The sequence below is a fragment of the Stegodyphus dumicola genome, chromosome 3 (genome assembly GCF_044657685.1).
Source record: "Stegodyphus dumicola isolate Sdum_Otavi_A_Nest chromosome 3, ASM4465768v1".
NCBI lineage: Eukaryota > Metazoa > Arthropoda > Arachnida > Araneae > Eresidae > Stegodyphus > Stegodyphus dumicola.
Genome location: NC_140770.1, coordinates 123214898 through 123503255, shown reverse-complemented (window position 1 = coordinate 123503255; position 288358 = coordinate 123214898). Strand labels below are relative to the sequence as shown.

The 288358-nt window shown below is 33.2% G+C and overlaps 2 protein-coding genes across 5 annotated transcripts; one reads left to right on the top strand and one right to left on the bottom strand.

Annotated features, from left to right (window-relative positions):
* The first annotated feature begins 55838 nt into the window (after positions 1 to 55838).
* Positions 55839 to 218099, top strand: LOC118182623 (zinc metalloproteinase-disintegrin-like jararhagin). 3 transcript variants are annotated; one of them, XM_085813272.1, is made up of 26 exons: positions 55839 to 55964; positions 80776 to 80918; positions 93079 to 93155; positions 103010 to 103079; positions 105653 to 105735; positions 109792 to 109852; positions 114769 to 114823; positions 129105 to 129160; positions 132716 to 132775; positions 132863 to 132934; positions 136962 to 137125; positions 141436 to 141517; positions 144923 to 145010; positions 150691 to 150739; positions 158609 to 158708; positions 166711 to 166776; positions 179539 to 179634; positions 181697 to 181777; positions 187273 to 187387; positions 191488 to 191596; positions 194244 to 194363; positions 208071 to 208143; positions 208238 to 208330; positions 208824 to 208977; positions 215203 to 215311; positions 217825 to 218093. In XM_085813272.1, the coding sequence occupies exons 1-26, from the start codon at positions 55844 to 55846 to the stop codon at positions 217832 to 217834; spliced, it is 2307 nt and encodes a 768-aa protein (XP_085669398.1). In that variant the 5' UTR covers positions 55839 to 55843; the 3' UTR covers positions 217835 to 218093. The 3 variants fall into 3 exon arrangements, 2 of the variants coding, with proteins under 2 accessions (XP_085669398.1, XP_085669399.1); XM_085813273.1 differs by lacking the exons at positions 109792 to 109852; positions 129105 to 129160 and having other exon boundaries at positions 217825 to 218099; XR_015040256.1 differs by lacking the exons at positions 208824 to 208977; positions 215203 to 215311; positions 217825 to 218093 and having other exon boundaries at positions 194244 to 194359; positions 208238 to 208300.
* A 23243-nt stretch (positions 218100 to 241342) lies between these two features.
* LOC118179451 (acidic mammalian chitinase-like) lies at positions 241343 to 279521 on the bottom strand. Of its 2 annotated transcripts, XM_085813270.1 has the most exons (8): positions 278868 to 279521; positions 273657 to 273930; positions 269592 to 269718; positions 269285 to 269409; positions 268079 to 268208; positions 257562 to 257720; positions 251706 to 251825; positions 241343 to 241930 (listed from the first exon to the last, which is right to left on the bottom strand). In XM_085813270.1, exons 1-8 carry the CDS (start codon positions 278935 to 278937, stop codon positions 241799 to 241801), a joined length of 1137 nt encoding a protein of 378 aa, XP_085669396.1. In that variant the 5' UTR covers positions 278938 to 279521; the 3' UTR covers positions 241343 to 241798. The 2 variants fall into 2 exon arrangements, with proteins under 2 accessions (XP_085669396.1, XP_085669397.1); XM_085813271.1 differs by lacking the exon at positions 251706 to 251825.
* Between the last annotated feature and the right edge of the window lie 8837 nt (positions 279522 to 288358).

The window sequence follows — 288358 nt, the reverse complement described above, 5'->3', positions numbered from 1 at the left end:
CAAATTTATATTTGGTGTTTGCTTACGCTTTTATCATTGAACACACATGCTGCTATATTTTGAAATATGAAAATTATGTAAACTAATGGAAAACGCACAAAATAGAATTCACATTTCGTTGTAGCTTATAACGTTTATTTTTACGCTGCATATAACATTCAATTATTTAATGTCGAATTCAGTATTTCTCGTCAATTCACTTAACTTTTGAGCAGTAACGTTTTTAAATACAAAAGTTTTGTTAAATAATGGGGAATATGTGAAATAGTATTTAGGTTTCACGAAGCTTTAGATATTTACTTTTAGGATGTTGATAATATTACATAAGAGTATTCACTGTGCAAGGTTTATCCTAAGTTTTTAACGGTTATCTTGAGTTAAAGCTAAGTTCTTATCCTTCTTAATTTCAGCTTATAATTTCCTACCGAAGTGTGGTTTTAGAATAGCGATTAATGCAAATGAGTAAGAGCGGTATTTAACCGCTCTTACTCATTTGCATTAATAATTGAGTAAAAGCGGGTATCTCAGGCCCATTAATAGCTTCGCCAGCTTACTTGATATTTAGGGGCCAACTACTTAGAATTTTCATAGCTTAGACCAGGAATGGGCAAAATACGGCCCACGGGCCAACTCCGGCCCATCGGAAGGTTCTATCCAGCCCGCGGATAGAATTTTAATTTGCCAGTCCGAGGCACATTAAAAGAAATATATATTTATATATTATATATCCATCTCCCTTTCTACTTTATTTAAATATTATATTTTCTTCCTTTTTTTCAAAGGGCTGATTATCTTTTTACTTTCTCTATTTTTTTTTTTTTTTTTTTTTTTTTCTACAAAACATAAATCGACGGAAATAGCAAGCACACACAGCTTTCAATCGGTAAAGTGTTAAAAGCGGAAGTTATTTGTATATATGTAGATTGGCGCCAACAAGCGTTATCTCTTTCTCGGGAAGCAGACATTTTTTTTTTTAATTCAATGCAGGTGAATTAGATCTTACATGTGGCAAACTGGAAGTTTTAAGCTCCAGCCAGCGGCTTTTTCTTTTGGGGCGAGTTCTAATATTGCTTGCATATGGAAAGATTGCGGACATATAGCATCGTTGTGAATAGTGGTGAAATTATTAAAAGTATAGCATAGCTAGTGCTTGTTTTGTGTTATTCGTAAAATAATTCAACCCCAAAATGGCTACTTAAAAACGTAAAGTTGATTCACAATGGCGTGCTTTTAACGATGAATGGACCTAGAAATATTTTTTTACAGTTATAAAAGATAAACCAGTGGGTCTCATCTGCAATTAAGCTGTAGCAGTTTTCAAAGAATATAACATTTCCCGTCATTTGACATCTAAGCATAATAATTCCGATTGCGAAGCAATGTCCGAGTATGAAAGAAAACAAAATGCAGAAAGTATTTGGAAAAAAATATCAGGCCGACAAAATGTTTTCAAGGTAAACAGTGTCCAAGAAGTAGCAGCTACACGTGCAAGTTACATTGTAGCATAGAGTATTGCTAAAAATAATAAAGCTCTAAGTTCGTTAAACAATGAATGCTCCAAATTTGTGATGTTTTATGTCCAGGCCAGAAAAATAATTTTGAGACTGTAAGCTTATCTTGAAAAACGGTGACTTCTAAAATCGAATACATCGATAAAAATTTGACATCACTATTAGAGTCAAAGATTTGCCAGTTTAAATTTTGCTCCATAGCTCTGGATAAAAGCACTGATGGAAATGATACTACTCAGTTAGTGTTATTTATAAGAGGTATTGAATAGAACATTGAAATTACGGAGGAACTGGCGTGCATGCGTTCTGTAAGGAACTGCAACGGGATGTGATATTTTTCGTGAATTTCAGGAAGGGCTTTTAAAGTGCCTATAAACAAGTATATGTGATAATACGACTGATGGAGCACCAAACATGACAGAAAAATAATCTGGATTTCTTGGACTTTTTAATCAAAACTGTCCCGGGAATAATGTTGTTTTTCTACATTGTGTTATACATCAAGAATGCTCTGAGTAAATCTGCACTGAATATGAAACCCGTGCTTGATGCAGTCATGCAGCTTAATACTATTCGATCTCGTGGGCTTACTCACAGACAATTTCGAGATTTTCTTCATTCCGTGAAATCTGAATACTGATGTACTGTATTAAACGTAAGTAAGGTGGCTTATTGCAGGATATGTTTTCGAGCGAGTTCAGCAGCTGAAAGACGACACTGTGTAGTTCTTCTATGAAAAACAATGTTCTGCGGAGTGCGAAATGTTAGAAGATACAAAACGGCTTTCCGACCATTTCATTTTTCAGAGAATGAGCAACTTGAATGTCAAGATGCAAGGGAAAAATCAATTTGTCGACGATATCTGGGACCATCTTAAAGATTTTAAACTAAGACTTAATCTGTTTGGTGGGCAGCTAGCTAAGAACGACTTGCCTCATTTCCCGAGGTTAAATTCAATACCCTCAGTAAATGAAGAGAAGCTTAAGAATTATGAAGGTGGCTTGAAAAAACTGTATTTTGAGTTCGAGCGCAGATTTCAAGATTTCAGTTAGAACTGAGTATTTTTATCATGCCTTTCAACATAAATTCTGAAGCAGTGAGGTCATATTTGCAGCTTGAATTAATTGATTGCAATCTAACAATCTTCTCAAGCAGTTGTTTCTAAATATGCCAAAGTTAGAGTTTTACAAATCATTATCGATCGAAAGTAAGTTTCCAAATTTAATATCTCACTCTCAGAAAATGAGTGCTATGTTTGCTTCATCTTATATATGTGAAAAAGTGTTTTCAACTATGAACCTTATAAAGAATTATTTCAGAAGTAGACTGACAGATGAGAGCATTTAGCCTCATTCTTTAGAATCAGTACAACTCAGTTCGAACCTCAATATAAGGAACTTTCTAAAAATGAAATCGCAATTTCATTCATCTCATTAACATATTTCAATTGGAATACTTGCAATTTTTTTTTAATTTTAGAAAAATTTATATTGGCCCGCCAAACGGTTTTTTTTCTTTCGATTTTTGGCCCGCGATTGAAAACGTTTGCCCATCCCTGGCTTAGACTATATCTTTTTAGTTAAGCATTAGTTAAGTTTTATTTCTTATTACTTTGAGTTCAAGCCCAAGTGGAGGCTTTGCTGTAAACTCTATGAAAGGAGCCGACTGTTCAATTCTTATTTTGAGAAATAAAGGGTAATTAACCCTTCTTGAGTTTTACGTATCTCGCTTACTTCTTCACGAGGTTCCCACACACTTAGCTGTTAGATAAAAGGTTGGAACCTCACAAGTGTAATATTAAATATTATCTTTCTATTTATTTAATTTTTTGTGAGCAAATTTTGTTAGATTTTCAGCTGTCAAGTAATATTTATACTCGAAACATAAATTTGAATTTATCAAAAATGGTACAGATTGATAGCTTTTGCAGACTGTATCTAATATAATGGTTTTTTAAACATTTTGTTAGTTAACACCTAACAGAGAAGAAGTTAAAGAAAACTTTAGTCTAGCCTTACACCTCCAAAATCATATACACCAGCTGACCAAAAATGGCCGCAACATAAATTTGAATATTAAGACATTAAAAAGGGAAAACTTTTGAAAATATGCATATTATCACACAACAAAGCAACCTGTATATATTAATATTGACTCAGTATGCAATCAGTTATTTCAAAGAAATTATAACTGAAGACGTTAAGTTAAGAAACTGCCACACTTTTCATGAATGTTTTCATAGTAAAAGTGGTTAGAATGTTCACATAGCAGAGGAAGATCTGTGGCTCAAATAAAGATGAGGAAGCATTTTATGTTTCCATATTACAAAAATCCTAACGGTCTCCAGAACCTATCGACATCAAGGGCCAAAATCTTGCAGAAATGGTTGAAATCACGGGAAACAAACTGCTCGCAGTTCAGGGTATTATTTAGGTTTGGAATGATGGCGATAAGCCTTAGGCTCCAACAAAAATATGCATTCGAAAATTAATTCTGACCAGATTCCTAAAATAATTTTCTAAAAATCTTCTCTTCGACTTATAATAGCGATTGTGCTATATGGGAAGCAAGATTATTTCCAGCCGCATAATGAGATGAGAATTCACCTGATTGATACTCAACAGCTGTGTTGGGAGAGGAAAAAAAGGGGGTTTGTGGTCATTTGTCAATGAAAGTAATCAAAGGGAGGGATAATTCTAGCTTGCATAGAATTAAATATTAGAGCAGATAGACAAAACTGTGGTCCGATGATTGTAGACTTACGTTCTGCCAGCATCAGAGTTGGAAAAGAACTCTTATAAACAAAGCTATAGGACTTCCCGATTAGACTCGCCTCGAAATTTTCTGGGCTGATCAAGCACACAAACAGCAACAAGATCAAAACTTGGCGTTTTTCTAGGCTGATCAAGCACACAAACAGCAACAAGATCAAAATTTGGCGTTTTTCTAGGCTGATCAAGCACACAAACAGACACAAAACACAAAACTTGGCGTTTTGCAGTCGTCCACAACCTTCAGATTGGGGCAGAATTCGCACCCATAGATTGGCAAACGTAATATATCTGTGACGAAATGAGACGTTTTATCATCAACCAGTCTCATGTTACGCGTCTTCTGGAATTTAATGTAAAAATGCTGGAGAAATCATGCGACTTTGCGTTACAGTGCACACTTTGTCGCAAAGGTTGTGACAATTTCTTTTTCACTTTGTTTGGTGATGTCTTATCTTTCCCGGCAGCGGTTGCTAAAGACTGTTTTTGCTGCGACAGAGTGAAGAACTACCGAACAAAGTGCTTGTCGGTGAGCGTTGGAACTGTATCGTCTGTTGCATACTTCAAAGTCACCTCCGCCACCAGTACCACAGCAGAAGAATTATCAGCCATTTGATTAATGGTTATCACTCAATGGATCTGCTTGTTAGCTGTCGAACATGCCGTATTCTGTATCACGCTATTTAAGCAGTAGTAGTTCTCACACGCATGCCATCTGCCAGGGATTCTTCTCACCACGTAACGACATAATATTCCCAGATGCGTCACGTTTGCTAATTTACGGCTATACAAATATCGTTAAAATTAGATTGAAATTTAGGGAGTCAAAAAACCTACGTTATTTGATTTCTTTCTTAAACTGTAACTATGAGCCTATGATATAACATTCAAGGGTTATTTAGTTACGCAATCATTTTAAGAAAAGCTCCGTATATATAAATTTTCATTGCAGAATAAAATGAGTAACAATTTCTCTAATCTTTAAATTTACAAAACATGTGAAAACCGATTGGATATGCTTCTAATATACAGAGTTTGGTTTTAAATAAGAAAGATCTAAAGTATGTACTGTGTCCGAAAGCTAATCTCTGAGCACAAGAGATCGCCTATGTGATTTCTATTACAGTCGCAGCTCTGTTAACGAATTTTCTTATTTAGATAACACTTCCCATTAATGCACGGTCCTGAATTCCAAATCTTCAAAATCTGGATAGTAACTTACTCTTTAGTTTCGAGGAAAAAAATTTATAACGAAATTAAAAGTTTTATTTACTATATACTTGTCAAAATATACATAAACAACAATAATAATGATGAAAAGAAAAAATTAAAACTGATGCTTATTTTCTGTTTAAAATCTAAAGTTTGGTATTTACAAGAAATTTCTCTTGCTTTGTAATTCAAATATATTGACAGATAAATATTAAATTGTATTTAAAGTGAAATTCAAATGATTCTAATATATCGAATAAAACACTAAGTAGCTTACTTCTAAATTACATTAAAAATAAACACATTACAGATTACGAAAACTTCTCAACAAGGACAGATTTAAGAATCCCTAAGGACAACGTATTCTCTCTATTTTTTATTTATTACATTTTTCTATACTGCATACAGAAAAAAAAATACTGTGTAAATAATTATAAGCTTCTTTATTTCTTAATATAACTGTAGTTAAAAGACTTCATAGTGATTCGAATTTGGTAAAGTTTGTAATCTTGGAGTAGATGACCATTGGCAATCTAATTCTTTTCTGATTAATTTTCAACTACAGACACAAAAATCTGCTCATATATAAATGTACTACCAAATAAATCCTTTATTCCTATTTCAAAAATTCGTTACTGAGGGTATTCAGTATTTGAGAAGTACGAATTAAAGTTTGTAGAGGTTCCTCACTTTGTAAATGCTAAGTTACAGTTGAACGTGAAGAATCTTAAGAACTGATAAGCGAATAATCGCTTGAGTTCGTGTGACAAGAAACAACAAGATGGAAGGGTAAATAACCCTTTATTATTCAAATAAGATTTAACAGAACTCTGAAAAAGATTTATAGCACAGATTAAATTAATAAGTTCCATTCGTAGAGTTTGGGCGCGTAACTCAACGCTGGTTTTAAGTAACAAAAAGTAATGTAAAATTGGGCAGAAAATTATTAAAATCTCAAACGTTTTCGTCAACCCATTATCATAATAATGGCAATTAATTTATGAGAATTGCATTCTCGAGCTGTATGAAATTGCTTCGGGAGCCTCCAGTTGAGACCACTGCTTTACGCTATTTTATTTTGACGTCCATATAATAATATCGAATGATAAATTGGAAAGATATGTAAAAAATGAGCTTTTTGAGAAGCAGAAACTAATAATGGGAATTACGAATCATTCATGTAGATTTCGGATTTTATCAGGAGTAACATCACTTTACGTATATTTTGCAAATTTTATAATGATGTACTTGAAGACGCATGTAAACAAGCTATCAAGAGTTTTCGAAATGGATTATACAAATACGCAAAGAAAAAAAAATGTAAACTTTATTCGCAATTGATGTTTATTCGAAGCACTGCAAAAACGAATAATAATAATATAATCACCAGCGTACTCAGTAGGGTATACTTAAGCGAGCTATCATCCAGGAATTTTGTCCGTTATTGACTACCCACTTCACGTTATTTAAAATGTTAAGAAAACACATATCTAGTTTCTATGTAAATCGGGAGCAAATATTTCGTATTCATTTATCAGTGTGTAGGTGGTTTTCCTACTCAAATCGCTAATCATTAAAAGCTTATCGAGAAGTTTTGATATTTAAAAAAAAAATAGCGTGACATATACGTACTGTTTTTCTAATAAATCTTGTAGAATTCTGAAGCAGAAAATTTTTCTCATTTATTTCGATGAAGTGTTTGTTTAATTAAGAAAACAATAAATTATTTTTTTCAATTCATAACCCACTTCATGCAATAAATTTTAAGAGATGATTAATTTTTCATTAAAATTTTAAAACGTATGCTCTCAGAAGATTAAAACAAAATCACGTTGCTTAGTGTGAAACTTTTCTTTCCACAGCCGATGTCTACCTATTTTGGAGTCGAAATAGAATATTGATGTATCAAGTGTGAATTTTGTTTTATAAATCCGAAAAAAAATCAACAGATTTATTAATTAAATATAATTTTAAATTAGTCTAAATAAAAAAAAAGTTTAAAAATATTCAAAACATTAAGAGTAGCTAAGTGGCTGAGTAGCTTTAAGAGTGGCTAAGTAGCTGAGCGGGTAAAGTCGCTGACCATTGGTAGTTCAATCCGGGGTTCGAACATTCACAGAAATGCAGTAAATCGCATGTGGCTCCTCGGTGTCTGCATTAAAAGCATCATTTCGAAATGCGATATCGGGGATGCTAGTTGCGACAATTTTTTTTCTAATTGTCATTTTCTATTTATAGAACAAAGATCGGCGTAAACCGCATAGAATATTTCTATAAAAGTCCTATCAGTGTAAAGTTGAATTTTCAAAAAGCTTAAAAATCAGTTTGAAGAGATTATGCTTCTTCTGTAAGCTACAAAAGTTCTCTGCTATTTTAAAGATTATCATTTCCGTATAGCTTTATTTTTCTTACATATATGTATATATATATATATATATGTAAGAAAAATAAAGAATAATATATGTAAGAAAAATAAAGAATATATAAAAGATTAAATTAGCAGCGTAAATTAATTTCCCTTCTCTATTCTGAAAATAGCAACATCTATTTGCACTGCATCATTTCGAGAAATATCTATGTCATATGACTCTTACAAAATTCTGGTGATGTAAATTGAACTCAAGCAGCCAATAGTAATTTTATAGCAATAGTAACTGTCCAATAAAAATGCCTTGAGAACCAAAACTAACTCAGTTTGGCTCAAAATTTCATCCTGAACATTACGCGCGTACTTTCTTTCTACGCTTTGCCTTAGCTCGACTGTAGCCTGTTTGCTCCTTCTTATTTGCTGCAAATCTACCAAAAATGTAAGTCTTTTGGATTAATTAGGAGTAGGACAAATTAATTAGTTAATTAGGAGTAGGATTAATTAATTAGGAGTAGAACAAAGGCAAAAAACATATAGTTTTATTATTGAGAACAGTGAATATCAACTAAAAATCTTGTTGTGTAGTCTTTTGTCCTGCTTCGATTTCTTGCCAGAATGCGATTTTAGATCGCGCGTATTCAAATGAGATAGTATTTAAAGGAAGGTTGTTGCTCCGATTGTTGAAGGCCAGGTTACTGGCTGAAATTCTTCGATAGCTCTCTGCGGCGTTGCATTATTCTTGCCATTAATGCTTGGCACGCCGGCATAGGTTTGAGCCAACTTGCGCGTTATTTATTTTGTGTAGCCTCTGTCTAACTTGGGACTTAGTTTAGTTTAAATTGAAATCATTAGAGTTATGCCATAAATGCTGGCTGGTTTTGTAAGCACAGAAGTGCCTTGTGTTAAATTACTGAGTTTTAAGAAAAAGGGTCATTTACATCCTTACGTTTTCTGTCTTCTAACTGGACATAGCCATAAGTAGCTTAGCTTCAGCTTGAGTCTCGATTTAGTTTTTGCTTCACAAGAAGGGGAGACTCTACAAATCCTGGAACGTATTTTCGTGCACTACTTACCAGCAGCTGTGAATGCGCTTTCTGCATCTACACTGGTTGGTGGCGCTGATAATAACTATCGATATACTTCCATCTAAGTATTTTCCTCAAAGTCCTTCATCTTCTACAACTTAGTCTCTTGTCTGACGATTTCGGATAAACTGTTTTTGTATAACTTTTGTATTATTGTTTGGGGCAGTTTTTTATTTATAGCTAATTTTAATTTCTTCTCGACAGGCAATTTTCTTTCGGTATTAACATCAAGGTCATCTTCAATGAATTCCTCTGGATAAGCTGCTTTACACAAATGTTTTAGTAGAAATTTGTGACGAACTTAATTAAATTTGATCTTGCTATGCTCTTTTCTTCCTTTTCGATATTTTTAAGTCGTTATAGTTATGTAAATGCTTTAAAAATAAGCTTGAAGATCATCGTGTAGCAATAGTTACGAGGTTACTGTGAGATGCTGGTGAAGAAATCGAGGTCTGAACATTCTGGTGCTGGTTGAGGGAGTCGAGTAACGTGTTGACATTCATATTACGCAGCCAAAGAGAGGAGATCAGAGCAAAAGTGACACAGCAAATTATTTATACTTCCAAATAAAGATGAAAACAAATATGTGTTTCAAAGAAGAGAGTAGATGTCCAGTAATTAAACTCTTTAATGAAAAAACATTTATTATTTATACCTAACATCGAAAATACCGGTATTTTACCTTAGCAAACACCGGTTTTACGAAATTTCAAAATTGCACCGAAATGCCGGTATTCAGTATATCGGTGTCCACTGTCGCAGTCACTAATTGCACATATTTAGGTCATTCAAAACATACTCCAGTCTACAGAATCTCTAAGTGAATACAAAATTATCCGTTCCAAAAAGTGAAAGATCATATGGACATTTATGAAATACTGCTGCGATGGTTATGAATGACTTATCATCAATGGTGGTGACTACTTCTAGTTACAGATCAAAGCGAGCCAGGAAGGAGTAGCTAACCTAAAATTACTCCATGTAAGTCGATCACCTGAAGATATGCTCTTCTGAGAACAAAAGAATTCAGTCGTGTAATATTATAAGTTGAAAAGATTAAATATCAATGACTAGTCTAGAGCATGCTGGAATCTGCAATATGATTATTATACAGTATGTTACTCAGTTCTTGTGAACTGGTACAAGCAGGGGAATCATGGATCTGCTTTCGGATTTATTGTCATGTCTAAAACATTCGCTGGGTTTGAGGCCGAGTGATTGACTGCAAGCTTTAGCTAATTTTATGAATGGAACAATTATTCGCAAATTAACTAACTGTATATCCATTTTAATTTTCTTCTTTGTAGAATCAAATAACATCAGTCATCAGAAAGCAAACTTTGAATTTAAAAATATGATCAGTAATCTTTGATTTAAAAGCAATAGAATGACTTTTCTCAATTATCGGGTTGGCAATAAACTAATTTTGGTGAAAATTAGTGTGATTTAAAGTGATTTTAGTGTGAATTAAGTGTGAAATTTGTGTGAAATAAAACTCAGTTTTTTCATCTACACAAAAAAATATGAACTTCAATCAATCAAATACCTTTCATTCTGTTCGTTGACCTTTTGTCATCTTTCTGGAGACTTCATAACTTCACGTTCGTAGAGCTTCTGTTCTTTACCAACAAAAAATGCAGCCAAGTGTGATTTGAGTTCATCGTTATTACTGAGCTTTTTACCGCTTAAGAAGCTTTGTAAACTTCGAAATAAATGATAATCCGAAGGCGCAAGGTCGGGGCTATATGGGGAATGAGACATCATTTCAAGTTCAGTAATTTGGTACATATTGCTAGCGAGGCCTAGCATCTTCGTGGTGGAACGCTATTTCTTTGCGATTTACAAATTCTGGTCTTTTCTCTTTGATTGCTTCCTTTATTTTCAAAAGTTCTTGGCAGTAAACATCTGAGTTGATCCTTGATTACTTGGAAGCAGCTCAAAATGGACGACACCTTTGTAATCCCATAAAATTAACAGCATGAACTTTTTCTGATTTAATTCAGCTTTCTATACGATTTCTGCTCATTTATCCATGCTTAGATTATGATCCTTTTCATTTAATATTATATTGTAGATGATCCATTTTTCATCAATAGTGATAATTCATTTTATAAAACGATCGATTGCACTACCTTTGAAATGCATATCACAAATATTTATTCGCTATGTTAAGCGAATTTGTTTCAATGCATGTGAAACACAAATAACAAGTTTCTGAATGAGGTGAATTTCTGAAAATTCTTGCGTGATTTTTAACTGTTGCGTGTGTTATCAGCCGATAGATGGCATTGTAGAAAAACCGCCGATAGGGGGGCGCACGATGGCAATCGAGAATCTGAAAGCGAGGGAATGTGATGAAGGTTAAGAATGTTCCGTAATGATATGTATATATTTACTGTAATAATAAATCATTTATAAAATGCAAGAGTTATCCCGATTGAATGAAAAGTGAAAGCCCAACTTACCCCTAGCCGTCCTGAGATTAATAACGGAGATTAAAAGTTAACATTTCAGAAGTGGGATGATTGATGCAAGCACTCATGGAATGACTCGCGTACCAAGAACGTGGAAGAAGGGGTAAGTTTCGTTTTTAAAGATTTGAATGCATGCGAACTGTAGAATAATTCTAACAGAATTTAGAAGTATAGAATTATATTATTAGGCAATATTATGGATGAGAATACAAAGAAAGCTTTAGATAAAGCAAAAACGAAACGTAAAACTTTAAGAAGGTTAACAACACAAGTAATTAACAGAATATCTGAATTATTAGAACAGGATATTATAGATACAAAATCATTAGAAGAATATGATACGAATCTAAATCTACAAGAAAAAGCAGATCAGATATTTAAGTTAGATCTAGAAATTGAGAATTTAATTCCTGAAGTATCTGATCTGGAAACAGAAGTCGAGACTAATCAGGAATACAGAGAACGTATCATCTACGCGAAATCGAAAATCAAGAATTATCTCCAGAATTCAGGTAGAAATAAGGCAGATTTCTTGTTGAAGAATAATTCTTCACTTATTTCGAATAGTGAACCAGACAAACCGAGAATAAATTTGCCGAAACTTCATGTAGAACCGTTTGAGGGTTATTTAGAGAAGTTTCAGGAATTTTGGTCACAGTTTGATAATGCGATTCACAGTAACGAACGCTTATCTAAAGTAGATAAATATAAGTATCTTAAAGCTTTCTTGAAAGGACCAGCCTTAATTAGTATACAAGGACTATTGATCTCGGAAAATAATTATGATTTAGCAGTTGAATTGCTTAAGAAAAGGTACGGAAAAAAAGAAATTATTGTAACATTATACGATACGATAGAAATCCAAGTGCGGGGTTTACAAACTCTTGGTGTCGAACTGAATTCATATGGAAGTTTGTTGTTTCCACTACTAACCAAACTTATTCCAGATTCCATTGTGCTAGATTTTTATAGACAGCATGAAAAAGACTATTCTTTGAATGTAACAGAATTATTGAAATTTCTTAGAAGAGAAACAGAAACGCGAGAACGAACATTTTTGTTTCGACAAACAAGGGAAAATAATGAATCAGTTAAAAGCATAGACTATAAATTGTCACTTAATAAATTTTCGGAAAAGGGGAATAGATTCCAGAAGTTTAAAGGGAAGCAGCAATATTCGATTCCTAACGCAACCGCACTGAGCACATTTCAGAAAATATGCATTTTTTGCAATAATTCTGAGCACAGTTCCGAAAATTGTGATAAGGAACGCGAGCAGAAATTAGAAAGTTTGAAACGGAACGGGAGATGTTTTTTATGCTTGCAAAAAAGTCACGTGGTCCGTTTATGTAAATTAAAAGAGCGCTGCTTGACATGTAAACGTAAACACTCTAGCTTGATTTGGGACGTCAAATGCCTCCCGTGTCAGACAGAGAGTCGCGAAGAAATGAAGAATGACAAAATGAAAGATCAAAATAGTGTTGCGATGAATTATGATGGATTATCTGACGTTTCAACGTATTTGAAGAAAGCAATAATCAATGACAGTGAACCGATCGAATGTTTGATAGATATTGGAAGCGCTGTCTGTCTATTAAGATTTTCGGTATTTTCGAAATTACGATTGCCAGTACAACCGGAAACAAAAACATTGTTTGGAATTGGGAGCGTGAATGATGAGGTACAGCCATATGACCTAATTATTGAGAGAGAGATATTTTAAACGATCAAATGTTGGCTTATGGGAAAATGGGGGATTCGTTTAACATATCACGCATCTACAACGACCTTGGGAAAAGTTCATGTTTCACTTCGAATCGACGACATCCAAACCACCGCGAATTTGTTTATAATAAATGATGAGGTACAGCCATGTGACCTAATTATTGGGAGAGATATTTTAAACGAGCAAATGTTGGCTTATGGGAAAATAGGGGATTAGTTTATCATATGATATGCTAATAAAATTCCATTCGCACAAGTGATAAAAGAAACGGAGTGTAAACACATTAAGTTATATTCTGAGAAACCAATAGAAATAAAATGTAACCCGATAAACTTTGTGCATTCTGCAACCCCAGATATAAATAATGGACTGATTTTATTTCAAAGTAAGCATGGAAGTCCGGATTCAGTAATGGAGGTTACAAATGGTAGGGTAACAGTCCCAGTTATGAACATAGGACACAACAACATCAGATTAAAAGAAAATCAGTGTATCAGCAGGGTAATAGATATAACAGAAGATTGGGAATTAAGGGAAATAGACACTCCCAATATAAACAAAGATGAAGAACAAAACCATGTATTTTCCATTTCTCAAAATATTCACCGAATAAAGATAGACGATATAAAATTTGATGAGGCAAATACAGATAGTGAAAGAACTGGTATCTTAAAATTAGTAAATGAATTTAGGGATTGCTTTGCTCTTAATTTAAATGAATTAGGTTGCACGAACGTAATAAAAATGGACATCAAAGAAATTGACGGGAGTAAGCCTGTGCCTTCTCTTCCATACAAAACGAATGCAGCTGAACGTAATGTAATAAAAGAAATTGTTAAGGAATGGAAAAATAATGGGATAGTTTCTGAAACTAGGTCGCCTTACGCTAGTCCAGTGTTACTAGTAAAGAAGAAAACAGGGGAATATAGACTGGTAATTTATTACCGCAAACTTAATAGTCAGACGATAAAGAATAAGTTCCCTTTGCCTCAAATAGAAAATCTTTTATAATGTTTAGGAGGATGTAAAATTTTCACTACTCTGGATTTAGCCCATGGCTATTTGCAAATACCGTTAAATGAAGAAGCTAAATTGAAGACGGCGTTCATTGCTCCAGATGAAACAGGACAGTTCGAAAGGATGACATTTGGGTTAGTAAATGCTCCTGCTGAGTTTCAGCGCCTAATGTCGTATGTCCTAGGCCCCTTGTTGAATACTAAGGTGTTGTGTTATATGGATGATATACTTATTCCTGCAAAATCTTGGGAAGAGATGATTTTCAAACTAGAGGAGGTATTAAAATGCCTAAGAAAAGCAAATTTAACCTTGAAATTATCTAAATGTGAATTTGGGAAAAGAGAAGTAGATTTCTTGGATTTTATTATAAACGAAGATGGTATTAGACCGGGATCTAGAAAAATATAAGCCATAACAGAATTTCCAGAACCAAAGAATGTGCACGAATTGCGAAGATTTTTGGGCCTGACTGGATTTTTCAGACGATTTGTGCCGAAGTATGCGTTTAAAAGCGAACATTGACCAGATTGACAAAGAAGAATCGAGACTTCGAGTGGAAGCAAAAACAAAAGAAGTCGTTCGAACTATTGAAGAAATAACTGACTGATAAGCCAATATTAGCTCACTATCAACCGCATGCAGATACTGAAGTCCATTGTGATGCAAGTGCAGAAGGTTTGAGTGGAATGCTAATGCAACGTGATGTAGATGGAAAATGGCATTTTGTTTATTGCGTCAGCAAGAAAACAACAGAAGCAGAAAGAAAGTATCATTCCAGCAAATTGGAGTTAATGGCCATCGTATGGACGTTGGACAGGTTAAGGCAGTTAATCGGCATAAGATTTACAATTATTACTGACTGTCAAGCTCTAATATGCGAAGAAGCAATACAAAATTTGCAATACAAAAAAAAGTTAAACGATAATAGTTATCGATATACATTAGATAGTGATGATTGCAGTGAGTTATTAGTACTTAGTAGGGTACCCTTTATTTTTGATTACAGCTTCACAGCGACGTTTCATTGAGCTGACAAGAGTTTTAAGCTCTTCTTTCGTATTACATGATGCCAGGAAACAATTATAGTCTCAATTAGTTCCCGTTTATTTGATGGGTACCTTATTCGGACAAGAGTTTTCAAACGGTGCCACAAATTTCCGATAGGGTTGAGGTCAAGACTGTTTCCTGGCCATGGCAACAATTTAATGTTCTTTGTACGAAACCACTCTTTCGATATTTTGTCCGTGTGACAAGGAGCAGAATTCTGCTGAAAAATAAACGAAGCATTGTTGGGAAAGAGATCTCTGATGGAAGGTAGAAGTTTTGGTTCTAGGATAATCTCAGTGTATTTATGAATATGTCAATGCAACTGACAGAACCACCAGCATCATTCAGATCACTTCTGATGGCCGCTGATGACATTTTTCTATCTTGGAGACATAGTCTTTTTATTCTTCTGTCATCAATAGATGTGGTGCACCTTTTTCGGCTTTTCTTTATTTGTTTTTTATTGAATTTTTCTCCTGATATCGTAAACAAAACTTTCGTACTCCAGATGTAGTCACTGAACCACCCACCTGTCTTGCAAATTCAGCATAGGAAAGATCACTTTCTCGTAACACAATAATATTATATTTCTTTCTAGGTGTCCAATCCGTTCTGTCATTGCTTCTTGACTAAATATTAAAAATTTTTACAAAAATTCCTACTTCTAATTGCAGTGTATAAGAAAAAGTTCCTCCTTCTACAGAACAAAGCAAAATAATGAATTGTTTCAAGTGTACACATGATGTCAGCTTCTACTGGCAGTTACTAACATTTGATTGATTCTCAGAACAAGAACAGTGATTGGCCAGAAAAGCTAGACATTACAAACCACTTCATAACTCTGTTTTTTATTTATATTACAAAATTGCGTAACTGTAGAAGAATATTTATGAAAACAAATCTTCAAAACCATAGGTAGAAATTTCTGTAAAATTAATGTTTTTCGTATATTCCCCATAAAAGAAATTTACGACATTCATTAAGAACTTTAATTAGTTGCCAATAAGACTTACCCTATTTTTACATGTATCCTAGCACATATTTACTTAATAAATATTTTCAATAGGCAACTAACTATTTCATACAGAATGCATTTATTAAAAATGGAGTGTATAACCTTCAAAAGTGGCAATTTCTCTTTTGCAGCCGCTTCCTAAATTTGTTCTCAGAAATCCCGAAATGAATCGGAAACAAATTTGCGGAATATGAAATTTCGTATTCTTTGGTAGCATCAAATATACAAAACTCTTATGACCTAAAGTAACTTATCACTATGTCTTTGAAAATTACGAGACAAACGTATAAAAGGTATAAAAGACACTTTTACTTAACTCAAGTTTAACAGAATGCATTGCTCATGCTTAAAGCATTTACGGCTCAAATCAAAAGTAACGAATTTTAAATTATAACTAAATTAATTTAAGTTAGCCGTAAAGCTACACAGACGGCCAAGTTAGCTCTGACCTAAAGTCGGTGTGACAAGCCTGATGGCGAGAACAACGCAACGCCACAGAATGCTGCTCTCAAGAAAATCAAATTGGCAAACGTGGCCTTCAGCAGATGGAAGAAGCTCTCATTCTACTCTCGAAAAACATTCATTTAAATTTAGTTCCTTTGTACATCATTTGAGTGCAAGTGAACTAGAAATTTGCATTCTTGCACGAAAATGGGAAGCGAGAAAGACGGCAAAGTAATTTAACATAAAATAATTGGTTAGTGAAACTAAACGAGTATTATGATAATGATATTATGATTAATTCAGCTACCTTTATTTTTTGTTTTAAATTTCAGTTTTAGATTTTTTTTTTAAAATTTCAGTTCTAATGTTTTTTTTCTTAAAAGAATGCATTATTTACTTCTCTCTTAAGTAGGCTCTGATAACCTTTATTTGATGTAATTTGGAAAAGACAACAACAACATCAACAAAGTATTTTTAAAATTTATTATTGATTTAATTATAGTTATTACTTCGGTAGGGTTTCATATTTCATGCCAATATTTATTGAAACTTGCATACGCGGGCTACATAAACGACAGAATGTTTTCAACTTTATAACCCCTATAATGCAACCTCTTCCTTCCTTTACTACTCGCAAATAATTCGAATAAGCGAAGCATTTAGTTTTTCTCCCTCAACCATTTCAGGAAATTATAGCAGGTCGTGAATATGCCGCTAGTCTGGAAATGTCTTAACTGTTGAAGAGGTTACCTCCATAAAAAAAGAGACGCGTCTAATAAGTCCTCTACATCCTCTTTAGGGCTGCGATAGCTTTCAGAAACAAAACCGCTGCTCACGGCTCCCATTGAGAACAATAAAAAGCAAGGTCAAGCTCGGAAAAAGAACGACAGCGAGATAAGGAGGATAAAAGGTCTTCATTCGATGGCAGTCACGCTAAATTATGAAATGGCGTTGTTTCCTTTTTGCGGAGAGGCAGTTGGTGGCCTTCTACCACTGTCTTAATCAGCCGCGACTAATGTTCTTTGTGCAACTGTAATAAGCTGCAGCATTTCGGATCTCTTTCACTGTGACTGTCACAAAAACGGAGTTAATTATTTACACGTGAGGACTTGCGTAATGTTTCTGAAACGACTATTTGTTTAAATTCAGGAGAATTTACATAATAAAGCGTTTTATGTCATAGCATGTTTAAGACAAAGGGGTTCTTTTAAGGCCTAAAGGAAATGAATGCAGTTCACGAAAATTGGTTGATATCTTTTAAAAACGACCAGCCTTGGATTTAATGAAGTCACTTCTCTATGCTTTTGTTTATAAATTAAATGCTATCACAGTTTATGAAGTATTATGCTCTGATCAGTGTTAACTATTCCGCTGAGGGCAGAATTTAGTAACTTAAATATTCTGTCGTACGTTACAATCTTCCAGACTAATTAGATTTGATTTAGGTGATTCGGATTATGGCAAAGTTCACTCAGAAAGCGGATAGATGCTTTCGTGGAGGAATTGTATGGAAGACTTGCTCATTTCCACGTTACGCACGAGAAAAATCATGAAATTTCCCATGCAGTTAGCCCATTTATCGAGATTTCAGCCCGGATCGAATTACCAGCATTCAGGAAGCTTAACGCTTGACCACTGGTGGGCCCAAATTGAATAAGAAATGGCATAAATCTGATAAACGTATCTGCTGTAGTCTGGTTTCCGTCCTGTTCAAAACGCATGTCTTCTAAATTTATGCGCAGATGGTAGTGCTTGCATCATGTCTGAAATGCATTCTGAGAGATCATTAAATCGAAAATAACTACCTCTTTATACCGTCTGTCTTTTGTGATTCGGCTTGAAAATTCTGTATGGAATAAGAATGATTATTCGTTTTTGGGTTTCAACCTTAAAAATAAAGAATTACAAAACGACAGATCTGGCGAGTGCTGCCACTGCAGGAGGAGAGTTAACTATTTAGGGCATAGTTTCCGAATCATTTTTCGTGTCAACCCCCTCTTTCTTGAGATTATTTTCTACAAATTCCACTGCTCCCTGTCGTGAATTTTTGACATTTTTATTTGATTACGGTGAGGTACACAATGATATTTTTCAGATGGAGGGATGACCCGTAGAGGATTTTTAAAGAAAACTGGATCGTATCCATGTTGGACATGGAGAAAAATGCCCATCTACTCAATCCAGGATCAGACTAGTCAGCCGTTTGCCGTTCGCCAATATTCGAACCCCAGACGGAGCTACCACTATCGAAAGACTTTACCACTTGGCTGTTGTTGGATGCGTTTTCTGATTTCATCCAATTTCATTTGAGGTTTTACCGACATGCTGGAAGGAAGGCAGATATTTGTGTAAGTTTACATTGACACTGCATATAATATATTTCGTGTATGTATTTATCGCATTTAAAATTTTTAAACTTACAATACAAATTAATTAATGTATACATTAATTAATGTTTACTCATCAAAATGTTTTATTAACAAATAATATTTAAGTACTTTCTTTAGTGATTTCAAAATTACAACAGTGACTGACACGGCCACAACGAAAAGTTTAGTGTTAACCACCAGTGACTGACATGGCGTTTAATGTGTTTTCTTGAGACTGGCTGTGTGCACCACCGCGGTGAAGGACTTAGATCCTATTGTCTCAAAGGTGTCGTCCTTTTGTCACAAACATCACCTCTCAAGTAGTTCTGCTTCATTATTGCTGACAAAGAAAATAGAATGCAATGTCTGTATGATGCGTATAAATGGAAATATTGGCGAAATTTGAGCTTTCCCCTTTTATTAGTATTACTATTGTTTGTATCGTATAATATTATTAAAGCAATTAGGAGTACTGTTATTGGCCTTCCATTTATCGTACTGAGCTGTACTGCGTGCGCACTTTCTGAAGTACTAAGCGCAATGTCAGAAGTACTAAGCGCACTGTCAGAAGTACTAAGCGCACTGTCAGGAGTAGTACGGAGGAGTGTTGCACATGTGCGCACTGCAAAATTAATTTTGTAATATATTGTAACTATATAATTAGTAATGAAATGTTTTGTTTAAATCATTATCGTAATATTTAATGTAATATATTGTATGCAACATTATTGCTGACAGTCAAATTGTGTACATGGTAGTACCTATTAATGGAAAAATAAGTGTAAACTGTGTCTTACCTCTTATTAGCTTTACTATTGTTTGCATCTTAAAGTATAGAGCCTTTTTATTAGCATTATTATTGGTCATAAAATTGTAGTGAGCTGCACTGCGTGTGCACTTTCAGGAGTACTACGTGCACTATCAGGGATACATTGGGCCAGTGTTGCATAATGGGTGCACTGCATAATTAGTATTGTAATGTATAAAAATCGCATAATTGGTAATGTTTCTATTATTCAGTTTCGTAACATACACTGTAAAGTCTATGTGTGTACTGCATAATTAGCATTGTAATGCATAATAATTGGTAATGTTTCTATTATTCAGTTTTGTAACATACACTGTAAAGTCTATGTGTGTACATTGTAATGTATAATAATTGGTAATGTTTCTATTATTCAGTTTCGTAACATACACTGTAAAGTCTATGTGTGTACTGCATAATTAGCATTGTATAATTCGTAAAATATGAATTGTAGAAATCAGCATCGTAATATATAGTGCACTGCTGCAAAATTAGTTTTTAAATGTAGTATAATTGAATCAGTAGTAACGTAACGTATTGTAAAAGTAGCATGTTACAAAAGCCCCTGTATGGCCATGTACTTATATTTTTCTCAGATATCAACAAACACTGGAACCCGGGCAGTTGGACGGCAGCGAACCCCATCTGTGGCTCTGGATAATGGCGGACGTGGTGCTGTATTTATTAACCATTGTCCTCCGTCACTTATCACTTATTTATTCGTTTGACTCACAGAAACGAATTTTCGATACTTTGAAATATGCCATCGTTGCATGTCTGTGTTGATTCCTGTTGTTCAGCAGTGAATCTAATTTATTGCTGCGACTTATATTGACTCTGCAGAATCGCAATTTTGAAATAGTTTATGCATAGACATTTATAGATACACAACAGTTAGGATATCCAAGGTCGCTGAACACTGGTAGTTCGGTCCGAGGTTCGAATCCCGCGAACGGGCTGGCTGCATGGGTGTTTTCGTGGTTTTCCCCATGTGTAACGTGTATACGAGCCAGTTTCCCTTAGAAAGTCCTCCACGAAGGCATCCCTCCCCTTAGGCAGATAGCCCTAGTGGGCTTTGCCATAATTAAATACACACACACACGCTTTCAAACACTTTTCTCCTGATTGGCTAATTTCCAGTCAGTCACGTGATTCTTCCGCGCGGCTTCTGAAACATTATCTGTAATGCTACAAGCAAATCAGCTGTTACCGCTACAGTTTGCGTTCAACCTGTTACCATTGCAGGAAATTCTCGTGTAACTTTTTGATTTCTGTAACTTTACAAAACTTTTGCCTGTAAAGAGCGAACTTTTTTTTTTACCGTGATGTTAATGTAACTAAAATAATAACAAATATGAAACTTAGCAGCAGATCCAAATGAAAAAGTTTACTGTGACTTAGTTTGTAATCCACTTATGCCCTACAGCATTATTTTTAATAAATACTGGATGCGGGGCGTACTGTGGAATTGCACAATGTACCATAATAGGCAAACTTTAGACCTTTTGAAAAGCTTCAGTTTATGCAAATTCTTATAAAACTTGCAATTCCCCCCCTTTTTTTTTTCTCAAAGAGTTAGTATGGGAAGGCATTACCAGTTGACCTATGGTACATCACTGGTGTCCCCCATACTTTTACCTTTACCTTTACCTGTGACTTAGTTTTTCTTTTCTCTCTCTCCATTTTTAATATGTGTATGTATTTGTAATTAAAATGTTACGCTTGAAAACATTTTCGCTTTCTTTTAAGATTCTTTGTTTTTTCAGACTATAAAATTCGTCAGCTAGAGATATTTAAGAAGAACTATTTAACTTTTAAATTAGATGCATTAACTGCTTTGTAAGTCCTGTCCTCAAAATAAAGTTGGAATATAAAAGTGTAAACTCCAACGAAGTAATAATTTTAATAAATGAAATGAAAAAATATCAATAAGATGAAACAAAAGAAACCATCGTTGTGGTTCTGCTGGAGTTCAATTACATAAGAAAGAATTTCGTTGAGGTTGAGAGGGAAGCTTGTTTAAATTTATGAACAAATATCTCAAAACTAATCTATGAATCCACAATACAGAACATTTATGGAAACTTTAGGAATTCCTTTTCTAGCAAAAGCAATTTTTTATTGGAAACTTTAGGAATTCCTTTTCTAGCAAAAGCAATTTTTTATTTCTTAAATTTCCAGAAGTTCCGCAGAAATAAATCAATTGTCTTAAATATTTCAGAATTCCTGTGGGTTATTGGAAACTTTAGGAATTCCTTTTCTAGCAAAAGCAATTTTTTATTTCTTAAATTTCCAGAAGTTCCGCAGAAATAAATCAATTGTCTTAAATATTTCAGAATTCCTGTGGGACTTCTTAATTACGTGCCTCACGAAAAGTTATCAAATCATTAGAGACTTTATGAATCAGCAAGAAACATTTATTTATCTGTCTTTAAGGTTCCCAGGTACTTTTCTATTGATAAAGTATAACGAAAAGAAGAAAGAAATACAGTAGACTCTCGATTATCCGCGCCTGCCGCACAAAGTTTTTTTTTTTTTTTTTAATTTTTTTTAGTGTAAAGCAAAAAAAAAAAAAAGTAAATAAATAAATAAAAATGTTCACAAAACTGAGCGATACGTTAAATTTGCTAACATCGTGCTTATTTATGGCAAAAATATCCCAGGCCTTCTCGGAACATTCCTCTCCCTTACGAGTAAGTTATTTCTTACTCACCCTTGCAGTGCCCGCTCCACCGCCCTCTCTCGTCTTAATCTTACTGACACGTCCACTTCTTCCCACTCGCCATTGTTAGTTTAAGCCTGATAGTGTTTGCGAACCGGTCGGAGTTAATTTCTTATCTTTTATTGTATTCATTGCTTGTGCTTTTTGGTTTTGCGTTTTTCGTTATCAATTTAAAATGTCAGGAAAACGAAAGAAGGTTGTGTTGACGATTTCGCAAAAACTAGAATTAATTTCCAAAGTAGCAAACGGCAATACAAGGCAGCAGATGGAAATGGATTACGGAATCGCGGAAACAACAGTGCGTGACATTCTAAAGCAAAAAGACAAACTGGTGAACTTTGCATCAATGTCGGACAGTGCTTCCGCAATGAAAACGCGAAAAACTATGAAGGGTTCTACCTTTGATGAGCTAGACACGGCATTGACAGAGTGGTTAGCTCAAGTTCGAAAAGAGGGTGGTACTCCTGTAAATGGTCCTATCATTGCGGCGAAGGCAAAAACTTTTCTTGAGTTGTCAGCCCTGAAAGGAAATTTTGATGCGTCTTCTGGCTGGTTGACTCGTTTTAAGCAACGACATGGAATTCGAGAAATTGGACTTCATGGGAGAAACTTAGTGGTGACCAACAAGCAGCCGACGATTTCCACCATGATTTTGAAGAATTTGTTTCAAAAGAAAAAAAATCTTTTGAACAAATTTACAATGCCGACGAATCGGGACTTTTGTGGAAATGTCTTCCCACTCGCACTTTAGCATTTGAAAATGAAAGTAAAGCGGCGGGTCATAAAAGCAGCAAGGAAAGGATCACTATCGTGTCTTGCAGTAACGCTACCGGTGGACATAAACTTAGACTTGTTGTCATTGGAAAGTAAAAAAAAAAAAAAAAAAATCGAGATCTTTCAAAGGCACAAGGATAGAAAATTTGCTCGTTGATTACTTTAACCAAAAAAAGAGGATGGATGAACCGAAACATTTTTCAAGAATGGTTCGAAAAAATCTTTGTTCTTCAAGTGCATAAACATCTTAAATCGAAAAACCTGCCTGAAAAAGCTGTGCTATTGACCGACAACGCACGTTCTCACCCAGCAACAAGCGTGCTAAAGTCTTCTGATGAATAAATTTTTGCAAAGTTTCTCCCCCCCCCCAAACATTACTACGCTAATCCAACCCATGGATCACAAGGCGTCATTGCAACAATGAAGAGAACATACCGAACCAAGCTGCTAATGACCAAAATTGAAGAAGGTTATGATCTGAAAGAGTTTTGGAAACAGTACACAATCTTGGACAGCATCTACGATATTGCATCTGCATGGGACTCGGTGAAACCGTCAACCCTCATAAAATCATGGAGAAAACTCATGCCTAATGTTGAAGCCAACAACAACCTAACCTCTTTGAGTTGTGAAGAAGAGAAATGAAGACGTAGACACGCCCACGGCAACTCTTGTCGGTATGGTGAAAACAGTTTTGGGTGGTGAGAACGTCGATGCTGAAAACATTAACGAGTGGTTGGAATGTGACGTCAATGAACCTGGCTTCGAAAGCTTTACAGATGACGAAATTTTGAAGAAAGCAAAGGGAAAAGGCCGAGAATGAAGGACAGCGAAGTGAAGGCGAAGAAGAGCTCACTGTGCAGATGCGGAAGACTCACGAAGCGGCTTTGCAACAAGTCGACGAACTGCTGAGCTATTTGGAAGAACAAGACGACGCGGAGTTGGCCGAGAAACTTATGCTAGGAAAAATGCAATCTCGGATCAAGAGAAAATGCTTCCAAAGCAAGAAGCAAACACAAATGACTGATTTCTTCAAAAAGGTGTAGTTTTGCAGTTATTGTTTTGTAATTACATAATACATTACAGTATTAAAACTGTACATATGTATTAATTTTTCTGTGTATCCTTGACGCCTCTCCTAACTATACAAAGCACTTTTCTGTTTTCATTAACAAAAGGCATTTTAGGTTAGTTTTGAGTGATATACTAAAATATTAAGCGTTAGTTAATCCATTTTCTGCTGTTTATTTTACGTTTTATTATACATAAAACGATTTTTCAAAGTTGGAATGACTGTTTTCTTTTTTGCTATACCCGTTTTTAGCTTTTTTCGGATTATCCGCGATTTTTTTGTTATCCGCGGCGGCCGCGCCATCCAATTCCGCGGATAATCGGGAGTGTTCTGTAATAAGAAATTGTTGCCAATATTTTTATTGTTTTCTTTTTACGTACTAGACACTCACACTTACCGGAGAGAAGACTTTACGAAAAAAACACATATTTGTAATTATAACATAGCTGCATTGGAAATACAAATGTTTCTTCACAGAAGTTAGTTAAATTACACTTCTTTGCTCAACAATAAATTAAAGAGAAGCAATTATCGCAGTTTCTGACCCCACTTCTAACACTTCGTTGGTTGCAGTTTTTGATGCTGCATTTCCACAAAATTCGATCGCTGCACAGAATAGAAAATTTTGCATTTTATTAAACAGAGTATTCCTGATGAAATCCAGCTCTTTCTTTCTCTTAAAAAAGAACAGAAGCTCAGAGCTAGAGAACTTTGCAAGCCCACTGAAATTTGCAAAGACAGAGACAAAGAAGAAAATAGACAAGAAAAGAAATGTGAACGTATTAAGGTTTTATAGCCACACTATAAGGTTTAAAAATTCTTTGATGCGACTCTATCGTACATACATGCTATATATAAAAATAGATAGATATATTAATTACATACATTAATACAATAAAACGAAAATTTAAATTCAATACATGTTCAGTTTTGAATGAAACGTTGGTAATAAATTAATTATTTCTCAAAAGCAATCAACTCTTATGAAAACATAAACCAATGTGGAAAAAAATAAGAAAAATAAACAATACGAAAGCACGTCCAATTTTAAAATTCGTTACTCAAGAGCGTAAATGTAAAAAGAGTAGTGGAAACATTAAAGCTTAAATGCATTAATAGAATAATTTACAACTCCCGGTACATCTTTCCCAGTGGTTGGTGTATCAAAAGAAATTCAGCCTGTTTCTGAACTGATGATGTCACAAATTTCCTAAATTTAAAATTTCAATAAAAGGCAAAACAATCTGTGTCTTATATATATATATATATATATAAATGTGTGTGTGTGTGTGTATAATATAATACCGTGTATAATATGTATGTCATGAATACATCATGCATGATAGCCAATAAGTGATTAGATTGAAAATTTAAAACTGAAGCAGTTTTTGTATAAGATGGTCGTTGTTAGCTCTGGAAATGAAGACTTTAAATCATGTAATGACTATAATTACTATAATTTTCCACCAATTGTAACTAAAAAATCAGGAAGGGGACTGCATAAAAAGTTAAATTTCGTACTTTTTTAAAATTTAGAAATGTTCATAACATGAATATCGGCGTAATTTAAAACTTTTTACTACTAGAAGTTTATGTCTACGAACAACGGTTGAATATGTTTACGAATAAAGGCGTCATAAGGATTTTATGGACGTGGTGTATATAAGCTTGAATGTGATTAAATTACAAATTAATAATATTTCAAAGCTTTTCCCGGTCATAAAAGGAAACATGTCATTCCATTTAAGGACTGTTTGGATTGGATTAATTAAAAAGGATTGCTTAATAAGCTGTTTCTTTACATGCGTAATTTAATAGGCAAAGAAAACAAGGACCGTCTTTCTAGTGGTCGATAGCCTACATGTACTTTAAGGAACGTTCTGTAGAAATTAGCTTGTATTTTCGTTATATATAGGAAAATGTGCAGAAATAGCTAAGCAACCAATCCGCTGGCTGATGGCATTTGAACCTGGAACGAACTACTAGTGTTCAGGAGATATATCCATTCGATCAGAAGCGAACCTAGGGGATATCTAGTTGAGAAGATGCATGGAAAAGCCTGGGAGCTTATATGAAGCTTTCAAAATTATAGGAAAATTAAAAATAAATTGTATTCAATACGCGCTATATTCAGCGGGTGACTGAAACGATACTATTTTCCGCTTTAAACGAGTGTCTCGTCGACATTCGCTTAAAGCGTGAAATCATTGCGAGAAGTCCACACTGTTTTTTTATTAAGTTCATAGAAATATTTCAGCAATAATTCCTTTTAATGCAGCAATTTAGCAATATAGTTAGAAAATTTCTTACTTCGTACAACGAAGTAAAGGTAGTATTGTAATCGCGAACCATTTTGAGCATCATATTTCAACAAAAATATCCAACCGCTCTTTCGAAACAATTTGAACCATGTTTTTGTTTGACATCCTTATGTACTGACAGAATAAAGGACTGTTTTTGCCAAAACGGATTGTAAAATCGATATAAAATGGATTCAGAGGATATTTTTAATTGACGTCTGTAAAGTAATACGTATGTATGTATCTCGCGCAACTCAAGAACGAGTAGCCGTAGAATGTTCAAATTTTATATATGGGACTGCTATAACATGCAATGGTGCACATCCCTTTTCAGTTGCAATCGACTGTACCAATACTATATTAATATATATATATATATATAGAATATATATATATACCTGGCTCGGCGACCTGAGTTTTTTTATATTCTTATATGTTGGTAAATTGTACATTTTTTCTTTAAAAGTGATTGAATTATATGTTTTTTTATGTTCTGGTCAAGATTTTTATATCTTTAGTTAATCTGCATGCAATAATTGTAGAATGATTAACAATTTAAAAATGGCGAGTTAAGCCGAACGAACCGAATTTTTTTTTACATTTGAAATTCAGCAGATTAGTGAATTAAGTCAGTTTCTGCACCTTCAGTGTCTTTTTGCCGAAACGGTAAACATAAGTAAACTTTCAGTTTCGAAAAATATGCTTTCTACCGCTGCCGCATTGCTCGCCTTTGCGTAGAATCTCTAATTATAATTGTAAAAATGTTTTTTAACTGTATTTGGTGCTTTATATTGTTCTGTATTTTAGAATTTTTAATGAAGATATTTTAAGTTTGTATGTATTTGTGTTTTGCAGCGAAGTGAGAACTGAATTAATTGAATGAGAATGATATTTCCAATGAAATTCGTGGAAATAAATAAAATTCAACAAAAATTTGTATAATTTAATAGGCCATACAAGGAAGTCATGCGGTGCCCCACATCAGAGTTTTTTTTTTTTTTTTAAGATACTTGTTGCGCGAAAGAAATACGGTGCAGATGTTGGCTGGCAGTCGTGATGTATTTATTCTTAAAAGCTGATTTCTGATTTATTCAACAAAATATTAAAACACTGCTCTCCTTAAATGCAGTTTAGTTTTGAAGATATTAACATATTTTATAAAAATATTAATTAAAATTACATTTAATAAATGGTAAAATTTATTTATTTATTAGCCCAAAGGGCGTTAACCCAGAAGAGCTATTAGTTTCGTTTCGGCACTTTGTGGGGTTTCACTATAAACGGTGTTTCATTTTTCAAATTGTTGCCGCCAAATATTATTGCTCTGTATTTATATTTAAAGAAATTAAATAATGAAGAATTTGCATAAATATACGTATGTTTCTTGAACTGTGATAAAACAACGGTACCTAGAGTCATCCAGTTTGAATAACGTACGTCTCCGTCCGAATATGAGTTTTTGATTAGAAAGCTCAACGATTTCAAAGCGAGCAATGGCAAAACTGTACGAAAAAAAAAAATTGTCTACAGCAATGTTCGAGTGGTCAAGGCAGGTGAAAGCTGAAAGTTCGACATGATCCTCAATCCCAGCCGAACGGCATAGCTGCATTTTTGGTTTTCGTATCTTTCCCAAGTCCTCTGAAAACTGGCTAAAATAATCGTGATTTTTTTCATATCGATATTTGTTATAAATGAATCTTCGGAACAGATCTTTCCTACGGTAGCATTATGGCTTAACTAAATGCAGCGACATTTTTTTTTTTTTGGTAAGTTAAAAAGTGGGAAGATAAATTTAAAGTGTTTTCTGATTTTGTTCAAAAATATATTTCTTTTTTCGATGATACTAAAAACGACTGTAAGGAAAAGCATTTCTTACGCTTTCAAATATAAAAAAAATATTTCTTTTTATTTATCGTATAGTTTTTTTAAGACTTTTAAGTGAAGTTCTTGAACTAGATATCCAAGTATTAGAAACTTTTCCCTTCGATCAAAATTTTTCTCTCAGATCACTCTGATATGAAGCCCACCCAAACTTACCATTCTGAGTGAAATTTTATATTGATTTGCAGTACATATAAAGCGTTAAAAACTTGGAGTTTTTCAACATTCATTTTCTCAAGCAAATAGAAAAAAGTGAAGAAGAAAAAAAATCTCAAAAAGCAAATAATTAAAAAGCATTTTGATGTTGTCAACGCACTGCACCATAAACGAAGTTTTTAAAGAATAAGTGATCTTAAATAGAAAGAAGTATTTAGCTTTATACTTCAATTACTTTTAATGAGGATATAATTTTCTTCAGATAACAAGGCGTCTTATTTTATTTTTGTAATTAGTTCTGGTTTTTATAGCTTACGTGATTTCCTATAAGGAAAGCGAGAAGTGCTCTAAAAGTGAGTTTAAAATAAACAGGCCTTAAAGCACAGTATTTAAAAGAGTATATTTAAAGTAAATTAACCTCGAGATGTTATAAAAAACTTAAGTTTAGCTTAACAGAAAAGCACTCTATTCATGTATTGCGTAAAAACGTTAAAAAATGATTTCAGTTCCAATCGAATTGCTTACGTTTATACATTCTTTTGTTCTTAAAGTATACTTTCAATTTCGTTTTGCTTGAAGGACTAGCTTTACTATTTTTAAATTCATCGTTACAGGTTATATAATAATTACGCAGACAGCACGTATTTAAAAAAACAGTTTGCGAGTGGAATAAGTTATATTATTTGAATTTGGCAAAGCATCCGACAGGGAAAGGGAAGGTTGCCAAATTTAGTGCTAAATCGCCAATTTGGCGACAATATTAGAGATATGCCATAGACGGAGTGACAATATTCTTAGCGGCTTTTTCGGGAATATTCTCGAAGGTAACTTATAAGTTATATATACCTTGTCTGTACGCGGAGAAAGTAGAGTGTCTTGAGCAGAAATTAATTAGCTGGAGAGCGATCGTCGGGATCGTCGGAGAGTCGGGAGCTGTACTTTACTGCTTTGCCGTGAAGCAGTCTTCCTAGTTATAGCGTGAAGTTGTTGCTGATTGCTTAAACGTTTATACCATAGTTTTTCGACGACTGTAAACGTGTCTTTGGAACTGTCCTGCATAAGGCTGGTGAATAAATTTTGTTTTGATTCTTCATCAACTGTTATCATCATTTACTCCAAATCCATGAACCTGTGGATGGCAATAATACGTTTTATTAGCATATTTAGCATATATTTAGCAGAAAAGTTTTGCAAACACAATGAATGTGATTACAAGAAGTCGAAATTCGCAAATCTTGAAAACGATTCGAAAATTCAAATATTCGTGCTTTTTTCGTCATTCCAATCTTCCGAATCCTAACCTAAAGAATTAACAAGAGATTTTTGAATTCAAAACCTCGGAAAAATTAGTTTTACTGACGCACAATAGAAAATGTTATTAAGGGGAAAAAAGTAGCACTTTTAGTAATCCGATCCGGATTATCATTATGACCTCGTCTGAGTTATTTTACAGAAAATTTAGCATCCCATGTTTAATGTTTATAATTTGCTTTGCCTAAAATTGTTTTAAAAAATATTTGAAAAAAATGAACTCGGACTATTTATTTTTGATTGTATTGATGAAACTGCAGAGAGATTAGGTTTTTTAAAGCAGGAGACATGAAAAATGAGTAACACACTTGCCGGGACTCGAACCTTTCGAATACTCGCCGAGTGTGCTGACCGTTGGACCACTAGGTATGCTAAATAGGCGAGTCAAATACCATGTTAAATGAGTCTCGCGATGCAAGAACTTTTAATCATGTACTTCAAATTTACTTAATTTAATTTGTAGCTTCTAAATAAATATAAAAGTAGCTTTCGAAAGTTATATTCTCAAATTTATTTTTATTAAATGTAAATTTCAAATTGTGTTTTAATTAAGAATGCTTAATATTAAGCCAAGAGATTTCCTGTTTAATAATTCTTATATTTAGGAAAATAATTTGAGCGAATAATAGTTCTACGTTAGAATTCATCCCAGTTCTACGTTTTAAGATTCAAATTCGAAAAGGTTTTTAATTCGTCTTATCCGTAGTGATTACTAAAAACGCATATTTTATTCCATTACAAAATAACAATCCATCCGCTTTCTTGTAATGAGATTTTAATGTATTTTTATATTTTAAAATAATGTTTATTTATAACCATAATTATTTATCAAAAGAGATTCGTTATTCCTTTTCTCCCAGACTGATATTATTTCGAATAGCGTTTGTTCACATTATTCTAAATAAAACATATTCTCTTGAATATAATTTAAGAATTTCTTTTATTATAAGGGTATACTGAAGCATTAAAAAATAATATTCCTTTGCTTTAAGTAAGCGAAGATTAAGAGCAAATGTAAAATAAAATGTAAAATATGTACATTTTTCCCAGTGTTCCATTTTCTCATCTACGATTGTCTTAATTAACCAAATCATATATTTCTGAGTTTTATTAATAATCTTTCGTTATGATTTTTCTCTAAAATATCATCATTTAATGCTAAATATATTTAATGCTTTCAAGTGAAACAAACTGCAGTTAACTCCCAATTTACCGGACGCATCCCGGGAACGATGTCTGCGGTTAATTCAAAACCATAGTTAATTCAACGGATACATGACAGAGGAATAACTCCTATTATAATTAACAGAAAATTACTGTAACGACTTGCTTGTATATTCAAGTAGTTTAATCTGGAGACTTAGCTAATATCTTTCATTTTTTTCCTTCAGTTTATAGTTGTTCCTCACTTCAGGGAACATATGCTGTTTGTTTTCCTTTACTCTAGTACGAGGGAAATTAAATAAGTTGTAAAAGGCAATTGCAAAATTAGCAAACGAGATACTTTCCTGAAAAACTATTTTTCATTTCTCAGCATAATTTGTATAATTATTTATACATTTGTTTCATTGCTTTATCAGTGCTGGAATACCAGCTGCGTAAAATTCTTTGGGTTGCTATCTCAGCCACATGTGTGAACATCGTTATCCGCAAAGCATTTGCCTCTAAGATGTTTTTTAGTGGGCTAGACAGTAGCTACTGTATCAATTTTCTCCGCCATCTGTGCTGTTGAGTTTGTCTCAAGCTGAAAAGGATGCCATCTTCGTTTTTCGTAGTAAACTTTGCAGTGGCTTTGAGAAAATTTCTCGATACTCTTGTGTATGGGTTTACTCGAAAACATTTGGTTCCATAAACAGGAAACATTCCTTTATGAATATCATTCGCACGACGTCTTCCTCCCCCCTCGAAAAAAGCGGTAACAGCACACTGCTCCACTCTTGCATAGTTTCCGAGTTCCATCTTCATTTTCAAACTGAACTACACATGTGTAACTAGTACATAGTAACTAACGGAGTGAATATCATGAACTAAAACGATTCTGAGTGTTAGCATACATGGAAAATATTCATTCCTATTTTTTAATATATGATACCTATTTGTGACTTACTAAATGACGCCTCCTCGTATTTCGGCAGGATTCAGTGTGAAACTGAAGATTAGTAATTGCACACATAGGGTAAAACTATTCACTTTTAATGGTTGACTTACATAATGTTATAGTGTGGATCACTTGTTTGGATACGGAAAGCTCTCAGGTACTATATCTGCTAACACTGGCATTCATACACTTTCTGTTCCTCTTTTGTGTTTGCATTAAGTTGCACAATACAGGAAAGTAGGGTATAGGTTGCTAGATTTGTTATTCCTTCCATGGAAAACACATAATCACATGTTACACATTGTAAATAGGTACACTGCACAAAAAAAGGGGGGACACATCCTCCGTGCTACTGGGCCGATTGACAAATTCAGGCCTCCCACTTTTGCTGCCTTCCTCCTCTTTTCCTCGAGAGAAATTCGCCTTCAGTTTTTTTTTTTTTTTTTTTTTTTTTTTTTTTCGCGTGACTCACCCAAGTGGCTAATTTCATTTAGTTATGAACGCCAAGTTTGTTGACTTGATAATCTTAGGCATTCGACCCATTCGCACAATGTTATGATGACCGGCAGATTTAAGGCTCTGCGTTCAGGTCTGAGTCCTGGTTCGAATCTTAATTCTAACTGCATTTGCTTCTTCATTATGTTAAAAGAGAAACCTTTACTTGAAAAGGCTGTTTCTTGAGACATTCCTGCATCGTGATTTATACTTGTTGTTTTACTCGTCTCCTGACTTCGCTGTCTATATGAAATACTTGGAATTGCATGCCCTCTTACGATGATGCAACTTGCATTTTTCATGTGTCGAAAACGCGATTTAGGATATGCATTAGATTTATATATATAACTATTCTAACATAGGTATTTGACACAAAAATCAGACTTTTTTCTGAAATAACATACCAATTTTTTTCCATATTTCAATTCTACGACTCGAATTACGCCAAACTACCAAGTTTTGTAAAAATCGCAAGGAGAGCTAAGCTCTGAAACTTTTAGCTATTCAATTTTAATTGAGTTTGGTACATATTTATTAATCTTGCTTTTTTTTTATTAAACCTATTTGATTCTTCCTTTCACATTTCGAAATTCAGGTTTATTCCAAATAAAATTCACCCATTTTTTTATGACTTATTTTTAAATAATTTTTATAATTTTTTTAATTTCCATTATCTTAAAGTAGACATATTTCTAAGCATACCTGCAAAAAGTTACAGAATTTTATTCAAAATTTCCGAAGATATACGTGAATTTATATACTGGTGCGTTTTGTAATTTGGCATATTTGCTAAAAGCATAAAACATGAAATGTGGTTTAGACACTTTGCTAAAATTATTTGAAAGTAGAAACAACGTGACTTTTTTCTGCTAATGCACAATGTAAAAAGGTAGGAACGAGGTGCCTTTTTTTTCGCTCCGGCATAATAGAACGGAAAGGAAAATCGGTTGCCATATATTAAGAATTTCGCCGAGTGAATTATTCTTAGCGCAAACCAAAAAAAAATTGCTCCAAGATAAATTTTTGAATTTCTTCGTAAATTTCGCACCAAATTTTACAAAATTTAATATATAGGCATAATTTGAGTCGTAGAAACGAAATATGAAAAAAAGGTATGTTATTTCAGAGAAAGTCCGATTTTTTATCAAAATACCTATGTTAGAACAACGGTATATATAAATTTAATATATATCCTAAGTCGCGCTTTTGAGACACGAAAAACGCAATTTGAATTTTGTCAATCGCCCAGTAGAAAGGGAGGTTTAGAATTGTCCCCCTTCCCCCTTTTATTTTGTTTTTGTTTTGCAAACAGTGTACATATTCGTACCTTACAATTTCATTTTCCGGTTACACGTCATAAATTATATAATACAATTTCTAAAAATTTTTGTACTAAGTCTTTTAATCTGATGATTTGCTATAATAATTTTTGCATCGTTCCTCAGCAAACAAAATTAAAGATTTACTTAGACACGGCCCGGTTAATACGCCCCTGGGTAATCGAAAGATGTGTATTCAGATGAATACGACCAAATAAATTTTGAGAAGGCAAACAGCATTTCAATCTTTAATTTACCTTTCTTTGTTAGACGCAAATGAATATGAATAATTTTTATGTGAACATTTCAATTTATTCTTACGTGATCCCACATTTTATGTCATAATGCGATTACCTGATTTAATGTGTATCAGAGGTAGGTAATGTGTACCTAAATTAATTTGGAGCACATCACAGCCCCGAATGAAACGAGATGAAGTAACTTTTGTATAATTTAATCATAACATATTATCATTGAGCAATATTTTCTAAAACAGATAATAAAAATGATATTCATACTAGGTACCGATTCACATTTTCTGGAAAAAGCAAAATGCGAGAGAAAATTTTAGCAAACAGAAAAACGAACACCCTATGAAATTGCCATCTGGTCAGAGAATATTTTCCAACTGGTAAACAAAGTTTTAAAATATCTGATAAACAAGGGTTCAAAATGGATTAGAAGCCAAAATAATAATGCAGTTTTATCTTCTAATAGCAAAAAATACTGATTAAAATTCTTCCTTTCATTTATTCTCAGCACCATATCTTGCTATTATTAATTAATTCCCCTTTTAATTTCGTTTTTTGTCCAAAGGGGCAGTTTGCCCAGATTAACTATTAATTTCGTTTTGGCATTTTGCGTTGATTCACTACAAGCGTTTTTTCACTTTTCAAATTATTGCCACTAAATATTATCGCCCTGCATTATGTTTAAAGAAATTAAATAATGAAGAAACTTCATAAATGTATGTATGTTTCTCGCATTGGAATAAAACAACGGTACCTATAGCCATCACATTTTGAATAAAGTAATCCTCCTGCGAATATGGGCATCTGAAAACCCAAATTTGAAGTTTGGAATTTGTTTTATTATCAGTTTCATATTTTGCAAAACTTTAACGAATTTTTGATTAACAAGCTCAAGGATTTTAAAGCGAGCAATGCCAACGTTGTACAGAAAAAAAACACTTTTATCTCCAAGACGAAAGACTCTGTATCAGAAATTATAAAGATACGCTCATTTTAAAATTATTTTGCGATATTGCTCTTGAACTGAATTTTATGGTTTAAATGCGAAGAGCTGATATTTAATAAATGAAGGTAACACACAAAATGTTAAAAAAAGTCCCTTTGGACGTAATTTAAAATCTGAAACCTTTCACATATTTTTTATTATTTCTTTTAATAGTTATAACATTTTGAAATTTTTTATTAATTTCTTTAATTTTTATTTGCTGTATTATTTCATTTAATTTCCATAACACTTAATTATTAATCATCAATTTAATTTAATTTACTAATATTTTCAGAGTTTTAAATTTTACTTTTATGCTTATTTTAGATTTATTGTTAGCTCTTTGTATTTTAGATAATTATTAATGACTTATTGTTTATTTTGCTTATTTGTTATTATTTTTATTTATTTTTGTACACCAGTTGTGGTAACTTTCGACAGGTTTCCGCTACTTCTAATTTTATTAATCAAGTCCAGTGAAATTGAAATCGGAATAATTACAATATACCCCCTGTTCAAGTCCCGTGACAAGACCAAAGATTAAAATCACTGGTTTAAACAATCGATTTGAACAGCGACTGATATAAGGAATTCCTCAAAAGACCGATTTTTTTTTTATTGCTCAACCATTCAACAGCAAGCAACAGAAAACGCTCCAACCGTAGTACCTTCCTTCGCTGCATAGTCGCCGCATCGAAACGCAAAGAGGAAACGAGCTCTGGTACGGTTCACGGGGAGAATGCAATTATTATCCAAATTTCCTGTTGTCTGACATGCAATAAGTTTTTCCATCCAAAACACAATGTCATCTCTTCTTTTTAATTTCCTCTCCAGCGCGTGTCATCTCGTCCTCACGCCAACTAATGAAATGTCGAGCTCCGTTTAAGAATCTTTCGACACTTGTTGCGAGAGAATAGTACCGCACAAAATCATCCCGCCCCCGGATAAGCTAACGATACCTGAAATATGATGTGGAGAGATTTGTAAAATAATCAGGAAACGTTTAAATAGTTCATTTTTCAATATGATTTCCTGTCTCTAGACACACTTTCTAAATTTTTTAATGAGCAACTTTATGCCCTTCAGAAGTATTTTAAATCTTTATCATCAAAATGTTTTTACACATCGTCATCAATAAATCTCTTTCTACGAAAATCAGATTTGAATTTGGTGACCTGATAATAGACAATTGTAGCTTAACTTGGATTGTAGAGGCAGTGGTTAATCTCCTTAAACCCGCACTGCTGTTTTTGAATTGCGTTGATTCGTTGACATTCTTGAAGGCAGGGTAAGTACCTCTTATTCTGAGACTTTTCATTTGAAGATGCTCAAGCCGAATGCCCGAAAAAAACAGTTATTTTAGACAGACTCAGTCTTGCTGCTACAAACATCCTGGACACGAGTAATATTTTCTAATGTCATTACGCCTGAAGGTTCAGCTACACGAGACTTATCTACGGATTCTTGGCCAATGAGAAATATTCTTTCACTGTAGCACAGGTTCCAAGTTCCGCTGGATGCGCCGCTGATTAAAGTTTTGTTCCGGCTGTCTGAGTTAGTTGCTATAGAGCGCTAAAGTAGGAGAATGCATGACTGAGACCTAAGTTAGGATTGCAGATGTTGAGAGGGCGTGACTACCTTGTCACGTGAGGTGTGAAGTAATACGTTGCGAGATTTCAGGTTAGAAATGCTAAAGAAAACATTAAATGTACAAAATTGCGGAAATAATTACATAAAAGGGAATTTTTTCTGCTAATCATCAGAGTAACAACATATGGAATAAACCAAATTTCATCACTTAATCATGTTTTCATTATAATAGTCGAAGATGTTTCAGGAAAGCAAATATGCAATAATTTTAGTAAGAGTTACAAAATAATAGAATAAATGCAGAACAAATGTTAACACAAAATACATATATACAAATTCAAGATGTCTATCCCAAAGCATACTTAGAATAAGCAGTCACATATCACGTGACCGGAATCAGGCATTCTGATTCGCTTAGCGTAAACTTGTCCAAAACTGATGAAAAGATTAAAATAATTAAATAATGGTTTGCTATAGCGAAAAATCACTATTTTTGCCATGTTCTTCAATATGATAAATATATGGAATATCAGAAATTTCAGTCCTAAAAATGCAGGAAAGAGACGAATTAACAAACTAATCGAAAATTTAATCTCAGAGCGGTACTTAGTTTTAAAACTTCAAAGCAAATTAACACATCATTTCATTTAGCAAACAGTCAAGTAACGAGGCAGCTGAACAACAGGAATTTGTGTCCAAACAAATTTTTATACATGTTGCCGAAAACGTTTAGATCTCTCTACGTATATACACATATTAATATAGATTTACAAGTTTAAATACATGTACACATTGTAAGGTATATTTTAATTTTATAACAATCATTTTAGCTAACCTTCCTTATCAATTCCTGTTTCCACTTACAACGCCCTAGCAGAATGAGTTTTTAGAATCACATTGAATGCAAATAAGTTAGAAGCAGTATTTAAGGAAGGTTCAACTTACTTCGCGAGAGAGAGAGCTAGGAATCCTGAGCAGCGGGTGTTTGCCTTCGGGATAAGTGTCTGTTGAAGCTGTTACACTCGGCCGTATATTACGTGCCTTTTGATATTCTCCGGCTAGTTTAAACTCAGGGCCAACTATGCTAGATGCTTGCGTTTGGCTTTGGCTAAGTCTATCTTAGTTATAGTTTAGTTCTTATTTTTCATTCTAAATTTAAGCCTGAGAGAGGGGATAACTGTTATTCTTATTTGAATGAAACAAAGGTTCGTTTAACCCATCTTGAATCTATATACAAGTATTTAGTTATTTGAACTCAGCGATAAGTCGCTAAACAGTTCACTAGATTCCTAAACGTTTACTTTAGACAATAAGAGTGAGGAACCCTACAACAAATATACATTTATCACCTTCCCATACAAGATCCAATTCACAAACATAAAAGTTTGTAAACACGAGACTAAACGCAATAATTATGTGAAAATATCTTATTTTAAAGAATTTTTTATTGATTTACTAATTTGAATAAAATTTTTAAAATTAATTTTGAGAAAATATCTTTTACACACAAAAATCATCGTCATAATACAACATCACATAGCGCAATCAACTAAAAGAACACTTCGCTTGTATTACTATGCTTTCGAAATTTTACCCTACTGTTAGTTTTGGGATGCATTGAATCACTTTTCTTCTAATTTTTAATTAATTTGTAGGGTTTATATTTATTTTAACTAACATTTATTTTAAGCTATCTTTCCTGTCAAGCGTTTACTTTCCTCTGGAATTGCCAATGCCAGAGTATGTAAATTTTAGTAGAACGCGCAAAGTATTCAAATTTTCAGCGGAAGTATTTTTGAGTTAAATAGAAGGGAAAACGAGTTTGTAGGTGTGCTTTCTTGATTCACGAGTGTGAAGGTTGCTATGTAGAAATTTAAGAACCGCGCGTTTCGGCTGTGCCTGCTTCGGCAGTTAGTTGAATCTCTCAACTTCTTATTCTGAAAGTTTGCTGAAATATCAGCTGTATCTTAGAACGCGGTTAAGATAGTTGCAATTATAGAGCCTCGTAGATAGTGACTTCATTAGTTATGCATCCTGTTATTTATTTTTAGTTGTACTTTTCTCTTTTTATTTAACCGCCGGGTCGGCGTAGTTTGTGAGCGTCATCTGTAACTTCTAAAGTGGAATAAAAAAGGAGTTAAACCCTTCTTAAGAGTTTGTAATTTCCAGTTCATAGCAGTCACTACTCCTGTTGCGGGCAAGTTGGGGGCCACACAACACCACAAATTAGTGATATATCTTAGTATTTTAACTGTTAACTTTGTTTTTGTTTTTACTAATTGGATGTACACTTAATATAATACTTTATTCTTCTATATTAATTTCACTATTTAACTTTTTAAATTTTGTTTTCGTGCGTAAACCAGAGAAGTCAGAAACGCAACTAACGGACTTATATACCAAGTAATCTAAAAGTAACAGAAAACATTAAATACAGAAAAACGTGAAATTTTGTTTAATAACGAAATATTTTATTACCATACCAGTTATATTTTCCTCTGACAGACATTTCTGGAACGCTTCCAAACCAGTGTTTCATTGGGGCGATGAGATGATCTTTCAAGATCACCCTCAAAACGATTTTTAAAATCGTAACCGTACAGAAATTGAAGCCAACTGATTTCGAGACATGTCATAAATTTGAAAACTGGGCTTTTATTCAGTTAAAAAATCGTAAAGACTGGCTGTCAAATTTTCTGTGAACTGATAAAGTCACACGTTAATGGAAGTATAAATGCACACAACTGCTGCATCTGAGTAACAACTACTAGATAGTTAGTTGTTCTTCGAGACGGTGTTGATCTGAGGCGAAACAAAACTGAAATGAGACTGTAGACAAACGTTTTTATCAACCAAAGGTGACAACATGGTACGGGTTCACTTAGACGCTTTTTCTTTGAAAAGTCTACATTTCCAACTGTCTCTTACAGTAGAGCGTTATGTAGCATCATTCCCTTCTAGCCAGAATCATTCTCTTCTAGCAAAAGAAGCATGTTCTCCATGAAGGATAGAGCACCTCTGTACGGGTTCTCCTCAGCACTTGCTGCCATCGGCCCCATGTTCTCATTCGCTCTTTGCTGTTTGGTTGGCCAGGATATTTTTCAGAAGTTATACTTTGCGACTTTTGGTAGCGGAGGTACTTAAAATCGCAGATGCGTGGAGGTCGGCCGATATTATTGGTTGTATTTAAAGAAGTTATTCGCCATAATATCACAGAATTTACAACTAAAACCATCCTCTGGGCTGCGAAGAGCATTGTGCCACATCGGATTCCATTCTCTTGAAGACCACAGTTACATTTTTCATTTGTAACCTTTCAAAAGTTCAAATAATTAATTACTAAATATTAAGCTAACAACTCCTAATTGTAAAATAATTGTCTACCATTTGCTTGGTATTAGCCATTTTGCGTGAAAACTTCTAGAAGAATCAGTGACTTGTTATTGTTGTAACGGTTGTAACTTTTAAGTTGATATCTTAGATGCCTCTAAATGCAGATTGGTTAGAAAACTCCCATTGACTTACAGAATCATAGTGCACTATTTGTGGATGCAAACTGCCGAGAAAAATTAAAAAATGCATATTGCTGATTGGCCTGTAGGTAGACAATAGTCAAATGCTTAAATGAGGGTCTAAAGTTGGCAAGAAAATTGCCCTATAAGAATCACGAGGGAGTGAACATTGAAAGTTGCAGAAATGCAAAAACCGACGTTATACTAATATATTTTTTAAATAATTATTTCTGGTAAAATGCCCATGCTCAACAAAACTCCAATAAAATTCAGGTTTATAGTTAATGGTACAAAAGTTATAAAAAAGTGTTGTTTATATCTTAGGTCTCAAGCCTAAGAAAATGTATCCAATTGTTTCGCCTTCCTTTGAAAGAAATTTACAATAGCCTGCTACTGCCAATGATTTTTCTTGAAATTCTTACAGTTTTAACTTAAGACAAGTGAAAGAATTTACTTGACGGCTCTCATTTTCATAACGACATTCAATTTAATAGGAGTAATCTTCAATTAATGGGAGTATTCTTTAGTATATAAACGGAGTTCCTATGGGGCCCAGTTTTTACACTCAAATTTGTAAGCTCCACTTATTTTCTAAAGAATTTCAGTTTCAGAAACCACTCGACTAAACAAATTTGAGCCTCTTGCAATGATGTCATGAATTATGTCTCTCTTGAATGAAGTCATGAATGCACCAGAAGGTGCATTCATGACATCATTGCAATTAATAATTTTGACACAGTAGAAAAATTTCAGATTTACCCTTCTTGTTTAACTCTAAGTAAGATTAATACAAGTCAAAACGAAATTGAACATACGGATCTACAAATAATTAATTACAACAAAACTAAACTTTTTGATAACAGAAGATATTTTAAATTTACCACAGTTACACGAATTAATTGGAAAACTAACGCTTTAGAAAAGTCATTGGTAACACGGTTTTTGATCAATTAACTAGGATAAAAATATTTGTAAAGAAGTTTCTTACTTACAAGATGAAATGATTTTGCTTAATAAAATTTTAATTGATAATAAAATTTTCACTAAATTTATAAACTTAAAAAAGCCTTAAAAATCCTTTTTTAAAAATACTTTTATACTTTTTCCTTAAAAAAGTTTATAAATTTATAAACTTTTTCCTTTAGTTTTCAAATTTAATCTTTAATAACGTACTGATCATTCTCTTAAACCGATACGCAGTGTAAGGCAGGATGTGTTTATTAGTAACAGATATTTGTATATATTGTAATTTAGTTTGTAATTCGTGTAAATGTAATTACTGTACAATTATTACTTGCATTTGTGCCGGTATAAAAAATTCTGCCTAGTATTCTTACAGTAACAAGCAGACTAACTTTCACAAAAGTTTCAATAATAGCCAATATTAATTGAAGACGTTTTTTTGTTCTCTTAGTATTTTTACTTTTTCTTGACCTTTTTCCAGAAATAATTATTTAAAAATATTTTAGTATAACTCTGGTATTTTGCATTTCTGTCATTTTCAATTTTCACTGCCTCGTGATTCTTAGAGGGCTTCAAGCTAGCTTCAGACGTCATTTTAACAGATGACTATCTTTATCTATAAGACCAATTAACAATATTCTTTTTAATTACTTTTTCTCGTCAGTTTGCAAGGTTTTCACAAAAAAATGGTTAATACCATGTAAATGGCATCCATTTTTTTCTATAATTAAGAGTTAGCTAAATATTTAATCTCTAATTATTTGAACTTTTGATCTTTTTGTATATCTTTTACGTTTTATAGGGCGAAATTTTAAATCTAAAATTTTCTTTTATTGTAAATATGATTGTAGGTATATAAATGACGTTTAGGCATTTTAAATTTATAAAAAATAATTTTACAAATTTCAGGCGTTTTTCCAATATTTTTGCAGAATTTTTCTTAGGGATCAAATTCATGTCGGGGGTAATTTTCTAGTTTATTTAGACTTAAAATGACTTATTTTGAATTAAAATTTAATTTAGGTATTTTATAAAATTGAAATTCACTCACATACACCGGAAAGACGAAGCACGACTCATATTTCCTGAATTGTTGATGATTGTTTCGAAAAGGCTAATACCCCTTGAAAGTCAATCTTTATATTTATTCACTATCTGGTTAATTATTCTTCGTCTACAGTATCTTCACAGGAAAGGTGTTATTAGAAAGGATACAAAAGATTTTGATCAGTTTTCCAGTGTTAAAAAATATGTTACAGTTTCTCGTGCTGATCAAAATTTAATTCTTATCGAGCAATAGTGTAAATTTTTCAAAGCAACAATAACATCAGAAGATTCAGTGAACTTCTCAAAATTTGTCAGTTTTTTTCTCAATACTGAACAGCAATGCAGCAAATGGAAGAGTGTTTTCTTTAATCAACACTCACTGGCCAAAAGAAATAAATCTAACATGTGATGCGTAAAGAATTTTACAAATATTTGTAGCAAAAAAGTACTATTTTTCTATCAGAAGAGATGACAAGTATTACTCTGTTCCATACTAGTAACCAACACACCTTCATTGTTAACACAATTATGACATAAGCTATTTTAAAAATTCTGAAATAAAAAGAATTCTACTTTTTTTACAAAAGGTCAGGCATTATTTGAAAGAATATCTTGCTTGCATCTGGAGACTTTACACATGGTAACCTTATCTGCACTTTTTTAAACAACGCAAGCACTAAATTCAGTTCAGAACTGAAGTGACATTCCATAAACGTTCAACAGCTGATTATTGAGAAAATAATTAATAAATTTAATATATATGTAGAAAATCTATCAGCTAAATAAACAGGTAGGATAATATTTTCATTAATTGTCATACCAATGTTTGCTTATTTTAATGAAGGAATATTTTGCAAAATCTTCATCAGGAATAACTTTTACTTTGATTTCTGGGAATAAAAGCAAGTTTACTTTTCTCATACATAAAATTTTGTAGTGAACTCTTAGCTTATATTTTGAAGACTTCGAAAGTACTATACAGGCGAAAATAGTCGATTTTTCCGTGACGAAACGAATTCTAAACGTGGGATAGGGTTTGGAAATGCGCTTCCGTACCATTACATCGCGAGAGAACATTCGAAACGAGGTTGTATAATGAGTGCCCCCTTGCCGCACAAACACTATACGCTTGCAAACATAACATCTATGCCTTCTCTAGGATTCGAGCTCGGGGCTGTCGGTATGGCAGACGGCGCCAGTACCCACTATACCAGCTAGGCGGCTAGTATTTTGGCAATTGGTTAAGTGTACTAGGCGGGGCAAATAAATTAATGTCCTTACATTTCGGGCAGTCAACACTTTCAAAAAACTGATGTTTCAAAAAATGTTTTTCTCATCCCTTTAATGTCATTAAAATAGATTTGGACAAACATGATCTCACCAAGCGGCTCCTAGTGTAGCTACAATACTATATTCCCATTATATATCTTCAAAGTTACTGAAAAAGAAAAGGGAATATTGTTTAAAATTTATTCCTTTAAAACACTAACAAATAGTAGACATTGTATTCTAAAATATCAACCCATTTTGAAATCATTTGCATCAGAATAAATTTTGAATTAACCATTCCGAATTATATTTTAAATAAATTGGTACTGTGTCCTGGGTAGTAAAATTCTTAAACCAGAGGCTTCGGTAGGAAAAAAAAATATCTGGCAGATCTCCAAGTTTGATTGGCTATAAAGGCATGACTTAGACTATTCTTTAACGTGAACGACAGCACGATTTATGAGCTTTTTAAGAAAATTCCAAACATACGTGACAAAATGTTAAAAGGGCGAAAAAAAATGGCGAAGCATTTATGTCTGACCTTTAGGGCAATAAATCAAAATAAACGTTTTTTAGTCGATGTAGATTTTCTTTTAGTCTATGCTCCTTTATTTTTTATTTTTATTTATTTCATATTTTTACTTGTTTTCCTGAGAACTGAGCGGGAATTCTCTCCAGGCTTCTAAACGCACATTTTTCCTTTTATCTTAGTTGAGACTGTGTGGCAAGGGAACAAAAGTTCGGAAATCTAATGCGGCTTATACTACTCTCGACAGAAGAGAATCTGAATGTTACAAACTGCAGTATGTTGCATGCTGAATTACAATTATTTTTTATGTGTAATGCTTCTTGTGTCATCGTAATTAAAACATCAGCTAGTAACCAAGTGAAGAAATTCCACATGAAAGATACTGTTATTCATCCTCCTGGTTCTCAACATAATGAAGATCAGATCCATGAATTTTATTAAAGTCAAGAAGAAAAAGTGTCGCTTATTGTGTTGGCCATCATGTAGATCATCATCTATGATGGGTATCGTATAGGCATTACATAGGCCAGCCTTGGGCATCATATACGTGTGATAGTAGCATTTGCTGAGCTCCATCCCAGTTTTGAATGATCCATCTAGTCTCCTAGACCCTTTTCCCTTACCGCTAACCTCTCGAGAATGCTTTTGGCTTAGATAGCTTTTTTTAATGTCTTCATGCCGTAAAGATACTATACATTTACAAACATGTGTACCTTATTCGAACCTGGTCTCAGAGATATGGTAGCCAACACCATATCAATCAAGGCGGGCACTTAAAATAAGCATAAATATGCAAACAAGAAAGAAAAATTCTCTATGACTGCAGTTTAGTTGAAGTTCAGCTCACTTTTACTGAAATGTTACTACCGTTGCATAGAGGTGAACGTAGTAGAAATTGTAACGCCTCATACGGAAGTGTAGCACTTAGTAGAAAGAAATAAATGGAATACGAAACAGCTGCTTGATTTCCTGCAATAAAATGTAGAGAAAACTAAGTCAATACCGAGATTGCTATGCACGAAAATTTCAGAAGCTTTTAAAAAACCTCATCTGAAAGGTGATTTAAAGCGCAAATTTCGAAGATAAACTTTGAAACATTATTTCGTAAGATTACAATTAATGCGTCCAATTCAAAGTTTGGATGTCTAAAAAAATGTCCCATATTTTTATGGACGGCAAACACTCTCATTAATGATTTAGCTTTCCTTCCGTTTATATTATTGTATTAGACTGTTCAAAAAGCTTGCTTCGAAGTCCACTATCCTTCTTTTAAAGAGGCATTATAACTTCCGCGTCATTCATTGTACTAGCAAAGGCTCGGTAAAGGAACTGTTATCAGTAAGAATATGCTTTAATGTTTTGCTTGTTTATGCTAACTTTGAATCTCTTTATTAATTTATTAGTAAGTTATTTTCTTCAAGTAAAATATCTTTGTTGTGAAAGTTTTGATGTTTAAACAAATCAGACCTTGTCAGACCTTCTAAAATTGAAAAAGAACAGACAGATTAAGAGATGAAATAAAGCAAGTTAATAACTTCTAGCTTGTTAACAATACAGAGTGCGAAAAACCAATTGATACACATGAGTATATCCAAATGTTTCCGATCTGATACTCTTAACAAACAGACAGAATTTTAATAGCCGGTTTTTCAATATGATCTTCTTGTACCTTGGTACACTTTTCATGCGGTTTAATCAGCAACACTGTCATGCTAAAAAGTGGTTTGAAAATTTATTCTGAAAATGACTATAACTCCTCTTTTCATACCATCATCATTATTAAATTCATGAAGGTAAGACTGTAGTTTGGAGAAGATAATAATTAATCATTTGGAGCTATATCTGGACCGTAAGGGGGGTGATCAATATCCTTAAATCCGCGCTGATGCTTTTTGATTTGCACATTTGATTGCACCAGAATTTTAATAGCCGGTTTTTCAATATGATCTTCTTGTACCTTGGTATACTTTTCACGCGGTTTAATCAGCAACACTGTCATGCTAAAAAGGGGTTTGAAAATTTATTCTTAAAATGAGCCCATATTTGGGTGAAAATATACGTTATTCAAAATTTGATGGCTCGAGGTACCGTTGTTTTATCATAATGTGAGAAACAAACATGCAGATGCTTCGTTATTTAATTTCTTTAAATATAATACTGGGCTCCAATATTTGATGGCAACAATTTGAAAAGTAAACCGACATTTATAGTGAACCAAAGTAAAATGCCAAAACGAAATTAATAGTGCTTCTGGGCAAATTGCCCCTTTAGATTAAAGTACTTTTTTAATAATCGATTTCGATTTACTTAACAACAACAGCGCATCTATTTAAATTACTAATTTGGAAAACTGAATTATTTCGTAATAATTAGAAGTTCGAAAAAACTTGCGCTTCTAAAATGCCCTCTATTCTAAATAGTATATTTATTTAAATTTAGTATATTTATTAAATTATTTTCGAAATTTAAAATTTCGAAGTAATAGTATATATCTATATAAATTGGTAATTTGAAAAAATTAAATTCCTTTAGAACAATCAATAATTAGGAAAAGCCTGCTATTTTAAGACACCATCATTTCTTTAATTTACAGAAATAATAAAAATGAATTTATTTATGCCAATTCTTTTATTATTATCATTACAAATTATCGACAATGCAATTCTAAAATTAGTGTTCGTGTGAAGGAGCAATTTCTTGAAACTTCGAAAACAGTTGAAGAATATTTTCTTTTAGTAATTTAGATAATAAATATATTGATTCATTAAACAAAATTGATGCATTTTTAGAATAATCATTAGAATTCAGTTAAAAATTGTTAATTAAAAATGTAGGAAAGCTTTAAAAATATTTGAAACTTATAAAACTAAACTAGAATTTTATATTTTTAAATTATACAGTTTCTAATTTTTAGCAGAGTTAAAAAAAATTGAATCACTTTTTATTTTTGTCAAATTGTGAACAACTTTCTTTTGAATTCAAATATATAACTAATTCATTTTTTCAAAGTTTAGTCGAACCTCTATTTCTCCATTTAGTTGATATGACTTTAAAAATTATTTCAAAGTATTTTGATATTACAGGAATTGAAATCGCATACGAAATTATTTTAAAACTCGGATATTTATAATCAGTATTTTTAAAAATTATGTGCCATTTAGCACTTGATGTTATGAATCTTGTAAAATGTTCAGAACTTTTGGCAGTCAAGGTTTTTAAATTAATGTTACTTCATTAAAAAGGTCACCCATATTCAAATCCAGGTGTTCTTTTAACTTGAATCATCAATAACTTCTATAGATTCTGTTACGTTAAAAGTTAGTTATTTAACTGACTTGGAATTGACAGTTTTCCAGATGTAGACTATTCGTGTAAATAAATAATTGCTAAAGAAAGAAATAATAGAAAAGTCTTTGATAATCATTTGTAATTCTGCATTACCTATTTCTTTTTTGAAATATAGATTAAACTGAAAGCCAAAATATTTCTCATAACATCGATATCTTTTACTATGCACTTTTATTGGAAGATCTAACACTGCGTCAATGAACGGAGATCGTTGACAGCTCAATCATTGGCTGGGCACCCCCTTGAGGCAATTGTTCAAATTGTCAGGCTAAATATAATCAATCATCGGCAAGAGATTTTTAATTTCGATATAATTTTTTTGTAATTTTTTAAAACTTTTTGAATTTTTTCTAAGCTTTTCGATAAAATTTGTCTTCTTGCTATTTTTTCTAAACTCAAAAAAGGACAAAGATGATTAAAGAAAAGCTTATTAAAGGACTCTTCTTTCCAGAAAAGGACTGTTGGTAACCCTATCTACCTCTTGTTAACTAAGTTTGAAACAGGACACGTATGGAGAAAATGTGCATACCTGTGCAGCTTAGATTTTTAGTGTAGTTATCAATAACAGAATTATGAATTAGTAACTGGATATGATAAAGCACGTTATGCTAAGTAACTTTCTGTATCAATCAAAATTTTCAAATTTATTTCATACTTTATGAAATGCAAATATCCAACCATAGACTTCATAGAAACACCAAACAAGTCATTTTTGCCAAACTTTGCTGAACTTTAGTAGTTTCTATAGTCCACTGTTTAAAACAGATTGAAGCGTTTGAACTAATGGGCATCCACTAAGTCTTATTATGTTAAGACAATGTGCAAGCAACTCGTTTATTTAATGAGAGGAAAGTTCAAGAATTCATCGTATATCATAAAAGCCTCAGTAGAGGAAGGAAATGTTAGATCTTTATGAGGCGGATTCCTGCTTCTATCCAAGGCTCCTCGGTATTGATTTTACTGAACTTTATAAACTCGTGAAGATCCACTTGATTTCTCTTAAAGTGATTTTAAATATTTAATTTCTCTGGGCTAGCCTCAGAAGAGTTTTGCATTGAAGCAATAAAATCGACATTTAAGGCTCTCAGGAAAAGACAAATAAGCAAATTTCAAAGTATTGCAAGTTCCAGCCCGACACTACAAAGTACACAACACAGTAAAAAGCATTAACACTACAGAACTGAGACACGAAATTATTAATTTGCAAAAATAATTAGGTATATTCGAAACAGAGAAAATATCAGAAATCAAATATGCCCTCACCGACATTCGAACCACGGATCTTCTACTTGCTAGCAGGTCGAACACGTGTGGGCTAATGCGATAATTCCTTTTATTCTTTTAAACTTAAAGAACGCGCTACATAGGAATGGGCACGCTATCTTAGTCGACTAAATCCTGGTGGTGGCCATTTACCATCCGTCACATTTTAATTCGACCCCGCTAGAGAGACCTTTGAAGCAGGAAAATCAGAAATCAACTAATCCTTTGATCCTGCTTTGAATCTTGGATTTACCAAAGTCTAGTTACATACGTTAACCACTTAACCTACAAAGGCAAAAACGGAGGAATTCGATAATTCTTTTGATTAAGGCACAGAAGTAGAGGCCTCTCTGCCCAAGCATGGAATGTATTTCTGGAAGACGTTCTGAGGGAAACTAGCTTGTACTTATATTGCGCATATGGGAGAAAACAAAAGACACCCACGCAGTTTGTTGGGATTATAGCCTGACTCGAGCAACTAATGTTCAGTGGTTTTTGTCCATTTGGTCTCTGGAAGGCTATCCATAACGTAATATAGGCAAATTTATGAAAACGAAACTGTCAAAATATTCTTCTAATCATGAAAGGTATATGACTTGCTTGTTAAAATGTAATATGTCGTTGCTGTTACTAATCTTTTCGATTTCAGCATAATCTGGACCATGTTCCCAGTTTCTTCACGGACAAGTGAAAGACACAGCAAGTTGTTTGCTAAAGTTTTGGTCACCTTAATAGATGACATTTTAAGTCGTGCCAGTTTTAATGCAGAACAGCACGGGTATGGATTCAAGAGTCTCCTACCCCTCTTTCCCTACCACCAATCTTTTTAAGAGGACTTTGGACTCGATAGTAAGTATCCTTGTAAAGTATATTTTAATTTTATAACAGTTATTTTATTTTAGTGAACCTCTTCTATCTTGCCTCGTTTCAACTTACAACTCCTTTACCAGAATGAGGTTTTAGTAACGCTTTAAATGCAAATGAGAAAGAGATAAAGGAAAGTTCGACTGACTTCATGAGAGAGAGTTAGGAATCCTGAGTACCGCGCGTTTGCCTTTGGGCTACGTCCCTCTAAGCTGTTGTTACGCTCGGCCGTATTATTACGTGCCGTTTGATAATTCGCCGGCTGCTTTAAGACTACAGGCCAGAACGTAGTTTTGGAATCACTCTGAATATTTAATGAGAAGGAGCGGTATTTAAACCGCGAAGTCTACTTGCAGAATTAGAGAGAATCAGAGTTTCTGATTTGCGCGCGTCTGCCTTTTGGCTACCCTCTCTCTCTCAAAGCTGTTATTACGCTCGGCCGTACTCAGATCCTTGATAGGCTTCGTTGTCAAATAGAGTCAAGGGGCAAACTCGATTCGAATCTTGATAGCTTCGGCTATATTTCTTTAGTTAATCTTAGTTTTAGTTTATTTCTTAGTCTCTTAAGTTCACGCCCAAGTGTCGGCTTTTATTGTACACTCCAAAACGCAGTTTTGTTAAATCTGATTGTAATAATAAAGGGTTAGTTACCCTTCCATCTTGTTATTTCTTGTTACACGAACTTAAGCGATTATTCACTAACTAGTTCTTAAGATTCGTTCACTTTCTACAGTAACTGAGAAATACACTAGTGAGAATCTTACAACAGTTAGTTCTTATTTCTTACTTTTGAGTTCAAGCCCAAGTGGAGAAAGAACGGGCCCAAAGAAGGGGGCCGACTGTTAATCTTAATTTGAGTAAATAAAGGGTAATTAACCCTTCTTGAGTTTAAGCTTTCTGTTCTTTGAACTAAGCGATAATTCACTTAGCAGTTCATAAGGTTCCCCGACACTTCATTTAGCAGGATAAAAGTGAGGAACCTCGATAACCTTATGCCCCAAAAGACATTTTATAATTACAAACATCTGTACCTTCTCCTGTATTCGAACTAGGACCAACAGTTTGAAAGTTGGCACTGTTAAACATTAGACTGATCATGTTGACGTTAAAATATAATAAAATGTAGCTGACATGACGTAATCTAGACATTACTGTGTGCACGAAGTTTCTTTATTGCCTTCTCGTATGGTTTGCAGATATTTTACGTAAACGATTCCATCATACTGTAGTCTGTTCCTTTAAAACAGACACTTCAGGCTCACTACTCCCTGCCTGGCTTGCCTTGTAACCATGCTAACAACAGCTGCGGCAAGTAACAAATGCAGGTAGATGTCAGACCAGTACCTCTGTAGTACCACAGGTGATCAAAGTATGGCTGAACCTAGCTAACTGTTAAGCTTCCACTTTAATTTTGAGAGAGGACAGCACAGGGCGCACTCTGATGGTCCCCCACTCTTCTTCGCCTACCATCAAATCTCTAGAGGACTTTCGGCTCGCTGTGAATTTTAAGTGCCCCCTTTCCGTACTAACATAAGCCGCTTACAAACATCTATGCCTTCGCTGAGATTCGAAGTGGGGACTTTTGTTACGGCAGTCAGCGTCACTAACCGCTTTACACTGGCTGGGCTGTCGATAGCTGTGGGAGATGGTCGAAGTATTCGATTTATTTTTCCCATTTCATTTTCATTTAGCGTGTTTCGCTTTGAGAAGAGCGTATGAATGAAGTCTGAATTGAACCCCTGTCTAAGTGTTGTGGAAATGACGAAACGTGTTACGATCGCAAGTGGGAAAGTGTCAAAAAGCTTTGTATTGTATGTAAACCTAATTTAAAGCCAATAATTGTATCTAAGCCTATTTTAAAGTAACAGAATATAGCAATGATGAATTCTAGCTAATGTGGTAGCCTCTTTTCATGCAAGAAATATCATAAAATCCTCGCTAATATATCCAGAGCTGTGGAAGAGAAAATGTCAATGTACGAATGTTGAAAATACATTTTAAAGAGATGTTGCAACGCGTCTTTTTACAATACGATAGTTTAATTTTCAATAGTTCTTTATATTATTTAGTCAGTAAAATATCTTGTTTTATAATTACGCTATAAAACATAAAATTGTAAAAAAAGGAAGTATAAATACATTATAAAAGATAATAAAAAATGTGTTATAAATACACTACATAAAGAATAATGAAAAATATATTCTCGAGAAAATGAATTTAATGGATAGCACAAAACAGCTAATAGATGCTGTTACGAAGCTTTTAACGATACGAATGCGTAGTTCGAAAGGCGAGTAATAACTTGACGATTCTTGTTCGAACGCTAATTTTGTTTCGACGAGTTTGCATCAGTGGTAAATTTGATCTTGATTTGGATACAAAAAAATCATGACGATATCTTTCATTTATATTTAATGAAAGCACCAAAATATATCACAGCAATACAGACACATCGCAACGGCGAACTACAGTTACATAATGTAAAAACAGAGAAAAATTCTTTTGGGGCAACCGCGCCCTCTATACTATGAAAAGTTCTAACAGATGCAAGGAACCAAACGTATTAGATATTGTAAGGGAAGAAAATATGAAAAAGTGAAAAAAATTCATAATTTTTTAAAAAATTGAAATGATTCGGATTTATTTAGCAGTAGAGATAGATATGGCCTTTTGAACAAAAAATGTGTAGTGTAAATGCACCATTTAATAGAAAGAAATAGTCAAGAAATAAAATAAATAATAGAGAATAATAATAAAAGAACCTCCGAAATATGTAGTAAATACACTATAGAACAGAAAAATACTAAATATTTTGCACTGTAAATATGCTATAAAATAAATAATAAAAAATAGTATAAGTACACTGTTTTTTTTACAATTTTTTTCATAATCGGTGCACAGATAATTAGAATCTTTCTGTGCATTTTTTTAAACCTTGAAGAGAACAAAAAATACCATGTTTCTTTAAAATGATACTCTTAATTGCAAAAATAGGAGAAAAAAAAAAAAAAAAAAAAAAAAGAAGAAATGAAAAGAAAACCATTATTTCTTTCATTTTGCATTTTTATTTGAATCATCTTTTAAAGTAAACTTTCACAAAAATATTAAATTTAAAAAATATTAGTTTACGTAGAAGGTAACTCATTATTAATTTCTATTTCCTTTCCTCCAATTATGAAAGTTTTCCATTTGAAATATCTAGTAATTTAACAGCCTTGATTTTATCTCCACTTTTAAGTTAGGAAAAAAAATATCAACTGAAGTAGCAATTGAAGAGAATGTACAGATAATTAAAATTTAATTATCTTCTCTTGGAGTAATTTTGTCATTTGTGCAATGCAAAACTGCAAAAGTTTAAAATTTAATTAGGTACTTTCTTTTCATAATCACCAATGGTTTAAAATTTCATTTGTTAAAAATGCGTTTATTGGTTTTCTCATTAAAATCTAGTTAGCAAAACTCTGAACTAATAATATGAAAATATGTGCTTATCCATAATTAAATGTATTGGTAAAAGTACAAAAGACACGAATTTGGTTTTCTTATTCATATAATCTTACTGTTTCGAGTCGATAAAAATTTTCATGGTTTAATGAAAATTTACAATACGAGAACAGTTCTAGTTGTTGTATTTAAATCATGCTGGCTCAGTGGTGCCCAACCGTTTCGGGAAGTGCCACTACTTAAAAAAAATTATGCGTGCTGCTTCCACCTTTTCGAACATACTAAAAAATATAAAAACAATTGTATTTATGGGCTGATTATGGGAATTTCACGCAAGTAGCGGATATGTTTTGTCACATAAGTCTGAGTAGTGGACATTTCAGAAGTAATAGTATAATAAATAAAATAAAAGTACATACTTAGGTTTTATTGTTCATAAACATTTATAAAGGTTCAATAAGTTTTATGTATAAATAAAAATGAATAACTTGAAACATTTAATTCTAAATGACTAATAGATAATCAGTGCTTAATTAAAATGGCTTTTGAATATGCAGTCTTTTTAATAAGTCATCTATATTGATGGGTGCGTACTGGTTCGTAATGGATTGAATGCACAAGTCGATAAAAAGTTAATAAAATTTTTCATATCGGAAGATATAAAACAAAATGCTGAAATTTCCACAGAGATATTCATACAATATTACAATATCTCACAGTAGTTATATTTCAAACTGCTAAAATGTTATATAGAACACAATTCAAAGCAAAGAAAGCTAATCCGATCTCACCGCGAATTCGCTCCAGTCAACAACAAGCATTAAGTAAACAACTGGACTGAGATGTTTTTAATCCAGCTTTTATAAGCTTTTTAATCATGCACGAGAACAATCTGGTCATTTTTATTTCTCGAGTTTTCTGGAAAGCAAAAGACTACAATTACGAAATATCTATTTATTAAATGTTAAATGCGGGTGCCCCTGTATTTTAACTTCCCGGCGTTGCTTTCTCTTCAAATAAGTTTCGTTCTGCATTTCACAGGGATACAAAACATATTTAATTAATTCTACTAAAAATAGCTAAATAAATACAAAATCCGTAACACTGCCCCCTTCCCAAGGACTGCACGTCCCGGGCAGTACAGTCACTGGACAGGAAGCTAAACTTACAACTAAGGCATAAATGCAATAATAAACATTACATTACAATAACAAACAAAAAAAATTGTAATAAGTAACAAATCAAGTACTAAAAAAATACTAAATACAAATCAAATCAAATACAAAGTTAGAAACAAAAAGGACCATGGTCTTTCACTATTTACAATTATATACACTACGTTCTATGGCCATAGTAAAAAGCTAACCTGTCGTACTGAAAGACTTTAGGTTTAGAATTCGATGACTTAGGATCCGAACCACGACATCGTTCAGTCTGTTTAGGACTGTGTACGAACCATCCCAAGATGACTGCAGTTTCGGACAGAGTCCTTTCCGTCGAGTCGGATTCCACAACCACACCTTGTCTCCGTTGAATCCAGTAGCTCTCGTGTCTCGTGTCGTATTGGATTTTCATCTTCTCCGTTATCATTGTTGATTTCAGAGGTATTTCAGAGGTACGTGGTTCGTTTCCCAGCGAAGGCGTTGCTCATTTTTCATCTCTTCTGCTTCCAAAAATCCTAATGTCTCTACAGTGGCGCCCGAACTAAAAGGGTTGCGGATGATGATTCTCCACACCCAGGATTTGGCGATTGGGTCCCCTAAAAACCCCAGTCGCCCTTTAGAAAGGGAAGTATATAAGGTATTTCTCCCACTTTCCTAGCGTGCCTTCGTGGTTTAGTGGTTCTGCACGCTGGGCCGGTATTCCAGAGGTTCGTGGTTCGATTCCCGGCGAGGGCAAAAGAGTCATTCATTCGTATCAATAATAATGCATCTAAGAAAGTTTCAAAAATAATACTTTGCAAAATATATGTCAAACAAGAAGGGTGCGTAACATGATAAAATACTAGCACATAATCCTGACTTTCCATCGCAATCTCAACAATGAGCATAGACACGTATGAGCGATTCGCAGCAATGTTTCATTACTTAAGCAGTACTTTGCAGTAAGAACATGATTTTTGATGTTATAAACGACTTTAAAGATCCCAGTTTAAAGTTTTCGACGTTTACATTACGTTACCATCCATCGGATCCGTCTCCAGTATAAATCCGCGGGCAATGCAGTTAGCGCCCTACATGTGTTAAACATATTAATAGTTCAAATCAAAATATACATTTATTTAATAAATTAAAAAAGAATTTTAATTTATTAAATAAACGTATATTTTGATTGGAACACTTTTAACACTTTCAGTATCTTATAGATTATCTTTATGAGCCTTTTGTAAGGTGAAATCTTTGAAATTCTTGTACCGCAAATCTTGAGGGAAATAAAAAGTAATCCTATTGCTTAATTTTATCAAGGAAAGGAAATTTTACCTTATGCAAACAGAAGTATATTTTTTTAACTATACCGACTTTGTAAAAATAAATTAGGACTGATGAAAAACTTAGTTAAATACTCTCTCCTGCGTTAAAGTGAATGGGAATTTAAAAACATCCTAGTGTATTGGTCTTCTGAAGGCAATGTATTTTGAGTTGCCATTCTCTGGCATCAAAAAGTCAATTTTGTTTTTGCACTAAGCTCTCCAATTGTCAAAATTATTCAATTTTGCCTTGATAAAGTAGTGAGTAGTATAACGTAAGCCGCGGTATAGCTCATTTCAGATGGGACAGACCCTAATTATGACGTCACGAAAGTGAAAATGATACTTCCTCTCTCGACAGTCGCTGTCCACAGATCCATTGCTTGTCTTGCCATGTGTCTGACTGTGACATTTCTTCTCTGTTTTTGCCAGTTTTGTTGGAGTGTCCCTGGAGATGCTGGTAAGCGTAATTTCCGATTCATTTATGTGATTTTAGAAGATTGTGAAAATGGCGTACCATTTTAGCCTAAATGTTTTTCCTAAAAAACTGCCCATTTTATAAAAATATTTTGACGCACTGAAAAATTACTTTTTAAATATACTTCAACTTTAAGGATGAAAAGAAAACATTTCTTTTGTGTTACTTAAAGATGCATTCTTTTTTGAATAATACAATCTTTAGTTATTTTCTTAATCACATTTTTAAAAATTACTTTTGAAATATTAAGCTCATATATATGTTGCTAATTTCAGTCTCGTCCGCACGATTCTATAGAAATATATATGTAAGATTTTATGTTGCTTAACCAGTTGTTATGAGTTGAACCTTTGCTATAATTTCTTCTTTCTGTAGTTCTAACCCGAAGGCAAATTGTTATTGTGCATTTAAACCGAGAGTTTGAATGTTTCGTGTGAGAGCTTTTGGCAGCCTGATCTTGCTGTTACTGACTATCGCCAGCTCTAACAACATTATTCCGGCTTCAGCAGCTTGCAAGAAAATGACGTTTAAAATACACGCCCTTAATTATCTTGAGCCAGTTTAGGTAGTCGATTTTTGAGTATGTAATCTCAGACTATGTTAAGGATATTTAAACTTAAATTTATCTTACGTTAATTTAATTACCCGTAATAATGGAGATTTATCTCACTCACAAGCATTTCATTTAAGAGTTAAATAAAAATGTCATTTATAAATAAAGAGTTATAAAGCCTGTTCATTTAAGATTAAATAAAAAGATTATTTTAACCTTCGTAAAACTTGTCATTACTTCAGACTACAGCGATGACTCGCTTCCAGTCTAGTAGTCTGCAGGGCATTAACATAAGCTTTACGACATATGGATGTGGTGATGTGTGGTGGACTGTAGGATGTTAACATAAGCTTAAAGACAGATCGGTATAGATAGGGATATGTGAACTGTGGTCGACACCCATTATTTAACAAATAGTCGTAGCAAAGCATTGAAAAAATATCTTTTAATCCATTCCTTAATTTTAATGCTGGAAAGTAAATATTTATTTGGTTTTACTTCAAGAAATATTCCTTAAAACATATGAGCATATTTTATGCAAAATGTAATCAACGTATCTAGTTCAGGAACGTTATTTTAATGAGAGGCGCTTTATCCTTGAAAACGCGTTCTAATCAAAGCAGATTGTACTAGATATAGACTCTGATGACATTACTTACCGACTGTCAGTGAATTATTAGGAATCATGGAAGTAATTTTTGTTGTTTCTGCTAACTGCACAGATTTTGCTTAATAAGTGTGTGGTAATACCTTCATGAAAAGACATCTAAGAAACTACTTGAAAGGACAGCACGTTTAAATATATTTAAAGTATTTACATTTTTAACAAATAAGTTAGTATGAACTGAATTAACTTACATTTTTATTTACGTCTTTCTCGTCTTCGTTCTTTTACTGCATCTTGAGTCCAACTAATCTAATTGCCAACTCACAAAATGAAAAATAAAACATTAAAAGAATTATGCGATGAGCAATCTGTACGACATCTAGTATTAAACATTGGCACTACATCATTCGGCCATCCTGCACTCGTCTGGTCCTCCAGGCGACACTGCAAATAAAAAAAAAAAGACAAAAGCAAAACAAGAAAGATAATAAAAATAAAAGTAATGTTTTTAGAGTCCTGATCGTCTCTCAGTTTCAAGAATGAGAAAATGAGCGAACATCATCTTCAAGCTGCATCTGCCATAGAAACAGTAGTTAACGTCTTTAACCGTAGTTTCTTCGTCTTTAGGCATCCTCTCGTTCTTCTTTTAGGCGTCTCTCTTTTTCGTCGTTAAGCGTCTTTCCTTTCGTCTTAAGAGCGTAATCCCCGGTTTTGTTTTTTTTTTTTTTTTAAGTTTTCGTCTTTATACAAAAATATCTAATTTACTTCTTTTTCTTCTTCAATTTTCTTCTCTCTGTATTAGTCCTAGGAATTAATTGTTCCATGATTTTAGAAATTTAACGCATGTCGTCGTACAGTTGGGACCTTCGTGACTTCCTTCTATGACTAACGTCGTAAGTATTCCCTCCTTTAACTTTAGTTATTCTGTACGGTCCAAGGTATTTTTGTTTTAATTTCAAATGTGGACCAAATTGTGTTCTTTTTATAGCTACCAAATCTTCGACTCTGTAAGGTCTTCGTTCTCTTCTCCTTAAATTGTATGTCTTCCTATTTTCTTCCTGAATTTAAATAACTGTTGCTTTGCATGTTTTCTAAGTTCTTCTCTTTTAGCTTCAAAATTCGCTTGAAATTCAGCTTCGATTATTTTAATCAACTGATCAATACCTTTAGCATTCCTTTTTGTCCCCAAAGGGTGTGGTATCTATACTTCGCTGGTACGTCGAGTTAATATCCTGCTGCAGTTCATTTGTGTGTCTGTACCACTGAGCCGGATTTTCTAAAGATAACTTTGAAAGAACTGATATGATAGTCTGATTGATACGTTCGACTTAACCGTTGGCTCTAGGCAAGCCGGTAGTAATCAGATGATGCTTAATGTTCTCTTTAGAACAATAATCGGCAAATTCACTGGAGGTGAATGCTGTACCTGTATCCTGGGAAGGACTGCCAAATACAGCCTTCTACAACTCCAACTTCGCTATGACATCAGCATATGTTGTGGACTTCGTCAGATAAACCCATAAAAATTTAGTAAATGCATCGATAACCACTAAAATGTACTTATAATTTTTATGTGTACTCTCCAAAGGTCCGGGGTGTACACACATACATCTTCTTTCTGTAAAGGATGTAGGAGACCTTCTTTCTTTCCTTTCTTAAAGTTCACAAGAATACAGTGAACACAATTTGATATGATATTTTCTACTTTCTGTCTTAGTTTAGGGATAAAATAATATTTCTTGATGTTTTCTTAGTATATTTGACTCCTGAATGTGCTTTCTCATGAGCATTTCTTATTATTTCTATTTGCATACTTTCAGGCACAACCACAACCACTAATTCTTTACCATCAACAAATTTAAGTAAAATTCCATTTCTGTCGCAGTAATCTTCATAACTAGAAATTTTAAACAATTCTTTAATCGCTTTTATTAAGCTATCCTTATCCTGGGCCGATTTTCACTTTGGTAAGATGTTATCTACAAAAACACAAAGAATATTTATGGGGGATCTACTTAGGGCGTTGACGTGAGCCATCCTAGCATCAGAGCGATGCTCAATCACATAATTAAATTCTTGTAGTAATAAAGTCCAACGAGCAATACGAGTTGATAAGTAACGTTTCGAAATAGTCTTTTCGAATTCAGAACAGTCAGTAACAATTTTAAAAGAAATTCCCAACAGGTACACAACAAAATTTCTTTAATGGTTCTATGATTGCTATAGCTTTAAGATCGTAACTAGAGTATTTCTTTTTCGCGTCTGCGGTCTTTTTACTGATGAAATAGGTAGGGTGGAAACTATTATCGTTTGGAGACCTCTGCATTAAAATTGCTCCATATCCCTCTAACCTAGCGTCAGTGTGCAATTCAGTCTCATAACTGAGGTTATAGATTCCTAAGACAGGCTTTTCAGCTAATAATGACTTTAACCGATTGAAAGAATTTCTTTCCTCCTTGTCAAATTTAAACTTACGATCTTTTTTCAAGAGATCATTCAAAGGCTTAGCAATAATAGAATATTTTGGAATAAACTTCCTGAAATATCCGATGAGTCCAAGAAAACTATGAATTTGTTTCAATTCTGGAAAATTAAGGACCGCTTTCGTTTTTAAAGTGGATGGAAAAATTCTACCTTCTTCGGTAACAAGACCCAAGAATTCGATTCGCTTCCTCAAAAAATGAGATTTCTTATAATTAATCTCGAGTTCGTATTCGCTAGTAAGCTTTAAGACCTGTTCGCGCCGTTCGATTCCTTCTTCAATGGAGGACGACAAGATTATTACGTCATATATATACCACAAAACAATACCATCATTAATTAAAGGTCGGAAAATAGTGTTTATGTACCTCTGAAATACAGCCGGGGAATTGAATAGACCAAAAGAAACTTTGAGAAATTGATATTGACCTTTGTGTGTTACAAATGATGTATACTTCCTGCTATCCTTGCTTACATCAACATGAGAAAACCCATTTTTAAGATCAATCTTACTAAACACATGTGATCCCTGTAACTGATCAAGAATATCTTCAATTAATGGAAATGGAAACCTGTCCTTTACTATTACTTTATTCAACCTCCTATAATCAATACATAAACGAAGTGTTCCATCTTTCTTTTTAACATCTACAACTGGGCTACAATATTCTGAAGAACTAGGCTCTACTATTCCTTCTGCTAACCATTCAGCTACTTGAGCTTCAAAAATTCCTTTTTCTGAAAATGGCAACCTACGAGGCTGATGAAATATAGGTTCATTAACTTTTACCGAAAGGTTCATTTCTATGTTTGTTGTTTTAGTTTTACACGGTACATAACTCGAAACTAATTGTTGCACCTTATCTCTGAAAATATTTGGAACATCAGATTCAATATTTACTTCGGTTTCGTCACAAATTAAATCAACTGGAAGAATAAAAGAAGTATTTATTTCTTTTATGCACTGAGATTTGTTTCTAATCGTAACTCTATTTTCATTTATTAGAGTTTCACCCTGCATTAACACATCAGGTCCTACGATGACGTCACAAGGCATAACATCATTTCCATTACACAAATGTCAGCATTATACTTAAAGTCATCAATTTGAATACATTCTTTAAAACAGCTTAATGGTTCTACTCGGCATTTTCCAAACCCCATCAAAGTATAATTCGAAGGACGTAAATATTCAACATTTAATTTATCAAAAATAGACTTTCTAAGCAATGTTGCTTGACTCCCAGTGTCTATTAATGATTTTACCGTTAAATTACCAATCATTATCATTTTGTTCAATTTCGATTCAAAATTGACATTTAAAGTGGCTATTTCTGATTTCGAATTTCTTTTAGAACATTCCAAAGCTTTACGACCAAAAGCTTCACATTTAAAACAATTAATTCCCTTATCTTTATGAATACAGTTTTTAGAAATATGATTTTTCAAACCACAATTAAAACAAAATTTATTGTTACGACTTTCATTATATTTCCTATCAGATTTACCATCATTCTTCAATTTGCTTTTAGTCATATTTTCGTCTTTTGAGTTATTTTATCATTAAAATCATATTTCGTTTTCGTTCTATCAAAAAAAGCACCTTTACTTTTTGCAAAATCGCCTTTCATTACCTTCGTACACTTCGAGTTTTTCTTTAAATTCAATTAAGTTTTTGCATCCGTATAGTATAATTTTGTTTTCGTGCCTATCATTTATTCCATTTATAACATACTTCGCAGCGTCATCTATTTTCCCAAAATTACATAATTATTTCACTTTTAAGAAATATTCTTGAGCTGATTCAATATTTTTCATTTTCCTTTGACTTAATAACTCATGTAAATTAGTAGAATTTATTTCAAAAGAAAATTCGTCAATAAAAGCTTTCCTTAATTTTGGCCATGAATTGAGTTTCGGTTCTGTTCGGACAAATAATGCTGCGTTCCCGCCAAGCCATCGTTTGGCGAAGATAAATTTTTGTAAATCCGACAAATTAAACAAGTATTCTCTAAATGTCCTACCCATCGAATAACATTTTCATGCGATTCTGCATTAAACTTTTTAATGGTACTTTCTATATTAGAATAATTAATTTTAACACTCTGAATTATAGAATTTCCAGTAGTACATTTTTAAAAGCATAATCACGCTGTACAGAAGAATCAAAGTTAATTTTCTTATCAAAAATATTGCGCTGCATTGAAAATCGTTTTCACTTCTTTTATTTATTAATACTTCTGTTTCCGATTCATCGGGCCCACCAGCGGCCGAACGGTAAAGTCGCTGAACACTGGCAGTTTGGTCCGAGGTTCGGATCCCGCGAACGGGCTGGCTGCATGAGTGTTTTCGTGGTTTTCCCCATGTGTAACGTGTATACGAGCCCGTTTTTCTTAGAAAGTCCTCGACGAAGACATCCCTCCCATTAGGCAGATAGTCCTAGTGTGCTTTGCCATAATTAAATACACCACCACCACCGATTCATCGGAGCTAAATGTTTCGGCGCCATTTACATTTTCAGCTAGAGTTTCAATATCACATAATGAAAATAAAATTCTTTTCGCTATTTCTGATTTATTGCTGTCAAATGAGATACTTAGAATATTAGAAACTTTAACTAGGTCATTAAATGAAAAGTTTTCTTCGACATCTTTTAATTTCTTTTGAAATTCATCACTATCTGAAGCAAAGTCAAAACCAGAAAAGTTTCTAATTCTTTTACTGTTAGATCTGTCACCGTCTATATTGAAAATAAATTTATGTAAAGTTCTAATTTTATCTGCTTTACAATTCTTTGAAGCAACGTTGATTTGTTTTATTTTACTTAGAATCATTGTCAAATATGGAAACAAAATCTACACACCTTCTATCTTCGAAGTGTTTTCAACATGTAATCTTACGTAGAATTTCAGTAATTGCTTGAAGTTTTCTATAATCCCACTTCTGATATAATACGAGTATGTGGTAGTACCTTCTTGAAAACGACATCTAAGAAACTAGGAAACTACTTGAAAGAGCAGCACGTTTAATTAAAGTATTTACATTTTTAACAAATAAGTTAGTATGAACTGAATGAACTTCTTCAATACATTTTTATTTACGTCTTTATCGTCGTCGTTCTTTTATTGCATCTTAAATCCAACTCATCTGATTACCAACTCACAAATCTAAAAATAAAACATTAAAAGAATTATACGATGAGCAATCTGTACGGCATCTGGTATTCAACATTGGCATTTATGGGCGCAGCTTGTACTTCATACCAATACACAACCGGCCAATATTTTATAAATAAGAAAAAGATTGCTGATCTTCAAATAAATTTATCTCCTCCAAAATGATCGTCAGGGAAACTTGTACGATTTTTCCAATGTTTCTTGGTTATCCGAACACTTTAGAGGCGTTAGAGCTAAACTTCCGAAAAGTACATTTAATATTAGATTTAATATCCGAAACGTTTTCAAATGTGTGTGTTTTCATGGCCATCTTAAATTTCAGAAAAAGGAAAAAAAATAGTTGATGATAAATCAGGAGAATATGATAAGTTATTCAGCAGTGCAGTCGAATGCTAACAAGATTCTGTTGTTGAGACAATGCTGTATGCGGCCTAGAATTATCGTGTAAAAGGAAACATTACACAGAATCAGAAATTTTCCTCCTAACTCACTTTGTAAGATATTTTTCCCTCCTTCTTGGCATGCCTTCGTGGTGTGGCGGTTTGCACGCTGGGCGCGTATGCAGAGGTCCGCAGTTCGATTCCCGGAGAAGGCGTTGCTAATTTTTCATCTTGCCTTCTTCCCAAAAAAAAGGCCTAATCTCTCTACAACTTTATTATGTTTCTTAATCGAAAAAGCACCTTATTGTAAATTGAAAAATTCATTGATTTTCAGGAACAAATTGTGTTTGAACAAGTCTTTTGTAATAAAAAAAAAATTAATCAACATCACCTTAGGCTTTGGTTTCGATATCAGTGCTTTTTCTTGTATGGGAAAAAATGGTCCTTTCCTGCGAACTTTAGTCTTTTTGCTTCTGGGTCATATTGTAGACACCAGATCTTATCTCCCGCTATGATACACTTTAAGAAATTGGTTGTTCATTCTCGTAGTAATCAACAAATCTTCATTGAAAGCTTTTCTGTCTTCTTTTTACTGTTCTGCCAAAGTCCGAAGCACAAATCAAGAACTTTCCTCATTTTCAGATTTTCAATTAAAATTTACCTATAGCTTTCGTTGCTTATCCCAATCATGTCTGAACGCTGCTGAGGTGGTACAAGTCTATCAGCTTTTACCAAAGAACGAATTTTCTCCACATTTTTCTCATTATTTCATAATAAATGTATTCATAATATAATATTCCATAATATAATAACAAAGCCATTATTACAAAGGAAAAAAATTATGAAAAATTACTTTTACTTTTCTTGGTTTCCATTAATCGTAGGTGCGTTTCGTCTCAACCAAGAAAAATTAAGAAATTTTACAAATGTGAAAATTATAAACAGCTTCATTTAAAAGCGTAGCAAAAGTAACGTCAAAAACAATAAATAAAGGAAAATTAGGAATTTTCAGTTTGATTAAATAACATCCATTTTTAAACAAATACTCGAAGCATATGAAATGCAGTCTTGGCATTTACTTTTTTTTTTTTTTTTTTTTTTTTTTTTTTTTTTTGTTCATTACACAGTATATGTGAACACATATAGTCAAGATATTTTTTCGAGTTTGGATTTTAGACTCGGTTAATTTATAAGCAGAATTTCATATATAACATTTAAGTAATTAAATGGAAATGAAGTTTAATTACTTTTACGAAAAGGTATATTATACTATCAAACGGAAAAATCTTCGAACTAAATTATTTTTTTGGGGAGGGGGCACTAATTCTAGCAAATGAGGTATTTTTTGAATTTTTATTCAGCAGAACTTTGAGTAAAGATGGCTGCCTAGAAACTCGATTCTTTCCAATAAGGTTCTTGTTTTCAAGTTACCGAATGCGATTTATTAAATTAAATTAAAACTAGGGGAATTAAACCGCTTTGTTACGAAATAATGATGACATCAAAATTTCAGATTCTTACAATTATCCTTGAAGCTAATTAATTCTAGCATTCCCAGATCAAAAAACTAATAGCCTTGGCATCTCTAATTTTATTAAAATAAGAAATTTCATCCGAATGAAATACGAACAAAACGCATTAGTGCTCTTTCCTTATTTCCATCAATGCGTTTATCTAAATATCTATTTTAAATTAATTTTGGTTTTTATAGATGCAAATATATTCTCTTCTGATATTAATTTCGTGTTTAGCAATAGCAATTCTCAGAACTTTAAAGATCTTTTGCAGTCTTTTAAACATACTAAACTTAATTAGCATTTGTTTGGTTTCATAATTATGGAGCACAAAGTTCTTTGAACTTTTGAGTAATTTTATAAAACTAATTATTCCGTGTAGAAAGAGTGCGCTCATCATAATGATGAATTAATTTAAGATGCTATGGGAAATATTACATAATTATGTAATAAACTGCAGACAGGAAGCATAAAGAATGAAACCAATGGAAATTCTGCCGAATTAGAGAAAACGACACCTTCGATGCATATTATAGAAGAAAGTTAGTTTTCAATAAAGACGGCAAAGAAGCTTTAGACTAAAGATATGCAACTATTTTAAACAGCCAGATATTCTTATTAGGTAATTAAGGTCTATGAGACAAAAAAAAAAAAAAAAAAAAAAAAAAAAACTATTGTGCAGGTAGATACTTACAAAAGACAAAACTATTTGCAAATATATTTTGTTAACTAAATTTAGAATATAATTATTCATAATAAAGGTTTAATAATGTTTTTTGGGGAAGGAAGGATAAAAATTCATTTAACCGAAAATAAAATTATAGCGCTGATCTGTAATCCTATTTGAAATACAACATCTTGCGAAAATGTATTTTCATAGAGATAAGCACCTCTAAATGCTAGCATATCACTAGTATATGACTTTAATTAAACATATTTCACTAGTTGTAAGTCATTCGCAAAATTACACGCTGAATGTTTAAAACACCTCGAAAGAAATCTCTTCAGGGTGTTAACTGCTTACATTTCGCGGAAATGATGTCCGGGCAAATGAAAAAGAATAGCTCTTTGGTAAAAATATTAGTTGTAAATTTCGTGGAGAAGTGATTCGGTAAACCAACGCACAGCTACATCTTAAATTAATTAAGCCTTTTATTTATTAAATAAATGCACAAGCTTCCACGTGATGTTAATTTATAATGGAAAATTTGCGTAATAAATTTTACTCTACCACTTGGCATTGCTGAGATATGATGTTCAACACTTGGATTTTCTGGGAGATTAAGTCTTGAACTGTTAGATATTTTCTTCTTCCTTGTCGCATGCCTTCGTAGTGTGATTGAAAATACGTCCGACTAGCAATCGGGACCCTGAACGTTTTACATTTTTCATATTTCAATACATAATTCAAACACATAAATTTTTCAAGATTATTATTTCATTTCAGTTTGAAGTTGAAATATTTCTTGCCCTGATACACTTGCCATCTGGCATGGATACTAAATGCACAATAGCGTAACCTAACATAAAGTCCAAATCTTTTACAAAATCTCCACCAAAGGAGACCTCAAAAGACCTCATGTTTATAATCTCAAACGAAAAGGAAAAGTATTCGAAAATGCATCATTTAGTTTGTTGGAAATTAATTCAATGTTTTGCATTTGCTATATAATATTGCAGTACTACAGAAGATTTAATTATCTGCATTAAAAGGAACTGCTTTCTTTGCAGATTTTCGAAAGGAAATTGTTTCGCATGCACATTATATATTTGAAAAACCACAGGCAAATTCTTTCACAAGATGCAGCAGAATTAAAGGAAATAACTGTCTGGGTTTAGTAGTTTTATTCGCTTTGTAGGGATGTGTATTTATTTTAACTAACAATTTAAGGGGGCATATGACATAAAAATTTTCAAATATTCAAATTTTCAGTTTTGGGCTAAAAAAATAAAGTAGCCTGAGACGATTCCAAAAATATATAATTTAACTATGTTTAGAAATTTTAAGACCGAAATCTTTCATTAAAATGTGTAACAAAGCCCACCAGTTTAGAAGGGTCAGATGTCTGGTGTGGCAGCAATAAAGCTATATAAGCTGGTAAAAAGCATGTTCATACACAGACTTTGTTAGAACCTGTTTTTTTATTAGCACAGACTTTGTTAGAACCTGTTTTTTTATTAGCTGAGAAGAAGTCGTTAGAAGTGTCTCTGACAAAAAAATTACTGTAAAATTGCATTCATGGAAGAAGTCAAAACCCACCGCTTAGCCGGTAAAGTGGTTAGCGACGGTGACTACCGTACCGAAAAGCCCGTGTTCGAATCTCATGTTCGTCTCTGCCGTAGGTACGTTTGCTTATTGCTGGTTCAAGTGGCTTAATTGCATTCATCTGCTGCTACAAGCTTCGAAGGGGGTTTTTAAGTTACGGAATCTCGCTGAGCCCTTTAGGCTAGATTTTATCACTTGTTAATATTTCAACTTTTAGTTTCAATTATCTGACTTTCAGTTACCACTCAAGCAGAGGCGAAGTTTGTTAGTGTCGAGTTGACGCATTGCGAATTTTTCAAAGATTTAATAAAGGGTACTTTAACCCTTCTCCTGTGTAGTTTCCTGCTACTCCAGTATACAGACAGAAAATCATTCACTGGACTCTACAACTCATCTAAATATATTAAGTAACTGCTAACTCTCCCTGTTTTACCGGAAAACACTCGGTTTTTCATAACATCTCTCAGAACACCAAACATCCCGGTTTTTAATTTTTAGCTTTTACTAAGACTACTAAGGAAAATGTTTCCTAGCAATAAATGAAATTTATTGCATTAATGTAATTTAAACTGAGCCAGTTCCAGTCCCCCACATTTAGTGATTTTCAGCATAGTTTTTCTTATTAAATTTCCTTTGCCCGAATTGTCTTAATCTTCTGCAGATATTTGTAGCACATTTGAAAAAGATTCAACCAATGTTTAATTAGTTAATATTTGTATTTGAGTTTTTATATCAGTGTATGATATATTACAAGGTTAATTGATACAATTGTAAGTACATCAGTTTTTAATTTTATTTTCAAGGTATTTTAAATATTTTGATAAATAAACGTTTTTTTTTTTTTTTTTTTTTTTTTTCCTAATCCGAATTTTGTTACCCTTTAAGTGTAAGAAACTCTTAGAATTAGACAACGTACATAACACTTAAAATATGCCACATAAATATATTTTACATTGGAAAATTATGATCTAACTAGTTCGATAACCTGAAACATGCCTTATAAATTGAATTTAAGTCAGTTTGGTAGTCTTCTGAAAAAGTGTTGCCACACAGCTCGAAAATCTTCCGGGATTTCCCAGTTTTAGCGTTAGAATCTCCCAGATTTTCGTATTTCAAAGTTGGCAGCTATGAATTAATGTGTATCAGTTTTAAGGGTATACACCTATCAATCATAAAATATGAAAAACCGGGAGGTTCTCGAGCAAAAACCCGAGAGTTTCCGAGATATTTTGGAGCTGTGCAACTAAAATACTTAATTTGAAACTAAGATCTACGATATAGGTATATTATGCAAAGAGTTTCGCTTTCGTGGGGGAAAAAGGAAGGATCAATTTAATATATTTAAGTGTCAATAAGCCAAAATGGAAGAAACAAATAATAATTTTATATATTTATATGCATACATACATATATATATATATATATATATATTTAAACAAATTTAAATTTAATTTTTAACAAATACGTATAAAAGTAAAAAAGTAAATTTAAATCCTAAAAAAAAAAGGAAAAGAGCAAAAATAATTTATATATCCAAATATTGCACAATATATATGCATACATAGTATATATTTGCTCCAACCTATTGGGATTCATAACACATGCTCCAGCACAAATACATTATAGCACAAATACATTTGTTCCAGCGGCATCGAAAACCAATAAATTTACTCCGGCACATTAGAACGCTTACTGCAACACATTTGAAGACATTTAAATATGTTTTAGCATATTGGAACAATGTATATATGCTTGGTCGAGTGCATTGACATACAAATAAACTTTCTCCAGTGCTCCTGACAAGTATTGGTACAAATCCTACAAATATCTGGAGAATAACCCTTTTAATAATCTGTCAATGTGTACAGTAAAATGCATTATCATAAAATAGTGTCTCAGTGCTTGCAGGGAAAATACCTCCAAACGTTAGAAGGAGAACACAGCTGTCATAAATTGTCATAGCGTCACATATGGATAGCCGTGAATTGCCTTGAAATGCTGACTATAGAATCATACTGATACAAGAAAACACAAGTGCCAGATAAAATGATTCTGGCATAACAGAATCTGTTTTTGATCACTCAATGTCAAGTTTTTTTCATTCAGAAGCACTTTGATCAAAATGTGGCATCGCGCCAGATAACTGAATAATACTTCAATTGCATTTAAACTACAACACCAACTACTCAGTCCTGGATGACTGTCGCTTCAGATATTTTTTTAAAGAAAATATCCTCTAAATTCATATACTACAAGTTTCTCTTATATAATATAATTTTTCTGCTAACGTTTGAAAACGAGTATGTTCCACACAGAACACTGCAAATATGCGTATTACTAACACTAGGCGCCAAACATTAACATTTTCTGTAACAATTTATAATTTATGCCATTGCAAGGAAACAATTATTATTGCAGTTCCTTTAATCAGTAGTGTGTATTTTTCCTTGCTAAATGGTATAGTAGGGTAATAATAATATACCCAAACTTGATATATACAAATATTTCTTGAGGTTTCGATGCATCTAGACTAAATTTCTTGTCTGAAAAGTTTCCGAAATATCTGAAAAGACTTCCCAATACATATTTCATCATTATTTTATGTACGAGTAAATCCGCATAGTTCAAAGTACTACTCCAAAGGTCATTTGTAGAGTTTCCTATAACCTTATAATTATTTCTTAGTTTTAAATGACACAAATAAAGAAAATAGATGCAGAAGAATAAAAGGTAAGTCCAAGTTTCTGCGATCTTCCTGTCATAGGATATAAGCAATGTACGTACGGAGTGTAAATGTAATTCAGCATCGTATAATCAAAATGTTTATGATCTAGGTTTAAAATTCCCTTAGGTTTACGAATAGATTTAATATGCCAATTACGCCTTTCCGATTTTATTTAAAAATATAGTTCTCTGTCTAGTAAGCATGCAGCAGTTTTCACTTTACAATAAGCAAGTTTTAAGGAACGTCAAGATTTAGACTCGAAAAACAGTAACAGCTCTCTTGGGACAAGGTTAAGCACGTTTTATGGTTATGTAATCCTACGTCAAAACTTGTACTCTCATCTAAATAAATACTTCGCTTAATGACGCTCAACTTTTAATTAAATCTCCAATAATCTCTCAATTATATTTTTAGAAAAGAGTATCAAGTCCGATTAAAATTTTTATTTTAGAGCTAAGCAATCCAATGGGCCAGGCAAAAGGACAAATTAAATGCGTTTTATAAGATATTTCACATTAAAATCTTTAGGTATGTGTAATCTGTTCAATTCCATATTGAAGGAAAAATATTTGCCGTGATAAAACTTGTGAGATGTTAACAATTTCGTCATCTTTGAAGACATAAGAAAGTATTTAGAGTTTTTATTTAAAAGTTCTGCCCGAATTCCTAACATGCAAGTTGCATCACTACTATTATCCAGTATTTTATGGTTCAGTAACTGCTATAAGGCGATAAGTTTTGAATCTGCCACCACTAGTTTGTAGGTAGGCTATCGGGGTGGCGCAATGAATGGTTACAGGTTAAAACATTGCGGACGAAAGCGATGATTTTTATTTTTAGCATGATATTTCCGGCGATAATGTTATCGACGATGACGATATTTTTGAACCGCTTTTATTATACCTGCGAAGTTTATTTGCAGTGATGATAATTTGCATCCCTATGTTTTAAAACTACGATGCTTTCTCCTCGCTTTATTTCTCACAGGACCAGTCCTAAATTTCTCACAGGACACCCAAATGATAGCATTCATGATTTAAAATATGTTTACACTGCAACCGATTATGTTTGTTTTATAATCTGTTGATTTGTTTTCATTGCCTTTAAATATGTCAGTTAAAAGATCAAGGGACATCTTTTCTGTTTTATTTTAATCTACTGCATTTTATCCTAATCTCTTCCACTCTACTCTTCTACTTTATTCCATTGTATTGTATATTATTCTACTTTACTCTGTGGGATTTCTCTTGATCTGGTAATGTTATTTAGTCCAATAAACAGAACTTAGAAAGTAAAGGCACTCTCTTGTACTACAATATAACCACAACTCGTGGAGATGCAAATAAATCTAACAGTACAATTTTAATCAAATGTTGAATAGTAGTCAAGGACTACATAATTAAATACTACTAGAAGCTGGCTTACTAACTCTACTCGAGTGTCAGAATTAAAACGTCGGCAGCGAGAAAACGCGCAGCTGAGTAATTAGAACTATCAGAGGTGGCAGGAAACCAGACTTTTCGATATGGCAAGTGAGATAAATCCCCATTTCACCCTTTTTAAAAAATTCAGGATCAGTATAAAATCCAAAAGCACGATAGAAAGTCACGTGACAGTGATTGATGTATGAAGAAGTTATGTGACAAAAGAAGTCCTTTAAAACACAAATTGAAGCACAGTTTATACCATTTATACCGTTTACTCGTATGCACGATGCATTGGCAATTAATTGGCACGATAATGATTTTATCACGATGCATTGGAAATTAATTACGCTTACTGCAAAGAACAAGAATTTTTTCAATTTTATTACAGTTTAATGCTACTGTTATTTTGAAACATTATTATGTCGATTTCTAAAGAATAAACCCTGCTAAAATACTTTTATATTACTTCAAGACTGCTAAATCTTAAATGAAAACTTAAAATGAAAATTCTGTATTAAAAATATAATGATCTAAAGAATCATACGAGATACTGCTATTACAGTTTTCAATAAAGACTTATTGCTTTACGAATTTTCACAACCGTAACTTTTAAATAACGAGGAAAATGGCTAAGTTTTATGTAGGGAAACGAATTTTTTATGATCTTCTATCGAGCAGAGTTACTATATAATACTTATACAGAGGGATATGGTTATTTATTTTCATATGCTTATCGACGTGAAGGACAAACTATCTGTGTTCCATTAAATTTTTTAAGTATTAAATTTAATAAAGGTTACTATGTTTCTGTCTCTGAATAATGGCCATTCATAAACACATGCAATCTGTATTTTCACATTAAAAAATGAAACTGTGTAATATAATTTAACATTTACTACATTTTATAGTCTGAATTTATGGAAAGTTGCATTTCTTATGATATTTACAGCTAAAGAAATAAAGGAATATGAAAAACATATATATATATATATATACACGATATACGAGTTAGTTAGAAGTGCAGTAAGATTCACAATTTTCATCACAAAAAATTATGCTTTTTTCTACAGAAAGTAATATATTACTCATTGCGTTATAATAATGTTCTCTCCATCTCTGCTTAGTCACTAATAAGGAAGTTTTCCTTATATCGAACAATAATACCAGATTTTCGTTTGTTTGCCACTTAGTCTTTCTAACTGTAGACAGATGATTGCAAAGATTTACTACATGCCTATTAGTACTGTTATTAGGGAAGTCTAATCTGGAGTCCAGGACTACGCAAAACGAGTCCCTATAAGTTTTCGATACAGAGGTTAATTCTTCTCGAGCATGCTTCGTACGTAGATAAATGTGTTTTAGAACTTTCGGTTTCACAATATCCATCAGGGCGCTACAAACTATTCGGAAATATACAGGATTCTCCAAACTGTTCTGCATTAAGCCATGTGCCTCGGCAGAAGCTGGTGAATATTTTGTTTTTTAGCCTTTTTAAGTTGTAAATCTTGGTTCATTATTTCACATATTGTTGCCAGAGATATATTTCCAAACTTTTCCACTGATTTCTGCGTCGGCGGATTTTATCTTGTTGCTAAAGATTTAACTTTAGAAACGTGAGAAACAGTACGTACCTTTTTCAGGTATTCGTTTGGCGTCTTCTTTCCATATAGAAGTAATAATTGACGGTTTTCCCTTTCCGGTTGATAACGTTGCTTATTTTGCACTTCGAAATTTTAATACCATGCATTTCATTGGAAAGTGCAAAAACATATCCTTGAATCCATAGTTTCTTTACACGCGACATTTTGAAAGAAGAGTAAATTTAAGAGTACTTTTTAAAATTATTTTTTAAGTGCTCCGCCATTACGCACTACACGGAAAGGGAGGGATGTTCCGTGCACAACGTTTTCAAGGAAACCGGCTCGTATCCTCTTTTACATATGGGAAAAACCACGAAAACAGACATGCAGTCAGCCCTTTCGCCGAAAATCGAACCGAACTATCAGTGTTCAGCGGTTTTTGCTGCTCGGCCGCTAATGGCAAATTTAAGAAACGGAGACGATATTTCTCTCTTAAAATAATAAGCTGTTGCCAGAAAACTTTGTTTTAAAACATTTGCGTTCTTTTCTATATCTATAAGTCATTCTAAAAATGTGTAAACATCCTTTGTATTAACTAACGCATTGTCAAGATATCGTTTAATGGAAATTTAAATATTTATAAATTTTTCTGGTTTATTTTAATTGTATCAGGAAAGCTATTCATTAGGAAAGAAATACACAAAGTACAATTCCTCACAGTAATTAAAGGCAGCCATTTGCAAAACATTAAGAAATCTGACGCCTCTCCGATTAAATCCATTATCAATTATGTTATTAAGTAAACAACATTTCACATTTTTCATCTTAAATTTCTCGTAATTAAATGAAGCAATTAATCATCATACGTTTCAATATTTTTCGAATAAGTAAAATGAGCATTTTCCATTTCTTTAAGATTAATTTGTTTTCATAGGATATGCTATTTATTTAACATTTGTCTTTTACGTTTCGTTCGTAATATATAATAACAGTAAGATGGTGATTTTCTTAATTCGTCCAACAATATATACAATTATTCCGGAAATAAACGTAAATAAAATCACTTGCAATCAAGAAGAAAGTTAAGTTGAGGTACAAGTGAGCAAAACCTCGAATTATATACTTCGTTCAACTCGAGAAATTTTTGTTGTGAATGTATGAAGTAAAAAAATTTTTCGGGCCGATAATTTTAAGACATAAGTTATGTTGACTATTTTTGAAAATTAATAAATATTTTAGAGGTCCTTGAATCGCAGGACATCAGTTACTTCCGACGTACGTTGTTCTTTATTTTTCAAACCAAAGACCTTTATTTTTCAAATTAAAGACACAAACATATTTAATTAATTTAATATCCAAAGTAAAATGTTTCTAGACAGCCTTCCCCTAAATTTCTTATACATTTTATTTTCACTAACTATTTCAGTACATTTATACTGTAACGAATACAATACACAAATTAAATGGACTATTTCGTACTTCCTTTACATTCTTGAGTTCATTTTTTTTGGGGGGGGGGGACGTGTGTACATGTAAAACATCAGAAATGTGATTCCAAACATTTTCAGTATGCAGCACTCTTGGTGTATTGAAAATTTTCTCCGGCGTCTAGTGTTAGAAATAACAAAGCTAATTATTACAAAACGCATGTGATGCACTTACGCTATGTAGATTAAAAATAAATGAAACAGGTATTTGAAATTCAGAAACAATTTATATAAAATGCGCTGAACAAGGTACGTTTCGAACTATCATATAATTGAATAAATGATGTGAAATTGAAAGAAGGAACATCCTTTTTGAACTGCACATGTTTTAAATGTTTAGAATAAAAAAGAGAGCACAGCCGCCTTTCACTTGTTCGTTCTCGAAGACTTTCTGTATTAGATGGAATCTCGATACATTACTTTTTCCTTTCTCTTTCCACTTTTTTATTTAATTTGTTTCTCAGAGGACAATGAAAAAACGATGAATGGGAGTTATATTAAGTTAGAAAAAATTATAAATAAGTTAGTAATAAAATACAATATATTATTTCTTGAATCCATTATATTAAAAAATGATATTATTAAAATTATTATATTAATATTAATATTATTACTATTATTAATATTATTCTTCATATATTGCTTTCAAATAGCTAGTTTACTCATCAATAGCACAGAGATTAAACTAAAGATAAATGTCTTTCATTTCTCTGAAAGGCAACATCTTAAATGACAAATGAAAAACAGCATTAAAGTGAAGCAACGCAAAATCGCGTTTCTAGACTAATAGCCCTTTTGAGCTAATAAATAGAGAATTACAATAAAACAAGGTATAAAACAAATAATAACTATATGCATTAAAATACATAAAGAATATTTACTTTAATCAACCATACCATGAATAAATTTTAGCATACCCTGTTTAATAATGCAGCAAAGGTTTAATGGGAAAATGGGAAAACTTTAACATTCTGTTTCTGGACATAGACGTGCTTATAGATGTGCACTATATCTGCAAAAACTCTATAGCGTAAATGTCACTGATTTTCTTTCAGAAACTAATATCGCAGACAAACTTTTGTTTGTCAGTCTTTAGATGTGTTATCGTTTGTTCCTTTCCTTGCGCTTTGTTTTCCTGTCTTACTTGTTTTTCCATTGATTGCAAATGATAAATGTAAGTTTTCCTGTGTATCGCATGAACAGCCTCTTCCGGATGCGGAAAACATCCAGTTTGCATATAATGCGAAGTTCTACGCACGAAATCTTTCTTCCTAATGCTTTTTATATGGAGAGAGAAAAAAAAAGAGAGAGAGAGAAAGAAAAGATTCATGGAATTTAATTTTGGTGTAATAAAAGTTTGCAAACGTTTTATACCTGGTTATAGTTATTTTAAATTAAAGTCTTAAACTTAAGCCTGTTCTTTCTGGTTCTAAATGCATAAATAATCACTCCACTAAACCATGCAAAATAGTGAACCAAACAAAACAAGTGTAAGTGTTTCATTTGTAAATAAAGTTAATTGATATGATTATAAAATCATTTTTTCATGAAAGGAGGATAGTGGAAATTCAATTGAAAAAAAATCGCAGATTTATAATTAGCAATAAGGGGTGGGCATATGAGGTGGTGTATAACGTTTTACAATTTGATATCAAACAAATGAAAACGTTCAACGTAAAAATTAACGAAAATAAACAAGAAATAATTCTTGGGCAGTTTCGTTTGATCTCGGCGCAAATTTATCCACGAATGCTTAAAACCGCTTCTATTAGATATCATTGAACTATATGAATCTAAACTATACTTTAAATATGAATTATTGGAACCTTGAAAACATTCAGACGACGATGCAATAGTCTAGTATTAAGTTTTTAAATAAAATAAGTACAACTCAGAAGAAAGTTTAAAATAAGCTCAATTTATATTTAGTCGTCATTTTGACGCTAATGTTATATGTGCAATAGCAGAATTTTTTAAAAAATCTAAACTTAAACGACCACAAAACATTTTAACACAGAACTTTGGAAATACAGTAGAACTCCAATTATCCGAATCAATTGGGACCGGACCCCATTCGGATAATTGAATTTTCTCCGAAGAAAGGGTCTACGTACACTTTTGTTAATTACTGTATGTAATTTATGTTGAAAATGGGAGAAAAAACTATTTTTAAAGAAAGAGAGGTTTTAATTAATTAAAATGAAAAAGCAAAACTTTTACATACATGTTAGATAGCGTACTCTTCAGTACTTACAAGTGCTGAAAGTCATTGCTTGCTGAATATCTGGTTCAAAGTAACTTGTTTGACGGACACCGTGTCTGCACTTAAAATTTCTTAACCAACCGTTACTTGTTTTAAAGGATGAGCAGCCAAGCTTCTGAGCTAAGATCTTAGTTTAAAAAAAAAAAAAAAAAAAAAAAAAAAAAAAAAAAATCGGAGACGAAATTGGGTTTCCTATACAACATTGCTGCAAAAACCACTTGAAAACGACATGTTCCAAATTTTTGTTTGTTGCTGCCTTCATTGATTTTCTTGAAGAACTTCCATCTTCGTTTTCAAGCAGTGACACGAAGTTTAAAAGTGTAGGTTTGCTCCTTTTAATGTTTGAAATTGTTGATTGTCCAACACTACGTTTTCGTCTTAATTTTTTTCTTAAATTCTGAAAGTGATCGGATAATCGGAGTTCGGATAACTCTAGTTGTACTTTGCTAGTTTTATTCACGTTCAGTTGAAGCATTCATTGAAAGGAATTACGATTGTTTGCATTTTCAGTGATCTTCGTTCACCTCTCGGTGGTTCTAAAGGACAAATTCTTAAATTTTATAGAGCGAATTTAACGTTCCATGTTTACTGTCCAACTACTAATGCTTGAAATAATCTTTTCGCTATTGTACTTGCTATGATTTAAAAGGATTCTAAAAAAGTATAAATTCTATTATAAATACCATGACTCCTTTTTCCTCTTTTTTTTTTTAACTAATTTTATCGTCTAGAAACCGAGAGGGGAAAATTATGCGTGTGGTTTAATTTCTGAAGAGTACAGTTACAGTCAGAACATAACAAATGAAAAGTAGTCGTGGATAAACTAATGATAATTATCATAATATTATTTATTTAAAAGAAACCCATATTACAATAAGAATACATAGTAATATTAACATCAGAATATCTGGTCTATAGCCGATATCTGACGATAACTGAGCCATGTGACGTGTCCGGCTCAATTAGTTTGTAAAGCCCCATGGGCACCTCACATGAGTCGACTGCATTTCCCAAGAGAGATATGTGAGGAACGATGGAATAAAGGGGAACAGACTTTGAGATTTTGAAATATCGAACACATCAGCAGTTGATAAGCTACAATGAGCTGGAATACAAATAAAATAAAAAGAGCAAGGTGAAATCTCATGTTTGGAAAGTTTTTATGTGTTTATTTTTATCAACCTGCCACGTCCGGGAAACTTAATGGAGAATAAACAGCACAAAATACTTTTAAAATAATGAATTCAAGGAAAAATAATATGGATGAAATGTTAATATAAAAATACTGATACAAACTGGATGCAGTAAATAAAAATAAAAATAATCAAGGGAATACAATTTACTAATATACTACTTCTGAAAGGGAAAATCTACGCACAATAAAGCAAGAAGAAAATTATGGCTTTATTATTATTATTATTATTATTATTATTATCATTATTATTATTTTCAAAATCTAGCGCTAAAACGCTAGAGGGAATATATGCCAGGAAATGCGGTATAAATAATTATCCTAAGAATGTGCTAGCTCCTGTGAGTTTAAAATTTATTACAATCATTTATTAAAATGCTGTTCGATCGTTTTTCGTAAAACTCTTTTCTTATTATAACTACAAGCATTTATAAGATATGATATTCTGAAGTTCTAGGCGCCTGCTATCCTGTTGCAAGCAGCAGAATCCTGTTTAATCTAATCAGCAGCGGAACATTTGTAATTAAAATTTTTCTTGTTATAGCAAAATTTTACTTTTAACTTATAATCCCCCCCCCGAGAATCGACGTAGAAAACTCTGCGAAGCTTCTGGCTAGGATCTGTACTTAGGCAGTCACGGCCACGGGGGTATAAAATTTATGAACTTGGTGGTTCTGATGGCCCTGGGAAAGGTCCTCGGGGTCTGGCATGTCCTAGCGCGGCGTGGCACTAGTAGCCCGTGGGGTAACATCCCCGTGGGGTTTGTTGGGTAATGTCCCACTGCGACGGGCAGCCCGAGCAACTGGTAGGTAGCAAATTAACAACCAGTGCCATCTGGGAGATTTCTCCTGGGCGGTGCGTCTCTTTCTCTGATGGCCAGAGCGGAGGTTGAACCTCCGCGCCTGGTTCTATGGAGTGGAGGGACCTGCAGTGTGATCAGTTTCACGGAGCAGGGAATGTCCAAAGGTTGTTGTTGTTTTAGCTTATAATTTTCGTAGCTTTTAGCAGCTAGAATACTTAAGAACTGTTAGCAACTGATCGCTTGGTTCTAATGCTTCAATGACAAGTGCAAAGAAGGGTAAAATCACCGTTTTATCCAACTCAAAATGTTTATAGATGGCCACTCTCGGGCTTACAACAAGCCTCCACTTGGGCTTTAACTTAAGATTGAAAATAAAAAACTAAACTAATGCTAACTAACTAAAAACCAGCCGAAGCGGCACAGAAATAATAACAGAGTTGGGCCTTACTCAAGCTTACCAGCGATTCTTAGCAGACACGTAACAATACGGCCGAACGTACTAAGATTTGGCTATAGAGCTATGATGTGGCCAGAAGGCAGAGCACATTCCACTAAGAATTTCTAAGCTCTTCTGCTGAAGTGACGGACACTTCAAATTAAATACTGGTTTTACCTCATTTACATAAAACGCTGTAATGTTTATTCTGAGTTTTTAACAATTATTTTTAGTTAAAGCTACTTTCCTATCCTTCTTAATTTCAGCTTACAATTTCCTACCAGAATGTGTTTTTAGAATTGCTGTTAATGCAAATGAGTAAGAGCGGTATTTAAATCGAAGTTCCACTGACTTCGTTAGACAGTCAGAGATTCTGACTAAAGCACGTTTGCCTTTTGGCTACACTTTCCCTAAGCTATTTCTAATTTCTACGCTCGGCCGTATTTCAGGCCTTTGATAGTTTCGTCAGCTTAATTGATATTTAGGGGCCAACTGCTTAGAAATCTTGAGAGCTTCGGCTATATCTTTTAATTAAACTTTAAATTTAATTAAAAGATACAGCCGAAGCGTTAAGTTACGCTTACGTTAATTTTCATTTGTTATTACTTTGAGTTCAAGCCCAAGTGGAGGCTTTGCAATACATCCTGAGAAAGGGACCATCTACGAAATTCTTATTTTGAGAAATAAATGGTTATTAACCCTTTTTGAGTTTTACGTATCTGTTTCTGAACTAAACCGAATATTCGCTTACCTGTTCAGGAGGCTCCTACGCACTTGTCTGGTTAATAAAAGGTTGGAACCCCACAACGCGATCCTGAAAACTCTTTCTGGCATTTAACTGTAGGTGAAGAATAAGAAACTAAAGGAAAGCTTAGTCAAAAATAGGAAATTAAAGTAAACCCCTATAAATAAATCAAAATAAGATTTTGAAAACGGGAGATAGATACATTTTCTCCAAGTGATAAAAACACCCCAATAATGCCATTTTACACTGTTAAATGAATATAAAATATTCTTTAAAATACGAGGGCCATCCAGGAAGTAGATTACGTTTCCGTCTGTGTCCGCTAGGGGCGGGGCTAGCGCGGCCATCTTGGGGTCAGAGCGTTGCGCAGCTCAGTCTGCATCTAGCCGTGCTAGTGAGAGGTTCGTGCTGTGCTCCGTTCAGATACTGTGACGGTTTGAAATGTCTGCGTTAATTGAAAATCCCGCGAGCTGCGAGGTGCGCTCAGTAATAAGGTTTCTGACTGCAAAAAACTGTAAACCGATAGAAATCTATCGGCAGCTTCGTGAAGTGTATGGGGACAACATTATCACTGAAGGTGGAGTGCGTCAGTGGGTCATAAGATTTCAAAATGGCCGAACCAATGTTCACGACGAAGATCGAAGTGGGAGACCCAGCATAGTGACCGCCGAACTTCTCGAAAAAGTCGATGCTAAAGTCCGTGAAAATCGAAATTTCACAATAACGGAACTTTCTTTGAGTTTTCCACAAATTTCGCGAAGTTTGTTGCACGAAATCATCAGCGAAAAGCTTGGTTACCACAAGTTTTGTGCAAGATGGAAGGCAAGAAGAGGTAACGAAGTGGTTGAAGGCGCAGGCGGCCGAATTTTTCGACGAAGGAATTTCCAAGCTCGTACATCGCTACGATAAATGCCTTAATTTGTATGGTGACTATGTAGAAAAGTAGTATTTGAGTGTGGCTTTCATCTGTATATAATAAAATTTGTTTCCTATACTTTGTTTATTTTTTTATTCCAAAACGTAATCTACTTTCTGGATAGCTCTCGTATTTCCCTTTACTTCTTTTTGTTCAAAAATTGAAATAATAAAAATATATTTTAATTCCAGATTACTTTAGAATAAGGAATTTTTTTTCTTTGTTTCTTTTATCGTGGATTAGACTTGAGAATTCTTCTTCAGAACGAGCAAAATCAGAACGTCATCAGACAGCTGGGAACAAGATATGAAATTGTTCATCCTTTCCAAATCCGACCAGACTGGGGCCGTGGGTTGTCGACGAAAGTATCTGAAACGAATGGAACGGTAAGTTCAGCTAGAGCATAATATTTCACCATATAGCATAATTATGTATGATACAAGTAAACATGCGTTAATATAATATAGTGTGTTTAAAAGGTCTTAGCAACTAATCATTTTAATTAACTCCAGAGATCCTGCAAACGATAATTGACATTATTCATTGCTCTTTCCTGAAATTCCATCTCTCTTTCCTGAAAATCTCGTCTGCTTACAGATGGAATTTTTGCTGTCGTAAATTCGAAAGCTGAGAAAAAGAATAACAATTATTTGATCCAAATGGTAAAATTATTCTTGAAATTTCCAAACGTCTTGTGAATAGAGATAAAACTTGATACCTGATTATCCTGAGACAAAACGGATGTCATCTTCTTGCAATGGAGATGGTTAGTCGAGGTCACAGAAGCTTCGGTTTCCAAAGTCTAAAGCAAATTCCATGTAGGACACCAATTTGGATTGCAAAAGGATAATTTATAAGAGATGTTTTCCTGACGGACAGATTGAGAATTCATTATTTGATAAAGACGCAATAGATAGATTTACGAGTTTTTTTTTTTTTTTTTTTTTTTTTTTTTTTTTTTTTTTTTAGGAATTTTGGTTTATCTAAAATATCGCTTGTTTGTGGATAGAATTTTCTATGCAATGTTTTCCATCCAATGAACATTGAAGGTCACCAATCAATAGCTCAACAAAGACTAACAGCAAAGGTTTTCTTCAAAGCTGTAATTAATTCTGATTTTCGAACAAATTGTTAGTGGCGATAGACACTTCATACTTTGCTTATATAACTCTAAAACAAAACGTCAGTCATCTCTTTCTGCTGGAAAAGGCTCACCACAATCACAGAAACCTCAGTTTCAGGAATCTCGGTTAAAGCTAGTGTTTGCGATCCTTTTTTTGGATTGTAGGTAAAACTCACAAGGAATTTATACTTGATAAATTTTAAACCAATGCCATGTTTTGTAAAGATTCATTGGACAGATTTCTGAAGAATGCACAGCCTGAAACTGCCTGTTGAGATCTGAAAACATTCAATCCAATAACTGGTTTCTGCAGAACGACGATACGAGAAAAATAATACAATTCTCACTTACTTTATTTTCCAGATATTTTGGTCTGTAGACTAAATTCTCCTCTCCTCCACATTTAAGTAGTTTTGGTAACACTTAAGTAGTTTTAGTAACATTAGTAACATTTAAGATATTCGGAAAATTCTAACAAGAAACTTAAAGCAGCATTCCAGAAGATAAGTGAATCAAGCAGGTGCCAAACGTTGTGTAGACATATAAGGATTCTATGTTGAATGTTTAAGAAATAAATATGGATTTCGATATTTTGTGCAATATTAATTCTAAAACTTTTTAGAAGTTCTCTGCTCAAGAAGTAAATTTTGTCTTTCAGTTGTTGTATTTTATGTTTGCTTTACAGCTGTTTATAACTAACGTCGAAAGTACATTAGTCGATGAAGTTAATATCATTATAACATTGTATAAAAAATCATAGCCTGGTGTTTTTGGCCAGTGCAACTGGAAAAGTTTCGTTTCCTATGTAAGGATCTTAAGTTTTACTAACGTTTATTTTTATTTTGAATCTTTACTATCACTTCTTATTTTCTACTTCCGGCCAGAATTATAAGCGTTAAGGTTTTTATGCAAAGTTGTCTGGCGAACGCCAAGTATTTAAGTTGTGGCTTTTTGCCAAGCGAGAGAGAGGAAGCAGTGAGTTCGAAGCAGGCCGCTTACCTTAGAAGTTACTTAGTTGCTGTTTGCCTTCCAGACCAGAGGTTTTAAAATTCTTGATAAATTTAAACGTATTGTAGTGTTCACAGTCTCTGTACTACATACGCTTCCTGTTAATATAAGGCCAATCTTCCACGTTTATTATTCTAAAGTTAAATTAGAGTTTAGTTTTATTTTTTATACTTTTACGTTAGACCCCAAGTAGCGGGTCAGTGTATTCCGAAGTACGGAAGTTATTGTATATAGAGAAAAATAAAGGGTTTTGTATACCCTTCGTCTGTATCCTGTCTACTTACCACAATTAGTGAACATAGCTTTAGTAAGCTCTCTGTTCCGAGTCAGGTCCTTGTATGTTCCCGAAGAAGGTAAGAAGGAACATTGAACCTGATAGTGGCGCCCAACGAAGAAGAATAACCATGGCCGAGTTTCAAGAAGAACCTGTGCTGCCTGCAGAAACGGCTCAGAATCCAGAAATGCCAGCTGCCGCCCTGGAAGGATTTGGTTACATCGTCCAGACCATGCGCGCTCCGATGAAACCAGAAGCAACGTTTAATGGAAACTCACCGGTAACCAGTTTTTTGGAAAAATTGGATGACCACTTCATGCTCTACCCCGTGCACGAGTTTCAAAAAGTTACCTTAGCTACCAGCGCATTGAGGGGCCAAGCGCTTAACTGGTTCAAATGTATAGGCAGAAGTCTCTTGGGTCAAGCAGGAAGTCCCACCTATACTTACGAAAATTTCAAGACTGCCCTACTAAAAGCCTTCCCTGTTGTAAGGGATCGTGCGAAATTAGAAACGGAACTTTTCAGTATATATCAACAAAGAATCGAAAACCTCTCGAGCTTTATTTTAAGAAAAATTCACGTTTTCAAGCTCTTGTATGGAAACCGTCCGGATCCTGAAATAATTCAAGTGATTTTACCGAGGTTACTGCCCCAAGTGCAAGACTTTATTGAATTAAGAAATCCGACTACACTGGAAAAGTTATTTGAGCTAGCAATCCAGTTTGAAAGTAGAAGAACGGCGGACGTCGAAAGAAGACGCCAATATCAACAGCGAAACCAATTTGGTACGCCAAGACTACAGCAAACTCAAGCACACGGCTACGGAGAAAAAGCGAATCAGTCGGCAAGGAAACCCGAGCATTCAAAAACAGCCGGCGAACGTCGACAGTTCAATAGCAACCCAGGAAAAAAGTCTCAAGTCCAGTGGAAAAAGAAGGAAAGCACGGAAAGGAAAAATAATTTAAACTAAAACGGATTTCTGCTGACGAGAGGGTGCGGAAATCCGAAGGCCACGAAAACCCCTCTTCCTACAAGTTAAATACAGTAATGGTGAAAAATTTGACTCTTCCGAAGATTGAAGTCTTGGTGAATAATATCCCAGCCACCGCACTCCTGGATACCGGCGCGCAGTGTTCCTGTGTGGCAGAAGATTTTTGTAGGAAGTATTTTCGAAAATACCGCATATATAATGCGGATAATACGACAGTGTTAGCGGCGCAAGGAGAAAAATGTAAGTGCGTAGGTAAAGTACCTTTGTATATCCGTATCAAGGACGAACAAGTAAAGGTGATGTTTTTTATAGTAAAGAATCTGCAAGCACATTTAATTTTAGGAATAGATTTTCTTTCAGAAGCACAAGCTACGCTGGATTTTAATGAAGCGTCCCTTAAGCTGACAATGAAACCAGTTCGTACAGAAAACGCTGAACCGCCGATGTTAAAACCTCCCTAATGACGAGCAAGGAAGAATCCGACAAGTGGTAAGTGAATTTGCTTCGTTATTTAGTGATATTCCAGGATTTACTCAGGTTACTAACCATAGTATTGACACCGGAGATGCAATGCCAGTTCGTCAAAAACCATACCGGTATGATAAGAATAAGGAAAAAATTATAGAATGGCATATTACCGATATGCTACGTAAAAAGATCATTACGCCCATCTCAAGTAGTTATGCTAGCCCGGTGGTTTTATGTAAGAAAAATAATGACTATCCTTTGACGCATCCAAAAAGATGGAGATTCGCTATTGATTACCGTAAATTAAACTCCATAACTAAATATCCGGTATATCCGTTACCGATCATTGAAGAAATTTTAAGGAACATAAAATCAACCAAATTTATGACGACTTTAGACTTAACGACTGGTTATTTTCAAATAGGGGTTAGGCCTGAAGACGTGCCTAAGACTTCTTTTATAACCAAGTCTGGTACTCATGCATTTTTGCGGAAATTATGCCGTTTGGTCTTTCAGGGGCCCCGGCAACATTTCAGCGATGCATGGACATTGTGTTAAGACCTGTTCTTGGAAAGTCCACATTTATCTATTTAGACGATATCATTATTACTAGTGATAATCTCGACCAACATGTACAGGATTTAAGACAGGTGTTTTCTTTATTAAATGAGGCCGGTCTAAAAGTTAATGTCGAAAAGTGCAAATTTGCAGCCCCTGAATTAAAATATTTAGGTTACAAAATATCTCAAAAAGGGATCGAGACAGATGAATCAAAAATAATCGCTGTACAAAAGTATCCGACTCCAAACACGGCAAAGAAGCTCTCTTCTTTTCTAGGACTTTGTTCATATTATAGGTCCTTTATAAAAAATTTTGCAGCTATTGCTGAACCATTGTTAAAATTAAAAAGGAAAAAGGCAAGATTCTCGTGGACGGCCGAAGCCAATAGTGCTTTCGAAAAATTAAAACAAGTATTAACGCAAGCCCCTGTGTTGAAATTTCCTGAAAAGGATGAGAATTTAGAAATTTCAGCGGATACTTCGGATTATGCGGTAGGAGCGGTACTTTCGCAAAATCAGCAGCCCGTGGCACTTTTTAGCCGAACTTTAAATGAAACACAAAGAAACTATTCCGCGACCGAGAGAGAGGCACTTGCAGTTCTGTTAGCAGTGCAAAAGTTCCGAGTCTATTTTGGAAAGGCGCCGATAACAGTGTACTCTGATCATGCGGCGGTAACTAGATTGTACTCAGGGAAAAATTTATCCCCAAGGTTAATAAGATGGGCACTCAAGCTGCAAGAATATAATCTGGTAATCAAGCATACCCCCGGTAAGGAAAATATCGTAGCAGATGCCCTATCAAGAATTAAAATAGATGAACAAGGGAATACCGTAAAGGTGGCAATTCTCATAGCATGTACAATAAATTCCCGAGAAACTGTAATAACCGAACTGGGTAAGGATCCTGAGTTTGGAAGTATTTATGAGTATTTAAAGGATCCTGAAAATTTTAGCCACCAAGATATTGTGGCGATAAGAAATAGGGCGGCCTATTACGAACTAATAGATGGTCTATTATTTTATACAAAAACTACGAATTCCAACAACGAATTTCGACCTGTTATCCCAGCTAGTCTTAGATTAAATATCCTGCATGAGCTCCATGACAGCCCTTTAGCTTCTCATGCTGGTATTCGAAAAACTATCCGACGCGTACGCTAGGCAGTCTACTTTCCTGAACTGCAAAAGTTAACAAGGGCGTATGTCCAGTCCTGCCCAACATGTCAAGCAGTTAATTATATTAATTTCCGCCCGGGCGGGTTTCTAAATAGTATTAAATCCGAATTTCCAAATGAAATAATTGGCATCGATTTATTGGGCCCTTTCCCAAAAAGTCAGTTAAATAAAAGTCGCTATCTCCTTGTTATGGTTGATCATTTTAGTAAATGGACCGAAATTGTTCCCTTAAAACGAGCCTCCGCGAAATTAGTTACTGATTCTATTTTAAATAAATATATTTTAAAATACGGGGCGCCCCTAAAAGTTATATCGGATAATGGTCCTCAATTTGTAAGTAATATATTTGAAGACATGTGCCAAAAACTGGGCATACGTCATTTAAAAATGGTCCCGTATCGGCCGCAATCAAATATAGCGGAACGGGTCAATAGAAATATAGTGAAAATTATCCGTACTTATGTTAAAAATTTTCATAAAAGCTGGGATAACTATGTCAATGAATTTGCTTTCGCCCTTAGGACCGCAAAACATGATACAACGGGCAAAACTCCTGCTGAGTGATTTCTGGGCAGAAAGATTATAACACCGTTAGATAATTTATTTTATGTGCAACAAAGAGCCCCAGAATTTAAAATGGGTGATATAGAAAAACTAATAAAAGAAGCAAAAAAGAATACGGAAGTAGCACAAAGAAAACAGAAGCTCTATTATGATTTGAAACGACGGGGAGTAACTTATAAAGTAGGGGATGAAGTTTTAAAAATTAAGCATTCACTTTCTTCAGCACCAGAAGATAAAACTGCCAAATTTTTTCCACGATTTGAAGGACCATATGTTATAGAAAAAATAACTCACGCTGTAGTAGTGTTAAAAGCCAGAAATGGTGAAACCTGTTCCGCAAACATTGATCAAATCAAGCCCTACTTCGATCGTAATAAAATGCAAATATTTTCAGATCTTTTGCAGGATCCGGCATGGCAGACACCGCAGGCACAAGCTCCAGAGGTGGAAAAACGACAAGTACAAGGGGAAGCCAATAAGAGGCAGGAGCAAGTGAAAAGAAAATTACCCCGCGGAAAAATTGAAGGTAGCAAGAAAAAGAAGCCGTTCCACCGTCCAGAAAAGAGAGTTCACGAACACCCCCAGAATGAAGAAGGGAGAAGGACGACGTATGTGAAGAGAACCAGGAGAAATGACGGCAACTATAACCCGGCTCTAAAACGGAAGATCGACTCATCCGACAGGACTCTCCGCAGTAAATGTAGCCGAACTGCGGAAGGGCCATCAGCGGCGGAGGAAAAGTTACAAGGAAAATTTGAACTGCCAACAACGAGGTCCAAGCAGGAACACGACAGAAGTTTTCCGGTTCCGCCAAGACCAGCTGCCATCAAACGGCCAAGACCACAAGCAGAGGAGAAAAAGAAGGTATTCAAGGGTGACCGAACTGGTGAAAAAAGGAAGCTTCGAGAGGAAGGCACTGAAGGCCGAGCCCGTACAAGAAGGAGGATAAATCACACAACTATCTGCAATACCTTTAAAGACTGAGCCCAGAAAAGGATGTCCGAATATCACAAAGTTAAGTAAAATTTTATGTTACTTTGCATACTTAAGTTAATCTTTCATTCTTACTGCAAGTGGCAGATTTCAAGAAGTTTTACCTCATGCGAGGTATACCTTTATCGCCAAAAGGGCGAGAAATGAGTTGTTACCGATTTTCGTATTATGTTTTTAAATTACTCGCGCGTAAAACTAAAGTTGATGTATAATAGCGTTGTGTAAAGACTTAAATATTGAAAAAAAGTTATTGTATAAATTTTATTTAAAACATTCTAGCAAGAGAGAAGTTTTAGTCTGAAAGACTTTTTGAAATGTAGTATTTCAATGTAGAAAGAATTGGCACTTGCTTTGAAAAGAATAGAAGTTAACAATGTAGTACAAATGTATGTTTTCAAATGTGTAAAATTAACGGCATGTTGATATGTTCATATATATAATGTGAACTGTTATTTTAAATGTTAAGAAATACCGTGATATGGTAAAAGTGAATGTTAAAATTTTTTTATTCGTGTGACTGTAAAAAGATTAAAGCATGGCGAATATGTGTTAAAGGTTGAATGATGTAGTTAGGCTCTCTGACACTACACTTTAGAGTTAGACACTTTCAGAATAGTACCTCAGGGTTTAGAGTTGAAATTAGGGTGTGTTAAGAGGTCTTGTTATGTTGAATTTTAACACGTTAGTGTTTTGATTGTAGGAGGAAGTGTGGAACACGTAGACAGAAACACATTCGTGTTTGGTGTTCTTTTACAACACATGTCAGAGAGCACGGGGAGAGATAATTAAAATAGTCATGAATGAAATAAGAATGTTAAGAGAAGTATAATTGTATATGTTACTTGCCATTTCATTGTGTAACATTTCATTAAACTAGTTTTCCTTCCAGATCTCTGGAAGGAACCAGATTTGAATAAAAGCTCCTGTTTAGATGCAGTACAGATGAAAAAAAAAATTGTTGTATATCCTGGGATATATATGCTATTGTAAAAATGTAAAAATATATGCTATTGTAAAAAAAAAAACAAATTTCTTTCTTTTAAATTTTTAGTTTCTAGCGAAGTATGTTTGTAAAAGATTGGCCTCGCGTTAGATTCTAGAGCTAAAAGTTTTCAACAAGGTCGTTTTAGACCTCAGTTTCAAACTAATTAACTCTGGCGGTAAGTATGTAAGGATCTTAAGTTTTACTAACGTTTATTTTTATTTTGAATCTTTACTATCACTTCTTATTTTCTACTTCCGGCCAGAATTATAAGCGTTAAGGTTTTTATGCAAAGTTGTCTGGCGAACGCCAAGTATTTAAGTTGTGGCTTTTTGCCAAGCGAGAGAGAGGAAGCAGTGAGTTCGAAGCAGTCCGCTTACTTTAGAAGTTACTTAGTTGCTGTTTGCCTTCCAGGCCAGAGGTTTTAATCCTCTTGATAAATTTAAACGTATTGTAGTGTTCACAGTCTCTGTACTACATACGCTTCCTGTTAATATAAGGCCAATCTTCCGCGTTTATTATTCTAAAGTTAAATTAGAGTTTAGTTTTATTTTTTATACTTTTACGTTAGACCCCAAGTAGCGGGTCAGTGTATTCCGAAGTACGGAAGTTATTGTATATAGAGAAAAATAAAGGGTTTTGTATACCCTTCGTCTGTATCCTGTCTACTTACCACAATTAGTGAACATAGCTTTAGTAAGCTCTCTGTTCCGAGTCAGGTCCTTGTATGTTCCCGAAGAAGGTAAGAAGGAACATTGAACCTGACACCTATACTAGAAGTTATGACAGTAACTAACGATATTGCAGAGAACAACCATTTTTAAATCATTTTAGTTTGAAGATCATTGAACATAATAACACATAATAATACTCCAGTTCTTCGAGGGAAGGGAGAATAAAATTAATTCCATTCGATAAATAAAATATTAGAAACACTCGCAGAAACACTAAACAAATAAAGTTCATGGTGGAAAATGAATAAAATATGCATGTAAGATAAAAAAAAATATGTAAATCAAAAGGATAACATAATTTAGTAATAGCTCCATAATTACTCTTTTTAATTTGGGTATTTTCACTCTGTATTTTAAAAATAGTAGTAACTTTTCTGGTCTGGGTCATTTCTAGATTAATAAATATCATATGACTTTTACATAATAATGATGGCATAGCTAATTCGAACTGAAATCTTTCTCTTAATTAGCCTTCATACTGGATAATTAATATGCTAATCTTCATACTGAATAAAATATGCATGTAAGATAAAAAATATGTAAATTGAAAGGATAACATAATTTAGTAATAGCTCCATAATTACTCTTTTTAATTTGGGTATTTTCACTCTGTATTTTAAAAATAGTAGTAACTTTTCTGGTCTGGGTCATTTCTAGATTAATAAATATCATATGACTTTTACATAATAATGATGTTATAGCCAATTCGAACTGAAATCTTTCTCTTAATTAACCTTCATACTGGATAATTAATATGCTAATCTTCATACTGAATAAAATATGCATGTAAGATAAAAAATATGTAAATCAAAAGGATAACATAATTTAGTAATAGCTCCATAATTACTCTTTTTAATTTGGGTATTTTCACTCTGTATTTTAAAAATAGTAGTAACTTTTCTGGTCTGGGTCATTTCTAGATTAATAAATATCATATGACTTTTACATAATGATGATGACATAGCTAATTAGAACTGAAATCTTTCTCTTAATTAGCCTTCATACTGGATAATTACGCACTCGCTTTCTATACCTCAGCGTATCTAGACTGTTGATTGCTGCTTCTTTTCTTTTGAAAAACAATAAAAAATGTAAATGTCTTGAAATAGTGCCAGGAGAATTGTTGCCAGAAATGTCAATTGAAATAAAAATGAATATTTAATCTGCCTCGACTGTCAAGTTTACACTTCAATATGGATCAACATTTATGCCATCAGCATTTCTACAGCATTACATGCATGATTTTTTTTAGAACTTTACTCTATTTTAAATAAACTCATTAAGCAGTAAAAATGTTTTTATTTACCAAAATATTTTTAATCAAGGTTGTAACATTTGCTGTAGGTTCTAAATAACTTAGCTCTATCAATACGGTACCGGTGCGGTGTTACTTTTGTTCTGTGAGGTGAATCATTTCCATCAGAATATCTAACAAACAGGCAGAGAGTGAAACAGACAGACATAAAATTAAAACACTTTAAGTTTATTCTACCTCATCTCTTGTGAGTGCTTAAATTAAAATATACAGCCTAGCAAATCTAGACCTGGTTTTAGAACTCAAAGCATCCTTTCACAATGGTTATAAATGCAACAATTTAAATCTAATGTAACTAGAGACAACAGGATTGCCTAGATTATGACAGAATTTCGAACATAGTTATTCCCAGCAAGATTAGCATTAGCATCTCCGATGGATATTTTTTCAATCAGTGAGGGAGCAAACCGCAGGCCAAAATCTCAAACTCTTATTCATAAATCTCTAAATTATTTAGCAAAACAAACTCCAGAAGAAGCGAAACTCATGGCTAAAAGATGCAAAAAGGAAAGAGTGGATTCAAATTGCGTTTCGTTAGTAAAATTTAAACATAAATGCCCCAATGTATGATTTGATGCCGCAATGATAAAGCCGTAGAGCTGATAACAGTGACGGGTTTTGAATCAAAATTGTCAAAGAATATATTTAGTGAACTGAATGAAATTATTCCTATTATTCCAATGTAGTAGTTATATGCGTGCCCCAATTCAACTTCTAATTGAATATAATCAACAGTATTATGATAATACTTAAAAGAATCATTTTTACTTCTTTGTACTAAGTAAAGGAAGTACTAGAATCGCGAAAAATTTCAGGTATCATATTTCAATGAAAATATCCATTTTAACACTCTCTAATCCATTTAAACGACGTTTTTGTTTGACATCTGTATATACGGACTAAACAAAGGACTCTTTTTTCCAAAACGGATTGTAAAATGGATTCAGAAGAGATTTTTTTTTTACGTCTGTACGTACATACGTATGTATCTTGCATAACTCAAAAATGAGTAGTGTCAGAACGTTGAAATTTTATAAATAGGTCTGCTATAACATGTAGTTGTGCAGCTTTCGTTTTAGTTGTAATAATCGGCTAACCAAAAGTGTATATAGTATACTAAATTCATTCTGTTACCCGGATCGGTGAGCTCAGTTTTTTTATTCTTATATGTTGATAAATTGTTAAGTTTATGCTTTAAAAGTGATTGAAATATGTTGTTCTTATGCTCCGGTTAAGTTTTTTATGTTTTTAGTTAATCTGCATGTAATAGCTATAAAATTATCAACAATTTAAAAGTTGCTAAATAGCTACTAAACATAACGAGACCACCTTTTCTTTACATTTGAAACTCTTATTAGAATAGTGAATTAAGTCAGCTTCTGCACCAACTTTAGTGTCTTTTTGCCCAGTGGGAGCAAAAGTAAACTTTCATTTTGGTCCACCACAAAATATGTCTTCTTGCCCATTGGTCGAATTGATGTTTTCTGTTAATCAAATTTGAATCGTATTTTTTTTTTTTTTTTTTTCCTGTTTTTAACTGTATTTGGCGTTTTATGTTTTTCTGTATTTTACAATTTTTAATGAAGATGTTTTGAATTTTATGTATTTTTGTCTTGCCGCAAAGTGAGAACTGAACTGATTTAATGAGAAATATATCTCTAATGAAACTCGAGGAAATAAGTTTAAAAGAAATGCAGCAAAAAAAAAAAAAAAAAAAAAAAAAAAAAAATGTGTATAATTTAATAGGTTGTACAAGGAAGTCATGTGGAGTCCACATCATATTTTTTATTTTAGTAATTTAACTAGAACCATATCATTCAAAAATTTCTAAATTATTTATGTTATATTTTTTAGTTCATCGAAAAAGATAAAATCAACAAAGAAAGACAATCGCTGCTTTTGAATACTGGAAAAACAGTTTTTGTGTAAAGCCTGAAGTTTTGAAGTAATAAAAATAAATGCATAACGTCATTATTTCATTTTTTCTTCAAGGTAATTCATTTACTCGATGAAGAAAATTTATTCTTAATTTATTAAAACTTTTGCTTGCTTTAGAAGTTCGACCTCGTTATCACTAAATTCGTGCCACTTCTAACAATAAAGGATAAAACATTTTGATTTTTAAAACCATATTACAATTTTAATGAGTGTGAGAGAAGCTGATTTTCATCTTTAAATTATTATATTTATTTATTATCGTTATCCACATTCTCATTATTATTGTTCTAACTATTGTTACATGATTCCAGATACGTAAGGGGCTATCTGGACAGATCTTGATTCGAAATTGCTTGTAATAGTTTATTTGCGGTATAACTTATCTATACATGATCCGTATATATTTTGTTTTATTTTTAGGTCTATCATATAAAGAAAACATCTCTTTTGATCGACACTTACGAGTATAAACTGCATTTAGATCTAGTGTTAAATACGTAAGTAAAATGTGCTATGCTGAAAACAGAGGGTGTTTACTTATATTTAGAACGATTTCGGGGCCGTTTAATTAATGTTTAAAATGTAAAATCTTCTTCTTCAATGGCCAGACAGCCCAGGATGGGCCCTTGCCTTCCTCAGAATCGAATTCCAAGCTCTTCTATCCCTGGCCATGGACGTCCAATTGGTTATTTTTAAAATTCTTAAGTCTGTTTCCAAACAGTCGAGCCACCTAAGTTTAGGTCTCCTTCTTTTCCGGATGCCGAATGGTCTGGCCGAAAAGATCTTTTTAGTTACTCGATTTTCATCCATTATGCACAGGTGTCATGCCCATTTAATTATATGAATCCTTATATACTTTACTATATCTATTTCTTTAAAAGATTTATAGAGTTCAGAGTTAGTTCTTCTTCTCCAGATATTGTTACATTTTATGCCACCAAAAATACTTCTCAACATTTTCTTTCAAACACAGAAATGATACTTTTAGCTTTTTCTGTCATTGCCCAGGTTTCAGCAGATTATCTAGGAATGAGTCTGATTAACCTTTTGTAAATTAAAATCTTCGTATTTCTGCTAGTGAAGTTAGACTTCAAGTATTTTTTGAGACCGAAGAAACATCGGTTAGAATCTGTGATTCTACTACGGATCTCAGGCATTAAATCATTGAGAGTAATAACTTCTGATCCTAAATATTTAAATTTGCTAACAGTTTCTAATTTGTAATTCCCAGTTTCAAAATAGGGGCTGCTGTTATTACCACATGGCATGTATTTAGTTTTATTTTGGTTGACTGCTAGATGCATTTTGCTGGCTGCAGCCTCTAAAGATGTAAAAGCCTGTCTAAGTGACTCGGGAGTGCGTGCGACTATGTCGATATCGTCAGCAAACTCAAAAATCTGAACAGACTTGTTGAAGATAGTTCCAGGAGTATTAATGTTGGATTCTTTTATGATTTTTTGGAGGGCAAGGTTAAAAAGCAAGCAGGCCAGTACATCACTCTATCTGAGCCCACTTGAAACAGCTCCAAAAGATTATTCTGGATTTTAAGTTTTGTTAAAGTTTTGTTTCAGTAAGAGTAATGGTGACCAAATTTATAAATTTTTCAAGTATCGCAAATTCTCTGATAGCTTCAATTAAATATTTTCTGTTTATTGAATCGTAGGCAGTCTTAAAATCAATAAATAGGTGGTGTGTTGCAATGCCATATTCATTAGTTTTTCCAAAATTTGCCTAATGTTAAAGATTTGTTCTGCTGTAGATCTTCCTTTGCGGAAACCACATTGGTAATCACCTACAATATTTTCTGTATAAGTTTATAGTCTACTAAAAATTATATTGGAAAATAGTTTGTAAAAAGACAAAGGAGACTGATTCTCCTGTAGTTGGTACATTCCAAAATGTCTCCTTTTTTGTGTATAGGACAGATGATGCTCAGTTTCCAATCTTCGGGCAAAACTTCTTGGTTCCAAATTAATTCGATGAGGTGATGTATTTTCGAAATGTTTTGACCTGCAGCACTTTTAATAAGTTCTGAAGTAATCGAGTCAGGTCCAATGGCCTTGTTATTTTTGAGCTTTTTAATAAAATGTAAAGAGTAATTTTTTTAAATATTTGATCTGATAGCCGCTTTTCTAGACTTTAAATTTCATCCTGATTTCTAAGACAGAAGGGCTTTTCGTAAAATTTACAGCGGCATTGATTTCCATTTATCTTCCAATAACTTCCTCTGTCACTTTGCGTCTATCCTGGTGCGTTTACGCTTAGAAAGAGCTCTTATTGAGAGACCAAAGGCACAATGGTCCATAAGTGAAACGTTAGGAGATTTCGCAGGAATGCGTTGAAATGTTACACTTAATACCTATATTAGCCTTCCAATTGTTCAAGAAATGCAATGCTACTTTTCGAAGTATTGCTTGTTTCTTTGTTTCCTTGTTTCTTGTCTTTTAAATTGAGATAAAGAAATGCAGTTTCTTCCTTAAATATCGGTTGTAAAATTTTCTCTTGATTTTACGTTGAGTTGATTTGAACATTTTCCCAGTCTTTTCATTTTTAATTTCATTCTGCAAGAGAATCAATCGTGCGACAATCATAAGTTCTTCGCTCAAACTTTCGTTGCATTGACGAAGAGAGCTTTTCTTGTTTACAGTCGTTTAGGTAAATCACTGTTCCATCAAGGATCACAATGCATTTCTAGTTATCTTCTGTTAAATAGTTTTCGTATAGGGTTCTACAAATTGTTTTGTGTATATAAAACCTGGTGGGCATATCTCGGTAAAACATATCACTCAAACCACAGCTTGTTCACATGCGACATTTTGAAAGAAGAATAAATTTAAAAATAGCAGACGGTATCTCATTTCAAACAATAAGCTATTGTGAGATAAGTTTAGTGTAAAGCATCTGCTTTTTTTTAAATTTTATATCGAAATCATTCTAAAAATGTGTAAAGAGCCTCTGTATTTTTATATGTGCTTTTATGTTTTACTTTTTTATGTGATAGCTAGTTTAAAGGACAGTTGTTTGAAATTCTTTAAAACAATAAAATATATATATAATGAAGAGTATTTAAGACTCCGGTTAGTATAATTTTACGAATATCCTGAGTTAATGACTGCAGAGTCGAAAAACTGCGTTTATCGCTTCGAAATCACTTAGTATAATCTATAGTTGAAAGGTTAAATTTAAAAGAATTACACTTTCCCAAACAGCACCATAACGTGTGGAAAATAAATATATTTTATTTCTTGCAAGTAGAAACATATTTCTATAACCTCAAATTTGTTGATTAAATTTTAAAGACAAATAACTTGCGCTTTGCCGAGTAGCAACACATTTAAGTTCCTGAGTCAGTTAATCAAAATGTCATTAAGTTCGCGCAAAACATAACGTTAGTAAATAAATAAGGATAAAAATAAAAATCAGAAAGTTATCAGATTTTATATTACGCCCAAAGAGGCGTTTTTTAACGTTTTGTGTGTTACCTTTACCTATTAAATATCATGTTCGTCACACTTAAACCATGAAATTCAATTCCACAGCAATATCACAAAATATTTAAAAGAGCAAATCTTTAAAATTTAGGATACACATTCTCACTTGTTGGAGATATATGTGTTTTTACTCGTACAGAGTTGCCATTGCTTGCTTTGAAATCGTTGAGTTTGTTATTAAAAGAATTCTTTAATGTTTGACAAAATATGAAATAGGTAATAAAACAAATTCCAGATTTCGGCTTCCAAATGCCCATATTTGAATAGAGAACTATGTTATTCAAAATTTGATGTCTCTAGGTACCGTTATTTTTTCACGGTGCAAGAAACATACATTCATTTATGCAGATTCTTCATTATTTAATTTCTTTAAATATAATGCAAGGCCGTATTATTTGGTGGCAACAATTTGAAAATGAACTGATGCAAAATGCCAAAACTAAATTATAGTCTTTCTTGGCAAATGGCTCCTTTGGGCTAATAATAATTTATACTATTAAAATATGTGCGCATTTTATCTATTTGTTTGTGGCATTATCTTTTCCGAAACGGAGGGAAGTTGAGTTTCGAAAGAGGTACCCCGAATTTTGAAACTTTGGTGGAGAGCCATTTCGACCATTGTCATCTTCGTATGAACTTAATCAGCAGAGATATTAATCAAAAGCTCTGAAAATTCTAATTTTCGTCCTCATTTCTCCAAGTGACAGTAGTTCCACGCGCTGTAGATAAAAATCTGCTTTATTTAGAAAAGTGTTGCCACTGCTCACTTTCAAATCGTAGTTTTTTTATAAAAAATTTGTAAGTTTTACAAAATATTGCAGAACATTATATTATATTGGGTCACGTTATGCTGTCGATGAAAGCACGCGATTTCATGTGACGTCATTGTATGTCGTTAATGTCAGCATTTTAAATAAATAGCTGCTTATAGGTACCATTTTTGTTTCAGATTGAGATAATTGACACGGTATATTACTGCTACATTAAATTCTTTTATTGATAAAAAGCTGTTATATTGCATTACATTTAATCATGACGAAATACGTATACATATAAACCTGAAGTGCCCGAGGATTTTGTTTCCTGGATTGGGAATAAGAAAATTATTTACGAATTGGTTGTTGCTTGGAAAGATTGGTATTATAGTTCGACCGTCTCAAACGCAACCTTGTCTGGCATTCTGCCAATATACATAGACTCGTCCAAAAGGGGCGTTATTACTTGCTGCGACGTAAAAGTCTTCTCTTCTTCGGAAAGAGGGAATTTATGTACTCGAGGGAAAGAAAGTCCCCATCCTTCCACCCTAATTTGACAATTCGGTCCGAATGGCGCATGCATGTTTGCGCTCATGGTCGCGGATGAGGCGGCCGAACTAGACTTCATTCGTACTGAAAAGTTTTCATGCACTTTTTTTTCAGGTGTATATAGAAGTTATAATTTTTACTTTAGTCGCAGGTAGCAACTTCTTATGCTGTACATTAAATTAATAATTCATTTTATTTTCAGTATACAGATCTTACGAATATTGGTTTGGCCATAGGCCACTCATCTGGCGGGCTTGCCCACTAGTTCTGATAAAAAATCTGAAAGAACTCTGATTTTATCTTAGCACAAACTGCGTTTTTTTTTACGATTTATATTACTTTTGCTAACGTTGTAGAGTCATTAGGTTAATTGGAAGCAGAAAAGATGAAAAATTAGCAACCGCCTTCGCTGGGATTCGAACCACGGATCACTGGAATACCGGCCCAGCGTGCTAACGTTACACCACGAAGGCACGCTAGGGAAGTGGGAGAAATACCTTATATACTCCCCTTCTTAAAGGGCGACCTGGGTTTTAGGGCACCTAGTCGCCAAATCCTGGGTGCGGAGAATCATCATCAACAATCCTTTTTAATTCGGGCGCCACTTGTAGAGTCATTAGGTTAACTGGAAGCAGAAAAGATGAAAAATTAGCAACCGCCTTCGCCGGGATTCAACCACGGACCTCTGGAATACCGGCCCAGCTTGCTACCGTTACACCACGAAGGCACGCTAGGGAAGTGGGAGAAATACCTTATAACGTCATAGTTGATTAATTTGATTTTGGGCTCACATCTGTTGACTATACTTTCTTTTAGCGTTCTATTGTCCCACAGAATTGAAAATGGAAATTTTCATCCGTTACTTCAAGAGCTAGGAAACATTTATTTACGTAGTATTCTAAAAACCTCTTTTGGTATACTCTAGCAACATCATCGTTAAACTACATCGTTTTTCCTAGAGGGTTAAATAACGTGGCTCTAGGTGCTCTAGGTGGCTCTAGGTGCCGCCATTTTTCCACAGTGTAAGGATAAAACAATAAATCAACCTTCTCAATGCTTCCAAATAGTCAAGGATCTGATTATAGACTTCTGCAATTTTAAACTAAAGAATAGTAATTTTTTTCACAAAAAACTTTTTTGTACTATTCAGTTCAAACGCCCTTCTTACGATCAGTTAAAAATACCTAGCATCTTTAAAAAATTTCAACACTTGCTTCCTGACCAACCACTTCAAATTAAGCCCTGTTTTAAATTTGAAAAAACCTTAGGTCAACTTGTTATCAACCACCACGTTATACAAGATAATAGCAAATGTAATTGCCAAATGCCTGTCTACAAAAAATATGTCGATCCTTTCCACCAACATGTCATTACTGGAGATCTTAATATCATTGAAGATATAGAATTGCGAACCCTTATGCAACTTGGCACCAAATTTCGTCCTACTTTCGGTATTAATAAGCACATTTGCCTCAAACAATTCAATAATGATCTTGATAAATTTATCATATTAGCTAGTAATAGATCCAATTTACCTACTACAACTTTTCTTGAATGGAAAGCTGCACTAATTAAAGAATTTCAACATTTGCTGTGTCACCTTTTTTCAACTCTTTACACAATAAAAAACGTCTAGAGGATCTTATTCAAAAACTGCAAGATAACTTTATCATCACGAAGATTGACAAAGCCAGCAACAATTTTAGTGTTATTTGACAACAATTTTACTTCAACCTTCTGCATAAAGAGTTAAATAACACCTGCACTTACCAAAAAATCACTACCAGTACTAAGATTCTTCTCAATAAATTTAACGCACTACATAAAAGGCTTAAAATACATCCCCAGAAATATAACAACAGGTTTGCCAATCTCTATGCCTTATCAAAATTTCATAAGTCTCCAATAAAATTCATGTTCATAGCTAATAGTAACAAAAGTTATCTTAAAGAAATAGATTATCTTTTTGCACAAAAACTTCGTATGATACGTGACCTAATTAATAACTATGATTTTAAGGATCTGCATTACAACTGGATGATCTCTAGTAACGAACTAGTTCTTAAAACTATAAATTCACTTAAAATAGACCATATCCAATGCTACGACTTTGAAAACCTCTATACTTCTCTACCACTTGAAGAAATATTTACAAGTTTACTTGCTCTTCCAAATTTATTTCCGCAAATTTCTACCATTATCAGCAACGGAAAATGGCAACTTTTCCTCTCCAGCGTGCTCTTCAATAATTTTATTCAATTTAACAATAGCATCTTTAAACAAGTGCAGGGAATCCCAATGGGTGGTAATTTTTCAAGCTCTGTCTGTGAATTATTCCTTTTTACAAAAGAATTGACCTTTGTCCGTTCACTCAGTACAGAAGAACATAAATTTTACCAACACATCTATAGATATATTGATGATGTCATTGCATTTAATAACTACAACAAAATAGAAGTTGCTAATATCTACCCTACATGCTTAAAACTAAATAAAACAAATACAGAGCAGCATAATGTAGTCTACCTTGATTTACATATTATTGATTACAATTTTATAAAAGTTTACGACAAAAGAAAAGAATTTAATTTTTCCACACTAAAGTTAACTAACTGGAATTCAAATATTTCCAAAAGAGTCATCCTTAACACAATTTATTCACAGCTACTCAGAATAAAAAGAATCTGCAATACTGCAAAACACAAGAAGAAATACTATACTTCGTAACTATATTGAAAAGTAACCTAATTCCTCATAAAATAATTAAAAATACTTTAAAAAAAGCTGGCATTAGCCTTACCTATTTTTAGATTTTTTGAGTTAGATAATGATATTTTATGCTTAAAGCCCAAGGGAAGGTATAAAGTGGATGGCTGATTCAGAGAATCTAATGTAAAAAATGTACAGATAATTCTTGTTACTAGATTTTCTTTCCTCCAAAAAATTTTTGGCACAATACTTTTAATACTATTGTTTAAATAGTTTTAAATTTCTTTGATGGCCAATTTTACTACTTTTATTAACAAATCGGGCCTTTTCGTTTTTCATAGTAGCTTGATCGCCCGCTAGCTTGAAGAATTACGACTTTTTATTAACAAAATGACTGTTTTTTCCTTTTAATCTTACTTTAGTGGCCAAGTTTAGTAGTTTTAGCTGAATTAGCCATTTTCACTTTCAGTAACAATTTTTTCTTCCACAACCTGACTGACGCCATTTTGAAATCTTTACACGTTTTTCCGAGCTTTCCGACCCCCTTCGAAAATTAGAGACGAGTTACAGCTAACGGACAGTCTTTTCGTATTGGCTGATGCCCAAAAGACATCGCTTCCCCCTACTTACGTCACAAGACGAGTGGGATGACGCTGAAGTACACAGAAGGGAATTACAACCCCTTTTCAACTTAGTTTTAAGAGGGAGAGCTCTGCATCGACACAAGTCAGTTTTTTCTGTTTCTTTTACAACAACTTTTTTCTTGGTCTTAGCAAGACCCACTGTGTTCATTTTTATTTAAATTTAATTACAGATTTCTAAATTTTATAAATAAAGTTATAAATCTTTAAGCTTGCAGACCCAACCCGTATGTTATTGTATATTTAGGACTAATAGCAGACCGCTATTTTATATTTTAAATTGGTCATACCGTATTGTACTAACTACCTTGCTTGTTATATATATATTACTTTACAACTCTACTAAATTCTAAGAAACCTCTAGATGTTTGTTAGGTATATAAATCTCGTTCCTAAGTCATTATTCGAAGTATTTAATGGAAATCCATTAGAGCGTCATTAAAGGATGATCATGGAAAGTGGATATTCAGAATGCTTGATAGTTGTCAAATGTACCCTGGATTCGTCTATAAATCTAGTTCAAGAGAGCATACGCTTCAGAATGTGAGCTATTGAGATGGGATTATTTAGTATTGGTATCGCACGGATTCTTATATAGTATGTTTCAAAAAGATTACTTAATTAACTATTTCTTGGAAATTAATCATTAAACTCAAAATATTTCTAAGAAGTTTATAGGGTATTTTCTCCCTCCTTTTCGCATACCTTCGTGGCGTAATTGGAAGCACACTCGATGTGTATTCAAGTCCTTCCGGTCCAGGGTTCGAGTTCCGGCGAAGGGAATACACAATTTTCACGTCTCCTGCTTCAAAATGTTTGCATTTTTACTATGGCATACGCTTCAGAATGTGAGCTATTGAGATGGGATTATTTAGTATTGGTATCGCACGGATTCTTATATAGTATGTTTCAAAAAGATTACTTAATTAACTATCTCTTGGAAATTAATCATTAAACTCAAAATATTTCTAAGAAGTTTATAGGGTATTTTCTCCCTCCTTTTCGCATACCTTCGTGGCGTAATTGGAAGCACACTCGATGTGTATTCAAGTCCTTCCGGTCCAGGGTTCGAGTTCCGGCGAAGGGAATACACAATTTTCACGTCTCCTGCTTCAAAATGTTTGCATTTTCACTATGGCCTCCAATGTGCTAATAGGTAGAGTTAATGATAATTATATAAATGGTTCGGACTGCAATGTGGACTTAAAATTCATAATTAAAAGACAAATATCCCAGTACAGAACTTCTAAGAAACCTCTAGATGTTTGTTGAAAATAAGCAACCTTAATTGCCATAGATTTTGAATAAAACTATATCACTTTCAACAACGATCGGGTATAGGTTCCTCTTCTTCAGGATCGAAACATTTTTGCGAAATTGGGAGGAGCAACAACTATACTTATAGAATATATATATATATATATATATATATATTATATTTATGAATGTAGCGCTATCTCTTGAGAAAAACTGTACTGAAACTTGAAAAGTTATTAGAATTTTGAAAATGTTGGAATGTATTGGATTGGAATTAATGTAAATTAAAGAAGATAAATTTTGGCGAATGTGAGAGGCTTCAGGGAAATCTACTTCACAAAAGGAAGAACCTTCACGGATAATTTTCCCATAACTAATGTTAAAATTTTTTATTAAGTGCCTAATTGGGATTAGCTATCAAGAGTTTCTTCTCCTTTTCGAACATAGAATTCATGATCTTTGATGCAAAATTTTAACGCTGTCGTAATTAAGCCTACTTATGTTAAACTATACGGGCAAAATAAACCTGCCATGTTGCTCACATGTTAATTGAAGTTGACTGAATTTATTATATTATATAAGTACCAATATTTGCCTTTAAATGTTTTCAGCATTTAGCGAATTATATAATAATCGAATTACGCAATAATTTCTGTTAGTAAGGTCTCTTACACAATTGATCATTCTTCTAAATATATTTTTTTAATTGCTGTTCGGTTTATCAGAAAAAATATTCACCAGTTGTTTAAATTTGGCTTGATTTATTTCATACTACTAACAATCACGGGCTGAATATTTTAATTAATTAAGAATGCGCACAGCTTTTAAATGTCTTTCAAGATATTGAGCTTTGATTGGACTACCAATATAAAATTAAAAATGCATTTAAGAAAAATAGCTTAGTGAAGTGCTACATTAAAAATAATTCTGGACTTTTTTTATTTTACAGAAATTTGTTTGCTCCTACATTGGTGCAGCTCTTGTACAAAAAGAATGGTACAACTGTTGCTCTGAAAAAGGTAACCACCTACCATTTCTAGCGAATAAAGATCTTGTTGTATAAATCCGCTGAGTTGTTTTCTTTTATCATTTTAATCAACCAGTTATTATTTAGACCTTTCTATAATATCCCCTTTCCGTTTCCTCACCAGAATGCAAATCAGTTTCAGAGTATTTATGTGAAGGGGTTTGGATTGTAAGACAAAGAATGTCTCTGGCTATCGCGGCCATGTTCTTAAGTTTCGCCAGCTATGATAAGATCGTAATTCTTCGACTTTGCGTTATTGCTGCTGACATTTAATTGTTACGTCGATAAGCCAACTTCGCGTTAAACCAATTATGTAGCCTTTGACTACTAAGCTTAGTTTAAAATTTGACTGTTACTTTAAGTTTCTTCGCCAAAAGTGGTTTTTGTTTTGTTAAGCACGAGACGAGAATTGATGTTAAAGTTCTGATTTAATATAAGGGTTGTTTTAAACCTTTTCAAAACACTGTTGTTACTTCATCTAAGCGATAATTCGCTCCAAATCTGTCAGGAGTTTAATTCTATTTTATGCTACCGAAGCAAATCTATAAATTGCTTCTGTAAATTCTATGCGTATGCTAGCATTTGTTATCTTAATGCTTTGAAGTTTTAATTCGCATTTCAATTCTCCTGGACACTTCAAATGTTTTTACTGAATAAAAGTAATTTTGTATATTTAAAACATGTAGAAACACTAATTTGATAAGCATTATGTGATAAATATAAGCAAAGATTAAGGTAATTAAAAGTAATTAATTTTTAGACATATTGAGATGAACCTACATATTATTTCTTTAGGATTTATGTAATACATTGCCTTTCAAAAATTAAGGAATAGCATATTTTTCAAAGCTTATCATTACAAAAATGTCAGTAACATTTAAATTCACAGTTTATATCCATGATAGTAAAGATGTCTAAGAAAATATATGCAAAAACAATAGCGACAACTTTTATTTTATACAAATGAAAACTTATATAGAAGTTGGAGAAAAAATGCAAAAATCGTTTTGTTCACGTGTGTTGATTTTCAGTTGTTATTAGCAATTTCATTGGCAATATACAGGAGAGTCTATCAATATTCATGAGAAGTCGTTTGCCCGATTTTTTGAAGTGATGGGCGATCGAATGGATGGAAATGGGGATGTCAAAACCTGATGCTGCTAGGCATCTCAATGCCTCTCGTAGTGTGGTCCACCAACTACGGAATGAGTTTGAATTCGAGGATTCTGTGTCTAGAAGACACGTTCTAGGCGGACCTAGAGTTACAACACCTGCGTTATTTAGCTCTTTCGGCCCAAAGGAGGAGTAACATTACAGTGCCTCAGCTCATGGCAGATCGTTTAGTAGCAACAGGAACAAGAATCTCAGCTACTACAGTGCGCAGACGCCTGCACAGTACAGGTTTGTGTATGCAAGACGACCACTTTTTTGTGTTCCCTTGACCGGTGTACACAGAGGTGCCCGTTTATGTTGGACAAGACAACACGTTTCCTGGACCAGTCAACAATGGACGTCTATTCTCTTCACAGACGAGTCCATGTTCACATTGGAGAGTGCTTCAGATCGCCAGCTTATTTGAAGGGAACCAGATATAAACAATCCCACATTGTGGAAAGGCACTTAGAGAGATGGTGGGATAATGGTTTGGGCTAGGATCTCCTTCGGTGGTCACACAGACCTGCATGTGCTCCATGGAGGAACTTTGACCGGTGTGAAATATCGAGACGAGATTCTTGATCAATATATTCGCTTATATGTCGCTGCTATTGTTCCTGGATTTCTTCTGATGGACGATAATGCGTGATCGCACCGAGCTTGGGTTGCTGAAGAATATCTTGAGAGTCATGATATGAAGTGGATGGAATGGCCAGCTCAATTCCCAGACTTGAATCTGATAGAGCATTTTCTGGAATATATTATGACACAGGTTGCTGCTTTAAGTCCTCATCCTAGGTCGTTAGATGAGCTTGAACAAAGATTACTCCGTGTCTGGTCGTTGCTTCCTATTTCACTAACCGAAAATTTTATTGACAGCATTGAAAATCGCTGCCGTCAATGTACTGCAGCTAGGGGTGAACTCATTCCTTATTACAACCCATTTTTGTAATATTACCACCTCATTTTCCCTAAACAATTGTGATATACTGTTTCTCCAAGACTGGATTTTTCTGCTAAGAGTGAAGTTTTTTGTTGTAATTAATGTTTGTGTTGAACTTTAGGACCACTCTATGTCGCATTCATTAAAGAACTGTTTAGTGAATATGTCCTCTGAATTTCTTGTTTCTGTGTTGCTTCACTGTCAAATTAGATACAAAAACATGTTGTTCCTTATCTTTTGGAGGACAGTGTAGTTAACATAACCTTTTAAATAATTGATTTTTCTATTTCCCATCTGATCGTTGATATTTCTAAAGTTATTGCATATAAACATCATATGGTTGATAAAACAATTATAATATTCTTATATGTTCCAAAATCACTAGCCTAGTTAGGATGCATACGTATCACTTTTATTTTTTCTGTGATTGGTTTTCAAATATTAATTTTGATATTGGCTTATTGTAGCTTCCTGAAAATTGCTATTACCATGCCACCATAAGAGGGTACCCTGAAGCATCGGCAGGATTTTATACTTGCAATGGCATCAGGTAAGGTATTTTAGTAGCGATCTTTATAAATTTGTAATTAGTTGTTAATTATTGAGAAATAGGATTTATAATAATTCAATAATTGAAAAGCAGGATTCAGATAAGTTCAAAATTCGTATCTCGAGAAAAATGATGCAAAAATTTGGATGTACCTAGGCAGAAAAAAAAAACCGTTAACCTGTTTCATTTAGTTGTTGAATATTTACATACATCTAATTCTGTTTCTGCACGATAGATAAATTCCTGAAAGAGACCCACCAGCGGCCGAGCAGCAAAGTCGCTGAACACTGGTAGTTCAGTCAGAGGTACGAATGCCGCGAACGGGCTGACTGCATGGACGTTTTCTTGGTTTTCCCTAAGTATAACGTGTGTACAAGTCAGTTTCGCTTAGAAAGTCCTGCACGAAGGCATCCGTTCCTTTAGGCAAATAGTCCTGGAGGTTTTGCCGTAATCACGTAAACCAAACCACGCCAATTTCCTGAAAGATGACTGTAAAAGACAAAATACATACGGGAAAAAAGGAAATTGGTTTACACCAGAGTCAAGCACACAACAGTCAAGGATCTAAAAAATCCTTGACAATATTTCTTGTATATGATGATGAACTAGCAATTATTTTTGTGTTTTTTTTATATCGACTTCCTAACTGCAACTTCAGTTTTAACTGCTTTCTTTATGCACATCAGAATGCTTTCCAGCAAACGTAGCCCCTTGCCTCAAATTTGAATTTTAAACTCCAAAGAAATCACTTTGATTTTCGCTTTTGTAATAAGTGAATTATATGGCATTACATAAGAGCTAAGGAAAATATCTCAGTTTCTACCAATTAAAAAAGTTAAGAAAAATTTGTAACTTTTCAATTATTTGACTTTGGGCAAACTTTTGGCATATTGTGGATCTATATATTAAAATTTATACATTTAAATGTATCAACATTTACACACAAAATGCACTAAAGATTTTGCACAAGTTTCACTGAAAATTTTTTCGCTTTGAAACAAAACTACAAGTATACTAAATTTTTATCGAAGATACAAAACGTCGATTTCAATTCCAAATTTTTAATGTATGCAGATTGGAGACAAAAGTTGCTTACATGACTTCCTACTCCCCGTGGGATGGAGTTTCATTCTCCTGTACTAGCTGTAATGCAATCTATTCGTGTGTGCGTTTATTATTGGCCCAAAATTAAAATTGTTTATCAGATTTAGGCAAGGTAAAAAGATCATAGAAACAAGCTTGGGTGTCGAGTTAAACCAAACTGAGAAAAGAGAATAAAATATTTATTTTGAATTTGTGTTAAAACAAATTCACTTAAAAAAAGGGTTAGAGCAAGACAGAATTAGGTGTATTTTTAAAAGTTCATGTGTAATAATGTGAACCCAAACATAAACATTTTACAAACAAACATTTTACATAAAAATAATAGGTAATGTTTTCGCAAAACAAACCTGACGGAACTAACATACGATGATAAAACATAGCGTTGAATCATTTATTACCTAATTCGCTAGAGAAGAATTTGATTATTAGATAAGTTTTATTTTTTCCGTGAAGGCCAGCACACATTTATTATGATGGACATGAAGTTTCAGTTTCATTAAATATTTCTATATTTAATACAAAATAATTTTCCACTACTCATAATCATTAGATTACTCATTGTTAAAATGTATGGTTTCAAATTATGTTTCAAAAGTGAAACTGCTGATTATTACATCGCAAGGCATAATTTGGCCATACCTGACATATATATATATATATATATATATATATATATATATATATAATTATAATAATATTCTGTTGTTTCTGTTGCTTTTCCTCCGGTTTCTGACGAACTTAGACAAGGTCCAAAAGACCGTTGACTCTAAGACAGTTGAGCACGCGGCGGGAATTGAAGTAAATAACCTCCCTAGAGAGACCCAAGCAGCCTAGTATGTGCTCGGCAGACAAAGAATTTTTTAATTTAAATAAAGAAATTTTTTCAAGAAAATATTAGCTGAGCTGGAAATGTAGAAGTCAATAGAAAATATATGAATCCCAAAACTGTTGCTCGCTAAAGACGAGTTATGTTTCCATAGACTTCACATTGTACCAACCTAGTATTTTCGATTTCCTCGTTAACTCCGAGTTCTCGTTAAATCTGTGCTCGTTATAAGCGAATTATACTGCATTAAATTGTAATCTGAAGTTTTTAGGTTCCAGTATATTCAAGGTGCTTAGTAAAATCCTTAGACACCGAAACAACTTTTGAAAGCAGAAGTGTTCCAACCGTAAAGTTGTAATGTTCCATCATAAATGCCTGACAGCGGCGTCCTTCGAAGCGAATTTTAGATTTAATCGATACTATCACAAAAACTTTGAAACATAGGTAAAATAGCTCGTATATCACCGTTTTCGCATGAAATGATGCCTTATACACGGCAATAACTTGATTCACTGAAATGCAGATCTCTCAGTGTTCGATCACCGGCCATCAGAGAGTGTGGGCTTAAGAGTGGGCGATACTGCCTACGTTGGAAACCTATGGGATAAACAGTAATTTTATGCATATAAAGCAATCATTTGTGATAAAAGCAAGGAAAATGGTAATAATGCAATTGGTAATGTTAAATGTGTTGTGTCAGACTGTAGAAATAGCCAGAAATCCCAGAAACTTCGAGTTAAATGCAAAGGAAACAGAATAAAAGAAATAAAGTCATTAATGACTTTATTTCTTTCTTAATAGCGTAAGAAAAGAACTCAATTAAGATTCCAGAAAGAGTCGAAATTAATTCGAAATACTTTCCGCCCCCTCGTATACCTGGATTCATAGCGTGGTATTTTTACTCGCCGGCATGGTACCGCTACGTAGACGATACTTTTACCCTGTTTGAAGGTAATAAAGATTATTTAAATAAAGTTCTTTCAACAATGAATTCTATTGATCCTGCTATTCAGTTCACTTTTGAACTTGAGACTTGCAATTCTCTTCCGTTTCTCGACATTCTGGTCACACGTAACACATCCAACTTCAGTTCTACGGTTTACCGTAAACCTTCATCGGTTTGCCATCCACCACACTTTAAATCATGTCATCCGACTAAACAAAAGTTAGCTTCATTTAATTCCTATGTTTTCCGTGCTCTTCAAGTTTGCTCCTCCAAACTAGACCTTGATAAAGAACTAAATTATGTAAAAGCAATAGCTATTGACAGGGGGTTTTCACCCAACATTATTAATCAAGCAGTTAAAAAATTCTCATCTCAACACACTAAAAGACACACTCTTGTTTTAGGAGATTATAAAAATTCTGTTGTCATTCCCTTCTTTCCATCAATTAGCTACAAAGTTGCACATATTTTGCAGAAATTTAACTTTCGGGTAGTTTATTTTCCCATCAATAAAATTCCGACTTCCATACTCAAGGACTCCATTCCGGATATGAATTCTTGGGGTATTTATAGGATTCCTTGCCAGTGTGGTTTAATTTACATTGGCCAAACTAAGAGAGCCTTAAAATTTCGCGTCAAGGAACATGAGGCATATGTTAGGAAAAAAAAAAAAACAACACAGAAGTCTTCTGTCGCTCAACATTGTTGGTCCGAAAATCACACTTTCAATTTTTCTTCTGCCAAAATTATTCAAAAAACATCTTCCATTGGAGAACTGGATTTTCTAGAGGTATTTCAAATTTAAAAAAATCTTCCTAATCTTGTTAACGATCCTAATTCCAATCCATCTTTGCCTTTGGCCTTTAAAGAAATTATGTTTTAGTTTTAGTTTCACCAACAGATGGCGCCACTTGCTTATTCTTGTCCGTGCTTTCTCATCTTATCTAATCATTATTTCCTATCTTGTTCATTTGCGGTTTTGCAGCTGAGGATGGTGGTTCGGTAAAACCTTCGAAACTAGTCCTGTGAAAATTTTGTAAATATAACGCTGATTTTTGTTGTTTGACTTCTGAATTAGTAATTTTTATTATTTTAATAATTTTGTGGTGTAATAAATGTTCATTTTATTTAGCATTCTATATGAAGTTATTAGCATGTGTTTTCCTTTATTTATTTTTAGGGGTATTATATATTTGGGCAGAAAGATATTTTATATGCATCCATTGCAAGGGAATAATTCGGTAAGAGAAAAATAATATCTTATCTAATGCTTGATATTGAGATTAAACAAGAAATTCTTCAGCTATACAGTATCGAAAAGTTATGGAAATATGGCAAATTTTTTGTTATTTCATCTCTTATTTCATCATCATCTATTTTTGTTATTTCATCTTTCATAATTTTAAAATGCCGCTTTTCTTCGTTTTTAAGGCTATACATTTTACGTGTAAAGTTGTCGCTAAACTCGGAGAGGATCTATGCCGTTCTGTAGCAATTTGCAAATATTTCCGAATCACTAATTACTTGAAAGTAATTCTTTAATACTGATTTAAAGTGGTACACTCTCATTTATAAACAGAAGTCGATTGTTAAAAAAGTACTTGATAAATACATTATAGTACTACAATGGTTGAATATCGAAAATGCTTCCATAATCATTTTTTACATCCCTTCAAAGTAATCCGAGCCGAGTCCAGTGCACTTATGTCAATATTTTTGCGACCCTCAAAGCATTTTTACTTCCTTGTACGAAGTAAAAAGGGAAATATTGTATTGTAGTCGCGAAAAATTTCGGTTATCCTATTTCAACGAAAATATCCATTTTGACTGCTAACGAATGCAATTTAACGATTTTTTTTTTTTTTTTTGCGTGACACCTGTCCGTGAGAACAGAATAAAGGACTCTTTTTGCCCAAACGAATTATAAAACTGATCTGAAATAGATTCAGAAGAGATTTTTTTTTTGTGGCGTCTGTACGTACGTATGTAAGTGCGTATGTATCTTGCATAACTCAAAAATGAGTAGCCTCAGAACGTTGAAATTTTGTATTTAGATTGTTATAACATGTAGTTGTGCACCTCCCTTTTTGGTTGCAATCGGCCGCACCGAGAGTATATAAATATATCCACTCTTGTACTTCATGAGCTCAGTTTCTTTATTATTAAATGTTTGTAAATTGTATATATATATATATTTGCTTTAAAAATGATTGAATTATGTTGTTCTTATTTTCCGCTTAAGGTTTTTTATGCCTTTAATGCCGCTTAAGGTTTTAAGCCTTTTAACCTGCATATTAGAATTGCAAAATTATCAACAATTAAAAAGTTGTTTAAGTAAGGCTAAGCCTAATTTTTTTTACCGTAGCAGTCATATTTGTTTACATTTGAAACTTAGCAGAATAGTGGGTTTGTTGCCAATCTAAAGAAACTAAGCTTCGCAACAACAAAGTAACGTCTTCTTTTATTATTGCGAATTGAATTATGCTTAACTCATTCTGGAATTATTATTTAAGTTATTAAATTATCTTATATATTGACTCAGCCTAGCGTTCACAACAAATTCAGTTCCTAAGCTTTCAGTGTTTTTTTTTGCCGAATGAGACCAAAAGTAAACTTTCAATTTTGTGCACCGAGAAATCTGCCTTCTTGCTCGCTGGCCGAATTGCTTGTTTTTGCGTAGAAACTGTAATTTTAATTGTAAAAATATTTTTAATTGTTTTAACTGTGTTTGATTTTTTATGCTTTTTCTACATCTTTCGTAGATACTTTAAGTTTTTATGTATTTATGTTTTTACGCCTTGTCGCTACGGGAACTAAACTAATTGAAACTTTAAATGAAAGGCTGGAAAAAGTGCGTATAATTTAATATTCCGTACAAGGAAGTCATATGGTGTACAAGTCAGATTTTTTAAAATCGTTTTTATATAACTTTTTAAAGTTCGCAATGATTTTTTTATTGCATCAATAGACTCAAAGCAGTGATTACGAAGTGGCAGTTTTAACGTACTACATAGAAGGAAAGAATTCCATGCTATACCAAGCATATGCAGAGTTTTTGAAGTCATAATTGTTGAACATTAAGGAACAATAGTATTTACTGTGAGAGATGCATTATTATGGTATCAAATCCACGAATTCAAAATTCATGTCATTTTCTATGACTTACTTAATACAAATGACATGAAACATTCTATTCGTATTTTTTCTCACAACTAAACTAGCTGGAAGCATAACAACATGATTGCGTTTTAATATAGACCCAAACGGAGTTTGTTGCTGATTACATCTCCATGAGTTGTTTGCTGATTGAGTGTTTTCTGATTTACATCTCCTGAAAGCATTCAGGTTTTTGGAAAAACTCAAGAAGAGACGTGCAGCAAGCCTTAATGCCCATTTAAATTTTTGGATAGGATTCGAATAATATAGAATCTTTTTAAATAACATCCAAATAATTAAATAACTGTCGATAAGAGTTAGATCTCTGACTTATTCGATATGTTGTTCATTAGTTGACGTGGATGGTCTACTAGAATATTGTTTATTTTCGATGCAATATCTATTTTTCTTAAACATTTTATACTATTGAAAAACCTTATGTTTTTGATAAATTGTTGTCTTTATGAAACATTTTTCAAAATTTCAAACAATTTTTTTTTACAAAAAATTCATTCTGAAAACAAAATGTAGTGAATGTTGTTTGCTGATTTACATTCGCCATTTTGAAAAATTGCCGGAGAAAAAATTCTTTATTCATTAGAAGTTAAAATATTTGCAGACGATAAAGAAGAAATAAAATGCAGATTGTTAGCGGATATTATCGGATGTTAGCGGATTGTTAGCGGATGTTTTCGAAAAACATTTGTATGCAACTTGGTGCAAGCCGGTATTTAGAATGAATCTTTCCCGATACGTGTTGATATCCTCATTTTTATGAATGCTTTATTTATTTTGTTTGTTTAAAATCCACCCCCCCTTTTTTTTTTTTTTTTTTTTTTTTTTTTTTTTTTTGAAGTGGTACTGAAATTTACAGCTGCGCTTTAGAATCGGTTACGTCTTAAAATCGAAGAAATGCAATATTAATATTTGCCTTTACATATGAATGATAATTTGTATATCTACAATGAGAGTGAATTTAGCTTTTCAATTTTAGTAGTGCACTGTCGAAAAAGCAACAATCTAAATTTAGTTTTACTTGCTGTGACATCAGATTTGCACAATTTATTCTCTTTTTGCAAACCTGATGATTTAATTGCAATACATTCGCTTTCTGCAAAGAGATTTTATTAAAAAAAATCTGATGTGTACACCACATGACTTCCTTGTACGGAATATTAAATTATACGCATTTTTTTCTTGAATTTCATTTAAGTTGATTGGATTGAATTAAATCTACTTCGTCGAAAGCGCATAAACCACAATAGAATAAATGCACTCTTTAAAATTCACTATATTTGCTTACCATAACGACACTCTGAATGCACAAAATTTATATCATTTGAAGAATTATCTTATCGTTGCCACATGTTCTATTCAAATACTATAATAAAGCTAGAACGATGTATGAAAGAAATTAAGCAAACAAAACAGAAAAGAAACAGTTTTTCACAGACGATTTAGTATTTCTCATTCAATTAATTCAGTTCTCACTTCGCGGCAAAAATACATAAGAACTCAAAATATCTGTAATAAAAACTACGAAGTAAATCTTAAACACTTATTTCCTCGAAAAAATTCCAGAAAGGATTAAGCATGATTTAATTCGCAATAATAAATGAAGGCGTTATTTTTGTTGTTGAGAAGCTTAGTCTCTCTAGATTGGCAACAAATATACAATTCTACTGTTTCAAATGTAAACAAATATGTCCGCCATGTTATTTAAAACGTAACCGCACTTAAACAGCTTTTAAATTGTTGATAATTGTACAAATATCGCTTCCAGAATTACGAAAGGCATAAAAACCTTAACCGGAAGATAAGAACAACATAATTCAATCATTTTTAAAGCAAAAAATGTACAATTTACAAACATATAAGAGTAAAGAAACTGAGATCACTGTGCCGAGTAACAGAGTGGATATATATATAAATATAGTATTTATATACGTTTGGTGCGGCCGATTGCAACCAAAATACGAGGTGAACATCTACATGTTATAGCAGTCCTATATACAAAATTTCAACGTTCTGAGGCTACTCGTTTTTGAGTTATGCGAAATACGTACGTACAGACGTTCGTACAGACGCCACGAAAAATTCTCTCCAGAATTAATTTTAAAGCAGTTTTATAATTTTTTTGGAGGAAACGAGTCTTTTATTCTGTCCTTACGTACAGATATCACGCAAAACCATCGTTAAATTGCATTCGATAGCGGTCAAAATGGATATTTTCGTTGAAATATGCTGCCTGAAACTTTTCGCGATTACAATACTTCCTTTTTACTTCGTACAAGGAAGTAAAAATTGACAATTTTTCTATTAGTGGTTTTCATGCAGAGGAAATGAGAAGATTATGCTTATTAAGTTTGTTAAAGACTATCTTCACAGATTCCATCACTTGCTCAGACATTTCTGAGCTCCCCAGAGCGATTTAAATTACCAGAATTACTCGCATATATAGTTTCTTATTAAGGAAAAGGATATAAGTATCTCTTCTCCTTTCTTAGCAGTGAAATAAGTAGTTTGGGCATCCCCTATATTCAACATTCCTCTCGAGAAGTTCTTCGTAAAAGCATACTTCTCAGGTTCTTTGCCTTAATAAATTACTATTTTACAAATGCAAGATGTTTGAGATAAATGTATTAAACCTATTATTATTTAGCGTTTTTGTTTTTCATACTCCTTAAAAGCATCTTCAGAGAAGAATCTAGTATAAAACAATTAATATGATTCCCTCTTGATGATTCGGTATATCTTAGTTATATGGGAATCGCATTTTCCCGAATTTAAAATAGTAGATATTTCCTAGCAAAGAAAGCAACGACTGCCCTCTAGACACCCAGAAATTTATAATATAGCACACAAATTTAATTAAAAAAAGTAATTTAAAATAATAATAGAAATTTATAGCCTGGAATTTTTTTAATCTTTCACAGAAATTATTTTTGTGTAACTTGTATACTGAAAACCAAATTTCCTTCTCTTCTTTTATACTCAACAGGGCAACTTTCCTCACCTTCTTTACCACTATTTCCCTGAAGAACTCTTCAGGTGTGGTAAGTATATATTTCACTAATATGAACCTAAACTGCATTAATGATCATGTTTAAGCAGAAGCAGTTATTGAAGTATTTTAAATATTATAAACCAATATTAAGAATAGAAAAATACTTAGTAATATTAGTAAACAAAACAATTTTGGTGTAAAACGTTTTCAGTAAAATTTAACAGTTTTGTAGTTTCATTCGCATTTGTGTCATTAACTTTAAGTGAACGAAAAGTATGAAAAAACTAATTTATTATAATTTTAAATCATTAAAGTTTTAACAACAAGCAGGATTAATGCAGCGGTGGTGTTCCAATGTTTTAACAACTAGTTTGATGGTAAAATGATCGATAATTAGCAATGCTAACTAGATAGCGCTATACTGCCAGAATAAATGCTGCAAATTAATTTTAACTTCCGAATTAAAAATATTTTAACAAGCAGTTCTGAGGAACCGGTATGAACCGACTAAATTCATCACTAGATTTACAATTCGCCCACTAGAGATGCAACCATGAGATGAAACACGTACATGTAATTCGTACTGATTTAGTTGCAAAAGAGAGTAAATGGGTGAATTTTGCTCGGGAATGATCTTTTGATTTTTCAAGTTTCTCCTCATAAGCATAGTTTTCTACATAGTTTTCTAACAGCCTTGTTGAAAAGTCGAATTCTTTGTCAGAGAATCAGCCAAAGTTTCCTTCTTTAAAGGTAATCAAACAGCATCACCTATGTCGCTGTTCATCTCCTTTTCGCGGAGGAATACACATCACTAATGACCGAACTGTTTAAAGCCTGATCATTCTCTTTGTGTTAGGATGTTATCATCTTCAGGAGATACGCTAAGAATACTAGATGATATTTCATCTAGTATTCTTACTGTTTCATATTTAAATGATATATCAGTGATACTCAGCTTCTAGCATTCACCACAACAAAATACAGGCTGGACTTAAAATACTGATACCATTGTAATCAATCATAGTTCATATTCTATATGTCTTAAACAATGCGGTTTCTCGGAAAAATGCTTGTAGAGTCGTTAGATTTTTTTGAGCAGGAGACAGGAAAAATGTGCAGTGCCGTCGCCAGGACTCAAACACTGGACCTCTCGAATACGCATCGAGTTACACCACGAAGGCATGCGAAAGGAGGGAGAAAATGCCTTACATACTCCTCCTTTTAAAGGGCAGCTGGAGATGAGGTGACCTAGTTGCCATATCTTGATGGTGAAGAATTATCGTCCACCACCTTTTAGTTCGAGCACCACTAAAGAGTCATTAGGTTCTTTTTGAAGCAGAAAACATGAAAAATGTAACCTCGGTGGGACCTCCTAGACATCTCAAATGTGCGTCGAATATGCTTCCAATTACACCACGAAAGCATGGGGAAAGGGGAGAAAAATTACCTTATATACTACATCCGTTCATGTTTTATTTACAGAGATATATGTCCAATCTTCTTCGCCCAGAATACCATTACTGAGACTATCTATAATCACATACTTCAAGAATAGCTATCGAAACTTCTGAATCGACATTTCCGTGGGATATGGACTGACCATGGTAGACCGGTCTCCTAGCCTCTACACTTGCCCTGATATCAAACCTTGAGCTTTCCTTTAGAGGTTGCATCAAGAATCAGAAGAGAGGCTTGGAATCTACCAAATTTCTGTTCTGATTCTTCCTGTAATTCGTATACAGAAAGGTGAAATTGTGAATGCTGCGAAATATATGGATAGTACTGGAATATCTTCTGGACATTCTGAGGCCAACGAACGATGTACATGTCGATGTGCAGTAAATGTAAATAAAACTTAAAGGCACGTTGAACATTTAAAAAAAATATATTGTTTTAAATTAGTATATTATAACATTGTGAAGGGTCATTTTCTAGCTAACTAAATACCAAGAGCTACTCACCTTCAAACATTACGTTTACTGGAATGGCAATTATCACTCTAAGCGTAGCTGCACGAAAAAACAACAGACACACAAAATGCAAAATATTAACTTACCAGCAGTGAGACAATAAAGTTAACTTAAAACAATACAAACACAGATATCTAAGTTTCCTTGACTTCCAGTTACTGAATAGAACGTGCGATAGTTTAACTGGCTAGAAAACCAAAGCTCCTCAAAGCTATAAATATCAGTGCCCAACACTTTTTTATTTTAGGCAAATGAGGCAAAAAGGAAAATATGTTTTAATCCTGAAGGAAAAGTATCTATATCTGTTTGCTCTTGGAATCGATAAAGTTTTATTCCATACATACACATCAGTCTAAGGTTGCTTTTCTGTTTAATTTCAAAGACTGTATTAGGGTGTTTCAATTCTAGTTATATTTACAGATATTATAAGTTTAGACCAAGTTTGGATGAATCCAAACTTAGTCTAAACTTATAATGTCCAGTTAGCCTTCTAGAATCCCAGGTGAATTCTCGCTCCGTCTTTGGCTTGAATTTTCGGTAACATTATGTAACTGTAATAATGTAAAATAACTAAATAATTTATTTAAACTTCTGATAAATTAACTTTATGTTGATTTCTATCCCTTACGCCTTCATTCATTATATACTCGCTCAGTCCAGTGGGTTGTGTAAATTTTGTGTCAAGCAGCGTAGATTAAATTTAGAAGAAAATCGTCATCTGTGTGATTTGAAATAAAAATTTGGCTGATGCTGTTGCTTACCTAGAAAACCGTTCATCTGTGCAGCAGTGAACGCATGACGTTCTCACGAATAGTAAAAGTACTAATAGAATTGTGCTTTTCTGGCTGACTCAATTAGTGCTGTAGCTTCGCGGTGATTCCTAAAGTTGTATAACTTTGTCGATATATTGCAGAGAACCAACTTGTAACTGGCAATAAGAAGCTGAATAACTTGCTTTGCTTTATATTAAGAGTAATTCCCACAATTTGTGAGAAGTAAAGTTCTACGTTAAGCTTCACTTTTTGTGTCGTATCTTGCGTCCAGAGTAAGCGCAGGTGACTTTTCAACAAGAAAATGTAACTTTTAGAGATTAGCAGTTGAGTTCAAGAAGTTTAATTAAGTAGTTAGAAACCTTTAGTTGTTATAAGCTTTCATTTGAAACACGGACTGGAAACAGTACATATTGTTTTAAATATTGTTTTAAGCCTTCGTTTCTTGCGGGGTTGACAAACAATAATGGTCCAAAATATTTACAGTTCAAAATTTAAATCTGAAGCCTAACCGTCTGGATCCGCTATTTCATGAATACTAACTTAATTTCCAACTACAGAGAACTAATTACCTCCTACCAACACGGCTGAAAGGCTGACAGTAACAGAGGAATAACACCATGGATGGTTGTTCTCTTCTCAACTAAGGTTTCGTCACTCTTATTTAACATTCACTTCATATCCTAATGAAGTAGATAAAGCAGTCACATAAAGTTCAGATCATATCTTTACATAATAACGTATTAATTAAAATTGACCTCACAGTTTTTATTTGTTGTCAAAAGATTATAGTTTCATAACTATTACCATTAAAATTTTGAAATTTATTTCAGAAATCATTTCAAGAATTCTGAAAGATTATCCTCTACTCTTCTGTTTATGAAAAATAAAATTAATTAAAAAGATGAGAATGGAAAAACATTTTCTCGTTTAATTCCTTCCTTAGAAATCCGTAAGATTCATTATGCTCAGAAATGGCGAAACTAATAAATCTTGAATAATCCTTGTTGAGTTGCTAATCTATTTTATTTTTTTTTCAATTCTCGTCATGCAAAAATTATCCAAATGTGAGTCAGATTTCATTGAAGCATTTCGCATACATCAAAATCTGTCAGACTTAATTAATTTAAAATTAGACTTAATTAAATTAAAATTAATAATTTTAATTTTTATCATGTTCTTCACAAAGTATTCCAGTTACGTAAAGTTTTAAATGCCTTATCTCAATAATCTGAATCTTTGGATTTTGTTTCGTTCAGTAATTTTACTCTGCTTTTATTTATTTTTTATTCTGTTGACTTTTTTGAAAGGATGTATTTTTGTCTAACCTAACACAAATATTTTATTCTTTCTTCCCCCTTCCTTTTCTTAAACAAGAGGAATCGGCGGTAAGTTTCCAGGGGCAGAATTTTCAAATGAATATAACTTTAAGCTCAGACGGATTTTAAAGTTTAGAATGCCGTGCTTTCATTAATTTGCAAAAATGAAATTTAGAGACAGGTTTATAAGGTCAAGCAATAATGCATATGCATATGCATAATGCAAATGCAAGATGCTTCACGCTCCAAAAGACCTCTAAATCATTAACTAAATTTTTAAGAAACAATAAACATAATTTGTGCCTTAAAACAAGGAGGCCCCCAAACGTTCCGGTGGTATGAGATGTCCACTTCATGAAATCACGAATTGAAACTAAACTCTTAAATAATATTGTTTTAAGAAAAGGTATTCTTTCAGAATTCTTTATACTTCTGTGATAAGCCTTTAACCATGAATCAGTTTGCTCATGAATTTCCTCATTAAGTTATTAAGGGAACTGTCGATGACTCTTTATCTCAGGAATTATGATATTTCATTCATCATAAACGTTAAATACCATCGCTTTGTTCAGTCGCAGCCCACCGGAGTCTATCTCCGATGTTGATGATTTTTGAGTGAAAAGCACAATACCAGCTGAGACGCACTGGAGTGCCGCAGAAAACGAACTCTAGTATTTTCTTCTGGAATTGACCCACGATGTTGACAGCCTAGTAAACAAGGGGACAGGCAGCTGTTTCGCTGTGAGCTATCAGCTTTATTACGTACCACAAGCAAAGTGTACTATTGTTGCAAATTTTTATTTGGTTATTTATAAAACTAATACTATACACAGTAAATAACTCCTTTTCTTCTTGCGATATCTATTAGCACGTATGTGCGGTGTCGTAAACTCTCTGTGCCCTTGAAGATGGTTAATGGCCCCTATGACGAACTTGAATAAATAGAATGATTGTATGTCTGTAGAATGGATGTATGAACTTAAATAAACAGAATAAATGTAATCAAGAATCCAAAATTCTTACAGCGAAAACCAATCACGCTTTTCCTTGTCTTGCAGACATTTAGCATTCACTTCCTTGTTCGAGAGCCTGTTTGGTTATCAGAACAGCCACATACGTATGAGTTTCCTTGAAAAGAGCAAATAAATGTGTAAACGTGAGGAGCTGAGAGCCTCTAAGTCAAAATGTTATCCCTTTTGCAAGAGACATTTTTATAAACTACATTATACTCATGGAGTCAAAATGCTCGGCTTGTATTTTTCGGGTGAAGAAAGCTTTAAATGGATTAGAAGGAAGCGATTTTATCTGACTTTGAAAAATGCTATTTAAAATGCATTCTTTCTATGCTTTCTATGTTTCTTCAGGATGCTTTTAAGATGCATTCTTTCAATTCGGTACCATATCCTATTATTATAATTTATTCTCCTAGATTATTTTCTTAAATATGAGTGCGTTTGATTCTGTTGATTATATTTTTTATTAATTTATTTTTATGATTTTCATTTATTTTTATTAGATTTGAATTTATTATTTATTTATTTATTTATTTTTTGGTTTCGTTCAGTCACCTTTACCAAATAATACAAGTCAGTTTATGCAGAAAGTTCTCGCCGAAAGCATCCTTCTTTGTTTAGGCAGGTAGTCCTTGTGTGCTTCGCCATATTCTAATAACCTAATAACTAAGTCAGATAAACAGAATTATTGAAATTAATACGGCAAAATAAACAGCTATGAATAGTTCAAGGAAAACACAAACATAGAGCAAATTCTCATTTACACGGGATAAATATTGCATGTTACAAATATCCACTTAAGTCCACGATTTACTCAATTAACTATCTAAAGTGTCTGAAGGATTCAAACAGCTGATTCGGTAGCTTTGGAAATCCTACTTATGTAAAACATACCGATCTTCTGAAAGCTTAGGAAAAGGTCACTGGAACGGCTTGGAAAATTTTTCTGGAAACATTCAGAAAATTGCAAGTTAGTGAAAAATCGCCAGATGGTGACAGCTTGGCGACAAAAATTATCGCTAAAGTCGGTCAGGAGCGTTTCTGCCTATATCTAGGCTTCTAATTGAGCTAGTTGTATTTTTGCAATTCAAATGTTGATAGATTCAGAATCACAAGTTCTGCAATTCTGTACAAGAAAGAAGCATTAGTATACTTTTCCGCAAACTCGATTAAGAAAAATATGCTCTAAAATTATTTTAAACTAAGGATAAATAATTACGTAAATACAATCCATAACAATATGCAAAAGAACAGAATATTTACGCTGATTTGCAACAGTACAATTTTTAATTTATTAATAATTTGCTTATTTATTTTCTTTAATTTTTTAATTTATTTTTATGGTACTTTAATTAAAATTTTATCTAATTACCTGTTTATTGCTATTTTTAACTTATTTATTGTTTTACCTGTTTATCGTACTATACTTATTTACCGCCGTATATTTTATGTAATTTTAATTATGCATTACTTATAGTTTGTTATTATTTATTTATTTTTATTAACCATCCTTAAGGACCTTACATAGGGTTTCGGCACATTCTAATTTTAAAAATTACACTCAAGTTAAACTATCATTTTGAGCAACGGGCAGCTAACCTACAGAACTTTTTCCAGCAGCTAATACCCAAGTAATATTTTTAAACACGCGAAGTATCAGTGCATTCATACAGTTATAAGAAATGCATTTTTATAAGATAGCTATTATTCGAATGCTTTGGTGAAGCTTTTTTGTAGCTGCGAAAAGAAAGACATGATATTTTGCAGCTTATGTAGGCTTTCCTATTATGTAGCTAGAAAACTTGCGTTTTTATGCGCAGATTGAGGTTTCTTCAAGTGCAGCGCAATGATCAGACGATTTCGTCTCCATCAAGACCACAGGTGCAAATGTCGCTTTCTTGGATAAAGAAGCACTTTAAGTAACTATCTTTCCGTGAAGGAAAATAGTTCCTGTTTGTGTTATTTATGATAAAATGTCACAAGCTTCATATTATTTATTATCGGTTCCATTTCAGGATTATGAAATACATACTATGTCTGTTTCGTAGCCCTGTTTCTTCCTTTCTTTCTCCGGCTTTAAATTCCGATATTAAATTAAAATTGTTGTTTATACGTATGCATATAATTCTTGAGTATACGGAATTTAAAGAAAAACATTATTTCATAAATAAAATACACGAAAAAGTTAAGTTTTAAATTATACGTTTCAGATAAATGCACTTAAATGTTAAAAAAAATCTGTAAAACAGCTATTTAAGCAAATTTAATGTATCTCTCTCATATAATGTGAATTCCATACAATCATTTCAATTGTTCCATTAAGTCCCTGTTTATTTTCAAATAAATTTCTAACACGAGCGCCCTAGTCATCTTGATAGCATGTTTTGATCAGTAAGTTTTCTTTTTATTTCCAGTGAAATTAACCAAAACCGTGTAACTGAAAAAATTATGTATATTTTACTTCGTATTTGTTTATTCTACACAATGGAAAAAAGGTTATAAAGAAATCCATTGAACATAGAACTATTGCTCTTCTAATAAACTTAGCAACGAAGCTTGCGTGGCTTTACCTTTTTTAAGGTCTCCCGATCTATCCAATGGCGTAAATTTATATTCGGTTCATTTAAATCTTTGTGTGATCTGGACATCTGATCTTACGACCTCTTATAATTGGGAAAGTGCTAAAGATGTGGAATTAAATCTTTTGGCTTTAAATCCATCATTATAGCAACAGCATGGTAAAATCATTCAGGGGAAACTAAGTAGAGGACTTAGTTGCTCGACAAAATGACTCGAGCCCAGCTCAGCAAAAATTGTTTTAGGGCTTCATGAAAAACATTGTCTACAAAAAGAAAGTTAAGTTTCTCATTGAGCTCAAAAATTGTAGTATTATCCAAAAGTCAAGCATAGCACATTTTCAAAAACTGTCGACGTTACCGGAATAGGTATTAATAATAAAGAGTCTCAATGTATTCCATTTCTATGCAAGTAATATGTCACTTGAAATTGCAGTTGTGGTTTATGTCGCTAGATTTAAAAATCGTTTATGAGACGAATTTTCCCAAGCAGAAGAAATTTTTATTATTAGTTCCTCCAAGGCATAAACCTGTCACCTCTCTCGCGCTTTTTGTAGGCGACTGCAGTACATTATTCCCGATTTCATTTATTTTGTCCGAACTAAGACAGGCGACCACTAGATTTATGATAAACATTTTCACTTTCTCGAAATCAGGTTATCTAGCGGGGGAATCCTTATCTTGTTAGGTTCACGAACATTTGAAATGGTCACTCACCAGCTTTTCCGTAACAAAGCGTTGTGAAATAATGCTCAGTTATAAAAATTCATTGTGTTTGGGAAAAATTCATCTCTATTTGGCGCCAAACAAACGGTAAACTTCAAGTTTTATAATAGTGTTACGAATTTGGTATTTAAAAAGCTAATGTTAGTTCAATTACAAATTAAATGGTTTTATTTCTCGCGCAGTGCAGCGCGTGACGAATATTAAAAGAAAGCTAAGCCGGAAAATTGAAAGTACAAGAGCGCGTGCATTAAATAAATAAATATCTCTTTTTGATTTCGAGAAAGTACTGGAAAATTCTAGCGCGTGATTTTAAAATCTTATAAAAGGAGGAAAACATCTCAGTTTGTAGTTGTTGCTTAGTTTGTTGTTGTTTAGAAAACTGCCGTTGTTGATTATAGCGAATTCGCGGATTAGCGTTCTTTAGCTGTTTTGAATTACGTTCTATTGTACATTTAAGTAGTTAAAAGATAACTACTGTGAGATATTGTGATACTGCATGATAATTTGAGAAAATTTAAGCATTTTTGTTGTGATAATAATAAATTTTTGTTCATTTTTCATCGGACTTGTGCATTCATTTCATAACGAACCCGTACGCACGCAACAATTTTTGGTGTCAGAAGTGGGATTTTGAATGCCAATCACAAGAGCGATGGAAGAACAGTTAAAACAATTCATGGTAGCCTTTGCTACATTTAAAGAAGAAATGAAAGACTCTGTTAAAGAAGAAATTAGGTCCGTTAAAGAAGAAATGAAGTTGGGCCAGGAATCCGTTAAAGGAGAAATGAAATTGGGCCAGGAATCCGTTAAGGAAGAGATGAAATCTCTTAAAAATGAGATGAAAGCAGGTCAGGACGAAATGAAAAGAGAAATTACCTGCGTAATAGAAAATAAATTTGAGGCTATGGAAGGAAGAATAGACGCGGTTGAAACTAAAGTTGGACAAATAGAAGAAAGAGTTTCTTCGGTAAAAGAACAAGTAGAAGAAGGAATTTCTTCTGTAAAAGAACATATAGAAGAGAGAGTTTCTGCCGTCGAACAACAAATTGACGATAGGGTTTCTGCTGCCGTCGCCAAAGAAGTTGACAGCCTAAAGAAGTGCATAGCGACGGTAGGAAACAATTCTGAAGGTTTCAAATTTTTATCGATGCCTGCTCGTTCCGTTCTGAAACTATCTACATATGATGGGAAGACCTCCTGGCAGGTGTATAGGACACAATTTTCTATCGTTGCGGATGCGAATGGATGGGATTCCCAAGCTAAGGCCTGTCATCTCGCCGCTTCTTTAAGAGCCGACGCAGCGGATATCCTTCAGACTCTTCCCGAAAACGAAAGGTTAGATTTCGAAGCTCTGTCCGGCGCCTTGGAGCTGCGCTTTGGGGAGAAGTGTTTAAAAGACTACAGCAGGCTTCAATTAAAATCTCGTCAACAGAAGCCCACCGAATCACTCCAGAAACTCGCCACGGATGTTGAAAGGCTGTCCCACCTCGCCTTTTCGGAGTGCCCGACAGAAACAAGAGAAATCCTGTCGCTGCAATATTTCATCGACGGCATCCGGGATCCTGAAATACAGAAAGCTCTTCGAATGGCAGATGTAAAGGACATAAAAAGCGCTCTGTTGTACGCCATGAAGTTCGAGGCAGCCCAGCAAGCAACTAGTAGAGATCGCTACCCAGTTAGAGCTGTGCGAGTCCATGAGCCAGTGAATCAACTGATGGCTCGTTTAGATGATTTAGCCAGACAAGTCGACGCTTTGATACGGAGTAGGAGCGAGAAGAAAGTGGCTCTAAGGTGTTGGAGATGTGGTAGTGAAGGTCACCTAAGACGGAATTGCAGAACACCCCAGGGTACGGAATATAAAGCAGATGATTTTACCAGACAAGTCAGTGGCTTGAGACGGAACAGAAGTGAAAAGAAACTAATTCTAAAATGCTGGAACTGCGGAGTTGAAGGCCACATACGAAGAAATTGCAGAACATCCCTAGGTACGGAAAATAAGACCATTTCCCAGCAACGACGCAGTAAACAAATTAGTGACCATATCGAGGAACGGAGGTTGCCAGATAATGAAAAACCTTGTTTTAAAGCGCTTAAAATTTATACAGTGAGTGGCAACAGTAACGGAATGTCCATTAATGGGAATATCGATGGAGTTCCTTGCGATATGATCATTGACACAGGAGCTAATGTTACCATCATTAGGAAAGATTTAGCTGAACAGTTTAAAGATAAACTTATTTGGACGCCATCCTGTGTTACCCTTCAGACTGCGTCTGGTGATAAGATCGACATAACTGGGAAGTTAAACGTAAACATTACGTTTGGAAGTGCCGCCTACCATCACACGGCTTATGTGGCGGATATCACAGATCCATGCATACTCGGATTGTTCTTTTTAAGGAAATAGAATTTTTCCTTAGACTTCAAAAACAACAAACTGCTTTCAGCATCTGGTGACATGACTATCCATCCTCAGAAGAGATCCTCACTTGGAAATGCCGACGCCTTGTCCGAAAGACCCAGCTCGGGAAGCCGCCGAAATCATGCTAGGGTCGAAAAGAAACGCAAGACTACCAGCTATTCTCCATCTCAGAAGCTCTTCGGTCGAGACCTTCGTCTGCCTTGTGACCGCCTATTTGGTCGCCCTACGGATGCGCCTTCATCGCCTGAGGAACACATCCAAGATGTCCAGGCCCGGTTTGAGGGGATGCACCGTTCTGCACGAAAGCGAGTCAACTTGGCGACGGAGAAAGTGAAGACCAGATACGACACGCGAGCTACTAGACATAGATCCAACAAAGGAAACAAGGTGTGGTTGTGGAACCCGATTCAACGAAAAGGACTGAGTCCTAAATTACAGTCACCTTCGGATGATCCGTATACAGTGCTGAACAGACTAAATGACGTCATGGTTCGGATTCGTAAGTCTTCGAACTCTAAACCTAAAGTCGTTCATTACGACAGGTTAGCTCATTACTATGGCCATAGTACATAATGTAAATAATTGTAAATAGTGTAAGACCATGGTCCTTTTTGTTTTTAAATGTGTATTTGATTTGATTTGTATTTAGTATTTGATTTGCATTTAGTATCTGATTTGTATTTGATAGCATTTGGTTTGTTTTATTTATTGCATTTATTGTTCATGTTGTTTGATATTGTGATGTAATGTTTATGCCTCAGTTGCATTTATGCCACAGTTGTAAGTTTAGCTTCCTGTCCAGGGATTGTACTGCCCGGGACGTGCAGTCCTTGGGAAGGGGGCAGTGTTACGAATTTGGTATTTAAAAAGCTAATGTTAGTTCAATTACAAATTAAATGGTTTTATTTCTCGCGCAGTGCAGCGCGTGACGAATATTAAAAGAAAGCTAAGCCGGAAAATTGAAAATACAAGAGCGCGTGCATTAAATAAATAAATATCTCTTTTTGATTTCGAGAAAGTACTGGAAAATTCTAGCGCGTGATTTTAAAATCTTATAAAAGGAGGAAAACATCTCAGTTTGTAGTTGTTGAATAGTTTGTTGTTGTTTAGAAAACTGCCGTTGTTGATTATAGCGAATTCGCGGATTAGCGTTCTTTAGCTGTTTTGAATTACGTTCTATTGTACATTTAAGTAGTTAAAAGATAACTACTGTGAGATATTGTGATACTGCATGATAATTTGAGAAAATTTAAGCATTTCTGTTGTGATAATAATAAATTTTTGTTCATTTTTCATCGGACTTGTGCATTCATTTCATAACGAACCCGTACGCACGCAACAATACTTGTAATAGTGTTAGATTGTCATCACTTGAAACAGTTTGCTATTAATATTCATTCTAGAATTGCCGCAAGTTTTGAAAATTTGATATAAGCGCCTAATGGCTCATGCAGTACATTAAAGGAATTTTCCTTTGTGGAACTTGGCATTCTGCAGCGTACATTGAAGTAGGCTATCATTTAGATATTTTCAGAGAAATCCACAAAAAACAAATGAAGTTACAGTCTCCGGGTCTTATTATATCCCCTTCGGTTCCAAACGTATTTAATTTCATAAAGCGACTGCGTTTTCAAAAAATGAAGATTTGTGTGTTGAAAATCGTGATATCAGTTTTAAAGTTTTCAAGTGAAATAATAATAATTAATAATGAATTTACTAACTGATTCTAAAGTAATAATTAAAAACTAATGCTAAATTTAAACTATTACGTAATTCTGAAATTAATTTTTGAATTCTTTATAAATGTTCTTTTACATTCATGATGGAATTTTCTCTCTTACAAACAACTATTCTACCTGTATTATTTTGATACTGTTCAATAGCATTTTAATTGTATTCTTAGTTTTGTGAAACTACTGGCAGCTTTTTTGATCAGCACAACTCATGGTAGCTTTTTTGATCAGTACTGTAAAACTACTGGTAGCTTTTTTGATCAGCACTGTAAAACTATTGGTAGCGTTTTTGATCAGCAGCTTCAAGAATTTTTCTTAGAATTTGTAGTGCTTCTCTGTATTTGATTGATGGTGGCATATAATCATTTCTTCCGGTATCACTATCGCTATCAGTTGCTACAGTCCCTTTAATAATTTCAGAATCATTTTTTACACACACATCTATGTCAACATTTTTGGAAGATGACACATTCTAAAAATGAATCTTCATAACTTCCGTCACTCAGGTCTGAAACAGTAGCTGTGGTTTGAAATTCCTCGGAGGCTTCTTCTACATAAAAGCTACATTTTCGAAAATAGTTTTTAACTGATTTTAAGAGATTTTATCCTACATACTATAGTATTCATGCAGATATATCGACTTATCTTCTTTCAAGGACAACATTTTCACAAAAACTCAGTTCTATTCATTATTCTCTGAACATCCTTTCTGTAGAGACATTTGAAAGCTTTTATAATACCTTCGTCTAAAGGCTGAATCTTAGAAGTTGTATTTGCAGGAAAAGACACTAATGTTTTTCAGAAAGAGATCAAGGGTGTATGTGCTGCACAGTTAATTAATAAACACAGTTATCTAATAAACAAACAATTTTTTTTTCAGCTGCGTTTCAGTTGTTCATTTTCAAGTGGCTATCCCATTTGAAACGGAAATCAATAAAAATACTAGTTGTCATATTTGAGTTGTTGTTGCCATGATATATTAGAGACAGATTCTTGACTTGATCAAAAACGAGGTTTTCTGCTTTTTTCAATAACCAGTGCTGTCTTATTAATTGTTTGACCCATATTACACTTTAATAGCAAACTAATTCAATCTTTCAATTTCTTAAACTAGCTGCTGTTTTACTTTCAACTAAAAATGAAGTTGCAGGGTTCATTTTAATTTTTAGACTTCTGCTGTGTTGAGTTATACTTGCCATTAAGCCATTTACGCTGACTTTGGCTACAGCCAGCTTGCGCAATACTACAACTGTGAGGCCGTGAGTCTATATTTAAAATTCAGTGTGTTGTCAGTTTTTTAAGTTTATCCATTACCTCTTTTTATTGGCTTCTGTAAGCACCAGTTAGTGCCAACCTTTAAACTTTATTTGAGTTAATAAATGGTTCTATATACCTTTCTCCTGATTTTATAGTACTTTAAAAATTTAGACATAATTCACTAAATAGTGTTTCAACGTCGCGTACACAGTATGTCAGCAAAGAATACACAACGTTGTAAGTAAATGCTGTGCTTTGAAACCACAACAGCTACAAGACCTATAAATGAGATACTGAATGCTTATCTGCAAAAATGATTTTCAATTTATGCTAAAAAATGGCAACGGCTGATTCTGGAACTAAGTTATTTCGCTATAAAGAAACCATATTACGATTGATAGAAATTTCAATACATCAAATGAAATATACACGTAATTTTTGCTGTTTATTCCAATTCTTTTAAAATCGCCCTCAAATTATTATCATGTATTTACACAAAATTATTGAATATTACTAAATTTCTAATATAATTTTTACTTTGTAGCAAATACAGATGGCATGAAAAGTATTCTAGAAAATTCTGCGCTCAATTATCCAGAAGTGAGAAACCTTGAGTTTGTATTGAAATAATTTATATCTCTTGTTCACGTATAATATTTAAGTCAGATTTACTCAGCTACATAAATTGTGTGACTCTTCTAATTTCTTTTTGTCAACAGTTATACTAAGTCGAAATAAACTATTAAAATAAATGAAATGGATAGTTAAGCAATAGTTTAAACATCTTGTCATTATTGTATATTATACAGACTGTTCCGAAAAGGTGTAGCCATTTTTAAATTATCATACCTTTCGACGCAAAAGCAGTTTTTGGATTTATGGAATGTCTTTAAAATATGAATAAACATCAAATGTAACTAAAAGATTTTACTATGAAAGGGGAAGGTCTGGGATTGGCTGTCGTAGTACTAATCAAACCAAAGGACAGCTGTAATTGCTCATCTATTTTATTTTATTAATTTTTAAGATACTTTTTCCTCTGACTTTTTTATCAAACGAGGTTTCTTGTAGAGTCCTAGGATGAGGTTTAAAATTGTTGCTATTATTATTGTAAAAAAGGAACAAACTATCGTTGAACTAATATTCAAGTGATGCATGGTATCCAACTGAACGAACACAAAACTTGAAAAGTTTATCTTTGAAATAAAGAAGGTTACATATTTATGTCGTTTATAGTATGTGTGCAAATAACTTTTAAAGCGTTTCTAAGATAGCCCAGCGTTTACTTGAGAGAAAACAACGATAATTTTAATCTTTAAAATAAATGCAGTCATTTCTTGTGACCCTCCACCAATAGGTCGAGCATTTGATGGATTTCAGCAATGAAGCACATTTTCTCGTGTGATATACGATACGAAATGATGAAGCCGTAAACTCATTTTTATACTTTGTAAAATGTCTACATCATGCAGCAGACAAAGCCGTTGCACGATATTTTGAAAAGTCTAACGAATAGTAGAGTGTAGCATTCCTACCATATCAGAAGCGCATCAGAACTTTCTTAGAGTATTACTTCTTGCAGCCAATCTTGTCACATGAACAAATTTATCCAGTATTTTTTTTAGTTTTGTATTTTTATACCACTTACACTTTTCATCATCTGATATGGATTTTCGTAGGAAACAGATTTGGGAATTTCATGGCATGCTATCCTTACTGTTAAAGCTCAGTTCTTGGCATCTATCTTTCTTCCTTTTGTGTCTTTTTATTTGTATATGAATAACTAAACACGAATTTATCAAGTATTTTTATTGAGTTATTGCGTTGGTTCTGTTGTTTATTGAACTGCAGCAAGCTGTTTGGCAAATTGCTTTACATTTGCAATGAATTTTCAATCAACAATACTTGCTATTTTTCATATGCAACCTTCTACACGACTCCATCACGTTCTAATACCACTGCTAGCACTATAGTCTGAAATTTAAAAATTTATTATTATTGAAACCAAACCTCACACTGGCTTTCTTGTTCAGTATCCTTCCCACGAAAGAAAAGATTAAAACATATATTTTTCAAAACCTTTTACTTGATGAAACTCGTAAAAAATGGATTAACGAATATCGTTTGTCATCTTTCATCTACCAACGTTGATGTGTGTGAGCATTAGGCCAAATTCTTTGTGATTTTTATTACTATATACTGGCAACTGCCACATAATAGGAAATGCAGGGAAATAGTCTATTTGTAATTTAGCAACATAATTTTAACAAAAGATGTTTTACCAATACTTGTAATATTAAAGATATATGTAATATTAAAGATTTTGTGGTTGTATGAATTTGGTTCATCTTTTTCGAACAACCTGAATATTAAATTCTTTTTTTATTATCTATTTGTTAGTTTAAATTTTAGCTTAATTTGCCGTTTCTCTGCGTCTTACCATTTAAAGCTGAAATTAAGATTTTGTATTTAATTCTTTTCAAAATAAAATTATGGTGTCTATTAAATAGATATACAGTCTTTTCTGAAGATCAGCATTCAGGGTCCCAATTGATTTTGATTTTTCACGGATGCTATCGCCTTACAAAGGGAATATCCAGTAACATTGTTTATTTATATTTAAAAATTATTGAGATATGAAAAGGCTGCAAGATAAATGATCACCTCGAGAAATTTCGCTGCATTTGATTTTTAGGCTCTCTGTTTTTTATATTGATAAATTTACTTATAAATGTACTTACTGTCTTGTATTTAATTCACATTTTTATATTATCTGGCTAACTTTAACTCCAGTTTATCCTCAATGGGTCACGGATTGTGTTTTAGAGAGAACTACTATTAGCAAGGGCGTATAGCACACAGTTATTTTATTATCTAACCTGTTTTATATATTTTAATTAATATTCTAAAATCAAGTTAATATTTTGCATTTAAAACAACATATTGTACTTTAATATGCTCAGAGTTCAGCTGATTGTTATGACTTAATTGGTTTTCGAAAGCATTTTAAATTTGAATTTTAACATGACATATGGCTATTTACTATTACAGAGGGTGTCTCAAAATAATGTCTCTTCGGAATATTAATAACTAAAAGCGTTAACGTTTCTCCAACCTATGGTCTTCTTTTCGAATAATAACTAAACGCACCCACTTCTAATACCTTAATCTTAAAGATATTCGAAATGGCAGCTTTTGGTAACATTCGTCTGTGATGCTAGAGAACAGGTGGAAAACGAAATGTGATTTTAATAGGAGAAAAAGCACGATAGTCAAACAGTAAGCTTTTCAAAGTTTTTAGCTTCATCCCAAAGACTTCATTCGTTGTTGCTGCAACAGCCTCCCCGATCGGTAGAATAAATTAGCCACGCTAGCTACCATATCGGTGGCCAGAGTTTGAATTCTGAAGAAGGCGTAGATATTTGCAAGTGCATTCTTCAGGCATCGGAATGCTTAAATTACTGATAAGCCGAAAGTTCTCTCGAAATAGTTTAAGGGTAGGGATAAAGAAAGTGAGACCCTTATTCTTTTTTCTTAGGTGACGACGATAAAGTGTTCCTAGATCAAAGTTTTTTTCCTGTTAGCAGAAATTTATAAGCCCATACCACATGTAGAAGAGACGAAGACCATTCTGGTCATAAGGCGAGTTTACTTGAAAGGTGGACCGGACTTCGTCAACATTCTTCACCATATGTGGTAACATATCTTATAGGTGTAACAATACAAGATTCTATTTTGTGGAACGACTTACCCTATGATCTTGAAACTGTTACACGTGATTGCGGTGGAATATTAAATTTGTAAGTGCACCTTGAAATACATTCTTAGTTTTCTAATAGCACTTGAAAGCCTATCTCTTTGCTTGAAACGAAACGCGTGCACACCTCTCTTATTTACCGCACTTTGATGTTTGCTTTCTCTCAAGCTATGACGGAGCTAAAAACAATAGAATGTCTACATACGCTCTCCTGTTCTTAATGATTACTTTCAGCTTCAAATACGAAATATCACGTCGGGTCATCTTAGTCAGTTTCTGTTATTAACATCCAAAAGGGGCGAACATTATTTTGGGACAATATGTACTTGTACGAATATTTTTTTAAGTATTTTATTCTGGCTTATTGTCTTTGAAACTGAATGCTGTGTTTTTATCAGGAAGAAGCAATGTTGAGGAATAAATATATAGAAACAGCTCTTGTGCTGGACCAGACTTTAGTAAGAATATTTTATATAGGTATTAAAATTCTGCAATTATCGTAGTAATCAGATATAGTTAATATATTGTATATTCTTTTGTCTCAGATTGAAGAATTTAAATCTCCACCAGAAGATATCGCTGCAGCTGCTCTTGAAATAATCAACTATGTAAATCTGGTGAGCAAGATAATATTTTGTAATTAACAGCTTTCAACAAAAGAGAATATGTTGGTTAAATATATAACAGCACAAATTAGATCCTATTTTTCTTCCTTATAAAACTTTTGTTCTTAGTAAATGAAATATTGTTCACAATAACACAATTCATGATAACAACGATAAACGTTGGAATAATATTGTAACTATTTTCTATAAGTTTCAAGAGAAAAAAATCTACTTTAAAGGACAGCATATTTGACTATGTATTATTCCATTAATACTATTACTTTCTAGACTATAAATTCAATTTATTTGTCTGCCAAAAATTATTTAAAAAACAATTTAAATTTTAATTAACTCTTTCGTACATTAATTAATTATTTGACCATCAATAATCTCTATCATCAATTTTTTTTGTGTGATATATTTCTATTTTTTCTACTGTCAATAGATGGCGTCGCTTGTTTTTTCCTGGTCTTTCTCTACAGATAATGCTATGTATAATTTTTTCCAGTTTTCCTTTCTTTTTTATACTTATTATATATTTTCACGAAAGCATTATGTAAACACAGAAGAACTCTCATTTGTTGATGACCAATGATTTCCCTTTTCCCTACCAGAAAGCGATTTTTTTAAATAATTAATTGCTTTTCAAGCTTCTCTCTCTCTCTCTCTTTTTTTTTTTTTTTTTTTTTTTTTTTTTCTGTGAAATCGGAGGAGAGAAAAGCATTTTTATACCGAATTTCGGAGCAAAGCGAACTCGAAGTACTGCCATCTATTGAGGAAAATAGTAATGAAATATGAAAAATCAGGATATTAGAACTCTGAAAGCATTAGGAAGGAATGAACTTGAGTTAATGTCAGCTAATAAAGGAGATACATTTTTGCGAAAGAAAAATATCTTCAAGCAAATCCAGTTCACTAATAAAGAAGAAACAACTAAGAAATACATTTCACCTGTCAGTGAAATTTGTTGTTCGATTCTTAAAAAGCTATTCTTCATTAAATTTATAGCATATCTTGTACGTGTAGTTTGTCATATTTCAAACAAATTAAAAAAGAGTTAAAGTTTCGCATCAAAGAAAACGAATCTTTCTTTTGAAAAGGAGAAATAAACAAATCTTCGGTAGTTTATCATAATTCAATACTTGATCACAATTTTGACTTCAGTTCTGCAAAAGTTAAGCATAAAACTTCTTAAGTTGATGATTTTGATTTCCTTGAAGCTTTTCACATTTACAAAAGAATTTTCTAATTACCGACATTAATTGCAAACCAATCCTTCAAAATCCTAATATCCTGGTTTTTCATGTTTCATTACTATTTTCCTACACACATGGCACTACGCTGGCATTAGCTTTGCTCCGGCCGTTACGTTCATATAAAACCGTTCACTATTCCTAATATTTTATAATATTTCTTTCGTTCTGAAGAAGATATGTGTGTGATCACCCTCGGAATCCGTTTTTATTTAAAATCTATACCAGAATAAGGTTGCTTTTTTTTAGCAATTTAAATTTTAATGTACTTTTATGGCTATTATTTTTTATACTCGAAATATCAAAATTCATCATATGTAGTAACTAATAACTAACCAGCTGTGTAATCAAAGAACTAGATATTTAGCAAACTGTTATGCGAAACAATTCAGTCCCCTAGATAGTTTATAATAAATAACAAAATATACCAGGATTTAAGTATCGCAAATTTAAAACTTTCCCTAGATAGTTTATAATAAATAACAAAATATGCCAGGATTTAAGTATCGCAAATTTAAAACTTTTCCCTAGATAGTTTATAATAAATAACAAAATATACCAGGATTTAAGTATCGCAAATTTAAAACTTTTCTAACGAAAGTTTGTAAAAGGTTTTACTGTAAAATTGAAAATAATCAGAGCCATTTCTCAGTTTTTATAATTATGACTACAAAAATGATTCTAGAAAAACGTTTCATGGCCTTCGTAATGATCTTGAATGGCACCTAAATACAATAGGGCTTTATTACAAATGACGTAGCGCTCAGGCATTGTAATGAAATGAGTTCCTGATCATTTGAAAGAATACATTTCTAAGTTTTGGTTAGTTGCCAGCAAGGTGCTCTGTCAGGTTCTAGATGCGTCATTTCTCTCGGGTGGCTTGATTGCGTGTACAAGTGGAAATACTAAACAAATGAGAACAAGTTCTCAACATCAAATGAATGATAAATGTTAAATATAGAGAAAGCGATATCTAGTTAGTTTTAAAAGGTAAATGTAATTGCCTTCATCATGCGAAAATCTTGCGAGTAGCAAGAGTATCTCCAGCTGAGAGTCTCAGAGGGGTTTGGTGCATTTATTTTGTTTGGTCCATTTTGCTAGTTCCTTTTACCCTTTTAGTTTACCTGTTGTATTTTACGTCCTCTGACACGTTATGGGCGGATGAAATATCAAAGGAGCTTCCAAATGGCTGCTAGATGATATCCCTGAAATCAAAGGCTTTGCTGATACATATAAGAAAGGTTAAACTCTTCTGACAGTGACGAATTCAGAAGTCAAACAACAAAAATCAGCGTTATATTTTCAAATGTTCACAGGGACTAGTTTCGATGGTTTTACCGAACCACCATCGTCAGCTGCAAAAGCGCAAATGAACGAGATAGGATAATCAGATAAGATAAGAAAGCCTGGACAGAAAGTAAGCTAGTGGCGCTATCTGTTGATAAAAGGCCGAAGGCAAAGATGGATTAGAATTAGGATCGTTAACTAGAACAGAAAGGTTTTTTTGAATGTGAAATGCCTCTAGAAAATCCAGTTCTCCAATGGAAGATGCTTTTTGAATAATTTTGGCAGCAGAAAAATTGAAAGTGTGATTTTCGGACCAACAATATTGGGCAACAGACTTCTGTGTTTCCTTTTTTCTAACATATGCCTCATGTTCCTTGACGCGAAATTTTAAGGCTCTCTTAGTTTGGACAATGTAAATTAAACCACACTGGCAAGAAATCCTATAAATACCCCAGGAATTCATATCCGGAATGGGGTCCTTGAGTATGGAACTCGGAAATTTATTGATGGGAGAATAAACGACCCGACGATTTGTTGTTTGACTTCTGGATTAGTATTTGTTCGGCGTGTTATTGTGTCTTAATCTTCTGACAGTGGTTGTAAAGCATTTTTTTTTTTTTTGTAAATCTAATTCAGAGATATGGCATATTCACAGATGTGCCATATACCATATGAAGGGACCATATAAGAATTTCTTATTTTCGAGTGGCTTTCCGGATAACGATTTGATGATCAATCAGACGTTCGTACCAGGATAAAGATCCGAGTATCGGCCGAACTGAGGAAAGCACCCGGCTGCGGTACAATTTTCTGTTTCTGTGCCACAGACTCCAGTTCCGGGCCAGGTCGTTTACCACCTTCAAGCACACTTGTAGCGTTGCACTTCAAGAATGGTGCTAATAGGTGGCTCTATGAGACAGCAATATTAGAAAGTGAGCAAACGACGAGAACGCTTATAACCCCTCAACTTTCAGTTACTAGTGTAACCTCCGTATGGTAATGGCTAAATAAAAGGTATTCTGCTCTATCAAACAATTGACGATGATTTAGATAATTTCGCTACATAAGATGTCTGTGTGAAGACAAAAACTTTGGAAAGCCTAAAATTTCGAAAAAGAAAGCGGACAAAACCCATGAGAGATTTTCAGCGGAACCTACGAAAGTCCACAATTCAAGATATCCATTAGCTTATGATCCCTCAAAATTTTGAACAAGAAATGAAACTTCTTTTTTAGTAATGGAACACTTTTTGCTTTGTTACAGGTTTGAAATTCTATGACTTACTAAAGCATAAATAAATGAAATCAGTTCGCTTTTTTTAACAATCCTGTATATTCAAATTAATATAAAGGTTAAATATAATTTCTTTCTATAAATTGGAAACAAATTTTATTCTAAATTTTCATACGCTCTTAGTTTATGATCATTTATTTTAACTAAGAGAATAAAATTTCTTTTCTAACTGGATTTGTTATCTAACAAATATTGTTTTATTACAGCTCTTTCAACCTTTAAATACTTACGTGAGTCTAGTGTATTTGGAACTATGGGAAGAAGATCAAATGAAATTTGATACTGTCATGAATGAAACTTTATCTGATTTTCAAGATTATACTGCACGTAAGATAAATCGGATATCTGTAGATGCAGCACATTTATTAACGTAAGTGCCTTTAAATTTTTAAAAAACTGTATATCGTTTATAGCAGATAATTATTAAGTAGTATATCCATTCACTTGAGCATATGAAACATATTTATAAATTTGTTGTTCTTATTTTTTTGTGCAGTGTGGCTTATGCTATGTAAATATTGAGATAATTTTTGAAGCTTTTATTAAGTTTTTCAAACTGATCTTTATTGTTAGTGCACGTTTCTGCGTTTTCTCAGTCTTTAACTTAAGCTACAAATTAATTAGTTGGCTAGACATTTCTGAAAATAAAATATTTCTGTCCTTATTGTAATTGTTAATAAATAAAATAAATATTGAATTAAACTCAATCTTAAAATGTTTTATTGATTTCTGTTATTCGCAGTACTATGAAAGCTACATGAACTATAGACTATGAACTATTTCCTCCCTTCTTCCAGCATGCCTTCATGGTGCAACGATAAGCACACTCGGTGCATATTCGAGAGGTCCAGGTTCGGGTCCCAGCGAGGGCATTGCTCATTTTTCATGTCTCCTACTTAAAACGGAAAAAAAAAAAATCTGCAGTGGCGCTCGAACTAAAAGTTGGTGGATGATGATTCTTCACCACCAGGATTTGGCGATTATGTGTCCTAACCCCCAGTCGCCCTTTAAAAGAGGGGAGTATATAAGGTATTTTCTCCCTCCTTCCTACAAATCTTCATGGTGTAACGGTTAGCACACTCGAAGCGTATTCGAGCGGTCCAGGCTCGAGTATACCGGCGAGGGCATTTCATATTTTTCACGTCTCCTACTTAAAAAAAAAAAAAAAACTTTATGATTCTACACACTTCCGCAAAAATAGTACCATTGCTTTAAAATAAGCTTTTTAAGGCCTTTTCGATCCTCCCTCTTTTACGATCGTGATATAGACTTCGTCACCGTTTAGAAACAAAAGTTCACCTTTCCTTTCTAAATCGCTTGCGATGTAGACCTCCCCCTCTGGGGCGGATTTTCTTTTCCTAAGTTACGTCTATTTATTTATTTATTATTTTTAGTTTATCTTCCTTTGTTATTCATTAGAATGAAATCAAGAGTTAAAAAAATCCACCATTATTTCTTGCATAAAGAAAATTGATTTTAGTGCAATAATCAGACAATAGCGAAAGAGCAATAGATAGAGAAGACTTTTATTTCTATTTTTCGGTTTTTATTTCTGAATTAAATCAAAAGTAGATAAAATTCAGAATAAACTTCAGTAGATAATAAGTACATTTAATGAAGGCTGGGCTCTCGTTATAAGTACAGGTAGAAATCAGCGGAGTACCAGAATTTCACCAATAAACATATAGCTATTGTCTCACCATACTAACTGTGCAACTCTCGTCCCAGGTTTGATAAAGAACACCTAGGAGGATGGATCTAAGGGTTTCCATCCCCTCTTTCACTGCGATCAAACCACTCGAGAAGATTTTCGGCTCGCCAGTATTTTAAGTGTCACCATGCCATGAGGACAAAATGCTTTTACGAACATTCATGCCTTCTCCGGGATTCGTTATGCACCCAGCATCGCTAACACATGTACCGATTAGACAGGCAATCCGCAATGCCTTCGTTAATGAATCTTTACTTAATCCCTTTCTTGGAGCTTCAGTATTAAATTCTGACATTAAATCACCTGAATATTACACCGCAAAATATGTTATGTAGATGATTAAGCACAGCTTGGAGACAAAACATTATTCTTCTAAATCTTTGACATTTTTATGCTTATATTCATTCAGGAAATAACTAAGCTTTAAAGAAAGAAAAAGTGCTGTTTAATATTTCCTAACCAAGCTATTTCACTATTTTCTGTTAACTAGGCTTAGCGAGAAATTTCCACCTTTTCAAACTGTTGCCACCAAATGTTAGAGTCGTGCATTATATTTGAAGAAATTAAGTAATGAAAAATCTCTATAATTGTATATATATTTCCCGCATTGTGATAAAACAACGGTACATAAAGCCATGGAATTTTGAATGTACGTAATCCTACTGCGAATGTGGGAATGTGGAAGCCCAAATTTGGAATTTGTTTTATTATCGATTTCATATTTTGTAAAACTTTAGCGAATTTTTGATTAACAAACTCAAGTATTTCAAAGCGAGCAATGGCAACGTTATACAGAAAAAATATTTTTATCTTCAGCGCGCGTAACTCTGTATCGGAAATTCTACAGGATATGCTCATTTTAATATTATTTTGTGATATTGCTGTTGAACTGAATTTTATGGTTTAAGTGCGAAGAACGTGATATTTAATAAATAAATGTAACACACAAAATGTTAAAAAAACACCCCTTTAGACGTAATTTAAAATCTGAAACTTTTGAAACTTTTTTTTTCTTTTTTGAGCGTAGGAAATGGTGCTGAGCGATTGACGGCGTCGACCAAGTAATGCAATTTTGGTTGATGCCCCTAAAAAAGACTTTATATAGGACTTAAACCCAGCTTCTAAAACTGGAAGCTTTAATGCAGATGATGTCACTGTCGTGAATGATAGTTCATGTTAAGTTCATGTGAAATGAAATAACCGTGTAATTCAACATTTCTCATTCAAAGTCAGTTAAACGAAAAAAATGAACGTCACTTTTCGTGCCTTTAGTTTTTATAATTTCAGTTTAGTAAGTCTCGTATAAAATATAAACTTGCACATTTTAACCCAAGATCTTTTCTTTTTCCTAGAAGAAACTGTAAAAAAAAAGTAACAGCCAAAAATTTCCTAGCTGATGTTACCACAAAGCGTAGTTAAATTATAGAGATATTACTATATTATTGCAACTAAATTGCTCATTAATTCTTTAATTAAATATATCATTGAAAGACAGAATTAAAAAGTTCCCTCAAATGTGGAAAAATCATTTCTTTTGATGCGTCACTCCGTGGTATTTAATCCTGATTATATCAAATATTAACTGTGGGATTTTTGAAAAAATTGATAAGAAAGAAGGTATAAAAAAGGTGAAATATGAAGCTTAACGTTTTAGCTCTGCTTCTGACTTACCTTTTCAAAATCTACAACTGGAAAAAAAAAAAAAAAAAAAGAAAAGAAAAACGTTGCGGACACCACATTACTTCCTTGTACCGTCTAATAAATTATACACTTTTTTTGCTGCACTTCATTTAAACTTATTTCCTCGAATTTCATTAGAGATAGACTTCTCATTCAATTAAATCAGTTCTCACTTCGCGGCATGGCAAAATACATAAAACCTCAAACTATCTTTATTAAAAAATTGAAAACTATAGAAAAACACAAAATACAGTTAAATCAATTTAAAAAAAGCAATTTTCATAATTAAAATGAGAGTTTCTACACAAAAACAAACAATTCGGCCAGCAGGCAAGAAGGCAGATTTTTCGGTGCACAAAGCTGAAAGTTTACTTATGATCCCACTCGACAAAAAGACACTGCAGGTTCAGAAACTGACTTAATTCACTATTCTGCTAAGTTTGAAATGTAAACAAATATGGCTAGTAAGTTAGGCTTAGCCCAACTCGAACAATTTTTGAATTATAGATAATTCTATAACTATTGCATGCACATTAATTCAAGGCATAAAAAGCCTTAACCGGAACATAAAAACGACATAATTCAATTATTTTTAAAGAAAAAATAAAATAAACGAGCAATTTACCATCATGAAAGAATAAAAAAGACTAAGCTCACTGAGCCGAATAACAACGTGGGTATATATACTTTTGCACCGTCGATTGCAACCGAAAGGGAGGTCACAACTAGATGGTACAGCAGTCCTATACACAAAAATTCAACGTTCTGAGGTTACTTGTTTTTGAGTTATGCGAGATACATACGAACGTACAGACGTCATGGAAAAAATCTCTTCTGAATCCATTTTAAATCCATTTTGCAATCCGCTTTCAGAAAAAGAGTCCTTTATTCTACCCTTCCGTACAGATACGCAAAAATATCGTTAAATTGCATTCGATAGACGTCAATGGATATATATTTTTTTAAATATGATACCCGAAATTTTTCGCGATTCCAATACTTCCTTTACTTCGTACAAGGAAGTAAAAATACGAGTACATAATAGTTATTTGGAATAGTGTAGATGGATGTAAAGGCCCGGTGCACGTGCCCTTCTCACCTCTATATGAATCAGTCACTGCGTGGGTTCCTCAAAATAGTCATCAGACCGAATGAGATATTATTATTCACGACCATGTAGGATTTTTATTCATGACCTTATTACTTGGTCTGTGACCTCTATTTTTTATATTATTCTGTTACATACTAAAGTATTTCTTAAGTTTGCACTAATTTCTTTTTCTTTTCAGAGGCTTTAAATTTGATTCGGATAAAAACGGCCTTGCATTTATCGATAGCATATGCACCGCTAATGCTGCTGGTCTAACAAGGGTAAGTGTTAAAAAAGTGCTCTATTTACGAAGAGGTATTATTATATATCTTATTTTAAACCTAAATGGAATAAAGAGAGTTGCATTATTTTTCAAACAGCTTACTCGTTTTAAAAATTGCGTTGCTGTATACTAGTATTATTTAACTGCATAACAAGACTTCCTTCTGTTGCTACATTTAACAAGTAGATTAATTCAATACATAAATTTATGATTTTATGAAATGCTTAGTATTTTGAATGTTATGTAAAATACCGGGTGATCAAAACGTAGTGCGCAAAATTTATGGAAGTTTCAAAATGGGTTTTAATTAAAGTAATATATCACTTGAAATTTCAGTTGCAGTTTATGCTGTTAGCGTTAAAACCGCTTCTTTGGTGCAAAAAAAATGCGTGTTTTCGAGCCAGAACGAATATTTATGACGAACCATAACTTCGCAACGCATTTTCAGAAATTATAAGCGTTCAGCATAACAAACGAAATTGTTTGTCTGAGTTCAGACAAAATGGTCGAGGTCAGGAATAAAATATTGCAGTCACCAACAGAAAAGGTAAGAAACTCACATCGCAATCATATTTATAATATGTGAGGTGTAATTTATTAAAATCATTTGTCATTAATATTTGTTTTAGAATTTTCACAATTTTTTAAGTTTGATGTGCGCGGCGTTTAGATCACCCAGTACAACATGGCCATGAAGTGATTTTGACGTTACGAAAATTAAATAAAAAGGAAACGTTACATTTGCAAAACAGAAATTTCAACACAGTGATAATTTGCAAGTTCAGGAAATATTCATTTAACCGAATTACACTTACTGCACTTTCAACACAAAAAAGTAGATCGAAATTTACAGGTACGCATTATACGCCGGGTATAAAAATGAGAGATTTAAAAATAAGCATAAAAAATTAGATTTCTATATGTATCTAAATAATGTTTGTTTAAAAGAAATGTAATAGTTTATGAACTTAAAAATTTTCTTTATCGGATAATATGAAATGTTCGTCATCTTGGTCTTCCGTTATATCTTCAGGTACATCATCGAATTCTGTTTCATCTTCACCATCACTGTTACTCTGATCCATAAATAAGTAATAATCATCGTTCGTTCCATCTTTCACCAACACCAAACACCCTCGTTGCAGTGTGATTTCCCTTTTCTTTCATAAAATGAATGGCTTAGCATTTGAAATCAGCCCTGTTTTTTTTTTTTTTTTCCAAGGTAGCCGTATTGACTATTAAAAGGAACACTAGATGAACTGTATTTCGATTAAACCAAATACGATTTACTAAAGCCTTCGATTTTCACTTCAAAATCGAGGCTTCAAATGATTACAGAAAGAGTAAACATCTAAATCCCAATTCCATGAATCCATTCAGGATGGAAGTGCATTCTTATTCCAAATTATATTCCGCTTTTCTCGAAACCCTACAATAGCATTCTTTTGGACATCTGCATTGAATACAATCAGCAATATTTGCTTCTTTAAGCATTTATCCCACACACATATCGTTTCCCTAATCGATTGTCGAGTCGGTGTACCCATTGTTTGAAAGACTAGGACAACTTTTCGAAAAAGTGACCTAAAAGAATAAGAGTATTCCATATGTATCTTTTAAGTTTCTTCGTGAAGAATTGGGTGCGCGTTATACGGCGAATATAACTAAAAATTATAAAATGTAGCTTGAAATTATAGATGCGCGTTATACGCCGGGAATAACGGTAATCAAAATAACGGAGGAAAAATCTTTCATCAATGAGTTCGGAAACCAGAAGTGTCAATATTTTTAAACCATATTTCTTCAGCTTATAATTTTTAGAACCAAATACATATTTCATGAGTAAAACAAATCAATTAAAACTATTTTTTAAATACAAACACAACCTTTTCTGCGCTCTACAAGTACAAAAGAATGTCTAATGAAGTAAGTTAACAATAACACAAATGAAACATTGAAAAACCAAATCAAATTACAAGTATTTATAAAATTAGTAACAGAAAATTGATTTAAAGCAATCAAAATCGACTCTCTTTTGTTCATTGTTTTCCCGATTCCACAACATGGGTGAATCAGAAGCAGGGCAGCAGAAAATCAAATATTGCACATCTTTTGGCTTTTTTTGAAAATTTGCACAAAATCATGCGGCTGAAGGCTAAATCTTTGTAAATGTTTACCAAAGTTTGCATACGCAAACCTAAATGACGCAATTTTAAAGTTGGTATTTATATAAAAAAGTAATCAGATTTAAGCTATGCATAATAAAAGGGAAACTCTTTAGTTTGCTAGCTTTGCCAGATGAGATAAACTTTCCATTCCATTTCGCAATAAGTTTTTTGCGATAAGATGTCTCGTAAAAGCTCTTGGAAATCACAAATAAATATAATAAAGCATCTTTAGCTAAATCACTGGCTCTTTCATCCCAGTGAATTCCGCAATATCCATATTCATAGGCAAAGATAATTCAGTATCTTTGCTCTCAAAAAACTAGTTTATGTAACGACTCAACGCTTTTTTGCACTCGAAATATTCTCCAATAAATTTAGTGAAACCTAAGTATTGTGTGCAAAATTTTACTGTAGAATAAATCTCTGTTTAGGATATGATTTCAATTATCTACATTTACTCAGACTAAAAGAATTATTTGAAATTTTGTTTCTAGGAAATATTAGAAGTTGTTATAAATTCGAAGAAAATTTTATTTTGTAATAATTAGTAAATTTCTGTTATTATGTCAGTTATAATCCACGAAATTTTGCAATATTCTACAAGAGAATTTCAGAAGCCAGTGGTTGTTTAAGGTATATTATGACTTCAGTTTGAATTCCGATATTGATATCTAAGGATGGTCGCTTGCAACCCATGTATTGTTCAACATCTAAGCAGAAATGGAATCTATTTCATTTTTAACTTTACTTTTGAACCTATTTACATTCAAAACACTCGTAAAAGATCCTTTACCTTTCCCGTAATCCATTAGTGAAACGTGTAAATGAAATATGTTTGGCGATAAAGATTATGCACGCTGAATTTTTCTGCACAGAAATATGACTAAGAGAAATTCATAGAGCATTCAAAACGTAATGATGCATAGTCTTGTTTATGAATAATCCAGCATTGGAATTCATACAATTATGGTCCATCAAACAGCAGTATTACTGTACCCAATTACATGTACCATGAATTCTTTAAAACTGAAATATTCGATATTTGCGTCATGATTCAAAACAGAGCAAGAGAATATCTTGTGAATGTTTATTGTTACTTTAGAAGTGTTTTGTAATACTCGTACTTCAGATCATGTTCTGTTAATTTTTGCACCTTGGGGAAGACTATCATAAAATAATAGAATTAAAAATCGTAATGAATTCCTAACGTTATTTTTAATTTTTTGTTTCCATAGGTAGATAATCATTTTCAACCTCATATAACGTCTTTCATTCTCGCTCATAGTATAGGACATAATCTTGGAATGAGTCACGACCAAGCACGTAAGTAACAATAATAGATTATTATTTATATTAAGACATGCTTGTCAAGATAATTTGATGTAAATGCTTTGATGAGTCTATTAGATTGCATTTAATTTGGTATGATTATTTGATAATTATATTTTGCAAAGCAACTTTAAAAGTCAGAACTAATGCAATTAATGTCTTCTAAAAGTTTTAAAAAACAGCAATTTTATTTTTATTATTTATTTATTGTATTCTTAACTATTTTAAAACTTCGTTTACACTGTTCAATTAAATATGATTCCTCTGCCACCCCCATCAACCAATAGCTCTTCTCGATAAAATTATTGACAAATAATTGCTAAGTCCCGTTTAAACACCGTTTAATCGGAAAGCAGACAAACAGTAAACACAAATGACTAGCGGAAAGTGAATGACTAGTGACTAGTGCACTAGCGGAAAACCTACACGATAAATAGAGTCGTGAAGCTCCTAGAGAAAAGGCTAAGTGAGATCTGCAAGGCTTCGTCCTAGTACATCCTCATATATTTTATGGGGTTTTAATGTGGAAAATTTGTGAGCCACACCATCTGCTGGATTCTTTCTTCTTCGAGGTAATCGGTTAATAGCGCAGTGTAGTAGAAAGAAGCATTATCGTCCACTAGGAAGATGCTATTATCAACTGCATCTCTAGACAACATGGCATAAGAATCAATAACCCCCATTTTTGTATATTTCTGCATTCATAGTTGCACTGGTAAAAGTGTCAGTTCAGACATTCGTAATGACATCCGCCCATACCATGAATCTAATAATTTCACGGATGCTAACTTAACTTCCGATAGCATCCGTGAAACTATGTTCATAACGATTCATAGCGATGTTCTTGGCCATGGTATGGATACTACCTTTCACGTATGTATGCTACCTTTCACTGATGTGTTTAGGCTTATGGTTTTCTCCCTCCATATTGCAATAAATGCGTCACTCTTCAGTTTAAAACAGACTCCCGGTAAACGAACTCGGCTCTAACCTATGATACTCCAGTCACAATGATCTCTGCACCATTGCAACATAGAGATTTTCGCATGAGTTACTGGGACACAAATCAGGGGTTTCCCCCCCTTTTTAATAGTGTCTTTCACTCACAATACATGTGGTTAATGGAATTTCTGTAACTGAAGTGGACTGTCTTGCAATCTGGCTGACGATACTTGTCTAGTTCTTTTACAATTGTTTTCAAATAACGGTCTTCAGTGTCTCCTATGGTATGGTTTCGATCTTGACCTGGTTATCTGCACACACACCTTCTAGATTCTCGCCATGTCACTCTTGGCTACTTTTTTTCTTGCCACCTGTGCCACTGCTTTTTTTTTTTTTTTCTGATTCCATTCTTCCAAACACAATGCATTATCATCATCTGCCATTCCTCGCAATGCGTCACATACCTTCTCATTGACTTGTTCCATATTTCACATGCGAAAGTTTTATCCAACTGTTCGTACAATCCTTAAATTTAAAATTCTAATCACCCCCTTACACTCCTTTCCACACGAGTCGAAAGAAAGGAAGAAAAATTTGTATATTTCTGGGTGACGAAGGTGGGTCCCACTGGATAATGTGATAACGCCGACTTGAGCTATCAGCAGCTACCTTTTATGGGAATTTATTTAACAGAATCAACATAAAGCATCATCTTTAATTTTTCCCGTTATAGTCGAAAAATAATAAGTAAGGTATTAAACATTTGTAAACAAAAAATCAACCAATAGTCCTACGGTAAAAGTGTTCAAGGCTTTGTATAAATATAAATTTCAAGCAAAGTTACGTAAATCTGTGTTTTTGCGCATTAAATAACTTTACGTCGGAAGCTTATCTGTATGTCGATTAGCAAAGAAGGCACGGACTCGAATCCCGAAGAAGGCATAGCGATCTGTAAATATACGAGGAAAATTTAAATATCCGTCGACCCAAATTTTCCCCTCGAAAGGCTGGTGAAGAAATGTACGAGACTCTTGGATTCCATTTCCCAGCGTATTGGCGATCAAATTTGAGGCGGAGTTTGCCAGAATTCATGCTGTCACATATAAGGTGTCTAACATCTTGGCCAAGGACAGGCGCTCTTGGTCAGAATTAATTCATGAACCTAATATGAATAATCTCCCCAAATCAGGAGTATAAGCAAATTAATACAACAGCAACAATTAAAGGAATTTAACGCTTACAAAAGTATAAAATATCTTAAGGGATGTAATAAAAAGTATCAATAACATAATGAACCCCATCTCGTAGGCTTTAAGAAGGAAAGCACGAAACGTTTTTCTCTTAATCAGTGATGTAATGGAATTTTGAAATAAATAAATAAGTAAATAATGGAATTTTTGTTTTTAATTTTCAAAACGGGCTAATCCAAAACCATAATGTATTTGGAAATTCTTACAGAAAACCTATCTTTAAGAGTTTACATGATATCAGTGCTATATATCATTTTCAAACCTTGCGAAGAAATTAGATACCCAGTCATCAAAAGTAATTATCTCAAAATTATTTTTACTGAGTCATCATTTCAGAAAGGATCCTAATATTCGTGCTTCTTACAAAGTAGTATCTTAAGTTAATGATAAATGATTTAGCTTTTGGAATTGGCAAATAAATTCTGAACAATAGCGGGGAATCTAAAAGTAAGAGAGAAAATTGAAAATTTAGTAATTCGAAAAGCATCAGCAGTAGCACGAAGCGGTTTTCAAAGAAATGCACAGAAATAAACGGGATATATATATTTATAATAACGAACAATTTTATTACCAGAATAGCCCGACAGGTAAGGATATAGAGTTCCTGGACAACTGACATTTCGTAAAAGACTGTGTGTACTATCACTCTAGATTACGCTAGAGATGTATTTTTCCAAAGTCTGGCTTATACAGGAACCTTAGTCTACCGATTTCAAGATAAGATACGAATCTACAAATTAGACTTTTCAGCAGATGGAAAACAACGTGGAGTGACTGTCGAAAGAACTGCGGACTTGTCGAGACATTAGGTTATTTTGAAACAGGAGATATGAAAAATGAGGAATGCCCTTACTGGGACTCGAACCACGGACCTCTCGAATACGCACCGAGTATGCTGACACTTACACCACGAAGGCAAGCTAGAAGGCGAGAGAAATACCTTATATACCCCCCCTTTTAAAGGGCGAATGGAGATTAGGGGATCCCATCACCAAATCCTGGTGTTGGAGAATCATCACCTACCGCCTTGTTTTTAGTTTGGGCGCCACTCTAGAGACATTAGATTATTTCGAACCAAGAGACATGAAAAATGAGCAATGCCCTCTCCGAGACTCGAACCATGGACCTCTCGAATACGCGCCGCGTATGCTGACCATTACACTACGAAGGTATGCTAGAAGACGGGAGAAATGCCTTACAGACTGACTTGTGGGCTAAAGGGCTCTTTTCGCTTAATGTAAATGCAAATGCACCCATCTGCTGTATTCGGTCGAGATTGTGAAACTCAACCAGAGATGGCATCATGCGGTGGATTTATTGGATCATTCTTTGAGGAAGTGCACAGCTGTACATTTCGAAATTGTTTTAACACAGTCGAGCAGTATGCACCAATTTTAAGAGATAGCATCGTTTCCTCTTTGTAAGACAGCCAACAGCTTATCATGCAGAATGGAACGCCCATGCACAGGTCCTGTCCATCACTTTCTGGGATCGACATTAGACGATACTCTCTCGCTCACTCCGCCAATGCTCTGCACCATCGCTTTCCACCACTCAATCGCCCACAAAACTTTCAAGACGTTTTACCTTACCCTTTTTGATTTTCGGGTTACTTGAAGCTGCGGGTGTACAGTCGGCTGACGTTAATGGCCATATTAAAAAAAGTTATTCACCATCATCTGACCAGATTTACAGTTGAATACTCTTTGGCATTATACCATATTTGATGGCCATTTTCTACTGCGCTGCAAATGCTGGCTGCTTTGCTAAATGTTCGGTACAGAAGTTAGCGATGCTGGATGCTGTATCTTTGGCCCGGCTATGAATCCCAGAGAAGATATGGATGTTTATATATGTATATGCTTTGAGGCACTTAAAATATTGAGTCCTCTCAAATGGCTTAGTCATATAGAGAGAGTGGTGGAAGACCTTCAAATGTGTCACCAGAGACGGTCTCCATCAAATTCAGTTCGGAGCTCTATAGTTAGGGCTGTGGGACTGTAACTGTAAGAGCAATGGTAAAATTACAGCGTTCCGCTCATTTTTTCCTGTAATTTCCCGCACAAGTTTCTGACACAAGCGTCACCTGTCGATGAAACACGAACTTATTCTGGAAATAAAATCTTTCACTATTAAAAACAAGTCTCACGTCTTTCGGTGCATTTCTGTGAAATTCCCATCGTGCTACTGTCGAAGGAATGTTTACCTTTCTCTATCGCTCTTAAATCAGCGGTATATCCCTTACGTGAAAGTATTTTCTTCGCCTATTCCAAACTATTTAGACGAATTTATTTTGAAACACAGGTTCCTCCAAAATCGGAAAGTTTTAAAAGCTCATATCAGATATTTTAAAGTAAACTGGCATCTCAGTGTGTTATTGGATTTTTACAGAGGCAGACTTTTGTTTCCTACATAAGAGCCATCTTGGTTCAAGCGTTCGCACATAGATTGCGTATCACCGTTAACCCTTTGCGGCACAGTGTGTCCCATCTGGACACACCTAAAAATTTCCTTCTATACGCACAAAAAAATTGAATGAAAAAAGATTTATAGGTCACTATAGGTTACTCTGAACCTTCTTTATTTATAGTAGATGGCAGCTCAACACAAACCAGTCCATATATTTTAGCCATGTTTGGTTTTTTAAGACCCTCATTTTTCAAAGTAATCTTCCAGATTTTTTTAGGGTATAAAAGAAATTGTTTGAAAAGAAATTTCTATGTTATTTTTTTAGCTGTATGCTAATCTCCTTATTCTATATTAGTTTAAATTTTTACCTTGAAATCTTGCCTAAAATCAAACGGCGAACCCTAGGTGCGCCCAGACCGGGCTCACCGATAATCTAAAACAACTGAGAGTCTGTATTCTTTGTTTCTCCGCATCTCATCGGTCAGTTCATTGACAACAATATTCGTTTCAGCACTCTTTTCGAAGCTCTATTCAATCAGTGGGCCCACTTTGTGCACACCCACAGAATTAAAAGATAAGTGCTATCTTCACAAAATTTTACTTGTGTACTCCTCTAGATCTAATCAGACTGCCTACCTCTTTTATTTTTTATTTTTTTTTTTAATCAAAAGTCCAACTTTAAAAGGTAGCGTGCCGTAAAGGGTTAAAACGTGCAAATTAATTTCTTTAAAAAGAAGATTTTTTATTTGAAGGGTCATGTTGCACTGTTACAGTGATTAGCAGAACTGTTATATATCTGCAAATACAAATGAATCATTGGAGTGCAATTATAATTTTTTCCATTTTGTTCTTATAATGTGATGATAACAGCGCCATCTATTGGTTAAATTTTATGAGGGGGTGGGAATCCTCTCTGATAAGTCAATTGAGTACAGACTGCATTCTTGTTCACCAAATTTTCGACTTTATAATTTATTTTGGAAAATGACCAAACTTATAATCTGTACAAAGCATTTTTATTTTATTTGGACATTCCCTAAATGAAACTGATTTTCTGCTCTCTTCTGTTACAGATTGCAAGTGTTCAAATTATTCAGCATGCGTCATGACAAATGATGTGCCGTAAGTTTAGATATTTTTTAACTGTATATGAAATTTTTTAAATGCAAATATTATATTGTTTATGCCACAGGCAACAAAAGTTTAAAAAAATTTTTAGAAAGTCTAGTTATATCGGAGAGGGCAAACACCTAAGCGTTTGTTGATACATTGGCACATCTGCGATTGTACTGGAGTACAGCTATAAACGTTTTCTAATAAACTGTGGGGTAATTCCATTCAGAAAACCTAACATAAAAAGTTGTGAAAGTCTGCTAAATCCCTTCAGTCACAAAGCAAGGCAATAAAAATGTGTAAATAACTTTCCAAAGGCTCCCCAAAAATGTTCTGACTGTCCTCATCTAGAACTTTTTTTAGTAATTTCTAGATGCTGCATGGTGGTAGATAATCCCTTGCAGAACCAAATGTTTTATTTGGGAGTTTGATTAGGTTGTTTTCCCTCTTACTTCAAATAATTTTTTCAATACCTTTCCTAAAGAGAAGATAGGTTTGTATTAACAGAAGATTTTCCTGGTAAGTTTGAGCATGATGGTAAGCCTGAAAAGAAGGAAAAGGAGAATTTTCTTCTTTCACAATTAACTGCGGCTGATCATTTTATCCACACGAATAACTGTAAAACTTTCGCGGATGAGCTCCTTTTAAATATCTAAAACATTATTGTCTGATGGGAGACTTATGATAATTATCAGGTTTTTATTATCTACCAGAAAGTAAGAGGGGTATATATGTTTTTGCGATTTTGTGTTGTAGTAATATCTTTGCGGGATTTTACATCGCATATTCTTACGGAGATTCTTTCTCAGCTTTCATGGTAGCTTTGAAATACTTTATTTTTTCATCTTCAAATAACTAAGAAAGTCTTTCCATGAATTTTAATAATTGGGCAATTAGCTATATTGAAATTTACTGTGCGTCACGAGCGTCATGCTTATCGTTTTGACTGGCTGCATCAGTTTCCCTGGGCGGGCTTGGGAGCTCGATATGCGTTCGCTTCCCCTTCCTGCGAGTTGCTCTAAATAGAATCTACTTTCGTGATTAGTTTTCAAAGTTAATTTCAGAAGATTTCTTTAGAGATTTCTAAAAGATTTAAATTTCGATTTTCCTATTTGATTACTTGATGAACGTTGTCTGAATTTTTTAGTGTCAGCGTTTAGCTTTCCTCGAACAGTTCTTTTGCGATAAAAGTGAATTTATGCTGCATTCAAAGAGATCAGATTGTTAAGTCGCCGTAGACCATGGAAAAAGGTTTCCCAGCGCGAAGCCCAGTTCGTGTATAGCAGAAGTGTTTAAGATGTAGCGTATAGCATATCTTTTAGGCAGTTAAGATATGGATTCGTAGAAGATTCAAGTTTGCTCTAGGAATATCGTAATTTAGAGGGGTTTTGTGTGTGTGTTCCGCTTTATGGCACTACACGGAAAGGAAGGATGCCTTCGTGGAGGACGGAAAATGGTTCGTATTAATACATTACACATGAGGAAAACCACGAAAACGCCCATGCAGCCAGTCCGTTTACGGGATTTGAACTTCGGACAGAACTACTAGTGTTCAGGAACCTTTATCGATCGGCCGCTAGTGGGCCACAATTTAGAAGATGAAAGCAAAAAGAGATGAACTTCGTCTGTTTGCCTGGGCTGTAGGGGCGCTTCGAGTCAGATCTAGAAGAATCATTGTTGGTGTTGGCATTAGAAACGCTTTACTCTGACGAGTTACGCTGCGCTTTGGTTATTATTTGAACCTCTCAAATATTGCGAAGAATATCTGTATGTCTTAAATAGGCCTGATTCTACAATTTCACTGCGATATCCTCTGCAAGTGCTCTTCACTGATGTGCCAAATTTCACGTAGAGCTAAAACCATGAAAATGCCTCCGTTATTCGATGTGGATGCTATTACTGTATTTAGCGTTAATTTTGTATTTTTTCGAATTGCGTAATGGCCTGGAAATTTTGTGATTCGACGCAACATATGAATTTTAATTTAGAAAATAAACTGTAGAATTGCATTATTTATCTGCATAACGAATTGATCCATTTAAAAACAATACATGTACTTCTTAATAATATTTTCTTACATTTTATTTGCAGAAAATGTGTTAATATCTAAAATATTAATGCAATTACTGAAAATTATTCTGTATTGTGTATTTCTGAGTGAAATGTTTGCTTAATATTATTAGTTTTTAGCGTTTTCGAAAATAACGTTGAATAATTAATATATAATTAAACTGAATAAGGTAACAGTAATTGTTCGTTTCACACGATAATAATTTAATAATTTATTTAAGAAACTGCCAATTAACAGTAAAATTTATTTATATACCCTGATTAAAATTATTTAAGGACGATTATGTACTGAACTTGTAAATTTAATCAAAAGTAAGCATTTTAAGTATGTATGAAATGCAAATATATAAAAATAAGAAGCAATTTTACTCTTCATTCTTTAGATTTTTCTATTAAAACTTATATTCAAACCATTTTTATATATTTTGTCTCTTGAATGACATTTGAATGCTTATGAGTTTTAACTGATCATAAAATACTCTCTGAACCCTAAAAAAATGGAACTATTAGCGCATACTAGTTAAGGTCATCTTAAATTTTCTTACGTGTTGTGCCGCTTGTTAATATTTAATTTGTAGAGACATTAGGTAATTTTTGGAAACAGGAAAGATGAAAAATATGCAACGCCTTCGTCGGGAATCGAACCACAGACCTCTGGAATACGCGCCCAGCGTGGAGACCACCACACCACGAAGGCATGTCAAGAAGGCGGGAGAAATACCTTATAAATTTTTTTAGCTAAATTTTCTATTCTGCTCCCAGTTTTCGCTGTCTAAAATACCATGCTACATAAAAAAAAGCGGGGAGAAAGAAAAAGAGAGAGGAGGAAATTTAGAAGCTCTTTTTCATTCTACCCGTACACGGTATCCTAATAACAAGAGCACTACCTGAAGAAAGGAAAAGTGATATCATAAGCCACGCCCTTTTTCCAATGATATCACCGAAAATACCGCCACTTTGAATGACGTGACAATCATCAGGAAGTGCTAGGTACGCGTAAAATACTTAGGAAACTCTTGTATTAATTACGCCTGAATCAACATTTAAAGTCATCAGTGATTAAAATTTAGGAAATAAGTTATATAATAACATAAGTAATTTTTATTGTTGTTACTCGAGCAATTCACCGTTTGCCAGAAAACTTCTTATAAGCATAAAAATGTATTATACATGTTATTAAAATTTTAGGAATATTACTTTGCTGAAGTATCTTCTAGCATATTTTTTGCAAGATAAAAAATATACTCTATATCAGTGATCTCAAATTCAAATTACTTGAGAGCCGCATGCACGATCAGAAACAACTGACCAGATTATATATAGTATATAGCACAGATTTTTACAAAGAAAAAAATATATTAAGAAACTAAAAGATATTTGAAATAAATTTTTCATTTAGCTTATTAATATTTAAGACACAATAACACGCCGAATAAATACTAATTCAGAAGTCAAACAACAAAAATCAGCGTTAATTTACAAAATTTTCACAGGACTAGTTTCGATGGTTTTACCGAACCATCATCTTCAGCTGCAAAACCGCAAATGAACAAGATAGGAAATAATGTTTAGATAAGATAAGAAAGCCTGGACAAGAATAAGCAAGTGGCACCATCTGTTGGCGAAACCAGAACTAAAACATAATTTCTCTAAAAGCCGAAGGCAAATTTGGATTGGAATTAGGATCGTTAACTAGAACAGAAAGATTTTTATGAATGTGAAATGCCTCTAGAAAATCCAGTTCTCCAATGGAAGATGCTTTTTGAATAATTTTGGCAGCAGAAAAATTGAAAGTGTGATTTTCGGACCAACAATGTTGAGCAACAGAAGACTTCTGTGTTTCCTTTTTTCTAACATATGCCTCATGTTCTTTGACGCGAAGTTTTAAGGCTCTCTTAGTTTGGCCAATGTAAATTAGGGGCTTTTCACCCAACATTATTAATCAAGCAGTTAAAAAATTCTCATCTCAACACACTAAAAGCCACACTCTTATTTTAGGAGATTATAAAAATTCTGTTGTCATTCCCTTCTTTCCATCAATTAGCTATAAAGTTGCACATATTTTGCAGAAATTTAACTTTCGGGTTGTTTACTCTCCCATCAATAAAATTCCAACTTCTATACTCAAGGACCCCATTCCGGATATGAATTCCTGGGGTATTTATAGGATTCCTTGCCAGTGCGGTTTAATTTGTGCCAGTGCGCCACTTGCTTATTCTTGTCCAGGCTTTCTTATCTTATCTAAACATTATTTCCTATCTTGTTCATTTGCGGTTTTGCAGCTGAAGATGATGGTTCGGTAAAACCATCGAAACTAGTCCTGTGAAAATTTTGTAAATTAACGCTGATTTTTGTTGTTTGACCTCTGAATTATTAATATTTGTTAAAACATAACATAAACAATAATAATAATATCATAAAGGGGAAAACTCAACTTCATATTTATTTTCTACCTGGAATTTAAAGTTTGGTAAGAGATTTTTGTTGGTTAGACTTTGTAACTCAAGTATACTGATAGCTAAATATTAAATTTTCAGATTGACATTCCCTTCAAATAACTCTAACATGTTTAATTAATCCTTAAATAATTTCTTTCAATTTAAATTTAAAAAGAAACAATTATGAAAATTTTCTAAGTGTTCTTAGAAATTTTTCTAAGTGGGACCAAACTTATGAGTAGATAATGATAACCTAGTTTCTTTTTCTTATTTTTAGAAATTTTCTTCCGTGCCTTAATAAAAAAACATATAAGTAAATAATTACAAAATTCTTTAGTTCTTGCTACAGTTGGCATTTAATGGCATATAACTTGTGATAAAGTTTGCTGCCTTTGAAATTATTTTCATCGCAGATTCGATCTCCTCTGTGAACCGAACTCTTTTCTGACCAATTTTCAAATGTGAAAAAAAGCTATTTTCATATAAGTATATTCCTAAACAAACGATTATTCTTAGTGCGAAAATTTATAACTGATCTAATTTAATTTTTGACAAATACGAATAAAATGAATGGAATCTCTATCTTGAAATCTTTGAATAATATTTATATGAAGTTATAAAATTAATTTCATTGATATATTTTTTAGAGTTTTATTCATACTCGTTTTTAATGAAAATGAAAGTAACCTAAACTCAAATTTCAAATAACTGAAGACTTGAAATCTTTGCGACATTGTATTTGCCACAAATACGTAGTTAAAATGCCTTCCCGGGCCGCATAAAATTGCTTTGGAGACCGCATGTGCCAGTTTGAAACCACTATTTTATACAACATTTTTACCAATACAAAATGTTCGATAGAAAAAAGTAAACTTTTCCATAAATTATGCATGTGTAAATCTACACAGATAATACTCTACTTTTATTCGAAGTGCTAGAGGTGGTGTTTACACATTTTTAGAACGATTTCGTGCCGTTTAATTAGTATTTAAGTTGTAAAGAATGTATTTTAGATGCTCGATCTAATAGCCTTTTTACTGTACTGGAAATCCGCATAGTAATTTTCCCGATAAAAGGGCTTTTCATAAAATTTCCAGGGGGTTATGATTTCCATTCCTCTTCCACTTCTTTCCAGAGGCCGATTAGGCTGGATTTGCGCTTAGAAAAAGGTCTTTTCAAGACGCAAAGGCACAATCGGTAAAACGTCAGAGGACTTCGCAGGAATACGTTCAAAAATATGTATGCAATACCTGTATCAATCTTAATTTTTTCGAGGAATGCAGTGGTACTTTGCGAAGTATGACTTGTTGCTTTTTAATGATGAAATTTCACACTTTGAAGGTTTAACTGTCTTCTGCAAATATCAAACATAAAATTTTCTCTTCTCGTTACGTTAAGTTGATTTTAGCACTTTTTCTACTCTTCTTATTTTTAATTCTCCATTGTAAGAGAATTCTGAGACAGTCATAAACCCCTTACTGAAACATTCTTTGCATTGACGGAACCAAATTTATATATATTTTATCTTCGTTATCTATAATCAATAGATCTGCTACGGATTTGGTATTTAAATAGCTTATGTTAGTTGAATTGTAAATTAAATGGTTTTATTTCTCGCCCAGTTCAGCGCCTGACGAACATTAAAAGAAAGCTAAGCCGGAAAATTGAAAATACAAGAGCGCGTGCATTAAACATTTAATAAATATCTCTTTTTAATTTCGAGAAAGTACTAGAAAATTCTCGCGCGTGATTTTAAAATCTTATAAAAGGAGGAAAACCTCTCAGTTCGTTGTAGTTACTTAGTTTGTTATTGTTTAGAAAACTGCTCTTGTTGACTGTAGCGAATTCGCGGATTAGCTTTCTTTAGCTGTTTTGAATTAAGTTCTTTTGAACGTTTCAGTAGTTAAAAGATAACTAGTGTGAGATATTGTAATACTGCACGAATATTTTAGGAAATTAAGCATATTTGTTGAGATAATAATAAATTTTTGTTCATTTTTTTAATCGGACTTGTGCATTCATTTCTTAACGAACCCGTACGCACGCAACAGACCTTTTATTTATAACAGTCATTTAGATAAACCCATGCTTCATTAAAGGTCACAATATATTCCGACTTTTCTCCTGCTAAATAAGTTTTCATACAAAGTACTCTCCCTTGAACCACATGCCTCGGCAAAAAGCTGATGAACATTATGTTGTTTAGCTTTTTTAACTTGTAAGTCTTGGTTATTATTTCAATTACTGTTGCTACAAACGTATTTAAGGACTTTGCAATTGATTTCCGCTTCGTTTTCCTGTTGTTACCAATGATTTGTCTTTAAAAATATCAGAAACAGTATCTACCTTTTCCGGGTATTCGTTTCGAATCTTCTTTCCACGTAGAATTAAAAATTGACAGCTTTTCTTTTCCAATTATTGCTTATTTTTTACTTTAACACCATGTATTTCACAATGTTTTTAAACTATGAGATAGAAATTTTTCCCTTCGAAAAGCGCAAAAAAATATCCTTCAATTCACAGCTTGTTTACATGCACGAAAATAGAAAAAAATAAATAAATATAGCAGACGATATGTCTCATTTCAAATAATAGGTTGTTGCAAGAAACGTTAATTTCAAAATAATTATTTTTTAATTATTTATCAAAATCGTTCTAAACATGTGTTCATAACCTTCTGTACTTTTTTGAATAAGTAGTTGCTTAAATAGTTACTCATAATTGTCCATTTTGCTGCTCTAAAAATATCAGAATTTAAAAATGCATATACCTTAAAAAGTACTATAAAATGAAAAAGAATACGTGAACATAATTATAGTAGTAACATTACATTTGAAAGAACTAAAATACCTAATAAAATTTTTAAAAGTATTCGTACAGTTGCAATTATTATTATTAATTAGTAGAATCTATTTTTTTAATCATGGTGTAATAAACAGTGAATATAAAGCGTCTATTTATCCTAAACAAATAAATATTTAAAACACCTTTATTTGAATTAAATGCTTCAGACCATGTATCTCGTTCAAAAAAGGTCCACAGAAGCAAAATTTTGATTTTATCTATATTTTAATTACATAAAAGAAAGAAGATTGTATTCAAAAGTCAAAAATTTTAATTTATTATATTTTAACTTTTTTAAATATCTATCTTTATTATATTTATAATCTTTATTACATTTTAATTAGCTAAAAGAAAGAATATTTTATTCAAAAGATCAAAAATTTGTAATTTATTATATTTTTTACTTTTTAAATTTCTATCTTTATTATATTTATTCAAATTAATAATAAAACCACTAGATGAAAGGAAATTTATTTTATTATATGTGAAATTTAAATTATGTTCTTTTTAAATATTAATTTTTCAGATTGCTAAGCTCTGCATTCTTTTCAAACTGCAGTGTTGGAGAATTTTACCAGACTCTCAGTAAAGGTTATGGTGCTTGTCTGTTTAATATGCCAACAATGGTAAAGTAGTTTCAGGAATAATTTAATAACAGTTATTTTTATTTTCTCTATGCATTTTGAAATAGTTATGTTACGATTTTTTATGCTTTGCATTTTAATGGTTTGTTAAAAAAAATTCTGAAAGATTTTAAAGGTCGCTCAAAAGGTTTTGTTGAGGTTTTTTACACTCTCACTGAGCTCGCAGTTTACCATTCAGCTATTACGCTTACCACTACTAATCCTTGTTTGGGGGCTTTTTAGCTTTATTATTAAGCACTTGCGCCGCATACAATTCAACAGCAAAATTACGAAATTTTAATAGCAGTATACGTTTAAAATTCCTGATGCTCTGTTGGCATACATTAAATATTGGCATATATTTTTCTGTTTTTTTTTTTTTTTTTTTTTTTTTTTTTTTTGTCTTTTTTCAGTTCATCATATCAATGTTCAATTTCTTTACAAATTTGTTTTTGTCTTTTTATTATTAACGTAGTGTGTGTTTACTTTATTTCTGAAATATCCTGTTCTTAGCGCTTACGCCACATAAAATTTGATTCAACAGCAAAAGTAGGAACAGCAAAAGTATAAAATAGTTAAAAACTGTATATCTTTAGAATTTCCGATAGACAGTCTCGCTCGCTGGAAATAAAATGTTTTATTCCGTGCAGTGTTGCCACTGCTCGCTTTGAAATCGTTGAGTTTTTTAATAAAAAAACTCGTTAAAGCTTTACAAAATATGAAACAGATAATAAAACAAATTCGAAATTCAAAATTCGGGATTTCTTAAAATATAATACAGGGCGATAATTTTCCGATAGACAGTCTCGCTCGCTGGAAATAAAATGTTTTATTCCGTGCAGTGTTGCCACTGCTCGCTTTGAAATCGTTGAGTTTTTTAATAAAAAAACTTGTTAAAGCTTTACAAAATATGAAACAGATAATAAAACAAATTCGAAATTCAAAATTCGGGATTTCTTAAAATATAATACAGGGCGATAATAGTTGGCGGCAACAATTTAAAAAGTGATACGCCGTTTATAGTGATTGAACGCAAAATACGGTTTCCAGACTAATATCCAACGAGGTTAGAATAGATAAAGTAAGCTTGACGTCACAAAAAGGAAGCCAAGGAAATGTCCACAACGTGACATAAAGACTTATCACGACCACCATTCAGCATACGGAAAGACTACCAAGCATATTGTTAAATAAAATTACATTTAATTTGAAAGCAAACATCAACATCTGCGGGATCAAAAACGTGTCTTTATTTATGCATTATTTGCATAAAATACCATTGAAACTTCCACTGACCTTCCAGCTTTTACTATGTAATACACTTGTGTTACATTTAACATTTACACATTTGCTTGTGCCTAGATTTTATTAAATTTGAAAGTATTATTAGTAATCCTTGTAATTTTTAAAATATATATTAAGTAGAAAATTATTATTTTAAATATGACAGTTTCATTTCATTGAATACGAGTATTTTGTAGTATTTTTGCAATACAGAGTATTCTCCTTTTGTTTACGTTTCATTTACATGTTTTATTCACATATTTTTTTTACATGTTTTGATCTCATCATTGATTTAAAACTTGTATATTGTTCTAACGTTCTTTATATCTTTAAATGAATGTTTTAAATTGATTTGAGAGGGAATTCTTGGCATGCATATGGGTTAGCTAAATTTGAAGCATTGAAAATTTATGCATAAATATTTTCTAAAATTTTAAATTACATGTACATGACAGAGACAAAACACCATCTTTGAGCAGTGGGAAAGAGAATGAAATAAGCCAATTCCCCTTAATCAGTCAGCATTATTTCGCTGTCAAGTGTTCCTTTTTCTGTAATATTGCTAAAATTTTCATTTAATTTGCAATAATTTTTGCATCTCATTTGATTTGCTTTCCCCCAACTATTAGCTAGTGCTTAAAAGAAAAATTTTGATTTTGATTTGTTTTTTAATTTTTGATTTCTTTATTTTCTTATTATGACTTTGTTGATTGGAATTAATATAGACATCAAATTTTAATTCTTAGTTTTTACTTAAATGGCATTTTTGATAGGAGTACTCCAATTTCATTAATTTGATTTTTATGTTTTATTAAATTTTTGTAGCTTAGGTGCAAAGTTCTTAAATAGGCCTACTTCCCTTTGGTTTATGGTAGGTTACTTGGTTATCAATAGTAATTATGTATTGAAAATAGGAGAAATTAATTATCAGCAATAAATATTTGGGCAATAGTCATACAAATGTAAATTAACAATAATTAAATCGAAATTAAGTACCGTTGTTATATTTAAGTAACTACCTTTATGTATTAAATTACTGAAATTATTTTAACATTGATTAAATTTATTGTTGGAAGTTGAAAATAACCAAGTAAATTTGATTCAAATAAAAATATACTTGTCTTAATCAAATAACTTTATTTTTTATTTTTGAGTGATTAGCAAATATACAAAATTAAAATTATGTTATTCTTATACAGTTTTCATAAATTAATTACTCATCACTAAACTGAAACAGAAATTTAGTTAGTAATCACATATCAATTTGAATAAAATTTATAGAAAACCTTTCACAGTTATTCCTATGAAACCCTTTAAAGCACTCACAGCGGAATCATGATCGTAATCGCCTCTCTCAGAACCGTGTTGGTAGAAAACGACATTTTCGATGTTTCTACCGTAAAACATTGTCTGCCTTTATGTAGAAAATTAACTATGCCTGTAACAGAACTATTTGACTATAACCGAACTGTTTTATCGAATGCCCTCTAGTGGCGAAGAAAGCGACTTGCAGTCAGTCGACCTACAGCTTAGTTCTTTATTATTATATGTCTCCGTAATTTCTAACTTTTAATTTTAAATATTAATTCTAAATGTTAGGTGTTTCGTTTTAGTGTATTTTCTGTTCTGATGTGTCCTTTCTTTGTAACTGTTCCTGTGCTGTATTCAGGGCTTAATTTCTAGAAGCAGAAGTGCCGGAGCCCTATGGAAGACCATCAGGAAAGAGAAACAAGCGTAAATAAATAAATAAAACGACTATTAAAATCATTAATAGTTTGAAAAATAAATAGTTAATGATTATCAAATTAATAATTAATTATTTAATTGATATTAATAATTAATTTTTATTAATTTGATAATTATTACTTAATTAATTATTATTTGTTAAAATAATTAAGTAATTAAAGGATATAGTAATTAAATAATTAAAATTTAACAAGCGATTTTTAATATAATTATATGCTAAAATTAAATTTTGGAGATCCAATTTCTACTGAAATTTGTTGTTCACTTACATAAAAGAAGTGCCGAAGTCTTATTTATGGCTCCGGTGGCTCCGCTTGGAATTAGAATTTATCTCAAAAACAAAAGAAGTACCGGAGCCGGGCTTCACAAACATCACATTCACAAACATCGCATGAAGTTCCTTCATTCAATTTTCTGAAACCATTATACTTCAAAAATGTTATAAGCAAGAAAAACTTCGTCAAATTAGCGGAAATGCATTTTAATGTCCTTTAAGACTTATTACAGCTTCTAACCCTAATTCTCTAAGCATCAGATTACTTTTTGCGGAAAAAATAAACTAACTTTGTGTATTTTAATCTAACTTGTAAGTTCTGCGGTGGAAGCAAGTCTGATAGACCCGAATATATATCAAAGTTTTAATTAACAGAAACAGCACTGAAGCGTTCAACAAAAATGAAACTAGAAATAAGAAATCAAAATAATGACTGTAAATATAGATTTCAAATTTTATGTAAAATCAGAAAAATTCCAATTAAATTAAAAACTTTAATTTATCCTATCTTTTTTTTTTTTTTTTTTTTTTTTTTTAATTAATTCTGTTTCCCACAGCATACTGAAAAAAATATGAGTCATCATATCAATAAAAATTGTGTTTTATATTTAGAAGATTTTTCTGTTTATATTTTCCTGTAAACATTTCTGAGGAATAACTACAGTGTTTTAAAATGCGATAAACAATAACAGAGTATAAAACAATACAGGTATTGGAACAAGACTGAACTTAGTAACAAGTAAAGAGAAAATAAACTTATCCTTTTCTTATCCCAGTTACTCCCGGTTTATTCTCACCTTATTTCATCTATGAATCAGTGAGTCGGCCATAATGTTAATACTGAAAACGATCTGTTTCTACTTTCGATTTCGCAAGATATTTCTCACAATTCTCTCAATATTTTTCTCACAATACCTTCAAACTTATGTATATAACTGGCACAATCAAAATAATTCCAATTTTTTTAAATTAATTATTTATTTAAAATTTACATAGTATTTACAAGAGAGAGAAATGGTTTCATATTTTACAAAACTCAAGCTAATTACTTTCCTTAATTTAATCTCTAGACCTGCTTTCTAGATAAGAATAGGCAGAACTTAAACAGTGAAAGAATTCGAGGAATTAAAAGTGAGCTTGTGCTGCCATCTATCCATAAGAGAAAGATTTAAAATGTTCATAAAAGTTTCACAGCTAGTGACAACACGTGGCCTCCGTTTTATGAAATTCTTTTTTCACAGATGACCTAAGTTAATGCTTGTTACAGTTATTGAAAAGAATCTGAAGATAAATTTCATTTTATAAAGAAAAGTAAAAAGCAAAAGTATGATTTTTGTGTTTGTTTTATGCAATAACTTCACGAAATGTCAGCCTGATAATTGTATATCATAGTACTTGTTTTTTAAGGCAAGTTTTACTGGCTTGCAAAGAACTAGCAGCTAAACGTAGTATCTTTAAAGCTTTCCCATTAATCAAAGGTAAGCAAATTTCGACTTTAGACATTGGGCCAAAAACAAAGTTACCAGAAAATTTTGAATTATATTAGTACCGAAAGTATCGAAAAGTTGCAAAAAATAGTAATATACCGTAAGAGATCAGGTGCTTTTTCGTGACGCCATGAGTTCGTGAGCTCACAGGATCATCTGACCTCATCGTAGTCCCTGTTAATTCTGCAAGCTACGGCCTGTAATTCAATACTTGGTCAATTGATATCGTTTACTTGGTCAGAGGAAAACCTTTAAACCATGTTGCTAACTTCCGATTATTTAAACCTATATTTCTTTCTTTCGTTAATTCTCAGCTAATTTAAGTTTTTATTAGCTCAAAGGAGCATTAGTCCAGAAGCGTTATTAGTCTCAAGGCGGGGATTTACGTTAAATCACTATAAGGTCTGAATCACTTTTCAAAATGTTGCCACCAGATATTATCGCCCGGTATTATATTTCAAGAAATTAAGTAATGAAAATTTGCGTGAATGTATGCATGTTTTTCGAAGTGTGTAAAAACAACGGTACCTACAGTCATCAAATTTTGAATAACGTAGTCCTCCAGCCGAATATAGATAGCTAGAAGCTCGAATTTTGAATTTCGAATTTATTTTATTGTGTATTTCAGATTTTGTAAAACTTTAACGAATTTTTGATTTACAAACTCAACGATTTCAAAGCGGGCAATGGCAACACCGTACGGGTGCTAGAGGAGACTGTCTATCGGAAATTCTAAAGATGGGCTGTTTTTAAATATTTTTAGCCCAAATGCTCTTGAAACAAGTATGCGTATGTAAATGGCAACGCCTCTTTAGGCGCAACATAAAAGTCTGAAAACTTTCAGATTTTTTTTTTTTTAACTCAATTTGTTCACATCGCTCGTTACACGCCTTCTTACCTTTGCATTGTAAACGCTGTAGTACTTTATTTATCTGAGGTTGGAATTTCTTTTATGTATATATGTTTGCTTGTGTGTGTTCATTGTATTTTTAATCTCTAATACTTTCAGTTAACTTTTCATTCCGATTATTGAATTCATTAGATTCTGATTATTAATAAAACCTGCGTTGTTTCTGTTAAATTTGTTCGTGTTACTCTTACGAAATTTAGTGATACTTTGATTATGTAATTTCGATTGTTTAGTTTTAGCAATATTATTATCAGGAGAATAACTTTCATTTCTCACTTTCTTTGAGTATCCAACATATGAAGCTCTAACTACAAACCAATTCGTTATCACCTTACAATTGGGGAAGGGGAAACTGAAAATAAAACTTACAGAACAATAAAATCCCAATATTAGTATTAAGGTGCGTAATTTTGTATTACATTCCCTTTTGCAGTATTTTCTTCCTATTATTATTATTTTTTCGAAATCGGCCCATCTTAATAAGTTATACAAGCCGACCTTTGTTCTTGAGTTCAAAGCAAAAGTTTTAAATCGTCTTTCCCACAAAAAAAAAAAAAAAATAAAATAAATAAATAAATAAATAAATAAATAAACGAGTACGCATTACCTTTTACGATATTAAACAAAGCAGACAGTCAAACACGTTAAAACGTAAGCGACAAGATCTGAAAATTGTGTGTGCCATGCGTTCATACACTGCCACTACCCAATTGCCAGTTGCCAGCTTTTACTTAAGCTTAAATAAAATATTCCTTTTCATAATTTATTATTAGATACATTTTTTTAAAATTTATAAGTTGTAAAGTAAATAAAAAAGATTTTGAAAGTTACATTGAGAAATTTACGGCGTATCCAAAAATTCGCAAAATTTCAAATATAATTTTTCATAGCACAGGTTTGAAAAAAGTAGCAAATTTTCGAAAAATTGCATGATTTGGCAACACAGCATAGAAACTGTAGATGCAGTAATCTGATGCATACAATGAGGTAATACATTATCTAATTTAATGAGAAACACGTTGTTGTAGAATTTAAAAAATTAAGCAAAAAGACTGCTTCCTTTAGTTAATATTATTAATTCCAGTCCAATTGTTCTCTTTTTAAAAATGTCTTAGTTTTTTTCACCCGTCAATACCGTTTTTTCACTACAGATAGCGCTATATTCATTTTCTCTTTGTTTTGCTCATTGATATTCTTATAAATGTGGTTGTTTCTGTTGCTCTTTTCCCTAATTTTAAATAATAAATGTTAAATATTGGGTTTTCTCTCTCTCTCTATCCTATGCAGCGGATCGTATTTTTCGCTTACGTGTCAAAATAAACTATTACGCTACCAGCGTACCACGCATTCTAGAGACTAATAAACATATTCTAAAGTATTTATTTATTGCTGAAAGTAAGTTTGGCTCTTAAATAAAACATCACTCGTGTAAATAACAAAACATTCTTTTAATAAACCTTCTTAATACACGTATATATTTTTGCTGATTGAATAAGTTGTTAAGCAAGTAAAATAAAATGAATTAAAATACAAAATAGTACAAGTCATCTAACAGTCTAATACCTATACCCCATATTTCGACGGTTCAATGCACCATAAAGAGCCATTCACATTGATATTGATTGACGTGAGCCAGCTATATGTGATTCACATTGATTGACATGAGCCAGCTATATGTGATTCCCATTGATTGACATGAGCCAGCTATATGTGATTCCCATTGATTGACATGAGCCAGCTATATGTGATTCTCATTGATTGACATAAGCCAGCTATATGTGACATGACGATACGTGGAGGTAGGTATCTGAGACAGGTATACGGTGAAGGTCAGATTTTTCAACCAGCTCTGCTATGGGGAAAAACTGTTTTGGAACTGTGTCGGCTGTGCCAGATGTCTCCGTTAGTTCACATAAAACCCTAGGATGAACAGCTCTTAAGGCCACCACGATGGTCACGGCTTTCAGGCAGCTCGCTATGTTTTCGGTTTTAGAAAATGAAGGCTCACTTAAACAAACGTTATTTCTATTTACAATGTCTATGTATTTATTAATAGTTTTATATCTTTTATTGCTATTTCAGGTTTAAAAAAAATTTGCTATGACTTTATGCGCTTCTTTGAAGATCAAGGAGCTTTTTGTCGGCATAAATTAATGTACTCTTCTGTTACATATTCAAAATTAAATACTTTAAATAGTTTTGGCTGAATTTCATTTCCTACACAGTAATTAATATTAATACCAATTTTCTTTTAAAAATATTACTTCTGTTGCTCTTTTTTCATTAGTTTTACTCCCTGTGCAGAGAATGTCTGTTTGTGGCAACAGGATTACAGAAGAACCAGAAGAGTGTGACTGCGGCACAGTCGAGGTTAGTAGTCTGTCATGAATAAATAGCTTTTGCACATATTAAGAGAATTAACGGGAATTTTCGTTCACATAAATTCATGAAGTTAATTTACTGTACATTCCTGAAACAATTTGCATTGGAGTATGCTTTAATAAAATAAATGTATGAATATCAGGTAAGAGTGTTTTTCAGTAGAGGGGCACAAACAGCATAAAAAATATATGCTTTTAATTTTATGACCTATCTGTTTAATTGTACTGATTACAATGGTGTTCGTTACAACGACTGTTTATTATAGCAAAAAGTCCATTACAACGATCAACACAAAAAAATCCGAGCTGATGAGAATATGTTGGTAAGGGTTTTACGGAGATGAAAATGTAAAAAACATGTTATGCCTTAGCAGAATTCAAACCATGGATCTTTAATGGCCAGCTGAACGTGTTCCACTTAAATACAAAACTAAGCAATATAGGTAATGAGATAATTCTTTATATTTTCCTTCACTTAAATTTACTGGGTAGGACATTGAAACCAGTTGATGAGATGAAAATGACGCCAATTTTTCGCCCACCTCTTATTGTTAATTCGGAAGTTACCGTATATACCATTAGACATTAAATATGCCCTCGCCGGGATTCGAAACACAGATTTTTCAATTTTCTAGCTGGAGGAGCTAACTACATGTAACACAAGAACAGGGAGTAGAATGTGATAATTTCTTGCATGCAGCGATTATTCCGTTACAACAACCGATGCAAAAAGTCTCCAACTAGTAACAATATAAGTGTAATAATTAGCACAAACACTCAAAACGTTATCGTTGATTGCAGTTTCATTGAAGTTCGGTGCCAAATTTATCAAAGCATCGCTTTTAAGGCAGTGAACTCAGTTATACGATATTGCTATGCAGAAAAATTTACGGAACTTCTCAGAATTTCAAACTGAGAGATAAATTAAAACGATCGATAATATGCCCCTCAGTTTAAGTAGACCCAGTTAATAAAAAAGGAATCTATCAAAACCAGGGCCAAGAGTCAGCATTTTGCCATCCAGGCCTCCCAAATTTTGCCGCCCGTCGACGTGTTGACCTCGTCTTTTGCACCATTTCACAGAGAAAGATCAAAATTATTCTATTTAAACTATTTTTTGCGTTCGTTACTATTTATTAAAGACTCCCCTCCCTCTTTGAGAGGATTATAATGGGCATATTACAATTGCGACATTTTTCCCCGAATGAAAGACGGTTTGGAAAATTTTCTATTCCAACAAGAAATGGCTTTCCTGATTGGCAGTAAATTCTGCGATCAGCCATTCAAGAGACCAAAGAAGGGTTCAATAATGAAGTACTTAGGCTCAATGCCTTTATCCCTACATCATAAAAGATTGATTATTATCATCGAAAAGAGGGTTCCGTTAAGAAGTAAATTTAGTGTCGAATTGTCAATATAACAAATGATAAACTACCTTCCACAGTGAAAAAAAGGTAACAACACCAAAGGACTTAATTTTAAAAATTTGAAACCGAATAAAAGGCCAGAACCAGTTTTGAAGAGTTATATCATGAATTTTGAATAGATTCTAAGTTTTCTTGATCAATGGTCATTGTGGTGTTAACAACACGAGAAAAGAACCACTCGCGAAAGGTCATTTCATTCAGGAGTTGAAGGGCAAATCTCGAGAACCACTTAATAAGTCAGTCAGTTTCCTAGAGGAAAATACAGAAATAGACAGATCATATACAACAGTGATGGTGAACCTATGGCACGCGTGCTACAGTCGGCACGCAGAACCTCATCAGCCGGCACGCGACTAAAATATTACTTCTTTAATCAATAAGCACAATAAAATGATACTATGTAATTTAAATAAGTATTTTAGTCTTTTCTTGAACGTTTGACTTACTTACTTATCGCATAATGCCACTGGAATAGGGCCTAAGCCTAGATATAAGATTTTCATATATCGCCGTAGAAATGATATACATATTTATTGGCTCAATTTATGATGTTTCAATTGTTTGGGCCAATCATATTACTTGTTGCATGGAAAAAAATACGCCAAAGTTGAAGCAGCTAATGTTTGCTAAACGAATTCAAGTTTATTGCCGACTGCCGGTGAGTTTTAATACTTTCATTGTTAAACTAATTCCAGTTTTAAGATCTAAGCATTTTTAGGTAACTTATGAATAATTCTTATTTAATATCTTAAACGGAATGGCACGCGGCCATTCCATTTTGGGCACGCGGCCCCCAAAAGGTTTGCCACCATCACTGCTATAGAAAGTCGACGTCGATCTAAGATATTGCGCGAGCAAGAAGGGAAATCGGAAGAGACCTTGCATTTATGAGCCAGACCAGCAGCCAAGATATAGGATACGGATTAATAAGTGACCATCCTGAGATGAGTTTATAACCAAACAAATGGTTCATTATAGCAATGATGAACTCTAACAAGTGACCATCCTGAGATGAGTTTATAACCAAACAAATGGTTCATTATAGCAATGACGAACTCCCACATCACTGGATTAGTCGATACGGGGAAGATAATTTATCACTGTTTAGATGGGGATCGAGGTCTCCTGATCTTTACGCTCAAAGTATGTTTCCCCTTGGAAGAGGGTATACTAAATACAATATGACCTTACTTCCAGTTACATTAGAAAAGTTCCAGTGGTTTAGCGACTTTATCGGAGTAATATTGAAAATGTGTGTACGTAGAATCGTAATATAACATGAATATATGTCATGTAACAAAAAAAGTACACATCGAGCATTTTCAGTTAGTAAAATTTGAAAGTTTTCCTCCTACATTTATGTAAGAGTAATTTTTTTTACTAGCAATACTTTACGAAATATAACATTTTGAAATCTAATGAATCATTTATAGTAACTATGTATATTATTAAAACTTTTGCTTTTATTACACGCTGATGTTGCTTTAGAGGTTTTCCTTATTATTTCCCCCAATCTTCTGAGAACATTTACAAATATTTTTGAAGTTAAAGGTAATTCCTTAATCGTATATTATTTCGACATATGAAATGTTTCATAGGCAAGATCTACCTTTGCACAGTGACTTGAACTTTAGAGAAATCATGGTTTTTACATTAAATCATACAATATTAGTATGGGGATACTCGCGAACTCCTGAAGATAAAGATGAATATTGCGGGACCACCACGTGAATTGTCACTTAAACTGATCTGGAGGTTACGATATTAGACAAGCAAGTCCGTCAAACGTTATCCAGTGATTCATCATTTCTAACTCAGCAGGTATGTCACGCACTTCAGAACTGTTTTGGATGTCTTTCTTAGGTCACGCGGTTCAAACTCATAAAAAATCACTCAGTTAAAACTGATGAATTGGTATACAATAGATCATTTATTGAGATTTACAAATACCGTACTTTAATTTACAGTTCAAAGATTGGTAGCAATCTTTTGGTAGCACCAAATTAGTGTATACGCTCCATTTTGCCAACTGCATCTTTCCATTTTGTATCTCTTCTCCACAGTCTGGTAATTCTCATAATATTTTTAATATTTTTGATACACTCCCTTCAGGTCAATCGATGGTTATTTTACTAAAATTAATGTTTAATTCATGGCAGCATACTGTTTTAAATTCATTTCATTGATCAAATTGTCCATCTCATGCTTCCTTTTTTATCCAGAACGTTGCAGTATTTCTATAAACTTGATACATTGCATTATGCAGCTATGCTCTTCAGCAGAATTTCCTAGAAAACCTATTTCTATTCCCTTCTTAGGAAGAAAAACACTGGTTTTTCTTTTTTTGGTTTGCGAAATTTTGAAGAAACCGAGCAGAGAAATACAGCAGAAAGGAATAAGTTTGTTAGTATTCATAATGAATTTTGGTTTGCTTGATATTGTAAAGCCCGCAAAAGCTATCTGCCTAAAGAAAGAAATGTCTTTGTGGAGGGTTTTCTAAAGGAAACTGCCTCATATCCAAGTTACGCTGAGGAAAAAATGCAGTCAACTCGTTCGACGGGATATAAAGCCTTGTTGAACAGCCAGTGTTCAGCGTCTTTACGTGTTGGTCGCTGATGAACTTATAATATTTGTAATGACAAAAGAACTGTATTCAAAAATAGAAGCTGTTAACATTCATCCATAAGTTGACTCTTTATGAAGTTGCATGGAATGGTTGTATACAAGAAATAATTTCTTCTGTATTGAAAAGAATGGGAGTTTTAAATTCGAAGTTTTGTTTGATTTATAAATGATGAACAATGAAAAACTGATGATAGTGATTTGAGCAGATTTCTTCGAAATTAAGCAGTATGGTTCGGGGTCTGCAGAATTTGTGATTAGATCATTTATCGCAGCACATTAAACAAAGCAAAACTAGCTTAAAATAAAAAGCACTAGCTTAATAAAACTAGCTAAAAATAAAAAGTGCCAGTTAGTTAATCAGAATTCAATATTATTATCATTATTATAATAAAATGACTAAACATATATAAAATTTTGGTGTTATTAAGTTATAATATATTATTATTTGAACTACAGCTTTTTATATTAAACTGTAAATAAAGAAAGAAACATTTGACTTAAATGTATTGCTGAGTCTATTAAAACTTAGGCTAACTTAGGCTATTTTGAAGCAGAAGACATGAAAAATGAGCAATGACCTCGCCGGGACACGAACCTCGGAACTCTCGAATACGCGCCGAGTGTGCTGTCCATTACACCACGTAGGCATGATAGGAAGGCGGGAGAAATACCTTACATACTCCCACTTTTAAAGTGCGACTGAGGATTAGGGGACACAATCGCCAAATCCTGATGGTGGAGAATCATCATCCACCGCCTTTTTTAGTTCGGGAGCCACTGTAGAGTCATTAGGATTTTTTTTTTTTTTTTTTTTAAAGCTGAAAACGTGAAGAAATGTGCAATACCCTCCTCCTCGTCGGGATTCGGACCTGGAGCTCTCGAATACGCGCCGATTGTGCTGACCGTTACATTACGAAGGCATTCTAAGAAAGCAGGAAAAGTCCAGAAGTTTGTGATAAACTTCTGGACCTGTGGATGTACATTCGTGTAATCCATAGGTTCAGAAGTTATTCGGACCTAAGTCATTACCTATGATGAAACTTGGTTGTTTCATTTCGATCTGAAAACGTAAACTAGTCTATGAAATGACTTTACATTCGTGTCATGAAAACAAAGATGACTGCAGTATAGTTGTAGAGTCATTAGGTTTTATCTATGCAGGAATGTAAACAATGTGCAACAGTAGCAAACGTGCAACAGCTACAGTAGATTGTGCGTTACTTTTTGACCAGCCTATGTATATTAAATTTAGGGTAAAGTATGATTCTGCTGAGAAATTTTTAAAGAGGCCTAGAGGACTAGGAATATCTCTAGGGATATCTTAAAAGAATAAAGAAACAAGAGGGAAAGCTTATTAAAAATAACAATGAACTATTTAAACACCAGGAAGCGTATCAAAAGGAGCATTTTATAGTTCTTTATAACAATATCTGATAAATTTATCAGATAACTTCAGGTTTTTGAGTTTAACAGAGACAAGTTATTTATTGTAAAAGCAGTTTTTTAACATATTATATGTAACGCATCTCATTACAGGAATTTTCTTGGGGTGTGAGATTCAGCGCCTTATTGCTGTATAGACTATATAATGTAAATGTAATCATAATCTTTGTATAAAGTGAGGAATTCGAATTGCTGAAACTTAATCTAAAAAATGGATAAATGCTTTAACTCAAAACTTTGGAGAAATTGAGCTTTACTGATATTCAATAGAAAAAATATGGAAAATTATACGGCGACACCAATTTTACATATGTTTGACAGAGAAATATTTAGGGATAGTCCAAACCAAGTAATAATCTCAAAAAATTTCCTGTAGTAAATAACTGAATTTGTATTCTACATTTTGACCTTGTAGTTGTGACCTTAGCGAGTTTGTGCCTTTGATTTTTCTTCATTTCTGGCTCGAATAGTGTTTAATAGTTGGTTCTTACCTATGTTAATTCGTGAAATAATACTTGCCCCCCCATGCTTGTTTAAACTCAGAAAGCTTCTGATAGAATGTTAAATATTTCAACTGTTACTGAAATATATTTTCTCAGATTAAGTTGGAAAATTAACAAAATCTTTGTTTGTATCTCATTTATAAATAAAACAACTCTTAAAATCGTATTTATTATATTCTAAATTTAGTTTTCGTTAAATGTAGATCCCAAATTTGTTTTAAATTAATAACTCTTAATATTAAATGAACGTTATCATCGTCGCCTTTGTTATCATTGTTATTAATCGTCCTTATCATAATTGTTATTACTACTATTAATATCATCATCATTATTATTTTCATTATTAAATATTATTAGCCTCATTACTATTATTACTATTACTATTATAATTATCATAAGGAATCAAAATTTTTAAGGTTCTTAATCGAAAAAATTTAGAATTCAGCTCTCCATTTCTTTTATAACATGCACTGGAAAGCCACAAAATTCGCGTGCCGGTTTTATAGTGATATTCTTTTTATTGTAGTGAACTCAAGACCATCTCTCAGTATCTGTTTATGTGAGTATCGTTTGCTTCATTTTATTGTTGCAAACAGCGTAAATTCCTTTTGCTTTTCTTTCTTTAGTTTTGAACTTTATGTGTGGCAACAAGATAATTGATTGATAGAATTGTGTTTGTGACAGCCATGTAGAATGGCTCGCTTATTTTGTATCAATTATTTTGCATCGCTGACAAGTGTAATTTAATAAAAGTGTAGGAATACAGTCCATTTGTTGATTGATTATAGTTTGTGAAACATATTAAGTTAATTAGAAAACATATTGTTGGTCAAAAGTCTAGCCGGAGAGCTAGTGAAGATAGTGACTGTTCTAAGTGTATTCTAAGTGTATCGCAAATATGCAGATGGTTTGTGAAAATTATCCACTTTGTGAGGTAAGTGGATTTTGAACAAAAATTCGTTTAATTTGTTGTTAAATTTTAAGAACAATGTTGTAATACAACGTAGAATTCGATTTCATTTTAATAATAGTGTTAAGTGATTTAAGAACAATTTCTGTTTTTGAATTGATCAATTATGAGTGAACTTATAACTTTTAAAACAAAAGAGCGGTCTTACGCAGGAGTGTTACTAATTATGTAAAGAAAATTGAAACTATTTTAACTGCAGATGAAATTAATTTAATAGAACTAGAGGAATGTGTCGAATTATTGAAACAAAAAGAAACTGAGTTAAGGAAGCTTGATTCTGAAATCGAAAGTTTCATTACAGATACTAAAGAATTAGAAAACGAAATAGATAATGTTCAGGAGTACACAGATAAAATTTATTTGTGGAAATTTAAAGGTGAAAAAATATTAAAAAATCAAAATAATAAAAATAATTCTAATAGTGTAATTTCAGAACAGGTTCTTGACAATATTAAATTACCCAAGTTAACATTACCGACTTTTGGTGGTAATATTACAGAATGGATAGCTTTTAAAGATCTTTTCAGTGCTTGTGTAAGAAATAATACAAATTTATCTAATGCTCAAAAATTGCAGTATTTGAAGGCTTCGTTGAAAGGTGAAGCATATCGCATTATTCAAACCATTCAAATTTCGGATTGTAATTTTGAAATAGCATGGAATCTGTTAGACGAAAGATATTCAAATAAGAGAGAACAAATTTTTGCATATATTAAACGTTTTTTAAGTTTACCAACTATTCAAAATGAATCAGCATTTGCTATTTTAAATTTAGTTGATAATATTAATGAAATAATTCGTTCTTTAGAAGTATTGAATCAAACCATTGATAATTTTGGTGACACTTTAATGACTTATTTAACTTTGCAAAAATTAGATCCTGCTACAAAATTATGGTGGGAACGTCAGTTAAAATCTAATGAAATTCCAAAACTTACGACTTTAATTGAATTCCTAAAAAACTATGCAAGAACACTTCAAAATAGCAAATCAACAAGTAATAAGGTACCTAAATCTGTGTTTCAAAATAAGAATAATGTTCTGGTTGCTACTTTGGGTTGTGGTTATTGTAAAGAAGAGCATAGTTTAGCCAAATGTTCGAAATTTCTAAATTTATCGGTTCAGCAAAGGATAGATTTTGTAAAATCTAATCGTTACTGTTTTAATTGTTTATCTAATATGCACTTGCTCAAAAAATGCAACAGTTTAAATACATGTCGACATTGCTTTAAGAAGCATCACAGTATTTTGCACATTATAAATAATTCAAAGAATAAAACTCAGTTAAACAGTATATCTCCGCCTACGCAATCTATCATTAAAAGAGATGAATTAACGATTCCTAAGGACGTTTCAGCCACAGTTTGTGCCTCTCATTATGATTCGAATGCAAAGGGTAATCAAACCAGTCACATTTTATTGTGTACTGCTTTAATAAAAGTTCAAAATTCTAAGCAACAATTTGTGAAGTGTAGATGTTTATGTGACACTGGATCTCAGAGATCATTTATTTCAAGGGATTGTGTGAAGAAATTAGGATTACGAGTGAAAGATAATTCCATTTCTGTATCATGTCTAGGAGAATTTAATACTATAAGTAATGGGGAAGTCGATTTAGTATTCACTTCTCATTTTAAAAGTGATATTCGTGTATCAACATCAGCGTTTGTACTGGACAAGGTGACAGATAACATTCCCTATGTATCTTTGCCATCAATCATCTTCGATAACTTCAGTGATTTACAATTAGCTGATCCATTATTTTACAAGTCACAACCAGTTGACATTTTATTTGGAGTAAATGTATTTCTGCATTTAATGACGGGAGAAATTGTCAAACGTGGTCCTGATCTACCATTTGCTCTAAATTCGAGGTTGGGATGGATAATTTCGGGTACTACAAATTTTGAATCTACAAATTTTGAGCCAGTATATGTAAATCATTTGAATACAAACACAGATGAGTTAGTAAATTCTTTCTGGGAGTTAGAAAAGTTTCCAAATGTACAACCTTTAACAAATGAAGAAAAACTTTGTGAAGAACATTTTAAAAACTCGCATTTTAGAGACACATCAGGTCGTTATTCAGTTGCATTACCATTCAAACATAATAGAGATATTCTAGGTGACTCCCGTGAAGTGGCGTACAGAAGATTTCAATACTTGGAGAAGAGGCTGTTATCTATGAAAGAAATTTACAACCAGTATATTCAGTTTATGAAAGAGTACTTTTCACTATAATACGTAGAATTAGTGCCAGACACAGATTATGAATTAGAGAATAAACACTATTATATCCCACATCACTTTGTGTTGAAGGACTCTAGCTTAACAACAAAATTGAGAGTTGTTTTCGATGCGAGCGCTAAAACAACCACAGGTATTTCTTTAAATGATACACTAATGATAGGCCCAAAAATACAAGATGACTTAATTTGTATTTTACTAAGATTTAGACTTCATAACATTGCAATAACCGCTGATATTAAAATGATGTACAGACAGATAAAGGTTCATGAAAAAGATAGAGATTTTCAGAGAATATTATGCAGAGATAGCCCATATAAGCAAATACAAGTTTGTCGTTTGAAAACAGTTACATATGGAACTGCAGCTGCTCCATATCTTGCAACCAAAGTGTTGAGTCAGTTAGCGATTGATGAAGGATTGAACTTTCCAAAGGCAAAGAATATAGTTTTAAGAGATTTTTATGTTGATGATATGTTAACTGGTGTAAAAGATAGTTCGGAAGGTATTGCATTGATAGACGAATTGCAACATCTGCTAAAAAGTGGTGGCTTTGAGCTTCACAAATGGTCGACAAGTGAACCGTCATTGTTAAAAACCTCTGGCTTAACAAACACAGATAGTGACAATATTCATCATGTAATAGAAGACAAACCATTGAAAGTTCTGGGATTGGAATGGCATCCGGACAATGATGAATTCAAATGTAATGTTGGTGTAATAGAGTATCAAAGTGTTCCGACTAAAAGAATTATTTTGTCATTCGTAGCAAAACTATTCGATCCATTGGGGTGGATAGCTCCGTTTGTAATTCTCGCTAAAATGATCCTTCAGCAATTGTGGAAATTACAGTTATCATGGGATGATCCTGTAACAGAAGAGATTGATCGAAATTGGAGAAATCTATGTAGAGAAGTTAAACTTTTGAATTCTATAAATATACCTAGGAAAATTCTGCTACCTGATTATTTTCGATGTGAACTTCACGGATTTTGTGATGCGTCTGAAAGAGGTTATGCAGCAGTTATTTATATCAAAACTTGCAATAACTCTGACATTAATGTTAAACTCAGCTAAAACAGCTAAAACTCGTGTAGCACCATTAAAATCTATTACGATTCCAAGACTGGAATTATGTGCAGCAGTGTTATTGGCACGCTTAATTCAGTCTGTAAAAGCTGCATTAGTTATAAATTTTGATTTAGTGCAAGCTTGGAGTGATTCACAAATCGTGTTGTCATGGCTAAGGTCAGATCCTAAAAAATGGCAAGTATTCGTATCCAATAGAGTTTCTGAAATACAATCCATCTTACCACCTGAGAACTGGAGTCATGTTGATGGAAAGGAAAATCCAGCTGATTGTGCTTCACGTGGATTATTTCCTGCAGAACTATTATCTCATCAATTGTGGTGGAATGGTCCTTCTTGGTTAAAGTGCAGTGAGATTGCCTTGTCTAAAAATATTCTTATAGATGAAAAGGCATTACCAGATGCACGTAAAACAGTCTCATTTGTAGTTTCTGAACCTGTACAGGAACTTTCTATTATATCAAATATATCTTCATTTCCAAAGTTACAACGCATATTTGCTTGTATATTAAGATTCATATCGAATTCTAAAGTAGCATATCTAGAAAGAAATACGTCTTTTTTATCTAGTAATGAAATTCGAGCTGCAACTTTCTGTATTGTCCGAATAATACAGCGATTTCACTTTTTTAAAGAAATTCAATGTTTGGAGTTGGGAAAGGACTTACCTACAAACAGCAACCTCCTTAGCTTGTGTCCAATTTTAGATGACAACAAAGTGTTACGTGTAGGAGGAAGACTGAAAAATGCGCAACTATCAGAAAATGAAAAACATCCAATCTTATTACCTTCAAAACACAATCTGACAGAAATCATAATTAGACACTTTCATGTCAAATATCTGCATGCAGCACCGGAACTTCTTCTATCTTTAATTAGACAGCAATTTTGGATCATAGCTGCTAGATCTGCTATCCGAAAAGTAGTGAAATCTTGTATTACGTGTTGTAAACTTAGAGCTAAAACTGCAAGTCAAATAATGGCTGATCTACCGGAATCTAGAGTAACACAATCACGACCATTTCATCGAACTGGAATAGATTTTTCTGGACCGTTCATGATTAAACATCGTGCAGGACGTGGACAAAAATCATTTAAATATTACGTATGCTTATTTGTGTGTTTTGTAATCAAGGCAGTACATCTTGAAGTGGTAGAAGATTTGTCAACAAAGGCATTTTTAAGTGCATTGAAACGATTTATTGCGAGAAGAGGGAAACCATTTGAGATTTATAGTGACTGCGGTACTAACTTTAAAGGTGCAGACAAAGAAATCAGAAAATGTTTTTTGCAATGTAAGCAAAATCAAGAAATTCACAAATTTTTGTCTTTAGAGGAAATAAAATGGATATTCAACCCGCCATCATCTCCCCATTTTGGTGGACTATGGGAATCGGCAGTAAAGTCAATGAAATTACATCTAAAAAGGACTGTTGGTGATACTGTGCTGACCTATCAGGAATTTCAGACCTTGATAGCGCAGGTTGAGGCTTGTCTCAACTCTAGGCCATTGTGTCCAACATCGGCTGATCCAAATGATTTAACTGCATTAACACCTGGTCATTTCCTAATAGGAACGTCTTTAACTGCCATACCTGAACCAGACCTAAATTATAGTTCCTTCAATCACATTGACAGATGGCATGTGAGACAGTTTATTTTTCAGCACTTCTGGAAAAGATGGAGTCGAGAATACCTGTCTCAGCTTCAACAAAGACCTAAATGGCAAAAAAGTCAAAACAATTTAGAAGTCAATGACTTAGTCCTCATCAAAGAAGACAACCTTCCGCCTCTTAAATGGAGGTTAGGGAGAATAATTGCTGTTCATCCGGGCTCAGATCAAAGAGTCAGAGTTGCTAGTATTAAAACTGGTCATGGTGTCATAAAACGACCAATCGTGAAATTGTGTCCTCTTCCTATTCAGACTAAAAAACTATGAACTGCTTCGCATATAATATTTTGTATTATTTTTCTTATGTTTATCTTTATTACAGACTAAGAAGTTTCAAAATGCTCCAACTGTTGAAATCCCCTGGGATTTCAACGAGGGCCAGGATGTTTATGTGAGTATCGTTTGCTTCATTTTATTGTTGCAAACAGCGTAAATTCCTTTTGCTTTTCTTTCTTTAGTTTTGAACTTTATGTGTGGCAACAAGATAATTGATTGATAGAATTGTGTTTGTGACAGCCATGTAGAATGGCTCGCTTATTTTGTATCAATTATTTTGCATCGCTGACAAGTGTAATTTAATAAAAGTGTAGGAATACAGTCCATTTGTTGATTGATTATAGTTTGTGAAACATATTAAGTTAATTAGAATACAGATGTATATTATGTCATATTATGTCTTCGTTTGGGGGAGCATTAACGACATGAACAAAATTTTATAGGGAATTTATGTGCACTGCAATAAATCTGAATGTTTCTGAATTGCAATTTTTTCCAGGAATGTGCTACAGAGAACCCTTGTTGTGATCCAATGACCTGCAAACTGATCAAGCATGCACAGTGCTCATCAGGACCATGTTGTAGGAAATGCAAAGTAAGCACTTTCCAAATTTATTTCCCTATTTAACAAATTATTATAGCTGAGATAACTGAGATGCTGGCTGAAGGTGGTAGCAGATTACTTACTGATGCTAATTGAATAGTAATTCATATTTCATTTAAAATGAAGGTTACACGAGATCGTTTACTGCAGTCATTGAAATCTATGCTCAGGGGGTGCATAAGTATTGTTACGGATTTTGTATATATGTAAATAACTTTAGTGAAATTATATGTGAAACTGTAGCAATTTTTTTTTTTTTTTTTTTTTTTTTTTTTTTTTTTTTATAGTATAACATCAAATGTTTGAAAGAGACAATGCTCTGCCGGAAAAGTACGATTACAGGGAGGCAAGTCTATTTAATCTTAGGCAAGTCATTGAGTAAATTGCTATCTCGCTAAACTGGCGAGTTATCGCCAAGCTATCGATGGTTTTGGCGATTAATTTTTGTCGTCAGATTTGGCGAAAAATAGCCAAAAGCGGTGACTATTTGACTTCATTTTGGTCCGATCCCTGTATACTTGTAAAATGTATTTGGTATTGTGATTGAATAAATGTAATTGATCACTATATGTAACTGTAACTGTAACAGTATCCGACTCTCGTATGCCTTCCAGTAATTTCGAGAAGGGGAAGGTACTAGATATTTCTCGGTGGCTGGGGGGGGTTATATAAGACCAGAGAAGCATCAGTTTCTCAGTTGTTTAGTTCAGCGTAGGTTCGAAGTATTGAGAGATCTCTGTAGGAGCTTCGCGTTTTTAGATGTGCTTTGCCCTGCGTTGTGTTTAACGTTCTTAGTAGTTTGAATTGTAACTACTGAGTGTGCTCTGTGATACTGAGAAAAAGTTGTTTTGTAGAAAGTTCCAGAACTGTAAAATGTACCTTTTTCTAAAATAAGTTTTATCAAGCTACAATCGGGTCTGTGTGCATTCAGTCCATTACGAACTTGTATGCACGCAGCAGTATGTAAGAACCCTGCACCTACTTAAGATTTTCCCTAGGTGAATAGCACAGCGGACGAGCACAAACATTTTCTGTTCTTAGAAAACTCCGAAGGCCGGTCTTCTCAGAATAGCGAAGACGAAACCTTCGTAATAAGAAGATCCAGAATTTGATGAAATGCTAAAATGGGACTCTTTCTTGTTGAATTCTTTCTTCCACTTAACACGAAGCAGAGAAAAAGGATTTTGACTCCACAGTTGTTTCAATTATACATAAAACTACAATACTGTTAACTATGAATAAAATTAGTACACTATTAAGTCCTTTATTGTTATTTTCATTAAATACTGTTCCTTTAAGAATACAGTTATTCTATTCTGTAGCGTAGCGGAATCTTAAATTTAAATTAATAAACATAAGAGTACATCTTTGCGAGTGGACTGTAGTTTAACTTTTATTTTAGCGATTTCAACTTTAGAACATAACACGGCACAAAGCAAAGCGAGAGAGTTACAATTAGCGTTTGCAAGAATGCAAGAACAAAGTGCGAGCTGCGCATACGATCTGCGCATTGCGAAATAATATCTAACAGGCAGAGAACTCTGGCCGAAACATATTCTGAATTTTAAAAAAGGTTACTTTTCCATTAAAAAAATCAGCTATGTTTAAAATGTTTATAGATTATAAAAAAATAAAAAATAAAAAAAATAAAATAAAAAGATATATCGCTTTGAAATTTTGCTCCTTGAACTATTTTTTATATTTGCTACTGGATCATACTGCACCTCAAAACTCTTTATTTTATTTTATTTATTTACATGAAAAAACAGTGACCTACATCAGATCTTTGAAAATATGTAAATTTTATTGCTGAAATAATTCTAATCTAAAGATGAATTTTTTTTCCCCAGATGTTAAAATCAAATTGATATGCTTTTCTTACACATACTATGGAATGACAGATTTTTGAATTAATTTGTTGCAAAATAAATTTTTTAAATATTTTCTCCTATTTCAAACTTAAATTTTTCGCTATTTAACAAATTACTGATGACAGTTATTTATGATTATTCATTACTTCTATATGATGCTAAGATATTATTTCTTCATTTAGTTGTTGTCACCGGACCATTTATGTCGGTCTTCCAAAGGCGAGTGCGATATTGCAGAATTCTGTGACGGAAAAAGTGGTGAGGTAAAAATATTATTAAAACATGTCATTTATAAAATTTTTTCACTTATTTTTCTTTCAGTTTTCCACACTGTCTAGAACTAGATAATATTGCAAACATATTGAAGATATGTTTGCGTATCTTCCGTGCTAGACAGTTAAAAAGTTCTACTAGAAATCATTTAATAGTGAAAATACTGTCAACGATGGTAACTGCTATAATCCTCTTTGTCTGCTATTCTATCTAGATTTGTTCCAGAGAATTATTTGTTGGTGAACGTCATCAGAATTGATATTATTAATCTTGATGTTTCTTGCCGAGAGATGGCGCCATAAGTTGAAATGGAACATTCATATTCTGTTCTGCTATTTATCAGGATAGAACTTGGGTCTCTCGTGACATCATTTCACCCGATTTGTTATGAGCTCCATGATTTATATTTGTTAACAATATTAAATTGCTGTTTTTTTATCTTTTTTTTTTAGGCGAAATTTTGTTTTGTAGTTTGGCAACAGTAAGAAAGATTAGAATGATGTTTTGTTTTCCTTAAGCGTGTAAGTAAATAAAGTTTGTCTTTCTTAAGCAAGAAAATGCAATTGTTTATTTAAAATATTTCTTTTCAAGAGTTATGGGAGGGAGTAAGATTTAACGTAAAGGCGAGAACGACTGAATGAAATAATTATTCCGGTAGATTCAACGCAATACGATTTCTGCTCCAACATCACAGCAGCAAACTCCTTCACGGTAAAAAAAAAAAAAACTTTCTTCTACTCAACATCGCTTCTGTCCTTCGGAATCCAGCTATCATAGATATGCCATATTTCCATGCGCCAGTTTACGGCTGAATTTCAACAGAACTGATAACATCGCGCTTAGAACGATAAATCAGTTATAACTCAATATGGGTATTGGTATCTTCTGCAATCTTCATGTGGTGACTCTAGAAATAGAGCTAAAAGAGTGGCAGAAGGTGATCAATGCTAAGACGTTGATGTTATTTTACTTTTGATTTTAGAAATGAATTGCTTTTTAGCTTTACAAAAATTCTAATGGAAAGTATGGAATAAAATTTACTCATATATATAAAAGTACTCTAATAATTATAACAGAAATTTAAAAAGTAAATGAAAAAAGTCTGAAATTCGTAGATTTATTCGACATTCACGAAATCTTAGACAATGGCTTTAAAATTCACGAAAATAAATGCAGATATTCGCACCACAGTAAAATTCTCTTAGAGTATATGTCCAAGAGTTCAAAATATATTTAGTCGTACAAAAACATCCTATGGAAACTTGTAAGGGATTTTCTCCCTCTTTGCCGCGTGCCTTTGTGATGTAATCGGAAGCACGTCCGTCTCTCACTGAGAAGTCCAGGGTTCGAATCCTGGTCTGAGCATTAGCCATTTCTAGTGCTCCGAATAAGTTTACCAAAATGACTCTGAAAGTAGAGCCCAAACATGGAAAAACGAACTGTGATGGACGCTAGTTTGTCACCGCTAGAATTCGGCTACTCGATTCCATTCTTTGCAGTCGCCCTGGAAGAACGCAAAGAATTTTCTTTCTCCTTACCGCGTGCTTTTGTGATGTAGCCGGAAGCATGTCTGGCTGGTATTGGAAAGCTTAGAGTTCTAATCCCGGAAAAGGAACTGCTGATTTTTCCTGTTTCCTGCTTCAAAATAAATCTAATTACTCTATAAACTTGCCCAAAGGATTTATTTAGTTTCAAATATATTTGAACTTTTTAAACACAGAATGGTAAGAAAATTCTCATAGTTAGAAGAACCATATGAGAGTTAGATGAGTTTGTCTTGTCTAATTCCCATAGCATTCTACTGGTATTTCTGACGTGGGTTCCATTCCTGGCGAACGGGTCGGCTGCATGGGCGTTTCCGTGGTTTTCCCCATGCGTAACGTGTACATAAACCAGTTTCACTTAAACCTCCACGAAGCCATCTCTTCCTTAGTGTTAAAATAGTACTAATGTATTTTGCCATAATCAACTAAACCAAACCAAACTCATAGCATTCTCTACGTGAGACAGAATGACTTTGTAGAATTATAGTTTTTTATGACTTCCTATATTTTCGAAATTATTTGATACCCACGGTAGCGTGTACAACCAAAATGTTGATTACATTTACTTATTTGTAAATTTAAGGAATTGAGCTAAATTATTAAAAAGTTTAATAAATAACAAGAACTGAATTTTAATTGTTCCTTACTGCACCTTACGTACGAGCTAGCTGTTATTAGATTGAGCACCAACTTTAATCCTTCGACGATTGCGAAAATTACGCTATTCTTTCTTCCTTAATGCGCCGATATCTGTGTCAGTCGTAAATTTGTAATGCAAGCTTGTTTCTTTGCGCTCACTGCCGTGTGTAACTGGAATGCGAGGTAAGCTCGTTCATGATCATCAAAGATTTAATAAACGCCGAGCGATACTGTGCATCAAAAAGTACCTGAATGCCATTATTTCCAAAGTGAATAAGCAAGACCGATGTGCAATAACAGGGAAGTTGGAGCGAGTTGGAGCTGTTTATGCGATTGCTATGCTCTAGCTGAAGTTTTGTAAATTGTTTGTCCAGTGAATATTACAAGACAAAGAAACATATCATATAGCTACGTCTCCAAAATATCTGTAACAATATGCCACAAGATTTCCTATCACCAGTGAGCTAAAGAAACTATTGCGCTATCAACGATTCAATATGACAATGACATGTAGGACAGAATTTGGAAATGATTCCAAAAATAATTTAAGAACTTTTGCGAGAATTTTGACGTAAATATAGTATCGCATTGGTTAAATATCGAAATAATAACGATAAATATGTTTGAGAAATCATTGCTCGTTTATTTAATGCCCTTTATATAGAATGAAGCATAAGAAATTGATGATTTTAAAAATGAAAGAACACAGTAAATGTATAGAACTGATATTCATGTTCACAGTTCAAGTTCCTCCTTATCGGTAGGGGCCAAAATCTGTTTCTCTCAAATATCTGAAACACTCGTATATATGAATTTTTGTTGGAATGGATTTCCTTTCCCCGTTTCAAATAGCGTTACAATACAGCGTTAACAATAACCTCACTTAAGTGAAACGAGTACTTCTCTCTTGGTGATCTTTGTGCAGTTTCACCCACTGTGTGCAGTTTCCCTTTAAGACAGGATTGCAACTACGAGCATAAATAGCTATACGTTGATGCTAAATAAAAGGGAGGGAAGGTGCACTCAAATAACAGAGCTACTTTTAGTCGCTTCAAAAGAATGATTGGCATGTCATATATAAAAACTCCTGAAACTATGAGCTGTGCACTAACTTAATGGAGAAAAATATCAGGTAGAAAGTGGATTCAGACTCTCAAGCGACCTGCCGATGTCTGAATGCTCGGGCTTTTCGGATGACTTCGCTGTGAAAAAGTTAATGCACCTCATTACTGGAGAAATTAAAAAGAAAAATTACACCAATATTAGGTTCTCAAAATAATGCTTTGCAAATCTTGCCCTCCTCGGGGCAATGCACTGCGGAAGTCGATCAGCAAGATTCCGCATAGCATTATGTAGCATTTCTCTCGGCATGAAGGCTATCTTACTTTAAATAACAACCTTTAGTTCAGCTAAGGAACATGGTTTGCTGTTATACATTCTTGGTTTTATGCAGGAAAGAATCACGAATTCAAGTTCCAAAAGAAGTTCCAAACACTAGGCCGAAGATTATGTGATCGAAATGACCGCACGATGTCTGCACATCGTAAAATTAAAGGTTCCGTTAATATCCTTCTCAATACTTCTGTCCAGTCCCTAGCCATATGGGCATTTGCTCCGTACTGTTGAGCTAGAGGTCGGTTCGATTTACGCACCTTCTCTGAATTTCTGTAGCACAGCAATGTATTATTCTGCTTTCACTGTTACTATCTAGTCTTACTCAAAAAAGTGTGGTTCGATCACCTCATGTCACTTTGACACTCCATATCTCATTAACTAACACGTTGTGAATATAATGCATGGTCATGATGTTGTGCGAAGTTTCGCTGATCCGAGAAAGTCGTTATGAAATTTCTGACCCGACGTGGAAATCACGTTTTCCTGCAGAGTGCTTTTAGCAGAATTGCTAGGAGATGCTCCGACAACCATTTAATGGCCTATGTATTGCAGCACAATAGAGCGTCAGACCATTTTCCACAAGAAGTAAGGAACTAAGTCGATGTCAACTTTCAGGCGCTGGATTCTACAAGATAGTTCCATTCCTAGGGTTCCATGATTGTCCAATCTGCTGTATGACAATTCCCTTTTTAAGGGAAATTTCTGATCCTCAATTATGAGGCTTGCATCGGTCTGAACCTACGGCCAGAATTTCGGTCGGTACTGCAGGTACATGCGAGGGGGACGGTGTATTCGAGAAAATCCTCCAATCAATCCTCGCGGTTGTGTGTTGTCGGTTGCGCATTTACATTGGATTTATTAATGATTAAAGTTATTTTTGTATTTTATGTGACATTTACGAGTTTGCTCTTAGACTTTTTGGCTTAGTTATAAAGCGCCTTCTAGCGCTTTTCTTTCATTTTCAACCACCCCCTCTATGACGAAAAAAAAAAATGTTCTGTTCTTCCATCTATAAAGTTTGTTCTATTTTCTTTAAACATTCTACATTTATGAGAAGACACTTCAAGAATTTTTTTAGAGTAATCTAGTTGAAAAAAATCTGAGATCAGGGATTTAATGAAATCTGAATAAATAATATTTATTTAAAAACTAAGTTAAAATTTTTTAAATAATTTACCAAATTATTTTTTAAATTATGTTCACAAAATTTTCACGTATGTGAATGGTATATTAAGCAAATCAGCAGGGTCTGAAAACAGCCCATAAAACTACGATTTTCACCTCTGGAAACCTGAAAACTATTGAACATCTTTTTTTGTGAAATTCATGAAACCATATACTTTTAATGAAAATCTTATCACGCTCATCAAAGAAATAAATACTGAAAATTCATTGAATCCATATTAGTGTTATCTGCGCTTTATGTGGAAAATGGAAAGAAAACCATGATTTCATTTATAATTTATTCATTAAAACCGGTTTACTTCATGCTAATTCAGGTAAGAATAACAGAAGAAAGAAATATTATTAATTATTTGAAAGGTTTAGTTTCATGGTTCCTATGTATTCAAAAATTCTTTGGAATTTTTATTTCAACATGCAGAACTCCTAGAGGAGTGGCCTGGAACATCAAAGCTCCGCAGAATATAATTTCAGTATCTATGTTTTACGTTAGGTTTTAAAATTGAAACGAATGTTGGACAAAGTTTTATTATAAACTGCGTCTTACTCGGAAAGATTTCTTACACTGCTCTTGTAAGAAGAGCAATGATCCTTTGAATTTGTTTAATTTAAGAAAGAGCGCAATTAGAACACTTCCTTTGTCTATTAAATAGCTACTATTTATGTAATATGCAAAACGTCAAGGAGTTTAGATCAGATAATAATTTACCATACATATGTTTTAGTGCCCTGAAGATCTTTACAAGAAAAATGGAGCCATGTGTTCTGATGGCAATGGTTATTGCTTTCAAGGAGCTTGCCCTGTTTTAAAAGAACAGTGTCAAGAAATCTGGGGTCAAAGTAAGAATTATATGTATTATAAAATATTATTTATCACCGCAGAATCAATTCACCTTATCTTCTTTATCTTCTCGAAAGTGAGTCATTTGTTATTATCAATTTCATCACATGTTCTTATGAAACAAAAACGATGCTATCCTTATTCTTTTATCTTTTTCTAGATAAATAATTTAAATAAACAACAGATCAATAACGCATACTTTCATCCTTATTTATCAGTTATTATTATCCCTAATCAACCTTCAAGTGCCTTCTATATCATTCCAAGTATTTCCAGTGTGTTTTGTTTAAAACAATGAAATTTTAATTATGTATCAGTGTCTGAATTCTTCCGTTTTATTTATTTTCTTTAGCAAAATACTCATTCATCGCAAGGAGGTGGAAGAGAAAGTAAACTATTTCCATATGACATATAAAATATCATAAAAAGAAAGTTTCAGAATTAAGGGGGGAAAACACTCACTGATGGAAAAATGACTACTACTGCTCACATAACAAAGAAGTTTGTAATGAGGTCATCGATGCAAATGATCATTTTTTAAATGCACTTCAAATTTCTTTTTGTTGATTAAAAATACACAAAACTTAAAATCAGTTTTTGAAATGAAATGCTACAAAAAATGTTTTATAAACTCACGAGTTGCACATGCCAAAACTGAACGCTAAGAGGTACCTCAATTATATCTAAAATCCAAATTACAATAAGTAAAAGGCCTCGAAAAAGGAGCTGTCGTTAAAGAAATTTGAATGTGTGGAGATAAGAGCGTAATGAATTAGAATCATTCTTTTCTGTTATAACTGATTCACATATCTAGTTGGTATTTTGAAGTTCTGCTGAGACATCTACAAAATGCAATAACAAGAACTGACTAATGATTTTGTAAGATTCTCACTAGTGTGTTTCTCAGTTACTGTAGAAAGTGACAATTCTTAAGAACTAGTTAGCGAATAATCGCTTAAGTTCGTGTGACAAGAAACAACAAGATGAAAGGGTAAATAACACTTTATTATTCAAATAAGATTTAACAGAACTCTCTTGGAGTGTACAATAAAAGCCGATACTTGGGCTTGAACTTAAGAGGCTAAGAAATAAACTAAAACTAATCTAAACTACGAGATATAGCCTAAGATATCAAGATTCTAACCGAGTTGGTCCCTTAACACTAATTGACTGCGAAGCTATCAAGGGCCTGAGTACGGCCGAGCGTAATAACAGCTTTGAGAGAGAGTAGCCCAAAAGGCGAACCCGCGCTAATCAGAAACTCTGATTCTCTCTAACTCAGCAAGTAGAACTTCACGATTAAATACCTCTCTTCCTCATTATGTATTCAGACGTGATTCCAAAACTGCGTTCTGGTTGGAAGTAGTAAGTTGAAGTTAAGAGTTTGACAGGAAAGGAGTTTAACTGTTAATAAAACTAACATAATCCTTACAAACTTAAATAATGCATTTCACAAAAATTATTAATTACACATATCATGAATTAAATGCATTTTTGTTTAAATCAGTCAGTTAAATTATTAACAATATATGATTAGCAACTGTATTTATTTCTTTTAAATTGCTTATTTTGTGGATCAAAAAATACTAAGTTTGGAAGATAAATTGAATATCTTAACGTTTTGCCGACTAGCAAAACACTACCGCATGGAGGATCAAAGTATTCTATTTTGGGCTCTGAAAACACATTGTTTTCAAGCAGCTGTATTTGTTAATAAAAAATTCATTAAATTGGCTCAAAACATAAAATAAATATAAAGCAGATTCGAAATTCAGAATTTGCGTTTCGAAGTGCTCCTGTTAGAAAGCAAGACTAAGTGCGTCCAAAATTTAGTGGCTTTTAGTTCCACTGGCTTTCTAGAGTGCGACAAATACGCGGATAGATTCTTCATATTTTATTAACACAGATGGAGATAAATAATAAAGCTTATGATTTTTAGTTAGATAACAATAGAATTCTATATCGTCTTTTTTACAGCAATCCTGCTTTGGTCATGACTAATCTAACTTTTGCTTGATCAGTTATCTCAAAGCACACGAGAGCTACTATATGCATGAATAAGTAGATCCTTCCATGGAGTAATTTGCGAAGGACTGGTTCGTATTTACATGATAAACGTGAAAATCCACAAAACGCCCATGAAGGGAAACCGTTTGCCTGTATAATAACAAAGCTTTAGTGATTTATCCTTTCGACCATTGGTAGACCTTATGACCAGTTTAATTAGTAAACAAAGTTTACAATAATAATAATAATAAAATGTAGTACTACTAATACTTATGCATTATCCTGTACCTGCAGTAACACCGCCAATACAATCAACCATGACTGCTTTCCTGCGAGAGTTGTGACAACCTTAAAAGCTCTTTCGGTTTCTGGAAAAGGTGCTACATTTAATTTATTATATTTTATTTATTTTTGACTAAGGGAGAGTGGGGGGGGGGATATTTTTTTTTCACCTCAGGGTCAGCTTTGGATAAATAAGAGCAAATGCATTAGATTTATGTACCACGGAAACAGATGTACGATGGAAACATGATGTTGATTGTTAAAATAAGAATAAAGAATTAGTTTGAGAGAAGTCACTGGTCTTATTATTTAGCAGAGTTCTTATAGGCTGACTTCAGAGAATAATCAACAACCTTTTTGATACGATTTTAAATACAGTTGTTAAACAATAGCCGCCAAAGATTAAAAAAAACTTGTTCAATCTATCTGCTGATATCAAAAATATATTTTATCGTCAAAAGAACTCGTTAGATTATATGATGGTTATAAAAAGGGCCAAAAGTAGTCATTAGATTGTTTTTAAGAATGTGCGCGATATTTTTCCTTTGATGCTTGCAAAGTTTTGCTACCGATTTCCTCTAGAAACGAAAAAGCTTATCAACAAATTGCCTCAATGGTTGTTTGAATTCCTCGCATACTCCTTTGTAAAAATTATACAATAAATTTCATTATACAGCAAATTCGACTTCAATTTTAGAGCAAGTGAGCCATAGATATTCTAACAGTGAAACAGTATCGAAATTTCCTTTTCACTTTTTCACTCATCCTGGGTACGAAATTAGTTGATGATCGTCCTCTTTTTTCCTATATCATAGGTTCTGTACTTCCCATTAAACAATATCCGATGCCCCAGTTTCTATCACAAGCAGGATACCTTCAAAATGGTACTCTTTTCTGAAAAAGTTGGTGTTGGTCGCTTTTCGGAACACTTTATCACATGTAATTCGGTCACTTTTCGAAAAAACACAAACCTTCAGAAAGTTGCCTACATCCTTGGAAAGATCGATTTCGTACCAACGTGAGCGCCTTTATTAAATTGAATTTGAAGAAAGCAACTTTGATAAGGCAATGGCCATCTTCAAGTCAGGGCACCTTTATGCAATTTTTGCTATGATTTTCGTTTGTCTTATCAACAGATGTTAAAAAATTAAAATCATACTTCTATAGCTGTGTTCTGGGATAAAGGAGCCTACGTTTATGAGAAAGTTCAAAAATGATCTTCATAAGGATGCGGTCATCTTTTCATGCTGCAACACCATTAAGAAGGGTTTTGTCTTTTCGAATAGTGGCAGATTTGCATAAAGATGCCCGTACTTTTATCAGGAAGCACTGTTGTGAAGTGGTCTCACGTCATCCATTGTACGCCGTTCTTTTTCCAGTTTTAAGGTTGGGGCTATATTGTGCATATATTATTTCTGTTCATAAGATCTACATAATTATTATCTCATTACTTCTTTTACCTCTATTTTGGGTTTCAAGAGATGTCTGCATATGATATTCTCTTCAAGATCTAAAACGTTTAAGCATTTTTCCTTTTAAATTAGCGATAATTGCTTTCTTGCTTTAAGCCATCTTGGTTCAGTAAAGCTTTTTCATGACTGTTCTTATTCAATTATATAATCAAACTTCTTATAAATGAATGCCATTATTCATTAATGCTTATATAAAGCTTATAATGGCGAAGTTGAAACTGCTGCAAATACTTTTATGTATAGAGTAATATAATACAAACTAAATATTTTTAAATTTTCGTATGCTCAAAATAAGTATTATTGATTGCACAATTCTAATTTGAATTACTGTATATTAGATGCAGATGTTGCTGATTCAGTCTGTTTCAAAAGGCTCAATGTCCTAGGAACACCTTACGGCAACTGTGGATCGGACAGCGATGACCAGATTCATAAATGCACAGTAGAGTAAGTAGGTTTAAAAACACTTCTTGAATTTCATGTGTTAAATTAGAAAAAAAAAAAAAATTAACTACAGCAAGTATAAAAGTGTCTTGAAACGGGCAGCTGTTCTAATGACCTGACTTCATTCCTAAATAACTATATTAACCTTTTAATGTACATCTGAGCAAGGAAAAAATAAAAACGACATTAAATATCAAGTATAAATATGAAAGTTAGTATAATTTTTCTTCAAAATTAAATTTCAGGTTGGTAGTAATGGGATAATAATATGCAAAATGATAAAAATTTATCATTGCATCCATTAGGACTTAGTATTAAATAGCTCATAATTTTAAATGCGTACGTACCTTATTTACCTTTGTATCTTCTTGAAGTAGAATAAAATAAAAACAGCCCCAATTTTTGCTTTGTATTGAAAATTCATTTCAAGGGTCTTGTTGTTTTGCATAGGTGAAATTTAAAGTAAATTGACAAGTATAGCAATGGGAGTTAGTCGGTAATGTAATCACCAACACTATCTATAATGCCTTTCCCATCTTGCTGTCAAGTTTTCTATACTGTTATGAAAACTATGATTTCTGATGCCTTGCTCACGAATTTTTTTTAAAAAATTGCCTTTCTTTTACTTGCAACAATACGCGTCTAGGGTGCAGACCACCACACATCGAAGGCATGCGAAGAAGGCGGGAGAAATACCTTATATACTCCCCCTTTTAAAGGGCGACTGGGGCTTTAGGGAACTCGATTGCCAAATTCTGGGAGTGGAGAATCATCATCCACCAACCTTTTAGCTTGGGCGCCACTGTAGAGACATTAAGTTATTTGGAAGCAGAAGTGACGAAAAATGAGCAACGTCTTCCCCGGGAATCGAACCACGGACCTCTGGATACACGCCCAGCGTGCAGAGCACCATAACACGAAGGCATGCGAAGAAGACAGGAGAAATACCTTATAATGTATCCTTTAAAGCCAAACTAGATTAGAAAATAAATGTTTGCCATGACGCGAAGGGAAGGTTCATCGAGAATATGTAGGATTAGTTAAAGAAAAAATTTGATGTGTACACTACATGACTTCCTTGAACAGAATATTAAATTATATGCATTTTTTCTTGCATTTCATTTAAGCTTATTAGATTGAATCAAATCTACTTCGTCGATAGCTCATAAACCACAACATAATAAATGCACTCTTTAAACTTCATTTCTTTACCATAGCGGCACTCTGGCGCTATGGTTACTTAACAGCGTTACATTTCATTCATTTTATAACTCAGAATGCACAAATTTTATAGCATCTTAAGAATTATCTAATCGTTGCCACATGTTCTGTTCAAATACTATAATAAATATAAACGATGTATAAAAGAAATTAAACAAATAAAATAATAAAAAAAAGAAACAGTTTTCCACAGATGATTCAATAACAGTACTACAGTACTTTTCAATCAATTAATTCAGTTTTCACTTCGCGACAGGGCAAAGAAACCTAAAACTCAATATACCTATATTAAAAATTACGAAGTAAATCTTAAACACTTATTTCCTCCAAAACATTCCAGAATGGATTAAGCACGATTTAATTCGCAATAATAAATGAAGGTGTTATCTTTGTTGTTGTGAGCTTAATTTCTCTACATTGGCAACAAACCCACTATTCTGCTGTTTCAAATGTAAACAAACATGGCCGCCATGATATTTAAAAATTAGGCTTAGTCGCACTTTAACAGCTTTTAAATCGTTGATAATTCTATAAATATTGCTTGCAGATTTCGTAAAGGCATAAAAACCTTAAGCGGAAGATAAGAACAACATAATTCAATCACTTTTAAAGCCAAAAATGCGCAATTTACAAACATATATAAGAATAAAGAAACTGAGCTCACTGAGCCGAGTAACAGAGCGGATATATATAAATATATTTATATACTTTTGGTGCGACCGATTGCAACCAAAATACGCGGTGCACATATACTTGTTATAGCTATATACAAAATTTCAACGTTCTGAGGCTACTCATTTTTGAGTTATGCGAGATACGTGCGTACATTAGAACGTACGCACATACGCCACGAAAAATTCTCTTCAAGGAAGGATACATGAATTCATTTTAAACCAGTTTTATATTTTTTGTGTGGGGAGTGTCCACTATTCTGTCTTTACGTACAGATGTCATACAAAAACATCCTTAAGTTGCATTCGATAGCGGTCAAAACGGATATTTTCATTTTCATTGAAATATGAGGCCTAAAACTTTTCGCGATTACAGTACTTCCTTTTGACTTCGTACAAGGAAGTAAAAAGGATGTGAACACATTTCTCATTCCTCATAGTATGCTAACCTAACTTTTCCCTCTTGAGGCTGAAGTCAGGGATGCTTTTAAGGCTTTCTACTATAAATCATTATGCAGTATTTCAAGCTGACTAGCAGTGCCAGTTAATATTTGGCTACCATTCTAATTATCAAGGCATTTCAATGAAACAGACGAGGAATTTTCAATGAACTCTCATGAGAATGTTTATAGTAACACATTCTCTCCAAGCAGTTGGCTCCAGTGAACTACATTAATTCATAACACGAATGAATCTCCTATTGCAGAATTACATAGGTATATTAAATAGTAAATGTATTTAATTTTTTCTCCATTTAGGAACTCGCTTTGTGGCTTGATACAATGCAGTAAGGGCGAAGTTTCGACTTCAGATGAGACGCTCCCAATAGAATATGTTGTGCATAAAATGAATTCACAAGGAAGGATACATGAATGCAAGTGAGAGTTATTCATTATATTTAAATGAAAATGTAAATTTTAATGATATGTGTTATAGTATAATAATGTGAGTTCCATTTCATTCCTCATTTAAGAAGTCTAATAACTCATAACAGAACAAAGGAAGGTAAAATAATTAAGCTGTTTGAATATTCTTCCTGTAGACCTATCTACAGGAAGATTATATTTTATCCGTAAACATTTTTCAAAACATATTTTTCTCTACTTGTGCTTAAATTATTATCCTTTAAAATTCTAATATTTTGGTTTTAATGTTACTAAAATTAAGCCATTCTATCTTGCATAAGAAAGATTAAGCTAATTACGCTCAGTTTATGAAATGTTACTTCGTAATTTAACTATATTTGTTGCATAGCTATTTTTATACCTAACATTTATTTATGCAACTAAAATAATGTTTTTACTCTTATTAAGGAAACAGGTAAGTAAACACGAAGTCTATAAAACAAGATCGAACGATTGCACTGAAGTATAAATAATTATAATTCAGGTATTAAACAGTGCAGTATACACATATATAGAAAGATAAATTTTCGCTTATAAATAAAGGTAAATTGTCGTATGAGGAAGATAAAAGCTATAGCTAATACTGTTATTAAAACATTCATATTCCTCTAGGAAAGTTGCACCACCGGCAGTGCCTGCGCTAGGCTTTTGGCCGCCTGGTGCAATCACTTCGATACCTAGAACCTGCCGCCCAGTAACTACTTAAATTTTACAATTTTGTCGCCCCTAAATTCTGCCGTCCTGTGCGGCTGCACCTGTTGCACATGCTCTGGCATCTGCCTTGACCGCAGGTTACATTAATTTGCTGTTCATTCTGTGGAAACACCTTCATAATGGTTCCCCATCATAAAGGTATGTACACTGCTCAAAAAAAAAAAAAAAAAAAAAAATTGGGACAGTCCTATAACTCCCGATCTAGTGGGCCGATTGACAAAATTCAAATTGCGTTCTTAGTGTCTCGAAAGCGCGACTTAGGATATATATTAGATTTATATATAGCACTATTCTAACATAGGTATTTTGACACAAAATCGGACTTTTTCTGAAATAACATACCATTTTTTTTACATATTTCGATTCTACGACTCAAATTACACCTAAATATGAAATTTTGTAAAATTTGGAGCGAAATTTACGGAGAAATTCACAAATTTATGTTGGCACTTTTTTGTCAGTTTGCGCCAAGAATACTTCACTTGGCGAACTTCTTAATATATGGCAACCTAGTTTCCTTTCCCTTGAGAGGAAAAAAAGTCACCATCGTTCCTTTTTTCCAAATAATATTCTTTATATTATATTTTTAATTATAACTTATTATTTTAAGTAATTTTTTCTTTTTCGAATTTCATTTTAATTGTTTAAGTTGCACTTTTTTTTTTTTTTTTTTTTCTTTTTCTTTTTTTTTTTTTTTTTTTCGAATAACTGTTTTAAAAATTTCTATTTACCTATTCGAACTGCGTAAATAAAGGTGCAGCGTTTATTTTTTTTAATAGTTTTCTTTATATATATTTTTCGTCATAGTTATTATTTTAGGTAATTTTTAAATTTTTATACTTTTATTTTAATTGTTTGTGTTGCATTGTCTCTTCAGATAATTGTTTTAAAATTTTCTATTTATTTCTTCGAACTGAGCATTTTAAATATATTTATTAATATCAATTTTCCAGAACTTGATTTTATTTATTTGAACTGCGTTTCTTTCGGAAGAATACTTTGTAACCCAGACTACGATGAGTTTGAAAACTGCATACTATATTAAAAGAGAAAATACACTAAAGCACAGTTTTACACGCCTTTCAATGTTCCGTTCAGAAAAGATATATATAAATAAGAGAGATGTATAACCGACATTTTAACTTAGGATGACTTGCATATACACTGCTTTAAACAGTTTTATCATTGTGCCCCATTGCTTTACACAATTTTATCCTACATTTGGTTTCTTAAAATGTTATTCATATTTTAGTTACAAATTTTATTTTTGAAATCGCAAGAATCAAATATCATAACATTGAAAAGTTTTAAATTAAAAAGAAAAAAAAAAAAAAAACTAAATTTTACGAAAAAATTTATTTTTCTTCTCTTTTTCTTTAAGCATTCTGAAAGTATATTAAAAAGTATCCAACTTTTCAAAACATTTTGGTATTTCTGACAATCATTTTAAATAAAGTTATCGCCTTCCATTTCATAAAGGCCCACAAAAGGCCGAGCGGTAAAGACGCTGATCACTGGTAGTTCGGTCCGAGGTTCGAATCCCGCGAAAAGGCTGGTTGCATGGGTGTTTTCGTGGTTTTCCCGATGTGTAACGTGTATACGAGCCAGTTTCCCTTAGAAAGTCCTCCACGAAGGCATCCCTCCCTTTAGGCAGATAGCCCTCGTGTGCTTTGCCATAATTAAATAATCCAATCCAATCCTTAATTAAATATAATTGATTTGTAACTTCTACTAGAACTGACGTTAAGAATTGAAGTGCAAATAAATAATATCGTGTGCAATCTTGATTAATATAAAATTAAAAATATTTGCACAGAAAAATATTTGCATTCAGACAAAAAGTTTTTTGAAATATTTGCAATTACTTTATAAGAAGGATTTATTAATAACCGTAATAATTACTTATTATATTACTGATGATTAGGAATCAGTTCTTGACAATTACATTCTAAATTAGAATTTTAAGAATTATTAGAATTTTAAATTAGAATAATGAAAATACGCTACTCACAAAAATACATTTTAGGATAAAAATTGAGTTGATTTTTTATGTTTTAAAACTTTTTGAATTCATTTAATAAACATCGTATCCTCGTTGTTAATTGAATTCAGAATGTTGGGTGTCGTTTATATAATTATTCTTACTTGTCCACGGAATCTGCTGACTTATCCAGTGATTAAGTAGCTGCAGATCATTTCTACATAACCATTGAACTTCCATTAATTCAGTTTCTAGAGGGTTGTATATTTATATCATAATTTGACTTTTATAAAAATGATTATTCTAAATCTTATGTTTCTATAAAAATATACTGTGCTTTAAAAATATGGATGATAGTACCAGCCGCTCTTTCAGCCACTTCAAAAGCATCAGTTTGTTTAGAAATAAATTGTGCAGTTAATGACATAAAATTCAAATAAACATCAAACGAAAATTCTCAGTTTTAGACAATTCGATTTAATTGAAGTAAAGTAGCAGACGATAAAACGCCGAAGGTAAAAATTTACTCATACAAAAATTTACTCTTATTTAAAAAAAAAAAAAAAAAAAAAAAGATAGAGAGAAATAAAAAAAAATATTAAAAAATTTATTTATAAAAATAGCTTTTCATATAGTATTAATAAATATTTATTACGCATCATTGAGGGAAAAAATGTCATTTAATTAATTCTCCGTAAAATTTTACTTGAAATTTAAGGTTAAAAATAGCTGTGGCAATACAGTGTAACAAAAATCCATAGACCACATTTGGCGTTATTATCGCTCAAAAAAAAGATGCCAAATTTCAAAACACGAAAATATGTAAATTTGTGTATATCTTAGAAAATTTTGAATAAAAAAGTCTAATTTTTTGCAGATATGCTTAAAAATATACCTACTTTAAGATGATGGTAAAAATTTTATAGGTTATAATTCAAAATGTTTTTCGAAAAATTTATAAAAATTATTTAAAAATAGAAATTTAAAAAATAAAACACAAAAAATGGGTAAATTTTATTTGGAATGAACCTAAATTTCGAAATGTGAGAGAAAAAATCAAAAAAGTTTAATAAAAAAAGAGATGTAAATAAATATTTGCCAAATTCAATTAACATTGAGGAGCTAAAATTTTGAGAGCTAATATTTCAAAAACTACTCGTACGATTTTTACAAAACTTGGTATTTTGGCATAATTTGAGTCGTAGAATCGAAATATGTAAAAAAATTGGTATGTTATTTCACAAAAAGTCTGATTTTGTGTCAGAATTTCTATGTTAGAATAGTGCTATATATAAATCTAATATATATCCTAAGTCGCGCTTTCGAGACATGAAGAACGCAATTTGAATTTCGTGAATCGCCCCAGTAGAACGGGAGTTATAGCACTGTCCCATTTTTTTTTTTTTTTTGAGCAGTTTATCTTTTTGAAAGTAGGGCGCTGTACAGATACCTTCATAAAAACGCCCGTAGTCTTGTGCAGATGAATTTCTAACTTATTGTTACGAATTTGGTATTTAAAAAGCTAATGTTAGTTCAATTATAAATTAAATGGTTTTATTTTTCGCGCAGTGCAGCGCGTGACGAATATTAAAAGAAAGCTAAGCCGGAAATTTGAAAATACAAGAGCGCGTGCATTAAATAAATAAATATCTCTTTTTGATTTCGAGAAAGTACTAGAAAATTTTAGCGCGTGATTTTAAAATCTTATAAAAGGAGGAAAACATCTCAGTTCGTAGTAGTTGCTTAGTTTGTTGTTGTTTAGAAAACTGCTCTTGTTGACTGTAGCGAATTCGCGGATTAGCTTTCTTTAGCTGTTTTAAATTACGTTCTATTGGACATTTGAGTAGTTAAAAGATTACTACTGTGAGATATTGTAATACTGCATGATAATTTGAGGAAATTTAAGCATTTTTGTTGAGATAATAATAAATTTTTGTTCGTTTTTCATCGAACTTGTGCATTTATTTCGTAACGAACCCGTACGCACGCAACAATGTTTGGTGTCAGAAGTGGGATTTGAATGCCAATCACAAGAGCGATGAAAGAGCAGTTAAGACAGCTGATATCAGCCTTTGCTGCATTTAAAGAGGAAATGAAAACGGCCCAGCAAGAAATGAAAGTGGGACAAGAAGAAATGAAAGATGAGATGAAATCTAGTCAGGAAAAGATAGAAGCTGGTCAGAAAAGATGGAAGAATCCGTTAAAAAGGAAATGGAAGCCGTTCACGAAACGTTGGAAGCTGGTCAAGTAACTTTTAAAGAAGACATAAAAGCTGTTAAGGAAGAAATTACCTGCATAATAGAAAACAAATTTGATTTTTGGAAGGCAGAATAGACGCCGTTGAAAATAAAGGTGGAGAAATTCAAGAAAGAGTTTCTTCTGTGAAGAAAAAAATAGAAGAGAAAGTTTCTGCTGTGCAGCAGTGAATCGAAGGAAGAGTTTCGGCCGTCCAACATCGAATCGAACAACAAATTGAAGAAAAAGTATCTGTCGTCCAAGAACATATCGAACAACAAATTGATGACAGAGTTTCTGCAGTCGCCAGAGTTTCTGCAGTGTATACTTTAAAGAAATTCGTAGCGACGGCAGGGAGCAATTCGGATGGTTTTAAATTTTTATCGATGCCTGCTCGTTCCGTTCTGAAACTATCTACATATGATGGGAAGGCCTCCTGGCATGTGTATAAGACACAATTTTCTATCGTTGCGGATGTGAATGGATGGGATTCCCAAACTAAAGCCTGTCATCTCGCCGCTTCTCTGAGAGCAGACGCAGCGGATATCCTGCAGACTCTTCCCGAAAACCAGAGATTAGACTTTGAAACTCTATCCGGCGCATTGGAGCTGCGCTTTGGAGAGAAGTGTTTAAAAGACTACAGCAGGCTTCAACTAAAATCCCGTCAGCAGAAACTCACCGAAACACTTCAGGAGCTCGCCACGGATGTTGAAAGGCTGTCACATCACGCCTTTTCGGAGTGCCCGACAGAAACAAGAAAAATCCTGTAGCTGCAATATTTCATCGATGGCATCCGGGACCCTGAAATACAGAAAGCTCTGCGAATGGCGGATGTAAAAGATGTAAAAAGCGCTCTGTTGTACGCCGTGAAATTGGAGGCAGCCCAGCAAGCAACTAGTATAGGTCGCTACCCAGTCAAAGCTGTGCGAGTCCACGAGCCAGTGGATCAACTGATGGCTCGTTTAGATGATTTAGCTAGAGAAGTCAATGCTTTGATACGGAGTAGGAGTGAGAACAAAGTGGCTCTAAGGTGCTGGAAATGTGGTATTGAAGGGCACATACAACGGCATTGCAGGACACCCCAGGGCACGGATAATAAAATGGATGTTTTGACAAGACCAGTGAATGCCTTGAGACGAAATATTGGTGAGAAGAAACCAACCATAAAGTGCTGGAACTGAGGTGTTGAAGGCCACATACGAAGGAACTGCAGAACACCCCAGAGCACGGAAAATAAGAGAGGCGGGTTAAACAGACAATTAAATGCCATGGGACGGAAAAAGATTGACAAGAAACTAAAGTGCTGGAATTGTGGAGCTGAAGGCCATGTACAAGAGAATTGCAGAACTCCCCAGGGTACGAAAATTGAGACCATTTCTGAGCAACGACGCAGGAAACAAATTAATGACCATATCAAGGAACGGAGGTTGCCAGATAATGAAAAACCTTGTTTTAAAGCATTCAAGATTTCTACGGTGAGTGACAACTGTAACGGACTATCCATCAGTGGGCATATCGATGGAATTCCTTGCAATATGATCATTGACACAGGAGCTAATGTTACCATCATTAGGAAAGATTTAGCTGAACAGTTTTAAGATAAACTTATTTGGACGCCATCCTGTGTTACTCTTTAGACTGCGTCTGGTGATAAGATCGACATAGCTGGGAAGTTAAACTTGAGCATCACGTTTGGAAGTGCCGCCTACCATCACACGGCATACGTGACGGATAAATCAGATCCATGCATACTCGGATTGTTCTTTTTAAGGAAATACAATTTTTCCTTAGACTTCAAAAACAACAAACTGCTTTCAGCATCTGGTGACATGACTATCCATCCTTAGAAGAGATCCTCACCTGAAAATTCCGACGCCATTTCCGAAAGACCCAGCTCGGGAAGAAGCCGAAATCATGCTAGAGTCGAAAAGAAACGCAAGACTACCAGCTATTCTCCATCTCAGAAGCTCTTCGGTCGAGACCTTCGTCTGCCTTGTGACCGCCTGTTTGGTCGCCCTACGGATGCGCCTTCATCGCCTGAGGAACACATCCAAGATGTCCAGGCCCGGTTTGAGGGGATGCACCGTTCTGCACGAAAGCGAGTCAACTTGGCGACGGAGAAAGTAAAGACCAGATACAACACGACAGCTACTGGACGTAGATTCAACAAAGGAGACAAGGTGTGGTTGTGGAACCCGATTCTACGAAAAGGAGGCAGGCCTGATTTACAATCACCTTGGGATGGTCCGCACACAGTCCTAAACAGGCTAAATGACGTCGTGGTTCGGATCCGTGAGTCTTCGAACTCTTACGACAGGTTAGCTCATTACTATGGCCATAGTATGTAATGTAAATAATTGTAAATAGTATAAGACCATGATCCTTTTTGTTTTTAAATGTGTATTTGATTTGATTTGTATTTAGTATTTGATTTGCATTTAATATTTGATTAGTATTTGATTTGTATTTCATAGCATTTGATTTGTTTTATTTATTGCATTTATTGTTCATGTTGTTTATTATTGTAATGTAATGCTTATTAATGCATTTTTGCCACAGTTGTAAGTTTAGCTTCCTGTCCAAGGATTGTACTGCCCGGGACGTGCAGTCCTTGGGAAGGGGGCAGTGTTACGAATTTGGTATTTAAAAAGCTAATGTTAGTTCAATTATAAATTAAATGGTTTTATTTCTCGCGTAGTGCAGCGCGTGACGAATATTAAAAGAAAGCTAAGCCGGAAATTTGAAAATACAAGAGCGCGTGCATTAAATAAATAAATATCTCTTTTTGATTTCGAGAAAGTACTAGAAAATTCTAGCGCGTGATTTTAAAATCTTATAAAAGGAGGAAAACATCTCAGTTCGTGGTAATTACTTAGTTTGTTGTTGTTTAGAAAACTGCTGTTGTTGACTGTAGCGAATTCGCGGGTTAGCTTTCTTTAGCTGTTTTGAATTACGTTCTATTGAACATTTGAGTAGTTAGAAGATAACTACTGTGAGATATTGTAATACTGCATGATAATTTGAGGAAATTTAAGCATTTTTGTTGAGATAATAATAAATTTTTGTTCATTTTTCATCGAACTTGTGCATTCATTTTGTAACGAACCTGTACGCACGCAACATTATAAAAACGTCTTCATAAAGGTGCGAGTTCTTTTATGCCGGAGCACTGCTATGTAAGTAGATTTATAGTAGTTTGCTTTGCTAATATAATGGCGAACTAAAACCTTTCTTGGGTAACGGTGCCCCCAAGATAAAATTGCTCTTACCTTTATATAGTTATTTAAGTTACTTTCGACAAGCTATATATTGATATTCATAAGGATGAGGGTACTTTTGTGCTGGAGCATCTTTACAAGGGTTTTGTTTTTTCGAACAGCGGCCTAGGTATCTTTATGACGGGATCCTGACACGAAAACACTATTTCCTGGCCATTAAAGACATTTACGACTGCGGCGCACTGTCACCGTGCAGAAAATATATCACTCTCAATCTTTCATCATTGGTCACATATATCTGTGACCCGATCAGTTGAAGCGTCAACTTACAGAACATGAGGTCTCCAGTTCTAAACCTGGTCACGAGTAGAGCAGCTAAGAACAGCGATCCACTCAAATCGCATTATCAACTCAGTACTAGAAAAAATTAGTTCCTACGAATTACAGATGGCACGCTCCATGAGATCTGCAAGATTTAAACACGGCAAGAACACTAAGTAGCAGCCAAAATCATCCACAAAGTTTTTGCACACTCGTAATTGTGAAAAGGTAGAGATTGATTTCGGGAGCAGAATTTGATGCTTCGTTATCTGTGGTTGGGCCCTGGGCCTTTTCTCTCGCGTTGTAACTTCGCCGCATAAAATAGGAATAGTCTGTCTTCTCTTTCATAATTCATTAGAAATTGTCTGCAGTCTGTAAATTATAAAATACCTCCATGTATATATGGTGTATTGCAATTCTTCCTCATGATTAAGGCTGCAGTTTTATCACAGGAAAAATAACAAAAAGATTGAAGGGCAAGTAATAAAAATTTGCAGAAATTTCACTGCTTGAGATTTACATCAAACATTTCTAGGGAAATTTACTGCCGAGGATTTTAACTAATATTTCGGGGTTGGAGGAACGTAAACCAAAAAAGGAATAACGACACAAATAACAAATATATAATCAAATAAAATTTATAACATACATTTTTCAACTGAAATTTATAAATCAATAAAATTCTGGAATATTTATTTCAAAATTACTGGTTCAATTACACGGTGTCTTATGCATTACACCATACATGCACATATACGCTTCATTAGAGAGCTCGTTTTTAAAAACAGATCCTTTGGGGTTTGACATTGATAAGTTATTGCAATGGATGGTGACTTGATGTAATTTTAGGAAAGTTTTTTCTTCATATTCCAGAAGTCCAACAGAATAACCTGAAATTTAATTTTCTAATTGGATTTTGATTACTCTAAGTTCCAGTCGTCTAGTGAATTTTGGAACATAGTATTATTTTGCAGTGTATTTTTGCGGAAATTTAATGGAGATTTTCACTTATAAATAAACGTAAATAACATAGAAGTTATTTAAACATAAAAAGTAGTCTAACAATTATAATAGAAAGTTAAAATAATATATTAAAAATTCGATATTAGTGAAATTTTAGAAAATTTGCTTAAATTCGAGCATATAATCACAGAAATTCGACCAGCGATGAAATTACTACCTTACCTCTTAGCTAATATCCCCCCTTTCTGTAATTATAACCACCCTGTACAATGAAAATGCCTCAATTAAGCAATATTGTTCCATCATCCAACCAGATAAGATATCAAGAATGATGATATGCGATAAACCAGTTGCGTCATTATTCACAAACTGTTGAAACACTAATAACCACCTGTCTTCTGTCATTACCCTTCTTGTAAAATCAGAAGAGATAAAAAGAACACGTAGTCGATAACACCTAAGTTTGGTATGCTGGTGCATTCAAAGGCTAAAAGCCTAATATCATAATTAAATTGCGAATCTGTAATAATTATAATCATACGATCAAAGCCGGATTAAGACTTTTAAGAGGCCCTAAGCATTTACTTTCCCAAAATATATATACAGTATAATAAAGGATGTCCCAAAATTAACGCAAGATTTGAATTCAATATAAAAGAGAGTTTTTAGTCATTAGATATTTATTTTTTAAGTAAATCATAAAGTACATAGGATAGGGTTATTTATGGAATAACACATCGAGCAAATGGCCTCCACGGCTTTGCTGGCACATACGCACCCTTTCGTCGAAATTTTTCATGATCTTTCTGCATAACTGTGGCTGAATTTCGTTAATGCAGCGTTTAATTGCCTCTTGTAATGCACGTGTGGTTGTGGGATTGTTGACATAGACCTTCAAATTCAAATAATTCCATAAGATCTAATGGTGTTAAATCACATGATCTAGGGGGCCAATTCTGATCACCGAAATGAGAGATTACACGATCAGGAAATGTCTCATGCAGTAATTGAATTGTTTCATTGGCTGTATGGCATGTGGCACCGTCTTGTTGAAACCACATATTGGCCACATCAATATCATCCAATTTCGGCAGAAAGAACTGTGTTATCATGTCGCGATATCGAGCACCATTAAGTGTTGCTGCTTGACCAGCCTCATTCTCAAAAAGTATGGTCCGATGATGCCTCCTGCTCAAAATCCGCACCAAACAGTGACACGGTGGGGGTGCATTTTTTCGCTAATCACACGTGGGTTCTCCGAACCCCAAAGAGGGCAATTTTGGAGATTAACAAAGCCATCGAGGTGAAAACGGGCTTCATCGCTTAGGATTATTTTGCTCGAAAAACCAGCATCCACTTTTTGATGATTAATAATCCATTCCACGAACTCTCTTCGCTGTTCATGGTCATTAGGCTTCAGCTGTTGTGTTAATTGAATTTTGTAAGCATGAAAGCACAGATCTTTTGTGAGTATACGCTGTAGAGAGCTTCTTGAAATTTGCAATTCTTGTCCACGACGCCGAATTGATGTTCCTGGGATTTCACCAACACTCTCACGCACCGCTTCAATATTGACGTTTAAACGGCTGTTTTGGGACGACTGGTGTGTTTAGCGTCTCCAACTGATACAGTCTCCACGAACTTTTCACAGTTGACGAGGTTAAAACACTATTTTTACCATATTTTGTATAAAATTTTCGAACTGCGGCCGCTAAAATTTCATTATTTTTTAAATATTGTTCAATAATGCAGACATGTTGTTCTATCATATAACGCTCCATTTTCACTAACCCTAAACTCTCGGCTTTCAAACTGTTCTTTTTTCAGGGTTGCCAATAACTTAATGCAAAAATAGCGCCAAATTCAAATCTTGCGTTAATTTTGGGACACTCTTTACCCGTTTCCTTCCAATTTCTTCTCCCTCGAAATTGGTTTAGCTACACCATACATTTCATGGTAAAAGCATTTGTGGTGCCCCCTTCCTGTGAGTTCCAAGAACCTTTTTGTGTGATCCCGTTATCTTTGATACCTTAAGCATAAGCTTATTTTGTTAATCCTGCTCTGCGGTATCATAGTACTTCACTAATTCTGACTAGTTGTTTACATAGGCAGTGTTAAAATATTTTTCATTATAAACTTTTTATAAAAGTCTTTTAAACAGGCAGTATGCAAAGTAGAATTGTAGTTTTGAATGACCTTTTGTAAAGAATAATCACATCTTATGCAATCTTATGCAAATGATGATCATGTAAGTGAAAATAAGCGAAAGATCCGAATTTGAATCTCTATGAAGGCACAGTTGATTTTTCATCTTTTCCACTTTAAAAGCCCAATAAATATCTACATTATGCATTTTTTTAAATTTAAGAAAACAAGCGCAAAACTCCTCTTATTCCACAAACTTACAGAAGTAAGTAAATAACCGCTTTTCTTTACCTGAAAAACTGAACAGGGCATGGAAAGAATAAACAAGAATGGTCCTTCGTTATTTGCTTCTACGGTATACAAAATGTCTCAATAGGAATACATTCTCTGGCATTGACAAAAAAGGAATAAACTAAGACAGCTAATAGGCTTAAATAGGCAAAGAAAGACTTTCATTTGATCTCCGAAGGATTAGGAATGTTTTATTCTTTGAGATGAATTAAAATTCACTTTACAAGTTCTCGGTCAAGCTAATGGTTCCGCAGTAGAAGATTATTGCTTCAATTTCACCATTTGGAAAAAGCATAGTAGCCGGGAAAAAAAAAAAAAAAAAAAAAAAAAAAACCAAATAGAACGCGTACAATACTGAACGAACAGAAAAAAAGGCTTTACTAGCAGAATAACGTTAGTACCAAAACTGTCTGTCCAAGAGGGAGAACAACAAACCAAAGAACCTTAGTATGGAATATGATCTCTCCTAACTGCAATGCCTGTTTGGCGCTATCTGTCGATACTCAGCACTAGATTTGTCTGGTGTTCTCCAAAGGGTAAGATCGTACCGTCAGGTGTCTCCCTGGAATACATGTTCACTGGGGTTAAATTAAGGAAGTTTGCTGACCAGCCCATTCTGTGGATGTTTTCGTTTTCCAGACGCTCCAAAACAGCATGAGTCGAGTGTGGTCGTGCATTGTCATCCATAAAAAAGCAAAGTCGGGACAAATGGCATCACGGAAAAGATGAATGTGGTGACGGATAACTTTATCATAAAGATCTCCGTTAAGTTTGCCGAAAATTTGTCTGTTCATCATAATACCGCTTTATATAAGCACGTCAGGATCACCCCAACAGTCTCTTTCCCCTGATGTATTAGGAGGAAGACTTGTTTCTATCTCTCTCCATATCAACTGGAGCCGAAAATCGTTTGTCAGACTGAACGACTCTCATCAGTAAAGAGGACATGACTCCACTGGTCAGCTGTCTACTCGTCGTGTTTTCTTCACCACAGTAAACGGTGCCTCTCATGGGCTTTTGTTAATGGTATTCAGCGTTCAGGATGCCTGACGAAGAGATCGCCTTTATGAAGTCGTCTGGTCACAATAAACTAGGATACTTGTCGTCCGACTGTGATGCAAAACTGCAGAGAGATGTTACCCGCTGTCTGGTTTCGATCTTTTTTTGCCTGCAGGACGATATAGTGGTCATCAGTTACCGTTGTTTATCTTGCCCGACCACCACCAACTTTTCTTGCAGCTGTATCTGTCGTTTGGAAGGTTTCCCGAGCTCATGAAATACTTTTAATCAGTTCCGAAGTCTTGGGCGACAGATGAGAAACTACACCCGTTCTCAAGCTTGATAATCATTATGCCACGTGTAAAGGCGTAAAATGTTTTTATGCAGTTGAATAATTTAATTATATTAAGCAATAAAATGTCCTCTCAAACTAATAATACAGCAGACAGTATTTAATATATACCTAATTTATATAGCACAAAAAGGAAAAAAAAAAAATCAATAGCAATAAATTTTCTCATCAAATAGGTATTTAATATCAATCGTTAGAAACAAAGTTTTACATATTAATTATAAATATGAATTTTTATTTAAGTGTTATTTATTAAAGTTTCATGTTACTCATTCGATAAGAAAAATTTGGTATGTATTAAATGATGAGAGAACCGTACTGAATTAAAATTAGGATAAAGGTAATAAAGAATTAAAATTTGATGTTTTGCAAAGCGCTTTATTATGTAACATATCATGTGTATGTTGTAATTGTGAGATGTAATTATCTCAAGCAAGAATTTTGCATTACGTGTTTTCCAGAGTCAGGATTTTCGGGTCAAAGGATTTCAAACGAAACCTTGTGAAAGACGGGACAAAATGCGGTTACTGGAAGGTAATTGATATATAATTATTGAATATTTTAGATTAGTATTTTATTCTAAGTGATTATGAAACCAAACGGTAAGATATTTCTAATTATCTTTTAGCTATGTGTGAATCAAACATGTACCAGTGTCAAGGATATAGTATCAGGAAATTGTCCTTCGGTAGATCCCGAGCTGATGTGCTCCGGACATGGAGTAAGTATGTCTATGAACAAGTGCAGCGCTTTAAAAAACAGAACAACAACACCAAAAAAAAAGCATTTATCATACACAGATATGCCATTGATTTATCTGTTTCATGATTTTCAGTTTGCTATTACTTTTTGAAATGCTTTCTTATATCCCTAACATTTAGACAAATTCTTAACAATGTGAGTTAAATTTACAATACTTTCAATACACATTGCTTAAGGAAGTGGGCTCTTTTTAGGTTATGTTAATTTGAGTGTGGCAAAGCATTCGGGAACTATCTGCCTGAGGGGAAGGATGCCTTCGTGGAGGACTTTCTAAGGAAAACTGGCTCGTAATACACGTTATTCATGGGGAAAACCATGAAAACGTCCGTGCAGCCCGTTCGCCGAAATTCAAACCTTGGACCGAACTACAGTGTTCAGCGACTTTACCGCTCCACCGCTGGTGGGCGCGGTCTCTTTTTAACACGCAAATTTACATATTGTTTTAATTTCAGGTTTGTACTAACATAAACACGTGCGTCTGCGACGAAGGATGGAAAGGATTAGAATGCAATATAGTCGATGAAGAAAATAAATGGAGAACCACAAACGAAGATTCTGAATATTATGATTCAATCCAAGAATCAAATATGAAACCTTCTTATAAAGGTAAAAATTCAGTTTTTTATGCAAATATTCAATATATAACTTCTATCAGAGAAGTGTATGCACTACATGTCGCCTTTCTATCTAACCATTCTTACACATGAACTAATAAAGGAATTAGTTAATTATATGTTCAGTAAACGCGGCTTTTTGCGTTGCGATTTCCAGGAACCACAGCAAATACAACTGCCGCTTATTAAACTGCTGCACAAATCAACAGAACAACTACCGCTTATTAAACTCAGATTGTCAAATGACTGATTCTTCAGTGCCAGAATATCCTATTTATGCCTATTAAAAATTTCATAGTTCATCCATTTAATGTATTTTGGATTGTTGCTTTATTTTTCAGGTATGTAATGCTTCAATAAAACGGATTTGACAGAAAATTCCTTACCTCTTCTCTCCTGTACTTGTGAGACACTGTTTTTAGAGTTCTTTGTTTGCACTGGACTCAGTAGCAGAATTTCCTTATCTTCAGGTTAACAAAATTCTCTACAGACATTGTAAATGAGTGAGGGTTCTTTGTCGAATACCATCTGATAGGAGATAAAAGAGCAACTTCTGTATCCCATTCAAATTGTGGAGCTAAATGGATCTCCAAGCCCACTTGTTGTAACTGCGGTAGGGAACATGCGGCAAATTATACGAAATGTCCTAAAAATCTTCTAAATTCTAGGCAGCGATGTTTTCAAAATAGAAAGGCAACTGTTTCCAGACCACCTGGTGAATCAATTGACTTCAGAACGCAAAACCAGGAAATTCCTGTCTCCTACAAGGTATCTGAAAGTGCAGAGATCACAAAAAAATTATATTTTCTGAGAGGTCAAATTTCTCAATGAAGAAATTGTGAAACAGAAGTAACACTATTTCTACTGTCATTACTGAATGTTACCGTGGGATCTTGGACATCAAGAAAATATTTACTGATTTTTCCTATTTCGGATGTCTTACAAACAATTACCGGTAAATTAGATGATATAAAACAAGCTCCTACACCCGTAAATAAATCCTTTGCCCTTTTCAATGTGTTCGAAGATTTACTCAGCAGAAACCCCTACGTAGAGGTGATTAACTTATTCTCGATAATTTACTTTATTGTTAGTGTACTTACCGTAATCTTTGGTTTTTATTATTTATCTTATTTGGCTTTATTTTAAATTTTCGTTTTAAATTTATATATGTATTAGGTAAATCTTTGGTCTATTCTCATGAAATTCGTGTATTTTTTAACCATTGGTAAGATGCCATATTTAGCTAACATTTATTTTTGTCCCTACACTGTTATATTCTATTCTGTATGCTGTTATATATTTCTCAATTTGATCTTCCACGTAACTCACCATCTCTACGGTTTGCCTATAGTTTTTATGCCGTTTACTTTCTAACAGCATTAGGACTGTAATTTCACTATTCCGTAATATCTGTAGTATTTCATTGCTATGTTCGCAAGCACATAACTTTTTGATGGAGGTATGTCTTAACCTTAATCTCGGGCACGGCACTGATGTTCGAAAATGTCACGCCCGAGTATTACTCGGGGTAATTTTTTTTTTTTTTTTTTTTTTTTTTTTAAGTGCATAGTATTGTTATACCCGAATATATATCGGGAGACGTTTATTTCGGCTTCATCTCTTTGTCTAACCCGAATGTATCTCGGGAAAAGTTAATGTGCGCTCAATTCAATAGATGACAGCACTTTACTGAAGATTTTAAAGGTTAGAGGTTATAAATTCTTTAGTTCAATGTGCACGGGATCTTTTTGTTGTAAAATGGCGTCCAGTTCTTTGAAATGTTATATAGATGATTTAGATTCTTCAACCGAAGATGAAGGATGTGTGTTTGCTGAGCAGTATTCATGATACTTCCATGGTCAGCCTTAAAAATAAAAAAATGAAGATATACTCAAGTGGAAAATTGTCTCTGGCTACAGTCTAACTACGGGTGGTGCAGATCACCGTGATCAGGAAATATCCTTTCATCCAACAATCCGAAAACGTCAGAAAAAATATTATAAAAAGATATTTTTACATTTACTAGACAAGGTACTCTGGAACTCATATTTGCTCTATAAAAATGTAGTTGGGAAACGTATTACATTTTTAGAATTTTGAATCCAAGTTGTAGAAGAGTTTTTACATAAATATGATGATGCAGCTTTTGGACAAAAGAATGTTGGCAGACCACCTACAATAGATAACCCTGCCCGTCTTATTTAACGACATTTTATTTCCCATATTCTTCCAACTCCTGCGAAACATGAGCCTACAAGACAGTACAAAGTAAGTTGTTCAAAAAAGGATAAAAATGGGAAAAAGATAAGGAAGGAAACATGATTCTGGTGCAGTGTTTGTGGAGTTGGTTTGTGCTTGGAAAAGTGTTTCCAGTTGTACCACACGAGATTGAATTACTGAACTACTAATAGGTATTCACTTTTATTTATTTATATTTTTCATTTATTTATTTTTTAGAAAATAATTAATTTCTTTCATTTTTAGAAAAAAATGCTCCACTAGAAGCGAACTTTACAACTACCATGTTGAGTGGCAGCCGCCTCAAGCAAATATGCAGTAGCTACAAGACTTTAAAAATTTTACCCATGTACTTCAAAATATCAATTTTTAACTACTTAAGTATATTTTATTTTGTACCAAACATTTGATTTTTCCAATAAAAAATTTGACAATTCCTATACCCAAATCATCAAAATAACTTGACAGTTAAAGGGTTAATACGTCATAATTTTCTTAGCGGGATTACTCAAGCCTATTTATTGGCAAGTAAAATTTGAAATTACACCAAATTAAAACAAAAAGGCTAAGGTAATAGCATTAATATAATTTTACTTATTCATGGTGTATAACCAATATTTTACCCGTCAATAAACTTTATATCTTAGCTTAACACAAAAGTTAGATACTTCCTCATTAAAGTAGCCACCGCATTCTCTGGTGACAATTAAATCTGCATATTAAAAATTTGGTAATTAAATTTACCAACTCTGGAAGTACCAAACAGTTATTTTTTTATTCAACCATCTTCTGGAAAAAATACATTATGTTTTCCTAAGAACTTTATAAAAATGATAGCATGCTGTAAATAATAATGTATAATAATTTTATTCTGAGATTTACTAAAACATGAAAATTATTGTAAGGATTCGGTGAGCGTAAAAAGTTTGAAAAGTGCTGCTTTCTCTCCCTATTCACAGTTTCCACAAAAGTGATTACCCAGTACTTATTTTTGCAACATATACTTATAGACATATACTTCCAGTTCCAAAAATATGTTAAATGAAGCAAATATCCATGCTTTCATATTCTTTAATTTAAAAAAATGTTTAAGATACGAAATCTAACATTTTATAGAGGGTGATTCTAAATTGCTTTTACAAATTTAGAGAGGTGATAATGCCCATCCAGACGAGCAATAATTACCATAGAACTTAGAATCGCATTCCACACTGAGAGGCAAAAAAGGGGAATATCAAAATTACAACCTGCTTACAACAGTGTTGGGAAAGCGAATGAACGAGACCAAAAATTGAGCAGTCAGATTTATTGTTTAGTGAAAAACTTTCAGAAAGTACTCAAAATGCACAGTTGACATTGGAAGGAACGACTGGCGCATCCTTCCGAAGATTCCTGGTGTGGTGTTAATTTTGTTCGCGAAAACGACGATTCTCGCCATGAGATCTTCAGCTGAGTCCACAGGTGTCTCGTACACTAAAGATTTCATCTGCCCCCAGAAGAAAAAAGTCCAGTGGGTTGAGGTCCAGTGAGCTAGGAGACCAAGCCACAGGTCCGCCACCTCCGATCAATCATGCGGGATATGTGGCATTCAAAAGGTTACGGACCGTGACGGGAAAATGTCCTGGGGCTCCCGTGCATAAACCACATGTCTCTCTGAATGGGAAGCGGAACAGCCTGTAATAAACTGGGAAGTACTTGTTCGAAGAAGATACGGAATGTTGCGCCGGTCAAACGGTCTGGCACGATGTAAGGGCTTGCCAGGTAATCACCTAGGATACCTGCCCTAATACTTGAAGCGATGATGTGTCTTTTTCAAGCACACTGTTTGCTCTGATTGGCTTTCTCCGGTACCAACTAAGAGCAAAATATTGCTTCTTCTCAGTGCAAATTTGCATATGGTTAATTCTTGATAGTCTTAGGAGGTAGATAGTCTCCTTGTCCTCCCTCGATGCGTCTCTACTTTCGTGTTTTCTACCTCTCAGAGTGGAATGCGACCCTATGTTCTATGGGAATTATTGCTTGTCTGGAGGGGTACTATCACCCCTCTTAATTTGTAAAAGCAATATAGAATCACCTTGATATACAATCACCTTGTATATTTCCCCACTCCTTAAACTTATATTTAGGAAAACTGTAAACTGATTTTAAAAAATAACATGCATAAAGTTTGACTCCCATATGAAAAAAAATGAGTGAGATATTTTATTTCAAAATTTGCGATTTTTGATGCAATTTTGAATTTGCCTTGAAGCATCAGTTAATAAATTAGAATACTTCAAGGTTGATTTTTTCCCCTTAAGTGGCATTCAATTATACGCTCTTGTGATTTAGTAATTTAAATTTAAATTTTATTTTATTTTAAAAATTTGTTACACTGGCACGTCGAAAGAATTTTCACACAAGTAATTTATATTTTCAAATGCTAAAAATATGTTATTAGTATTCGCATGCAGTTTTACTACTTTATAATAATAATCTAATAATGATGAAAAAATAATTAAAATAGATCATTTGTTTTATTTTTAATTAATAAAAAGAATGTTATTAAATGGCTGTGTACCAATATTGGAACTACTCTAGTGTTTTCTAGAATAACAAGTTCTTTAAGATTCTGCGCATAAGATCGCCATTTTGAAAAATATTTCATTAATAAATACTTTTTACAATAATCTACACATAAATGCTTGTTTTTTAACCTATTAACGAGAAAAACATTTCTCTTAACTGATATTTTATTTTTAATTTCGTATAAATCTGAACATTTCAGTCTTCAGTTTGTGTATGGCTCTTGAATATCATTTGCAGCTTTAACATCAAATATCTCGGTCAATTTTTGTGGTATGGAAGTCACAATTTTTGCATTTTTTTTAAAATTTTATTTATTTATTACTATTATTATTATTATTATTTTAATGATCAACACAAAATTTTCCCAAAACAGAAATATAGAGACTGAAGCAATGTATAAAAAGCAAGATTTTATAATTTTTATAAAGTTTTAAATAAAAAAATATCGCAACATGAATATATACATCATTTAAAATGTTTCTGTATTTAGAAGTATATTGTACCGTAAGCGTACCTCCGAGATGGGAAATAATCAGACCAGTGGTCTTTTATATATTTATTTTAAAACTTAAATAAAGATTTCTGAGTTAGATATAAGTAAAACATCAGCATAGTACCAGTAATAACAGACTAAGCTACCACTTGATGTGGATCAGAGAATCGCTTGTTGCAACTTGTACGACTTTTTTTGGACAAAAGCCTCTTCCTTTCCTTTTACGTTTTCGTCGCAAGGAAACCGCACAGTAGGGATGTCCTTAACGAGTTTCCTTAGTTGATTACTTTCCAGTCATTTAGCGAACCCCGTGGTTCTTTCTCAAGAGAACAGGAAGTCCTCTAATTTAAACCTGACGTTCCATCAAACCTGAGAATCGTTACAATATGTCTACGACCAATGGTTTCGAATATAAAACCTGAGTAAACTTTTGTGAACAGGTTGTGTACATATATTAACAGATGTGCTGATTGCGATCTGTATGCTAAAGACCTCGGCTCTAGTTACAAAGTAGGCAAAGGACTCGGGTTCAAGTTTGAAGCCCTTAAGTTGAAGCCAAAGTTTCATGTTGAACCTTTTTTTTTTCACAAACGAATCGAGGTTTTAAAGTTTTTTAGTTACTGACTTAATAGCGTAAGCAATTATTATTACACTTCCTTGAAAATGACTAGCATTTCTAAGAAGATAATAAAATAACTCTATAGAACATGATTGATAGTTAATTTCTAAAGCAACCGCCACAGCAAAAAAAATCAAAACTGCTCAGAACCACAAGCGTTCATTTTAGAGAAGATTCACTACATATATTAAATGTCATAAAATGTGTACATAATGAAATTACTGTTTTCATGATATAAAATTAAACATGATTTCATTATTACAATTTTTAATAATTTCTCTCATCCTCTTTTACAGGTCGAAATGAATTGAACCTTCATCCGAACTTAGTCATCATAGTTATTGCTGCATCAATAACTATTGGCCTAAGTCTTTTACTTATCTTGTTTCTATTTATTATTTACAGGTATTGATATTTATAAATCTTAATAAACTTCGTGTTAATGAAAGAAAATAAATTGCATATTAGATATTAAAATAATGTTTCCAGTAGACAGAAATAATTAGTAACACTGCATGAAATTACAAACATTTTTATGAGGATACATAACTCTTAATAGTTAAGCGCTGAATTTTAATAATCCACGAATGCCTGTAATCTGTGCTCATTTTGTATGCAAACAAACAAAATTTCGGTTTTTAGAAAATTTATCATGTTAGCAGTAATTTTTTCATATATAAATATGCGATACAATCTTCAACAGAAATACGATTTATTTATAGGGCATTTTGATTGGAGAAGTGAGTTTGTTTCAGCATTAAAGATTATTTCGCGTGTTCTGTGCGATGATCGGAGCTCTTGTTTTACAGTTAGTACAAATTGTGAATTTTGCAAATGTTTCATTTTAGGTAAATGCCTTCTTTTGGATTTAAAACTCCGCTATTTTTTAAATTAATTCTGCCTTTATGTGGTAAACATACTGAGTAATTTATTTTATCTACAATTTTTTAATATTGATTTTAAACTTAAATGCACCTAGCAGTTATTCTGTTTAAATTCTAAAGAAGCAAACATGTTTATATATTTTTGAATATATAAGTGATCTTGATCGCGAAAAAAAAAAAAAAAAAGAAAAAAGAAAGAAAGAAAGAAAACCCACACTTATAGAGGTTTTTCTGTCGTTAAAAATAGAAAGCATGGTAATGAAAAACGGGCTAATAAAACCCAAAATTTCAATTCTGGCACTAACCACAAAGCAAGGTCGCATGTAGTAATTCGATCTGGGTTTATAAAGATCATGTATTATAACTAAGTTTCAAATTCCGGTAGACTGTACGGGCTGCATAGGAGTTTTTGTTTTTTTACAAATGTATGTGTAATGTGAAAAAGATTTGGGATACAAGTCAGTTTATTTCAGAAAGTCCTCCACAAAGGCATCTCTAACTTGAAGTGGATAGGCCTCGTGTGCTCTGTCATAGTCCATATAAAGAACCAAACTCAATTCTATGGATAATTAACAACTGTTAGTAATCCAACTACACATGCGTGGAACATAATGGCGAGATTACCATATTACCTATGGTAATATTGTAAGATCTATCTCTAGTTGTCCACATACACTAACTTAGATTCTACAATGAACCTGGTGAATTCTCGCACAGACGTGAATTAAATACCAGCACAGAAGAAGGGTGCAAAATAACCCTTTATTAATTCAAATTAAATTAGGAGAAAACACGGACTTCGTGCGCTACAAAACACCGTTCACTTGCGGCGATAACTAAACGTAGACTAGAATACAAATCAAATTCTGAAATATAAACAAGTGCAAGAACGCACTTCAAAATTACTCCTAAGCGATGGACTCACGGAAATCTAACCGGCGTGATACTAAACAAATATGGCCAAGAGGCTTACTAGCGTGACCGAGACATAACAATGAAACGTGCGTTAGGCTAGCGAAACACGCTCTGAATAAAACTGAGATAAACACACGTTTAAATAGCACTTCACTTTACATCCTGGCGAGAGAATGTGAGGGGAAGTTTGAGAAGTTGAGAACAGGAAAACTTAAAATAAATTTGTTATGCAAATTAAGAAAAACCCTACAATATTACCCTATTACCATAGAGATACAACTTAGGGGAATCTTACTGCAGAGATTTCAGTAAACAGAGTATTTATTACTTTGAAAGAAATTTTGCTGGTAAATATACTTTTTTAAAAAACATAAAATATTTTAGTGACCTTTAACAAAAAGAATATATATATATATATATATATATATCCGTGATTTTTTTTTTCTCTCCTTGTTTATCCTTTCTCCTATTTGCTACATCTCTTTACTCATACTAGCATTATTTTCTTTGTATATAACTGGATTTAAAAAATATATTAGTTCTGTATTCTAAAATTGTTGATTAACTAATTCTTAAAAATAGAGTACACTTTGATAATTACTTATGTAGAAGCAATCCAGATGATACGTAAAAATTATAACGCGAAAAAATATAAACAAGGCTCAGAAAGACATGAAATATAATCTGCAAAATATTCCGCTTTGCACATTGCTCGGTCCCAAAGTGTGTGAGCTATTGGAATTCCACAATGTTCTATAATTCAATAGAAACGTTTTTCTGCAAACTGTAGAATATTAAATGTAAAAACACAGTATTACATTGAATACTGCATGAAAAATACCAAAAACTACTACTTCCACAATTTTAGAGAAAGTCAAATTAAGTTTCTTTCACTTAGTTACACTTTTGTGATGCCGTTTTAATTATTTAAGTATCATGATTATTTTTTTTTCTTATTTATCAAGCATAAGAAAAAAAATTTTAATTTTCAATTAAAAATATTCTTAAAATATTAAACTTGTGTTTAACATTATTATAAATGTTTTAAACTTTTAATATTTTTAAATATTTAAATCCAGTTTGCAGATAACTTTTTAATCATTGTATTTTTTATTTTAGAAAATTATGAGAAGCAAATGAATCAACACATGATAAAAGAAGGATATTCATCTTTTCATCTATTTCATCATGGATTCTGGATTTATATTTGGCATTTTATTAACAGAAGGAAAGATGAAAATCTACAGGACTTCACCTACATTATTTCATGTAATTTTAATCAGCATTTAAATAAAAAAAAAAAAAAAAAAAAGAAAAATAAAAAAAAAAAAGCAATACCAAAAAATATTAATGTACTGGTAATTAATTTTTGCTTAAATTCTCAGAAATTCCAAAACTCCACCAATATGGTTCACTTAAAGAATTTTTTCATCTAAGATAATGCTGAATGCTCAGACTGAGAGTTTTTACAGACACTGTGTATGGATACAAAGTTTATATATAAAAAAGGAGAAGAACAATCTTTGATATTATATTCAAGTTTTTCAATGAAATTTTAAATGTAAAACTAATTTAATGATTTTTAACTGAATCCGTTAGATGACCCAATATAATAAAGAAGTTTTAAATGGTTTAATTGAAAATCCCAACCTGATAAAGTGCATATGGGTACTTTTCCGTTTTGCTGGCACAGGCGATAAAGTCGTGAGTAATGGTACAACTGATGCCAAACGGAATATCCTCCCTGGTAACCTTTCACGTTCTCATTTCAAAACAAATCGCAGCCATTTCTTATCAGATTGATTGTTGCTTTCAATACTGGCATACAATTACATAGAAATTTTACCCATATAGTTCAATTTTATGCCCTTAAGGCCATTCGCGGTAATTAAGTCAATGAGGATGCAATCACACCGCTCACCCGAAGGCGAAAATATAGAAAAGCCAAGGGTTAAATTCATCAATTCTAATGATAATGCACTAGCGAAGTAAAGCACTGCGGTTTTGCATAATTTCTGAGTAAGCTCTTCGTACGAATTGAAGTAATTCTTGCATTTAAACTTCTATTCGAAATTAAGATTTAAATTGAAATTAATGTAGATAATTACTGGGAGAATTAGATTTTTGTAGCGTAGTTTACGTGAGATGAGATCACTAGGAGTCAGGTGATATGAACCGGCGAATCAGGATGTTGAACCATGAAAGCGTAGTAAATTCTTAAATTAATGTCTTTTTACAAATTTATTGGCTTTTTACAAAATTTTAAACGATATTAAAATGTTTATGTCTTCAAAATAAAAAATTCTTAGAACTTAACATTTGTTAACATTTTTTATGTGTATACTGTATGTTGTCGCCAATAAAGTCTGCTTGGCGAGATTTGCGTCGGCGAAACGAAAAAGTATCTACATATGTAACAAAATGAATTATTAGAAGATCCAATGTAATAAAGTAGAAATTACTTTTCCATAATATATAGTTATGGAAGTTAAGTTCTTGAGAAATCCCGTACTATGACAGGCTATAGAAATACAAGCTAATACACAGACAGCTCATGATTTTGAGACTGTAACCAACATAATGAAATGTAACTCAAATACTTATTTTACAGAAGGATAAATATAATAAAGGAAATAAATGCATGCACGCATGCTAATTGTTTTTTCTTACCTTAACTGCTGTTAAAAACAATAACGTGTGATGTTTTAATTAATTTCCAAACTACTATCTTTTGAAGTTTCTTTATTCAGTAACATCAAGACTCCCCCCCCCCCCATTAAATCTGAAATTTCAATTTGCTTATGTTTTTGATAGATAAGTTCTGCAATATAAAGGTTAACATTCGTGAAGATTTAATTTAATTTTCTTCTTAAGGAGAGGCAACTATATTCAGAAAATATAATTTCAGTCACCTAAATTAGCCCAACTTATCCCTTCCTCTATGCTCTTTAAGGCAAAATTTTGAACTTCATAATTTTCATTTGCGCAAATATTCTCTTAATTCACGTTGTGATCTTAAGGCACAGTTTCAAACAAATCAACTTTATCAATCCCTTCTAAACATATTTATTAAATGTCTCCTTCACCAACTATCAGAATCTACCACTCCTAGTAAGCTTGTAAAGTTCAACCATTGCTCCAAAATTTGAAAATTTACTAAAAAAGCAGAAATTCCGCTAAATATATTTTTCCAAACAGGACTTTAAAGTTTTAATTTTTATAAAGACATGACGTTGCATAATTCGATGCTGAAAATCAGCTCCTAAAACTTCACAATTGTAAAATATTCATCAATTTTTTTTTTCCAAATTACCAATTACCGCTTGATTTTATGAGAAAATTTTAAATAGCCTTTTTAGAACACAATTATAATTCAATGGCTTATCAGGACTTGTATTCCTCTTGATTTGCTTTGGGAACATGAATGGTCCTGAATAAGAACAGGGAGCTTACTCAAACTATATTCAGGAAGGTGTGAAATAGACAACACAAGCAGGAAGGGTATACGAAACCCTTTATTTTCTATCTTTACAGGTATTTCCGGAACTTCGGAATACAGAGACGAACCACTTGTGGTCTGAACGTAAGAATATAAAAACTCTAATTAAAACTAACTTTGAATTAGTATGCAAGTGCCTAGCATTAAGATTGGCCTTTCTTTTAACAAAGGTCCGTATGTAGTACGCCGAGCTGCTAAAACTACGATACGTTTGCAATTATCAAGAGGACTAAACCTCTGGCCTTGAAGGCAACCAGCAACAGAGCGAAAACTTGTAAAACTACAATGGCAAGCGGCTTGCTTCCAATAATTCCTTCCTCTCTCTTGCTTGGCAAAAAGCCACAACTTAAGTACTTAGCGTTAGCAAGGCAATTTGCATAAATAAGTTAAAGCGTTTAATTCTGGCCGGAAGTAGAAAATAAGAAGTGACAGTACAGTTTTAAAATAAAATAAACGTTAGTAAAACTTAGGATCCTTACAGGCTGAATTCATTTGCCAGTGTTTGGTAGCAGGAATATTAATTTAATATTTCAGTAATTTACTACAACTCTAAGATCTGCATTTATTTTAAATTTAGGTAATTTTCTGCTTTTCATATAAAACAGTTAAGAAAACACTTAAAAAAAATCATTTGCTTTGCAATTTTTTGGGGTCTGCATCTCGGTAATATAGTCTCATAATAATAAATAAATCGGTAATAAATCGATAATAAAACAAATTCCAAGCTTCAAATTTGGACCCCTAGATGCCCATATTCGCAAGGGGATTACATTACTCAGAATTTGATGGCCCTAGGTACCGTTGTTTTATCCCAATGCGAGAAACATACATACATTTATGCAGATTCTTCATTATTTAATTTCTTTAAATATAATACAGGGCGATAATATTTGATGGCAACAATTTGAAAAGTGACTCGCCGAATGCCAAAACGGGAGAAAATAAAATAAAAGAAAAGAAAGAAAGAAATTCATCCCGATGATAGAGAGGAAACTGCGTTCACTACCGGTCAAGGACTCTGGCAGTTTAAAGTTATGCCTTTTAGACTCTGTAACGCCCCTGCAACATTTGAACGCCTGATGGAGACAGTGCTTCGTGGTCTATCTTACGAATCATGTCTGGTCTACCTAGACGACATCATTATAGTGGGTCGTACTTTCGAGGAACATCTAGAAAATATCAGGAAGGTGTTCCAGAAATTGAGAGATGCCAACCTTAAACTGAGTCCTTCGAAATGCAAGTTGTTCCGCAGTGAAGTTACCTATCTCGGGCACTTCATCTCTGCCGAAGGTGTCCGCACAGATCCAGAAAAGGTGTCGGCAGTTAAGGACTGGGAACGTCCTGTGGATATTCATCAACTACGGGGTGTCCGCCGATAACATCGCGGCAAAAACATCGCGGACGAAAACGTCGCGGAGAAAACAATGCAAGGCAAAAACGTCGTGCTACAAAACATCGTGGAAGAAAGCATCGCAAAGAGAAAACATCGCAGTTCTTAAACATCGTGGTACAAAACATCGTCGTCGAAAATAAAGCGGTTCATAAACTTCGCAGTTTAAAAACATCGTCGTCGAAAATATCATGGCAAAAAATAAAGTGTTTACAAATCATCGCATGACGATAACATCGCAGACATGCTTTTTTCAGGTTTTAATAATTGTAAATGGATATTCCCATAATGATTTGTGAGCGCAAGATGTGAAGAAGGATAATTTTTACTTTCACATTTTTTATTAATTAATAAATTTTTGCTTAAAAAAGTAAGAAGGAAACTTAAGCATAGAAAATTAAATGCAACTTATAGATTATACTTTTCATGAAAATTACCAGTAAAAACTTTATAAAAAATGATTTATTAATGGCCTTTTTAGTTAACTATGTCGGTTTAAAATTCTATTAAGTGCTATAAGTTGCATTAATTTTCTATGCTTAATTTTCTATGCTTATTTTCTCAGCAAAAATTTATTAGTTTATAAAAAAGTGTGAAAGTAAAAATTATCCTTCTTCACATCTTGCGCTCACAAATCATAATGGGAATATCCATTTACAGTCATTAAAACCTGAAAAAAGCATGTCTGCGATGTTATCGTCATGCGATGATTTGTAGACACTTTATTTTTTACCACGATATTTTCGACGACGATATTTTTAAACTGCGAAGTTTTTGAACCGCTTTATTTTCGACGACGATGTTTTGTACCACGATGTTTTAGAGCTGCGATGTTTTGTCCCACGATGTTTTGTAGCACGACGTTTTTGCCTTGCGTTGTTTTCTCCGCGACGTTTTCGTCCGCGATGTTTTCGGCTGTAACCAACTACGGAGCTTCCTGGGAATCTGTACGTATTACAGAAGATTCGTGAAGGCATTCTCCAGCATTACAAGGCCTCTGCATAAATTAACAGAAAGTAAACAAAAATTCGTGTGGACTGAGGAGTGTGAGAGATCCTTTAATCAGCTGAAGGCGGCATTGATATGTTGTGGTTTATCTTATTTGAAAAAGTCTAAAAAAATATCATACCAATTTAACCCCAGAACAGCCGAGAGATGGCAGCACATGATTACAGACCACAAAATTCTATCCCAAGATTCTCAAGGAAAGAGTCAGTCGTCGAACGCGTGCGATTGTGCACGTGTGTAGTTTGGAGGTGAAGATGAAATAAAAATTGTTAAGTTTGAAATGTTGAATCTAATTTGATCTTCCTAAATAATTATCATAGATTCTTAACAATGGTGACCCGGCCTTGCAGCAACCAAGCGTTATTGTTTTAAACTAATATTTGCACGGAAAAAAAAAATTCTCTTTTCTTTACGTATTACTTGGGACTTAGCCACGTGACTGAAAATGACTGAAGGAACAGCAATAATCGGAGCAGTGTACAACTTCGCCGATCCTGCACTATGGTTCACTATGTGCGAAGCAACATTTGAATTGGGAACACCGAAAGCGATATCGGAGTCTCGCACGAAGTATAATTACATTGTTTCGCACCTGCCCGCCGAAGCCGCATCAATTGTGAGAGATGTGATCAAAGCCCCCAACTCCACCGATCCTTACAATCACATTAAAACGGAGCTAATCAAGCGGAGCGGAGAATCGACGCATCAAGAAATAAAAAAACTCCTCGGCGGCGAACAGTTGGGAGATCGCCGGCCAAGTGAACTCTTACGCATAATGCGACGACGCGCTGAGTCATACAGCGTTTCCGATGAACTAATGCTCGAACTGTTTTTACAGCATCTCCCGAGTTTCGTACAGTCGATACTCGCAGCGATCACGCCTTTAACCTTGGATAAAGCTGCGGAAGTTGCGGATCGTGTCATCGATGTATCACCATCTCCTGTAGCGGTAAGTGCCACAAATATTTGTTCTGCTAATACCTCATATTCCATTGAAGAACGTTTACTCGCAGAGATAAAAAAATTGCACGTAAGAATCGATAATATCTCGCGTGATCGTCGCCGCACTCGTAGTCAGAATAAATATCGCGGCCAAAGAGAACGCAGCCCCTCTCAAAATAAAAAAAATTTGATACCTGTTGGTACCACCTTAAATTTGGTGAGAGAGCTATAAAGTGTACCCCGCCCTGTAAATTTTCAAAAAACGGCCCAGGCGAGGCATAGCGGCGACTACAGCCTTGCCCTCCAATTCTCATCGCCTTTTTGTTAGAGATGCGCGCACAAATGTCAACTTCCTCATAGACACGGGTTCTGACGTATCTATAATTCCAGCAACAGCATTGCAAAGGCGAAATCGCATCCAAATGACCCTTTCAGCAGCAAACACTACACCAATTTCCGTCTACACTAGCCAAAATCTCTCCTTAGACTTAGGTTTAAGACGCATATTCAAATGGACCTTTCTTGTCGGCAGTGTTTCAACCCCTATTATTGGTGCAGATTTTTTGTATAATTTCAACTTGATGCCTAACCTCCACACAAAAAGATTAATCGACGATAACACTAATCTTGGCTCTAAATGCAGTTTACGAGTTAGTGCAATACATTCAATAAAGACAGTATCTGGCGACAGTATATATCATAAATTATTATTAGAATTTCCAGAAATCACAAAACCACCCCGTGCTGACCAAGAAATTAAGCACACTGTAGTACATCACATCCAAACCACAAGACCTCCCGTCACTGCTAAAGCACGACGTCTTGCCCCAGACCGCCTACGAATCGCCAAAGAAGAATTCCAAAATATGATAGAATTATGCCACATTCGTCCTTCAAAAAGTAACTACGCATCACCTTTGCATATGGTCCCTAAAAAGGACAGCACGGAATGGCGTCCTGTAGGAGATTACAGAGCCCTTAATGCACAAACAATAAAAGATAATTATAACATTTCTAATATCTTAGATTTTACTTCTGAACTACATGGTTGCAAAATTTTCTCGCACATTAATTTAATTAAAGCCTATCATCAAATCCCTATACATCCTGATGATATCCACAAAAGTGCTATAATCACCCCCTTCGGCTTATTTGAAAGCTGTCGCATGCTATTTGGCCTATGTAACGCTGCAGCCACATTCCAAAGATTCATCGATGAAGTTACTCGAGATTTAAAATTTGTTTATGCATTCGTAGACGATATATTAGTAGCATCTAAACCTGAGGAAGAGCATATCTCGCATCTAAGACTACTTTTTGAAAGATTGCAAAATTATGGCCTTAGCCTTAAACCTTCTAAGTGTGTTTTTGGTGTTTCCTCAATAAATTTCTTAGGTGTCAAAGTATCTGAAGAAGGAACAGAACCCCTGAAAGATAGAGTAGACTGTATTTTGAATTTTCCTAAACCTACTACCATAACTCAATTAAGACGCTTCTTAGGTCTATTCAATTTCTATAGACGTTTCGTTCCTAGAGCAGCACACATATTAGCACCCTTAAATAAATTTTTAGAAGGTATCAAAAATAATAAAAAGAGCAGAAAACCTAAACGAAACGACCCCAAAGAAACACTTCAATGGTCTGAGGCTAGCGAACAGGCATTTACAGATGCCAAAAATGCACTAGCTACCGCAACTCTTCTTCGTCACCCAATTCCAGGAGCCAAACTTAGTGTTTGGGTTGATGCCAGCGACCTGGCAGTTGGTGGTTCCTTGATGCAACTCAACACAACCAACTGGGAACCGATTGCATTCTTCTCTGTTAAGCTCACCAACAGTCAACAAAAATTCTCCACCTATGATCGAGAACTATTGGCCATTTACACTGCGGTGAAGAGATTCCGGCACATGCTCGAAGGTCGGAACTTTATCATTTTCACTGATCAAAAGCCTCTTATCTACGCCTTTAAGCAAAATCCAGAGAAGTGCAGTCCGCGCCAATGGCGTCAACTTGATTTCATTTCTCAGTTTAGCACTGACATTCGTCATACCAGTGGTGTTAATAATAGCGTTGCAGATGCATTATCCAGAATTGAGATAAACAACATCTCAAATTCCTCATTTCTTGATTTTGAAGCCTTTAGTCATGCTCAGAAAGCTGATGATTTACAAAATCTGCAAAACAGCAATCATTCACTAGAAATAAAGTCCATGCCCAGCCCAGTGTCAGCAACAGAACTCATCTGTGATGTATCAACCGGAATTCCAAGACCTATTGTGCCAGCATCTTTTCGTAAAATAGTGTTTGACCGTTTTCACAACCTCTCGCATCCAGGAACAACAGGATCTTGCAAATTAATTTCTGCTCGCTATGTTTGGCCCAATATGAAAAAGAATATTAAAGACTGGGTAAAAAGTTGTGATGCATGCCAGCGATCCAAAGTTCACAAACACACAAAAACACCTCTGGGTACATTTGCTACACCAGACGCACGGTTTTCTCATCTGCATGTGGATTTAATCGGACCCTTTCTTCCTTCAGAGGGCAACATGTACTGCCTCACCATCATCGACAGGTTCACCAGATGGCCTGAAGTGATACCCATCGCCGATATGACAGCAGCAACAGCATGCAGAGCCTTGTTCGAAGGATGGATATCCCGCTTCGGATGCCCATCTACCATCACCACAGATCAGGGTCGCCAGTTTGAGTCATCTCTGTTCAGTGAGCTCACACAAATTATGGGAACAACAAGAATTCGTACTACAGCCTTTCATCCCCAAGCAAATGGCTTAGTAGAACGTTTTCACAGAGTCTTGAAAAATTCTTTAAAAGCCCATGAAAACCCAAGATGGACTGAATCATTACCAACAGTTCTCCTTGGCATTCGAGCTGCTGTTAAAACAGACATACAAGCATCAAGTGCTGATCTTGTGTATGGAACTTCACTAAGACTTCCAGCAGATTTATTTTCCCAAAGTGCCCAAAATACAACTCCATCTTATGAGTATGTGCAGAAACTCCACAAATGCAGCAGTTAAAGCCATTTCCCAACCAAAATCACCAAACAAGAATCTTTGTGCACCCAGAATTGCAAAAGTGTACACATGTTTTCCTTCGTATGGACAAAATAACACCACCGCTCACTCAACCATATACAGGTCCCCACAAAGTCATAAGTCGAAGCGACAAAGTTATAAAAATATCCATAAATGGCAGGCAAAGCAATGTTTCCCTAGACAGAGTGAAACCTGCATTCATATATAATGATGAAATACAACAAATTCCTCATGAGCATGAACCTAAAGTCCCAGGAAATACTACTGGAAACTCTGTCAACAATTCCAAAACCACAAAATCTGGACGAATTGTGAAATTTAGCAAGAGACTCATCACAGAAATTGGTTAACTTGCTCATAATTACTCTTGAGTTATTCGATTTTCAATGTTCATCATATCACAATTATTCTCTACAAATTTCAGAACTGAAAAACCTTTATTTTCATTTATTCATGTCAATTAGATTTAACCTGTATTACTTTACTTTGTTTTCTACTTTTATTTAATTTCATGTATGTAAGTGATTTCAGCAACTGACAACCCAGCATTCCAAATCCCTCTTGTTTATGCTATGTATGTGTAAATACTGTCGTTCTCTCACTTCGCTTGTTCACTGGGGGGATACTCTTGTTGTGGTTTATCTTATTTGAAAAAGTCTAAAAAAACATCATACCAATTTAACCCCAGAACAGCCGAGAGATGGCAGCACATGATTACAGACCACAAAACTCTATCCCAAGATTCTCAAGGAAAGAGTCAGTCGTCGAACGCGCGCGATTGTGCACGTGTGTAGTTTGGAGGTGAAGATGAAATAAAAATTGTTAAGTTTGAAATGTTGAATCTAATTTGATCTTCCTAAATAATTATCACAAATTCTTAACAGATATCTATGCCCGTGCTCGCGTAACCCCAGACTGACAAACAATTTACACTCATGTCCATAAATTAAGTATAATTCGGAGTCACGCGGAAATCGTACTCTAAAATAAATATATCACCTGTAAAATCACTACACACATCTTCAAGAATCATATGCAAATTTCAGAAAGTAACCAGATGCACCGATGATACGTCACAATGACGAGAGTGATATACATAAGGAATACAGGCAAGAAGTAAAATTGTTCGCAGGCGCTTTATAAGCATTTCAGTGCAATAACCGAATAGTTTATGATACAAAGGACGCATTTGGAGGATATTTTACGTAGTAGAATTATCGGCCGTCTGGAATGTGGGCGTACCCAACTAGAAGTATCAAACGAACTTGGAATTACCCAGAGTGTCAGCTCCTGGCTTTGGCAACGATTCCAACATAATGGTAATGTGAGTAGACGTTAAAGCACAGGTCCCCCCAGAGTTACAACGCCGAATGAGGACCGGTATTTGGCAGTTACTGCCAAAAGAAACAGGCGGAGCACAGCCTCAGACCCGCCTCGTCAGCCCTCTTCAGCCACTGGTACGACAATTTCAAGGCAGACCGTGTACAGACGCTTAGGGCAGATTGGTCTATATGCTCGTAGACCTGTCAGATGCATTCCACTTACTGCAACTCACTGTCGCCTGCGGTTAGCCTGGAGTAGAGAACATGCATTGTGGACACCGCAATAGTGGGCTTGTGTGATGTTTTCCAACTAGTCCAGGTTTAGCTTGCAGTCTGATTCTCGCCGGAATTTCATATGAAGAGCTCCAGGTACCCGTTACCACCAAGAAAACATCATTGAACGACACCGTTACGGTGGCGCAGGAGTGCTCGTTTGGAGTGGACTGGGTTCCAGAACTGACCTGCATGTTCAAATTGGAACCATGACAAGCCAAATCTATCGGGACGTCATTCTGGAACAACATGTACGTTTGTTTCGGGGCGCTATGGGCGCATAATTTGTGTTTATGGATGACAACGCCCGTCCTCACCGTGCAAACATCGTAAGCGAATGCCTTCAATGAGGATATCACCCGTATGGACTGGCCAGCATTCTCACCGGACTTGAATCCAGTAGAGCACGTGTAGGACATGCTTTGCCGACGAGTTGCAGCCCGTCAACCTCCTCCTACATGTCTACCGGAACATCGGAGAGCATTGCTTTTTGAGTGGTGTAATATCCCCCAAGATCATATCGATAATTTGATACTCAGCATGCCTAGGCGTAGTACGGACTGTATTGCATCGTCTGGGAGACATACAATGTATTAACAATCATACCAACCATGTAATATTGGTTTTTTTAGTAAATAGTTTTTTTTTTTTTTTGTAATTTGCTCCAGGAAGAAAAAATCGCAAATTTTTTTAATAATACCAAACATATAGCATCTTTTTTTGCTCTTTACCTTTTATTTAAGTAAATAAGCTTTACAAATAAGTCAAATTTGTTTTGTTTCTAACTCTTCATTTGCCTGATTTTGCATAATCCTTAATTTATGGACATGAGTGTATATTAGACACAAATGCAAGCAACGTAAGTGTGGCAGCTGTCATGATTAATGGTCAAGAGATTAATGATTAATGATCAAGAGCGAGTAATAGCCTACTGGAGTAAGTGCTTGTCCAAAACAAAAATTGCAACACCCGTAAAGAATTGCTTGCTATCGTAAAGGCCATAGAACATTTCCATCATTATCTCTATGGCAGTAAATTCTTATTGCGGACTGACCATGCTTCTCTAACCTGGCTACTGAATTTCAAAAATCCCGAAGGACAAATAGCCAGATGGATTCAAAGAGTCTAGGAATATGACTTTGAGATAAAACATCGTAAAGGCTCCTCCCACGGAAATGCGAATGCTTTATCCAGGAAGTCTTATCTTGTCCTGCACACCGCAGGAATTGTTCAAAAGCCGAGGCTAAGTACGGGTTGATGAATCCGAGTATCCGGCAAGTAACATCTTCAACATGAACCGATCCAAATCGGTGGAGTGATGAAAAAGTTAGAGAAGACCAATTAGCGGACCCTGACTTTAGGCCAATAATAGAACTGAAGGAATCATCCAGTACAAAACCCAAGTGGCAGGACATTTCCATTTTCAGTCCTGTAACTAAAAGGTAATAGGCTCTCTGAGATTCACTCCACTTCCGAAATGAAGTCTTATATTGACTATGGGAAAGCAACGATGGAACTAATAAGAGATGGCAGTTGCTGTTTCCTCAAACCGAATACCTGATGTTCTGAAGGAAATACACATCAGCTCAACAGGAGGGCATTTCGGCTATATGAAGACATTAAACAAGGTTCGAGAGAGCTTCTTCTGGAGTTCAGCGAAAAACGATGTTGAGAAGTGGTGCCGATCTTGTGATGCTCGCGCAGCCAGGAAAGTACCGAAGGGACGTAGCCGAGGAAAGCTGCAGCGATACAATGTACGAGCGCCTTTCGAACGAATTGCCCTCGACATACTTGGACCTTTTACTCTGACCACGGAAGGCAACAAGTACATCCTCGTTGTCATGGATTACTTTACGAAGATGACCGAGGCTTACCCAGTTCCAGATCAAGAGGCTGTCACGACAGCTGAAGTTCTGTCACAGAATTGGGTGTCCAGATTTGGGACCCCCTCCAGATTTATTCCGACCAAGGCAGGAACTTCACTTCAGCTGTGTTCAAGGGACTCTGCGACTTGTTGGAAATCAAGAAAACGCAGACGACCCCGTTACATCCGCAGTCTGATGGCATGGTGCTGGCTTCACAACCAGCTTCGATCGATTTAACCGTACAATCCTGAACCACCTCTCGCTCATGGTTTCCAAAAACGAAGAAGATTGGGCTCGCAAGCTGCCCCTGTTCCTACTTGCTTACCGTAGTACCGTCCACGAAAGCACCGGCTATTCTCCATCACAGATGCTCTTCGGCCGCCCTCCGGATGTACATTCCTCGCCTGAGGAGTACGTGCAAGACCTCCAGGCCCGATTGGAAACAGTACACAGGTTTGCTCGAGAGCGGATCAACATCTCGACGGACAGGATAAAGAGCTACGACGCAAGAGCCACCGAACATCAGTTCCAGGAAAACGACAAGGTGTGGCTGTGGAATCCAAGTCGTCGTAAGGGCTTTTGTCCCAAACTGCAGTCGCATTGGGAGGGTCTCTATACAGTCCTCAACAGATTGAACGACGTTGTGATAAGGATCCGTAAATTCCCCAATTCTAAATCCAAGGTCAATCATTATGATAGATTAGCCCTATACTATGGCCATAGTACTTTTCAATCTTAGAAGTATCCATAATTCCTGTGCATGAGTTTTCTTACCAAGTTTCTGTGTAAAGTTTGTATGTAGTGTAAATGTTTGTTTCTTTGGTTATGTTATTTGTTTGTTCTGTTGCCTTTTGTTTGTATCGAATTATGCTTCTGACCAAGGATTGTACTGCCCAGAAAGTGCAGTCCTTGTGAGGGGGCAGTGTTACGATATGTACAGGCGCAGTGAGATAGCTTCCCTGCAAAGAAGGTTATGGTTGCCATAAAATGACAAAGGAAGGCAGGGTTGCCACATTTGGCGAGAAATCGTCCATTTGGCGACAAAATAGGCGATATACCGTGGACGGATGGAGAACCTTCTGGAACGAATTCTTACCGGTTTAGCGCAGAATGTTCTCGAATACAAGCCGAAAGCTACATAAACACTGCTAGTCCGCAGTCAGTCGAGCTGATACTGAGTCACTGAGCGAGTGTCTCGAATTCTATCGCCGAGTTGGTCGTTGAGTGCATCGAGAAAGTCTTTTAGGTTATCGCGAGTTAGTACATCATCGAGTTTTATCTTAGACTGTGCTGAGTCGAGAGCTATACTCTTGTGTATCTTCGAGTGCATCGCGAGTTGTAGAGTGGAGTTCCGAGAACTACCAAGCAGAGCCGATAGCTGTACTCTGGTGCTTTGCAGAGAAGCTGTCTCGAGCGTTATAGCCTGATAGTGTTAAGGCTGTGTCGCTGATTGTGTCAGCGTGTTTATAGTAGTTCTTCTACGACTGTAAAACGTGATTTTGGAGCTGTCCTGATTAATATTGGCTAAATAAAGTGTGTTTTGATACTTCATCAAGTGTCATCGTTTCTCACTCCAAATCCATACGAACCCCGTACGAACTGGTATCAGAAAATAACGTAACAATATTTATATAAATCAATGAACATATTATATATTTACTAATCCATCATACAATATTTTTCTACCAAGAACTACTAATAATTTTCTTCTTTCTGTAATGTAATTTATTTTACTCAATTATGTTAGAATATTTGTTCTTTTTTATGACTCCTATTGTCCTAGAACTTGACATAAAGAAATGAACATTAATTTAATTGTATGCTGTACTTTTCCAGAGTAATTTAGAGTTAAATATTAAGAGTTTTGAAAAACTCACCCCTTATTTCGTAACACTCGACAGTCTCTCAGTCAACATTATGTTGAGTTTGCGGAACTCAACTGTTCATGACTTTTGATCATTACCATATTTGAAGAAACAGGACGGGTTGCAGCAACAAAATTTTTAATTTTCTAATATGGATTACTCCTTCATTTAAATTAAAAGATTTTTGCAACACATGCTAATTTTTCCCTTTTAAGAATATCCTACGTGTGCACTTTTCCATGAAAATTAATTAATCCTTTCAAGACGGTGGGCCTTCTTTGAAGACATTCTCTCAGGAACGTCAAAAAGAATCGTATCACAGGACAGGGGTTTTGCTTCCTCTAAACTTAACTTTAGTAAAAAAATTTGAAGAAAAAAAAAAAAAAAAAAAGTCGTTCTAACGTCATAATTTTATAGTATTTTAGACTGTTAATTAAGCTTATTATTATGTTAAAATTAGCATTTATTAATCTTTTCCCTTTACTTTACATGAAAATACATATAAACATTGCGTACTTTGAGAAATAATTTTCAGAAGTGCTTTCAAATTATTCCAACGTTTTAATTGATAAGCACATTAATAAACTTTAAAATTAATTTTAAAAGATGCAAGAAAGACAATTTACTAGAAAAAGTAATAAAATTTTTCATGTGAACTGGAAGGCAGACCCTCAGTGAGCTGTCTCTGACAAAATGCCCATATGGAAAAATCACTAGAAATAACAGTCTCTAACTCTTTAGAGGATGAATCAACACTCTCAATTCACTAATTGGCTCATTTACCATGCGAGTATAATCCTTCGTCTGCTAAATAACATTCGTTGACCATAATAAACTGTTGTCAAGGCTTTACAAAAATAAAAAGGGAAGTACATGAAGTATAAGCGATAATAAAAATGCAAAGTGTAACAGAACCCCATGGAGTAACTTAAAAAGACCCTTCATAGTAGTAAAAAAGGAATACAAAAAAGCATTCGAAGGAACATGAGGCAAATTCCCAAGTAGCATATGACGTAGCAAAGATGTCACCACGACCACTTTGCAACGTCTTTGCTACGTCATGTGCTACTTGGGTTGCTTACATTACACTTTCCTTTTCCCCCACAACTGCTGACACTAACATTATGTAGAATGTTTTCAAATTGAAGGTCAGGATCCTAAAACTATATTAAATTAAAAAATAATGGACAAAGGACACTATCTAGTGTTTTAAAACTTTCCAGTACACTTGTACAAATGTGTGACCATGGGGAATGAACCAGAAAATGCTCTGGCATGCCAGTGTGCTGGCCGGGAAATGAGTGTGTTTCTTGGTGGCCCATATGCGTGACAGTCAACCCAGCCTCAGTTGTTATTTTTCTTTTCATAGTTTATCACTGTAAGAGTGGCAACCATCTGATCTTTGTTGTAATTTGTTGCAGTTCTATGGATTTTGAAAATAAATATGACGTTGTAGAATTTTATATGTAAAGTTATTTTATTTTAAGTTTATTAGGAGAAAGGAGAACGATTAGTTCTTGCAAATCTCGAACAATTTTGGTGAACAACGGAAGTGATCGGTAAAACAAGTCAAGGTAATTTTGTTGGTTTTATCGAATTTAATTCTATTTGACTTTATTGAATTTATTTTTATTGAAATGGAACCGTTAATTAAAAAACGAAAGCATGTCAGAGCGTCTTTTACAAGAACAATTAATGCAATTTTGCAAGAATTAGAAAAGGAAATTCCTGATGCAAAATCTGTAAAAACGAAACTTGTTACTTTAGAACGTTTAACTGTTGAACTTAATGCATTTGATACTCAAATATTAAATTCGGAATTTTCTTCAAATGATCAGTTTGAAAGTGAATGGGCGAAAATTGAAGAATACAAAGAAAAATTAGATTTAATAAGAGTAGAAACGGAATTATTCTTCAATCGCCAAACGACACTATCCATAGACAGTGTTCCGCCGAATTCGAACAAACGGAAACTGAAATTACCTAAAATTGAGTTAAAACAATTCGGTGGCGAAATTAAAGATTGGTTACCGTTTTGGGGGCAATTTCGGCGAATACATGAAGATAAAGAAATTCAAAACGAGGATAAGATGCATTATCTCGTTCAAGCGACCATACCCGGTACGAGACCACGAGATATTGTAAACAGCTTCCCTGCAACTGCCGAAAATTATGAAAAAGTTATAGAAAGCTTAAAAAATAGGTTTGGCAGGGAAGAATTGTTGGTTCACTGATCAAAAGGGAAAATACAGTATATCAGAATTGTATGACAAGTTAGAGTCGTATTTGCGTTCGTTGGAGTCAATAGGAATGACAAGCGATAAATACGCTGCAATGCTGTTTCCGCTCGTGGAATCTTGCATTCCCGAGGAAATTTTACGAGTTTGGATTAGAAATTATGCATCAATAATTACAGCAGAAAATTCTAACTCTGAGAAATTGAAACAATTATTATTGTTTTTAAAGAATGAAGTGGAAGGAGAGCAGAGAATTTCTTTGGCAAAAGCTGGATTTAAATTAATTGATTCGGGTGCCAAGAGAAAAAGTAGAAAAGATAAAAGGTACTAGAGTGAACATTTCGTGCCTACAGCAAATGATTTATTCTCAGGCCATAATAAAGCAACCAAATATAGTGAGAAGAATTCTTGCATATTTTGTGAAAAATTTCATGCAAGTCGAGATTGCTTTGTTGCTCAGAAGATGCCTCTGAGCCAAAAGAATGATGAAATTAAGAAAAAGAAAGGTTGCTTCTTCTGCCTCAAAATTGGACACAGGGCCAAGCAATGCAAGACAAATGTGCGATGTTTGATATGCTCGAAAAGACATTCATGTGTCCGGATTTGCCCACCAATCAAAAGAGCAATGATGTTGAAAAGAATAAAGAAGAGGAAACACAAAACGTATCACTTGCGAGCACTAATTTCCTAGATGAAGTGTTTCTTCAAACACTATTAATTAATATAGATGCAAACAAAAGGCAGAAGACAGTAAGAGCACTTATCGATACAGGATCGCAACGTTCATGCATATTAAAGGAGACTGCTGTAGACATAGGGTGCCACGCAATTGGATCTGAATCTTTAATCCATGCACTTTTTGGAGGAGTAACAACAAAGAGAGAAATTCAAAAACGCTATGAAGTGAACGTTAGAAGCCTAAGAGGTGATTTTTCTAGATGACTAATCTTATTGGAACAGTCGAAGATTTGTGGACCAGTAGTCAGTTTACAGCCTGGACCATGGATAGAAGAACTAAGACAGAAGAATATCCATGCATCTGATGTAGGAAAAAAGGATTTGAAAATAGAAGTTCTTATTGGAGCTGACGTCGCAGGTGTTCTGTTAACCGGAAGAATTCAGAAATTAGAAAATGGGCTGACTGCTGTGGAATCACTACTTGGATGGACAATCATGGGAAAGATAAAAGATAACGTTTCAGAAAGAAACTCCTTGTCCATGTCTTCAACCATAACGTCAATGTTGACTCACAGCAGTGACATAGAAAACTTGTGGAAGCTAGAAGCACTGGGAATTACAGATGCCAAAGAAAGTAAAACTGATTCAGAGTTAGAAGAAGCAGCATGGGATCACTTTCACAAGACTCTGAAGAGGGTGATTGATCGCTATGAAGTCAGTTTACCTTGGATCAACGATAAAGAAGCTTTACCAAGTAACAGAGAAGTTGCTGAAAAGCGATTGATTTCCACGACAAAGAAGCTCATGTTGAAAGATAAATTTGAAACATACAATGCAGTGTTCGAAGAATGGTTCGAATCTGAAGTAATAGAAGAAGTAACAAAAGAAGAGAAACGAGTTAACAATCATTATCTTCCCCACAGACCGGTCTTCAAAGATAACTGTACAACAGCAGTAAGGCCTGTATTTGACGCTTTGTGCAAGAAAAAAGATTTCCTGTCACTTAATGACTGATTAGCAAAAGGTCAAAATTTAACTGAATTAATACCTAGTTTGCTTCTTGAATTTAGGCAAGGAAAAATAGGGATTATCTCAGGTATTAAAAGAGCTTTTCTTCAAATATCTGTTCAAAGATCTGATCGTGATTTCCTAAGATTCCTATGGTGGAAAATCTCGGAACAAAAGGAAGTAAGAAAATTTCGCCATTGCAGAGTAGTCTTCGGACTAAAATGCAGTCCTTTTCTTTTAGGAGCAGTGATATGCAAACCATTGAAAGTACTTCGTCTTCTGTGGGATAAATATGAAGATTCTTTGTTTTGTGACATCCCTAATATCAACTTGACTGATCTCTCAGTGACAAGACGAAACGTTCTATCGATTGTACAGAGAGTTTTTGACCCAATAGGTTTCACATGCCCTTTTACACTCCTTCCAAAGTTATACTTGCAAAAGAGCTGGGAAACTAAATTGAGCTGGGATGCAGAGCTACCTGAAGATATTAAAAGAAAATTCTTGAAGTGGGTCAGAGAATTGCCCTTGTTATCCTCTGTGAAGATTCCCAGATTACTTTCATTGACAGAAGGACAATCTTTTAGTTTGAATACGTTTGCCGATGCTTCACAGGGATCTTATGCAAGTGCAGTATATTTGAGAAGTCAAAATAAAGAAGTCAAAGTGACCCTAGTGCAAGCCAAAGCACGAGTGGCTCCCTTGAAAAAAAATAAGTATACCACGACTTGAATTGCTTGCTTGTCTTATTGGGGTGCGATTAGCATCATTTGTCAAGAAGAACCTTAAGGTCGAAATTTCAAAGGAATATTACTGGACCGATTCGTCAACAGCACTGTTCTGGATAAAGAACGTAGAAGTTTGGAGCACTTTTGTGAATAACAGAGTTTCAGAAATTAGAATCCTATTGGATCATGAAAATTGGCATCATGTACCAGGTGCGGAAAACCCAGCCGATATGCCATCAAGAGGATGTTCTGTGAAGAAACTCATTGAAGCAAGATGGTGGGAGGGCCCACCTTGGTTGGCACTGCCGGAAGAAGAATGGCCTCGTTCTATCCCAATCGATAATAAAGAAGACATTAATACTGAAAAACGTAAAGCAGTTATAGTTTCGTTAAGCAATGTTAGCGATATGTCTTCACAATTCTTTGGCTATCTTTCAAAGTATAAGAAAATACTTAGAATGATACACAGATTCATAGGAAATACCCGAAAGATGAAAGAAAAAAGAGAATCAGAAGAGTTAAATGTTTATGAATTGATAAGGGCTGAGAAATCTATTGTGAAGATTATTCAACATGATTCTTTTTCATCTGATGATATTAAGAAGCTGAAGTCAATAAGTGTGTTCAAAGATGACGAAGGCATTTTACGTGTCAAGTCTAGGTTGACTGAAAGGAAAGTCCATGAAAATTTTATTTATCCGATGGTACTTCCGAAGAATCATAAGATTGTGGAGAAATTGATTATTGATAAACATCTCTCTATGTCTCATGCAGGAATTCACGTACTGATGTCAACACTTAGAGAGACGTTTTGGATCCTGAAAAGTAGAGCTACGATTTGAAAAGCTTTATATGCATGTGTCAGGTTCAGGAGACATGGAGGTAAACGACTACAGACTGTGCCTGCTACTCTACCAGAAAACAGAGTTAGAGAGGCTCGTGTTTTCGAGATTGTCGGCATTGATTTAGCTGGCCCATTAATTTTGAAGGATAAAAGAAAAGCTTGGATTTTACTTTTCACATGTGCTGTTTTCAGGGCGGTCCATTTGGAACTGATTTTGTCCCTTTCAACTCAAGAATTTTTACTCGGTCTTAGAAGATTTATTGCCGTAGAGGGAGGCCATCGATAATTTATAGTGATAAGGGAAGCAATTTTGTCGGATCCAATAATCTCTTAAGATCGATTAATTGGAATACCATTGAGATAGAAGCCGCCACAAACAAGATCGACTGGAAGTTCAGTCCACCCGCAGCACCATGGTGGGGTGGCTTTTGGGAACGACTTGTTCAAATGATTAAGAAGCTTTTGTGTCGAGTCCTAGGCCAGTCATGTCTGAATTATGAAGAATTGATGAGTGTGCTGTGCGACTGCAAAGCAACTGTGAATGCCAGACCACTCACTTATGTGTCAGAGGACTCTGATGATCTCATCCTTTTGACACCGTCCTTGTTTTTAGGTGAAATTCCAGTCTTTGGAGTTCCTGACTTGGATCATCTTGATAAAGTTGATTTCAACAAGAGACTGAGACATTTACAGAATTTACGAGAGCTCTTGAGAAAGAGATTTAGAAATGAATATCTCGGCCTGCTAGTGCAACATCCATTTACAGTGCCGATTTCTCAACAGATAAAAATCGGTGATATAGTTCCTATCGAATGTGATGACAAACGCAAGGTGTTGTGGCCTCTAGCAAAACTAATTGAACTATATCCCGGAAAAGACGGCAACATTCGAGTAGTTCGTGTCAAAATCATGTCTGGAGAATTAGTTCGACCAATCCAGAGAATATTCCCTCTCGAAATCCCTTCATCTTTGGAGTCAGATGAGGCAAATGAAACTGAGATGCAGGGTGAAGACAGTTTAGTCTCAAAATTACCAAAGAATAATTCAGTTTCAGATTTATCAAAGGACATTAAGACTGTTGTGACTAGAAGTCGACGACAAATTTAAATTCCATCTAGGTTTCTAACTTGAACACTACTTGAGTTATTTTAGAGTAGAAATTTAAGAACTTAATTTTTTCTTTTGTTTATTATTTAGCCTTAATATTTGTGTGGACAATATTTTTTATTATATTTTGTTTTGATTGATTAAGTATATGTCATCAATCAAAAGGTGGGAGTATTGTTAGAACCCAGCCTCAGTTGTTATTTTTCTTTTCATAGTTTATCACTGTAAGAGTGGCAACCATCCGATCTTTGTTGTAGTTTGTTGCAGTTCTATGGATTTTGAAAATAAATATGATGCTGTAGAATTTTATATGTAAAGTTATTTTATTTTAAGTTTATTAGGAGAAAGGAGAACGGTTAGTTCTTGCAAATCTCAAACAGTCGGCATGAAAGGGTTAAACAATGAAAATTTTGTAAGTTATGAATAAGGAGGGAAACACCTAGAGAACTAGGATATATTTACCAGTTGACCCTGTTTCAAAAGAAAAATGTGTTATAAGGGTTCCCATGTTTTAACAAGCAAAACTACAAACACTACATTATAAACGAGCAAGTACTAAATGAGTCTATAAGATGTCAGAAATGGCTATATATTTGAAGTAAAGGTATTGCATACTATATAGAAAAATTGTACATTAAATTTGAAAGTTCTTTTTTTCACTCTAACAGAGCCACATGCTTAAGTTTACATCATTAGCCACAATGCCAGTGAATATGAAGTAAAGTTACACTTTGCACCATGGCCTATTGCATACTACAATAGATGTGAAGAGAAGAGACTGGACAGATATGACTTTGTGGCGGAGCTGGCAGGGGAAATGATTCTAATTTCTTATTATGATTAGTACATTTGTGACATTGCGTAATACTTATTGCATAACTGAACTCAAAACACATTTATTACAGTTACGAAAGCTCTTACAAATATAGATAATTCATGGATAGCATAGAACAGTTATGGAAGTGAATTATAGTCCTCGTGACGTGAGGAGCCTGCCAGGTAGGGTCTCTCTAATCGAGAGTTCAAGAGCTTCTGAGGTCTTATTCCGATGGAAAAAATCTTCAGACTGATTTAGCCATGCCTCCTCAATTTTTCAGTAGTATTTTACATCCTCAGATTCATTATATTTGGAACAATATTAGAGGGAAAACAAGATCATTGGTTTGCCAGCCCCCCTGAAATCGGGAGGCTTTGATGACAGATATGGTATAGAACGCTAAAATCTCTTGACACTATGCATGAAGTTACGCCTCTTGCATTGTCAATTGGAATGAATTATTGCGTCTGCGATGTCAGACTATGTTGTTTGGCACGTCATGAAAACTCGAAAATAGTGACTTGCAGGCACTGCACACATGATTTTCTGATCTCTGTGTGGTCCACCTCAACTTTAATACATCGCTTTTGTTGCTGACATTGGAAAACAGCAGAAAATGACAGCTTACACTAAGAAACATTTAAAAAAGAAAATACTTTGAAAGGGTTCACAATAGCATCAGTAAGAACTGTGTAAACATTCAAAACAGCTTGCAGTCTGAGCATATACAATTTCTCTGCCAGTTTGTGTATTATCCTTCGATTTGAAGACAAAGTTTTCAAATTTAGTTTTTATGAATTTTATTTGGTAAAATAAAACTTTCTGCGTGCAACCCCATGTGTTTACAAAAGCCTGTCAACATGATGACTTAACAATAGTCTTTAAATCCACATTTACTTTTTATGAATTTTATTTGGTATCATAAAACTTTCTGTGAGATTACAAATGCCGGGGAATATGATTATCAACATATTTTAGTTAAATATTTGTGATAATTTTTATGAAAAGAGTATCATTCTCATAATTTTCCAGCCTAAAAGTTCACAATTAATGTATTTCCATGCTTTAAGATTAGACTACAGTCAAATATCGAAAATCTGCTGACCTGAAATCCGCCAACTCCTGAAATTCACGTTGCCTCTGAAATTATAAACATTCAGTTTATAGGTTCCGGAAACCGCAACATTGAGTACGAAATATCGAAGAAAAAATACTTACTGAATAATGATGTCATAACTACTGAATAATAATGAGTCATAATGGAAATACCCAATTATTGACATCATGATAAAAGTTTTTTCTCCTCTAATTTCTGCATCGAGGTAAGAAAGCAGACGATTCATTCAACTCTTCTTTCAAGTTCACGATTCACATTGTATTTTCTAAGCTTTATTTCACGAGATTATTTAGTGCTGCCTTTTTTTATCCAAATATTTTGTGAATAAATTAAAAATATTTTAAATTTCAGCCCTTTTTAATACAATTACAGATAAGAAAAGCACTCATGATTTTACTGCTTGCAAACACGTTGCATTGACGGTAATGCAAAAAGTGCAAATTCTGCAAAAGATGGAGATAGGTGCATTTTATAGCAGAATCATATGGAATTGCGATACGATTGTGTATGATACATGGAAAAATAAAGAAAAGTTGTTGAAATTTTACAGCAACAGTGATTCTAACACCGGAATCTGAAACCGAAAATCTTTGCATGAGGCGAAATCGGCAAACCTCGATGCTATGTATATATAATACAATGAATAATATAAACAATTTATACATGTAATAATAACTTAATGCATATAATAAGTTATTGCAATAATGCATATAATAATTTGATTAAATATATCTAATATGCCTTATTTATTTTGCACTTTTAGTCTGAATATTATGATTTATCTTTTCTGTCCTGAAATTGAAAAAATCAGCACAACCTCTGGTCCCAAGCTTTGCAGATTTATGGACTTCTACTGTACTAATAAACATATCTTCATATTAGTTAAATAAAATTTTTATTCACTGAATATATGACCACTTTCATAAATCATTGATCACATGATCAAAACTTAATTATCTTAAATTATTTTCACTTAACTCTAAATAAATAATAATATATGGCATAGTTAAAACCAAGAAATTATGAACTGGTAATAAATAAACATAGCATATGGATAGATTAAACATTTTGAAATTTTCTACAAGAAAAACTTCCGATTCATCTTCAGAACATTTGATATTATTATTATTATGTAAAAATAAAATAAAATAAAAAAATGCATAAAAAAATAAAGAGTATAATGCTTCAACAAAGATGTGTGCCTTTGTACTAGGCTTTGCATCATAAATAACATTTAATAAAATGTTTTTCTTTTACAAAAACATCTGTCAGTAAATACCTACTTATAATACATATTTTAAAGAATATAACTTAAATTTCTGTATATGTATATATTACAATGTAAATACATCATGAACAATCTGATGCAATAAAAACGGAATTTTGCTGCATGCACAAGGCCAGTCATCAGAATTCAATTTATAAGTCATTGCTCCTCCAAATCCTTGAGATTTGATCCAGTTAGCCTAAAAAACAAAATTAAATTTTTAAGTGCAGCTTTTGTTGCAAAAATATTTAAACTAAAATGTTAAATCAAAAATACTGAAACTGAAAAACTTACTATTTTATAAATATTAACAGATATATAGCATACCCCTTCTCAGCTAGCTTGCTCCCATGTATCGAACGGTGGTTACCATAAATGACACAAAATGGTATGGGTTAAACAGTCACACTTTGCCTTCCATATAAAAGCTTGGATATTCATTGCAGATATCACATCTGCCCCCTTTCCATGATGTATTTTAGGCAGTTTTCAGTCATAAGAATTAAATGACCAATGGGGTTCAGATATAATTCTGGACCCATTGCTTAACTAGCAAATGCATGGGAGCTAGGTTAAAAAAAATTGTATCTGGGATTATTAAAGAAATCTTTGCATAACCCCTTATATTAACATTATGACTTCCCAAACCTCAGAAATCAAACCTTGCATTGCGAATTCTAGGGAAATGTATTAAAACAATTTATCACTTCTCACAGAAATTAAAAGAAAGATAAATAAGATTACTACTAAACACAATTTTGATAGTTTTGAAGTTTACACTCTTTTAGTTCACAGATTCTCATCTCTCTTTTTCACCAAATACTTTTTGAAAAAAAAAAAAAAAATACTCACCATTCCCTTTTCAGGGATAAAAACAAATCAAGTCCCATTCCCAAAATTAGTAATTCACAGTTTTTCAACTTTTTTAGGTCATCCCATTTTTCCAAACAGTGATTTGATGTAGCCATTTTTAGATGAATATAATATAAAAAAATAAATAAAAAAATTCAAAACTTCTGTTATTCAATTAGTAAAAAGGAATAATAGACATATAATGATTGTAAATATGTACATATTTTTGAGGCAAATAGCTGCTACAGCAAAAATGTATTTTTAATAAGTAGGTTCACATGAATTATTCTTTGAATGTGATATGTAGATACTGCACAGAATTTTTTCACACTTACTCTAAAAGAACTTGTATGGATAACAATCTTGTATGAATAAAAAGCTTCACATACTTATAGTAATATTTAACCCTTTTAACTGCTATAGGCACATATGTGCATCCGGCATAAACAATAGGTGTAGACTATAGATCTGCTGTTTCATGTATATGTTCGGAAATTATTCCTATCACATATGTCTAATCTCATTTGATGCTTAATAATGAGAAAAAAATGAAATTTCATTTATTTGAGCAGTCTCTCTGTGGCCACACACAGCTCATGCAAAGGCTCAAGGCTCTTCAACTTAGAGCAGTCAGCAGTCAAAGGGTTAATGAATCTGTCAAAACACACATAGATTCAATAATGTACTAAGGAATGTTCAAATGTACTAGGAAAGAAAAATAAGAAATTCCTTCAAAATTTGAGAAAGCAAAGCATGAGGGCACCAGCTAAGTTACTTTCAAAAGCAACAACTTAGCAAAATATTTTTTCAATGAGTTGTTTAAATTAGTTTAATTTATAGGGTGTCAATTATACTGATTGAATAGGGCACTGAAAATGCTAAAGTTGGGCTTGTACACAAAGTTGGTAAAAAAGAAAAAAAAAAAAAAAAAGTTTCTGTACGCAGTAATGACTGTACAAAAGTTTAATTTGCAATATAAAATCCTTTGTGAAGAAAATGAAAATTAAAAAATTGGTTTGACACAACTGTATATACTCTTTAAAACTATTATTAAAAGAAATATCAAGGTAATTAAACCAGAAACAAAAAATTTCACTAATGAGCAACAAAAAAAGTTTCCATATAATATTTACATAGTTTATGATACGGTCAAAAGTCATTAATCCGGACTCGTCGGGACTTTGGCGATTCCAGATTATTGATTTTTCCAAATTATAGAGCATCAGTTCATATTTGGTAAGATGGCATGCAGAAATTATAAAATTAAAAATATGAAACCGTAATTTATGAAATAAAGAGCAATTATGATCTAAAGAGTATCAAAATTTACAAAAAGAAAAAGCTAAATATTTATTTGTTTACTTCATTAAACATTTCTTTCAATGCAAGTTGTTTAATTTGCTCCATTTCATGTGATAATACTTTCTCTTTAATTCTATTAAACAGACATAATTTCTTGTTTAGTTACAAAGTTCCGCTGTTCAAGTCCTATAATTGCTGTGTCGAGAATACCGACTAATTTCTCAATCGAAATTTTTTCGTTTTCAATAACCTGAGTCACTTTGACTATCAGAAGCGAATTATAATGACGAGGAACTTGATTTAAATCATATCAAAGACCGAGTACATCGAGATGAAATACTACATTTAGTAAAGAATTATAAGCCAAATAAAATAAAAACATCTGCCCTGAAGATAAGGATAGTGCTGACAGATCAACTTCCAATTCTTTGCGCGCCGCTGTGTCGTTTCCCTCCCCCCGCAGAGCAGCATGAAATTGATAAACATATTTCGGATTGATTAGATAATCGAAGGATATGCCTTTATCCATTTTTTGCAGCAATTCCACTTTCTGTTTAATGGACTTCGAAACATACTTTCACTTTGTAGATCCTTTACATATTAGTAAATATATATCGGAAATTCTATTTGACATAATCAGAATTTCAAGCTTACTTTTATAAAATTGCTCTAACAGTCTGCAAAAAATAATAAGCTGGATCCAATTCGAAGATTAAGGAACAACGCAATCTGCAACATTAACTGAAATAGGTAATTAGATAATTTTAGCTTATACCGTCCGTTATACATTATACGCCCATGCGTAAACGTATTATGTGCATGCGCACATGTATATTCGCAGCTGTAAAGGTCTTACGCGCATGCGTAAACGCCTATGCGCATGCGCAGAAAGTTTTTAGCTTTGAGGTTCGGATTATAGATCATTCCGGATTATGGGTGTCCGAATTAACGACTTTTGACTGTATATCTTTTTCATGTTAACCAAGTGGTCAGTACGCCCTCCTTTAGACTTTACTACTTCTCTCATAATTTGTGACATAACTTTCACAAGATATATATATATTCTGTTATTTCAAGCGAAATGTCATTGCATGTATCCTGAATGGTACTTTTTAGTTCAACCTTGTTCTGAATGTCATACTTTTGAGTTCATGACCATTTCTTACTATAAATGTTTGACAGGAGTTAAATTGAGAGACTGGGGCTATAAATGAGAGACTGGGGCTTTAACATGATACAGCCAGTATATTGTTTATTTTTGATCAATTGATTTTTTAGTCAATCTTGGAGATATGCTTGGATTGTTGTCCTGCTGAAAAGTAAATGCAGTTCCAAGGGAAATTTTTTCTGCATTGGTTAAGACGTTTTGCTTTAGAATGTCAAGATATGTGTATTTATCCATATTTTCTTCCATAAAATGTAAACTGCCAACACAAGAAACACTCATGCACCCCCAAACTATGAGGCCTTTGCCACTGTATTCGGCAGGTCCACATAAATTGTTAGTAAGTATCTGTTGATTTGGTTTTCTCCAAAACATAACTCAACTATTTGACCCATGGATATAAAATTCTGATATATGATTAAAAAAGGGTAATTTCAATAAAGCTAAAGGCTTCCTTACATGCTTCTTTGAAAATAAAATTCTGATATATGATTAAAAAAGGGTAATTTCAATAAAGCTAAAGGCTTCCTTACATGCTTCTTTGAAAACTTGTAGCACTTTTTTCTGTTACAGAGAATTATAAAACTTCTTCTGAAAATAAGAAGACAGACCTTTTTATGGTCTGCACATCTGTTGTAACTTTCTTTTTCAATAACATTTCTCCCTGTTTGAGCAGTCATTTTAATGTTCAAATCAGTCTTTAAATCAGCTGTGAATTGAGGTGCACTTATTCGTGGATTATCTTATTCATGGTATTTCTTTTATACAAGCACTTAATCTTCAAAGATGTTCAGAATTGATCTCTATTCTCAAAAGTTTGAAGCTCATGGTACGATATATATTTAAATATATATCGTACCATGAGCTTCAAACGATATATATTTAAATAATACACAGCACTCTAAACTTCAATTTATTAGCAATTTCACCACTTTGTTTTATATATAATTCATCATTTCATAACAGAATCATCAACTTACAAATATTTTTAGGAACTTCCATTTTAAGACAATCAGTTACAAGATACAATTCAACATTTGTTTCTATCATGTCTTTGTGACACTTATGTTATGATCCAGTATAAAAAAAATACTGTTAAGTGTCAGTTGTAGAAGATACCAAGATCAATTGCATACTGTGTACAGAATCAATTTTCGCATGTCAGTTCACAAGATTTCCTAAATATTTCAATTAAAACACTTGCTGCATTTTGTAAAAACAGACACTTGCTTAAATTCATTTTAAAGACTCAAATTAAGCATATTTCAATAGTTATTGCATGCATGAAGCAAAGATTAACAATTATGGTAATATATTCATAACTTTGGCTTTTGTGCAGAAACTTTTTTTACACACTGCAGATTATTTTTAAATCTGACTTATGCTATAAATATTACTTTCCACTGTGCTTTTCCAAATTAACTGGCATAAAGATTTATCTCATAGAGTTAATCAAGATAAAGCTGAATTATTTAATTTACAGTTTACTGTATGTATACTTTTGTACAGCCATAATTATTATTGCTATGCGAGAAGCAGCTAATCTAAACATATATGTTAAAATAGATGGAAATATATTTAGTCAATGAATTTTTCTTAATATTAATTATTACATTTATTTATATATATTATAGCATATGTATATATTGTTAGCTTTCTGAGGCATACGCAAAAATGTTTTAAATCATTATCCTGACAAAAGAAGTCATGAGAACATTTTTGCATGCACCTAACTTGAGAAAGCCAATGATATATACATATGCTAAATATATAAATAAATGCACTAATTAGGCAGTTGGTTAAAGGAAGTTAAGGGAAGACTAAAAGGGGGGGATGCAAATACTTTCCTTTGCTTTTTCCCATTTAACTGACTATAACAACGAGATATATAATTTTGGTTGCAGACACTTAGCCGACAGGAAACTTAGATGACACAGACATTTAGCCAACAGCATGTTTAGCTGACAACACATACATACAGACAAAAAAAAAAAAAAAAAAAGGCGATAATATTTTATCTCATATTTATCTGACAAAAGACTACTTTTAAGGTATATGGCATAAAGGTTTATGGATAAATACTAATTTTTGACTTTATTTGATGCTAAAGTAACTATAGATTTTAAAATTAGACAGAAAAGCAAGCTTACATTGCAACTTCAGAAGGGGAAAAGAAAAAAATTTAGCAGTCAAAGAAGCAAAATAACTTTACATGGAAAAAAATCTGATATGGACAACATATGAAATCCATGTATGCCATATTAAAATTATGCACACTTTTTTAGCTGCAATTAATTTAAACTTATTTCCTTGAATTATTTTAACTTAATTAACCAATCACTCAAGGCAAGTTGAAAATGACATCAGTAATTGCAAATTCTGAAGTTAATTATCCAGTCAATTTTTGTCATAAGGGAGTCAAACTTCTTGTATTTTTAATTTTCCATAATGAGTATAAAACTTTCTCAAATATAAGTACAGGAACTAGGAAAACAAATTACAAGTTCAATTTTATCTGGCAAAAATTATACATTTTTTTTTAATTTGACATTATTAAGGCATGAATATTTTCATCATTTAAAACACTTCTGTAATTGGAAGCATATGATCAACAACTGTGAAAATAAGGACCAGATAAGAGCTTTTAAGTCCGCTAAGCAGGCTGGGCAATTGCAGATACTTAGCCTACAGTGGTTATTTGATAGGCCATTTAGCTGACCCGCACGTTTAGCTGAACGGACAGTTAGCCTACAGGAATATTTAGCCAACAGGACATTTAGTTAATACTAATATAAGAAATAAGAAAGCCTTGAAAAAATAATGTCATTAACTAAAGAAAAATTTTTGTTAGTATGGAAGGGTTCAAAGAAATCCAATTTATTAACTGAAGAATCTTCACAGATAACTTCTGTAGATCCAAAACCAAAATTATTACTAAGTGTCCAGTTGTAATAATCTGCCAAAATTTTGTTTATATTTTATTTTTCAATGCATGTTTTATACTCCTTGACAAGATATTTCAATGCTCTTTCAGTTTGGCTGACATATTGCAAACTAAATTGCTAAAATGTAAACTAAAATTCCAAAATAATTAAAATCAGAAATGAGATCTTGAAGAACTGATCAACGAATTTTAACGACAATTAAAAAAAAAAAAAAAACCTGAAAATTGAATTTGTAAAGAATTCGAGCAATTTTGTAACTGATAGAGAGATGAAATGTCATGATGACAATATTCTTAGGATTACTTTTAATAGTTGATGGTCTTTTATGGTGGCAACTGAACATGTTTGAAAGACTTCCATCACTGTCTGTGGCAAAAAAATCCTCTCTTAATGGAAATTGATTTCAAATAATTAGTTTCTCATAAAGCAAGCATGAAAAGCAAATTTTGGGAGAACAATATATGTAATAGTAAAAAGGAAATATTTTTAGTCAGCAGAATGACATGATTTTGCATGTAGAGGCAAACAAACAGAAAAAGATTTACTGTAAACAATTTCGGTTCTAGACCAAGATCAATATATGAAAATTAGAAAGTGATTTTGAAATGAAATATGAGGTAGCGTTACCCATGATAAATTCAAAGTAATGTGAAGCATATGCTAATAATGAAAAATATAGCACACTGTATACAGAAATTATTAGGAAATACTGTGAAAAAGGATATTTAACACTGAAGAATTTCAAATAACATTTATGGGTATTTTACAGAAATTGAGTTCTCTTTTTTAATACATCTATATTTATTACATTTTTCTGCTAAAATACAGCAATTTGTTAAAAAAATTAATAGCTTTATTTTGTATTTACTAGTGTTCTAACAAACTGAAAATATATTGATTGTAAAAAGTACAGGTTTTATAAATTGAATAATTTTAGTTTCTTCTTACTGTTATAATTTTAAGAAACTTGATTAAGTATTTATTCTAAAATCAAGCTTGATTTAAAAAATTATGTATTTATGCAGCTCTGAACAGATACATGATTTTTTTATTTTGAAGAGATCAATATTTATCTGTTTAAATGCTTAATTTTGATATACATTACATTCGTTTTAATTCTTAACTTGCATACATTATTAAAAATTTTTAGCATAAAATAAGTTACATTTTGTAAAACATGTTTTCATATACACTGCTGGTCATTAAAATTGCAACACCATGAAGGAAAGCAAATACAAAAAAGATATTTATTGCATGTAAACAGTAAGGCACGAAGACAAAATGATTAAATTTGTAAGCATTTTGGGGGTTTACAAGGGTGCGAAATTAATAGAAACAACTGCCACCCTGGCAGCTAAAACGACTGTTACCCCATTAGGCATGGAGTCAAACTAGGTTTGGATGACAGAAAGGAGCAACTCATTTCATACTGTTTCAAGTCTATGCCACACTTCATCGACTGATTTAGCTGGAAAGGGGTGCCAGACCAGTCTCTCAGCAACCAATGGCCAGATGTTTTCTATGGGCGACAGATCTGGAGACCTAGCAGGCCAGGCCAAGCCAGCAGTCGAATACCCTGTGTATCGAGGAAGGTCAGAACACGACATGCAACGTGGTCTTGCATTATCTCGTTGGAAGATGGTGTTTGCATTATCTTGTTGGAAGATGGTGTCAGGCCTTGAAGACAGGGCACAACCACTGGATGTAAGATGTTCAGAAATGTACCCATCTGCATTCAAATTACCGTCGATCTGAATTTAGAGATGTGTGTGCCATGTACTTAATGGCTGCTGAAACCATCACACCAGGTGCAGGGCTCTTATGCCGATATCGAATGCAAGCAGGCGATGTGTGGTCTCCTCCTCAGACACACCAGACATGTATATAACAATCAGAATACTACACATAGAACTGGGACTCATTGGAAAAGGTGACATTGCACCACTTCTGTACTCAGCTTTGTTATTTGACGCACCAGAGTCACTGTCTCTCTCTATGCTGAATTGTCAAGGGAAGCTGAAGTAACCCTGCTGCAACCATCGATACACCTTACAAGCTGATACAGGGTGTGCTGCAAACACACTCATTTCCTGATTAATGACCCTGGACGTGGTAGTACAGTTTTGCAGGGTTGACCTCACAATATATCTGTCCTCTCTGATGTTAGTAATGGGAAGGCATTGAGATCCTGCATGTCATTCAGTATGACCCTCTGTAATCCATTGATTCCGTAATCACATGACAGTGGTTGGATGTCGACCAGTGCGACTGGGGGTATCATGAAACAATTATCTACGGTTCCGATAGGCAATGATCCCACCTGTGTCAAATTTTAAAACTTCCTGGTGAGCATTTCCTCTTCTTATTCAAGGCTGAACATGATATTCTGAGTAAACTCCAACCTTACAAAGCACTTTCCAAATGAGAAATCCACTACACAGCTTTTTTTTTTCATGCAGTGCTTCAGATGTTTCTCCCTCCTGCGTCATCTAAATGCGCTGAAATAGTAATAATTTGCATATCCCAACTTCTTTTTCCTTTCATGTAATTTTGATGTTCTTCAGATCATTCCTTCCTGGTGTTGCAATTTTAATGGTCAGCAGTGTACATTTATATTAAAAAAAAAAAAAAAAAAATCACAACCAAAAAAAGGGGGGAAAAAACTGTGTACTGCATAGGAGTATTTAGTAGGCAACTACGAAGTACCTCTTGTCATCAAAACATATTTCACAGTTACAAATAATCACAAAAGTATTGCATAATACTGTTTAATCTTCCTATCAGTTACAAAATTGCTAGGACTTTCCATAAATTGAATTTTAAAGTCATTTCCTCAGTTATGACTAAAATTTGTTCAATTCGCAAATATCTCATGTTTTATTTAAATTTTTGTAGAATTTTAGCCTATCACGAATATTTGGGTCACATATATTGGCCAAACTGTAAAAGCTTTGAAATTCCTCATGAGGGAACATGAATGGTAAGTTTAAAAGGAGAAATAAAGAAATTTCTTATAAATCACAATTTTGACTTTCAATCTACAAAAATTATCCATACAGTTTTTTCAGTCCATAAACTGGATTTCTTTCAACCCTTCTAAATTACCAAAAAATTTTCTTCTTTATAGTTAATAACCTTAATTTTTCCATGCTTTCAAAATTCTAATATCTTAGTTTTTTCACGTTTCATTATTATTTTCTTTGACAGATCACATTAAATTTATTTTTAATTTATTGTACTAATTTCTTTCCATAGAGTTTTGCTTCTCTGACTGCTGAAATTTTCTTTCCTCCTTCTGAAATACAGAGATAATGTCTGATTATTCTCAAAACAATTTAAAAAATCTACGCCTAAATAAGATTGTTTTTCTGTTAAAAAAAATCTAGTCTCTTTAGCATTAAATATAGTAAAAACTGTAATACTTTTTCCATAAAACTTAAGTCATAAACACACTATTCAAAACAAAAGTAAAATTACATCCACAAGCAAATTTTAAAATAATTATTACATATCAGATTTCAAATTTCATTATGATTAAGCTGCAGTAATAATTAGAATTGTTAATTTTGCAACAATAATAGACGTATACTTTTTCCATAACAGGAAAACTTTAGGATGAAAAAAAAATTTCACATACAAGATTTATAAAATCTCAAAGAATAAATTATCCTCAGCTAAAGTAAACAAGAAAAGTGATGAAAAATTCATACTTTTAATTTAATACTAATCTGATCTTCATATGAAATCCAATCATAACCTGAATATGTATATGGTACTAGACTTTCATTATCAAATACTCTTATGCCTCCAGATGATAAAAACTTACACACCTATAAAATGCAAAGTAATTCTGTTAAAAATATATTTATACTTTAGACAGAAGTAATTATGTTAGAAAAGAAAAGAATTCTTTAAATGTGATCTTATCCCTTAATACAGTTAATTTACAGAATAAAGATAGCCAATGTATTTATAAAGTTTGCACAAAACTGAAAAAATAAAGAAAACACCATTCTTACATATTAACATTTAATATATAATTTTGTACATCTATACAATGCCCAGCAGATTTATCAGCTGCCTGATTCCTACACAGGACTCATCTTTTGTAATAAAGCTTAAGTCAGTTTTAGAGACAGGTTTTTTTGGGCGGGGTTAGAGTTTTCTGAATCTCTTCAATGTTATTAAAGCCAAAATATCACCTTAAGAAGAATTTCCAATAGTCGCTGGTATTTCAGGAATGAAGCCATTCATAATGAATTAAATATAGAAAGAATCAGCATTTGCATTGCAAAATTTTTTTTTAATAACATTAAAAAAGTTAACAACAGTTCCACACCTAGACTGAACTATGACTACACTGACGATGAAAACAGTAAAAGACCCGGAGCAGTACTCCGGCACTTAATTTAACTTTACCATGCTGTAATTTTATTTGGGAGTCAATTTCCCATGATTTTCATTAATTTTCTAATACATTTCTGATGTTTTTTAATGCACACAGTGTCGTCATCTACATTTAACGCCATGTACTTATTTTCTCTACCATATATTTCAAATGTATAAATTTTTATCCTTAAATTCCCTAAAACAGATGTTTAGGCCAATCAAAATTATCTCGGTACCTGATCCTTTTATTATTTCACGTATTATGTTTAATATTTTACCATTTGTATCTGGTCTGTAATTTAGAAAATTCGAAAAGTACGATTTATGCTTAAGCCCACCCCCTGACCAATGCCTGAGCAACAAGACTTCGCACTCTCTTTCCAGATAGACCATTGAACCACCTGACCCAGTAACTCTTCCCAGCTCCTCGAAGACCTTCTTTTCACACTATCCTTCCTCCATTTCAGCACCTGAAGCCGTGAGAGTAGCATGTGACATCTGAGATATGCATTTTCCAACATTATTGCTTTCACATTACTGCTTGATGACATCTCCAGCTTTTGAAATGACTGGCTCTACGATTTGTATATGCGTAAGGCTCATTCCTCGTTTGTCATGAGAAATTTCTTTCTCAGTTAAGAACTATTCTATGGCAGGAAAGTTACGCATTTCCCCACGTCGCTACACACAGGATGTGGCTTTCCCAGCCTAGGAGCCTGTTGAACTTGCCCCGCACCTGAACCTTCAATGTTATTAAATTTATAATAACATATTTAATCTTTAGGGAACATGAAATAATCTGCAGGTGTGAAATTTGGTGAATAAGGAGGTCTCTGGGAATTGTGATATTTTTCTCTGCCTAGAAACTGCTTGATGAGAATGGGATTTTATGACAATTGATTTCCATGTAGCAGAGTTACTCAGTTATGCTTTTTTTAGGGCTAACATGCTAAATTCTCTTCAGAAGTCTGTCTATTACATCTTTATTAAATATGTAATTTAACATCTGTTCTTCAGGAATCAGCTCCTTGAAAATTATCTCCTTTCAATTAAAAAGATCACCAACACATTTATTCATAATTTCTGAAACTGAAGTTTTTTTTTAAATATGGTAAACCTTCTCAAATACTAGCAGATGACTACCACAGGCAGAGCATTAAATTTTATTTTCAGTTACAATTTATTTGATAAAAACAAGGAATTTTTCCTTTTTCTTATAGCACTACAGTCAAAAGTCGTTAATCCAGACTCGTCGGGACTTCGGCGATTCCGGATTATCGATTTTTCCGGATTATAGATCATCAGTTTAAATCTCGTAAGATGGCATGCAGAAATTCTAAAATTAAAAATATGAAACCGTAATTTATGAAATAAAGAACAATTATGATCTAAAGGGTATAAAAATTTACAAAAAAAAAAAAAAAAAAAAAAAGCTTAATATTTATTTGTTTACTTTATTAAACATTTCTTTCAATGCAAGTTGTTTAAGTTGCTTCGTTTTATGTGATAATACTTTCTCTTTAATTCTATAAACAGACATACAGTGGATGGACAAAAATATGGAAACACTTTGTGAAATGCATGTTTGAAAAGAAAGATTGATTTTAATGAAATATGTAGGTGGCGCTGGCGTTTTTGACTACTGACGCCACCTATAAAACTTCGTAAATGTGCTAAACAGTTCAGTTGTTGTCGGAGTACAGTTATGTGAGGTTGTCATTGCATTATGTCAAAGTTAACAGACTTTGAACGTGGGCAAATTGTTGGAGCATGTATGGTAGGTGCTTCCGTAAGCAAGGTAGCCGAGGTGTTAGTGTTTCAAGAGGTACTGTATCGAAGATTTATTCCGTATATTTGAAAAGCGGAAAAACATCATCTGCTAAATCACAGCGCGGACGAAATTGTGTCCCGAGTGATCGTGACAGACAATCATTAAGGGCAATTGTGACGAAAAATAAGAAGACAACAGCTGCAAAAGTTACTGCTGAAATGAATGTTGTGTTACCGAACCCTGTGAGTACCAAAACAATTAGAAGGGAGCTTCATAAACAGAGAATTGCTGGCCGTGCTGCAATTGAGAAGCCACTCATCAGTGATGCTAATGCCCGTAACAGGAAAAGGTGGTGTTTAAGTCATAAAGCCTGGACTATAGAGCAGTGGAAGCGAGTAATATGGTCTGACGAGTCTTCTTTCACATTGTTTCCCACTTCTGGCCGAGTTTACGTCTGGAGCACGCCATCTCAAGCCCATAATACAGACTGCTTGTTGCCAAGAGTGAAACATGGCGGGGGTTCTGTTATGGTTTGGGCAGCCATATCGTGGTTCTCTGCTAACCCCATGATAACTGTGTCAGGGCACATGACTGCCAAGACTTATGTGAACATTTTGGCCGATCAAGTTCATCCCATGGTACAAACTTTGTTCCCTGATAGTGATGGTGTTTTCCAAGATGACAAAGCCCCTGTTCACACAGCTCACATTGTTCAGGACTGGTTTTCTGAGCACGAGGATGTTGTCATCTCTCCTGGCCACCACAGTCACCAGACCTGAATATTATCGAACCTTTGTGGTCTACATTGGAACGGAAAGTGCGTTCTCGTTATCCACCGCCAACATCGTTATCTGAACATGCCACCGTTTTGCAGGAAGAATGGTATAATATTCCCTTGGCAAACATACAGGAACTGTATTTATCCATTCCGAGAAGACTGCAAGCTGTTTTGGATTCCAACGGGTTTCCTACACCATATTAAGCAAAGAAACATGTTTTTTTAAAGGTGTTTCCATATTTTTGTCCAACCCCTGTAATTTCTTGTTCAGTTACAAAGTTCCGCTGTTCAAGTCCCGTAATTGCTGTGCCGAGAATACCGACTAACTTGTCAATCCAAATTTTTTCGTTTTCACTAACCTCTCTGTCACCTTCTTCCTGTCTTTATCCATTTTTTGCAGCAATTCCACTTTTTGTTTGATGGACATCGAAACATACTTTCGTTTTGTAGATCCTTTGGGAGCTCCAGCATCGGAAATTCTATTTGACATAATCGGAAGTTCAAGTTTACTTTTATAAAATTGCTCTTACTGTCTGCAAAAAATAATAAGCCGGATCCAATTTGAAGATTAAGGAACAACGCAATCATCAACATTAACTGAAATAGATAATTAGATAATTTTAGCTTATACCGTCCGTTATACATAAAACGTGCACGCGAAAACGTATTCTGCACTTGCGCACAGGCATATGCACAGTCGTAAAGGTCTTACGCGCACACGTAAACGCCTATGCGCATGTGTCAACGCGGCACATGCGCAGAACGTTTTTAGCTTTGAGGTCCGGATTATGGGTGTTCGAATTAACGACTTTTGACTGTATAAGGTATTTCTCCCGCCTTCCTAGCGTGCCTTCGTGGTGTAGTGGTTCTGCATGCTGGACCGGTATTTCAGAGGTTCGTGGTTCGATTCCCCGCAAAGGCAATTGCTCATTTTTCATTTTGCCTGCTTGCCTGCTTCAAAAAAAAAAAAAAAAAAAAAAAAAACCCTAATGTCTTTACAGTGGCGCCCGAACTAAAAAGGTGTTGGATAAGGATTCTCCATACCCAGGATTTGGTGATTGGGTAGCCTAAACACTCCAGTAGCTCTTTAGAAGAGGGAGTATATAAGATATTTCTCCCACCTTCCTAGCATGCCTTCGTGGTGTAGTGGTTCTGCACACTGGGCTGGTATTCCAGAGGTCTGTGGTTCGATTCCCGGCAAAGGCGTTGCTAATTTTTCATCTGTCTGGCCGCCAAAAAATCTTAATGTCTCTACAGCACAAATTTAATTCAGTTGTTAGGAAAGCCCTATTCCAAGAACTTGCAGACAGAAATAAAAATAAATCATGGCTTAGACAGATTCTTGAAGTATTCAAATGGCCAATAAAGAAATCTGCCCATGACTGCCTTTGTAAGCACCTTCAATGAATCAGTGTCGTTCCTCACTTTGTTTACCCCTTATGCAATCTTAAGGAAAATATGAACTTGCAACATCTCTGAAAATGCCCTGCCCATCTTCGTATATTGATCTGGGAGTATTACTGGCTGATAAGGAATGGCCTGAGTTTATAGGTATTTTATTTAATGTTCAGTTTTCTTGTAATGTGCCATTAGAAATAGATAAGTAATAATGAAAAAAAGCACAATTTTATACAATTATTCTTTCCTCTGTTTTTAAATTCGAGACAGCAAATGTTCACTTCATGAAAGCAAATGATTAACTACAGAGAAAATTCTGTATGTAAATAAATATTTTATGAAAAGCAAGTTTAAATGTCATAGTATTGAATGCTGTCAATTACTATTTAGCAGGTTTGATGGAATCTGTTCTAAAATTTTACAAATGCATTATGTATTCAGCTTTTTTTCAGAATAAGTACCTCTAAAATATAGATTGATATTTATCAATTCTCTGAGAAAGTACTGATTAAACACACTATATGTCTGCAATATCTAAGTTATATGAGAACACATAAATTTTCATTCATCTATAAAACTATTATGATTTACACAAAATACTATTAGCAAACTAAAATAATAAGCGCAAAAAATTTTTTTCTACCTACAACATATGGCATTTACAACATTTATTAATCACAGTTATGCTGCAAATTTTCATAACAATGATCAGTTAGATATAATACATAAAATATAATCACACAGATACCTTGCTTTCACTTTTTTTTTCTACTTTAAAAAATTCACATTGATTAAATTTGAATGAAAAAAATCTTATGTTGTTCCAAATGGCAACACCCGAACAACAGGATATTTGCAAAACTATGAAATTATAGATACAGCTGAGTAAAATATTGTAAAAATAATTTTAATTAATTATATCCATAAACTGAATGACAGATTAAAATGCTAAAAAGATCAAAATACTTTTTAAAAATAAACAATGGCTGCTTGTTAATCAGTATGTTGGTTACTATGTAATTTAATTATTTTAAATTTAGGACATAAAACCCTGAGGCTTTATGAATAAATTGTGTACATACAGAAGAACTGAATTAAAATATCGGTCAATAAAATCAATAAGAGCAAAATAAATTTAAAAAAAAATGATAAAAACTGTGAAAAAAATAGTTTTTTAAATTTCATCAATGAAATTAGAATTAAATACCATAAAGGAAAAAAAAAACTTACATCATAGAAATTTAAATCCCCATTAGAACCAGTGGCAGGAGCATCCAATCCATGGTATTTAGGATCTAAGAGTATGTAAGTATGTGCATAAGTAGGTATTCCAATCATGATTTTAGATTTTGGCATGCCGTTTTGATTCCAATAATGTGCTGATGATGCCTGAAATGAGTATATAGCTAAAACACAAAATGCTAAAAAAATGCTTTTTTATTTAAAAATTTTATTTTTAAATACTAGCCATGAAAGTTAATTTCTTTTTTAATACAACGGAATATTACACACTCCATAATGAAGTTCTAATGCTGAAGTCCAAGCAAAGTGTCTCAAATGTGACTTGCTTTTGTCATAGTTATTTTTAAAGAAAAGAATATAAATATGAATACTTTAATCCTTTTTTAAGAACAACTTTAAATTTACCAATTTTGTATTTGTTGCTGTTATTACCATTATCCTGCTAAACTCACTGACCACAATTTCAATCAGTTGTGCATTTATTAGACTGACCTTTTCAATTTAATTTGTTTCACACATTTCAGAAAATCATTAGATTAAAAAGAAATTCTCAAGTACTGTAATTAATGCCTTGAATATTAGATCACCTGGATATCGGACTTTGTACTGTATAATATCTTACTTCTCACTAACATTTGAGTGGATAATCCTACTAGATACTGGTTGTTTTATCTCCTGCCCTGTATCCACTGGCCTCACAAACCAGCTGCTGAACTGTCTTAATATATTTAGCATTTGTAAAAAATATGAGACAATGTTTTTTTCCCCATAGAGAAAGGAGGGGCTATCTGGTCTATACAAAGATACAGCAGAACTATGGTCTATACAAAGATACAGCAGACAAGACCTCACAAAAAATGATTTCATTTTTAAATTTTTTATTTTGAATCAAATCCTGTCTTGATCTAAAAAATAAGTACTAGCTAAAAATGAAGAAGTAAATGCTAAAAACATATAGATCATAAATTAAATGTATTATAGTTTGCTTTTACCTCTCTAAACAAGCATATATACCCTGTAAAAATATAGATAAGACTTATTACATATACTTTTTAATATCTCCTCCCCTTCCAAACACTTTATATGCTTATATAAGTTGAAATGTTGTAAATATGTGAAAATTAAAAATACATAAATTTAACGAATTTATCAATATTTACCTATATATAATGATAAAAACTCAAAATATCTATACTTTGGACTTAACAATCAACTGTTGAAACTTATATTTACTTTTTAGTGTTTTACTGTACATCATCTTTTTGTCCATAAAGATCAGCAATAGCATACTTAAAATGATACATTAATTCATAAATGAATTAATAAAAACCTTCAGTTAATAAAAATAAAAATACTCTGAGTGAGCTTTAATCTGTTTATAGTATTTGAAGTTTATACTATTTAGTGTTCTTAGTGTTAATGGTAAAAATATATTCCCCATGTTGGCGACCTGGAAGAGAAGAATTCTTTATCGAATCATATGTGATACTGGTCAGAGTATGGCAGGTTTGAGCTTTTGGACCCATGAAGATGTCCTTTATCAAAAGTGATAAGAATAATGAAAGAACAGTTATTTATATAAAAGAACAATTCAAAACAATCATCTTCACGGTTTCCATAATAGAAAGTTCTTCACTTAAATTTTCCCCCCTAATGACTGGACACTTGTTAGCTAAGCATTCAAAGGAAATCATATCCAATCCATTGGTCATTTAACTACCTCATCGCCAAGAATGTGCTCAGGGTACGCAACAATGGCAACCAATTTTATACCTATGAGACAAGGGGAATCCCCATTCCAATTCTTAAGGAGAACATTTTATGAGATGGACAGATCTAATCTTGATCCACTACCACCAATTTTTCAATAGGAGTTTCAGTTTGATGGTACTTTAAATGCCTCCATGATGCAAACACACAGTATGCTTACAAACGTCCATGCTTAGTGAGGATTTAAATTCAGTCACAAGGTTATGGTAACTAGCTCCTTCTCAACATACCAACAAGGAGGTTAAATCTTAAATATGAAGTTACCCATATTGATGTGTGTGTGTATTTAATTATGGCAAAGCACACGAGGGCTATCTGCCTAAAGGGAGGGATGCCTTTCGTGGAGGACTTTCTAAGGGAAACTGGCTCGTATACACGTTACACATGGGGAAAACCACGAAAACGCCCATGCAGCCAGCCAGTTCGCGGGATTCGAACCTCAGACCGAACTACCAGTGTTCAGCGTCTTTACCGCTCGGCCGCTGGTGGGCTCCCCATATTGATGAACCAAAAGCATAGAAAATAAAAGCTGCAAGTACTAAAATTACAATGGATAAAAAATTTACATTTAAAATTCAGAATTCAGATCCTGTTTGAACTCGCTTTTACTAACTCATGTCAATAAATTTTAACAACTAAGTCTGGAAAAACTTTGGAGTTTAGAAATATATATCAGATTTACCTTCTAATACTGCTAAAAATGAGATTACACCAGAAAATTTTAAGCTATATTAGCCTTCAAACTTTTACACTAACATATATATGCATACATAAGGGTGGGCCAAGAAAAACTTTTTTTTCTTTTAATCACTACACTCCAGAAAAGTGTTGCCTGAGTGCAATTTAAAAAAAAAAAAAAAAAAAAAAAACTTAAATCAAATTATATCTTCCCTTTGTGCATCACACTCAAAGTTTTGAGAGATGGTGAAATTTTGAAGGTTTTTTTTTATAGTTTTTATAATTACTAAACTCACTACTATCAAAATTCTACAGGTCCTGTTGTGAATTTCAGGCCATGAAGAAAATGGGAAAAGCTTAAAACCCGTAATTTCAGATTATTTATAGATAGCATAAAAAAAAAAACACATTTTTTTTTTTTTTTTTTTTTTTTTGTATAACCAGAATATTTTGTTACTTTTGCTACAGGCCTTTTTAAACAGTGATTATAATTATAAAATATTTAGGTCATACAGAAATGCTGCCACAGAGCGGAATACAATTTATTAACAAAAAAACTGATAGTACATCAGATAGAAATAATCCCCACCAATGTCAATACACTTCTGCCATCTGGCTGGGAGGTCCCGAAGGGCTTTGCTAAACCAGTCTGTGGGGTGCTGGTGCACTACCTATGGACAATTGCAAGCAATTCTGCAGAAGATTCAACCTGTTGGCCCCTCACTGCATCCTTCATGTTGTCAAGCAAGACATAGTCCAAAGTTTTGGTTCGAGGTATGAGGTTCACCCACTTTGGCCACACATTTTTCATCTCTAAATCATTATGCACAATGGCCTGAAATTTTCCTTGCTCAAGCCCTGTCTCTTGCTGCATTTTGTTGAATGTTATGTGGCTGTTTGCCATGATCAAATACGACACGGTTGCCACATTTGCTGCTGTATATGATGTTGTTGGTCGTCTTGCATTGACACCTTTGGCTGGGGTCTCCACTCCACTGCTGAACTTGGCCAACCAATGGGATACGGTACGCCTTTAGGGTGCTTTGTTCCTGCACACCAACACCATACGACAATGGATCTCACTACCCTGTATCCCTTCCTTCCACAGGAACCACACCGACCATGATAATCACCTTCCATCATTGAGAGCGTGTGATTGAGAGCGTGATTCCATCATTGGGAGCATGAGATTGAGAGCATAAGTGAGAGAGACCATGATAATCACCTTCCATTATTCCTTCATTAAGAGCATGGACAGCAGTCTATGCTCTCAATGATGACAGCGAAAGGGACAGGTGCTGATGTATACCATTCACTTATGGCCAGTTCCATCTATGCATTCTGAGTAGCTCACATCTCCTTGAATCTATTTCACTTGTTTTCCCTTCGCATAGTGTAATAGTTGCGAGAGCCGTTGTGTCAATCATTTCTTGTATGACCATATATTATACATCTATATTGTGTAGAGATTAACCCTTTGAGGGGTGGTGGTCGCGCCCTGAAACCACCAATTTTCGAAATTTTTTCCGCTCTTGTTTAAAAACTGTTTGAGTGAAAACCGATTGATTACTTATCTTTTACCTCTAAATAACGCAAAATTACTGCAGAACTATACATTTTTTAGGTCTTAGTATTTTAAATCGGATGCCTTTTAAAATTCATTTTCAGTGAGACAAAATAACTTCCTTTTATTTATATTAATAACTTAAAATTTAAAATTTTTTTTTATCACACATCATTATTTCTATCATAAACAATAAAAATACAGCAATAATTAAACTGCATATATAAACAACCTGTGTATATTTATGGTATTTCCTTTGTGGTTTCAGGGAGCGACCACTGCCCCACTAGAGCATTGCGTTACAATGCTCACATTCCCCTAGAGGCTCGGTGGTCGCGCCCTGAAACCACTGCTCTTTATAATAATGTTTGCTGCTTTGAAATAGTGTGTTTATTTTCACCCGGATATAGATAAGGGGTTTTGAAATCACAGAGTTATTGTATTACCAAATAATACATGCACCTGCCGCCATAAAATATTTTTCGTTCCAGAGATTTTTCTCTGCTTTCAACATGCTTGCTCTCTATGCTAGTACTGTGATTTTCTAAATTATTTTGTGTGGTTCCAAAAAATTGCAAAGATATTTTTGAATAATTAAAAATAGAAATTGCGCAAAAATTTAATTAAATTTAAAATATTTTGCCAATATTTTATTTTCTACTGTTGAGATTCAAAATGCCTCGCAAAGGGCTGATGCATTAGCGTTACTTGAAGAATTACCTTCAGATCCAGAATCAGTGGTCTCTGAGGATGAAAGTGAAGAAGAAGGAAATACTCATTTAGCCCCCTTCCCTCCTGCTTATGGAAATATAAAAGATGAAGTGATGATCAGTCAGAAAATGATGATGAAAATTTACCAGGTCCTTCCAGAATTGCAGATGTAACATGGAATAAAATGCAGAATGTAGTGAAATCCATTCCCGAATTTTCTGAGGATGATATACTTTGTAAAATAAAGTGCAGTTTTTTTTTTTTTATTTATTTATTTATTCGCAAATTTCGTCATTCATTGGAAATACGTACGGAAAAAGGTAAGTTGTTTTTTCCTACTAACTCAGTAAGTTTCAAAGTCCTACACGCGCGCTGTTTTCACAGCGAAACCACCACCCACAGATTAATGGGCGGAGTAGATTTTTTTAAATTCGTATATTATTTGTCTCTAGGATCATAATATTCGATTTCTAGTGTTTTTAGTTAAAAAAATTTTTTAAATAATATAGCGCGCTTCAAAGGGTTAAGTGATTTAGACAATTCTCATGGCATTGATAGAAAAATTATTTACAGAATCAGACAATTCTCATGGCATTGATAGAAAAATTATTTGCAGAATCAATCTAATAAGGAAAAACTACATGGTCTGTACGCTGAGGTAAGGAAAGATGATACAATAATAATTAAAAAAATGAATTCAAAGTGTTTTCGAAGAACTAAAAAGGAGGATCATTATTCTCTTATACAAGAACTAAGATCAGAATATATTGGCCATGTATCTCTGACTACACAACTTGATACAAGATATATAGATATAGCTTCTAACATTATTTCCACTTTCACTACATGTGAGATTTCCTTTGAAGAACTAGATGTGATAAGGAATGATGGAACTGTAATTAATACTGCTTTGAAAAAATGATGGTATTTACAAGATTGAATTGCAAAATGGAAGACCACTAAAGTGGGTTATATCTACACCTCAATGAACTGCAGTTCTGTCACATGTTTCATCATTTGGACAGACTGATCAGAGAAAAAACTCGCTCCAATGGTTCACTTTAAAGTTGTTCAATTCTCCATTCCTCAAATTGACAGAAAAGTGCTGAGCAAAGATCAATTATATTTACTTGATATTTCTGCTCTCATACAATCAAGTACAGTTTTAGAAGATTCAGCAGCTCATGATTCTTATCTGCTTTCACACTTAAGATGACAGCAAACTGACTTCTCAGACTTCACAAGAGCTTAGAGAAACACACTGATGAAATTAGGCAGTTGATACATTTTATTTTGAATTTTTATACGCTCCTCCAGTTCAAAATCAAAATGAGCACAAATTTCACACACAGTCAAAAGACAATTTTTGTAGTATCGGGTGCAACATCCCAATATCTAACTCAAAATTTACTGCAAATCATCAACCCAGTAATTCAGCCGAATGCTTTCTTTGCTCCAGGGTTCGTACACATTTCTGCACATGGAAATTAAGTACTTTTAAGGACCATTAATGAAAAAATTAAGGACCTATAAGCAAATAGCAAATTAATAAGTTCAATTAAAAATACTATCTATGCCTGAACTTCACTTTTGTAATACCATCCAAAAAATAAAATAGATCCCTACGTAGGATGCATTATTATTAAATATAACTTAATTAACATAATTATTAATAGGTTTGAGTATAAAATATATGAAATTTATCAATTATTAAATATTTTACACTTATAATAGTTCAGCGTATTTGAAAGAAGATAAGTGACATTTTATTTATGTTTTACTAATAGTTATGTTTAGTTATGTTTCATGTTGGATTTGATTTTTTTTTAATGTCTCATTACTTGCTCAATCTAGAGGTTTAGTGAATAGCCAGGTAGATTTTATGTCAAGCATCGTAGGTTAAAATGAGAAGTAAAATCATAATAAGAATGATTTATAACAAAAGACTGGCTGTTGTCACTGCTGTTCCTTACCTAAAGACAGACCTGCAGACCAGAATAAAATTGAAAGGCCTAATGTGGGCACGGTTAGCTAGTTTTTAAAGTTAGTTGGGCTCTGTCTGTTGCAGTTAGTGTCGTAGCTCCGTGTAGAGTTCCAGGGATTAAAACCCAGTTAATATACTTTAAGGTGTCGTAGCTCTGTGTACAGTTCCAGGGGATGTAATCCAGTTAATATACTTTAAGGTTCCAATAAGCCACTAAAGCACCAGAGGTGACACTAAGCTGCTTTGTATTATTTTAGGTCTCACTAGATACAAAGAATTACATGAATTTTTACATTTTTGTGTTTTACCTTGTACCACGCTAAGAAATAATGAAAGGCAATAACTCACTTTAATAGACACAGATAATTTTTAAGGGTAAGAAGTTAGTTATAAATTAAATTAGATAGTTAGATAACCTTAGTCATTATGGATTTACATGACCACTATTAAATTTTACCTATTTTTTAACAATACTGTTAAAAGTACCTATTAAAATCCCTATCTAATAAAATTTCACACTTTAAAATAAATGCAATTTATGTCATTGATTCATCAACGATATTAGGATAATTATACATTAAAAGCTACAAAACATTTATGTTTTATAGCAACAACACTCAACAAAATACTTATGCTTCTTTTTAATTTGAAGCTTGGCCAGACATTTTGGCTAATTTATATCGATTTGCTTCTCTTTAAGCATCTTTACTAAGAATTAGAAATTTCTCTCAATATGCAAACCAATGTTCTCATTAGTTTCTGTGTGTTTTATCTCGTAAATTGTCAACCTCTCCACAATGTACCTATGAGGGTTTACTTGATCTGGTAAAATTTAAATAATCCAAAAACTCCCGAAAGACATGAAGCAAATTATCGTTATGTCTCAAAGTAACTATAAAGTCAGTCAAAGGTTTCAATAAACCTCTTATTTAAAAAGAACTTAAAAGTATGTTCTTATGCTAATCAAATCAATTAAAGTTTGTGGTGATGTAATTAAACAAGAACAATCAAATTCAAACAAAAAATATAGACTAGTGGTCAAAGACTATACAATGTAATTTAATTTTAAGCTGGCTAAGTAACTCTACTGTCATAATAAATTCAAATGACGGCATCAGTAATGCAAAGACAAATAATTACAAATTATCAGAGCCGGCAGGAACTAATGCAAGGAGCAAGTGGAGGTCAGAAACACACTCGTCTTACACTCCAAACACCTCAGTTTAAAAAATGTCTAGGTGATTCCCATTCTGGGGAAAAAATACAAAAGGGAAATTATAATAAAAGCTGAAATTGTAAACAACTGGGTAATTTACATAATAATAACTATACATATCTTTGAAGAATAATTTTATATATTCAGTTTCTTTTGTCTACATTTTCTTTTCATTTTAGAATTTTTGGATTTAATTAAATATTTCTGTTATTCTAAAAAAACTGAATACATTTAAAATGTATAGAAAAAGCTGCTAATTTTATTTCTTTAGTAATATTAGTTAGTTATTCACAAGAGATATGAAATATATACGGTAAGGGCCGGTTACAGAGCTGGTGTGGCAGAATTTTTAGAATTTAGTGACACACCCAGCAACAAAATGTAGAAATGGCAAAACTTTTAGAATTTAGAGCAGGCACTGGAAGCAGAATTTAGAAAGGCACTAGTCAGCAAAATTTAGGATCTACACAGAGAGGTTTAATATTCCACGTGATTGCACTAGGTGGGAAAATGCCTAGCGTCAGACTAGTGTATGATGCATTAAGACATATTAGATGAATTTTTTAAATTGCCAGTTTTCAATTATTCTTTATTAATCAAAAAATTTTCTATAATGCCTGTCCATGTGATAAGATTAGAAGCATTTTTAATATTTTCCATACTTGAGTCTAGTGAAAAGTAGAGAAAATAAAGGGAAGATAAGAATGTTATAAAAAAAGATTCTACTATCAGAAGTAAAACATTCAAGTATTATTTTTTTGTTGTTCTTCCAGATGCTATCCAAAAAGTAAGAAATTCATTGCAAATGTTCTGTATAATACATCCATTACGTGTTAATACCATAGTGACATTTTTCATTTTGTCACATTTTTCTAAAATCTTATGGAATCGTGGGTCTATAAATCTTGCCTTCAAATCTTTCTAAACTTTTCAAGTTGCAATGTCTAACGTCCCGAAGAAAAAATACCCCTACCAGTTTTGTAACAGCAAACAGCCAGAAATATTTTGAAAAAAAATCAGACGAAAAAAGTGTGAAATTAATTCATTAATTTTATAGAGAAAACTGATGCATATTCTGATAATTCGGAATACTCTGAGACAAATTGAAAAGATATTTTTAAATTAATATGTTATTTTTTAAATATAATTTCAATATAATACCATTATTTTAATGAAATTGATCAATGTTAGAACGTTTAAAAAAAATCGTCGAAAAATTCCCAGCCCTTGGAATTTAAAATTTTCTATAGAAACTGATCTTAAAAATCGCCAAACTTAGATCCGTTCAATAAAAGAATTCACATCCCCAAAAGCAAAAAATTGTTTAAGAGCTCTTCATTAGAAAAAGTGAAATAATTTCGAAATACTTGTTTCACTTCTTGCTCAGAAACTCGAGTATCCCACCACTTATATTAGAAATAGGAACAAATCATAACCCATTCAAATAACCATATTTATCAGTGAATCGCCAAAAATATACCTCCAAACTGCTAATTCACACTCAAAATGGCAGTCGTAAAAACAGACAGAAATTTCACATGATTAAAATTCTGCCAATTTTGGCCAAAATTAAGGACTTTTATGGACCAAAAATTTATTCCAAAAAACTTAAGGACTTTTAAGGACTCTTAAGGACCGTACGAACCCTGTGCTCATGTGAAAATTTGCAATGATTGTGGATGAAAGATGACATATCAGAGAACACCCACTGACTGTTGAAGAGCTTGATCACTTTCCAAGGAAAAGACTATTCGAAATTTCATCACCACAAAACTCAACTTCGAAGCAACAGACTGCATCAACATGATTTGGTAGGATAGTTGAAATACCTCTTCTCCTTCACTACAATGGAACATTATGAATGAGAACATCAAAAATCTATTAAAAACTGACAAATCACAATAACTGTACACTCAGGCTGTTGAATGGAGTGTCAAACTTGTGGCTGAAGCATATAAAAATTTGTGTGACACTGATGCAAGAGATGGTTTGATTAGGACAGCCCTCCCAACAAGTTGTATTATGCCAAAGTTTTCCCAAACAAATTTTATGGTGCACTCTTTGAATAATAAAATTAAAAATGATGAACACATTCACCATTTTAGATAAAAATGAAATACAAAATTATCAGAAATTACAAAATACTGCTATTTTTACAAAAACTGTGTTTTCCGAGTTCTTTGCACAAACAATAAATAATTTGAAGTTACAGGTTTTAAATTTGCTCATGTTTCTCATGCCCTGAAATTTACATTAGTAACAACTACATTTTGATAGTAGTGAATTTAGTAATTGAAACTTATGAAAAAGAGCAAAATTTCACTATTTTTCAAAACTTTGAGTGTGATGAAGCAGTGGAAGACATATTTTTATATGAAAACTTCTTTTCTTTTTCCATATCTAAGCACTAGACAACTTTTCCAGGATATAGCAATGGAAAAATTAAAAAAAGTTTTTTTTTAACCCATCCTAGTATACATACAAACAAATCATTTTTTTATTGCAAATAATTAGCAGCATAATTGAATCAAACAATAGTGTAAGTCAATATTAAAAAAATATGAAATATAATTCAGACTTACAGTATTAAGGGTAGCAAAATATGCTTTTTCTGCAGATCTGTTGAAAAGTGGACTATTATGGCCAGTGAAAGGAGTATACCATATGTAGTCATGGTAGTCATAAGACATCAGATTGATAAAATCAACATATCTATATTAAAAAAAATATAAGAATTATATAAATAAAATTTCAAAACCTTTGTTTACCAAATAAAAGATAAATACAATCTCATCATTTTTACATCAAAGATTGAAAACTAAATGCAGGATTTTTTTAATTACTACATAAATTATATCCACAAAATAAACACACAACGACACAGAGATTTGTATGGAAGAAAAAAGAAAAAAAAAAAAAATGCTGAAAAAAATTAGATTTCTTCTATTGATAGCACATCACGTATTCCCATATGTAAATATTAGTATGAAATGCAACAGGAGATAGGAATGACAACCCTAAAGTTGTGTACAGCTTTATGAAAAGAACAGCTATTTTATAAATTATCATAAATAAAATGATACAGAAATTCATAAAAATGCATGTGGTTTCCAACTTACAATTATACAGAGTTCCATTCCTAGTTGCAAATGACTATGTTCTACCAATATGATCTCAACACAAAAAGTAAACAAACTGAAAAGATATCAGACAAGGGAGATGCACACCTTCAAGCCAATTTTTGCTTTGAAAACATTTCTTCTTGCAGCACAAAATTTTGTTGCTGAGACATTTCAGTGAGTTGATATTAGTAAAGCATAATTTCATTCTGTAGTTTACATAAAAAAAAACTGTCAATATTAATAATATCTTTGTCCTGAGAGAAACATGACCATTCAGCTTTTCAATTCCTCACACAACGCCCATCCCAGTTTAGCATTTATGGCTGTCAAACAACCCTTAAGCTGAATTCCTTCACCAGTCAGTATTTTTCCATAAATATCACTCCCTATAAGGATTTCTATTTCCGGGTGACTCTCACCAACATATGAAATCCAAATTCTGAAGAGTTTGGGAATGAAACTTATGCATTAAAAATCAAACTTTAATAATTTTTAAGTACGACAGAATATTTATTATAGCTAAATGTGGCCCATTAACTAGATAAAACATCTAATTGTAATGAATATAGAGATTAATAATACAAGAGTTCAATTATACATAAAAAAAACCTCATACTATTAGAAAAGACTTTAAATTTCTGAGAAAGAGAAAAACTAGTTACTTACTTTGCCATTTGAGGTATATCATATGCTTTTTCCACAATAACAGTTGGAGCTGCCACTGCTACAGTTAACAATGGAGGTGTTTTCTTAGTTACAAAAGATTTTAAAACTGAGGCTGCTTTAAACTCCTGAAATAATTTGTGCATTTTAAAAAATGTTAGAAAAGTCTAAATGCTACATAAAATAAACAAACACAGATATTTACATAAACATAAGAACGTCAATAATTTTTATTATTAAGTGAAGAAAGTACTTGATTCATAGATTCAATTGGAAAAATATCATACACAGAAATAATTTTAGACATTACCTTAAGAAAGTCAATGAAATTTTCTTTATCCTTTAGGATAAAATCATTCCACACTGGAAATTCCCAATCAACATCAAGTCCATCAAAATTGTACTTTTTCAAAACAGAAAATACTGATGAAATAAACCTGTAAAAGAATGGCAATTACTACATGTCTTAATATGGACTATTTTAAGATGCATTTTGATAACTTTAAATAGCTTTAAAATTTACAAATTAAATAACAGTTCAGAAACATGAATTTTTAAATAAGAAAAATGCATTTAAATATAAAAAATTAACAAAAACAGTCAAAGCTCCGTTGCTACCTGTTATGAATAATTTTATACATCAGAGTATTTTCTATAAACTCACTTTTATTAATCAAGTTTATCATCACTTAGAAATGTTATTAAAAAATCAAATATTAAAATGATCAACTGATAAAGCTAAAACAGCATAAAATTATAAGAATATAATGCCCCTTTCAATTTGTTTTTATTTACCTAGTAGCAATATTTTAAAAGTGAATTATCATATTCAGTAGAACTCAAACATTCTTCAGTATTGGAATTATCCCAGTGATGGTTAAAAAAACAGAGGGCTGAATGTCTGGGATTCTTGTTTCAGTTCATCTCTCACATATTTTTCATTAGATAATAGTTTCCTTAGAAACTATTTGTTAGATTTTATTTGCTCATAGAAATTACTATATGAATATTTGGAATTCACTTTCAACTTTCAGTGTTGACATTAAAAGTTCATTTTATTACTTACAAGTTAATTATATTAAAATTTAAGTCCATTTAATGGTGACATCTGTAAAACTGACCTCTTAATGCATATGAATGTTATTTACAGATGAAAAATACTTTCTAATGGAGTTGATGCACTTAAGAACAAACCTGATTAACCAGAAGGGCAATCACTCTCATTAAAAAAAAACCTGGGTACACTCAAGGATGTAGTTATGGATTTCTGGTTACCCTAGTACCTTTAAAAGTCAGCAGTATTCCTAAAAACAAATATTTAATTGTCAGTATATTATTATTCTCTACGATGACCACTCTCTAATTTCACCAAGACCATCAAATACATTTACTAAGATGGAGGCTAAAATCTCTAATTTTAATGTCAACATAAAACATTTTAAATTCTACACAAATAAAGAAAAACAACTACAGCTTTTTTGTATAGCAAAAACTACAGCAGACAACATACACACCTCTAAAAAAATCTTATATAAAAAAACAGTAATTAAGCATTTTTGTATCATTGATTAGATCCTTGTCTCAAAGCATGGCACAATTTACTACATAGCTGTTGACATAATAATTTTTAAATGCATCACATTCACAATACGTTTTTCATTCATGGTCAGCACAGCTACAATATATCACGAATCGATGTTGAGAAGACTCCAAAAAATATTCAAAATAATTGCCAATTCAAAAAATTAATTGAAAAATTCTATTTTTCATAATTTGTTTATTTTTAGTTTAAATTAAATTCTTTTATGATTAGTTAAACATGTTAGAATTATCTGAATGAAAAGTTAATCTAAGAACTACGTACTTAGCTGTCAATATATTTGAATTACAAAGTGAACCAATAAAAAATCTAGGCTAATCTTTGGAATATGGTAACAGGTGTTTTGGCGACATTTTGGTAAGATGATAAAGGTTACTAGCTAGGACTTTAGCAGTGTACATGGATAAAGTCAAGACTGTGCACAATGCCATTTTTGGGCAATTCTGGGATGTTTTTTTAACTGAAAATAGGTCGAAGTGTACATGGTTACCGTGTATGTGCAATTTTTAAAAACGCGGCAAGCAGTTTGCGATTCTGCACTTTCTCCCAATTTCGCACCTAATTTTCATCATGATTAAGCACTTTTGTTTCATAAAAGTTCTAGCATAAGCGTAATTCGGCTAGCAGATTGTTGGAAAAAAATGTTGAGTAAAAAAAAAAAAAAAAAACATGCCTTTACTTCGTGAAAACAAAATGGCGTCCAAAACAAAACTAGCAGGTTGCTGTAGCAGGGTTGGTCGCCACATTTTCGCCGAGTTACCATAATCCAAAAATTAACCAAAATTTTCTATAGAAACTGATCTTAAAATCGCCAAAATGTTGATAAGTAGCCAAATTTAGAACCGTTTAATAAAAGAATTCACATCCCCATAAGCGAAAAGTTGTTTAAGGGTTCTTTATTAGAAAAAATTAATTTCGCTATGCTTATGTTTCACTTCTTGCTTAGAAACTCGAGTATCCCATCATTTATATTAGAAATAGAAACAAATCATAAACCCATGAACCCATTCAAAAGATAACCATATACGTCAGTGAATCGCCAAAAATATTCCTCCAAAATGCTAATTCACACTCAAAATGGCAATCGTAAAAACAGACAGAAATTTCAGATGATTAAAATTAAGGACTTTCTGCTGACTTTAGCCAAAATTAAGGACTTTTAAGGACCAAAAATCGATTCCACAAAATCTAAGGACTTTTAAGGACTCTTAAGGACCGTACAAACCTGCAGAAATCCTTTTAGCTTTACCCATTAGATTCATTTTTCATATGTTAAAACATTACCACATAGAACATTTCAGAAAATTAATTATGAGATAAATTTTTCCAATGTTTTATATTATTACTACATTATTCACTGACCCTTTTTAGAGTTAATTTGAAATTCTGTTCAGACATTTATATACCACATATCTACATCAATACTTTTTTAACTCATGAAACATTCCACAGGATACAAACATTGTGTAACTTGATAATTGGTATCACTGACAATCATCTTTTTTAAGATTACCATCTCCAAAGAAGAAGGAAAACTGGAACCAGTGTTATTCCAAAACAGCCTCAAGATGGAACATAATAAATATATAAAATATTTTGGTAATATTCGGTTTTGAGGGCTGTAAAAAATTACCGCCAAACTATTGTTGATCCCAGTGCTGACAAAAATAATTGCAGCAACCCTAATGCAAGAAAGGAAGTACTATAATAGTAAATCAGTATCTAAGATTGATGTTTTAATTTAGATGAAAGGTTAATTTCATATAATACTTTTTTATTATTATAATTTATATAAAAAAGGCTAAACATGACTGAATGGAAGCAAAAGAGCAAATAACTATTTCAGATCATTATTATAATTTATATAAAAATTGCTAAACATAACTGAATGGATGCCTGCATCGCTATTTCGCTACCGAGTTACGGCTAAAGCATAATTTCATCTCATTGGTTGTTCAAACATAATTTTCTATAATGAATGATGCTTTTTCTTTGAAAAAATTCTCAGTAAAGTGCAGAATCGCCCACTTATTTGTTTGCCGCTTTTTACACGGGTAAAAACAATTGGATTTTTGTCAATTTTCTTTTACATTTTAAGCAAAAATAGGTCCATGTGTACATAGATAAAGTCAAGGGTGCCATTTTTGTGCAATTCTGGGATTTTTTTTAAAGTGAAAATAGGTCGATGTGTACATGGATACCGAGTATGTGCAATTCTTAAAAACACGTCAAGCAGTGGGCGATTCTGCACTTTACACAAAATTCTATTGCAGACTTTTCATCATGGGCAATTCCCAAATTGTTAAATCCATAGGATATCAAAAAAGTTTTTAAAATCAAAAACGGATTTTAAAATTAAACTAGTATTTCAATGGCATCTTAAGAAATATAGAACTATATAAACTTATGCAATTTGAAATCAGTGCATACGCTAGATTTGGCGTGCAGTTTAAATGGGCATGTTTGCTAGATTTGGCACTTTTGTGCATACATTTTCGCTGAAATTTTTTTACAGTCCTCAAAACAGAATAGTACCAATATTTTTAACATGACTAACTGCACAGCTTTAGCTCAATTGCATGAATATTAATAAATTATGATAACAGTATGCAAAAATACAAATAAAAATGTTAAAATAATTCTAACCTTCTGGAGGGAGAATACAATTACATTCCACATATTTGGTTGGTTATTATTATTGCTAACTTTTCTAATCTCAAATTAAGAAAACTTAAATTTTGCATAAAAGCAGTAAAAACACATCAAAATCCATACCTTGTTCTATTTTTAAATGAATTAAAAGCATTTGAAAATCCATCATCATTTCCTCCTCCCCCAACTGTAATTAACACTTTAAGATGTGGATTCACATTTTTAAGACTGGTTGTTTCAAGATACCCTTTTTTATTTGCATCACTCCCCAAATCCAGAACACCATCAGTCACTGAAGCAAATCCAGCAATAATATGTGTGCATAAAGATGTGTTAAGACTTCTTGGTTCAGGATTAAATAAGGTATAATAACAGACTCGTAGAAGTTCAGGTTTCCCTAAATTAATTATAACAGTTAATAATAGGTAGTAAAGAATTTCAGAAAAACTCATAAAGGTAAAAATGAAAAAAATAAAAAGCACAAATTTTATTCAAATTAAAACACAACATATTGACATGACAAACTGAGTACAATAACATTTGTAATAACAGTACAAACTGTTCAAACTGAAACAGAGAATTTATTGATCAATAATACCACCTTAGAAAAATTAACAAATTATACTTAAAATTAATGTAGATTAATATATTTTAGCAAAACCTGTGAACCTTAGGCTGTGGGGGCTGAATGTAGTAAGATTAATTTGAAGTTCTGGAACAAAATGGAAAAACCCATTAATTGACTGGTGTGTAAGTAAAGATTTACTTAGTAATAATTATAAGTGTCGTGTTTGTAGGTAGGAAATGCATATGGTCGAACGTCGGAGGATACCGGCACTATGGAGGATATTTTTTACTGTTATTTTTGGGAATTTATGTGGCAGTGCCAGTATACAGATTCTAGTTCAGATAATTTTAGGAAGTTTTTTGCCGTTAAGGAATTTTGTTTGACTGAAGACATGGAAATTTCCTTTGCATAGTACTAAGATGAATTTCCTTTCTTAAGTTATTTTACTGTTTGATTTAAAATGTAGTTCATTGAGATTATATATTTTTTGTTGGTTGCTCCTTTGACTTTTTAAGTGAATATAGATCGATGTGTACATGGACAAAGTCAAGGGAGTGCACAATGCATAGTTTGTGCAATTCTCTTATGCTTCTTTAAGTGAAAATAGGTCGATGTGTACATGGATACCGAATTTGTGCAATTCTTTGACTTGTTATTTTAGATTTGTGTAGTGTAGCAGTTAAACAAGGCCAAAATAACAAGTTACAGAATTGCACAAACTCAGTGTCAATGTACCGCTAAAAATAACCAATTATTGCCAAAAAGCAACCATAAATATATTTTTAGCAACTGTTTTACTGTAAGCCAATTTAATAGCTATCTAAGTTACCTGAATTCTAATATGCAATACCTCCTGACTTGAAGTTTGTTTTGAAGCCTGACTTGAAGATCTAGATATATAATATTTTATTCCTTTAACTGATATACAGTCAAAAGTCATTAATTCGGACACCCATAACCAGACCTCAAAGCTACAAAATTTCTGTGCATGCGTCGCATTGACACATGCGCGTAAGACCTTTACGGCTGCAAATACGTGTGTGCACGTGTGCAAAATATGTTTACGAATGCGCGTTTAATGTATAACGGATGGTATAAGCTAAGCTAAAATTATCTAATTCGATTAATGTTGATGATTGTGTTGTTCCTTAATCTTCGAATTGGATTCGGCTTATTATTTTTTGCAGACTGTTAGAGCAATTTTATAAAAGTAAGCTTGAAATTTCGATTATGTCAAATAGAATTTCTGATATATATTTACTAATATGTAAATATGTAAAGGATTAATATGTAAAGGATCTACAAAGCGAAAATATGTTTCGAAGTCCACTAAACAAAAAGTGGAATTGCTGCAAAAAATGGATAAAGGCATATCCTTTGTTTATCTAAACTCTGTTTATCTGTAACGCTGCAGCTCGCAATGAATTGGAAGTTGATCTGTCAGCACTATCCTTATCTTCAGGGCAGATGTTTTTATTTTATTTGGCTTATAATTCCTTATTAAATGTAGTATTTTATCTCGATGTACTCCATCTTTGATATGATTTAAATCAAATTTCTCGTCATTATAATTCGCTTCCGATAGCAAAGAAAGTAACAGAGGTTATTGAAAACGAAAAAATTTCGATAGACAAATTAGTCGGTATTCTCGACACAGCAATTATAGAACTTGAACAGTGGAACTTTTTAACTGAACAAGATATTATGTCTGTTTATAGAATTTAAGAGAATGTATTATCACATAAAAAACGAAGCAACTTAAACAACTTACATTGAAAGAAATGTTTAATAAAATAAACAAATAAATATTAAGCTTTTTTTTTTTGTAAATTTTGATACCCTTTAGATCATAATTGTTCTTTATTTCATAAATTACGGTTTCATATTTTTAATTTTATAATTTCTGCATGCCATCTTACCAGATTTAAACTGATGATATATAATCCGGAAAATCGATAATCCGCAATCACACCGAAGTCCTGATGAATCCGAATTAACGACTTTTGACTGTATCAGACGATAGTGACAAACATTTCCATTTAATGACTATAATAAAAACAAAGTTTTAAAGCTTTTTTTAATTCTAATTTATTTTCCAGTTTCTTGGGTCAATGCTTTCAGATGAAATTTTGAAAATTTCTTCCAATCTGGCATTTGTTGCATTAATTTTGATCAACACTTGATTTATTTACTCCTAAGCACTCTTTTGAATCTGGCAGCATATTTTCACTTGGCAAGTGCTTGGTATTTCGTTAGTAAGTGCTGTCATTCTAACTTTTCTGTTTATGTTCTATGCAGCCAAACCATATACAGTCAAAAGTTGTTAATCCGGGCTCGTCGGGATTTCGGCAATTCCGGATTATCGATTTTTCCAGATTATACATCATCAGTTTAAATCTGGTAAGATGGCATGCAGAAATTATAAAATTAAAAATATGAAACCATAATTTATGAAATAAAGACCAATTATGACCAAAAGGGTATCAAAATTTACAAAAAAAAAGCTTAATATTTATTTGCTTACTATATTAAACATTTCTTTCAATGTAAGTTGTTTAAGTCGCTTCGTTTTTTATGTGATAATACATTCTCTTTAATTCTATAAACAGACATAATTTCTTGTTCAGTTACAAAGTTCCGCTGTTCAAGTCCTATTGCTGTATCTACCGACTAATTTGTTAAATGAAATTTATTCGTTTTCAATAACCTCTGTTACTTTCTTCGCTATCGGAAGCGAATTATAATGACGAGGAATTTGATTTAAATCATATCAAAGACGGAGTACATCGAGATGAAATACTACATTTAGTAAGGAATTACAAGCCAAATAAAATAAAAACATCTGCCCTGAAGATAAGGATAGTGCTGACAGATCAACTTCCAATTCATTGCGAGCTGCAGCGTTACAGATAAACAGAGTTTAGATAAACAAAGGATATGCCTTTATCCATTTTTTGCAGCAATTCCACTTTTTGTTTAGTGGACTTCGAAATATACTTTCGCTTTGTAGATCCTTTACATATTAATAAATATATATCAGAAATTCTATTTGACATAATCGAAATTTCAAGCTTACTTTTATAAAATTGCTCTAACAGTCTGCAAAAAATAATAAGCCGGATCCAATTCGAAGATTCAGGAACAACACAATCTGCAACATTAACTGAAATAGATAATTAGATAATTTTAGCTTAGCTTAAACTGTCCGTTATACATTAAACATGCACTCATAAACGTATTTTGCGTACGCGCACAAGCATATTCGCAGCTGTAAAGGTCTTACACGCATGCGCAGAAAGTTTGTAGCTTCAAGGTCCGGATTATAAATTCCGGATTATGGGTGTCTGAATTAACGACTTTTGACTGTATATATGTTCAGAAATATTAGTCTTGATATTTTTAAGTATACAAATATGTATCTTGGAATGTGTCATGAAATTACAATCAAAAAAGTACCTCTAACTCATAGTTTTTTTTTTTTTTTTTTTTTTTTTTTTAAATTTCAAAGTTTGAGACCAGATCCTTGGCCACTTGAACGGTTAAGTAGGAGTCCATTAAAATGTGGCCAATGAGATTAACAAAAGAGTGTCTTTCTTTTCAATATCTATACTAATTTTTAACAAATTATGATCATAATCAGTGATTTAATAGGGGAAAATGATTAAAATAAAAATTTAGATTAATATCACTGATATTCTGAGTTCTGGAGAATATATGCTTGGACAAACTTTCACCTGGAAAACTGCGGTTTAATCCTTGTATACAGAACACACAGGATTTGGCGACATTATGATGAACAGTAAACATACTGCTATTGTTCACAGCTGAATTATGCTGCCTATATTATGCCAATTCAAAATTAAAAAAAAAAAAAAAAAAAAAAAAAAAAAAAAAAAAAATTTGATTGTTCACTTATTTACAACTGCATCTAAATAAAATAATTTTAATTTTGTAACATATACTGAATACAATAAAAATACTGGTCGGTAATTCTGGACTGTTTTTTATAATAATAAAATTAAAACTAGATTTTATGATATGAATGAAAAAATGCGGAAAATGTTATGAATATAAAATCAATCAATCAATAAAAAAATAGAAAAATTTACTTATATCAACATGCAGAAAAAACATAGATGACTAAAATACAGACGATTAAGTAGTTTAGTGTAATAAATAACGTACTATCACAATTTTAGTTTCTATTTCTAAAATACATAAAATAAAAAATTGATTATTTTATGTATCACCACCATTACAATTACTAAAATGTAAATGAATTATTATTCGAAGTGTCAGAATCAATTTTCAACAATCGACATAAAGTTAAATAAAAACTCTTTGTACACAAATGGTATCTCACAGAATAATGAAAAATAAAAACAGGATTTTTTTTCTTTTTGGAAAAAAAAAAAAAAAAACACTTTCAATTTTTTTTTTAATTTCCGGAAGAAATGTAAATGTTATATTTTTATAATAAACATTACTGAAGGCGAGAACGCTCTTTAGGCAATGACTTTGGCATTTTTGTTCTTAGTTCTATTATTTGTAACCTCTGCCTATAAGATTTTAGTTCTTCGTAACTTTTTCCCTAACCATTGCAAATTGAAAAAAAAAAAAAAAAAAAAAAATTCACGTTACTAAGAATACAGTTAAAAATGAATTATGAATTATGGATAAAATAAAAATGTAACCTTGCAGAAAATAAAGGTATTTAATAACAATTCAAAAAATAATTTTATAATATTGAAAGAAAGGAAACATACCTTTCCCTCTAAGCTGATTCAATGCAGGTACGCACAAATATAGAAGAAAAAATAATTCTGCTAATTTCATTTTAACATTTGTGTTACACAGAATAAACAGAGAAATATCCGCTGCATCGATGTTTTCAAATATTAATATTTGTTAACAGAGAAATTACGCAAGTTATTTTTTTTAGATAATCAGCGATAAAATACATAACTTTATCTTGCTTTTGATCTAAAACGAAGATTCACTTTCACAAGAAAACCTAAATCGGAGTAAACAATACAATTTTATCAAATCCTACATCAAGTTTTATTTTCACGTCGCATATTTAGCGTCGAATTCATAAATGCAACTGCATTAAATTTCCTCGTAATGTAGGAACACCACGGAAAAAAATCTGCAATTGATATGTCAATCATTTTAAGGAACCAGGATGATTTCAATTTTTCGCAGTGTGTGAACAAATTATTACTTTCAGCAGTATTAGATAAGAAAATTTCAGTAGCGTGACTTAATTATCTGCAAGTTTCCCATTATTTTTCCTTAATGAACAGATATTATAACTCTTCTTCTCATGAAATAATAAAAGATAGAAAGTACGCAATAAATTTCTATTACAAACATTTGAGTACTATTTTACACAAACACAACATTGCACGATATCTCACCCTTACCTACAACCAAGGCCAACTTATACTCAAGGCCTGCCAGACTGAACTAAATTCACAAGCGTCTACGGAGAGAAGGCAACTTTTGAGATCATGAATCTGATCCTCCCGTCTTACGCGCATCTCAGTTTGCGCATCATGTGACGTTAACAGATACGTCAAAAATGTGTCTGTTTACATTTTGCATTTGACTTCGTGCGTTTTATGCTTCGTTAGTATGTGAATTTTGCTTTCACATATTTATAATGAACTGAAGATTCTCTCAATAAAAGACCCTTCTCACCGCCAAATACTTAGGAATATTGTGATGATTCTGCTTCAGAATATTAGAATATATAGCACCAATTTAAATGAGCTGGGTGGTGATATCAATGATCATTCAAGACAATAGATCTGAAATTCACATTTCCGCTTTGATTACGATTGGTAACATCTTTCAGAAAACTGTAATTTCAAAATCTTACAACTGTTCTATTTGCAAAAAGTGTATTTTAAATGCCAGCAATTTATAGCATCATTTGAAGAACATTCATTCCAATAAAAAGCATATTTCTACTGCTGAAATATTTAATTCCAATTCAGATCATGCATTTTATAAAGTCGTCAATGGTAATTCGATTTCATATACTTTTGCTTCAAAATCCAGTATAACTTCAAAAAAGTTTTAGCTGCCCTGATTCCAAAAAAATGCTTCTCAAGTAACAGCAATCTAAAATGTCACTGCATGAAATTGCATATATCACAACAAACAACATTACTCAAAGCAAGTAAAAATAAAGTTTTCCAATTTAAATGCAGTTTATATAGTCGTCAGTTCAACAATAATAAAAATTTATTATTTTCACAATCAGTGCCCTTGAGTGTTCATCATTAAAAAATTATATAAATGCACATTATGTAATGAAGGTTTTTTAAAGGAAAACTTTTCATTACATTTGCAAATGGAACATGAAATAGTCATTGAAAAAGAAGAGAGAGATTTCTCTGTGTTTAATGATTTCATGTTGTGAAAGGAGAATTTTGAAATGGAAACATAATCTAATTTTTTTTTAATTTACAAAGAAACATGACCCATTACATGTAAAAGATATTTATTTTGTATGCCATCATTCAGGACATTATTTTATATCTAAAGTGCAAGGCATGGGACATTTAAAAATACAAGGGAGTAACAAAATTAATGCTTATTGCCCAGTAAGCCAGTTTAATAATGGAAAATGTACTGCTTATATAAAAAAACCCATTGTAAGTCATAGAAAGGGTATAGGGCATCTGTCTCTTACAAAATTAGAACGGCAGTTATACCATTCTAATGTTAATTTATGTAACTTAAATTGCTGGAAAAGTATCTTTTGATGAAATTTTAGATAAAATTCAAGATTCTGTATATGATACTGCATCTTTTGACAAAGAATGATTTATGGAATATTGAAAATTCGGTACTCTTCCGTTATCAGAACCAGAATCAGAAATGTATCCATGTATGGCTGGATGGATGTGTTCATGTATGCATATATATGTGTACATATGAATGTATACATTTCTGAATCTGGTCCCAGTAACAGAAGTGTACCGAAAATTCTTATAATCCACAATCAAATGCTGTAAGGCATAAAAATGATTGTATAAATGTTAATGAAATTACTAGTGAGGATAACAACTCTATTTTATTTTATAAGCCTTAAAATATATTTTAAAAAGTTATCCTGAATTTTAAAATGATGATTTCACATTAATGAAAATGAATGACTCCCAGAGGCACTTTCTTCAGAAGTTGGGATCAGACTATATATGTATAAATGGTACACATAGGTTGAACGGTTACAGAATTGAATTAATCACACTGCTTTTACTTGATGCTTTGCTTCACGGCTTTCCCTGTGCATTTATTATTACAAACAGAACTGAGCAGGAAGTTTTGTCTGTTTTCTTTGCACATCTGAAAGATAAAGTATGTCAGTTAACACCCGAAGTATTTATGAATATGAATACAAGCTAGTTTTGGCTCACCAGCGGCCGAACGGACGCTGGTAGTTTGTCACTGAACTCTGGTAGTTTGGTCCGAGGTTCAAGTCCCTCAAACGGGCTGTCTGCATGGGCATTTCCATGTTTTTCCCCATGTGTAATGTGTATACGAGCCAGTTTCCCTTAGAATGTCCTCCACAAAGGCATCCCTCCCCTTAGGCAGATGGCCGTCAAGTGCTTTGCCATAATAAAATAAACCAAACCAACAAACTAGTTTTGATTAAAAAGTCTTCCATGAAGGTATTTCTTCCCCCACATGATCTTTGCCATATTCCAGTTCCAACAATCAAATCAACACATTGTTATTTAACTACTTAATTTGAAGATTTTTGGGCCCACCAGCGGCCGAGCGAGCGATAAAGTCGCTGAACACTAGTAGTTCGGTCTGAAGTTCGAATCCAGTGAACGGGCTGGCTGCATGGGCGTTTTCGTGGTTTTCCCCATGTGTAACGTGTATAGGAGCCAGTTTTCCATAGAAAGTCCTCCATGAAGGCATCCTCTTCTTAGGCAGATAGCCCTCGAGGCTTTGCCATAATCACACGCACACATTTTAAAGATTTTATAGCAGATTATGATATATACAATATTATATTGATGCAAAAATATATTTTTTACTCAATTCTGGAGGAGGGGCAAGTGTTCATTTTCCCGTTTCTGCAGATTCCTACAGTCTAGCATTTTTAAACCTAAAACATGATAACCCTAAGTAACATATCACCATCATTGGTACGCATTAGAGCAAACAGATCACTAGAATTTGCATATCTTCTATGTCTATTTGCTTCAATATTAAACCAAAGTCTGTAATAGTTAATGTGAAAGGCTTGAAATAAAGCAGTATGCATGATTGTTTAGAGCTCATATTCGCAATATCATTATTGTTTAGAGCCTGTTCTCTGGAAGTAATTTACAAACTTGCTGGGAATTTTATTAAAAATGATATACTTTTCTGTAGTTGCTGCATAAAAAGTAAAAGCCGTGTGTTGGCCATCCCTGGTGTAGGACGGTAAGGATAAAAATTGCCTTTCTCTCGACATGTTGCAATGCAGTGAATATAACTGAGCTTTAACTTCAAATATCTTGAGTTTGTGCAGCAAATGAATGACATATGTGTTATCCCTGTTTCATTCGTACTTTTAAGCAATTCTACTGCAGAACGTAGCTTGAGAGTTATACACCAGAAATATGAAATACTTGTCAGCTGGACTAACACCACAGATTTACACCAGTAGACAGGGCCGTCCCTAGGCCATTGGCTGCCTGTGTACTTTCCTAAGAATACAGTGCCCAAATTTAAAAAAAAAAAAAAATTCTTAATGATTAGTTGAATTTTTATTTCATACTCACTAAGTACTTATATGTGACAAATTGTATAAAAAGTATTTACATGTGACAAGTACAATGAATTAAAAATATTTAGTCGTGGTATCACGAGTGTTCAGCTGTTGCATAATTTTACAGCTGCACCGCGCTAGGAACGGCCCCGACAGTGGAAGATAACCATGTTCAAATCATGACAAAATTACTTTGGCAACAACACAATCAACTGGCTATTAAATTGCTGGTGAAGGTTACTTATCAAGTTCCTATAATTAATAAATATCCTTATTCAGGACTTAATTTCTAAACTTAGAAGTGCCAGAACCCTATGCTAAACTGTCAGCAAAGGGGAAGAAAAGTAAATAAATAAATAAAATGACTGTTACAATCATTAATAATTTAAAAATTAAATAGTTAATTAATACCAAATTAATTCATTATTATTTAATTAATATTAATAATTATCAATTATTTTTAATTAATGATTGTTATTTAATTAAATAAATTATTATTAAAAAAGCTAAATTATTAAAGTAATTAAAATTAAGTAAAATGTAAAGAGATAAATTAAAATTTAATAAGCAATTTGTAATACAGTTTTACTGCAAAAAATAAAATTTTTGAGATCAAATTTTTGTTCAGTTGCATAAAAGAAGTGCCAGAGCCTTTTTATTTAGGCCTCCGGCTATATTTATGATTTATTCCAAAGACTAAGAAGTACCGAAGCCAGGCTCCGGTGCAATTTAAGCTCTGTCTCTATTAACTTTTTAATAAACTTACACATTTAGTCATTATGAATATCTTAAAACTTCCATTAAGTTATAAGGTTATTCTTGGTCTAATAATGGAATTTTAGTCTTATAACCCTAATATAATTATCACTTAGGATATTATGACAAAAGCTTTATGAAAGATTTTAAAACAACCTTTTTATTTAAACTGAACTTTTAACAAAACAGAGCATGGCCTGAACTTAGAGCATAACCACGGCTAGAGGCGATGCAAATAAATGCGAACAATCAAATAAATGAAAAATGTTGATCAGTAGTCTAAGACTACATAGTTAATTATTAAGCTAGCCACTAATTTACTGGCACATCAGATTAAAGTATCGGTGGCATGAGAACACAAAGCTGATACTTTTAATTATACTAGAGCTGGAAGAATCTGACCATCCAACACAGATGCCAGAAACACTCTCTAAAGATCCAAAATCCTCAATTTAAATAATGGAAGTAGAAATAAGAGGAGAGGTCTTAACTGGTTTTCCTCGTGTACTGCCCTGAAGCAGTAGTGCACCTCTCGTGGAAACCAAACTATTCAGTGACTATCCATTAAGATCAATAGGTTTTAACATAATCGGCGGTAAACATTTTGTAATTACATCGTAAATATACATATAAATATATATATTTTCTTTTTCCATAATACTTCAAAGTCATAAGTATGTAAAAAGAAAATATTTTAAAACAATGTTTTATTCTGAGCGGAATTAAATGCTATACTTTCCCAGAAAAGTTTAATTTGAATGAAATATTTTCACAAGTTCTTGTTAATTACATTACAAAGAAATTTTAAGTTAATTTGATTTTATTTGGTTAATGATTACAAAAATTAAGATCAAAGTTTATTATAATACTAAAATCAAAATTATGCATTATTTCTTTCCTATTTACAGAGCTTCTTCCTGAAATACCTTCTCAAATGCAGAATGATTTTTTAGCTTCTGAGGCATCCTTTAAAAATCAGAGTTACTTTATAATTAATGCTCAGTTCGGTTAATTTCAAATTAGAGCAGTTGTTATTTCCATAGTAAAATACGTTAAATATTGCTACTGATTTCCATGTACTTAACTTTCTATGAGTATTTTTGAAATGGATTAAAAAAGTTTATTTTTAATATTGTTAAAAACTTGTAACTGATTTATTACAAAATGCAAGGAAAGAATTCTTTTGATACTTACAGTCAAAAGTCTTTAATCTGGACGTCCATAATCCGGACCTCAAAGCTACAAACTTTCTGCGCATGCGTCAACACAGAAATTATGGTTTCATATTTTTAATTGTATAATTTCTGCATGCCATCTTACCAGATTTAAATTTATGATCTATAATCTGGAAAAACCCCTAATCCGGAATCACTGAAGTCCCGACGAGTCCGGATTAAAGACTTTTAACTGTATTATATTTTTTTATATCCTTAATTTCAACAATGCATATTCTAAAATTTATTTTTTACTAATTCCTTAAGTACACATCTGTCTACCTCACTTTTATGTACTTTGTGTGTTTCTGGACAAGTCATGGACACTGCTCATCTGGACATGTGCTCTGCACTTTAATGGTCAATAGCCAGGCATTTGATAGATAAAATTAAGTACACATCTTGTAGACTGTGCTTTACAGCACTTTTTAACAGATTACTTTCCAGTATGAATAATTCTTGCTGAAATAGCAAATAAAAAATTCCTGCTAAAAAATTTCAATTTATGTTTACAATTAAATGTTAAGGTTATTATATATTTAAATAATGTTTATAATCATTATAAATTCAGATATATTTAATAACTAGATTTCTTCACAATAACGTTAACAGGAGTTTATGAAAGAATAAATCCTTCATTTCCAAATACATTTATAATAATTTAATAAATATTTATGTATTTTATGCTTTTTACAAGGATAATGTATACTCATATATTTAATATTTTTCGAAATGTGCAAATCTTAAATTTCTGTGTATTTACTATATTTTTCAAGTAAAGTAATTAACAGTAATGTAGCATATATCAGAATTTTTTACATATGAAATATGTATAAATTGAATGAAAATTAGATGTATTATTTTTTAATATGCACTCAAACGTCAGTTTTGCCTTGAAATTCCTCCATGAAGGCATATTTTCCTTTAGGCATATAGCTCTTGCATTCCTTACCTTATTTAAAAAGATTAACCTGACCTATGTGCCTAATTACAAAGTATTTAAACATCCATAATTTTATATTTACACTCAGCCATCAAGTTTCAAACTTTTGACTCAAAACATGGGTTTGGATACATTCATTATGAAATTCAAATTTTTTAGTAAACATATTTTCGCGTAGCATTCAATACCTTCCTTGGCGATTATGCCCAGTTTAATATTTCTCTGATAATATAATAAATAACAACTTTCCATTTCACATTTAAACATTAATCTCATTGTCATCGGATCACAATCTTGATTTCCTTACTCTGCATAATATTGCTTCATTTTTTAAAACAGTTAAAACAACTAATTGATCTGAATTCACAAATGCATACATTATACAAGTAATTAAAAATATATAAATTATACAAATTTTCACACTTAATACTATTTAGATGTAAGGAAACTGAGGTTTAAAGAGTGTTATATTTTTCCGAAATTTTGACATTTTAAATGTATCTTAAGGTATTTTTCATTCTTTACGCATAACATGAACATTTTGCTAAAATCTATATTTTTGTTATCCAGTAGCTTGGAATTTCCTAAAACAAATTTATAATCAAAATCACTGTTGCAAGTTATTGAAAAATAACCAACACATAATTTTTACATAAATGCCACCAAACTGTACAAAGTACTATTATCCATCCAACAATTGAATATTTCTTTTATGTAGAAGTGTCCCCCTTTTCGATTTGTGTTGAACTGTCATGTGTGGAAAAAACACTATCAAAGAGCTCTGGATGTAAAAACAAAAAATACTGCCTCTGGAGACAGTAAGTGAAAATACATGCAAGATCGAAGTACTGTAGGCAGTTCAGGTAGAATGTTATAGCTAACATTCAACCTGAAATGGTCTTTACTAATATCTCAACTATGAACTAGCAATAAAAATGTTGCAAATTTACTAACTGTAGTCTACTACTATACTGTTATGTTACATAATCCTTAGCCATTGAAAGGCTCCTCAATGATAAAATCACAAATATCTGAATTATTAAGTAAACTGCAGCTATGGCTCTTACAGTTATTTTAAAATTAGATACTTCTATTTAAGCTTCATGTCTATTAATTTCATTTTAAAATCCAGGTTGATGTATGTTTTTTAAGACAAAACACAGAGCATCAATGATAATTCTGAGCACCTTGTTCTCCAGCTGTTACACAGACAGTCAATTCATTGGCAGCAACCATCCAGTAAGATGATGTACATAAAAACACGTTATTCATGGATTGATAAACCTCTTTATTTTAGTACTGAGTAGTGAATCATGTTTAGTTACAGAAAGAATTCTTATACTTTCTTTGTCAACCTTGTCCTTGACATATAATATACCTCTTTTAAAATGATAAATTATCACAAATAATACTTAGGTATTATTAGCTTGACATTGTAAATATATTGAGAATAACATGATGAATATGAATGTCTAAAGTATTTATTTTTTCCAAAAAGTAACAGTTTTTTCAAAGACATTGACTTTAATTTTCTTGTTTTCACACTATTGTAATAACAATTTAATGCATTTGTCTCACATGCACGACTTAATGATATAATTAAAATACAGTACAGTCAGGATATATCGAAAAACAGTGCACTTCATTGCTCTTGTACAGATGATGAAATGTCAATAGTTTAATTCATAGTTGAAATGCCAGTTGTAACACCAACTTATCACATAGCTGATGCAACAGAATGTGCTCATATGTGTCGTAAATAAGCTTTTTAATACACTTTAACGCATAAGCTTAGTATAGGCAATAAAGAAATTTCAGGAACAAATAATAGACACTCTCTATCATGGTCCTGTGATTACCTGCTAAGAAATAAACTAGCATAACGTATATTTCCTCATTATTTGCACATGTTTTAGCAATAATTTACAGAAGATAGGCATGCTTAATTAACAACAATCATAGGTAATATTTCATTATTATTTAATGTATATAATTAATTTAATGTTTAATGTATAAAAAGAAATAAACTTTTTTAATGAAAAGTGCACTACTTAATAACTTTCATTAGCAAAAATTTTATTTTTTTATCTCCAAGCATAAATTAATTTTTTTAACAAACACCGATTTATTAACTGAATTGTATTTCACTGTAGATCAAATACAGATGTAATACAATTTCATCCATTCTCAACACATGACGCAAATTTCAAAACCACATTGTACTTCACGTAAATAAACAAAATTTCACGAAGTGCACGGCAGCATATGCGCAAATTGAGATGCGCACGGGAGGATCAGATCACGATCCCAAAAGTTGCCTTCTCTCCGTAGACGCTAGTCTAAATTCCGGTTCCCAGTTTTCAGTGGCTTTCGCAAAATTCATCACTAGGTGGCGCTCGCATTCTGCTACAATTTTGCTATACGCTCACTATTTGTATCGTGGTTCGTTATTAACAAAAAGTGTATTTTATGGCTAGCTGCTGTATATTTAAAAGCTGTACTTAACGAGCTTGGTTTTTTTGCGTAACTTTATATGCATATAGGTTTAAAATTGTGTATATACAT

What these genes read in the sequence shown, in the direction of transcription:
- LOC118182623 (XM_085813272.1), top strand. Translation starts at nt 55,844, where the DNA reads ATGATACTTCCTCTCTCGACAGTCGCTGTCCACAGATCCATTGCTTGT. An exon ending in TTAGATCTAGTGTTAAATAC is followed by an intron (nt 93,156 to 103,009) that starts GTAAGTAAAATG and finishes TTTATTTTACAG; the next exon opens with AAATTTGTTTGCTCCTACAT. An exon ending in TATGAAACCTTCTTATAAAG is followed by an intron (nt 208,978 to 215,202) that starts GTAAAAATTCAG and finishes CCTCTTTTACAG; the next exon opens with GTCGAAATGAATTGAACCTT.
- LOC118179451 (XM_085813270.1), bottom strand. Translation starts at nt 278,937, where the DNA reads ATGAAATTAGCAGAATTATTTTTTCTTCTATATTTGTGCGTACCTGCA. An exon ending in GGGATTTAAATTTCTATGAT is followed by an intron (nt 251,826 to 257,561) that starts GTAAGTTTTTTT and finishes TGCATTTTATAG; the next exon opens with GTGTGTAAGTTTTTATCATC. An exon ending in AGATTAGTATTAAATTAAAA is followed by an intron (nt 241,931 to 251,705) that starts GTATGAATTTTT and finishes TTTGTTTTTTAG; the next exon opens with GCTAACTGGATCAAATCTCA.